Genomic DNA, 242,882 nt, shown 5'->3' with positions numbered 1-242,882 from the left:
AACTGGGGTGCAACGATACCTCATTATGATATTGACTTGCATTTTTCACATGATAGTAGTATTGAGCATTTTTTCATATACCTGTTGGCCATTTGTATGTCATTTTTAAGAAATGTCCATTCAGATATTTTGTCCATTTTGTAGTAGGATTCTGTTTTGTTACTAAATTGTTTAAGTTCTTTATATATTGCGGTTATTAATGCTTTGTTGGAGGGGTAGCTGGCAAATATTTTCTCCCATTCTTTAGGTTGTATTTTCACTTTGTTGATTGTTTTCTTTGCTGTGCAGAAGCTTTTCAGCTTGATGTAATTCTGTTTGTCAATTTTTGCTTTCATTGCCTGTGCTTTTGAGGTTTTACTCAGAAAAAAATCTGTGCCTAGACGAGTGTCCTGAAATGTTTCCCAAATTTTTTTTCAAGCAGTTTCATAGTTTCAGTTCTCACATTTAAGTCCAATCTATTTTGGTTTTATATGTGATTTATACAGGTGTAGTTTCATTCTTCTATAATGGACATCTAGTTTTCTTGGCAGCATTTATTGAAGAGGAGGGTATCCTTTCCCCATTGTATGTTCTTAATGTCTTTGCCAAAAATGAGCTGACTGTAAGTGCATGGATTTATTGATAATTCTTTTTTTTTTTTTTTCTTTGCGACAGGATCTCACTTTGTTCTCCAGGCTGGAGTACAGTGGTGTGATGTTGGCTCACTGCAGCCTTGACCTCCCAGGCTCAAGCGATCCTCCCACCTCGACCACCCAAGTAGCTGGGACTAGGTGCATGCCACCATGCCTGGCTAATTTTTTGTGATTTTCATAGAGACAGTGTTTCATGTTGCCCAGGCTCCTCTGGAACTCCTGAGTTCCAGTGATCCTCCCACCTCGGCCTCCCAAAATGCTTGGATTAGAGGGATGGGCCACCGCGCCCAACCTATTGATGGGTTCTTTATTCTGTTCTATTGGTCTGTGTGTTTTTATGCCAGTTCCGTGCTGTTTTTGTTATTATAACTGTGTAATAATATCACATGGAGAGATGGAATTTCACTCTTGTCGCCCAGGCTGGAGTGCAATGGCACAATCTCGGCTCACTGCAACCTCCGCCTCCCGGGTTTAAGTGATTCTTCTGCCTCAGTCTCCTGAATAGCTGGGACTACAGGCACCTGCCACCATGCTCAGCTAATTTGTGTGTGTGTGTGTGTGTGTGTGTTTAGTAGAGATGGGGTTTCACAATGTTGACCAGGGTGGTCTCAAACTCCTCACCTCAGGTGATCCGCCTGCCTTGGCCTCCCAAAGTGCTGGGATTACAGGCATGAGCCACCACACTCGGCTGAATTATGGTGTATTATTATTATTATTTTTTAGACAGAGTCTCACTTTGTCACCCAGGCTGGAGTCCAGTGGTGCGATCTTGGCTCACTACAACCTCTTCCTCCCAGGTTCAAGCAATTCTTGTGCCTCAGCCACCTGAGTAGCTGGGACTAAAGGCACGTGCCATCATGCCCGGCTACTTTTCTGTATTTTTAGTAGAGATGGGGTTTCAGCTTGTTGACCAGGCTGGTCTCTTAACTCCTGACCTCAGGTGATCAGTCCCCCTAGACCTCCCAAACTGCTGGAATTCCAGGCATGAGCCACCGCACCTATCCTGGAGCATAGTTAGAACCCAATGCAGAGACTCTTAAGAACCATGGTAAAACTACAGGAGCTGATAACCAGAATAACCAGTTTAGAGAGGAACAAAACTGACCTGATAGAGCTGAAAAACACAACACAAGAAATTTACTGTGCAGTCACAAGTATCAGCAACAGAATAGGCCCAGTGGAGAAAAGAATCTCAGCTTGAAGACTATCTTTCTGAAATAAAACAGGCAGACAGGAATAAAGAAAAGAGAGTGAAAAGGAACTAATAAAACTCCGAGAAATATGAGATTATGTAAAAAGACATCCTGTGACTGATTGGGGTACCTGAAAGAGATGGGGAGAATGGAACCAAGTTGGAAAACACACTTCAGAATATCCAGGAGAACTTCCCCAACCTAGCAAGACAGGCCAACATTCAAATTCAGGAAATCCATAGAACCCCAGTAAGATACTTTACAAGAAAACCCCAAAACATACCATCACATTTGCCAAGGTCAAAATGAAAGAAGAAGTGTTAAGGGCAGCCAGAGAGGCCAGGTCACCTAAAAAAGTAAGCCCATTAGACTAACAGCACATCTCTTAGTGGAAACCCAATAAGCCAGAAGAGATTGGGGGCCAATATTCAACATTCTTAAAAGAGTTACCAACCCAGAATTTCATATTCGGCCAAACTAAGCTTCATAAATGAAAGAGAAATAAGCTCCTTTTCAGACAAGCAAATGCTGAGTGAATACATCTCGACCAAGCCTGCCTTGCAAGAGCTCCTGAAGGAAGTACTAGATGTGGAAAGGAAAACCCATTAACAGCCACTGCCAAGGCACACTGAAGTATACACACCAGTGACACTATGAAGGAACCACATAAACAAGTCTGCAAAATAACCAGTTAGCATCATGATGACAGGATCAGATTCACACATAAAAATATTAACCTTAAATGTAAATGGGCTTAATGCCTCAATTAAAAGACATAAAATGGCAAACTGGATAGAGTCAAGCCCCATCAGTATTCTGTCTTCAGGAGACACATGTCACATCCAGAAACACACATATGCTTAAAATAAAGGGATGGAGGAAAAATGGAAAACAGAAAAAAGCTGGGGTCACAATCCTGGTTTCTGACAAAATACACTTTAAACCAACAAAGATAAAAAAAGAAGGCCGTTACATAATGGTAAAGGGTTCAATTCATCAAGAGCTAACTATCCTAAATATATATGCACCCAATATAGGAGCACTCAAATTCATAAAGCAAGTTCTTAGAGACCTTCAAAGAGACTTAGATTCCCACACAGTAATAGTGGACACTTTAACACCCCACTGACAATATTAGATCATCAAGACAGAAAATTAACACAGATATTCAAGTCCTGAACTCAGTTCTGGATCAAGTGGACCTGATAGATATCTACAGAACTCTCCATTCCAAAACAACAGAATATACATTATTCTCATCACATGGCACTCTAAAATTGATCACATAATTGGAAGTAAAACACCCCTCAGCAAATGTGAAAGAACTGAAATCAAACTGCTCAGACCACAGCACAATCAAGTTAGAACTCAAGAAACTCACTCAAAACCACACAACTACGTAGAAGTTGAACAACCTGTTCCTGAACGACTCCTGAGTAAATGAAATTAAGGCAGAAATCAAGAAATTATTTGAAACTAATGAGAACAAAGAGACAATGTACCAGAATCTCCGGGACACAGCTAAAGCAGTGTTAACGGGGAAGTTTATAGCACTAAATCCCCACAACAGAAGGATCTCAAATCAACAACCTAACATCACAACTAAACTAGAGTCCAGGCATGGTGGCTCATGCCTGTGATCCCAGCACTTTGGGAGGCCGAGGTGGGTGGAGTGGTTGAGCTCAGGAGTTTGAGACCAGCCTGGTTAACATGGTGAAACCCTGCCTCTTCTAAAATTACAAAAATTAGCCGGGCATAGTGGTGCATGCCTGTAATTCCAGCTACTTGGGAGGCTGAGGCAGGAGAATTGCTTGAACCTGGGAGATGAAGGTTTCAGTGAACCAAGATTGCATCACTACACTCCAGCCTGGGCAACAGAGCGAGACTCCATCTCAAAAAACAAACAAAAACTAGAGAACCAATAGCAGACAAATCCCAAAGCTAGCAGGAGACAAGAAATAACCAAGATCAGAGCAGAACTGGAGGAAATAGAGACATGAAAAAACCCTTCAAAGATTAATCCAGTTTTTTAAAAAAAATTAATAGACTACTAGCTAGAATAATAAGAGAGAAGAACCAAATAGACACAATAAGAAATGATAAAGGGGATATCACCACTGACCCCACAGAAATACAAACAACCATAGAGAATACTATAAACACCTCTATGCACATAAATTAGAAAATCTTGAAGAAATAGATAAATTCCTGGAAATATACACCCTCCCAAGACTGAACCAGGAAGAAATTGAATTCCTGAATAGATCAAGAACAATTTCCGAAATTGAGTGATTTCGGAAATCACTCAATAAGCCCAGGACCAGACGGATTTACAGCTGAATTTTAAAAGAGGTACAAAGAAGAGCTAGTACCATTTTTACTGAAACTATTTCAAGCAATTGAAAAGGAGCAACTCCTCCCTCATTTTATAAGGCCAGCATCATCCTAATTCCAAAACCTGGCAGAGATACAATAAAAAAAGAAAACTTCAGGCCAATATCCCTGATGAACATTGATGCAAAAATTCTCAATAATACTAATACTGGCAAACCAAATCCAGCAGCACATCAAAAAGCTTATCCACCATGATCAAGTTGGCTTCCTCCCCAGGATGCCAGGTTGATTCAACATATGCAAATCAATAAATGTAATTCACATAAACAGAACGAAAGACAAACCACATTATTATCTCGACACAGAAAAGGCCTTTGATAAAATTCAACATCCCTTTATGTTAAAAACTCTCAATAAGCTAGGTATTGAAGGAACATACCTCTAAATAATAAGAGCCATATATGACAAACCCACAGCCAGTATCATACAGAATGGGCAAAAGCTGGAAACATTCCCCTTGAAAACTGGCATAAGATAAGGATGCCCTCTCACCGCTCATATTCAACATAGTATTGGAAATTCTGACCCAAATCACAGGGTCCTGAGGCGACATTCATCCTCCTCAGTTTACGAAAAACATGACGGGATTAAGAGATTAAAGTAAAGACAGGCATAGGAAATCACAAGGATATTCATTGGGGAAGTGATAAGTGTCCATGAAATCTTCACAATTTATGTTCAGAGATTATAGTAAAGACAGGCGTAAGAAATTATAAAAGTTTTAATTTGGGGAACTAATAAATATCCATGAAACCTTCACAATTTATGTTTTTCCACCGCAGCTTCAGCTGGTCCTTCCATTCAGGGTCCCTGACTTCCTGCAACATGCCTGGGTAATTTTTGTATTTTTAGTAGAGATGGGGTTTCACCATCTTGGCCAGGCTGGTCTCAACTGCTGATCTCGTGATCCACCTGCCTCAGTCTCCCAAAGTGCTGAGATTACAGGCGTGAGCCACCATGCCTGGGCTTCTGTGAGTAGGTTTTAAAGTACCCAAATACCAGTGTATTGGAGTCTGTCTCTTCCTTTGGATCTAGTAATGTTTGTTTTATATATCTGGGTGCTTCAGTGTTGGGTGCATATATATTTAGAAATGCAGTATTCTATTGATGAATTCATTGCTTTGTCATTATGATCTTCATTGTCTTTTTACTGTTGTTGTTTTACTGTCTTATCTTTTAAATAGGACATTTAATCCACTCACAGTTAGGGTTATTATTGAGATGTGAGGACTCATTCCTGAAATGAATCCTCTCCATTTTTGTTTGTGTGGGAGAGACTTTATTTCTCTTTCGTTTATGAAAGCTTCCTTGGCTGGGTATAGAATTCTTGTTTGGCAGGTTTTTGTTTTATTTTCCTCTCAGCACTTTGAATATATCATCCCATTCTCTCCTGGCCTGTGAAGTTTCTGCTGAGAAATCCTCTGTTACTCTGATGAAACTTCCCTTGTATGTGACTAGACACTTCTCTCTGCCTTTAGCTTTTGACAGTTTGACCATAATGTGACAGGCAGAAGACTTTTTGGGTTGTTATCTATTTGTGGGTATCTGAACTTCCTTTATCTGGATGTCTAAATGTCTTGCTATACTTGGAAAGTTTTCAGTCATTATTTTGGTAAAAGGTTTTTAATGCCATTGATCTTCTCTTCACCTTCTGGAACAAACAAATCCGTATATTTGGTTGCTTTACGATGTCCCATGTGTCATGTAGACTTTGCATTCTTTTTCATGGGGTTTGTTTTGTTTTGTTTTTGGGGTTTTTTGTTATTGTTGTTTGAGAACATTCCATGTGCTGTTGAGAAGATTGTGTATTCTGCAGCAATTGGATGAAATGCACATATATTTATTTATTTTTTGTTTTGTTTTACTTTTTAATTTTTTAAAAAATGAGATGGGGTCTTGCTATGTTGAGCAGGCTGGTCTCGAACTCCTGGCCTCAAGTGATTCTTCCATCTCTGCCTCTTAAAGTGCTGGGATTATAGGTGTGAGCCACCATGCCTGGCCGTGTTTTTATATCCTTTTGGTTAAATGATCCCTTTATCATTATATAATGACTTTCTTTGTTTCTTTCTTTTTTTCTCCACACTGTTTTCCATAGTGGCTGTACGAGTTTATATTCCAACCAGCAGCGTAGAAGTGTTCCCTGTTCACCACATCTATGCCAACATCCATTGTTTTTTGATTTTTTTTTTTTAATTATTTTGGCCATTCTTGCAGGAGTAAAGTGGGATCACATTGTGGTTCTGATTGGCATTTCCCTGATCAGTAGTGATGTGGAGCATTTTTTCGTATGTTTGTTGGCCATTTGTATAACTTCTTTTGAGAATTGTCTATTCATGTCCTTAGCCCACTTTTTGATGGGATTGTTTGCTTTTTTCTTGCTGATTTGTTTGAGTTCATTGTAGATGCTGGATATTAGTTCTTTGTCAGACACATAGATTGTGAAGATTTTTCTCCCACTCTGTAGGTTATCTGTTTACTCTGCTGACTGTTCCTTTTACCATGCAAAAGCTCTTCAGTTTAATTAAGACCCAGCGATTTATCTTTGTTTTTACTGTTTTTGCTTTTAGGTTCTTGGTCATGAAATCCTTTCCTAAGTCAATCTCTAGAAGGGGTTTTCCAATGTTATCTTCTAGAATTTTTATATTTTCAGGTCTTATATTTAAGTCCTTGATCCATCTTGAGTTGATTTTTGTATAAGGTTAGAGATGAGGATCCAGTTTCATTTTCCTACATGTGACTAGCCAATTATCCCAGCACCATTTGTTGAAAGGTTGAAAACCATTATGTTTTTGTTTGCTCTGTCAAAGATCACTTGGCTGTAAGTATTTGGGTTTATTTCTGGTTTCTCTATTCTGGTCTGTTGGTCTATGTGCCTTTTTTTAAATACCATTATCATGCTGTTTTGATCGCTATGGCCTTATAGTTTGAAATCAGGTAATGTGATACCTCTAGATTTGTTTATTTTGCTTAGTCTTGCTTTGGCTATGCGGGCTCTTTTTTGTTTCCATGTGAATTTTAGAATTTTTTTTCTAATTCTGTGAAGAATGATGGTGGTATTTTGATGGGAACTGCGTTGAATTTGTAGATTGCTTTTGGCAGTATGGTCATCTTTACAATATTATTCTATCCATCCTTGAGCATGGGATGTGTTTCCATTTGTTTGTGTCATCTATGATTTCCTTCAGCATTGTTTTGCAGTTTCCCTTGTAGAGGTCTTTCATCTCCTGGGTTAGGTATATTCCTAAGTATTTTATTTTTTGCAGCTATTCTGAAAGGGGTTGAGTTCTTGATTTGTTTCTCAGTTTGGTTGCTGTTGGTGTATAGCAGAACTACTGATTTGTGTACATTAATTTTGTATCCAGAAACTTTGCTGAATTATTTTATTAGTTCTAGGAGTTTTCTGGAGGAATCATTAAGGTTTTCTGGGTAAACAATTATATCATCAGCAAACAGAGACAGTTTGACTTCCTCTTTACTGATTTGGATGCCCTTGATTTATTTCTTTTATCTGATTGCTCTGGCTAGCACTTCCAGTACTGTGTTGAAGAGGAGTCATGAGAGTGGGCATCCTTGTTCCAGTTTTCAGAGGGAATGCTTTCACTTTTCCCCATTCAGTATTATGTTGGCTGTGGGTTTGTCAAAGATGTCTTTTATTACATTGAGGTATGTCCCTTGTATGCCGATTTTGGTGAGAGTTTTAATCATAAAGGGATGCTGGATTTTGTCAAAAGCTTTTCCTGCATCTGTTGAAATGATTATGTGATTTTTGTTTTTAATTATATATATATGGTGTATCACATTTATTGACTTGAGTATATTAAACCACCCCTGCATCCCCGTTATGAAACCCACTTGATCAAGGTGGATTGTCTTTTTGATATGTTGTTGGATTCTGTTAGCTAGTATTTTGTTGAGGATTTTTGCATCTATATTCGTCGGGGATATTGGTCTGTGGTTTTCTTTTTTGGTGATGTCCTTTCTTGGTTTTGGTATTAGGGTGATACTGGCTTCATAGAATGAATTAGGAGGGTTCCCTCTTTCTCTGTTTTGTGGAATAGTGTCAATAGGATTGGTGCCAATTCTTCTTTCAATGTTTGGTAGAATTCTGCTGTGAATCTGTCTGGTCCTGGACTTTTTTTTGTTGATAATTTTTAAAGTACCATTTCAATCTTGCTGCTTATTATTGGTCTGTTCAGGATATCTAATTCTTCCTGATATAAGGTAGGAGGGTTGTATCTTTCCAGGAATTTATGCATTTCTTCTAGGTTTTCTAGTTTATGTGCATTGAAGTGTTCATAGTAGCCTTGAATGATCTTTTGTATTTCTGTGGTATCAGTTGTAATATCTCCTGTTTCATTTCTTATTGAACTTATTTGCATTTTCTCTCTTCTTTTCTTAGTTAATCTTGCTTATGGTCTATCAATTTTATTTATCTTTTCAATGAACCAGGTTTTTGTTTCATTTATAGTTTGTATTGTTTTTTGTTTTAATTTCACTTAGTTCTGCTTTGATCTTGGTTATTTCCTTTCTCCTGCTAGGTTTGGGTTTGGTTTATTCTTGTTTCTCTAACTCCTTGAGGTGTTACCTTAGATTGTCTGTGCTCTTTCAGACAATTTGATGTAGGCCTTTAGGGCTATGAACTTTCCTCTTAGCACTGCCTTTGCTGTATCCCAGAGGTTTTGATAGGTTTTGTCAGTATGTCATTCAGTTCAAAAAATTCTTTAATTTCAATCTTGATTTCATTTTTGACCCAATGATCATTCAGGAGCAGGTTATTTAATTTCAAACTGGTCACCTTCCATCCCACCCCCACCGCCCCCCCCCCCACCACCCCAGAGTACTATCCTACCTGCAAATGATCAAAGTTAGTTTTAGAACCACATGAGTAAACAAGCTATTTAGATAAACTACTCTACATTCCTGTTAATTACCCTTGCTATAGCTCAAAGAGGATTAGGCTGCCTTCAGCCATAACTCTATCCTGAAGCTTTTGCAAAAACTTTTTGGCCTTCCAAGAAGGTTTGTGTTTTATTTTATAATTTTCCCCACCATTCTGACTGAACACCTACATCTCTGCCTTTTCTGTTTTCTGCATCAGGTCTTATGGATTGGAGAGTGCAGATGTATGCAGCAACATGTTTGTCAGGAGTGGCAGTCATTGCTCTTTTTCTGGCTTTGTATCCTAGAATTAGTAAATAGCATAAGACAATCATGGGTATAATTAGCAACATTTTTTTCTAGTCAAAGAGTGACCCCCAGGGGTGGGGATCTAAACAGGAGAGATGATCTTGCACACCCTTCCATATGGCTGTTTGTTGGGTGTGTAGATCTACAGTGTGAAGGGATTCTAAAATTTTAGTTTTAAGTTGCTTTATGTCTGCTGTTAAATTATCATGAAAGGTTCCCCAGAGGTGTTGTTTCACCTCATCCCAACTGTGCATTGATTGATTCCATGGTAGAGAAGTGACTCAGATATGCTTATGCTCCCAGTTGCAGTTTAATTGCTGTTGGAATGCCAGTGCATCTTGTCGCTCCCCACATATTTCAAAGCAGCCTCAAGGGCTTGCAGACATGCAAGAATTTTTTGATCTATACCCTGCTATAAGAGAAGTTCATTAGACACATTTTTGGCCAGATTATCTACAAAGGCAACTGTTTGTACTGACTCAGTAATAGATGCCACAGCAATGCTAGCAGTTGCTAGGATGACTATGGTTGAGACTATAAAGGCCATAAATGTAGCTATGAGTCTTTCGTGTCTGACCTGGGACAAGGCATGGTCTAAGGTGGCAAGGGCAGAGGATCCTTGCTAATCACATGTCAAATTGACTGGTATGAATGCCTCAGACTGTCTCCTTAATACCATGACACTAGTAATATTTAGATCAGATATATTGTAATTAGTGATACATGAGGCAAACCAAGCCTGTCCCTGCACCTGGGTCACAAATGTGGAGTTTTGGGGTGAAATAGAAATATTGGTTCCCATAAAGAAAATATGGATGGGTAGTGCAAATCAGTTACTGATCATTGTAACTGATCAGTATGACAGTTATACTATAGTTGTTACTGGAATTACGATATGCTCCATGCCAGGTGTCAAGGGAGGTGCCAAGATGTCCCAGGTGCCATAAAGTGTCTTGGGGTGGCATGGACTTTACTTGGGGTCTGGGATATTCCATCCCCCCATTGACCCAAATCATAGGCGAATGGGACATGGCTATGAAACTGTGATTGATGCCTTGACAGATGAGGACATCAGTAAGGCTGCCCTGCAAATGGCTGTGAGGACTCCAGTCTAAGATGTTATCAATGCCTAACTGGAGGCTGTGGGCTTGTCCACCGTGACAGACCTCCCAGCTAAAGTGAAATCCATTACTTTCCCGGTTTTGCCCTTTAGCACAGGAAGGAATGTTTGGAAAAGCGGCATTGATTGCATTACCTGGTTTGAGGCTACCTGCAACTAAGGCTGTTAAGACATTTTCTTTGCCATGATGTGGCCATAATTGTGTTTGGGCAGATACACAGTAAGTGTTAGAACCTTTTTAACTTACACACAGTGGGAAGATGGTGGAGTGATATGTAGTGTTATCTGGCACCTTAGTCCAATGTGTGCCATTACTGAGAGACCCCACTGGGTGTAAATCTATCCCTCCTAGCTAAGCAGTTATGTTATTATAGGCTGGGAAGAGGGTGTCTGCCCAGGTGACAGGGCGAAAGAAAGGCAGGTCTAAGATATGAGCCAGTTGAGTGTAGCAGGTACAGGTTGCAGACAAAGGGAGAGCATAGAAAGGATCAATACCCTACGTGAGTTGCAATGTACAACAGAGAGCATAGCAAGGAACAAATTATCTGAAGTAAATGATGTCTCTGTCCGGAGCAGAATTTGTTCAGTCTCCTGAGTTGTTCTCTTCAGCATCCCCCAGGTGACGTCTGGGGCTTGTGTCATCCACGGAAGCCTCATCGTCTGGGGCTGCGGATCCTGCAGGGTCTGTTCCTTCATCTCTGATACCGAGTTGGGTCCTAGCCATGCCATGGTATGGTTTAATGCATCATGCTGGAATCCAAAGAGGACCTGAGGGGGTGTGGACACAAGCATACCCTCTTCCCCACATTAACAATTCATTTGGACCACACCATTCATTACTGTTTACATCTTTCCATAAAACTGCAGGTTTTATGTCTTGAGAGGTTTTAGCAAAGTGTTTTTCTACTGGTGATTGAAATTTGTCATCTAAATTTAGAAAATTAAGGGTAAATAAGGCTTGTGCCAATAGTGTTGAAGGGTCTTTACTCACACTTCCCCTTTTCTGGCTGTTTTCTGAGAGTATTTTTAAGGGTGGAGTGGGCATGTTCTACTATGGCTTGTCCTTGGGGGTTATACGGGTTGCCTGTGGAATGTTGGATATTCCACGTGTGACAAAATTGTTGAAATTGTGAGCTGGCATAAGCTGGACCATTTTCGGTTTTAATTTTTTAATTTTTGTGGGCTGCCCCATAAATGCAAAAGTTAAAAGATGTTTAATGACATACCGAGGGATGTTTGCACTAATTAGATGAGTGTTGATATCAACAGATACATGTACATATCTAAGTTTTCCAAATTCAGGGACACGTGTAACATCTGTTTGCCATAACTGATGAAGTTCTAATCCTCTAGGGTTAACACCTGTGGAAGAAGGCCAGTGAGCTGGCAATCTGGGCATTGTAGGATAGTTTGTTTAGCCAGCCTCTGGGTAAGTTCAAATTGTTTAGATAAGTTTCTCCAATTTTGGTGGAAAAATTGATGTGATTGGGTGGCTTGGTCAAGCAGTGATGTCATAACTTGTAGGTCTTGTTCATTGCCATAAGCCACTGGGCCAGGCAGAAAGCTGTGGGCTTGAATGTGTGTGATAAAAATAGGATGTGTACATTGATCTAGCAATTGCTGAAGTCGAAGAAAAAGAGCACACAGGGTGGGCTCGAGAGTGGACTTAATTAAGGCTGTTTCAGGGTTCTGCAATAAATAGTGTAAGCCAAGTCATTTACAATATTTATGGGCTGAGTGGAAAAAGTTTCCTGATATTGGAAAAAGGCCAATATCAGGGCCCCAATCTCAGCTCTCTGAGTACTAGTAAACCCAGATCGAGTGATTGAATTATGTGGTCTCCACCAGACTGCCGCTTTTCCATGTTTACCAGAACCATCAGTAAACAGTGTTAAAGCATTAGGTATGGGGGAGTGAGCTATATTTGTGGGCAAGATTACCAGGGTATGAGATAAGAAATAAAGGAGTTTATCAGCAGGAAGTATGTGCTCTATTTGTCCTGTGTAATCAGAGAAAGCTATTTGCAGATCGATAGATACTGGCAATACTGCTTCAAATTGCTTCTTACTTAAAGGAATCCTGATGGCATCAGGGTCATAACCTAGTAACTGATTGCATCGTTTGTGGCCTGAATAGATGACTTTAGTAAGTAACTGACTATAGGATGATAGTGTTTTAGTCCTGGTATGTCAGCAAAAAACCCATTCTAGGAAGTGTAGCCCGGGGCCACCTGTCCTGTTAACCCTGTAGGGGAGTGTTTGGTAAGAAAGATAAACAGTTAGATTGAATAGCGTCAGTGCAATCTAGCTGCCTCTGAGAGATGGCTTGTTCTATTTCCTCAATTTCCCTTTTTGCTGCAGGGGTTAAATATCTGGTAGAATCCAGGGCTGGATTGTCTTTTAAGTTAGAAAACAGGTTTTGTAGTTTATCAATAGGAATCCCCAAAGTGGAGTGGAGCCAGTTAATATCGCCCAGTAATTTCTGATAATCATTTAAGGTGTGTAAGTTGCTAGTATTTAATTTAACCTTCTGAGGTCTTACTGACAAGAAAGTTAGTATGTACCCAAGATATTTCCAAGGAGAGGACATTTGTACTTTTTCAGGTACAATGATTAAATCTCTTAGCTGTGTATTCTTTACGACAGAGGAATATAAATTTAAAAGTATTGGCTCCGTTGGGGCTGCTAGTAGAATATCATCCATAAAATGAATAATCTTGCAATTAGGAAATTCTTTTCTACTAGGGAGCAAGGCTTGATTTACATGATACTGACACATGGTAGGACTATCATTCCATGAGGAAGCACTTTCCAATGAAATCGACAAGCTGGCTTTTCTTTATTGATAGCTGGTATTATAAATGTGAATTTTTCTCTGTCCTGTTCTGCTAAGGGAATCATATGAAAACAATCTTTTAAGTCAATAATGATTATAGGCCAATCTTGAGGAATTGCCGTGGGGGAAGGGAGCCCCTGCTGAAGGGGTCCCATAGGTTGCAAATTGGCATTAATAGCACGTAGGTCATGCAAAAGTCTTCATTTCCCAGACTTTTTGGGAATGACAAAAATGGGTGAATTCCAAGGGCTGTTAGATAATTCGACATGCACAGCTTTCAGTTACTTCTCAACTAATTCATGAGCCCTCTGTAATTTCTCTCCCTTCAGAGGCCACTGTTCTACCCAAATCGGATCTTGAGAGAGCCACGTCAGGGGTACGGGAGGAATAATAACAGTGGCCATTGTTAGAAAGGGGTCTGCAGAGTAACCCCCCATTGGGCTAATAGGTCCCATCCCCAAAGATGAACAAGGATGGGCATGATTAGAGGTTGTATAACTGCCTTTCTTCCTTCTGAATCACAGCATGTTACGGGGTGTGTGCTCTGCTTGGCTGTGTGTGCCTCCATGGTGCTGACAATTTTCTGTTTCTTAGTGACCCAAAGCCAAGTTTCTGACCAGTTTTGATCACTAATGATTGAAATGTCCACCCCTGTGTCCAATAAGCCAGTAAAATTCTTATTTCCAATTTTTTCATGGGTCCCTGATCAGTGATTAATTGATTCCAATATACTCCTGTGGCTCCTGTGCTCCCAAAACTTCCCTTTCCCCTTTCCTTTCCATAGGCATTGGGGACCCAGTGTGATAAAAGCAGTAACTGAGCTATCTTTGACCCAGGGGGAAGAATATGCAGACCTTTACAGTCCATCATAACCAATATCTCCCCCTGATAATCACTATTAATTACCACGGTGAGCACATTAATTCCTTTACTGGATAGGCTATACCACCCCAGGACTAATCCCAGAGGCAGCGGACCCCAGATCCCAGTTGCAACCCCTTTAAGGTCTTTTCCTTCTTTTAGCACTAATTCTTTGGGGCAGAGTAAGTCCAGTCCTGTGTTCCCAGTGGTGGCTGCTCTGAGAGAGAAGACTGTGGGCTTCCCATCTGACCGAAGAAAGCTGCTGGCATTGCCCCAGCGGGGGGTGGGGCCTGGGGCTGGCCCCTCATGAAATTGCCTAACTGGTTTTTTATGGGGTTGGTGTTTTTTTAATCAAATTTAGACCTGCAATGTTTTCCCTTCCTACATTGGGGACATATAGAAGGGGGTTCTTTCCCTGAGTTACCTTGGTCTCTACCTTGGGGACATTCCCTCTTTATATGACCTGGCTCTCCGCATAGAAAACAATTTGGGTTTCTTTCCCTTTTCACTTTAGGAGGCCTTAATGCCATAGTCAATATTTTGGCTTTGTGTGTCTCGGTTCCTACCAGCTGACAACGCTCATATAAGCTCCCCAATTGTGGCTGCCTTTCCTCTGATTGGCTGCGGGCAAACCACATTAACGTTTCAAAAGTCAGTTGCAACAATAAGATATCAGCAGCTTGGGTGTGACTAATTTGTCTCTTAATTGCCTGGGTTAACCAATTGATAAACTCAACAAATGGCTCCTGAGGCCCTTGTCCAACATTTATGAAAGATCCCTGTTGAACTCCGCTTTTTGGAATTCGGTCCCAAGCCCTGAGAGCACACACAGACACTTGAGGATAGGCCTGGGGATCAAAATCTAGTTGTTGTACATTGGCATGAGGACCCCTCCCCTGGAGCATATCAGTTGTTATGTCTTACCTGGCTGCCTGATTCTGGTTGGCTTGTTTGCACCACTCATTGTATTCTGCCTTCCAGAGGAGGTATTGGCTAGGCTCCAAAGTTGTTTTAGCTAGCATTGACCAGTCCCATGGGGTCATACGGAAGTGGCCTTTCAAGGCCTCAATCATTCCTTTCATAAATGGGCTAGTGGCTCCATTTTCTTTAACGCTTTTTCTTAGCTCTTTTTAAGCGTTAAAAGAAACGAGTTTATGAACCTGATTGCTATGTCGGTCTTGCATTACTGGGCAGGCTAAAAGCTCCCCCTCTAATGCTGCTTGCTTAAGACAAGGCCCCGTAGCTGGAGTGTGTTTCTTGTCTTTTTTCCTACTTATTGGAGGAGGGGCTCAGGCAAAACCTCCATTTCCTCTTTGTTATTTTGGCCTGGTGATAGTGGGGCTGAGGGAAAAGGAGGCAGCAAGGCAGGTGATATTTCCTCTTCCTTCCCCTTTTTAGGCTTTTCTGTGTATAATGGGACCAAAGCCGTCCTTACTAGAGCCCATAGTGTTAAAGATGATGCTGGGACCTGTTGCCCTTGTGCATAATGCTGTTTAAGATTTCTCCCCACTTGTTCCCAGAGTTCTACCTGTAGCATGCCTTCTTTCAGGAGCCATGGATTATGGTTTACTACAGTTTGCATTAGGTCTCTTAACTGAGCCTGTGAAACTGAGGCTCCACTAGCCTTAAGCAGCAGTTTCAACACTTTTATATGCTGTTTCTGTTGAGCTGATAACTGTTGTCCCATGATGAAACCTCAGCCTGAATAATCTCCCCTGAACTTGGAGATCCCAAGTGGGCACCAATGACTTACTGATTACTCACTGACCACATGGTCCTTTTCACTTTTGTTTTCGAGGGGTCTGTCGTGCTTCCTTCACAGTGCTGGTCACATTGGGGTCACCACCTGTGGGGGTCTGTCCTGCAGACCCTGACTCAATGATGGATGAATACGTACACTGACACAGATATTATGCTTGTCATTCCAGCTGAGGGTTCAGACCACTTACAGACTCTAAGAAGGGTGCTGTCACCTGCGGCCCTGACTCTCTGGCCCTCCCAGCATTTATTCATTACATATTAAATGACAAAAGTCTCAGGTAAACACCATTAGAGGGTAATCAACCTGGTTGCCTTCCTCCACTCCCCTCCCTACAGAGCACTATTCTGCCTGCAGATGATAAAAGGTTAGTTTTAGAACCACATGAGTAACCAAGCCATTTAGATAAACTACTCTACATTCCTTTGTTAATTACCCAGCTCAAAGAGGATTAGGCTGCCTTCAGCCATAACTCTATCCTGAAGCTTTTGCAAAAACCTTTTGGCCTTCCAAGAAGGTTTGTGTTTATTTTATACTTTTCCCTACCATCTTGACTGAACCCCTAGAGATTTCCAGTTTTATTTCACTGTGGTCTGAGAGAGTGTTTCATATAATTTCAATTTTCTTAAATTTATTGAGGCTCGTTTTGTGGCCTATCATATGGTCTATCTTGGAGAAAGTTCCATGCACTGTTGAATAGAATGTTTATTCTGCAATTGTTGCATGGAATGTTCTGTATGTATCTCTAAGTCCATTTGTTCCAAGGTATAGTTTAAATCCATTGTTTCTTTGTTAACTATCTTGATGACCTGTCTAGTGCTGTCAGTGGAGTATTGAAGTTCCCCACTATTATTGTGTTGCTGTCATTTCTTAGGTCTACTAGTAATTATTTTATAAATTTGGGAGCTCCCGTGTTAGGTGCATATATGTTTAGGATTGTGATATTTTCCTGTTGGACATGTCCTTTTATCATTATATAATGTCCCTCTTTGTCCTTTTAAACTGCTGTTGCTTTTTTTTTGTTCCTATTAATCATGCCACATTATTTTTAATTGTGTACAAATATTTAACATGTCACCCAGGGACCATTTCACCCACTGCTCTGTTTGGCCCCCAGTCTTTTGTCTCTCTCTTCAGCAATAGTGAGACAGATACCATTTCCTTGGGGAAGAGAAATCCATGGTTTGTTGCCCTTGCCAATTACAAAAATGTTGGAAAGTTGAGTGGCAAAGCTGGTGCCATTGACATCTTTCACGTGAACCATGTCAAAAGATCCAGGGTGCCTCTCTCTGTTGGTGATCATACCAATTCTTCCCAGGATAGCACCTCCAGTCACCATTCATAGGTTACCAGTGTACCAGTGTCAAACTTGATGAAACCAGTAATCTTGCCAGTCTCCAAATCAATCTGAATGGTATCATTTACCTCGATGAGGGGATCAGGGTAGTGGATGCTGCAAGCATCATGAGTCACCAGATGAGGGATTCCTTTTGTGCTCGCAAAGATTTTTCTCACTTTGCCCCATTTGTACTTAGCCTCCTCAGGTGTAATACGATGTACAGCAAAGTGACCCTTGGTGTCATAGGTCAGATGGAAATTACCTCCCATCTTGTCAATGCTGATGACATCCATGAATCCAGCAGGGCAGGTTATATCAGTTCGGAACTTGCCATCAACCTTAATGAACCCCTGCATGCAAATCTTTACTTCATCTCCTGTCAGGGCATTCTTAAGTCTGTTCCTTAGGAAAATTATGAGGGGGAGGCACTCTCTCAACTTGTGAGGGCTGGTGGATGGACAAGGAGCAAACACACTGGTCAATTTATCCAGCATCCAATGTTTTAGAGCTGCTACCCACTTCAGATGCTTCTTAGGACCACGAGCCATGGCTGCATTAGGCAAGGAAAGAGGACCTCTCTCTTCCAGTGTGCGCAGAAATTCTAAACTGCTGTTACTTTAAAGTTGGTTTTGTCTGATATAAGAATAGCTATTCCTTCTTACTTTTGGTGTCCATTTGCATGAAATGTCTTTTTCTATCCCTTTACCTTAAGTTTATATGAGTCCTTATGTGTTAGATGAATCTCTTGAAGGCAGCAGGTGGTTGGTTGGTGAATTCTTATCCATTCTGCCATTCTGTATCTTTTTTTTTTTTTGGACGGAGTCTCGCTCTGTTGCCCAGGCTGGAGTGCAATGGCACGATCTCGACTCACTGCAACCTCCACCTCCCGGGTTCAAGCAATTCTCCTGCCTCAGCATCCTGAGTAGCTGGGATTACAGGTATGTGCCACTACAACTGGCTAATTTTTGTATATTTAGTAGAGATGGGGTTTCACTATGTTGGTCAGGCTGGTCTCAAACTCCTGACCTCGTAACCCACCCAACTCAGCCTCCCAAAGTGCTGGGATTACAGGTGTGAGCCACTACACCTGGCCCATTCTGTTTCTTTTAAGTGGAACATTTAGGCCATTTACATTCACTATTAGTATTGCAATGTGAGATACCATTCCATTCATTGTGTTATTTGTTGCTTGTATACCTTGGGTTTTTGTTATTGTTTTTTAAGTTGTATTTTTGTTTTATAGGTCCTGTGAGATTTATGCTTTTAAGAGGTTCTGTTTTGATCTGTTTGCCAGATTTGTTTCAACATTTAGAGCTCCTTTTAGCTATTCTTTTAGCTATCATTATTATACTTTAAGTTCTAGCGTACATGTGCACAATGTGCAGATTTGTTACATATGTATACATGTGCCATGTTGGTGTGCTGCACCCATTAACTCTTCATTTACATTAGGTATATCTCCTAATGCTATCCCTATCCCTGCCCAACCCCACGATAGGTCCTGGCGTGTGTTGTTCCCCTTCCTGTGTCCAAGTGATCTCATTGTTCAGTTCCCCCTATGAGTGAGAACATGTGGTGTTTGGTTTTCTGTCCTTGCAAAAGTTTGCTGAGAATGATGGTTTCCAGCTTCATCCATGTCCCTACAAAGGACACGAACCCATCCTTTTTTATGGCCGCATAGTATTCCATGGTGTATATGTGCCACATTTTCTTAATCCAGTCTATCATTGATGGACATTTGAGTTGGTTCCAAGTCTGCTATTGTGAATAGTGCCGCAATAAACATACGTGTGCATGTGTCTTTATAGCAGCATGATTTATAATCCTTTGGGTATATACCCAGTAATGGGATGGCTGGGTCATATGGTATTTCTAGTTCCAGATCCTTGAGAAATCACCACACTGTCTTCCACAATGGTTGAACTAGTTTACAGTCCCACCAATGGTGTAAAAGTGTTCCTATTTCTCCACATCCTCTCCAGCACCTGTTGTTTCCTGACTTTTTAATGATTGTCATTCTAACTGGTGTGAAATGGTATCTCATTGTGGTTTTGATTTACATTTCTCTAATGGCCAGTGATGATGAGCATTTTTTCATGTTGGCTGCATAAATGTCTTCTTTTGAGAAGTGTCTGTTCATATCCTTCGCCCACTTTTTGATGGGCTTGTTCGATTTTTTTCTTGTAAATTTGTTTAAGTTCTTTGTAGATTCTGGATATTAGCCCTTTGTCAGATGGGCAGATTGCAAAAATTTTCTCCCATTCTGTAGGTTGACTGTTCACTCTGATGGTAGTTTCTTGTGCTGTGCAGAAGCTCTTTAGTTTAATTAGATCCCATTTGTCAATTTTGGCTTTTGTTGCTGTTGCTTTTGGTGTTTTAGACATGAAGTCCTTGCCCATGCCTATGTCCTGAATGGTATTGCCTAGGTTTTCTTCAAAGGTTTTTAAGGTTTTAGGCCTAACATTTAAGTATGTAATCCATCTTGAATTAATTTTTGTATAAGGTGTAAGGAAGGGATCCAGTTTCTTAGCTGTTCTTGTAATGGTAGCTTGATAGTGGTGAATTCTCTCAGCATTTGCTTGCCTGGAAAAGACTATCTTTCCTTCATGTATGAAACTCAGTTTCACTGGATACAGAATTCTTGGCTGCTAATTGTTTTGTTTGAGGAGGCTGAAAATAGGCCCCAATACTTTCTAGCTTGCAGAATTTCTGCTGAGAAATCTGCTGTTAATCTGACAGGTTTTCCTTTATAGGTTACCTGGTGCTTTTGTCTCACAGCTCTTAAGATTTTTTCCTTCATCTTAAATTTAGATAACCTGATGGCAGTGTGCCTAGGTGATGATCTTTTGCGATGAATTTCCCAGGTGTTCTTTGTGCTTCTTGCGTTTGAATATCTAGGTCTCTAGCAAGGCCAGGGAAATTTTCCTCAATTATTCCCCCAAATATGTTTTCCAAACTTTTAGATTTATCTTCTTCCTTAGGAATGCTGATTATTCTTAGGTGAATGGATTCGTTTAACATCATCGTAGACTTCCTAGAGGCTTTGTTCACATTTCTTATTCTTCTTTGTTTGTCTTTGTTGGATTGGGTTACTTTGAAGACATTATCTTCGAACTCTGAATTTCTTTCTTTTATTTATTTGATTCTCTAGTTGAGACTTTCCAGAGCATTTTGCATTTCTATAAGTGTTTCTATTGTTTCCCTGAAGTTTTGATTATTTTTTATTTATGCTATCTATTTCATTGAATATTTCTCCCTTTACTTCTTCTATAATTTTTTTGGTTTCCTTACATTGGGCTTTGCCTTTCTCAGGTGCCTCCCTGATTGGCTCAATAACTAAACTTCTGAATTCTTTTTCAGGTAAATCAGGGATTCCTTCTTGGTTTGTGTCCATTGCTGGTGAGCTAGTGAGATTTTCTGGGTGTGTTAACGAACCTTGTTATGTCATAGTACCAGTTGGTTCTCTGATTCCTTCTCATTTGGGTAGGCTCTGTCAGAGGGAAGGTCTAGGGCTGAAGGCTGTTGTTCAGATTCTTTTGTCCCAGAGGGTGTTCCCTTGATGTAGTACTCTTCCCCTTTTCCTATGGATGTGGCTTCCTGAGAGCCGAGCTGAAGTGATTGTTATCTCTCTTCTGGATCTAGCCACCCAGCAAGTCTACCAGGCTCCAGGCTGGTACTGGGAGTTGTCTGCACAGAGTTCTGTGATGTGAACTGTCTGTGGGTCTCTCAGGCAGGGATACCAGCACAATATTTGGGGTGTCTCCTGGGTCCTGCAGGAGTAATCTGCTTCCTTCAGAGAGTCTGTGGGTCCCCTTGGGTTTCCTGATTTTGTTCTGCAGTTGTTCTGAAGCAAAAATTAATAATCCGAGCCTCCACATGCTGCTCTGTCCATCTGAGTCGGAGCTGCAATCTAGTGCTACGGCCCATCTGCCAAGATCCGACAACTCCGCCCTTTGTTTCTTTGTAAAGTTTTTGACTTAATGTCTATTTTATCTAAGTATAGCTACTCCTGCTTTTTCTTTTTTTTTTTGGGTTTCCACGTACATGGAATTTCTCTTTCCACGCCTTCACTTTCAGTCTGTGTGTCATTATAGGTGAAGTAAGTTTCTTATAGGTAACATATAGTTGTAGAAGTTATGAAGAAATTATTTTAGGCAGGTAGAGAGGAAAAACGGTCCTTGGGAAGTTTTCATTTTTTATTAAGGAGATTGTCCTTTCCTAATGGTGTCTTCCTGGTTGAAAATTAGTTGACTGTATATACTTGGGTTTACATCTGGGCTCTCTGTTTTGTTCCATTGGTCTTTGTGTGTGTTTTTATGTCACTCTCACATTGTTTTGAATTATTCTGGCTTTATAATGGATCTTGGGATGGGGTAGTATGATGCCTCCAGCTTTGTTGTTTTGCTTAGATTTGCCTTGGCTATTTGGAGTCTTTTGTGGTTCCATATAAAAATTTTTTATTTTTTTTTCTTTTTGAAAAATGTCATTGGAATTTTGACAGATCGCATTGAATGTGTAGTCATCCATTTTTGAGTGGTATTTTTGCTTGATGTAAAATTTGAGGTTGACAAGTTTTTATTTCAGTAATTGGAAGATGCTGTTACATTGTCTTCTTTTTCCCATTGTTTCTAATTGGAAAATCAGCCATCACCTCTGTTTTTTCTCTACATTTAATACATTGCATGTCACTTTCTTTTTTTCTTCCTTTTTTTTTTTTTGTTTTGAGATGGAGTTTCACTCTTGATGGCCAGGCTGGAGTGCAATGGCGTGATCTTGGCTCACTGCAACCTCCGCCTCCCAGGTACAAGCGATTCTCCTGCCTCAGCCTCCCAAGTAGCTTGGATTACAGGCATGCACCACCAGGCCCTGCTCATTTTTTTGTATTTAATAGAGATGGGGTTTTACCATGTTAGGCTGGTCGCAAACTCCTGACCTCAGGTGATCCACCGGCCTCAGCCTCCCAAAGTGCTGGGATTACAGTCGTGTGCCGCTGAGCCCTGCCAATGTCACTTTCTTCTGAGTATTTTGAGTATTTTCTATCTTTGATCTTCAGCAGTTTGACTATGATGTGTATAGGTTTGATTTCCTTTTGATATATTCTTGTAGGAATTCCCTAAGCTTCTTGGATTTGTAGGTTGATGTTTTTCATGAAATATGGGAAAATTTCAGGCACTATTTATTCACAAAAATTTTTTTTCTGCCCTATTGTCTTTCTGTTCTCCTTAAAACCTCATTTTCAGGCCAGGCACAATGACTCACACCTGTAATCCCAGCACTTTGGGAGGCCGAGGTGGGTGGATCACTTGAGGTCAGGAGTTTGAGACCAGCCTGGCCAACATGGTGAAACCCCATCTCTACTAAAAATACAAAAATTAGCCAGCTTTGGTGGTGCATGCCTGTAGTCCCAGCTAACCCGGAGGCTGAAGGAGGAGAATCACTTGAACTCGGGAGGTGGAGTTAGCGGTGAGCCAAGATCGTGCCACTGTACTCCAGCCTGGGCGACAGAGAGAGACTGTCTCAAAACAAACAAAACCATACATTTTCCTTTAATTCTTTAAACACTTTCGTTTCTTTGTACATATTTAAAATAGCTGCTTTACAGTCTTTGGGGCATCTCAAGGTTAGTTTTTATTGACTTTTTTCTCTGGACTCTGGGGCATAGTTTCCTTTCTTTGCATGTCTAGTGGTTATTTATTTATTTATTTATTTATGAGACAGGATCTAGCTCTGTTTTCCAGGCTAGTCTTGAACTCTTAACTTCAAATGATCCTTATGAGTAGCTGGAATTACAGGCATGGGCCATTGCCCAGCTTGTAATTTTTTTATTGTATTCTTTATATAGTGGGTGAATTGTGATAGATTCTGAATTCTGTTTTCTTGTTCTGAAAAGTTGATAGTTTTTATTCATGTAGGCAGTTCAAAGATAATCATCTTGAATATGTGGTAAGTGCCAGGTTTATTCTGAGTCTAATTTAGTAAGAACATAACCTCCAAAATTTCCCCCTGTGGATCGTATGGGTTTAGTTTTAGGCTTTGTGGGCCTTACTCTAGGGCACAGTTCTTCATTCTCAGGGGGCCTTTTCTGGTGTCTAAGCTGGAAGTCTGGAGTATCAGGTTTTGGTGCTCCACTCTAGCTGGGCTGGGACTCCAGCATCCTCCAGCACTTCTTAGCTTCTAGTATCTCTGTTCTCTTTCAACATAGTAGCTACTGCTTTCTGGCAGATTGCATATAGTGTTGCACTGTACATAAGCCCTTGGCAAAGACCTCACAGGGAACTCTCACATGGGCTTTTGTAAGATAATGTCAAGCCCGACAAGAAAAAAATGGATCTTTTTTAAGATCCAGTTTCAGTGTATCTGCATCTACCCTGCTTTGAGTTATTATGATAAAGTGATGAAAAAAAAAAAAAACCCTAAATAATGAGCTAGTGTTTGTACAGCTTTTTCCCTCTTGATCTTATAGATTCCAGCCAGCCATTGTGACTGCCCAGAACTCTGATCTCTCCCTGCTCAGCTCAGTGGGAACACTGTGGTCTGCCTGGACACCACTCACTGTGCTAGAGTCAGGGGAATGTCCTTAAGCAGACAGCCAGGAATTCATGCGACTTACCTCAGGAACTTCCCTTCTATTGGGGGGTGACTGTCTTGTGCTGCATTTTGTCCAATGTCTAAAAGAAATTGCCTTACATCTATTGTGTCCAATTTTATGGTTAAGGTAGATAAGCTAGTCAGGTTGTAGTTACTCTGTTATAACTGGAAGTGGAAGTCTTAATCTCTGAACTTTGTATACATACGACAAACCTGAAAATAATGAAGGAGGGCAAAGAGTATCAGCAGAAAGCTGACAATCCTAGGAGGTACCTAGCCTCTAGCTTGAATATTCGCTCATCTTCAAGACACGAAGATCTGCCAGCTTTGCTCAAAGTATCTGAATACAGAGGAAACATCCAATGAGTGCTTTTTAGATGCAATGCTTATAAAGTATAAACATAGTATATATTTAGTAAATATTTGGTAAACTAATGATAAGACATTATAACTTATACCATTTTCCATTTCTCAGCAATTCAAATAATTACCATGTACTGTGCTTTATGTCTTGTTTGGCTTTTCTGTAGGAAAACTTTGGACCTTATTGAGAAGAGGAAAACACTTACTAATTGGGCAGACATCCTAGTGGCAGCCCACCAGAGCTCTACTGCTTTCAGACACTGTTCACACTCTCACCATTCATGTGTGTTCAGCATCTGAACTTGGCCCTGTGACATAGAGACCCTGATGAAAGCTAATGTTTCTGTTTTCATGAAAATACTGAATCTAGGGAACACCTTAGAGGAAAAAAGCCTTTTAGGTAAGATTGGTTTGGAAATTGGGAATGACTCAGCTTGTGCCTATATATATGTGGGCCTGCAATCAACTTCTGTGGTAGGAGCTGCCTACCTGAAGGGAAACTTTTTATGTAGGATTTAAAAAAAATGATACTAATTTAAAAACAAATATTTTAAATGTGTTCAAAGCTAGTGAAAGTAAAAATAAACTAATTAGTATTACCCCAGTATTAAGAATTTAGCACACCTACAACCATCTGATCTTCAACAAACCTGACAAAAATAAGCAATGGGGAAAGGACTCCCTATTTAATCAATGGTGCTGGGAGAACTGGCTAGCTGTATGCAGAAAATTGAAACAACCCTTTCCTTACACCTTATACAAAAATTAGCTCAAGGTGGATTAAAGACTTAAATGTAAAACCCAAAACTACAAAATCCCTAGAAGAAAACCTAAGCAATACTATTTGGGACATAGGCACAGGCTAAGATTTTATAATGAAAATACCAAAAGCACTTGCAACACAAGCAAAAGTTGGCGAACGGGATCTAATTGAACTAAAGAGCCTCTACACAGCAAAAGAAACTACCACCAGAGCAAATAGACAACTTACAGAATGGGAGAACATTTTTGCAATCTGTCCATCTGACAAAGGTCTAATATCCAGAGTCTACAAATAACTTAAACAAATTTACAAGAAAAAACCCCATTAAAAAGTAGGCAAAGGACATGAACAGACACATCTCAAAAGAAGACATACATATGGCCAACAAACATATGAAAAGAAGCTCAACATCGCTGATCATTAGAGAAATCCAATTCAAAACCACAATGAGATACCATCATCTCACACCAGTCAGAATAGCGATAATTAAAATGTAAACAAAAACAAAAACAAAAACAAAAACACAGATGCTGGCAAGGTTGTGGAGAAAAAGGAACACTTTTACACTGTTGGTGGGAGTGTAAATTAGTTTAACCATTGTGGAAGACAGTGTGGTAATTCCTCAAAGATCTAGAAGCAGAAATACCATTTGACCCAGCAATACCATTACTGAGTATATGTATCCAGAGTAATATAAATCATTCTATTATAAAGATACATGGATGTGTATGTTCACTGCAGCACTATTCACAATAGCAAAGACACAGAATCAATCCAAATGTCCATCAGTGATAGATGGGACAAATAAAATACTGTACATATATATATATATACACCATGAAATACTATGCAGCCGTAAAAAGAACAAGATCTTGTCATTTGCATGGATATGCATGGAGCTGGAGGCCGTTATCCTTAGCAAACTAAGGCAGTAACAGAAAACCAAACACTGCATGTTCTCACAAGTGGGAGCTGAATGATGAGAACACATGGACACATGGAGGGAAAAACACACACTGGGGCCTGTTGAGGAGTGGACGGAGAGCATCAGGAAGAATAGCTAATGGATGCTGGGCTTAATATCTAGGTGATGGGATGATCTGTACAGCAAACCACCACACCACACGTTTACCTATGTAACAAACTTGCACATCCTGCACATGTACCCCTTAAAATCTGAAGATAAAAAATTGTTTTTTAACGGTTTCTACCTGTAATCTCACTTTGGGAGGCTGATGCAGGAGGATCGCTTGAGCCCAGGAGTTTGAGACCAGCCTGGGCAACAAAGGGAGATCCCATCTCTACAAAAAATTAAAAATTGCTGGGCATGGCAGCTTACACCTATAATCCCAGCACTCGGGGAGGCCAAGGTGGGAGGATCGCTTGAGTTCGGGAGATCAAGATCAGCTTAGGCAATATAGTGAGACCCTGTTTCTACAAAAAAAAATTTTAAATTAGCCAGGTGTGTTGGTGCGCGCCTGTAGTCCCAGCTACTTGGGAGGCTGAGGTGGGAGGATCACTTGAGCCTGCGAGGTCAAGGCTGCAGTGAGCCATGATCATGCCACTGCACACCAGCCTGGGTAACAGAGCGAGACCCTGGCTCAAAAAAAAAAAAAAAAAAAAAAGGATACACGCAAGTTTCTTGATACAGTATACTGATATTTTTTATTCTGTCTCTCTCTTGCAACCCAAGTGAAAGGATAATAAATTTTAAAAATATATAAATCAATGCAAATAAAGAGAATTGGAAAGTAGACAATTCTAGATGAAAGATTTCAACAAATTTTCAGAAGACAGAAAGCAAAAGCAGCAGCAACAAATGTAACAGGGTGGAGAAAGCCATGATGTAATTTGTGCAAAAGAGGATAGTGATGAAAAGTGAACTTGAGACTCAGAGCTGACAAGCACAAAAAGGGGCATACCAGCTTTTTGAACGGGGGTGTGCAGCTGTTCTACATATGGTTGTCTCATGGTTTATTCGTCCATATGTAGAACAGCTGCAACTCTTCATCTCTGGAAACTTCTGCAAAGAATTCCTAGCACTTATACCCCAAGCAAGGGTCCAACTTCTCATCTGATTCACCTTAGAGCAGAGGTCTGCAAAGTGGCTCAGTCCCTCTTCTTACAAATAAGGTTTTATTGAAATGCATTCTGTCTATTCGTTTATGTATTATCTATGGTAGAATTGCAAAGTTGCAACATAGACCTTATGGCCTGCAAAGCCTAAAATATTTTCTGTCCCTTTACAGAAAAAGTTGCTGACCACTGCCCAGAGTAGAGCCTACCAGAGGAGCTTCACCTACACACTCAGAGCTTCAATCAATGTTTTAGTATCTTTCCCAAACCTAAATAGACCATTAGGCATCCTAGATGCATGGAGAAAATCCTCATTATGAAAGGGAAAATCCAAATTAAATAGGCAAAATAATAGAGAAAATAACTCATGAAGAAATAAAAGAAATGGTTTTTAAAACTAATTGGTATGCTCAATGACAAAGGGAGCTCTATTCTCACATTTCTGTAAGGTTATTTCTTGGGAAAAAAGAGAATTTACATTTCTGATTGGTGAGTGGCAAGAGTTCAACATTGCCAGGTACGGTGGCTCATGCCTGTAATCCCAGCACTTTGGGAGGTTGAGGTGAGTGGCTCACTTGGGGTCAGGAGTTTGAGAACAGCCTGGCCAACTTGGTGAAACCCTGTCTCTACCAAAAATACAAAAGTTAGCCAGGCATAGTGGCATATGCCTGTAATCCCAGCTATTCGGGAGGCCAAGGCACGAGAATCACTTGAATCTGGGAGGCGAAGATTGCATTGAGCAGAGATCGTGCCTGGGCAACAGAGTGAGACCTTGTCTCAAAAAACAAAAACAAAAGAAAAAAAAAAAAGAGTTTGACATCAATTGCTCCTCCCAGCCCAGCTTTTCTTTTTCTTTTTCGTTTTCTTTTTCTTTCTTTTTTTTTTTTTGAGACAGGGTCTTGCTCTGTCACCCACTTGTGAGATACCAAGTTTTCAGTTCTGTACATATATTCCATTAAATACAGTGCACTCTATACTCTGGCTCTAATACAGCTAAAGAATACATTTACTCTAGATAAGCTACATTTTTTGTTTGTTTGTTTGTTTGTTTGTTTTTTGAGACGGAGTCTTGCTCTGTCGCCCGGGCTGGAGTGCAGTGGCCGGATCTCAGCTCACTGCAAGCTCTGCCTCCCGGGTTTACGCCATTCTCCTGCCTCAGCCTCCCGAGTAGCTGGGACTACAGGCACTTGCCACCTCGCCCGGCTAGTTTTTTTGTATTTTTTTTAGTAGAGACGGGGTTTCACCGTGTTAGCCAGGATGGTCTCGATCTCCTGACCTCGTGATCCGCCCGTCTCGGCCTCCCAAAGTGCTGGGATTACAGGCTTGAGCCACCGCGCCCGGCCTGAGAAGCTTTCAAAGGGAAACTTTTCAACTTAGAATTCTAGACCTGACTATCAGTCATGAGAATAAAGATGTTTTCACACATACAATAATTCGAAAAGTTTGTCCCCGTGAACCTATTCTTACGAAGCTATGGCAGGATATGCTCAAGCAAACCGAGAATTTTAAGCTAAAAGGAGAAAGATATGGATTCCAGAGATGGACTCTGGATCCAGCCAGAAAAGGGGAAGGAAAAGTCTGGAACAACTTTGCAGCAGCCCTGGAAAATGAATCCACATTGATGCAAAACTAATAGGGAGGAGGGGCTGGGATAGAGGAAGAGGGTGGGGGAAGACTCCAAAGAGTGAATGATATAAAGGAACATTCCAAAGGAATTAAAGTACATAAGAAAACATATACAAGAACATGTATTTATAGTACACTAAGTGTTGGCTCTGATTCAACAATATTTACATAGTTTTACATTACATAAACGCTCATTAAATATGATACCCATATTGGGAGGAGAGGGGAAGGACATGAGAGCCAAGTCCTTATCTATCATAAAAAAAATCAACAGATCATAATATAATTCAATATGTAAGGTCTAGTGTTAACAAATTGTTAACAGTAGATTCTTTAGAAATATAAATGACCCAAAGAAAGAGCAAAGAATTTTAAGTGGTTGCCTCTACAAAGGACTGGATGGAGAGAGGTGGGATAAGGCATTCTTTCTTTAATTAGCAAAATCATACTGTTAAATAACATAAACTTTATTGAGTTAAAACCTTGCTTCATTAATTGTCTTGAAATTACTTTGAATTGTACAAATGGCGGAATGTTAAAGATTCAGTTGACTTTTTACAGTTATGCAGGAATCCACCTAGACTACTTTTCTCCTTTCTGGATAATGTAATATATTTAGATTTTTCACTTAAAATCATGGTTATTCCCTCATGGGCCAGTCTCCAGAAGAACGAGGAGTAAGTCATGTTATCTCCTATGTGGATGCAATCCAGGAAAGCTTGCTTCACTCATCTAATTTTACTAAGGAAGTTCACACTTGTTATCTCCTTATTATAATTTAAATTATAATAACCAAAGATTTGCGACTAATTTAACTTCCAAACAAATGAAGCCACTACCCTCCCTCCACTACTACCACCCCCCCAGCCCAAGTTATCATCATCTCTCACATGGAACACGATGACCCTGCTCCAATCATTCTATAGATTGTAGCCAGTGATCTTTTAGAAACACAAATTGAATTCTACAAATACAAATCCCTATTCCAGTCCCAGTATCTTAATCTCTTTAATGGCGCTCTGTTGTTCATAGGACATCCTTAACACGGCCTACAAAAGCATGAATTGACCCCTTTTTCATTGGCATCATCATTCTTCTCTCATTTGTTCTCCGCCATTCATAGGAACTGTGAAGCTTCTGAGGACCACGTGCTGCTTTATCTAGGGACTTTGTACGTGCCTGGCCATCTGTTTGGGACACTCTCCCTGCTTCCCCCTCCCTTCAACTCTTTCCCCTTCATACTTTAAAGCTCAACCACCATGTCCCTAAGGAATAAAATGTCGGAGCAATTTTATTTTTATTTTTTAGACAGGCTGGAGTGCAGTGGCACATCACAGGTCACTGCAGACTCAACCTCTCTGGCTCCAGTGATCTTCCTACCTCAGCTTCTCGAGTAGATGGGACCACAGGTGCATATCACCATGCCCAGCTAATTTTTGTATCTTTTTGTAGAGACAGAGATTTGCTATGTTGCTCAGGCTGGTCTTGAACTCCTGAGATCAAGTGATCTGCCCGTCGTGGCCTCTCAAAGTGTTGGGATTATAGGCATGAGCCACTGCACCCAGCCTGCAATTTAAAACGAAAATCATTTTCTATTTCTCAATAGTTCAGACATTATTTGGTATCTATTATGTCTATTGCATGTCCTGTTTTTTGGTTTTTGTTTTTTTTTTGAGACGGACTCTCGCTCTGTCTCCCAGGCTGGAGTGCAGTGGTGCGATCTCGGCTCACTGCAAGCTTCGCCTCCCAGGTTCACGCCATTCTCCTGCCTCAACCTCCCAAGTAGCTGGGACTACAGGCCCCCACCACCATGCCCCGCTAATTTTAAAAACATTTTTAGTAGAGACGGGGTTTCACCGTGTCAGCCAGGATGGTCTCGATCTCCTGACCTCGTGATCCACCTGCCTCAGCCTCCCAAAGTGCTGGGATTACAGGCGTGAGCCACCGCGCCCTGCCTGCATGTCCTGCTTTATCTGAGAATGTTTCACTTGGAGAAGGAAGCCTTTCTGATCTCCCTCAACCATCCAGACTATGTCAGTGCTACATACTCTCCTGGCTTCTATTACTTTTCCTTTCAAGCACACATCTCAATTGCTATTAAATTGTGTACTTTATGGTCACTTCCTGTCTCCACTACTGGAATGCAAGCTTACTGCCAATGGGTCCAGCACAGCTTATAGTAGGCACTCAGCAAATACTTGTCAAATGATGGAATCTGCAAAAACTAAAGATAATAAACCAGTGTCAATACCAAAGAAAGAATAAACCAATGTTTTAGCTCACAGGAAAGGAGTATAGAATGTAGCCTGTGATTCCTTGATCTCCTCAATGCACCTCTTCACTTTACTAATTCATTCCCAAGGTCACACTCTGTACCTTGCACCCAGAACCGCTCTCAGAAATCTCTTACATCCCTTTCTCTGACCATATCCTCCGATTATTCCATATCTGCTGCTCACACTCATACTTGCTCTCCCACTTCATGGAGACTTCTGAACCTTGATTCTTCCATTTTCTCTGAATCTAGTTCTTCAACTATACCCCCAGCAATCCCCGCATCCTGGCTTGATACCATACTCAATTCTTTGTTGGGAGTTGAGTACCACTGGAGAAAAACAACACAATCATGATGCAGTTTGGCATCACCACAATTCTCTACATTGTAGTCAATTACTGATCTTTCTGAACTGCCCTTAGTATTGTTACCCCATTTAAAGCCCTTCCAAATTCTTGAATGTGACATTTTAAACGCTTTATTATTTGCTTCCCTCACGAGCTTCCCCTCTCAGAATTTCAGTGCTCTATATAGTCATAGTTTAGCCGTTGGTAGCCTCCAAGATCCTCCCCTTGCTCTGTGCTGCTCCTATTCTACAGCTTACATGCTGTTGACTGAGTCCCCACCCTGGCTTCCCTACTCAAGTGTCATGCTTGTGTATATTCCCACCTCTGGACATCACCTGAATGTCCCACAGGCACTATCAACATATTTAAAATTGAACCTGGTAACTTAAGCCAGAGAAACCTAATAGCTATCCTTGTCCTGATGTTTTTATTTCCTAAATGCATTTGCAAATCACTCCAATCTTCATCCCTACTGCCATCATCATCCTAGTTCAGTCTCCATTTCTTTTCTTTTTTTTTTTTTTTGAGACGGAGTCCCGCTCTGTCGCCCAGGCTGGAGTGCAGTGGCCGGATCTCAGCTCACTGCAAGCTCCGCCTCCCGGGTTCACGCCATTCTCCTGCCTCAGCCTCCCGAGTAGCTGGGACTACAGGCGCCCGCCACCCTCGCCCGGCTAGTTTTTTGTGTTTTTTAGTAGAGACGGGGTTTCACCGTGTTAGCCAGGATGGTCTCGATCTCCCGACCTCGTGATCCACCCGTCTCGGCCTCCCAAAGTGCTAGGATTACAGGCTTGAGCCACCGCGCCCGGCCCAGTCTCCATTTCTGAGACTATTGCATTAGTGTCCTCTTCTTGACACCCTTGTCTTTCCTCTATATAGTAGAGTGAGCATTCACCAACCCTTTGAGCCCTTCAATTGCCTACACATTAAAATGATCAAATTATATCACTATATTACTAAAGTTATCAAAATTGCATACTTACCTCTCCTCTCTATAGCTTCATCTTTTGACATTGTACTACACGCACACCAGCTCCTCTACTCACTATGCTGCTCCCGCTTTCAGAATTCCATCCCCCATCTCCCCACTTAACCCAACATTCTGATTCTCTCTCTCTAATCTATCTACACGAAACATAAGTATAGACTTCTTTAAATAAGATTCCACAAAATAAGCTAAGTGATTTTGCTTACATTTCATTTCACACTTGTTTCAGAAACCCGTGGCTTCAGACTATGACTATGTCTTCTGACTTCAAAGTTAATACTCTTTTTCACTAACCTAAGTTTTAGTCTTCTACGTCGCCAGGTGACGCAGAAAATAATTAAAACACAATAAAATATTATATTTTCCCTTCTCTACCTAACAGGATGGTAGGCATCACAAAATCTGAGAACACAAAAAGTGGATCTTTTGAAAAGGCATAGAAAAAAAAAATCAGTGAAATGTAGTCATTAAGTAGCCTACATTCAGATCTTAACAGGAGACTGAATAATAACTTCCCAAGATTAAATCTTCCTTATGGGAGACAAGAACCCAGTTTTGCTTTTGACTCTAGCAACAAGTAGGTATGCAGCTTGGTGATATCAATTCACGTCTTTGAGCCTTAATTTCACCTTCTTAACCTGTACTCAGTCCATAGATTTCCAAGATAGGCCAAAGATGGAAATGGGATGGGGATGACCATGAACCCCTTGAAATTTTATACACAATTCTAAACATGAACTTACTCTATTTTCTAAGGAGAGATTTCTCAGCTTTCATTATATTCTCAAAGGGTGAGTAAATTCCAAAGTGATTAAAAACATTTAGATTAACTTATTTCTCATATGACTGTATAAATACTTTTAAAACTATGAAATTGGAGATCCATTATTGGTTTACATTTTATAACATACTTAGACGATAATGACGGACCTTTTTCTGTTCTTTGCTTCAGGATCTAAATCTAATAAGGTTAAGGCTAAATTATAATTCTAGGCATGTTATAATCAAGAAAAACTTTCTCTGCTATTTCTTAGCAGATGAACGGTCAATGCAAAGGGTGAGGCTACTATGTTTGATGAAGTAACACTAACTTCAAGTTCTATGTGATTGAGATTTAAACAATGACTGAAAAAAGTCACAAAAGGGCAAAATTCCATTCAACAAAAACTGTAACACCCTGAAAGCTCTATCATTAAAAAAAAAAAATATATATATATCATAGCCTGCAGTCCACTTATTTCAAGCAGTATATATTACAAAATTACTGACCAACAAAAGGAACTCTGATTATAGGGCATCCTCCAGCACCTAGCTCAACTTCCATTTCCTTACTTTAAATCTCCAACTGCCTGAGTGGTTATTTGCCAACTCAAAATCAAAGGATTAAACAATGCTTATCACCGTCTTCCTGAAAAGTGTACCTATCTCCGTACTTCATTATCTCTGTAGTGGTACTCTGTTCTAGTTATGCAGGCTCAAGCTACTTATGTATTTGAAAGAGATCCAGTATCTCTCAAGCCTACAATAACTTCAGATAAGAAAAATGATTAAAAATCAGAAAACAACTAGACTCTCCATTTAGAATCAACTTTTTTTTTTTTTTTGAGATGGAGTCTTGCTGTCCCCAGGCTGGAGTGCAGTGGCGAGACCTCGGCTCACTGCAACCTCCACCTCTCAGGTTCAAGTGATTCTCCTACCTCAGCCTCCCAAGTAGCTGGGACTATAGGTATACGCCACCACGCCCAACTAATTTTTGTAGTTTTAGTAGAGACAGGGTTTCACCATGTTGGCCAGGCTGGTCTTCAACTCCTGGCCTCGTGATCCGCCCGCCTAGGCCTCCCAAACTGCTGGGATCACAGGCGTGAGCCACCCTGCCCGGCCCCTAGAATCTACTTTCTTAAGAACCCAAGGAAAAATACTTGTGCTTTCAATAAAAAAAATTTGCAAGGAATAAAAAGACATGAGAAAGTCTACAGAATAGGACCTAAACAATATGACATTTATGAAAAAATAAAAAATTTAAACACTTACTGGACATTTGATGTCAAGGGAGAATATTTAAAGATAACCTATTTATGGGGCGGGGTGCAGTGGCTTACGCCTGTAATCCCAGTACTTTGGGAGGCCGAGGTGGGCGGATCACGAGGTCAGGAGATCGAGACCATCCTGGTTAACATGGTGAAACCCCATCTCAACTAAAAATACAAAAAATTATCCAGGCGTGGTGGCAGGTGCCTGCAGACGCAGCTACTTGGGAGGCTGAGGCAGGAGAATGGCATGAACCTGGGAGGTGGCGCTTGCAGTGAGCCGAGATCGGGCCACTGCAGTCCAGCCTGGGTGACAGAGCAAGACTCCATCTAAAAAAAAACAAAACAAAAAAAAACAAAAAACAAAAAAACCAAAAAATCCAAAAAACCTTTTTATGGATAAAATAAAATGATGCCTGAGACTGGTTTCAAAAAGATAGAGTGGAAAGAGGTGCATGGGGTACAGCTCAAATAAGTTTAGTCAGAAATTCAGAATCACTGAAACTGAGCAATAGGTAAATGGAGGTTCTCTTAAAAAAAGTAAAAATAATTTACAAAATTCTTATGAGAAGAAAAATAATTGTGTACACTATACCTCTCTCAGCAGAGAAGCCATATACAATTGGGGTCTTAATTAGGAAGGGTGGGTTGGTGGTACTCACATCATCATGCAAAACGCACAGGAACTTTATTACCACTTAGTCAACACAGTACCAAACAGTTTGTTTGGTCAGTGACTTTCTATTACACCAAGTCTGCATGTAATTGTTTCTTGGCTAGCACCAATAGGACAAAGAGTTTTTAGAAAAAAATTCAAGTGAAAAATTAGTATAATCAATTTGTAATAAATGATGCCTAGGACAGAAATTAGCTATAGGATTAAACAAAAGTTTGGTTTTAAAATGAGCAAGGCAAACAGCAAAAGGTTCAAACACGTAGGATTTTTATGGGGCAAAAATTACTATCAAGTGTTTCAAATTACATTACTTCAAGTGGGTAATGTGATGAGTTTTATATTTGCAAAAGTAATCTTATTCCAATTAGCCACATCCATAGTTCTGAAGATGCAGACCACTTGGACACAGGTATTGACAAGGATGAACTTTTCTGTGCAACTAAAAGTGGTGTGTAGGGGAGGGAGAACCACATACCTTCCTGGTCAATTTCTTTCTAAATAAAAATATGGTAAATTTAATTGCTGATCATGAAATCTGTATTGAACATCAGCTTGACTTACCTGTCTTCATGAGACAGACTATGGTCATCAAAAATCGCCTGTGTGCTTCAGTTACCTGAATAATTCAAATACTCAACGTATCAACAGAGTAAGCTATACATTTCGCTCTAAAAACTCAGCATTTCTTCCATTAGAGATTACTACATCTAGAAAATTCTAGCAATCACTGAATTTTCTGCCATGTGTATCTTGGTATGAATATATGTTGAAAACTAGCCATTCTTAATAAACAGTTTCAATAAGGCTAAAATTTCATATTAATGTACTTAAAAAGTGAAGAGATACTTGAAAATTTTTATATCACATATAACCTATCTTTTCAGGTCAATATAACAAGATTAATCTATAGTAATTAATCGACACACTATAGAGTAAGACTGAACTTTCTAAATACTTAATAGAACTTTGTAAGTCCCCAATATACTTAAAGTTTGATTTTGTATATTTAACTGACAAAGCTTTAACTTATTTTAGTGTTAAGACCTAAAAATTAATCTTGAAGAATCTTCAACTTTCTGAAAATTTTGGTTTGTATATTCAAGAGTTAAGGCCTATATCAACATTTTAATGATCCTATATCATAAAATTGATAGGAGCATAGAATATACAAAAAATTCCCAAACTGATTTCTAGAATTCCTGAATATTTTTTCTCTTTTTTTGAGACGGAGTTTCGCTCGTTGCCCAGGCTGGAGTGCAATGGCGTGATCTCGGCTCACCGCAACCTCTGCCTCCCGGGTTCAAGCGATTCTCCTGCCTCAGCCTCCCGAGTAGCTGGGATTACAGGTACGCGCCACCATGCCTGGCTAATTTTGTATTTTTAGTAGAGATGGGGTTTCTCCATGTTGGTCAGGCTGGTCTTGAACTCCTGACCTCAGGTGATCTGCCCTCCTCGGCCTCCCAAAGTGCTGGGATTACAGGTGTAAGCCACTGCGCCTTGCCTAAAATTCCTAAATTTCTAATGAATGGCAAACACAGAATTCCATCTATGGCCAACTGAGGCAACAGAAGACTTACTACTGTGTACCTACTTCCTAAAAATTACTCGAATTCCCAAGTATGTATACCACAAGGATCCTTTAGGAACTGGTTTACTTCAATAAGATCTCCCTTAATGTCTGATGCTCAGTTAGAGCAGTGAGACACAATTACTTCAATTCCAGATTTAAATCCCTATCATGACATTACTAAATTATCAAATCCTTCTAAGCCTGCTATCCTTATCTACAAAATGAGGATAAAATATATAACTAGAGTTTTTGTGAGAATTAAATGACAGCACGCATCGCTGTCAGGTAAATAGCATTCAAAACTGGCTTTTTACTCAAATTTATATTCTTAGTACTCTCTCTGGGCTGGATTTTATTCTTGTATTTTCTCTAACCAGTATTTTACTCTTTTCGATATATTATTTTCTGAAGTGACCTCAAATCCTTTGTTGATATACATAAACTCCAAGAAGAACAAACCAACCAATCCAATCTAGTTTTGTTCCAGAGTTCACAGTATAAGGAAAAGAGAAACATGTCAGTAAGGAGAAGAAAATGAAGAGTGAGAGAACATTTCCGTGAAGAAAGTATTTGAAAGAATTCCACATAGGAAATAGATCCTGAAAAGTTATTTTCATAGTGGTTTAATAGGTGTCACAAAAAGGTATTTTGTGGCAATGTCATTCTTCCTCAAAAATTGAATACCTTCATTTATTTGCCAATTTCATAAAACAGCATTCTGGAGGTCAATTTTTTCAGTGATTTAAAAATGAGTAAAACATTTTTTAAAAGATTTAAACTTGAAACAGACCTCATTCCACTGTAAATTTTAGGCATTACTATTCCTGAGTGTCAACTATACACATCAAATGATTAAACACCTCCCTCCTGATTTAGTCAAGATATCTGCAGTAAGTAATGTGTAAATGACAACTGTTCCCAAAAGACTTATGATAAAGCTTTTAGAATAGAAAATGAATAAACATCAACAAGTAAAATTACTCTTTTCAGCATTAAAAAATAATTTGTGAAAAATGTAGTGAGTGTAATTATGAAGTGGCATACTCATCTCAACTCTAGTTCTAAAATAACACGACATCATTTTAACTAAGAGAAATGCTGGTTTTCCAAATAGCAGGTTACCTTTTACCCGAGGTTTAAAGAATAAGTATCAGCATCATGACATCACTAGAAAGAAATTGAAGCATACAAGGAATAAACTATAGTTTCTTTTTATATCAAAATGTACTCTTGAAAATGTGTTTGGCACAGTGCTAAATCATATATAGTTAATACTAAATATTGCAGGATACAATAAAACCCTGGAGTTAATTGTTTACACCCTCTTATGGGAATGAAAATAATAGATACCAATTATTCAGAAGTCAGCCTATACAAACTGTATAAACAATATTTTATGTTTTGCTTTGAAAACCAGTGATATAATAAACTTTACATAAAAGACTGTAAAATAATATAAATGGATTTAAACAGATTTTTACAATAAGAAATTCAAATGGAAACAGACAAGTAACAAAGAGAAGTAAAAAAATTTATTGCAGTATTCGCTCCACCAGATTACCTGGGGATCCCTTTTCTTGTATTGTTTTCAGGGTGACCTAATACATCAAAATCTACATTTACAAAAACTCCTTCTGCAGATAGGTCATAGATACTGCATGCTTTTTTTTTTTTTCAACAGAATAAATTATATATCCAGGAGATTCTGCCATTTTACAGCCTGGAAAAAACAACGCTTCCCTGGAAACTGGGCTAAGCTAAAGAAAGCCATCCGCTGCTAGGTTAAACTCCAAGAACACTTTATTAAGAACATTAACAGACTAATTTCCAACATTCACTTGTTTATTTTTTTTAAACAGAAAGTTTTTTTTCCAAGATATAAACAATTTTTGTTAAACTATAATACAGTGGGAGTAAAAATGAACTGAGAATCTGTTTCTGCTGCACAACAGCGAAGGGAGCTCCCACAAAAATGTTTGCCCAACATTTCCTTCTTTTGTTCCTGCATCCCAGGTTCCACTTACTCTTCATAAAACTGATTTTTTTTTTTTTTTTTTGCCAGAATGTTGGTATTTCAAGTTTTTCTGCCTTTTAAAAAAATTCCTGTAAATTTGGCTGCATGTACAAATTCATTAGCTGGAAGTCCCATCCTTGGCGGCATACAGGGATCGTAAAGTCTGAACAACTTTATTAGTCAGCTTATTAGCACTCGTTAGAGCAATTTTTTTGTAAATAATGTCTGACTCTTTAATAGTGTCTACCCAAGGCACCAGTTTGCGGCCATCACGGCGCTTAGCCTCAGTCCAGGAGCCACTGTAGGAGCCTGCCATCCACTGAACACTGAAGCCATTGCTGGTTTTCTGTACTACTCTTGCAATTTGTGGTCGATCTTTGTACTTTGGACAGCAAATAGCGATGACATCCATGACGTCAACACTTTCATTCATCTGTGCTGCCAACTCCGTAGAGTCTGAATTTCGTTTTGACCTTCTCAATGACTAAAACATTGGGAGGGGGGAAAAAAGACCAAGTGTTACACAAAAGAATTTTAGTGAAATTATTGTTTTTATTGCTTTTAATCCCTTGACGCCGGGAGTTGGGATTTCCCGGCACACTTCCATTGCCGGCAATGAGACGCACCGTGACCGCCAGCGCCAAGGGGTTAACATATACTTGTAAAACCATATAACTCTTAATTTGTACCCGTGTCTTTACTCTTATTGATATATAAAATTATATATACATATGAACCATAAAGCTACATAAAACTTAGCAACAATAAAAATAACACATTAATACAATTCAAAGAAAAATTAACCCTTTATGCTGGATAAATCTCATTTCTGTTTTTTTTATTGTCTTTTATGTTAAACTTTCTACAAAAGGATGTATAAACGGGTAAGTAGAGAATCTCTATCTACAAAATGTTTTCTCTTTTAAGTATTACATTACTTGGTTGTACATTTAATAGACTGACATATATAAGCACATAAAAATCATTTTACGTAATACGCTGCGAAATACGTTGACTCCTCCTCCGCCTCACCCCTGAAGTGCCTCCTCCTCTATCCTCCCCATCACTTTCATCATCTTCTGTCTCTGCTGCTGTATTATTTTTAGGGCTGCCTCCTCCAAGCAGCGAGGTAATTGCTTTGTTCCGAGCATTTGTGCTAGCTGACACCTCCCCTTCTTCTTCTTCTTCATCAGGGTCCAGATGTTCCATAAGAAGTTTGAACTACAAAAAATAGATATTATTTCAGAATTTTAAGTAAATATTTCAAGCAAGACTGTTAAATTCCTAAATGTTTTCTATGGCAGTAGTTTGGTGTGTGTGAAACAGACGTTAGCCATCATCTAAGTTAGGGGTTGGTAAACATTTTCTGTAAACAGCCAGGTGGTAAATATTTTTCATTTTGAAGGCCATATAGTCTGTTTAAACTACACAACTCTGCCACTGTAGTATGAAAGCAGTTACAGACAAATAAATGAGTGGGCATGAATGTTTTCAGTAAAACTTTATTTGCAAAAATAGGCAATGGGTTAGATACAAAAACAGCCAGAGTTTTCAGACCCTTGGTCCAAGTCATCAAGCAACCAGGTGACAATTACTGACAGACATTTTCTAGTTATCTCCCCTCTTTGCTCTCTGCTAAGAGGATACAAGAGAAAGCAGAGAATGTTGAAAAATTTTAAATGAGAACTAAAATATTTTTAAATTTTAGTGTATGTAAGGTTTGCAAAGTCAATTAATATGAAAGCCACTGTGTAGATTATATTCTTAGCTCAAAAATTCTTATTTCTATGTTCAGCTACTTGCTTTAAAGTAGATTTTTATAATTTTTTTTAAGAAAAATAGAAATGGAGTTTTGCCATGTTGGCCAAACTGGTGTCAAACCTCTGGCCTCGAGTGATCTGCCCACCTCAGCCTCCCAAAGTGCTCGGGAGCCACTGCATCTGAACTAAGTAGATTAAAATATAAAACTTTATTTTTATTTTTTAGGACAGTCCTCTAATTTAAAAAACATTTTAAACAACTTTTTATATTGTCGTAAAATAGAAATAACATAAAATTTGCCAGCTTAACCTATTTTTTTTCCCTTTTTAAATTGAGACAGGGTCTCACTCTGTCACTCAGGCTGAAGTGCAGTGGCGTGATCATGGCTCACTATAGCCTACACCTCCCAGGCTGAGGTGGTCCTCCCACCTCAGCCTCCCCAGTAGTTGACACTACAGGTGTGCACCACCATGTCTGGCTAATGTTTGTATTTTTTGTAGAAACAGGGTCTCGCCCTGTTGCTCAGGCTGGCTTGGACTTCTTGGACTCAAGCAAACCTCCGACAATAGGCCTCCCAAAGTGCTAAGATTACAGGTGTAAGCCAGCATGCCCAGCCTACCAGTTTAACCATTTTAAATGTATAATTCATTGGCATGTTGTACAACTATCACTGCTATCCATTTCCAGAGCTGTTTCTTTCTTTGTTTTTTTAAATCACTGGACACCACAGCTCTGTCTTCATTAAACAATAACTCCCCGTTCTTTCCTTCCCTGGTCCTTGGTAACCTCTAGTCTATTCTCTGTCTTTATTTTAAAAGCACATTTTATATACATACATTTGCATACTTGTTAAGTGAGAATGTATGCAAATGTATATTGGCATTACTCATGTAAGAACATATGAAAAAGTAATAATATTGGTTGTCAGAAAAGAAAGGAATAGAATGGCCAAACAGGGTAAGAGGATGACTGCTTGCAGTTTTACCTTTTATGACATATAAGTCATGTATTTTTCTGATTTAAAAACATAGCCCTCTGTATCCCCGGATTCCGCACCTGCGGATTCAACCCAGAGTGGATCAAAAACTATTTGGAAAATGCCACAACAAAAATAACAGCACTGGCTGGGTGTGGTGGCTCATGCCTGTAATCTCACTACTTTGGGAAGCCGGCGAATCACCTGAGGTCAGGAGTTTGAGACCAGCCTGGCCAACATGGCAAAACCCTATCTCTACTAAAAACACAAAAATTAGCCAGGTGTGGTGGTGCATGTCTGTAATCCCAGCTACTTGGGAGGCTGAGGCAGGAGACTCGCTTGAACCTGGGAGGCGGAGGTTATGGTGAGCCGAGATCGCGCCATTGCACTCCAGCCTGGGCAACAAGAATGAAACTCTGTCTCAAAACAAAACAAAACAAAACAAAAGAAACAGCATTACAATAAAAAATAATACAACTTAAAAAAAATGTGGTATAACAACTATGTACATAGCATTTACATTGTATTAGGTATTATAAGTAATCTAGAGATGATTTAAAGTATATGGGAGGATGTACGTATATGCAAATACTATACTTTTTAAATTAATTTTTTTGAGACAGGGTTTCACTCCCGTCTGGTACCAGTACTGGGTGTAATGGTGCAATCTCAGATCACTACAACCACTGCCTCTCAGGCTCAAGTGCTTCTCTTGCCTCAGCCTCCTGAGTAGCTGGGACTACAGGTGCACACCACTGCTCCCAGCTAATTTTTTGTATTTTTTTGTAGATATGGGGATTTGCCATGTTGCCCAGGCTGGTCTCAAACTCTGACCTGCTGTGGCCTCCCAAAGTGTTGGAATGACAGGTGTGAGCCACCTCACGCAGCCTACTATGCCACTTTTTATCAGGCCCTTGAATATCGCAGGATTTGGGTATCCATGGGGGAACTGGAACCAATTTCCTGTGGAAACCAGGCGACAACTACAAAACACACACACGGGTTTTCCTATTATCTTTCATTTTCACTAAAACAAAACTATTCGTGGGCTGCTGTTTCCTAAGAAAAAATAATTAGAATGCCATGGGTGCAACGGGAAAGACAAGCTTAAAATAACTCATTAAAACCACATAGAGAAAAATTATCTCGATAGTTCACGAAGCTTATATTCAATGTAAAGGAGATAGTTATCTCCCCACCAACCCCCCACGTTTACTTGTCAAAAAAGCCCTTATGAGAAGTAAAAACTTTTGGTTTACTACTCACATCTAGATACTGTTTTACTATACTCCTCTTCACCTCTTCTGTGATTTTGGAATTAGCCATGTCACTCCGCAGGAAGTCCAGTGTTTGTTTTGGATGAAAATGAACTCCTGTTTTTCGGTTTATCGCTTTATCATATACTTTTGCAGATTCAGATGGAGAGTACTTCTGAATTTTACTGTTTTGGGAAAAGAAAACCAAAAACTTTAAAACTATGGAAGCAACATACTTGGAGAAATCCAATTATAGGTAGGAAGCATCATATTAATGAAATTAATTTCTCATGTCTATTTTTAATACTATTGTGATCCTAGGACAGTTTCAATACAATTACTTAATATCACCTAACTGGTTTACCTCTACTAGTTGCTCCCCCACCCCCAACCTATCCATTCTCTATACAGTGGCCAGAATGTTTATAAACCTGTTTCAGGTTATTAGCAACTCTGCTTAAAAATCTTTCCAACTCCTTAGCATTGCTTAATTAACTTTACAAAGTTTTAAACTATTTTGCATGTTGCCAACATTTAACATCAAGATATTCCTTATAAGGCCAGGAGCACTGGCTCATGCCTATAATCTCAGAGTTTGGGAGGCCAGTGTGGGAGGATCACTTTGAGGCCAGGAGTTCAAGACTACCATGGGCAACACAACTAGACATCATCTCTACAAGTAAATAGTATAAAAAATTAGCTGGGTGTGGTGGCATGCGTCTGTACTCCCAGCTACTCAGGTGGCTGAAGTAGGAGGACTACTTGAGCCAGGAGTTCATGATTGCATAACTGCATTCCAGCCTGGGCATCATAGCGAGACCCTGTTTCAAACAAATACAGAGATACTCCTCTTAAAAATCTGGATTTCTGGTGTCTCCTGAAAAAGTGGGAGCTCTGGCCACATTATGCCCACCCTCTCCTTTGGTAACAAGCTTATGGAAACTTGAGACAGGTCCACTTAAATGACATCTCTTTCATCATGAAACACACTCTTTCCAGTTGGCCACTGACCAGGTGGCCTATTAACATTTGACTTTGTGATTCCTAATCTTGGATTTCAATGAATGTAAAAAATGACCAAAATTCCATGGGTATAGGCAGAAAGAGATATCTTTAATGACTAATGGTGGGTAAAACTACAGGGTATTTATAATAACTGTACCTTACTTTATATATAACTCTCTTACTTTATAGAGTACTTTAAAGACTATTTGAGTTCTATTGGAGCTCAGTTTAGTTGGTTTACATCTATTACTTCAGAGTTCTTTAAAAACTTAAACTTGTAATCTATTTTAAGGTCAGCCTGATTCTTTTTAAGGAAATCAACAAAATAAGCCCTTCAATTTGTAATGCATTATCACCAAGTATAGGAATATGTTTTTTTACCCTTTAATAAAATAATAAATTATGGCATATTACACAACAGAATACTATACAGCAACAGAAGAGAATAAACTCCTTTATAAAAAGGAACATTTCTAACATTAAACATGCAAACAAAACTGGATTTCATATTTATTATTATTTTTTTAGACGGAGTCTCACTCTGTTGCCCAGGCTGGACTGCAGTGGCATAATCTCAGCTCACTGCAATCTCCGCCTCCCGGGTTTAAGCGATTCTCCTGCCTCAGCCTCCCGAGTAGCTGGGATCACAGGTGTGCACCACCACGCTCACTTAATTTTTCCATTTTTAATAGAGATGGGGGTTTCACCATGTTGGTCAGGCTGGTCTCGAACTCCTGACCTCAGGGGATCTGCCCACCTCGGCCTCCCAAAATGCTGGGATTACAGGCATGAGCCACTGCGCCTAGCCCAAATATTTATTATTTGAACAGAGTGAAGTTTTTTCTCTCACTGCTTATGTAACCTTACCTATCAGAAAATCCACAAAGATTCTTCAAATGTTGTTTTAACATTAGAAGCAATAAAATACCCTGGGACACATTTGCAAATTCAATTAAAGGAGCTGAATTTTCTGGCAAACATTTCATCACTGAATTTATATCATCTTCTGAATCTGAATCTGAATCTGAATCTACACGTTTCCGTGACTTCCGAGGCCTGGAAACTTCTTCTTCACTGTCGCTTGACTCATTTTCCTTACTAGGTGATGATTTTCTCTCTTTCCTTTTGTCCTTTACCATAGACTGAAAGAAAAAATTGTTTGATAAACAATAAAAACACAATGCCACTAGTAGATATAAGTATTCTCCATTCAACAGCTTGAAAAAGCTTCCTTAAATGAGTATTTTATAAACCTCTTGACTTTATATCAACAACTGGTATGTAACGTTAGAGGATAGTTTCTAAAACTAAATAAAATTATATACAATATCCACCCCCCTCCCCCACAACCACTCCTTCAAAAAAATTCTTCTGAAATATCATTCAAAGGGAAACAATTTTCTTCTAAGGACAGTAATAAAAGATAGTTATAAAAGTATCAATTTGGTGCATAGGTAAGCCATTATAGAGGAAAAGCAGTAATCATAATTTAACTGAGGAGAATAATCCTGGACATCCCGAGCTTCTATCAAACTCTTCTTTTCTAGAACATTTCAGCAAGATAATAAGCAATTTTCTCTGAAGACTTAAATCCTGTTTCTTTGTACTTTATGAAAATGTTAGTTCTTAGAAACAAAGTCAACTGGATTTAAGCAGGTTGTGTGGTGTACACACGTGGGGGGCACATTATAATAACATTTATTCAAAACTGGAAGAAACATTTACAAAGACAGCCATACCAGTAAGTAGGTAAAATAAGACAGCATGAGGGCTAAAGCTCCTGGGAAATTATTAACTTCTCAAACTTAAATGTGCACATTAACATCTGTGGATTTTGTTGAAGATGCAGATTCTGTTTCAGCAAATCTGGGTGGGGCCTGAGGTTCTAGAGCTTTAATAAGCTCTCAGGTGAAACCACTGCTGCTGGTGTGTGGTCCACACTTCAAGTAGTAAGGGTTTAGACACCTTTGTAATTCCAGCCCTTGGGAGGCATCTAAAATACTCTGTCTGATTTACTAGTCTGACAAGGCTGAGTTTTGAGCAATACAATTTTATCAAATGAGATCTACTTGGATCATTAGATACATGAGAATATTTAGTTTGTAAAGAATTTACTGAGTGCTTACTATGTGCCTAGTGCTACACCAGGTACTTTTATAATTAAATAAATGACATTCCTCCTAAAAGTCATGACAGAAATGATGGAAGGTTCAACAAGAAATTTAGTAAAGATTTTGGGCACACATATGCCAACTCTATTACAGTGCTGTAGTTGAGCGATAAGAAAGTCAATGGTGTCATAAATTTTTGGTATAAGTGTAAATAAGCTATATATTTTCATGTGTAATGTTGTGATTACAGCATTACAAGATTTACAGAATAATGTTTTAAAATGGGGCTTAAATGAATGTATGAATGGACATAAAACACTTAAGGTCAGTGCTTAAAGTGAGAGAAATAAATGCGATGGCTTATCAACAGAACAATCCATATATGTATTTTAGATGTTTCTAAATAGAAGTAAAGTGGCAACGTACATCCTCTCCCAAGTCAAGTACTGCCCAGATTTCACTAAGTTCACTAAGAAAGATTTTATATACTCGTGAAGAGAATAAAAAGAATGAGAAACAAAACAGTGAAAACAGCATGCCTGCACTTTGACAGATGGATTAAGAATAGTAATGTGTGTAACTTACCTCCTTGAATGACTGCAGTAGGTTACTACCAGAAACTGAGAGTGTAATGTCTATATGATGCATTATAAACAACGGCTCTTCCTGTGTCTGGTATGGAAAACAGGCTAGATTGTCTGCTATATACAAGAGCATAGTCACGTCTGTTTTCTGTAAATTTTAAGAAAAAGTACATATGTTTAGCGGATAATCTAGAAACCCATCCAAAAAAGTTTTTTAAGAAAAAATACAGGGCACTTTCACCTCACTTAATGTTAGAGACAGAGATAAGCAGACACACACATGGGGAGAGTGGGCAGAGACACAGAGAGACAGAGAGACAGCAGGAGGGAGAGAAATATAGAGGGGGAAAAAGGGAGAGGGAGAGAGGTGTAAGAAAAAGGGAGAAGGGGGAACATAAATGGAATTTTATAAAATAATCTTAGGCCCATTTTTTATTTTATAATGACTTACACTATGCTATCTCAAGAGAAGAGGTGAAATTTTTTATTGTATCCATGTGAAATTCCTTGAGGTTTTCTTACAGAGTATATGGAATCTTTATGATAAATCCATACCATATCAGAAAGTATACATGAAAGTTCTAATTATATCATTGTGCTACTAAAAGTTTAACCTATATGGAGATCAGTTACACACAGTTACTATTCTGCCCTCAAAATAACTACTAATTATAGTACTAATACATAGGTTAAAAGAAAAAACCCAAATCCACGTACTCATAAACATTTATCAGTTTCCTGTGTATATATAATTCAGAATGTCAGAGTTGTTTTGACAATGCTATCAGTTTTACACTATAAATACTCTGAGGCAGGCAAAATTTAAGAGGATTATTGCTGTTTGCTTGCTTTAAAAAGAAGTAATAGAGAATTCAAGCATTTCATGATCATAAACAGAAGGGCATATTAATATTCAAATTTCTTTTAAATATTTATAGCTCAAGGAAAAAAAAAGCTCACAACTACAAAACACTTCCTCCTACCATCTACCCTCCCCTGCCATGGAAACAACATAAAACCCAACAGCAGCAGCAGCAACAAGATCCCATAGCACAGATGGAATAACCTTGCTATTAATATTCGTAAGAGTATCACTCTCTATTTTTACTTTACGGTATGTATCCACACCCATGTTACAGACGAAAAAATGTAGACATAAAACCCTACCTCATCTATCAGTTTAACACTATAATTTATATATATATACTTTCAAAACTCATATATATTTTATTTTTATATATTTATATTTATATAAATATTTTCTTCGACATCCATAAAAGCCCTGTATTTCTCTTTCCTTTCAAAGTTCTTCAAAGAATAGTTTAGACTGCTCCTCCCATGTCTTCCCCACTATTTTTTTTCAAAGGAGACATGATATTGGTCACTGCCATCTTGAACTTCTGGGCTCAAGCAATCGCTTTGCCTAGGTCTCTCGAGTAACTAGGTAGCTAGGAGTATAGGTGCATGCCACCAGGCCTGGCTAAGTTTTTATTTTTTAATTTTTGTAGAGACAGGGTCTCACTATGTTGCCCAGGCTGGTATGGAACTCCTGGGCTCAAGCAATCATCTGGCTTGGGTGCTGGGATTACAAGCATGAGTCATCTCATCTGGCCCTCCCTCTTCAATTACAATCTGCTTTTGTCCCTCACTGCTTGACTGTTTTTGTCCATGAAGTTCACCAATCTACTCTATTTTTCACTTCTACTCTCCTTGCCTTCACAGTAGCATCTGACTATCATCCACACTTTCCTTCACGAAATCTTCCTAAGTTTTCTCTTCCTAGCTCTTTGACTACTCCCTTTTTATGTACTACTCAAGCCAACTCCTTTGCATCTGACTTTGGCAACAATCCTATTCTTTCAGGTGCTCAAGATAAAAATACTCCAGTTGTCAACTTACTATTCTTTTCACACAGTCTCATTTAATTCTTTCCTCAAATTTCTTTTCTACTATCCATTCTTTTTTTTTTTTTTTTTTTTTTAAATTGAGATGGAGTCTCGTTCTGTTGCCCAGGCTGGAGTGCAGTGGTGTGATCTCAGGTCACTGCCACTCTCTGCCCCCCAGGTTCAAGTGATTCTCATGCCCTGGCTTCCAAGTAGCTGGGACTACAGGTGCATGCCATCACACTTGGCTAATTTTTTTTGTACTTTTAGTAGTGACGGGGTTTTGCCATGTTGGCCAGGCTGTTTTCAAACTCCTGACCTCAGGTGATCCGCCCGCCTTGGCCTCCCAAAATGTTGGGATTACAGGCGTGAGCCACCGTACCCGACCTCTACTATCCATTCTTTTTCTCCCCTACTGTTGTCATAATAGGCTAATTTCTTATTACCTCCAGTGTGACCACAATGCTAAAAAAATTCATCTTCCTAAACTGCTCTTTGGCAGTTGTCCTCATTATTTTATTTGCACACTTCCAGTTTTTTTTTTTTTTTGCCATCTACAGGATCCTCTATATACTATTCCTCATTATGACCTTTCTGCCCCAAATAACAAACTATTCATTATTTACCACACATTCTTATCTTTTACATTTTTGGCCCCGACTGGAACATCTTCCTTCCCCGGTTTATATAGCAGATCCCTCTCATTCTATCTCTCTGGGCCTTCAGGCATTTGTTCTTTCTCTGACATTCTTTGTTGGAGGCAGTTAGAAGAAAGCATTGCATTGTGAGAGCTGGGTTTCCAGTTTAGCATTTCAAATGCCGAGATGACAGAACATCTAGTCAATGACATAAAGCAGGCAGTGACACCACATAGGAATGTTCTTTTGGAGAGAAACAAGGACTGGAACAATATTATCAATACAAACCATCAGGGCACTCAGGATATACTAACCATAATCACTATGAATTTTGTGTCCTATCCCCACAACTGGAGGGAAAATCCTTTCAGGGCAAAAGCACTACGTTATATCATCTGGCACTCCTAGTATAGTGTCCTATACACAATGCAAACTTAATACTGATAATGATATGATAATGTTGATGATAAATTTCACATAGTACTTAAAAAGAAGAGGTCTAGTAAGATATCTACACTATGGTAATTATAATTTTGCTTTATTGCAAAAATCTGCTGTCAGGCTAACAAGTAATTAAAGTATTTCTTTTGTTCTTTTCTTTTGCTTTTTTTTGTTTTTTTTTTTTTGAGACGGAGTCTCGCTCTGTCGGCCAGGCTGGAATGCAGAGAGGCGTGATCTTGGCTCACTGCAACCTCTGCCTCTCAGGTTCAAGCAATTCTTCTGCCTCAGCCTCCTGAGTAGCTGGGATTATAGGCGCGTGCCATCACGCCCAGTTGATTTTCATATTTTTAGTAGAGACAGGGTTTCACCATGTTGGTCAGGCTGGTCTCGAACTCCTGACCTTGTCATCCACCTGCCTTGGCCTCCCAAAGTGCTGGGATTACAGGCGTGAGTCACTATGCCTGGCCTCTTTTGTTCTTTTAAAAGTGGCTATACACATGGACTCGTGCGCTCTGTGTGGGCAGAAACCATATCTGTCTTTACTATTTTATGCTCGTTAAACTTCTTAGCACAATGGCTGGTACACAGCAGACACTGAATAAATATTGTGTAAAATAAATAAATTAAAAGGTAAACTTAAAAGAATATTCAGTTTTCTTGGCCTATGGTCCTGGCCAATGCAACTAGTGCAACAGCCAGAAGTGTCAAAATTGTAATTGTGGTAATCCCCCCTTATTGTTGTTTTGCTTTCCATAGTTTCAGTTACCCTTGGTCAATCATAGTCCAAAAATAGGTGAGTAAACTACAACAAGGTATTCTGCGAGAGAGAGAAAAGCAAGATCCCATTCACATAACTTTTATTACAGTATACTGTTATAATTGCTCTATTTTTATTATCATTGTTAATCTCTTACTGTGACTAATTTAGAAATTAAAACTTTAACATATGTTTGTATGTACTGGAAAAACTAGTAGTGTCATGTGCCACATAACCATGTTTCAGTCAATGACAAACCATATATATAATGATGGTCCCATAAGATTACCCTATCATATTTTTACTGTACCTTTTCTATGTTTAGATATGTTTATACACACGAATACTTACGATTGTGTTAGTTATCTACAGTATTCAGTAAAGTAACATGCTGTACAGTGTAGCCTAGGAACAATATAGCTTAGGTAGGCTACAACATCTAGGTTTGTGTAAGTAAGATGTTCACCCCACAAAGAAATTGCCTAACTAGGCATTTCTCCAAATGTATCCTTGTCATTAAGTGATGCATGACTGCATATATAAGATTTAGTACTATCCATGGTTTCATGCATCCACTGGGGGTCATGAAATGTATCTTTAAGGATAAGGGAAGACTACTATACATAAAAGTGGACTACTATACACAAAACTGACTTCCCTTCATTAAGGAAAGTCAAGTTGAACAATTAGGAATCTCAACAACCAAAAACCTGTAACAGTTATTCTCTAACAATATTTGAGGTAATCGATTCCCAACGTGATTAGTTTAGTGATGGTGCTTAAAGATATGCTTACAGAAACTGTTATCAAAGTTTATAGGATATTCAGTATGGAGGCAAAGTTATACATTATTCCTCATTACACTTATTCTTATACAAAATTTCCCCTTCAATTCTGACTGTGTACTTTGTAAATAACTTAGAAGATTAAGTAAACATTCAATGAAGTTACTATCATATACTAATAAAATGGTAATATTTTAAAAATGGTGACTACTTTATCCATAAAATTTCTAGAGCATTTATTTTCTTAAAATAATAAGTTTTTGTGCTTACTGCTGTGTCATCAAAGAGGTTGAGTAAAGAAATAAGAAAGGCTCGTCTGTGTTGGCGGTTTCCACGGATCATGGAGTAAAGGTGTGAACACAAAGCGCTAGAGGACTCGTCTTGTCTGAAACCCCTTACAGGATCTTTTAGGCATGTGTTGATTGCCTGTTGTACCTGGTAAGACATCTTCATACCAGCCACTGCTTTCATCTGAAATCAGTACAAGTCTCATTTTTGTCAAGGAAATTAAAGACACAACTTAAAAATATACTTAGAGCATTACATTCTGAGGCTAGCTTCATTATTTGGTTTTCTTAATTAAAATAATACGAATCACGGAATGAAGTGCTAGAAGGAACATCAGAGATTATCTCTTACAATTCCCTCATTTCAAAGAAGAAAAAAAAATGAGGCCCAGGAGAGTCATTGCAGCCAAGTTCACACAGTAGGATATAAAATCCAGGTTTCCGGATTTTTAGTCTGGTGTGCTTGGTACTGTCACCTCTAGCCCAATCTTAACTTTAAACCAGAATAAACACCTTGGGAGACTAACTTAGTTGCATGTTTAGAAGATAGGTACTAAGTAAGACATTTTATCCCAATTATGAATGTGGGCAGGGTATTTATCAAAGACATGCTTTACTCAAGAAAAATGCTTCAATTTAGGTTATAAAATGTTAAAATACATACATGAATGAATCCAGCATATTTTTTGTCTATTTCCACAAGTTGCTGATCAGCCTTGTTCCGCATAGCAGGTTCTGGGTCTGTGCCCATAGCAATTAAATATGGCACACACTGGAAATAAAAAAAAATTATGAGATATCACGGTAGTAAAAACTCTCTATTTAGACATATGTCAAAACTTTCTGTATATCTGAGATATATGAATTTAACCTTATAGGCTTTCCTATAAAGGCTATATTTTAGTGTTCTTTTTAAAGTGACAAATCTTTGAGATTCAGCTTAAATCCAGAAAGCACTGGAGCACCAGCAAAAATACTGATGTGGTAAAATTTAAACAATTTCATTGTAAATTTAAGGTTCTTTAAACATAAAGCATTCCCACACTAAGAATATCTATTTAAGATTATGATATAGACTACAAATGTATAATCTAGTAGTTTTTAAAGCTTGATTAGATTTGCCTTGTAAAGACAATATAGGGCAAACAGTAATTCGCTTTCCATACTCAAAGCTAGGAAAATATAATTGTTTTTCAAAGTGATTTCAGATGTGGCTTTGAGGGTCAGATAGTTGGTAACAGTCATATTCACTGTACTTTTTGAGTCAAAAAACAGTACTACTATGTTAAGTGAGTCGATTCGAATCAAAAAGCAATGTGAAGGCCAGAAAAACAACAAACTTGTAACTTTAAAATACAGACATGGCACTAAATGAAAGAAATGATCATGTTAAATCTTGAATCAGGAAAGAAAAAAGGCTGTAAGGTGGGTGCGGTGGCTCATGCCTGTAATCCCAGCACTTTGCGACGCTGAGGCAGGCAGATGACTTGAGCTCAGAAGTTTGAGACCAGCCTGGCCAACGTGGTAAAACCCCATCTCTACAAAAATGCAAAAATTAGCCAGGTGGTGGCACACACCTGTAGTCTCAGCTACTTGGGAGGCTGAGGTGGGAAGACTGCTTGAGTCCAGGAGGCAGAGACTGCAGTGAGCCAAGACTGCGTCACTGCACTCCAGCCAAAAAAAAAAAGAAAAAAAAAAGAAAAAAGGCTATAGAGAACGCCCTTGGTTAACTAGCAGAATCTGCAAATGGACTATATATTAGATAATATTATACCAATGTTAAACTTCCTAAATTTAATGATTATATTATGGTTTTGTAGGAGAATGTCCTTGTTCTTAGAAAATATATGCTGAAGTGTTTAGTGGTAAATTATCATAATTATCTAAAACTTCCTACCAAATGATTCAGAAAAAAGCAGATGTATAAAAGGAAGAGAGATAAAGCAATTGTGGCAAAATGTCAACAAATGGTGAATATAGGTGAAGAGTATAAAGGAATTCATTGTATCACTTTTGTAATTTCTTTGTGTGAATTTTGTTTTTTTTTTTTGGAGATAAGAGTCTCCCTCTGTTGGCCAGGCTGGAGTGCAATGGCACGGTCTTGGCTCACTGCAACCTCTGCTTCCTGGGTTCAAGAAATTTTCCTGCCTCAGCCTCCCATGTAGCTGGGACTACAGGCATGTGCAACCACACCTGGCTAATTTTTGTGTTTTTAGTAGAGACAGGGTTTTGCCATGTTGGCTATGCTGGTTTTGAACTCCTGACCCAAGTGATCCGCCCACCTCCGCCTCCCAAAGTGCTGGGATTACACGTGGGAGACACTGCACCTGACTCCTTTGTGTGAAATTTAAAAAAAAAGTTTAAAAAGCATATATAATAAAAAGCACCCAACAAAGAGCCCTCGGTAGTTCAAAAAGGTCACAGTCTCAATGTACTACTATTACATTATAATGTATGATTCTTTATGATAATAGCCTGGAGTCATGAAGAACAGGATAAACATTTGTTAACATGTTTTGTTTCAGGACATAGGGACGACCACAGTATGTTTAAATATATCATATTTTCAAAAAGTTACATGAAAAATACCCAAAATAAAAATCTTGAAGGGTATAGACTCTGCTTATTTAATACATACACTTTTGTAGCCTATGGAGCTCTCTTGACCATCAGATGGTATATACTACTACATCAGCATTGGCTGCCAATCTTCAGTAATACTAATGTCTTTTATCACATCATTTTGTCCTCATATCAATGCTATGAGGTGTCAGGTAGTTGGTGCCATCCCCAACTTAAAGATGAAGGATTTGGGATTATATAATTTACTTTTCTGTGAACTAAGACTCATCCTGTTGAATAGATTATACTTTTAAACCCAGTGAACTCACTTCACATAGATTGTTGGATCTTAGGGACAAAAGTAAGTATGAATTAAAACAAATATATCATCCCTACTTAGAAAAATAATTTGAGTATATGTTCTGTCAATAGAAATTACAAGTTGGTTTATAATAGAGACAATATTATGAATATATGGGTATTTTGCAGTAATCATAACCCAAGAGATTATCTAAAACTTCTAGATTCTTAAGAGTTTAGTACAAAAGAGAGTAGGAGGAACAAAGAACTACTTATTCTCTATAATCACAATGTATCAAATGACAACTAATCTGGCTCTTTTAGTAAGTTGCTGCTGCCATAAAACATGCTTACCTGAACTGGATGAATAAGACCTTGATTTAGAGTCAATGCAATGACATTTAGGGCAAAGTGGCGTACACTTGACTGGGTGTGAAAAAATGCCTCAAGCACCTGTTTGAGATAAAGCTGCATGATGGAACTACTCATCCCTGAGGAAACATCACCCATTTCTTTTAAGTCTTCCTGTTTTGCAACTTTCTTCCCTACAAAAGAAAGCAAAGGATAAACACATATTAAGAGCACTTATACTAACTTTACTAAATATTTCAAAATTAGGCCATAAGCAAAATCACAAAACCTTATAGCTAGTGTTCTAGCTCAATGGTTCTTTGTGTGTGTGTGTGTGTGTATGTGTGTGTGTCTGCATCTGTGTCACAGGCCCCTTTGAGAACCCAATGAGAACTATAATCTCTCTCCTCCCTCAAAATGTTAATGTTTACACACATACACAATTTTAAAACTATTTTAGAGAATTTAAGAATATGCTAAAGCCTAGTTATAGACCTCAGCATAAGGACTGCTATTTAACTGAGTTTCTTCGTCTAATAAATCAGGAAATTTAGATATTTAGATCAAAGGAGATAAAGCCATTATAATATAACCATAGCTATGAAATTTAAAAATATATTTTCACTTACAGTCTCTATCTGCCTGCTGCATACGTGTATCTTCTTCTTGTAGGTAGGTCTGAAGGTTTTTTAACACTTGTATTTTTAAATTGACTGAGGAGTTCTTATCAGATAAAATATTATTATATAGATTCTTTACTTCTTGCTCGAACATTAGACTTGGATGCTGAATAAAGGCAAATCCTATGGGAGAGGGGAAAATCTCATCATATATTCATATTAAAATTAAATAAAATTTAATAAATATGTTAATAAATTATATAAATGGCTCCTTATTTCAAAAAGTTAAAACTTAAAATGACTGGAAGAATATGCTGGTGGCCTTACCTAGAGAAGCATTAGAGCAGGTACTTCTTTCCCCATGAATTAAAAACAAGAAATTGCATTTCAAAGGAGAATTTCACACAAGAGGAAACCTTGAGGAGGGAGCAGGGCCTAGTGGCTAGGGGAGTGGATTAGGAGTCAGGAGTCTTGGGTTCTATTCCTGGCTCCACCACTGACTTGTAGTGTGACCTTGGGTGAGTCACATAATCTCTCTGTGCCTCAATTCTCCATCTGTAAAATGGGGATAATAATATTTACCACCCACCTACCTCACAGGGATGTTTTCAGGATTTAAGAAGTAATGTCTGCAAACATTTTTCAGATCCCCAGTAGAAGGTACTACATTGACATTATTTTTTTAAAAAAATTAAAATATATTCATTTGATGAAACAATATAATAAACCAGAGCGAAAAATATCTTCCACTTCTTTCTCATATGGCATTATAATAAGGCTACAATGCTGAATCCTATAACCACGGGGTAATATAATAAGAAGCAATATATCATCCATGTTTATAATGTTTATTTGAGGAAAAAATGAAGATCTCTCATGACAGCAAGTATTATTGATAACAAACACAAACTAAACTCAAAGCATAGAGTGATCAGATAACTAGCCCAAGGTCACTCAGGATAACTATGGCCCAGGCAAGACGTCTTTTATTAACTGGTCTAGAGGCAATATTTTCTGAATAGCGCTGCTTAAGTTAAAACTTCATCTTTTCGTACTCTGAAATACTTGTAACACTATTAGTTTTGCCACTCCATATAAATTAAGTCCAGACTGAATATTTAAAGGTACACACTGGCTTGAAGTTAATATTGTACCAATTTAACTCCTTAGTAAATGATGTCTGAATTTTTACTCTATGTGTTACAAGTAATTTTCAAAAAGGGATAGAGGAAGAATAAAATGATAAGGTTTCAATTTATTTACAGATATCATAAACATGATTTAATAGGTAACTTAGAATCTTTTCTTACTCATTTTTGTTCAAAAGACTAATATAAATAACTACTCATACATATTAAAGTATGAACCTTAATCATAATACCAAAATAAAATTTCCAAATAAGTTATTAATCTCATTGGGTAGCTTTACGTGTATAGTTGTTGCTCGGTATCCATGGGGGATTGGCTCCAGAACCTCCCAGGGATACCAAAATCCGTGGTTTCTCAAGTCTCTGATATAAAAAGGGGTAGCATTTCCATATAACCTATTCACATCCTCCCGTATACTTTAAATCATCTCTAGATTATTTATATCTAACACAATGTAAATGCTATGTAAATTGCTGTTGTACTGTTTAGAGAATAATGACAAAAAAATCTGTACAGGTGTAATTTTTTTTTCTCAGTATTTTTGATTCTTGGTTAAATCCACAGATGTGAAACCCATGGATATGGAAGGCCAACTGTATCTGTACAAAAAAAAAAACAACAACAAAAACCAAAAACCTGGACAGACTGTTCTTGTATTTTTTTGAAGTGCATTCAATTCAGGTACTTTAATGCCATTCGCTTTCTATTTCCTCATATTCTTTTTTTTTTTTTTTTTTTTTTTTTTTTTTTTTTGAGACGGAGTCTCGCTCTGTCGCCAGGGCTGGAGTGCAGTGGCCGGATCTCAGCTCACTGCAAGCTCCGCCTCCCGGGTTTACGCCATTCTCCTGCCTCAGCCTCCCGAGTAACTGGGACTACAGGCGCCTGCCACCTCGCCCGGCTAGTTTTTTTTGTATTTTTTTTAGTAGAGACGGGGTTTCACTGTGTTAGCCAGGATGGTCTCGATCTCCTGACCTCGTGATCCGCCCGTCTCGGCCTCCCAAAGTGCTGGGATTACAGGCTTGAGCCACCGCGCCCGGCCTATTTCCTCATATTCTAATTCCTTCCTAGATATAAGCCACACGGACCTGCCTAACAATTGCAAAATATGTTTTTATTACATTCAGTGCTTCCTGGAAAAACAATATAAAACAGGTATATATCCAAATTGTTCCTTCTGGGTTGCTAACTATTTGCTTTTATATAAATAAGTCAGTGTAGACTGATCACTGTTTTAACTAGATGTGGCAGCTTCCTGTAGTGACAAAGCCTTGCAATGAAAAAGAACAATTACAAAAATGCAAAGAGTACAGAATTCTTCTACATTATTTTTCTTTATCAAAGGGCTTTAATGAATGTTCTTCAGATACCCTATGGAGGAGGGGTAGAAGAAAGTATTGTTATCTCTATTTTACTAATGAAGAAACTGATGAAAAGACAAATGGCTTGCTCAAGTTCACCCAGGAAGTCAATGGCCATAACAAGAAAGATCCAGTTGTTTTAATCCCCAGATCTACATTCTATACACCAAATCCTACTGCTAATAGAAACATATTAAAATAAATCAACAATTTGGATTCACAATATTTAAAAAGGTGCTCTATCCCTCTCAAATAGCTACAATTTATAAAGAAATTTAGACTTACCTAGACCAATGATAGCTTTTGTTTGTACTTCTTCATCTGAATGTTTTGTAAAATACATCAATAGTTCAAGTACTTTATCTTTTATGTTAACCTAAGGGGAGGAAAACACATTAAAGTATTCATGAAGAGTAACTTAGATTAATTTTCAACTATAAAGGAAAAAAATACCTAAAGACAATGAGAATTTCTGTATGTGAACTTTATTAAAAAAATAAGTAACCAATTCCATTTATTTTAGAACAGTGGCATTCAAAGTATCAGTGTGTGACAAAGAAGCTTGTTTCGGAATGTAAATCAGTGTGTTGTTCCCTTCATGGAAAAAAATTTTTAAAAAAAATTAGCTGTTGATGTCAACAGTGTGCCTACTGTTACAAAGCTGATATAACTTGTCAGAGAAATTTCATTATGTGGTTACACATCAGTAACAAAAAGTTCATGGATTAGCAGTCAGTCTGAGGACCATGCTTTGAGTAGCACTGTTTTCAGAATTTCATTAAACCAGACTAATATTGCCTTCATCCTGGATCATTACTGTTATTCTCAGATCACAGTGCCATATAGTTCTATGTTTTATAGCATTTTAAGTATTACTATCTTTACCTTGCTGTTGCCTTTAAAATCTTCCAGATCAAAATCAAAATGCCGACATAGTGCTCCAACAGTGAAAAGGGATCTAAGAAGTGCTGGTTTGTTTGTTAGAAGTGAAGTGTTATTTGGGTCCTCTTGGTGTTGACTTTTCAATTTTGAAATGGCACCTAATAAAGATAAGTAATAATTATAATATTTATCTTTGAATCACTCAGTTCAAGTAATTACTACTAATGAATTACAATTTTTTTTTTTTGAAATGGAGTCTCACTCTGTCACCCAGGCTGGAGTGCAGTGATGTGATCCTGGCTCACTGCAACCTCCGCCTCCCGGGTTCAAGTGATTCTCCTGCCTCAGCTCCCCAAGTAGCTGGGATTACAGTTGTGTGCCACCATGCCTGGGACATTTTTGTATTTTTAGTAGAGAGACGGGGTTTCACCATGTTGGCCAGGCTGATCTCGAACTCCCGACCTCAGGTGATCCATCCGCCTTGGCCTCCCAAAGTGCTGGAATTACAGGCGTGAGCCACTGTGCCCGGCCAATTAATTTTTACTAATGGTTCTAAATATTAAATATGTCTAGAATTATGAGGGCGCTCTTTATTTAGAGTCTAAACTAATTAATGTAAGAAAATTTAAATTTTACTTTTCACAGTGCGCAAAAAATATACCAACCTTTACTTATCAGGAGATAAATTTCTGAAGTAATCACAGTGGGTTCTTAAGGGAATACAAAAGACACTAGACAATATTGTTTCTGAGAGGACTACAGTAGATAATCACACCTCATAGTTTCCTTGATTCTAGCCTTTTATCAAATGCGTTTAAAATGAGCTGACAGGACCTAGCAGAATAATTTTAAAACCCTGGTACTGAACTTACCATAGTATCTATTGAAACAAGCCCACACAAATTTAAAATTTTGTGTCACTTTATTTACAACAGCCCCAAGACAGCTGACACAATGTTGCACTACCTAAAAGATATAGAAAATATTTGTTTAGATAAAAGTTAAAAATATACTATTTTAAAAACTTAGCTTTTTACAAATATTTGCTTTAAAAATAATATTAATAAAATACATTATAACTTCACACTAATGAATAAAGAAATGGTAAACTGAGTGCTTACAGTCATGCCATATTTGATGATGAGCTTCATCAGATCTTCTTCAATAGTGGCAAGAAAAGTTTCACTTGGATGCTCCATCAGTGGTACAACTAGCTCTAGGATTTTTGCAACATTGCAGATAACCATGAAATCATTTTGTGTCTATAAGAATAAAAATAATGCTTTATGAATATCCAAAACCTTAAAAGAAACTATATACAGTTTTACGTATTTGTGGGCAGAAATAGGGCATTTTGCACGTAAAGGTCCAGTTAAAAAAAAAAAGTCTATTAGAGTTTTTTTTCAAGATATGGAAGAAGAAGCACCAGCATGTCAGGAATATGGACCAACAACTAACTTACCAAAATGTGACCTTGGGGTCACTTAATCACAATGTTAAAGTTATATTTTTTTCCCTAAAATGTAACACAAGTCAATTCTAAACAAGGGTATTTACATATTGACAGTATTATACAAAGACTGGTACAGTTTTTATGATTAGTATTTTCCGAGCTGTGTATGTTAACCCAGTAGTTCTCAATCAGGAATAAGCTTCTTCCCCTGTATCCTGACACAGGAGTACTTGGCAGTGTCTGGAGACATTTTTGGTTGTCACAATGGGAGCCACTACTGGCATCTAGTGGCTAGAAGCCAGGGATGCTGCTAAACAACCTGTAATGCACAGAACAATCCTTGACAACAAAGAATAATCTAGTCCTGTCAACAGTGCTGAGGCTGAGAAACCCTGTGTTAAAATTCTCTGATAGATAAAAAAACATAGAATCCCAGAACTAGGCAAAAGGCTTCTTTATTTTTAAGAAACAGTGTCTTGCTCCATTGCCCAGGTTGGAGTGCAGTGGCACAATCATAGCTCAATGCAATCCTGAATTCCTGAGCTTGAGCTAATTTCCTGACAGTCTCTCGAGTAGCTAGGACTACAGGTGCATAACATTACACCCAGTTAATTTTTTAATTTTCTTTTTTTCTTTTTTTTGAGACAGAGTCTTGCTCTGTTGCCCAGGCTGGAGTGCAGTGGTGCGATCTTGGCTCACTGCAACCTCTGCCTCCCGGGTTCAAGCAACTCCCTGCCTCAGCCACCCAAGTAGCTGGGATTACAGGTGCCCACCACCATGCCTGGCTAATTTTTGTATTTTTAGTAGAGATGGGGTTTCACCATCTTGGCCAGGCTGGTCTGGGACTCCTGACCTCGTCATCCATCTGCCTTGGCCTCCCAAAGTGCTGGGATTACAGGTGTGAGCCACTGCACCTGGCCTTAATTTTCATTTTTGTAGAGACAGGGTCTCACTATGTTGCCCTGGCTGGTTGTGAATTCCTGGCCTCAAGTGATCCTCCTGCCTTGGCCACCCAAAGCACTGGGATTACAGGTGTGAGCCACCATGCTCAGCCTAGGACTTCTTTAAATTTAAATGTGTATTTCTTTGATTAGAAAAACTAATAAGCATGTTTAAAAAAATAGGTAGAGACTTTTTAAAAAAAAACCAAAAGGTAGAAAAGGATTTACAATAAAAAGTCTTGTTTCTATCTATCCTCCAGCCACCCAGTTCACTTCCCCAAAGGCAATCAGTTATGTATGCGTGTGTGTGTGCGTGTGTGTGTTTGTGTAGTAAGGCTTTCAATGCATGTTTTTAATCTAGTTTTTTTTTTTTTTTGCTTTTCTTTTTTTTTGAGACAAGAGTCTCACTCTGTCGTCCAGGCTGGAGTGCAGTGGCACGATCTTGGCTCACTGCAACCTCCGCCTCCTGGGTTCAAGTGATTCTCCTGCCTCAGCCTCCAGAGTAGCTGGAGGTATGGAGGGAGAAGCATCAGCATGTCAGGAATATGGACCGACAACTAGTCTCCCACCATGCCCAGTTAAGTTTTGTGATCTGCCTACCTCAGCCTCCCAAAGTGCTAGGATTACTACAGGTGTGAGCCATCATGTCCAGCCTTAATCTAGTTTTTAAGCTACTAATCCTCATTGTTAGTAATGGATTACCGGCATTCATTTTGGACTTTTTGTTGAGACAGAGCCTCGTCCTGTTGTCCAGGCCGGAGGCAGTGGCGCAATCTCGGTTCACTGCAACCTCCGCCCCCCAGGTTCAAGTGATTCTCCTGCTTTAGTCTTCCAAGTAGTTGGGACTACAGGTGCGCACCACCATGCTTGAGTAATTTTTGTATTTTTAGTAGAGACAGGGTTTCACCATGCTGGCCAGGCTGGTCTTGAACTCCTAACCTCGTGATCTGCCCGCCTCAGCCTCCCAAAGTGCTGGGATTACAGGCGTGAGCCACTGTGCCCAGCCCATTTTGGACTTTTTGAGCTTATTAACACACTAGTTAAAAACATTCCCACCACTTGGCTTGTAGGAGTATTAATTTAAAAAAAAAAAAAAAAAAAAAAGAAATTCCCACATCATATTCATCCTTCCTTTTAGGATCCCCACAGGATTAAAAAGAAAACATAAATTCTTTTTAAGTAACATAGAAATCCTGTTGTTTCCTGTAACGAGTTAAAGTGGGTCTAGGGATAGAAGAATTTTTGTTGGATAAATTTGAGAACCAGTGCCAGCATTTTACCTGAAAACAAACAAACAAAAAAATGTAGTGGCTGGGCACAGTGGCTCATGCCTATAATCCCAGCTCTTTGGGAGGCCAAGGTGCACAGATTACTTGAGGCCAGGAGTTCAAGACCAGCCTGGCCAGCATGGCAAAACCCTGTCTCTACTGAAAATACAAAAATTAGCTGTGTGGTGGTGCACACTTGTAAAATCCCAGCTACTCGGGTGGCTGAGGCATGAGAATCGCTTGAACCTGGGAGGTGAAGGTTGCAGTGAGCCAAAATTGCAGGATTGTACTCCAGCCTGGGCAACAGAGCCAGACTGTGTCGTTAAAAAAAACAAAACAAAAAACAGTAGGCCGGGCGCGGTGGCTCATGCCTGTAATCCCTGCACTTTGGGAGGCCAAGGCGGGGCAGATCAACAAGGTCTGCAGTTCAAGACCAGTCGGGCCAACATAGTGAAACCCTGTCTCTACGAAAAATACAAAAAATTAGCCAGGTATGTGGTGGTGTGCACCTGTAATCCCAGCTACTTGGGAGACTGAGGAAGGAGAATCACTTGAAGCCAGGAGGCGGAGGTTGCAGTGAGCCAAGATTGCGCATTGCACTCCAGCGTGGGTGACAGTGTGAGCCTCAATCTCAAAGAACGTAGCATTTTCTGAACTTTCCCTTAATATACTGGCCTGGAAAATCAAGTAAAAGAAATACCTTAAATTCCAGAAGAAAAATTTAAAGAAAGACAGAAACCATTAAGTAAAAGAGCAACAGAATAGAACAGGGAAAAGTATTTGTAATAAATATACTATAAGATGGCTTAATATCTAAAATATTTAAATTGTTTAAAGAGTTCTCCTAAAAAAAGGCCTACAATTCAAAGGTAAAATGGATGAATGATATGAAAATGATATAAATAGTGAATTCACAGAAAAGCAAGCCCAATTGGTCAGTACCATGAAAAGATGCTCAACCTTCTTTGCAGTCAGGGAAGGAAACTGAACCAATAATGAACTATTCCTTTCCACCTGTTAGACTGGCAAAGAGTACTAAAATAATGACAATGATTGTCACATACAGCTTTCCAAAAGGTTGTATAAAACCCATCCACTGCAAAATGGCAAGATCAATTAAAAATGAAAACCAAAATAATCATTGTTTCAACCTAGCAAGTCCACTCCTCAGCAACTGTTCCAACAAAATAAAGGTGTCAGTACTTAAAGGTATTTAAATTGGAATGTTTATTTAAACATTGTTTGTAGTGGTGATCAAAAGGATATATGTAAACACCTGCCAAATAGGGAAATGATTAAATAAATCATAGGACATCCATAAAATGGATAATATACAGCCATCTAAAACAAGGAATTAGATATATTAGATTAGATTTGGTAATCTCAGGTAATATGAGATTACCAAATATGCCTAATAAATATCTATATAATATGATTCAATTTTTACAAAACCTGGTCAACCATTTATATATACCTGTGTGTCCACAACTATAAAAGTATGTTAAGGATACTATAAGACGTTTATTCTGAAGGGAAGATGGATAAAGATGGAGATAGGACATAAAAACAAAAACAAAAAACACGAAATGTTAAACAAAAAGTTTACCATGTATGAGATACTCTTATTTATATAAAACTTAATATTTGTGTACATACATACATAAAAGATGTACAAGACATTTTAAAAGTGATTTTGTTTAAAAATATTACTGGTTCAAAATCATGCAAGGACGATTTATAATATAAATAATAAATAACAGGTTTCATTATAGTCCAGATTCTACTGGTAGACATGGGGCTGAATTCTAGCTTTGGGACTGGTTGGCTGTGTGACATTGGGCCAGTTATTTATATTCTTTAAGTTTTAGTTTCCTTATCTGTAAAACTGAGATCATAATAGTACTTACTTCACAAAGTAAATGAGATAAAATACATGTAAAATTTTCACAATGCTTGGTACTTTGCTAAAAAATTATTAGCTATTATTATTAGCCACAATAATAACCAATATATTTCTGGATCTAACAGAAACCCTAAAGATAGAATTAGTGTCTCAGAAGTAAATGCATGTTGTTTTAGGTATTTATTATCCTTTACTACTCTCCTCAGTTCTTAAAGTTTTCTCAGGAAGTCCTGAGGTTTTCACCTAGAGCTTGCAATTTAGATCATCAAAAAAACTGACCATAGCAGCAAAACAAATGTAGTAGAGAAAAGTTAAAATTAGCTCCTTAGGAACATTAGGATCATAGTATGTGAGAAGCCTTTTATATTTGTTAAGTTTTAAGAGTATTTTAAAATTTTGTATTTTTAGCAGTTACTTATACTCTGGTAAGCTTCAGTTTCCTTATCTGTAAAACAGAGATAATAGTACCTACTTCATAAAGTAAATGAGATTATACATGTAAACCACCTAACTCACTATGCTGTCATATATACTTTAAAATCTTTATTTGCTAGATAATTTTACTTAAGCAATTTCTTACTACTCACACCGTATTTTAGAAAAACATAGTGTATGTTAATACCAACAGCCTAACATCTCTGGTATGGTATTATAGATTTTCCATATTTAATATATTGTTCTATTATAAAAATAAATTTATAAAATATAAATAAATAAAAAAAGACTGTATGAAAAATATAAAGCATATCAACAACTTCCTTAGGTGCCATAAATGGACCTCTGTTAGAGGCTATTGGCTCTCAATTTTGGAGAATGACCGAGGTTGACTGTTGTTCCTCAATAATGTGCATTAGATGGGACGTAATGTTAGTCTTTGTGTGCTTCGAGCAATGGTATCGATTTTTATATTTATTATATTATAAATGACAGACACGTTCAGGACCCAAAAGATAGTAAATTTCTCAAAGACAGGAACTCTGCTTCATTCATTCTGAGATCTTAACAATAGCTATAACATTTAGTAAGCATTTACTGAGGGTTTGGCTTGAGAAGTTTACAGCAAAATGGAACCTGAACTTTATTTATAATATGTCAGACTTGATGTTTATAGATCACTTGCTACAAATAGAACATATATCTAAGTAAATGACACAGCTGATCTGTCAGTGAGAATGTGGTTGACGCATGTGAATTCTAAATTTAAAGCACTTAATGTTTTATGTAAGACACAAGAATAAGACAGCTCTATACTTACACTACATTTAGTGGTAAGGTATGGTTGCATAGTCATTGCATGTTTAACCATGAGCTGGGGTCTTATTTTGCTGAATAAGAACAAAGTGGTTATGCAAGCTACCAATCTTCCAGAATTCACACCTTTATTGTCAGAGTCTGGAAAAACAAACAGAGAAATAAGACACTAAAATATGACAAGGTAGTGGAAATTATACAGAATATTATTTAAATTACTTAATATTATCCCCTAAATAGGTCCAGTATAGTCCTCAATATAATGAATTAGTAGTTCTTATGATAATAGACTTTCTCCATCTCATTTTTTCTTTGGTATAGAAATCACATATTCTCAAGATAAAGAACAAGAAGAGGCCATGCTCTCTACAGAAGGCAAGTTTTATACTAATGGAAATTGAGAAGTTTAGGGATAGGCTTTTGGGAATACATGTGGTATTGGTTATATCTAAAATCAATGGGCTGGGTGTGATGGCTCACACCTGTAATCCCAGCACTTTGGGAGGCCATCACAGGAAAAAGGCTTGAGTCTAGGAATTTGAGATCAGCTTGGACAACACGGGAAATCCCATCTCTACAGAAAAATAAAAAATTTAGCCTGGTGTGGTGATGTGCACTTGTAGTCTCAGTTACTCAGGAGGCCGAGGTGGGAGGATTGCTTCAGCCCAGGAGTTCTAGGTTGCAGTGAGCTATAATTATGCCACTACAACCCAGCCTGGGTGACACAGTGAGACCCTGTCTTTAAAAAAAAAAAAAAAAAAAAAAAAAGGAAGTGAATGTGGGAAAAAAAGCTAGCAATTTAGCTGAGGTGAAACTAAGGGTACTGGGAAAAAAAGAGATGATGCTGTGGTAGAAGAATGTTAAAAAATGGGAGCAACAAACAGAAACTGGAACAATGCTGTAAGACAGCTCTAAACAAAATGCTGTTCAGGTGGGAAGAAAATATTGCTAATTAGGAAATACACTGGTTCTTAGGAAACAAATTTTTAGAGGAAATTGCAACTTTTTAACATTAAGGGACATCAGTATCACCCCTAAATTCCAGGATGGGGAAAAATAAAAAATCGGAACAAGGAGATAAAAAGAAAAAAAGAGGTACACATGGAAAAAAAAAAAAAAAAAGACTGCATAAAAAATATAAAGCATATCAACAACTTCCATAGGTGCCATAAATGGACAGCTGTTAGAGGCTACTGGCTCCCAATTTTGGAGAACAACTGAGGCTGACGTTGTTCCTCTTAATGTGCGTTAGATGGGAAGTAATGCTAGTCTTCATGTGCTTCAAGCAATGGGTATCTATATATCTATCCATCTATCTATCTATATATTTGTTTGAGACGGAGTCTCGCTCTGTTGCCCAGGCTGGAGTGTAGCGGCGCGATCTCGGCTCACTGCAAGCTCCGCCTCCTGGGTTCATGCCATTCTCCTGCCTCAGCCTCCCAAGTAGCTGGGACTACAGGTGCCCACCACGCTAATTTTTTTTTGTATTTTCAGTAGAGACGGGGTTTCACCGTGTTAGCCAGGATGGTCTCGATCTCCTGACCTCATGATCCACCACCCGCCTTGGCCTCCCGAAGTGTTGGGATTACAGGGGTGAGCCACCGCGCCTGGACCAATTTTTATATTTCTTAAGTAATCATTTCTTTATAATTGATTAAAAATTTCAGATTTGTGATTGGTAAATAACATGAGAGAGAATATAAAATATTAAGTACTTAATTTGTGATTTTAAACATTTTAACAAATTTCTAGCTCAAGATTAAGCAAACTTTAGGTAACAATTATAAATAATAAATCTTAGGAATGTAATACAAATCTTTTAAAAACACTTTTTATAATAGCTAAAACAATTTCATTTTGAGATAATTTTATATGACTTAGAAGATACCAGTTTTGTGACGAGTATCATTAGCTAGATATATATTAGCCCCTGGATTTTTACTCCTATTCAATGACATCTAAAATTATAATATGCTATTAAAAGATATGTGGAAGAGGTGAGGCCCACGCTTTTATTACAATGCTCTAGATAATCTTAGCCAATCATAACAATATAATCTAGGATACAACATCAAACAGATACCTATATAACAAAAATGTATTTCATTTAAAAGTGAAGTAATCATTAGACAAGCAGAGCCAGAGGGAAAAATGAGAAATGTGCTCAAAATATTTAAAAATATCTTATAAAATCAACTAAAGATCAATATATATATAAAATGTCTTACCAGCTAGAGATTCCTCATATTTAAGAATGTGCTCAACTAGGTTATCAACAAGTTGAGTACAAGCTTTCTTCACAGGTTTATATGAGGAATCCTCTTCGGACTTCAACAACTATACATATATATATACAAAAAAAAATCCCGGTATAATTATTCACTAGGCAGTAATAAGATAAACACATTAAAAGTGTCCATAAGTAATACACTTTTCAATTTGTCATTAACAATTTAGTACTCAAAGTGCAAATTAATAAAACAAAAATATATATGTTTAAAAATATAAACCAGTAATTTACCAATACTTTCAATTTTACTACAAAGTACTTAAATTGCTGTGTAAGACCTAAGGTAAGATGTGAAAGATGTAGAAAAGATGAACTTCCCTTTCTCCCTATTCCAATCAAAAACATAGTATCACACAATACTAGCTGAATTATTTTAAATAATTAATAACTGCACCTTAAAAGGCAATTATAAAACGTAAGGGTAAATTTCTGCATTATCCTTTGCAAAATCACAAACAATGCTAGAAAAGTGTTATGAATAATGAGATGAGGATAGAGATCATTCTAAATATTAAAAAGTAAAACCAATCTAATCTTTCATAATCAAAGGTCAACAGAAGAGTCATAAGGTATATCTGTTTTGCTAAGAAAAGCTAGCTAATATAATTCTGAGGATATTGAAGGAATCTAAATGTGTATTTGATTTCTGTGAAGAGTTCCACTGCTGTTAAATATAACTTTCTCTGCAATAATGGAAATGTTCTATATCCTTGCTGTCCAATATGGTTTCCAAGAGTCACATGCAGCTATTAAGCACTTGCAATGTACCTACTGTAATTGAGGAATTAAAATAAAATAAAATAAAAATTGAAATTAACATTTAAAAAAATGCATGTGGCTTATAGTTGGGCACGAGCTTGGGCAGCACAAGCTGAAACTTTCCCTATAAGATACATAAATGATTAAAACAACTGACAGCAACCAGAGTAACATAACACACACAACTGCCCCTTTTCCTCCAATTTAAAGAAATAAAGTAGACAGCTTCAATGTACTAGGTTTCAACTATGAACCGCAAATTCTTCCTGCCCCATTCTCTAATTTCCTTAAAGCACCTATTAATATCACGTTCTAGTTTGATCTTTTCTGAGACAGTGTCTCATTGTCACTCAGGTTGGAGTGCAGTGGCACAATCAAAGCTCACTGCAGCCTTGACCTCCCGGGCTCAGCCTCCCATACAGCTGGGACCACAGGCGTGAGTCAACATGCCTGGCTTATTTTTGTATAGTTTGTAGAGATGGGGTTCTCTATGTTGCCCAAGCTGGTCTTAAACTCTTGGGCTCAAGGGATCCACCTCCCTCAGTCTCCCAAAGTGCTGGGATTATAGGCATGAGCCACCACGCCCGGCCTAGCTTGGTCTTTTATTTAACAGTAGGAGTAGAAAACTACCCTCTCTCATCCTTGGTTTTCCTCTTTCATTTCCAAGGCTTCAGGTACACACAAAAGAATTAACCATAAATTTTGATTCATGACACACCATTACCACTTGTATATGCCCTTTTAATTTACTAATAAATAATGGCATAATTTGAATCCAAATCAAGAACAATTTTAATATCTCGTATCTCCCAATGTGCTCCTTCCCTTATCCCATTTTCCTGTTTCACACGTAAGGTAATCACTATCAGAAAATTTATCATCTACTTGTTTTTAAAAAAAGTATAAGCTGTATGCTATTTATAGTTTTCTTTGATTTTCCACTTTCTAAAAAGGTAGTATACTTGATGTAGTCTTCTGAGATTTGCTTTTTTCACTCAACATTATGCCACTATGATCTAGGTTGTTGCATACAGCTGTATTTGACCGATTTTCACTGCTGTACAACACCCCACTGTCTGCCTATATCTTAATTCATTTATCCACTCTTTTGTAGATAGGTTAATCCCTATTTTAGTACAACTAAGCATTCTTGTATATGCCTCCTGATGCAAATATGCAAGATTCTTTTGTGTGTATATATACTTGAAGTCGAACTGCTGGGTCATTAGATACATGCATTGTTCAATTTCACAAGATAATGCTTTTATGAGATAATTTTATGAAACTGTTGTTTTTCAAAGTGGCTGTAATATTTTCTCAATTATCATCTGTATTAAGAGATACTATCTGATCCCTCTTTTCCATCACTTGTGATTGTCTGACTTCTCCACTTTTGTCAATAAAATGGTATAGAAAGTGGTCTTGATTTGTATTTCTTACTTTACTAATAGGCTTGAACACAGTATAGGCCCTATATGCTATTTTCTCCATGAAATGCCTATTAATGAACTTTACCTATTTTTCTACTGGGACACTTGACTTATACTGGTTTTGTAGGAGAGGAGTTCTTACATATTTATTCTTGGTATTAATGGTTGATTACATATGTGCCAAATATCTTTTCCCATTTTGTGACTTGTATTTTCACTTCAATCTTTTAAGGTTAATGGTTTTTGTCCCTTGTTTAAGACATCCTTTCCTACCCAGAGATCAAAAATATATTCAGGCTGGGCATGGTGGCACATGCTTGTAGTCCCAGCTACTCAAGAGGCTGAGGTAGAAGGATCACTTGAGCCTAGGAATTTGAGTCCAGCCTGGGCAACACAGCAAGACCACGCCATTTAAAAAAAAAAAAAAAAAAAAAAATATATATATATATATATATATATATATATATTTTATTTTATATATATTTTTATACAAAATAAAATATGTACTCAGCAATAAATAAAAAATATAAAAATAAAAATATGTAACTCCATTATATATATATAATTAAAAAAATATTTTCTCCTATATTTTATTCTAAAAGTTTTAAAGTTCTCCTTTAATCTATATGGAGTTGATTTTTCAGTTGGAGTAGGAATCTTTTTTTTTTTTTTTAATTCTTATGGACAATCAAATAGCCCAACTCCATTTACTAAACAGTCTATCTTTTCTCCATCATCTGCAGTGCCACGTCTGTTTTATAGCAAGCATATTCTATTTGTGTAAGCCTGTTTTCTGGGCTCTCTATCCTGTTCCATTGTTCTATTTAGTACTGATCTACTTATTACTGCTGTTAATTATGTAATGTATCTTTGAAAATAAGTCCCGATATTTTGTAAGGCAAGTCAGTGTTCCAGCTTTTACAGAAATTATTTATTTTTACCTTTTCTCTGCTTTTCCATATATATTTCACAATCACCTTGATATATTTAAATTTTTTTATTCATGATTTTGAAGAAAGCTCACAGTTTCCCATTTTGCATTATTTTCATTTTAGGTTTTGTAGTTTTATCTGTCAGATTAAGGAATTTACATTTTATCCTCGTTTATTATAAGTAATCATTCAAGGATATTGAATTTTATCAAAATTTTTTCTTGCCCACTCTGAAATGATTTCTTCTACTTTAATGTTAACCTACACACATATATTAGCCATGCACTCATAATATAAAAGAACTAATCAAGGTGCATAAAATTGTTTTAAAGTATAATTTAGTTTGCTCATTTAAAAAATACCTTTTAAAGGTACCAACATTCCCAATGATATAGGTACATTTTTACACCATCTTAATATTTTATTATGAAAAACTTCAGCCATACAAAAGAGTTGAAAAAAGTTTTATCATGAACACTCTCTAACCACCATCATCTAGATTCTACCATTAAAAACATTTTTTGTGTGTGAGACAGGGTCTCACTCTGTTCCCCAGAAGAAAGTGCAGTTGCATAATCACAGTTCACTGCACCCTAAAAATCCCGTGCTCAAGTGATCCTCCTGCCTCTGCCTCCCAAGTAGCTGGATCTACAGGCACAGGCCACAATGCTCAGCTAATTTTATTTATTTATGTTTTTCAGAGATGGGGTCTCAGTATGTTGTCCAGGCTGGTCTAAAACTCCAGGCTTCAAATGATCCTCCTGCCTCAACCTTCTGAGAGGCTGGGATTCCGGGTGCAAGCTACTGAGCCTGGCTCCAGGATCCTGCCTTTAAGACTTTATTCTGCTGGGATGAACACACACACACACAACATGTGTGTATACATGTATGCATATGCATACACACACACCTATATCCATTTTACTTCCAACGCATTTCAAAGTAAACTGGAGACTTCAGTATACTCCCCATTTTTTCCTTGAGATAAAACGTACATGCAATAAAATGCACAAATTTTTAGTGTACATTTGCTCAGTTTTGTCAAATGCATTTACCATTGTAACTCAAGTTCACCAAGATACAGAACAGTTGTTCTCAATCTTTAACTTATATCTGAATCATCTGGAGAGAGACTGTTAAAATACAGAATTATGGGCTCTACCCTCAGAGTTACTGATGAATTAAGTCTGGAGCAGGGCCTGAGAATTTGCATTTCTAATAAATCCCCAGGTAATACTGGTAACTTTTAGAACCACTGCTAGAGACGACGACTATCATCCCTGAAAGTTCCCTCATGTCCTTTCCCAGTCAATCCCCAGCTCCCTGCAGCCACTCTTCTGATTTTTTCCAGTATAGATTAGCTTTACCTCTCCTAGAATTTTGTATAAATGGAATTATAGTATGTACTCTTCTATGTAAGGCTTCTTTTACTCTGCACAATGTTTTCATTATTTATGTTGCTGTACGTTTTGATAGTCTGTTCTTTTTTGATGTGGAGTACTATTACATTGTATGGAATCATCACAGTGTATCCATTCACTGGTTGATAAAGATAAAATATTTCATTGTAAACTCAGAAAGATCTTGCTCTGGATTACAAAGGACAGGAACAGATGAAACATGGGTAACCCTTAACTGTTTTTCATTGCCTATATTTTCCTTACAAACTGAAAAAGGATCAGTCTCAGATCATAAATAAGTCAAATGAATGGCATTGTAAAATCTATTTAATTTTTTGGCCGGGCGCGGTGGCTCAAGCCTGTAATCCCAGCACTTTGGGAGGCCGAGACGGGCGGATCATGAGGTCAGGAGATCGAGACCATCCTGGCTAATACGGTGAAACCCCGTCTCTACTAAAAAATACAAAAAACTAGCCGGGCGACGAGGCGGGCGCCTGTAGTCCCAGCTACTCGGGAGGCTGAGACAGGAGAATGGCGTGAACCCGGGAGGCGGAGCTTGCAGTGAGCTGAGAGCCGGCCACTGCACTCCAGCCTGGGCAGCAGAGCAAGACTCCGTCTCAAAAAAAAAAAAAAAAAAAAAAAAAAAAAAAAAAAAAAAAAATCTATTTAATATTTTGTACCCATCACAGGGCTATGGATGTGTTTTTTGAAGAAGACTGTCATGAAGAGCTACTCAATTTATGGTAGTGGTTTAAACTAACTGGAGTACATTTTAGAAATAAAAAAAATGTGAGGACCTTCATGACAGAAGTTATTCTTCCACATCCTACTGAAAAATGCCAAAAAACAATGAATTGTTAAAGGTTATAAAGGAATGATAGCACCATACATTTAAAAATGATACACTGGCCAGGCACGGTGGCTTGTGCCTGTAATCTCAGTACTTTGGGAGGCCAAGGAGGGCAGATCACCTGAGGTCAGGAGTTCAAGACCAGCCTGGTCAACATGGTGAAACCCCCGTCTCTACTAATACAATAAAAGTAGCTGGGCGTGGTGGTGGGTGCCTGTAATTCCAGCTACTCAGGAGGCTGAGGCAAGAGAATTGCTCCAACCCAGGAGGCGGAGGTTGCAGTGAGCGGAGATCACACCACTGCATTCCACCCTGGGCGACAAGAGTGAAACTCCGCCTCAAAAACAAAACAAAACCAAAAACAAAAAAGATATACTAAGCTTGAGTAATACAGTGACATCCCGTCTAAAAAAAAAAAAAAAAAAAGAAGCAAAAGAGGCTAAACATGGTAAGGCATGCCTGTGGTTCCAGCTACATGGGAGGCTGAGGACAAAGGACTGCTTGAGCCAGGGACGTTGAGGTCACAGTGGGCCATGATGGTGCCACTGCACTCCAGCCTGCATGACAGAGCAAGACTCTGTCTCCAAAAAAAAAAAAAAGATATACTAACATAATTATTTAGACAACGAACAGAGTTTAGTACATGTGGGAATTTGAAGCTATTTCAGTAGTACTTCAAGTTTCCCTAGAAAAACATATTCAATAATTGGGAAGAGTCAATGATCTACAAAAAACAATCAAGAACAACAAAACCCCCAAAACCCAATCCAAAAATAAAATTTAGAAATATCTGAAATTGGACTGAACGCAATGCATGTATATGTGCTCATGTAAAAACAGTAAGCATGTCAATTATTCTGGACTCAAGAATTTGTAATAACTACAGCAGTCCATTCTTTATATCCTTCCTAGCTTCTCTTAACATTTATGCATACACGTTATAATTGCTCACAGGAGTTATGTTTCTGTCATATATATATGGGTATGTGTATATATATATACACATTTGAGTTTGTTTTCTTTCACTAAAGCAAACTCTGCTAGTATAAGGAAATATATCACAAAGTTACAGTATCATTGGTAAACTAAGTTGTTGGCAGAAACTAAAGTAGGAAAGCATAGAATAGGGGGCATGAATAGGATGAATAAACTAACTTACTAACTAAATAAATGGGACTAGAGAATAAAGATACAAAGAATGTACAAGTAAAACTATCATTGCTAAGAGATTATAAAAATGGTCATGTCCTTTCTGCTTCTAATTTGCTAATACAGAAGGATATTATTTTAGATTCTTTTTAGTAATCCTAAATAGTGACATTTCTGATAGTTACATTGAATTCTTACTTGATTATTTATAGTAACTATCAAACGAAATACATGATTTAGAGCCTTTTAGAAAACATGATGTACCTTTTGGGATGGCTGACATAAACTTAACTAAGGTGGTCATAAGGCTCTGTGATATAGAGCTAATTATTTGATTTAGGAAAGAAATGATGCCAAATATATCATGTAAAAATATGAAATGAAAGATGATTTAAGAAGACAGTCTAAGATTTACACATTGAAAACACCATGAAGGTTTTTTAAAAGACATCTTAAGAAAGTAATGTACTACTTTTACCATCACACCAAAATGGCTAAAGTTTTTTAAAAAAGACTGACAATAACGAGAATTGATGAGGATGTAGAGCAACTGGAACTTTCACACACTGATAGTGGAAATGAAAAATGGTTTAGTAATTTTGGAAAAACATTTTGACAGTTTCTCACTCACCATATGACCCTGTAATCACATTCCTAGGAATTTACCCAAGATAAATGAAAACATACAACTGCATAAAACCTTATACACCAATATTCACAGCAGCATTATTCATAACACCCCCAAACTGGAAAGAACCCAAAAGTCCACAAAATGGTGAATAATGAAATTATGATATATCCATGCCATTGAAACTACTCAGCAATAAAAAGGTATATTAATATATTAGCAACAAGAATGAATCAACATTCTAAGTTTAGAAAGTCAAACACAAGATTGCAGACTGTATGATTCCATTGATAAGAACTTCTAAAAAGGTACAACTATAGTGACAAAAAGTAGATCAATAGTTTTCTAGGGCCAGGAACAGAGGATCAACTGCAAAAAGGCATGAGGAAGTTTTTTAGGGTAATATCCTCTATGTTCATTGTGCTGGAGGTTACATGACTGTATATCATCACTTAAATTCATCAAAGATCAATCACTGAAAATGGGACAACTAGACATGTGCTTCCTGCTGTGATGCAATAATATTCACCACCACCTATGAGGTATTTGTCTCCCAGATTAAAAATTGAACTTTAATCATATTACGCCTCTAGATTTCACTAAGAGTTTACTTGAAAAATGGTGGATGGAGGAACAACTTAAATGACACCAGAAAAAAAGTGACCTATTAAATCCAGAATGTGGGAGATTCTACAGAAAAACATACAAGTGGCATGAGAAAAGGGAGTTAAGGGGCAAACTATTATAAGAGACTTAAGAGTATATCAACCAAAGCAACTGCAAACCAACTATAAATACATTTTTGAGACAGGAAAATATGAACGCTGAATAGGTATTAGTTATGGAATAATGCATTACTATTTTGATATAAATGATAATTTTTTTTAAGCCATTATCTGCTACAGATAGACAGATGCTAAAGTATCTATGAGTGAGATAATATAACGTTTGGCATTTGTTTTAAAAGTATTACAGGCTGGGCATGGTAGCTCATGCCTGTAATCTCGGCACTTGGGGAGGCCGAGGTGGGCAGATCACCTGAGGTCAGGAGTTTGAGACCAGCCTGGCCAACACAGTGAAACTTCATCTCTACTAAAAATACAAAAATTAGCTGGGTGCGGTGGCAAGTGCCTGTAACCCCAGCTACTTGGGAGGCTGAGGTAGGAGAATCCCTTGAACTCGGGAGGCGGAGGTTGCAGTGAGCTGGCTGAGATGGTGCCACTGCACTCCAGTTTGGGTGACAGAGTGAGATTCCGTCTCCCAAAAAAAAAAAAAAATAAAAGGATTATGGAAAACAAAGGAAGAAAGAAAGAAAAGGAGAAAACCAGATAGGGGAAGGATAGCTGTAACAAGGCGGTGAAAATGCTGGTAATTTTTGAAGCTGAGTGATGGATATTTCTGCCTATGTGAAATTTTCTAAAATAAAAAATTTAACAACTCACAGGGAGATAAACATTTCTATTTATGAAACTTAAAAAAAACCACTAGTTGTGGATTGATTCTGTACTACTAAAGGAAATTCTATGCATAACATACTAAATCATGTAATTATATTTTTAATGCAATATATTGATCCATTTATAAATCTTGCATCTATTATTTACAGAGATTAAAGAAAAAAATTATCTGGAAAGAAAGTAAGATAGAATTTTAGTTAATGATTCAGAAAACTTACTTCTATAATAGGCAACTGAAGGCCAGGTGCAGTGGCTCATGCCTATAATCCCAGCACTTTGGGAGGCCGAGGCAGGCAGATCACCTGAGGTCAGGAGTTTGAGACCAGCCTGGCCAACATGGTGAAACCCCATCTCTACTAAAAATACAAAAATTACCCGGGCGTGGTGGCGGACACCTGTAATCCTAGCTACTCTGGAGTCTGAGGCAGAGAATTGCTTGAACCCAGGAGGTGGAGGTTGAAGTGAACCAAGATTGTGCCACTGCACTCCAGCCTGGGCGACAGCGAGAGAGCAAGACTCCGTCTCAAAAAACAAACAAAAAAACCAGGCAGCTGAATTAGAGAAATTAACAAAATCATCCAGCCTAACATATTGAAATAAATTTTCCCTACCAAAAGAACTCAAAAGGTTTTTTTAAATCATAGTCAAACAAAACAAAACAAAAAAACCTAACCTATTAAATTCTATGTTACCAGGAGTCAAAAGAACACTCACATTTTGAAGGAGTTGCTCAAACCAGTCATATCCAGTATCTCTGCATGCTGCAACCTAAGGGGTGATGAAAAGTATCAAAGTTAGAAATATATTTAAAAATCTGAATAAAATACACTTTTGTTATGCTTTAGCCTGAAACATGTTTCAATTCTCTCAATTCAAAAGTTTATTTTTAAAGTAAACTATTTTTTCAGTGACACAACTATTTACTAATGTTATAGAACTTTATTCTAAAAATGTCTTGGATAACATTGAAGAAATTAGTTTAATGTATTGAAGTTTAATATGGCACTAAATGTTTAAAGTGGCACAAGTTTAAAATGGCACAATAACTTGAACTACAGTCTGTGAGGAAAATCTGCAATATCTTAAACAGTAAGAACAAAAATATTTGTTTCTTATTACCCTTCTAGATGGCACATTTTAAAGACATCAACAGAAATTTAGAAGATGATGTAATTGAATATACAGAATTTCTTTTTTTTTTTTTTTTTTGAGGGATCTTGCTATTATATTGCCCAGGCTGGAGTGTAGTGCCTATTCACAGGCATGATTACAGTATACTGCAGCTTTGAACTCCTGGTTCAAGGATCTCTTGATCCCCCATCTCAGACTCCTGGGCAGCTGGGATTATAGGCATATACCACTGTGACTGGCAAAAATTTCTTACATTAAAAACACAAAATGTATAGCTTATGCATAATAAAAAAATTTAGCTAATCCATATTCATAATTTCTGAAAAAAGTAGGCATTACTATCTTTGCAGATTATTACCCTTGGGTGATTGTATCTGTTCTTCCATTTCTCCTTTCCCTCCCTGTTTTTAATTGCTGGAGGAATAGGAAAATCTCAGTATCAGTGTTTACATCAATTAATGCCAAGAAGTAGGGCTATACGGAAACATCAACGACATGTTACTTGCATCCCTTGAGCATCTCCAGATACATAAAGTAAAGGCAGCAGTACGAAATGTCAAGATTAATGAAATATCTCATTATTGTCTCTTCCTTCATAAGACACGTAGGCCTCAATTAGGTCTGGATCAACAGTGACCACACCCTTGTTCCAGTCCTTCTTACCACATCGGTAATGTTTAAAATTTTCCTTGTCATTGCTTCTTTGTCACTGTGTGGAGTTGGAGTAAACCAGAGTTTCTGGAATGTTTCATTTACTAATTTCTAGAAGAAAGAGAAATTTCAAATTAACTAATTATAACAAATATGGCAATTTCACAATTCCAAATTATCATTAGGCCCAACACAAAGCTATAAATAACTAATCAAAACAGAAATTGCCAGGAATTTCTGGTATTAATTTCCTCAGTTTTTTCTAAAACTACCAATTTCTCAAAACTATAAAATTTTTCAATTTGGTAAAGATTTTAAACAATATGAATGGGTGATACTATCCCTAGCCTGGAACTTCTTCATACTATATACACTCAAATGTTTATGATCAAACTAAAAAATGTATTTACTGCTTTTGGAGAAGTTGTTGTTACAGTGTTTGCTAAACTTAAAAAAAGGAACAATTATATATATTATAACATATAAATGTAAATTTACTAAAGAATTTAGGACTAAAATTTTTTTTATGTATACATAATAGCTGTACACATTTATGAAGTATATTTGAACTTTTGATACAAGCATACAATGTATAATGATCAAATCAGGATAACTGGGGTATCCATCACCTCAAGCATTTATCATCTCTTTGTGTTAGGAATATTCCATTTCCACTCTTCTAGTTATTTTGAAATGTACAATAAATTATTGTTAACTATAGTCACCCTATTGTGCTACTGAATACTAAATTTTATTCCTTCTAGGTGTATTTTTGATAACCGTGAACCAACCCGTCTTTATTCAACTCCTCACAACCCTTCCCTCCCTCTGCTAACCATCATTCTATTCTCTATCCTATGAGATAAATTTTTTTAAGTTTCCACATATGAGTGAAAATATGTGCTATTTTCTGTGCCTGGCTTATTTCACTTAACATAATGAAACAAAGTATTTATCTAATAATTTAGAAAAGTAAAAACATAACATTTGAAAATTAAAATAATCCATGAGAAACCTTTGAATATAATGCAATCTCTATAATAACAATCAATAAGTCAATTAACACACACATGCACATTTTTTGAGATGGAGTCTCACTCTGTTACCCAGGCAGAAGTGCAGCAGCAAGATTATAGCTCACTGCAGCCTTGAATTCCTGGGCTCAAGTAATCTTCCTGTGTCAGTCTCTAGTGTAGCTGGAACTACAAGAATGCTCTACTATGTTTGGCGAAATTTTTAAAAAGTATTTACATTATTTTATTTTTTATAGAAATAGGATTCTTACTATGTTGCCCAGGCTGATCTTCAACTCCTGGCCTCAAGTCATTCTCCTGCCTTGGCCTCCCAAAGTGCTGGGATATAGGCATGAGCTACTATGGCCAGTCTTAAATAGATATTATCATTGTGGAACTGGTTGGTTAAGATCAGATTATAATAATTAAAATAAAAATCTAGAAATAAAAAAGTATTAAAGTATTTTTCTTAAGTTTATAAACTAAAAACGATGATTCACTGTAAAGTTTTTGGATATATTTAAAATCAACATTTAGGTGCAATAAACATTTAACTTATTTTTTTTTTTTTTTTTTTTGGAGACGGAGTCTTGCTCTGTCGCCCAGGCTGGAGTGCAGTGGCCGGAACTCAGCTCACTGCAAGCTCCGCCTCCCGGGTTTACACCATTCTCCTGCCTCAGCCTCCCGAGTAGCTGGGACTACAGGCGCCCGCCGCCTCGCCCGGCTAGTTTTTTGTATTTTTTTTTTAGTAGAGACGGGGTTTCACCATGTTAGCCAGGATGGTCTCGATCTCCTGACCTCGTGATCCGCCCACCTCGGCCTCCCAAAGTGCTGGGATTACAGGCTTGAGCCACCGCGCCCGGCCCAACTTATTTTAAACATTAATGAAAAATAAATTTAAAAGTCAACATTACCTTAATGCCCTCTTCATCATTGACTCTGCGAATCATTTTTACACACATTTCTGTGATTTTTGGAAATGTTGGCTGTTCAATACAAATGTCTCTGAGAATCTTTATTACTCTTTTCCTGACACTGATACCAGTATCCTAAAAACAGAAAGGTATTTTTAAGTGTCAGATAAAGTGAGATGCCTTACGTGTGAAATTAGAAAATACGTATCCACACGCAGTATGTTCGCTATTTGTTAACATGATAAACACATTTGACATATTTGCTCTTTACATGCTTTCTGCTACTATAAATGCGTTGTTTTATTATATTGTCTTTACTTTTAAAGTATGATATCTAATATATAGAAACATATTTTCTAGTTAAGCCCTGGACACAAGACTAGAAGTATACGCTTGTAAAAATTAAACAAGAAAACAAACGTAAGCTTTAATATAGTGTCTGGCACTTAAACAGCACACAAAGTATCACTTATAAAGTTACTTCATAAAATTGTTTAACCTGAATCTAATCAAACCTTTGGCATTATCTTATGGTTATTTCTTTTTTTTTTTGAGATGGAGTTTTGCTCTTGTCGCCCAGGCTGGGGTACAATGGTGCGATCTCAGCGCACTGCAACTTCTGCCTCCCAGGCTCAAGTGATTCTCCCGCCTCAGCCTCCCAGGTAGCTGGGATTACAGGCGCATACCACCATGCCTACCTAATTTTTGTGTTTTTAGTAGAAACAGTGTTTCACCACGTTGGCCAGGCTGGTCTCAAACTCCTGATCTTGGGTGATCCACCTGCCTCAGCCTCCCAAAGAGCTGGGATTACAGGCATGAGGCACTGCACCTGGCCTATCTTATGGTTTATAAGAGACACAAAACACCAGTTAAATTAAACAAAGCATGGGAAGGTAACAAAGGATCAGGCCTTTTTAATCAGTCAATGTCATATGGGAAGTATGTAAAAAAGAAAAAAAAAAGAAGAATATAGTCTTCAATTTGAAGACATGACCCCCAAATGCAACATATTACCTTTGACTGAATTCTGATTCTTAAAAAAGAAGAATGAAAAAACATTTTTAGGACAACGGAGGATCTAAGAACTAGTATTCAGATGATATTAGAGAGTGTTAATTTGGGTGAGATAATGGTTTGTTTATACAGCACAGTATCATTTTTTTGGTGATTCAAACTGAAGTGTTCACAAGAAAAGTAGTAAAAGATGTTTGACTTAAAATAATTTAGCAGAAAGTACAGATCAAGTATGGAGGTAGGTACAAGGGTGTTCACTGTACTATTTTTCTTTAACAAACTTTCATATTTAGAGTTTTAAAAATAAAAAGCATCAGACATGTAGTGTGCAAAGTTATTAATCTCCATTATGTGATTTTAGCAATTCCCAAAATATTTTAGGATATTTTACTAGGGTTACCAATACCAGAGTTCATTAGATATTTGGGAATCATGTGATGGAAACCCTAAGAAGGAAAAAAAATTTTCCAGCCTTTCTCTAAATTATTTGTTTCTTAACCAAAATTTATGCCTAGTTGAAGCTAAAAATTACTCTATACTTCTGTCACACAATGTTCTGATACTAGGCCAAGGGTGACAAAATAAACTCTTGTCATTGAGGTAATACTTGATTTTGTGCACTAGTACATCTATGTTGAGTTCTACAGTAAGTCAATATGCCTGCAGTGGGTAGTGTGGAGATTCCACAGGTATTTCCTAATGCCAATGTTTCCTTTTATTTTTCAGAAAGATGCTTCAGAGCCAGAGAATTCCATGATGTATGCAGAACTTCTTAAGTCTGCTCTTAAACCTCAAAGAACTTTTGGGCTTAACTTGTAGGTATCTGAGCTCATCATTACTTAGCTTTAAGGAAGCAAGAAGATGCACATAAGGGATCCAAAAATATTGTCAGATACCAACGCTCTGTACTTGTCTCTCACTGAAATAATTCTTCTTGTTTATATATATACATACATACATATATACATAAAATCACTCTAGATTCTTGTTCAAAAACATTTAACTATCCCATGTGGCTCCTATCATCTACTCATTGTAAACTGGTGTAATTAAAAAGAAATAGCAACTGAAAAAAGGAATCCAATTATTACCAATGATTTGTTTTATGATACTGCAAGGGCTATTCTTGAAAATATGTACTTGTTTAGAAAGTGGCAATAGTTCATAAATTAGACAATATAAATATGTAATTGGTACATTTATTTTTCTAGCTTAACACTTTAAAACAAAACATGATACTTGAAAGGCAAAATTATATTCATGAATCATTATAAAAATGACAAACAAACACACCAATATTCTTTCAATCAGCATATCATAATACTGTTCAGCAAGCTGAGGTCGACAAAGGACAAATCGACCTAGTAATTCTACTGCTGCTTCTCGGACACTAGTTGAATTATCCATCAATCGTCCATGAACACCTCGTTGCATATCAAGCTAAAGAAAAATGAAGAAAAAAAAGCAATTTATACCTAAATAGAGTGACTATTCCAGTTTGAATAGAAAAGAAAGAATCATTTTTGCTTTTTACCCTTGCTAGAATACTGGGGTCTACAGCAACAACCTCAGACAAACACTTCATGGCTTTTGTTCGAACAGCAATTGCATTTTCACCAAGAACTCGCAGGATCTGCCAAGCAAACATTGACATTTTTGTAAATTTTAGAATATATAAAATATAATTAAAAATAGCATGAAAACATGCAAAAGAAAACAAATCTATTATTTACCTCTCTTTAATCTGTATATAAATGAGTAAAGGATCTTTTCTACTGATTGAAAGTTTAACTTAAAGATCAGTACAGGTGTTAAGTGTACAGTGCATACTTTGGAGCCTTTCCTTTATCCAATTAAACCTGTTTTTTAATTGTAAGGCTTCATTTGCAGAACCTGTAGCCCCACTAAACCCTTGCTATGTGTAACTTGAATCAAAGATATTTAGTGTCATTTAAATCATAATTTGGTAGTTGAATGTTTTGTATTTTATTATTTTATTTTATTTTTTGGGATGGAGTCTCGCTCCGTCGCCCAGGCTGGAGTGCAGTGGCATGATCTTAGCTCCCTGCAACTTCTGTCTCCCGGGTTCAAACGATTCTCTTGCCTCAGACTCCTGAGTAGCTGGGACTACAGGCATGTGCCACCACGGCAGCTAATTTTTTGTATTTTTAGTAGAGACAGGGTTTCACTGTGTTAGCCAGGAAGGTCTTGATCTCCTGACCTCGTGATCTGCCTGCTTTGGCTTCCCAAAGTGCTGGGATTTAGTTAAATGTTTTTATAATGTCACTTACTCTACTGACACCGTATGTGTGTGCATTCATACAAACATATATGTATCAATTTATTTGTAAAACAAGAATACGTAAAAGGGATGTAGAACAAGGACTTTTTTTTTGAGATGGAGTTTCCCTCTTGTTGCCAAGGTTGGAGTGCAATGGCACGATCTCGGCTCACTGCAACTTCCACCTCCCAGGGTCAAGCGATTCTCCAGCCTCAGCCTCCCGAGTAGCTGGGATTATAGATGCGTGCCACCACGCCTGGTTAATTTTTGTATTTTCAGTAGAGACAGGGTTTCACCATGTTGGTCAGGTTGGTCTCGAACTCCTGACCTCAGGTGATCCACCTGCCTTGGCTTCCCAAAGTGTTGGGATTACAGGCGTGAGACACTGCACCTGGTCGGACATTTTAATGCAAAACCTAAAAACAAACACTACATCTATGATCTTTTGAGTACTGTACTCAACAATGAATGACATTATATACTACTCACAAGCAACCAGAATCAGAAAAATCAACATCACTGTATAAGGAATTCTTGTCCAGTTTACCTGTGTCAAATAAATATCAAAGCTCTGGGCAAACGGCCTCATGGAGGCCAAGTATCGAACAATCAAGCAAGCATCATCATAGTCCACAGTATCAGAGTTCATCCTGCAACAAAAAGTCATTAAAAATTTATTTTTCTTTTTTGTAACTTAGGTATCTAGATATCAAGGAGATAAATGTAAACTGTTTTCTCCTTGGATCTTACTTTAATGTGCTAAACTGAGAAGGTGTGGTTTTGATAATGCTTCTAAGAAACTTTTTTCGGTTTTCAGCTCGATGCATAATTTGGCCAGTTGTCTCAATTTCCTTTGCATGATGTGTTCCTTCAGATGATTCTTCATCTTTTTGTGATTTCATTGCTTTTTCTGTTTCCAGAGTCGTGTCTCGAAACCACTGGGCTATATAAAATTTACGAGAAAACTGGAAAGAAATTACAGACTTGAGCTTGATGAAATTAGCAACAAGATTTCCAAGTTAAGTAATAAAGTTGGAGTGCTCACATTACAGGAATACAAATATTAAAGTTTACTTTATAACAACTCCCATGTGATAAAAACAGATTTTAAGAAAGCCAGAAAATTTAGAATATCCTAAATGTTAGAAAACTTATTATTTTACTATGTTCCAATATTTAATGATGTCAAGATAATTTGATAAACACAAGTGCATTAAACATAGAATACTATTATCAGCTACTTAATCAAGGACAATATCATGACAAAATTAGACAGATGATGGGTCAACTAGGAAAGTTTATATCAACTGGATAAAATGCTGAAGGTAGAAGACTTCATCTGTTTTCAAATGTTAGTTCTCCAAGAAACACACAAGACAACTGTCACTGAACTAGTTTAACACTGAGACACACCTGTAAATCTGTTCATTTGAATACAAACTGAAAATCTGCAGTATTTGGCTGAACAGCTTAGTAGTATCCCATTTCTTTCAATTACATATCCATCAGTTAAAAAATAAAATAAAATACCTCTATGTATAATGTTCTCAAATAACAGTTTACAAATTTTGTACATGAACCTCTTATACTAATATTTTGGTTACATTATGTAACATACATGAAATAAAAGTAAAATTATATTTAAAAAAATATATATATAAAAATCCAATAGTTTATTTTTACAGGCTTATAGATCATCTCATGTACCACTTGGCCCATACTTACTCTGAGAATAATGACCTAGCCTAGTCTCAAAGATCACTTATGGAGAGACTTCCAAATATTTCTCTTGTCACACAATTTTAGGACAGTACAGTATCCTTAACCAGAATTCCATATAAGACAAATCAACTCAAAGCATTCTTTTCTGTTTAGATTATCAAGTATCCCTTTGTTTTGAAAATAAATATTCCAAACAACTTAAGTTTTCCTCTTCTTCATGCTACCTCCCAATTTTCTTAAACCCAATTTAAATAAACATTTAGTATCTCCAAAAAAGGGGAAAAGAATCCTACCACTAGTGAAGGATCAGTCTCAGTGTTTTCATCCAAGTAATCAAGCAAGGCTTTTTGCAATTGTTGGATTTCATCTTCCCCTCCTGAAACCTATAGAATACACCAAATAAGAACAAAAAAAGGTATTACTGGTGTGCTTTTATAAATCATCTAACTGTAAACACAAATCTAAGGGAAAAACTGATATTAAAAATGAAAATACAACCACAGTAACTAAAAGGAAACAGAAAAATAGTATTTCTGAAAAATATTATATATTGATAGCTGAAGTTTGCCTTTTTTGTTTTACTTTTTTTGAGATGGAGTTTCACCCTGTTGCCCAGGCTGGAGTCCAGTGGCACTATCTCGGCTCACTTCAACCTCTGCCTCCTGGGTTCATACAATTCTCCTGCCTCAGACTCCCTAGTAGCTGTGACTACATGCATGGTTCACCATGCCTGGCTAATTTTTGTATTTTTAGTAGAAACAGGGTTTCACCATGTTGACCAAGCTGGTCTCAAACTCCTGATCTCAAATAGTCCACCCTCCTGAGATTATAGGTTTAAGCCACTGCACCTAGCCTTTATTTTTATGAACTACATGTCATTTTTTAAAAAAAGAGCTCATAGGTAGTTGACATAAAAATGATCCGAAAAATGTGTTAAATCTTCAGAGGTAGGAAGAATTTGCTTTTGGAAATACGCGTTGAGAGTCATGAAAATTTACAAATGATCCTTCCCCTTGAGTTGCACAATGTATAATCAACATAGCCATACATGGCAATAAGAGGTTCCAGGCCCACTTTAAGAAATACAGTAAGTCCTCCAGTAACCAGATCTTGGTTTCTACATCACAATTCACCAATAAAAGGAACCAAGATTCCTAGGAGCAACAGCTGATCCCAGTGCTAGGGTAGGGAAGGTAAAACATTTGCCTGAAACACCTTTTTGTTCTAGACAGCAAGCCCTCAAATTATGATGGGAACATATCAAAAGGACATAAAAGCCAGCTTTAAAGGGTTCTCACTGATCAAATCTAGGATGATTTGAGCATTAAAATAATGACAGCAACAAATTATAATTTACCAGAGTAGGTACTGTAGTATTATATTAGATGTTAATATTATATTAATGATAAATTTTTGCTTTTGAGAATTGTACTACAGATATTTAAGTGAGAGCTCTTGTTTGCAGAAATATACACTAAGCAGTGGCTCCCAAGCTTCAGCATTCACTCATTAGAATCACCTGGAGAGCTTGCTAAACCAAGAGTTTTTGATTCAGTAGGTCCAGGGAGGGTCCTAAGAATTTGTATTTTTGTTGGAAATGAACTTGTTAGTTCCCAGATGATTTTAATGTTTGTACTACCTGTCAAAGGGATCACACTTTGAAAATCACTGCATTAGAGAATTCAGGGGTAAAGAGGGAATCACGTCTGCAACTTCAAGTGGTTCAAAACAAAATTTTAAATAAATGCATATACAGACACACATACATCTATATTTTGAAAGATGATAAAGCAAATTTTGTAAATTGTCAATAATTGAGGAATTTGCAAGAAGTTTTTACGGGAGTTTTTTGTAGTATTCCTACAATTTTTCTCTAAGGTTGAAATTATTTCAAAACACTAACTACAGCAAAAAAAAATTAGAGGCATTTCTACCAACATGGATATGATTATGAGCATAAAAAAAGACTAGAAAAAAATGAAAACAGAAGTTGTATACAGTAGGATTAAAAATCATTTCCTCACCAATTTTCTCACATAACTTTATTATTACCACCATATCCACATTAAAAAAAAAAAAAGCAATAAAACACTTTTTTCCCCCATATGAAAACTCTCTAATAAAGTATAAAAAAGCTCTCCTCACACCTCCTTGGTATAAGAAGATACATAACATTCAAAAGTACAAAACAATCTTATTGGGTATGCTAAATCACCATTCAGTAAATTAAAAACTTAAATAAAATTTATGTTAAATCAAATATAAAACACCATTATACATTATTAAGAGTACTTCACAAAAAGAAAGTAAACGATTTATATGAACCATTCAGAAGTCCCTGTTAGACTAAACAATTCATTCTCAGGTCTTAAAATTTCTCCCTGGGGCTTTGAAAAGTCCACTTTTAGAAGTAAAAATCTTATTTTGAATCCACAAAATGAAATGCAAAAGTTAATGGAAGGATATCCAAAGAAAACAACTATTATTTATTCCCACAATTTTAATCCTGTATCTTAGTACCTGTTTTAAAATGCGTTCTATAGATCCTTGATCCATTTTGCTTGTAACAGCATCTTTCCTCAGCCGTGCAGCAACGGTTCCAAGGTAATCAAGAGATGCCACTCTTAAAGCCATCTCTGTTGACTTGTTACTGAACTGATGAACCTAAATATCAAAATAGTTTTTGATTTAATAATTTATAACAATATATTTTAAATAGCAATTTATCATATAAATTCCCAAACTAAATTGTATAATTTAAAATTTAAACTTTTTTTTTCCCCTGTGATACTGTCCCATAAAGTCATTTTTGCCTTTTGATTTTCTGGAATCTGAACATTTTCATGTGACTAAAAAAATTACAGATTAAACTTCCTTAAGAACAACATAACTCTTTAAATATGTAGGCTCAACTGTGTATTTGCACAAAATGTGGTATTACTGAATACAAATTTCTTAGGGTGGAATTCTGATGCCTATAAAAAGTTATTATAGTTTCAGAATAGTATTAACATATTTTCCCATCCACAAAAGGTCCCAGAAGCTTTGTAACAATGTGTATTGTGCAAATTCAAATGTAGTTTAAAAATAAAGAGAGTCACAGTATTTCTTTGCATTTACCTACTGCATTACATGAGGGTTACAAAATGCCATGTATTTGTAGAAATACTCTTAAAGATGATAAGGAGTCTACATTAATCATTTTCATGCTTTGAAACGAGTAACTTATGACTCGTTGAGATGCTTTTAACAATATAACATTCCCCCCCACAAAAAAAATTGTTAAAGCACTGTTTTCTTATCTTATGTAATGAAATGAAAGCACCAAACTTCACAACGTTCGAAAATTTTCTACAAGGTACTGACAATATTGTGTACAGTTATGCACATGCAAAAAGAGATGCAATGTTCATATTTCCTTACACATTTTTAAAGAATTCATCATCTGTGAATCAGAGTACATCCTCATTATGTTGTCTTCTAGTAATCTAATAATCTTTAAATGCTATACTCTTACCAACAGTCTCCCTAACAAACTAAGGAGTAGTTCAGCAGCTGGCCATTCAGGCTTATTGACTGTTGAAAGAAGGTCTTGAACAAAATTTTCAAACAGTGGTCTGTAATCTTCTTCACCTTGCTTACTACCACATCTGTTCAAAAACAATGAAAAGGATGTCAATTTAGGTGACAACATGTCAGTCATCTGTCTACCAACATGACTGAAATTGTTGGCTAAGTTTTCTTTTCTCTATGTTTAGTAACAAGATATATAAAAGTACATTAAATAAAATATGGCTTGAAATGAGTCTATTTCACAAACTCCACTTTCTCCTTAATTATAGAGAATTCATTTATTAACCAAAACTAATATTACTTTCTTGCAAGTGAAACACATTTTTAAAAAAATGACCACTGTTTTCCTACCTAAAAGATTACCACAAATTCTTTTTTTTTTTTTTTTTTGAGACGTAGTCTCGCTCTCACCCAAGCTGGAGTGCAGTGGCATGATCTCGGCTTACAGCAACCCTCCATCTCCCAGGTTCCAGTGATTCTCCTGCCTCAGCCTCCCAAGTAGCTGGGACTACAGGCGTGCACCACCATGTCTGGCTAATTTTTAAATTTTTTGTATTTTTAGTAGAGATGGGGTTTCACCATGTTGGTCAGGCTGGTCTCGAACTCCTGACCTTGTAATCCACCTGCCTCGGCCTCTCAAAGTGCTGGGATTACAGGCGTGAGCCACGGCACCCGGCCAAGATCACCATAAGTTCTTATGGAGGCTAGGCTGGGTGTGGTGGCTCATGCCTGTAATCCCAGCACTTTGGGAGGTCAGGGCGGGTGGATCACCAGAGGTCGGGAGTTTGAGACCAGCCTGACCAACGTGATGAAACCCCGTCTCTACTAAAAATACAAAAATTAGTGGGGCATGGTGGTGCATGCCTGCAATCCCAGCTACTTGGGAGGCTGAGGCAGGAGAATCGTTTGAACCTGGGAGGCGGAGGTTGAGGTGAGCCGAGATCACACCATTGCACACTAGCCTGGGCAACGAGCGAAACTCCGTCTCATTTAAAAAAAAAAAAAAAAAAAAAAAATTCTGATGGAGGCTAAATAACATCACTTCACAAACTTTCCTATTCAGGTACCATAGGAAAATTCTCAAAAATTTACTGAAGACAAATTACAGAATTTTAATTTAGTACTTTAATTTCTGGTGTCTAACATAAAAGAAAATTCACAAAATTTTAGATTGTTTTCCCCCCCGATGTCCCATCCCAATTTTAGATTTTTAATACTCCAATTGCCTCATTTTAAAGATGAAGAAACCAAGGGTCAGGAAGATGTATTCAAGGTTCAGATTATGGCAGGAAATTGGATTCATGTTTTTTTAAAAAAAGATCAAGCCTGTAATCCCAGCACTTTGGGAGGCCGAGACGGGCGGATCACGAGGTCAGGAGATCGAGACCATCCTGGCTAACACGGTGAAACCCTGTCTCTACTAAAAAAAATACAAAAAACTAGCCGGGCGAGGTGGCGGGCACCTGTAGTCCCAGCTACCTGGGAGGCTGAGGCAGGAGAATGGCATAAACCCGGGAGGCGGAGCTTGCGGTGAGCCAAGATCGCACCACTGCACTCCAGCCTGGGCGACAGAGTGAGACTCTTTCTCAAAAAAAAAAAAAAAAACAGAAAAAAAAACCGAACTATTCTCTATACTGTGGAAAGAAAAACCAGATTTATATTAATTTTACTCACTTTTTAAGGAAGATGGAGAGGAAGTTTTGGGCTGTTCGCATAGCTGTTTCGTAAGAGTTGGTAATGACAACATCCTGGTCAACCTAGAAAGAAAAAAAAATGAGTTTATAAAGATACAAGAAGTAATCAATAAGTTAGCCCTGTTGCTATTGTCATGTTATTACTGAAGAGGGGTAATACATTTAAATACTAAAATGCTTAAAATATTCTATTATATATAAAGACAGAAGCCAAAATTAGCACACTAAGCATATTTTAAAACTTTATAGAAACAAATAAAAATACAGATAGCCAGGCGCGGTGGCTCAAGCCTGTAATCCCAGCACTTTGGGAGGCCGAGACGGGCGGATCACGAGGTCAGGAGATCGAGACCATCCTGGCTAACACGGTGAAACCCCCGTCTCTACTAAAAAATACAAAAAACTAGCCGGGCGACGTGGCGGGCGCCTGTAGTCCCAGCTACTCGGGAGACTGAGGCAGGAGAATGGCCTAAAACCCAGGAGGCGGAGCTTGCAGTGAGCTGAGATCCGGCCACTGCACTCCAGCCTGGGCGGCAGAGCGAGACTCCGTCTCAAAAAAAAAAAAAATAAATAAAAATACAGATAGAGTGTTATTAAAATATGTAACAGTAACAAATGCAGTTAACAAATTTAATATCAATAGTTGTTTCTGGTCAGAACAGAAAGAAATGGATTGAAAATACAAAAAGAATTTAGAAAACATATATCAACCTCAAAGTTTAAGAAACACATAATCCATATAATCAAAAAAAAAAAAAAATTCAACGCCTTCATCAGAAATTTAAAGATTAGGATATAAATAGTCTATTCACAGTTATAAAAACCCAACAGACAAATAACTACAGGAAAAGGGGCTCAAGCTCACTAATAGCCGGGAAAATGCAAAATAACACGAGTATTTCTCAATGACCATAATTTTAAGTAAGAAGTAGGGTTATAAACTGAAACACCCCTTTGGTAAGCAAATTGACAACTTCCAGTAAAGTTAATGCATGTATACTATCTTAATTCTACTTCTATCTAAGTATATCTAGAGAAACTTTTGCTCTAAGTTGTGATTCTATGATATGGTGTTTTTAATTCAAGTAAAAAAACAATCTAGTATGAGTTGTACGTATTAAAAGTGATGCTGAGTGGAAAAAATTAGCTGTAAATACGTCATCACTATCCTTTACGTAAATTTTAAAAATGAAATACTTGTATATCAAATTTACATAAAAATAATTAAAAGAAAGAACGAAACATATTTATCATACTTGTCACCACTGGTTAGGAAAGGAAGATTAGAGACAAACAATGGGATTGGGATGGGAGAAATAAAGAGGATCTGAACTTTTCAGACAATATTTGACTTTCTTTCTTTCATTCATTCATTCATTTTTAGACAGGGTCTCATTCTGTCACCCAGGCCGGAGTGCAGTGGCACAATCTTGGCTCACTGAGTCTCAATCTCTCAAGGCTTGATCGACCCTCCTGTTTCAGCCTCCTGAGTAGCTGGGATGACACGCGTACACCACCACGACCAGCTAATTTGTGTATTTTTTGTAGAGACAGGGTTTTGTCATGTTGCCCAAGCTGTTCTTGAACTCCTGGCCTCAAGCAATCTGCCCGCCTTGACCTCGCAAAGTGATGGGATTATGGGCATGAGCCAAAGTGCCTGTCCAGTTATTAATAATTATTATATATTTATTATTATTCCCCAAAAGATACACACATATGCTTGGCTCTAACAGTAGATAAACAAAATTATTTGTTTCTCTTAAACTTTTGTTGAGGTAAAAGTATACACTTGGAAAAATTCTAAACATCTCCAAAAGCTATAAAACCAAAAGCAAATCTTCAGCATGAGCTACCTATTAGGAAGGGAATAAACTCATTTTCCACATGAATTTAATGTTATTATAATCCTATGTTATGCATTTATATACGGGTTCAGTATCCCTAATCTGAAAATCTGAAATGCAAAATGCCCTAACGAATATTTCCTTTGAATATCATTTTGGTACTCAAAAAGTTTCAGATTTTGGAGCATTTCCGATTCTAGATTTTTGGATCAGGGATACTCAACATGCACATATATTACATAGTGTCTTACTCAGTTTCACATTTGATATCTCACTGACCCTTACAACCTGGCATAGTAGTTTTGATAAGTATTATCACCCCCATTTTACAGCTGAAGAATGAACTCAGAAAGATTAAAATGACTTATATGTTTTATGACTGGTAGGTAGAACCAGAACTCAACTCTTCCAACACCACGTCTAGTGCTCTAAAAGAACCTTAAAGCCCAGCCATGAACCTCTACTTCAGAACACCAGTTTTGGCCAGGTACGGTGGCTCACGCCTCTAACCCCAGTACTTTGGGAGGCTGAGGAGGGTGGACCACGAGGTCAGGAGTTCGAGACCAGCCTGACCAACAGAGTGAAACCCTGTCTCTACTAAAAATACAAAAATTAGCGGGGCGTGGTGGTGTGTGCCTGTAATTCGAGCTACTCAGGAGGCTGGGGCAGGAGAATTGCTTGAACCTGGGAGGCAGAAGCTGCAGTGAGCCGAGATTGCGTCACTGCACTCCAGCCTGGGTGACAGAGCAGGACTCCATCTCAAAAAGATAGAAGGAAAAAAAAAGAACTTGCGTTTTATGAGAATGACAGAGAATACAGATGTTTCCTTCAATAAAGTACAGTTGTAAACCTTTAATAGATTCCTTACTTTTTTATTTGAATCTTCTTCTGCATTAGAGTCCTTCTCTGATGATGGTAAGTGTACCACACACTGAATAAGTTGTAAAACCAGTGCTGTAACCATCTGAATATACATAGGTTCTCCATCCATATCACTACTGTTTAACCTTTAATGAAGAAAAAAAACTTGTATGGAGTATCAAGATAATCTCATTTAGATTTCATCCATTGTCTGAAAGTTTCACGATACTTTGCCAATATTTCTAGGCATAATTTTAGCGTTTATAATAGTGTTCTTATGTGTAATTATTTGTCATAAGTTAGCAAAAACATCAAGTAAATGCCTAGGCATGCTCAGATAATTAAAATAGTCAAAGGAAAAATACAGTATTAATAAAAACTTCTATGCTTTACATACATTGCAGATAAAAATTTGTAATAAAATACTAAACATTTCTCAAAATGATTTCGAAAATGATAAAAGTCTTCAAAGTTTCCAAATGCCCATATATTTTGCTATTCATCTGTTGAATCTGTTATTCATTCGGTATTAAAATCTACTACACAGCTCTTGATCATTTGTGCTAGTGCTGGTAGCAAAGATTATAAAAAGTCAATGTCCACATCTTTTGTTCTATAGATATTGTAAAAATCTAAGCATTCTTTTATATGTTGATAGTTTTCCTTCAGGTTTAACAGACAATAAATGTTTATCAGTATACAATTAGTCCAAAAAATGATTAAGATAAAATAATTATTTTAGAGAAGAAGTCTTCAAAGCAATCTTAAAAATAATCCTATATGCCACATCAACACTTTTAATCACTCAGGAATATTAAGATAATTCCAGTGATTATCTATGATGGCAAAGACAATAATGCTGACCATAGCAGTGGATGACATTCCTTATTAACAGTGTGTTTAGTGATTAAAGAGCATTTAATCCCCATGTTTATTCTCCATACTGCCATTAGAGTAATCTTTGTTTTGAGACAAAAAAATCTTATAAAATCCTCTTTGAACTGATCTGATTCTTTTGAGCCATATTTCCAATAGCACTGACTAGTGGTTTGTAATAAGGAATGATTTTGCTCTCCAGTGCCTGGAGATAATTTTGGTTGTCACAAGTGGAAGGAGGAAGGGTGTCTATTGGCATCTAATGGGTAGAGATCAGGGATGCTGCTAAGCATCCTATATTGCACTAGACAGCTAAGAATAACAAAATGTTATATGGCCTAAAATGTCAACAGTGCCAATGATGAAAGACTCTTCCACAGATCTTTGAGAATCAGTGAACTTTTCTGAGCCCCCTAAATATGCCATGTTATTTCATACATCTAAGCTATTCTTCATGTTGTTCTGATGTAACTGCCTAGTTTTTAATTATTAAAATATAAATCAGACAGAATGAAGAATAAATGTATGACAGTTCAATATAATGGGGGTTCTTCATTATACTTGACCTCTGTTGTAATTAATTACCTGAAGTTCCTTAAACTCCTCTTGCTGGTTGGTAATCTTGCAAGTGAAGTAAAAATTTCTTCCAAAATTAACTGCCTATGCTTTTCATATCTTGAGAATACCTGTTTAGTAATTATAAGATTCCAAGTTAAACTTATAATTAATAGAAAACGAACCAAAAAATAATATCATGTGGTTAAAAAAGTTATCTGCCATTTAGAATGAAAATGTTTTCAGTATCTAAGGTAAGCTGCTCAATTTTCCTATCATTAATTATAACATTCTTATAGAAGTCAAAGAGTACACTAGTTTCATTTAAAGGACTAGATATCTTAGCTATAGACAGTCAGACAAGATTTAAATGATTTTAAACAATTCTAACTTTATTATAAATATCAAGGAATTATTAGCTGAAATATTTGCAAATATTTAGAAGCGTTTTAAATGTGACAGAAACAGACTAACTCAATAAATTAACAAAACAGAAAAATAAATCCTCAATTCATAAAGTCTAATAAGCCTTAGTAAAACAGTCCTTAGATTGAAATGAATGTACTGAAAACCAGGTATCTTCATTACTTTTTGGAAGTTTGGATTAAATGACATCAATATTGTTTTATCTGTGGGGTAACTAAAAATACAAATTGATTATACTTACTGCAGTGACTAACTTAATGGCACACAACTGTAGTTCACTGACATTTTCCACAAAAAATGGTGTTATTCCCATAGATGAAACCTGTTTAAAAAAGAAAAGAGTAAGTAGTATACAACTTTAGTTGATTTCAGTAACATTCTATCTTACTTAATTCCAACCCATTCATAAGCTTACTGGAAAACACTAAGAAGGCACTTTTTCTTCCCCCCACCTAATCGGCATCTATTCTTTTCTCTGCTCCTCTTCATTCTCAAAGCACATTAGCATATACAGCAGGTACATTGTTTCATAGCTATCAGTACTCTAATCTCTACTTTGAGTTTATAAATGTCACAGGGATATAAAGAAATAACGAACATTTAATATCTGCATGAAAATATAACCTATCTCTCAAAGAATTTAGAGTCTGGAATTTACACTACATTTATCTGTCTCCTGATAAAATGTCTTTTTAAAACTCCTAAAGTCTTATTTCTTCAATTTAGACATAACATACTCTTAATAGGAAAAATTACTGATAATATAGTGCTGGTCTTATTATTGAGTGTGCCAGGTTATACTGGACTCAATCATTTAGTTTAGAAATATACAAAATGCTTACCAAAAAAACTTACCTGAAGAATTGTTGTGTCTGTAAGAAGTTGTATCTCTAGCAATTCTGATAAGCTGCTAACAATGTCACAAACTTTGTTATAAAGCATTACTATTACTCTCTGCTTATGGGTAGAACATTTAGCCCGTTTTGCTTTTGAACTTAATAAGCCTCCTAAAATGAAACAAATTCAAGACAAGGAAAACATCAAGTTTTAATAATTTTTAATAAACAGTACTCAAATTGTTTTTTGAATTAAGAGAACACAATTTTTTAGCTACATAAAAACAGAATCCGGAAGATAAAGCTTTTTATTTATTAAAATAGAAAATTACTCTCTAGAGATATTCTATTAGAAACATTCTTGCAACAGATAATCTTCGGGGCTATTAAATCCTTGTATCTAAAATAAGATAAAATATTATTTTATCTCGATTTCTACTTTTCTCCATTGGAGCAGGATAGTAAGATTGTATTTCCCTTTAAATTAATTTGCAATTATACAACAAATCATCAAGTTCATTATTCAGGAACCCAAGTTTGACCTTACTCCCTTCAAATGTATACATTTCATTGTTCATTTATAAAGGTTAAGAACAAAAGGAGTATTTATCTTGAATCAATCCATTTTGTAGACAACTGCTTTTTTGGGTAAATTAGGGGGAAATGATAAATGAAACCAGAAGGTAGCATTTTCTGAGATTTTCCCTGACAAGTAGAAATAACTTCTATTACATATAAGTAGTTCCTAAAGAAATTATAATTGAACAAGTACTATATTCTAGTCAAATCCATAATCAAAATCAGTGTTTATTACAACTTATATGATTCAAAAATTTTGGTGCCATTTTAAGTCCTATTTTGACTCATCTAACATAGCAAAAATTTACAATAATTTTGATATTATACGAACTAACCTCCATGAGGATCTAATCTGTAAACAGGATCATACTGAGGATAAAGTGTATTCTGCAAATGAAATTTAGTGTACTGTATAACTCTTTCAATTACATCCTCAATGTACACAGCTTTTGGCATGTTAGGGGATGTCATAATGTTGATAGTTGTAAGACAAGCATCTGCTGATTTTGTAACTCTCTCCATAATAAGGTCTCTCCATAACCTTTCTTCTTCTTCAGTATCATTATTCTGTAAAATAGTACATTGTTAATGAAATGGAAATAAACACATTTATAGTTTTAAAATATACATTAAAATTATGATTTATTTGATTTTCACTGGTGGAAAACAGTGTTATGATGTGTGTTAATTCTTTAAAGAATATTCAGAATGAGGTACAAATACCAATACTACTTTGAGCACGATTTGTGTTTCAATGTTTTCAAACTTTATATACTCTACCTCATTTCACCACTAGATGACACCCTACTGACAAAGTTATAATTATCTTTATCCTTTGTGTGCTTTATCTATCACTTTAACTGTATATAAATTAATTTTGTGTTTTGGGTATAAACATTATGATAGTTTAAAAACTTTATAAATTCTGCTTGCTGCTGTGATAACAAAGCAAAAGTTAATGACAAAGGGTAAAGCCTTACTTAGTACTAAAATGTTACCGACAATCATTCCTAACACCTGATTTTCAACAACACTGTTTCTGAAACTGAGATTAAAAAGTAGTAATATGCAGACTAATGAAGACATTTTTTAAAACAGATAATTTAAGAACTGACAGAAGACTTTATTTTAATTTACATGTCCATAACCTGACATTGCAATTAGGAGTAATCTCACTGTTAAAGTAAAAATCCTTCTATCACATCTTTAGTTATGAAATATAAACTATATTATAGGACTACTTCCAAATATATCCTATTCAAAGCTTATACACTGGGAAAATGAACAAAAACACAATATATAATATGTAAAGCAGACAGGGCTTTCTGTTCAGTAATGCCTAAAAACTCATAAAGCAAAGATAAAATAGCTTGTCTTTGATGCAAACATTGCTGTTTGTTTGGAAGAATCAGTTAAGGAGATTCATGATTCATGCCAAACATTAAGGCTATCTACAAAATATTACATACTGTTACGGTTTTTTAGGAATGAAAGTAATTTCCTTAAGGCTGAGTCAGCCAGCTCTCCAGAACTCTAGATTTCTGATGATTACCACAATTTCTTGGTGAAGTATCTAAGTAACTTATAGACTAACAATGGAGTAGATTGTTACTTTAGGTTTCTCTAAGCCCTTTGTTTCTGTGATGCAAAAAGTAGTTTAAAGAGAGGGCACTTAAAAATATAAATATACTTAATAATCCAGAAAACTACCATCTGAGATTATTTTTCTACATATTTTATTCCAGGAGTGTCCTATCTTTTGGCTTCCCTGGGCTACACTGGCAGAACTGTTTTGGGCTACATATAAAATACACTAACAATTACGATAGCTGATGACCTTAAAAAGAAATTGCAAAAAATCCTCATAATGTTTCAAGGAAGTTTACGAATTTGTGTTGGGCTGCATTCAAATCTGTCCTGGGCCACATGGGCCAGTGGGCCACAGGTTGAACAAGCTTGTTTTATTCCATGGAGATAGATCTCCTAGCAATCCTATGGCTTTTGCAAACACCAAGAGCATTTCTCTCATAAGACAAAATGAAATCTAGTGCTTGTATTAAATATACATACTACATATGTATACATGAGAAGTATATATATCAAAAGTGTTCAAAATGGTTATTGCTAGATTAGAATATAGCTTTTTTGGTGCTTTTTCTTTTGGACATTTTCTACAATAAATATGTTACTTTTATAATCAGGCCTTTAAAAATAAAGAAAATTTGGCCAGGTGTAGTGCCTCACATCTGTGGTCTCAGAGCTTTGAGAGGACAAGGCAGGAGGATCGTTTGAAGCCAGCAGTTTGAGACTAGTCTGAGCAACAGAGTGAGACCTTGCCTCTACAAAATATTTTAAATAATTAGCCAGGCATTGTGGTGCACGCCTGTAGTCCTAGCAGCTTGGGAGGCTGAGGTGGAAGGATCACCTGAGCCCAGTAGTTTGAGACTACAATGAGCTATGACTGCAGCACGGCACTCCAGCCCAGGAGACAAAGCAAGACCCTGGCTCTATTAGGAACAAAAAAAAAAAAAAAAAAAAGAAAATTTATCAACTCAGAACTTTAATGCCTATAAGCATTAGTGTTTGCATTTATTAATGTCAGAGATATCAAGATCAATTTGAATGCACATATAATTTACAGTCCACTACAATGCTAGGAAGGCAAATCCCAGGAAATTTACTTCACTCAATAAACCATTGCAACCATGTTGCTACTGCTTTTGATATAAACATATTAAAATATAGTAACAGTGGCAGTTAACATTTACTGACAAGTTAAAGTATGCCAGACACTGTTATAAGTACTTTACATGAATTAATTCTTTAATCCTTTTAACAACCCTTTGAGGTAGGTATAAAAATGGTATATAAGGAGTAATGCATATTAATTAAAAATTAGTATACATTCAGAAATCATGATAAAGTTTCTAACTATGTTATTTCTTCAGGAAAGGTCAACAAAAAGAATTACTACCTATCATCTCATAAATCAAAAACAAAATTTAAACATTCATACACTTACATAAGGGAGAGCATAAACTAAAGAACTGTCCCTGAAATTGACAAAAATTTTCATGTCTTTACTGTTCTTTATGGCAAAGCTGTGAATTGACAATCTGTAACGTTAATTCTGAATTACTAAAAGTGAAGTTTTATTAGCAATGCTAATAAATGTAACTAGTAATTCATGGTAACATGCTCAAATTAATGGAATGTGAAATTTCCCCTGCACATGAAAGTTGTTGGTGAAAAAATTCACATTAGTCCCTCCCTAATGCACAGATGATAGATTCCAAGACCTCGAGTGCACGCCTAAAACTGCGGATAGTATCAAACCCGATATACACTATGTTTTTTCCTATACATACATACCTAAGATAAAATTTAATTTATAAATTAGGCATGGGAAGAGATTAATGACATTAATAAAAAATAGAACAATAGACTGTAATAAAAATCATTCACCTACTTTCAGCTCACAGTTGACTGTAGGTAACTGAGACCATGAAAAATGAAACAATAGAGAAGTGGGGGACTACTACAGATCTTAATAACATTAAGGATAAAATTAACAGTATGGATCTTAAACTTACATGATTTAACAAAGTAGAAAGCTTTGACCCATCCTGAATATTCTTCTCCAAGATATTTAGGACTTTCACAGTTTTGTCAGTTGAAAGCTAAAATAGCAACATAAATTCTTTTATCCATCACTGGTAAAAGTTATATACTATTCAAGAAACAATCTGTACAATTATTCCCTTTGAGCTATGGAGGAAATAGCATTGTTACCCTCTTAAAGAGTAAGAAAACTTTCCCACTTAGAACTTCTACTCACGACCCTAAATGACTAAAGCAAATGTCAAAGAAAAATGTATTTCTGCATTTAAATAATCTAAATATTTGAGAAAAAAAAAAAAACTCTGAAAAAATTAAAGTCTATGCCCTCTTTCAATGCAGGAATATGAGTCTCTTTAGAATAATTTGCAGAATACTTCTTTTATTCTTTTGTAAAAAACAAAAAAATTCATTTAGACTCTCAGAGGTCAATGAGTTTTCTTTTTACTATTTACATAAATTTTATAATTTACCCTGAAAACCTTACATTAATTTCAAATATTTTTATGAAGTAAATTTATACATTTTATTTTGGTGAGATACCTTATCCATTATACCCATTGCTTTTATTTTAGCGGATTCACTGCCAAGTTCATTAAGCTGATGTTTTCCTAATAGCAGTTCCTGAGGAATTTCATCATCATCACCTGCAAAATCAAGCGAAATAAACACAAACTTTAGGTAAACGAAATAGCTCCAAATGTCAAGCTTAACTTTCTAATAAAATTTTTAGACACACAAACGAAACAAATAACAACCTAAGAGGCCTCTATATATAAACCTCAAGTAAATCCGGAATGAAAACGGACAGAAATTGAAGTCAGATTTATGACAAAAATGGGAACATGAGATAGGTATCTTATCTTGACTACTTTAGATATACTCTTGACTCTTCTCAACCACACACTCTTGCCTCAGGAGGTTGACCTGATCGGACTACATCAAGAGTCTCCCATGCCCTCTGGCTTTTGTTTGGGTTTGGCCAGTAGGGTGCCCTGTTAGAAGATCAATGAGTGTAAGGTCAAGTATTTGTATCTCTTACTCTTTGCTTACAAGGTCTCCTCAGGCTGGCTCTGTCCCCTGACCAAAAGGTATTGCTTCTTTCAAGGCAGCCTACTCTACAACTTTTTTTCTTGCAGAATGAGTTCTGGTGACTTTTCTGTAGCCTCACTCTTTTGGTTTAAGGTTGTTAACCCTGGGTTCTGGTACTACTTTGCCTCCATCTTTTTAACTGGTCTCTTTGTAAATAACTCCTCCTCATATTATCCTAATTTGAGAGTCCCCTTTGTCCTTTTGGGACCCTAAATGATACAGAAGACAATTTCTCAGCATAGAATTGCAAAGTTTTAAAAAAGATGAAACTGACATTCTAAATAATCAGCAAACAAAATGATAGGCAAGTAATTCTCACAAAACAAATACTTAGTTTACCAGCTGAAGGTGGCATAAGATTGTTAAGAATAGCTCTATACATTGTAAGCAGTGTTTTTATAAACATATTTTAATATTTATAGATGTAATCTTTATGTCATTGTAAAAGTAATATATGAATATAACATTAATCCTACTGCATTCTAATTGGTTTACTATTTTGGTTTGCGTATTAGAATCTGTATTCCCTAAAGCCAGGTATTTGGGTTTTACTTACTTTTGCATCAATAGCACTTAACATACTACTGGCATACAGTAAGTATTCAATAAATATTGGTCATTAGAATAAATGAACAGAAGAATAGATGCTTATTTCTGCATATTTGCTCCTATCAGTACCTTCATTATCCAGGGCCTATTCAAGCCTCCTCACCTGCATAAAGACTTTTTAAATTACTTTAACTTACTCAGGATTCTTTAGATACTATTCAGACTTGATTAATTTATACTTGAGATTTGTACTAAAGTTTTTAATTTCTTGGTAACAGACTAGATTTGACTTCACAACTAGATTTCGTTTCTTGATAGCACGAAGCATGCCTCTGTATCCTCTGGAGTAACTGACAGAAAGTTAGACACTTAGAGTATGGGTAAATGTATTTTAAGTTGATTTTACCAAATGCAGTAAAATCCATATCTTCCAAATTATCCAAAATATTCTCTATCGAGGCTGTGAATCTCTTAAAAGTTGAAGAGTCCATCATTTCTGCAAGAGAGAAAAATACATTCATTATTCTCACATTCCAAGTAGACATGTGAAGCTGAAGAATATGAATAAAGACAAATTAAATAAACTAAAGTGTTACCTTCAGGTGTTAGTTTTGGTTCATATGCTTTCCTTTTCTTCTGTTTTTCTTTTTTCTTCATTTTCCTAGCAACTAAAATGAACAAAAAGAAGTACTGAAATGCAGGAATGACAACTTAAAACAATTCCATTTTTGTTTCTAGTTTTTTTCCTGAATGTTAAAGACTTAAACAATAATCACTGCACATAGAAACTACGTATTTTTGTCTTAATTGAAAATTAGTTGTTAATTAACTCATAAACAGATATAAAATATTCTTCAAAGTTAAAGCCCTAAATTTAAATTGGTTTATGTAAGAAATCCGTTGACACTGATGAATTACCCTCACTAAGGCTGGGAGGAGGAGAATAATCTTCCATGTCAGAATCTGATGGACTTCGGTTTCGATAACGACCACCACCTGAACTCCTTCTTCCTTCATGAGAGTGGCCACTTCTCCTATGATCCCCAGAGCTTCTTCTGTCACGCTCTTCATATTCCCAAGCTTTATCATCATCTTTTTTATGTCGTTTCCTAGAGGCTAGAAGCAAATCCCCATGACAAATAATTTACCTCATTTAAAAAGATGATTAAAATTTGTACTTTACAAATGAACCACATGGGGAAAAAATCTTCATTCCATAGGGACTAGGAAATTCAGAGTGATTTTGTCTATCCAGAAGTTTAAGTTATGATATAGAAAGAGTATCACTAATTTTAGCACAATCTACCCAGATTTTAAGATCTCTACACGAACTCAGTATTTATTGCTAATAAATACAGATAGAAAGGTTCTTAAAATTAAACTATGGTGTTCATTTCAATGACATTTATTCAGCAAGTCAGTAAGGGTTATACCTAAACTTCAAGATTAATCGAGGCTGTAAAACAAACTATGTTTAGGAATTGGATGAAAAACAGAACCACCTTAAAGCACGTAGATTACTGATGGGGAGCAGGGTTTGCAGGAGAAGTCAACTCTTGAGAAAGTGTTACAGAATATGGGTAACCAGGTACACCATCAATTAATAGCTAAGTTTAACCCACAACTCAGTGATAAATTCCATAAGCCCTGGTGACCTAACATGACAAGCCTACAGAGATAGAATAAACCTGTACAGTTGTAAATACTCACATAATGAATTCAGTTCTCCAACAAAAGGCTTGCTTAAACCCAAGAAAAGTTTCTAAGCTTATGTATGCTTCATAAGCATGATTAGATATGTTACCTTCAATCTTTTCCCCATCGTTTTAGCATTCTGCTAAAATGACCCCGTACTGACAGGAGCCTTTAGGCAGACCTGGCAAACAGATTTCATCTGACACATCAACTCTCATCAACTGGCCATAGCTGCCTAGAATATTATGTTGAAAATAACTCTAAGCTCTGAGAAAGCATCATAGCTCAGCAAGAAAGACTGATTAGAAATGTCCGCAGTAAGAGCTGGGGGGTACTATAAGTGACAAATATTTACCATGTCTGTTCTAGGATGAAGTAGGTACCACCAAGTTAAAACCAGTGTAGAGAAGTGATGTGTCCTACCTTGAGATCATATACTGGTTGTTGTTGTGACCACTTGCTGCTGACAATGATAAACTTTCTGGTCTGTTATTTGACTAGCAACTGCTCTTTTCTGAATCCCTAACTATGATAAATACACAAATACTTAAGACAAATGTTTTGCTTAAGTCCCCTACTTGGCTTAGATGTAAGGATGCCAACCTCTGGCCCAGGTGCTCTATGCCTGTGCCAGTGTCTTCATGTGTGGGTAATAAATGTCTATACTCTGGCTAATCTTATTCTTAAATGCTACCCTAACTATTCCTGTTCAAGAATCTAGTTTGGTTTCTGGTTCTGGACTCTTCTAGCCAATCTAGGGACAATATGGCAGGAAAAGGTCATTTTGTTTCCTCCTCTTTATGGTCACAGGCTTGGATAGCAAAAAGGTTCATATAAACCACAAATGTAAATGGATATAAATATCTGGGATTTTCTTCATAATTAGGTATGAATTTGGTTATGAGGTATGTGAAGAGTGATACGACTGTTCCTCTTTTATGATTACAGTATGCTCTAGTACATTCCTTTAGTGACAACTTGTTTCACACACTAATAAGTAGGCTGTGTGTATGTATTTGTGAGAGAGAAACATGTCATTTCTATATAGAATTCCTCAGATGTTTTTTTCACAAGTACTGAAATGCCTAAATTACAAGGGATGGCAACTAATAAGCAAACTCCTTCAGAAAGCACTATTTTCTCACGGAGGCAGAGAAGGGGTCTTGCTATGTTGCTCAGGTTGGTCTCAAACAATCCTCCCACCTTGGCCTCCCAAAGTGTTGAGATTACAGGCATGAGTTACCGCACCAGAAATTAGTAGTTTACAACCTCAAATATGACCTGCTTTAGTCTTTGTACATTTTAATTAATTTCATAAATCCATTTCAAGCATTCAATCCTATGAGTAGAAAATGCTTGAAAAAACTTATAGTGGTTTGTAATTACATAGAATATGGTGTATTGGTGGTAACTATCCACAGATCTTGTAAATCTTTATTTCACATTCATCAAATTTTAGACAATTTAGATAAAAATGGGGTGACATTAAAAAAAAAAAAACAACTTCCATAACACATTGTGTTATAACGAGGTTATCAGGATACCAACTCATTGTGGCTAGTTTATTCTTTCTTCATTTCTCTCATTACCTTGGAGATAAGCAGGGGAAGGGAAAGGACTCAAAAGAGAGGTATGTAAAATATGACTTGGGTGTTCTCTCTCTTCTCTTTCCAAATTTCACCTATGTATCTCTTGAGCTTCTTATATCGCCCCTCTCTCCATTTCCCCCAGGTACCCAGTGACCTTATATTTGTGCTATGGCCATCCAAATCTGTGTAGCCCAACTTTCAAAGTTATCCTTCAACATTTTCCCCTAACCTTCAACAAAACTATTTCCTTGGTTTTAGATTTTGAGAAACCAATTTGATCAAACTGTTAAGTTTCAAAAAGTCTCTCTCTTTCTCGAAGCAGCATAATGCTTGCAACTTAATGTTCTCATAATAGTTTCACATTTTGTATTGTGCTATATTTTCACTACACTGTTTCTGTTGTGGTATAACAATTGGTTGTTTATGTGAACAACCATTTGGACTTCTTTCACCACTCAAATCAGTGGCTCCAGTGTCCACTTTTCTATAGTTACTCATATAGAAATAAGTGAAGAAAAACAGGAAGCGCCTCTTGACATCTCTTTAAAAATCTAGAGAAACTTTCCTTTCTTCTAGCAGTGGGTAAAGTTCAGGTTCTTTAAAATAAATATTACCTTTCAATATAGTTGGGCATACATAAAACAGGATCCATGGCTTTACAACGAAGCTACGTGCCTCCATAAGATGAGACAAAAGCTTTCATGATAGAAAGCAAGGGGAAATGAATGGTGGCTGCATTGGTGACAAACATGAAGGATGTGTGGCTCTACTCTCCACTATTTTATACTTCATGGAGATTTCTGATTATGTTATCCTTTCCACTTAACTGTGAGACAGCTTCAGGAATCTTTGCAATTGAGTAATGCAGGCAGCCACTATCCGTCAACTGGATTTGAAATGTTATTTGAAATCAAACTGGAATTCAGGGACTCCTCCCTCTTGGCTATTCTAGATATGGGTGATATGTTTATTAGAGGGAAAGAGGCAGAGTGGTAAGGCATGTATATTAAAGGGAGTGAGTTCCTGGGCCCCATATTTCTTTTATCTTCTCACCTTCCAGAGCTAACCACATCCCCATATGACCAAAATGTCTGATGGTAATAAAAAAATTAACTTTAGCCATTTTAATATACTGTGTGTCAATACATTTCATAATACAAATTATAACAATTATACATGATTAAATGTTGATTAAGTTTGCTGTATATTTTATTTCAATTTTAAAACCTTTTTCAGATTTGTTCAGTATTCATAGTCTACTGCTCATAGCTCAAGAGCTCACAATTAAAAAAAAATCAGTAAATTAACATTAAAAACTTTGGAGGAGGTGAAGGGCTTCCATCAGCAATATACATTTAAAAATGGCGGCATGCATCTGTCCTTCCTGCCCTTGCTTGTCACACCTCAATCTATGGACACTAGGTGGAAAAGGTAGAACACTGGTGGTCTTCCCACTTCTTTTGGTCATTATGACTAAGTCAGTTGGCACACAAGTGAAGATCTCCCATAGTCTGTTTCCACTGAATGCCGTTTAAGTCAAACAAGGTTGCTGACCCCTCTTGGCTAGGCTCAATTCTCTTGCTCCAGAAGAAGGAAGATAGGGATAAAAGAGAAGAACTTTTTCAGTGGACCAGTAGGAAGACAGGCGAGGTATAGCAAGTCTAGTGCAAAGACAGGTGATCACAGTGTTGTAGAGAGGTAGCTGTGTAGTGAAGAAGCCAGCTCTGGAAAACAGTGAAACAAGGGAGGAATTCCAGGACACAGCTGGGCAAAAAGGAGAAGCCAGGTCCAAACCACACAGATAATCTGCAATGTGGCTAATCCATTCATAATTTAGTGATAGTATGGTTTTAAATATTTCTTCATCTGGCTATCTCCTACGTGTCCTTCAAGACTCAACTCAAGTGTCACCTCTTCCAGTAAGCATTCCCTGAGCCCCCACTCTGATTTTGATGCCAATCCAATGTGTTCCCATAGCACCCTGGATTTACTGTTATCATCGTACTTTTATCAGCTTACTGCAATTATTTATTTACATATTTCCCCCATTAGACTGAAGGCTCTTTGAAGACAGGGGCCATATCTTACTTGTATTTTTACTCTCAGTGTCTAGCATATAATAGGAGCTCAATATATGTTTGCTGAATGCATACAGACACATACCTACCTGTGTTTTAAACTAATTGTAGCTCATTTAATATTTTTTCTTGGTGCCAAGTGATCTCATCTTTCACGCATTTTTAAAGTATAGAGAAAAAAACTTACTATACTGTGTTATTAAGAATTAAGGTGACTGTGCTCTTGCTAAACCCCCAAATTATAAATGAGAAAAACACATCAACCTGCTTTAAAACTCTAAAATAATAACAAAGAGTTCTGTGATACTTACATTCAAAAGCTTCATCACTATCATTATCTTCATCTGAACTGATTTCAGCATATTTTGGCTTTTCATTAACTGTGCTACGCTTGCGTTTGTTCATTTTCACACGTTCACAAAGTGGCATGGTGGACTCAATTTCTGCCAGGAGTTCAGGGGGTAATTCTTTTAACACTGATTGATCTATACTACCTATTAATGAAAGGTAAACAAACAAACAAAAAAAAATGTAAAGCTGAAGATAAAAGGAAAATTTTAACTAAATTAGCACAATAAAAATATTAGTATTTATGTTTTCTAAGTCACCTGTTTATTTTAATAAAACACAACTATAATACTCTTAACCCTAAAGTGACAATATAGTTAATATATGTATGTGTACATATATACATATAATTATGTAACAACTTTAAAAACATGATACCACCATAAAAATGAAGGGTAATTATATAATAAATTTTTGATATAATGCCTTCAATTTGTCTGCATTGACTAAAAACTTTCTGAAACTAGAGATTCACTGACATTTGCAAGTGGATTTGCAGTAAGAGGTACACTTCACATTCTTGGTAGTACATAAATTTTGTTTTGTGTAGGTCTGAAGTAGTTTGAATCTAATGTTACCCCTCAATACAAGTGAGAAGTGTTGGAAGACACTTACCACTCCTCCTCCTTTTCTATGATCTTGGCAGTTGTGTATGGTGGCTGAGACAAGAGCTTTACATATGCTTTTACCTATCACTGTCTATTTGAGGGCATGGTAATGCCTTTAGCATTAGGAGAACTTCTTCAAACAGACAAATCAATATATACAATTTAACTGAAGACAAGAGAAACATGTCACATAGGATAAATAGACAACAAATATTTTAAAATATAAATGTCTGTAACTGAAAAGTACATTTCAAGTACTTTTAGAAAATTCAAGTTCCTATCTTCCCACAAAAGTCAAGACAATAAAAAATAAGACAAGAGCCATTATACTATTTAATCTTACACACATACACACAAACACACACAAATAGTTCTTATGAAGAAATAAACTGTGACTATCTTCCTGACAGTTTAAAAAATAAAGTAGAAGTAGAAAGAGCTACTTATTCAGGATTATTTGTCCTTAATGATTACTAAATATGGCAATTTTAGCTTCCTTTACTTACTTTGAGTGGAAGTATAAAAAGAAAAATCTTACCTGATAAATTTTATGAATTGGGAGCAAAGAGTACCTTGTGGTTTATAGCAGGAAATATTAGTAACTTACAATCAACATTAATACTATCCTTTATAACATGCAAATGATAATAGTGCTTATGTAAAGAATAAAAATCATGACAGAAAAGTAAATAGCTATCAAGAAGATTAAGACAATACAATCAAATAACTCAAGATGGAGATATAAAACATTAATCTTAATGAAGAATAACCTTTTAATTCTTCTGAAACTTTTATTCGGTATCACAAAGGAGTTATTTCAGTAACTTTCAGGCTTCTGTTCTTCTAAGGACATGCACAGCAACAATTTTACCCAACAAACATGCAATACTCATGACTGGTAATATCCCAGACTTCAATTGCTAAGAATTCTAACTAATGTTGAGTTTAACTTCTGTGTCATTTTGAAATCAGGTAATATTTCTCTGTATTGGCTCTCTTAATTTAACTAGTTAAGTTTTATCAGTGAGGGTCTTTTTTTTTTTTTTTTTTAGAATACTGGTAGAAGTAAAAGAAGTCAACTTTAGCTTTGCATTGCATATCTTCAGCCCCAAACTGAACACATTTTGCACCTCATTTAAAAGTCTTTGAATGAATATCTCTACTTCAGTATGTGTCTTTTTGATGGAACATCATGTTTTAGAGTATACATCTTCCCTTTTCCACATAACCTACATAATATTAAGTACATATATGGATGGTCAATAGATGCTTCTTGATTGCCTCTGTGGTTCACAATTTCTCATGTTCACTTACAGATGTACTTCCTGGATAGTTCCTGAGTTGCTACATTTGATAGACAAATGAGCACATTTCCAAAATTTTTAAGAATAGAAAAATTTTTTTTGCAGTATTTGAAACATTATGATCTTTATGGGTTTATAAATACAGATAACCCAAAGTATTTGACCTTTCATCCATCATGGAATTTTTTTTTTTTTAAAGCAAATGTACCCAAGTGATTGTTCTGCTTAGATTAAGTTCACATCACAGACATACTGACTTGATACTAATATACCAGAATTAATATTTTCCTGCAGATAAACACACAATAATCAAAGGTTAAAATATGTACTAGTTCTTGTGCTCTCTCTGCAATGGATTATTATGTTCCCAGAGCAAGGACTCTGCTCTTTTTCTTTTTAAAAAAATTCCTCACAATAGCCAAACACAGACAACCTGTGCCTTATATCCGATAAAGCAGGTATCAACATTTATTAACAGTAGTTTACCCTTTCTTATTCCTTACGTTAACGAGAATACTATTAAGACCTCTAGTATTCTCTAGATCATTTTAACTTCTGTAAAACTTTGAAAGTTTAAACAACATAATTCAAAGGCCAAAAGTTTTATTTCTGAAGATGACCCAACTTTAAAGGAAAAAAATCCAGGAATCAATGTCTCTACATGTATCATCCTCCAAAAGTGAACCCTGTTTCATTTTAAACAGAATTGTCTATTCCACAGGTTTCACACATTTTCTGAATTAACCACATCCTTTCTTCCATTTCATGAAGCACTTTATAAATTGACTCTGCCAGGTCCCTTGATTACAAAGATAACAAATAAAATGCATGACTTTCCCATATTCAGGCCTGGGATCTTTAATATGACATCAAGGATCTGGATAACCCAGCCATCTGGAGGCTGAGATGGGAGGATTGTTTGAACTCAGGAGTCCTAGGTTGCAGTGAGCTATATTAGCACCACTGCACTCCGGCCTGGGCAAGAGAATGAGACTCTGTCTTTAAAAAAACGAAAGGATCCTGATTTGGATAACTCAGTTTAAAAGAAATGAATAAATAGCAAGTACTTAAAATTATCTGTATGACATACTTGGTTATGTTACTTCCCCTGAATTAGTTAATAATCCATTAAATACAAACATAGAGTCTTGCTGTCTCTTAACACATGATGATGTATTTTAGGGATTGATGATTTTAGGGATTATTGTTGCTTGCCAAGTTATTTGTTCCTAAAAACTTCAGACCACTAGTGCTTTATGATTGTCTCTCCCCTAATTTCTTTTGTCCTAACTGCTTTATTCTTTAAATCAGATGTCTGAATTCCCATAAAACTTTATGTTATTGGCTTGATGAATAATGTCATTTAGTCACAATTTTGTGAGATACTAAGTTTTCAGTTCTGTACATATATTCCATTAAATACAGTGCACTCTATACTCTGGCTCTAATACAGCTAAAGAATACATTTACTCTAGATAAGCTACATTTTTTGTTTGTTTGTTTGTTTGTTTGTTTGTTTTTTGAGACAGAGTCTTGCTCTGTCGCCCGGGCTGGAGTGCAGTGGCCGGATCTCAGCTCACTGCAAGCTCTGCCTCCCGGGTTTACGCCATTCTCCTGCCTCAGCCTCCCGAGTAGCTGGGACTACAGGCGCCCGCCACCTCGCCCGGCTAGTTTTTCGTATTTTTTTTAGTAGAGACGGGGTTTCACCGTGTTAGCCAGGATGGTCTCGATCTCCTGACCTCGTGATCCGCCCGTCTCGGCCTCCCAAAGTGCTGGGATTACAGGCTTGAGCCACCGCGCGATAAGCTACATTTAAGCAATCTTTGATTTCTATTATAAATCACACAAATCAGCACCTGCCAGATTATTAAAACCAGAAATCATCAAAAGATTTAAAGTCCCAAACATTGATTTGATAACAAAGTGTTTTGTTTTCTTTTTAAAACAGGAAAACAACTCTGAGATAGAAACAAATCACCTAAACTAATAAAATCTTTGGGGCTGAAGCTTTGGTCAATGGAAACAAGTCATGTTCAGAAAAAAAAACTAAGAGCCTTACATAAACCTCCAAATATTATAAATCCTAAACAAACAAACAAAAATCTTGGGCAGGCATAATGTAACAGTTCAGGCAGGATTCTTCCATTAATCTACCCATATAACACAGAAACACCAAATGGATCTTTAACTTCAACTAGAGGTAAGCGGGGGCAAAAAAAAAAAAAAATTTCAATACTGCATGTAAATGATAATTTACTACTCATTATGTAAGTAACAACTTACTACTCACTATGAAAAGTAGGGGGCAGCGATCAAATGATTCTTTCCTTGATACGTATACACGGTGAGAAAAATAAATTGTGGCAGTAATATCTTTAAATTTACACTGAATATAAAGTGCAGATACAGAAAAAGATTTGTTTTTAAAAATTGATTTCTTCATTTAGATAAATTCAATTCAATTAGAAACTGAATGACTGTACATTCCTTTATATAAAAAAATCAGACCGATTAGCTTTTACTATAACAACATTCATTTTGGTTTTTATAACTGTGTAAAGCAGGAGGGAAATTGGTTTCTTTATTTTAAAAGTGAATGAACCAAGCTTTGAAAGGTTAAGATGTATTCAAGGTTTTGATATCAGTTCTCTTTGTACTATAATTTATAATAAGTTTAAAAGAGAATTTTTAAAAATTGACACATCAGAAGCCAGAAAATGCTAATATTTTTATATGTAAGACAGAGAGATCCACATTAAAAAACCCATTTTATTGGTATTATAATACTAGTAGGTATTCATACTCTTTAATTTCGCATCAGGCCCTTGTAAAGAAGGGTTTCATTAATTTCTTTTTAGGATGTAAGAGGGAATTCAGTATAAAGATTATTTCTTCATAAACAGGCACAGGTTCTTTCAGAATTAGTATTTGCTAGCTCCTTAGCTGTCAATCATACACCTATTTCTACAGATACAAGAACCCTATAGAAACTACGTTTTTGGGCTGGCTTAAGAGACAGAATGGAAAGGAGAGAGAACACCTCCAGCAAACTTTAATTTTTATAAAAAGGTTTCTACGTAATGCATTTCTTTTAAGCAATATTTGTATGAACAATCTATTAAGCATAATTTGGAACAAAAATTTCTACAAATGGAAATCATGAGTACAAATTTTCAAAATACTGCTCTAAAGTCACAAGAGCTAGATACAGATTATGCCAACTTCTGTAATAAACTTTCTCCAAACATTTCCTAAAGATATCACTGATATGAATGTCTTTACAGAAACTGAAAATTTGAGTTTTTTAGAAAGGTATTTTATAAAACTGTGCAAATGAAGCAAAATAAATTCCTACTGCAGCATCATTAAATATTATTCAATACTACAATCTACCTTAAAGAAAACATACTGAAAATCCTCAGTTTAGGAATTAATAAACTATGCTATAAATTCACTCTCAGAAACAATACTTTAAAACTTGCAGAAGCTGAGGATCCTAAACACAATTTAACTAGACTGGTTCAGTGCTAAGTAAAAGGCAACCAGCTGATGACAGTGATCAGCATTTAGCAGTGTAACTGTAACAGTAGATAATTGAAGTGACATAACTGTCCCTAGTAAGGCCTACAATCATTAGCTCATCAAGTGAGCAATATAGGCTAATCACTATTGACTATTAAAGCTGCCAGATACATTCCCACTGAACACTATTTTCAGAAACTGCTTTACTCTTCAGTTTAAAGGATGATGTCAAATAACAAATAATACGGATATTTCTCGAAAGCACTGAGTCCACATAATGGAGAATGATATACTAGTTGGAAAGAAGAAGGGGGAGAGAGAAGGAAAAATGTTTTCCTTAGACATAAAGCTATTTTGAGACACTCTGGAATTAAAAAAAAAAAAAAAAAAAACCCAAAACAAAATCAAATGTTTGTAATTACTGATACTAAGCTGTTAATAACACTGAAGGCACATGTTAGTTGATGATTATGCCAATTTTTTTTTTTTTTTGAGACAAGAGTCTTGCGCTGTCACCCAGGCTGGAGTGCAGTGGCACGATCTTAGCTCACTATAACCTCCTCCTCCTGGGTTCAAGCGATTCTCCTGCTTTAGCCTCCTGAGTAGCTGGAACTACCAAGTGCCTGCCACCGTGCCCAACTAATTTTTGTATTTTTAGTAGAGGTGGGGTTTCACCATGTTGGCCAGGCTGGTCTTAACTCCTGACCTCAAATGATCCACCTACCTTGGCCTCCCAAAATGTTGGGAGATTATGCCAATCTTAAATGATCTCATAACTTTATTATTTTAATTTAGAGACATTATACATTAGGGTAATATTCTAATAAAATTTTTAACAATAAAATATTTTTTGGCATGTAACATACTGATCGAAGTATATTTTAGAAGATACTTGAAGGACTTAAAAAGAATTCTACAAAGGGTTACGTTGCCTGACTGCCCCCTCCACCCCTCCCACACAAGGAATAAACAAGGTGATGGAAAGATAGGGAAGTTGACAAAGCAGGATAAGAATGGGAATAATATTAATCCCATGTTGTCACTGCTGTAGATCAAAATAAGTGTGATAGAAAAACTAAACACATAATACTATAAGCAGGTTTTCTTTGGATCTTAATAAAAAATCTAGGTAGTTGACAGGGTGAAGAAAGTTACTACAATATTTAGGAAGCAGGATTCGAAAAATAAGTAACTCTTGAGCTAGGATGTATTGATGGGAACATAAAAGATGACTATCTAATTTTAATGTGTACACAAAAGCTTTTCCTGAAAATGGTGACATCGTCTCCATTCAATAGGCATTAAGTATAATTTTATTATGTATGAAGTATTTTGTTAGGTACCAGGGATATAGACATATTGCCACAGAAATCAAATCAAATGTAACAATGCCATTTACATTTAACATGCTCATACAAAAGACAAAAATAAGTAATCTAAAATAGGAGTAATAAATCTATACCTCTATCACACACTCAAAATTTATCAGCTTAAAATATATCCTAAAGAATGAATATTTTCTATATGAACAACTGGTAAAATGTTTAAAAGATGGAAATTTATGGCTCTTCAATTTTGGTCCTAGGAACCAACCATAAAAGTATCCCAGCAATATTCAGACTAATTCCTTTACTCAGAAAATCATCAACACATCAAAATGTGATTTTCTGTGAATCTCCAAAGAAAATCCCAATATATACTACAAAGGGTCAGTAATCTACAACTGTGCTTCATGTACATGCAATTAAAAAAATCCACAATTAACCAACTCTGCTATTTAAACTGAGTAGCAAAAATCTAAAATAAAACCAAAATTAGAACATTACTAAAAAAAAAAAAAAAAAAAAGATACAGATCCTAAGACATCAATAAATTAATCCAAAAGATAGCTACACGGTATCCTGAAATGAATTTAAGCACTGACATAGTATTTTTTGATGAAAAGGATTGTTATTGTAATTGTAGTTACATTAATATATGTGTATATATACACAAACATGCACATGTACACATACATACACATCACTCAGACACCCAGATAGCTTACTTACATACTAACATGACCATATCAGGTATATACATCTGCACTAAAAGTATACTATCAGAAACGCATTTTGGTGCTAAAAACTTATTCATAGGCCATATTACTGCATGTGAAAAAAACCAGGTGAAATAATATAGCAATTACTAACTAAAAGCTATATTCACTTCTGGATGTTCTTTAAGGAGTTGTAAAAGACTCTTTGTTAGAACAGAGTTTAGAAAGCAAGGCTAGGGTAAGCTGAGAGGGGAGGGAGAGAAAGATGGTCCAGATCAAAGGAACAAGAGGGTACCACTTTCCATCTTTCACCTGACTCTTCTAAAATTGTATAGCCATACTCTTTAGTTTATAAATATAAGCTACTCCCAAACTTTCACTAAAAAATTTTAAAGAAAATCTTTACCTAAAAGAAAACAATTCTGGTGTTAACCCCCGCATTCTACAACCTCTTTTATATTAACAAGTAACTCTGAAAAGACGCATTCCAGTGAAATAAAAAAGGCTACTTAATAATTGAGGCTGATGTCTTAATTGATTTTTGGTAAGTCTAACTGCTATAATTTAAAAATTAAAAGCTTCACTCAACACAAATATTAGTAACTCAGAAGGCAATATTTTTTCATTTTTATAAGACAAAATCAAATAAATTAACAGTGAAGAAATGAATGTTGATGAACACCAAGCAAGGATAACAGCAGATTAGCCACAAGTCATTCTTTGAATAGAGTTCTTTATAATATGTTTTCAAAGAATTTTCTTGGTAGACAAGTTACAACAGCATGTTATGAAAACAATAACCACACACTTTTTATATCTCCTAATGCACTGCAGTGCTATACAATACAACTTTCTGTGATGATGCAAATGTTCTGTTTTGTTCAATATGGTAGCCAATAGCCACGTGTGACTACTGACAAAATGAACTTTCAATTTTAGTTAAATTAAATTTAAATAGCCAAAAAAGGTAATGGCTACCATCTTAGCCAATGCAATTCCAGATTTCATATACTTGGTTATATAGAAGTATAAATCTAAATTCTTAATAATTATCTTTCACAGAAGGAAAACTCAAAATCAAATAAACTCTCAGTTCTATTGCCTTCACTACACCTCAATATATTTAGACTGCATGGACATGGTGGCTCACGCCTGTAATCCCAGCACTTTGGGAGGCTGAGATGAAAGGATCGCTTGAGGCCAGGAGTTCGAAACCAGCCTGGTCAACAAAGCAGGAAGACCTCATCTCTATTTAAAAATAAAAAAAGTTATTTTAAATACTTGTGTACAACGGGATACAAAAGTATATCTTCTGCACAAATGGTCATTATTTTTTGGCACTTAAGACATTCTTCTCTCTTTGGAAATAATCTTACTCAAGTAACCAGAGAATTTAACTCAGAAACCATGCAAAAATAACCAGTCCCCCTGCCTCCCACAAACTTACAATTTAACCAAATTTAAAAAGTAAGTACCATTCCCTATTACCTTTGCATAAACAAGGACAAAAAGATATGTTTTAAAAATATAAAACATATTTAACTAACCATCTCCCCCACAAAATGAAAAATAACCTTTTATATAACTTTCTAAACTATACAAACTATTCATCGATAATTAGCTCAAACACAGGTCTATAAGAATATAGTATTGTAAGACTATAGAGAGTTTTTAAAGACAGCTATTTTAATACAACATTCACTTGATTAACATAAGAAATAACAAATATAAGAAATAATTAAACAGCCAAATAACTTATCTCTGTGTAACCAAATAGCAGTAAGATTCATAACTACCTTGAGTAGTGGGTGGGAAGAAAAAAACTGTGGGGGAAAAAAAAATTCATTGGAAACCTTTATCTATACTTCTGAAAAAAATTTACTGTTGTTTGACATAGATGTTATATTTTCATGTAGTAGCTTTCTAATTTTTGTAAATTTCCTTTTTAATACTTATTAACCTTAGCACTTAAAATCGATTATATTATAAATGACATCAGTATTCTTACCTTTATTTGACTTTGATGGTTTATTCTTGATAGGTTTAAGGGAACTTCTTGATTTGTCCTCTCTATCTTTAATAAGTTTCTGAACATCATCCAAAGACAGTTTTTGTAGAACAACTACAGGCTTAGCTCCTTTATTTAGATCTTCAACTAATCCTATTTTTTCTACTTTGTCTTTCTGCTCTCCTTTCATTTCCATTTTCTTTGTTTCCTGAGTAACATTGCCATCTTTATCCCTCTTGATTTTCGGAATGACAAAATTTTTCAATGCACCAGACCTGCCCCCCAACAAATAACTTGGAAATTCTGCCTTATTGTCAGGGTGTGCTTTATTAGTGTCTACTTTACTCTTGTTTCCCTCTGTCCTTTTGTCATCTTTACTATTTGGTGATTTAAAACCAGGTTTATCAGATCTTGATTTATTAGAATCTCCTTGTTTAACACGAGGACTGTCAGGTCTTGATTTTTGTTCCCCAGAAGATGGTCTTTCCCTTGAGTCCCCTGATTCATGCCTGTGTTTTCGTTCTAGTTTATCAGTTTTTGAACTATCAGATTTAATGCCATGTTCATTTCTACTAGAGGATCTCAATGTTTCTGGTCTTCGAACCCTAGACTGATCTCCTCGATGTCGCTCTGATTCACCCCTGTCATCTGATTTTTGTTTATTATCATGGTCACGTCTTAGTGACTCAGAAATAGATCGCCCATCAGGTCTCTGCTTTAAGGTTTCAGCTCGTTCTGATTTTAACCGAGGTGAGTCAGATTTAATATCTTGTTTATGTTTAGACACTTCAGGTTTTTTCTCCGTAGATGGCTTTCCAGAATCCCTCCTATTGTCATGCCTGTGTTTTGGTGTTTCAGGTCGCCCTTCATTTTTTTGCTTTGGAGTTTCAGGGCGGCTTTCACCTTTTTGCTTTGGAGTTTCAGGCCTTCCATCACCCTTCTGTTTTGGGGTTTCAGGACGCCCTTCACTCTTTTGTTTTGGAGTCTCAGGCCGGCTTTCACCCTTTTGCTTTGGGGTTTCAGGCCTTGATTTTGTTGTTTCTGATTTGCCATTATTTTGTTTGTTGTCATTTGGTTTTGTGTCAGACAGTCTATTTTCATTTTGTTTAGGCTCAACTATGGTGCTCTCGTTTTGTTTGCATTCAGTTGTTCTGCTCTCATTCTGTTTAAGTTCTTCTGTTTGGGTCTCAACTTTAGTTTCTAACTTATTTTCAGTTGATTTTGTCTCCACCAATCGGTTTTCATTTGGTTTAGATTCTGACAATCGACTTTCACTTTGTTTCATTTCACTCTTTGAAAGCTCGGGATCAGACTTTTTTTTAGGTGTCTCAGGATGGTTTTCTGGTGTAGATTTAAGACTTCCAATAATATCTTCCTGAAGAACAGAAATAGGTGCATCATTACATTGTTTGATTTCTTCAGGCTTTTTTATGGAGTCTGAATCCTGAGTTACAGAAGCCTGAGAGTCCACTCTTCCTGCCTGATGAAGATCAATGCTAACCATTAATGCTGGCCTTGACCCATTTCCCGTAGAACCCGTCTCCTGAGAAGCTGGTCTATTACCTCCTGTAGCACCCCCAGCCTCCTGTGGGTAAGAATCTTGTTTTCTTTTTTTCAAAGGCTTATCTGAAATTTAAAGATAAATATTCGATATCAGTAATAGATATGTATTCTTATCTTATTAAAAACCCTATGGACGTTGTTTATCTTTTTTAAGGTTATGTTTTAAAACTGGATAAATGCAAATGCACATATGCATACATAAAATAGTAAGCATGAATGACACAATACTTTGAAAACCAAGGTTTGAAGAAATATGCTTGATGATTTCAATAAATACAGTAAAAAGAATTTAACTGCATACTCTTTAAGGATATAAATAAGTGTAAGAATATAAAATGAATAGAACTTATAATGTACTAAATACAAACATATATTTATGTTCATAGATGTTAAAGATAAATCAGATTCTTTTCCTAAGAATAAAACAACCAGTTATAAATCATAAAGTCTCATTCAGGTTAATTTTAACTGTTAGCGAAAAACTATAAAGAGCTCCAAATCTGCCAACATACCAAACAGGAAATATAAGCTTTTACTGTATCTAAGATAAGTATGGAAAAAAAGAAATAAAATAGATACCATACCATTGGAAAAAAATGAGTTTAAAAAATGAATTTAGTAATTTGTCATTTAACTTTAATCAATAATTCAAATTCTTTAAAGTGTTAAAAGAGTGAAAGGAGTTTAAAAGCTAACCACAATGTTAGATAGAAGTAAATTTAAAATAAGGAAGCAACAGATATCAAAGGTATAGAAAATTTAAAATCAGGAAGCAACAGGTATAAATTAGAATCCTGTCTTAAGCAACTTCCACTAAAGAAAACTGTTCCTACTCTTCGACATAAAGTTGTAATGTTCTAGGGGTCTATTCTGGTCTCAGAAAGAAATAATTTACAGTATTATTAAATGTAAAGACACACACACAAACACAAATTCACCACTGCAATAAAATGTGAAGGTATTTTTAACATCTATATATTTCTGTGTATGATTCCATTTCTGACTTATGAGGGTGCTAGGTCATTTTCTGTAAATTAAATCTCCAGTTAGGTCTTGGGAATGGTTACATTATAGTACCTTCAGGTTTGGCTTCCTTTTGTTTATTTGCTGAGCTTGAGTATGTTTTAAAAGTCACTCTTAGTTATTTTAACAAGACAATCTCTAGATTCTCTTGTAATATTCACTAATGTGAATATAAGGAAGATGGTATCACAAGATTAAAAGTCAAACTGACAACTGAAAAATGGCTCCTTATTGTTAAGAGAACCAAGTTGTGATATTTTTTCCTAATGGTAATGCTTTTTTTATATAGCAAAGTTCCACTGTTTTCTTTTTAAAGTGGGAAGTAGCAGTTCTTGCCAGTTTAAAATATAATCAAATGTAACTGCAATTTAATTAAGATATTTGTTAGTTATATTTTGTAAAACGAAGTCCTTCTGCTCCTTCAGTTATTCAGTCAAATCTAACACCACACATGCTCCATTTGTAAAACACCACCATCACAATTCTAAAGTATAATATATTATCATTAGATTGTTTCCACCAGCTAAAACTAACATGGTAAGAATTTATAGGAAGCTTTCTACGTCAATACCTTAAAAAAGAAATCAGAATACTAAATTTATATTTATTGAATCCTCTTTTAGAATGTTCTGCCATTCAAAAAATCATCTTTATGTTTTTTCATAGGGCAAACCAATTGATATCTCATAAGATGCTTTATCAATTTACACTCATCCCTTAAACTTTTATAAGAATCTAGAAATTCAAACAGTATAACCTAAGCTTTCTATATTTTTGATGAATTATGCTTTGTAAAAGTAACTAAAATGGTAGCCTAATCATACTTAAGATGTACAACGACATAGCTCTCTGGCATCTGAAGATTTAAGATATCTATGGGTCACTCTTTTATGCAGTGTCTTCAGAAAAACATTAGCATAGCCTAGAGGGCTGACTTTTAAAGGATTCCAAAATACTCAAGAGTTTATATATTATTAACCTCAATCCAATTTACCTTAAGACATTAAAATGAAAATTTAGCAAATACAATAATATCTTAATTTCAAAGAAATGATATATTTTTATTTAAACTATGAATCCTATGATTATTTATAACCAAAAAATGCATGTAAGTATTTGCACACAAGTAATTAAGATTGGGAAACATCTTACCATTTTTTTCCACTATATACAAAATGCTGTTAAATACAAAATTTTAATTGTTCAACTACTGAAAAGTACTTTACTCCTGTAAAACCTGGAAAATTTTCATTATTGTGGCAAGGATTCTTAGATATGTTAAGAGGATGTATGTTCTGATTCACTTGGTCTGATTCAATTCCACCACGAGCTTACTCCTTATAAAGCGGCTCTGAATCTGTATAGGTCACTTTTGTTCAACCACTTTTGTTATGAGTCTTCATTACATCATAACCACCTAATAATCATGGAAAGTCATCTCTATGAAGAATCATTCTGGTATTTAGGACAGTGATTACCTGTAAGCCCTCTTCAGCACTGGGAACCATAAGATTAGCTATTAGAATACATATATTCCTAAAGAAAATGCATACAAAAGGATTATCGTAATCTCAAAACCAACACTTGTCATCCAGATGCTGATATTCTCAAAATAAGATCCTGCCCTTACAGAAATTCTGAACTCAATTATGCTTACAAAAAAAACAAACTATACCACTTACTTAAATCTACAAGTGATATATGAAAACACTTAAAGCAGAAAGCACAATAATTGTGTATACATGGTAGCCAATTAAGTACAATGAAAACACACCACCCCTCAACCACAATACAAGCTGAGTGGCTAATTGTCCTATTCCTTGTACCAAATCCCAGTCTCTTATTCCAAATGACAGTAGGTAATAACTGACTTTTAACAAGGGCTATAGTGCAAGAATATTGTAACATTATATAAACATTAGTGAAGCTGAGCCATTCCTTATACTTGCTAACATGGAAAGTGGACCTTGGGAAAAGATGAAATAGGCAAAGATGAACAAAGGAACCCCCTCTTTGACAAAGGAAAGCAGAAATTTTCAGCACATGAAAAAGGTATTAATATCTAATGATAGGTCATCCCAGAAGCAAAGAAAGATGAATAGCCTTTTAAAATTAATTTATGTAATTACAGACACTAAAAGTATGAACAAAAAGATTGAGAAAAAGGTCCTTTTGGAATATTATAAAACATTAGGTTACAAAGTTGCTTTATCAGTGTATATATAGAATTGCTCAAAGAAGACAGAACAGGACAAAGGGACATAAATACCTAACAGCTAGAAAAACGTCCTTCTTGTGCAGAACAAGGGTACAATAGGGTCTGCCACAGCCTAGGTAAAACATTTCTTAAGACTATTCTATCCCTTTACTTGAATTCCACAAATATTCTACATTTGTTGAACTTTCTAATCTTATTTATAAGGTATAGTGTTATTGATTCCTGGTTATTGAGTGGAATATTTCTCTCACAGTAAATGAATATATTGGCAAACAAACTTATACTCTAAAGTAAAACTAGTAGGCCAGACAAATAGTCCTGCCTGTTCCACATCACCAGTAACACAACAGTTGTAAAAAAAGTCCTCGGTACCAAATGTTTGAATACATTAAATGTTGATTTTAACATTTAGTCTTTAATAAGTAACAATAATGGTAACTAGGGACAAATTAATTTCAAGGAAGTATTTCATCTCTTAAGGGCTCTAAAACCACCACTTCAGAAGAATTTTGCTTTTATTTATGACCTCACCTACACCCTTGGATCAATATACACACTTCTAATCATTGCAAAATCTCAGGGTAACTTCTTACATAACAAATACCATCCCATCACACAATGCAGAAACTGAATGCAATATGCCAAGTTCAAATCAAAAGAGTTAGGTGGCATCTAAGTTCCAAAAGTTTTCAAATACAGTCATGTATTGCTTAACAACAGGATACATTCTGCGAAATGCATTGTTAGGAGATTTCTCTGTTATGTGAATATCATATAGTATATTCACATAAATCTAGATGATACAGCCTACTATGTACCTAGGCTATATGGTATAGCTTATTGCTACCAGGCTATAAACCTGTACAGCATGTTACTATATTGAATACTGTAGGCAACTGTAACACAATGGTAAGTATTTGTGTATCTAAAACATATCTAAACATAGAAAAGGTAGAGTAAATATACAATATTATATTCTTATGGGACCACCACTGTATTTAAAGTCTAGTGTGAAATGAAACATCATTATGTGATACATGACTATAAATCCACGAAGGTGGCTTTCAGAAAACAAGTTAGAAATGACAACAATATGAAATCAGCAAAACCTACTTTAATCCTCAGGATATCACCACATACCTGTATTTTCACCAAAATTGAATGTCAACTCTGTTCATTCAACTTTTCAGTTATCTGTAACTATGTCATCATAGATTACAGAAGAAACTATTTAGATAATTGAAAATAAAATACACAAGTTTCTACAAGAACAATATGTTGTATCTGTTGACTTTGTTCTTTTTTTCCAAAGGAAAGTTAGTAGTATAAAAGAAGTTTGCTAATATGCAATTAGAACTATACATGACCCTTATTTTAATTCCATTTTTGTAAGTAGAAACTTTGGATTCAACAAATATGATACATAAAAAAAGGTCACCATTCCTCCTCTGTTTTTGTTACTATCAACAACTATTAAAATTCACTTAAAAAGTACATTCTTTTTCAAGAACACATTTTTCCATAATACAGATTTAAGGTCATGCAAAAATTCAGTTATCAGGGCAACTAACATTTCTTGGTCAGGGAATTGTAATATTGTATGTTTCTTGCAAAACTGACTATCCTAAGATTCAGGAATTTTGAACAAGTTAATAAGAAAAGCTGAGTAATATTACTTTTTTCATTTGACATGCATATACTTTTATAAAAGGTTAGAGGAAGAGATATAATTTGGAACCTATGTATTTATTTCCTGAACCTCATACTGCAAACTAAAGAGAAAAGGTACAAGCAACATTTCATCCTTAATATCAAAACTTTACTAGTTTAAAAAAAAATTCCAGAAGTCCTACCCAGAGCAATCAGGCAAGATAAAGGAATATTAGGCATCCAAATAGGAAAAGAGGAAGTCAAATTATCTCTGTTCACTGATGAAATGATCCCATACTTAGAAAACCCAAAAAATTCCTCCAAAAGACTCACAGACCTGATAACTTCAGTGAAGTTTTAGGATACAAAATAAATGTACCAAAATCAGTAGCATGACTATACACCAATAACATTCGAGCTGAGAACCAAATCAAGAACTCAATCTCATTTACAATAGCCACACACACAAAATAAAATACTTAGGAATACATTTAAACAAGGAGGTGCAAGAGCTTTACAAGGACAACTACAAAACACTGATAAAAGAAATCATAGATAACACAAACAAATCAAAAAACATTCTATGCTCATGGATAGGAAGAATCAGTATTATTAAAAATGACTATACTGCCCAAAGTAATCTACAGATTCAACACTATTCCTATCAAACTACCAAAGTAATTTTTCAAAGAATTAGAAAAACTATCCTAAAATTTATATAAAACCAAAAAAGAACCTGAATAGCCAAAGCAACCCTAAGCAAAAAGAACAAAGCTGGTGGCATCATATTAGGAAACTTCAAACTACACTACAAGACTACAATAAGCAGAACAGCATGGTACTGGTATAAAAACAGGCACACAGATCAATGGAACAGAATAGAGAACCCAGAAATAAAGTCACATACCTAAAAACAACTGATCTCCAAGAAAGTTGACAAAAATAAACAACAGAAAAAGGACACTCTATTTAACAAATGGTGCTGGGAAAACTGGCTAGCCATATGCAGAAGAATGAAATGGGACTCCTGCCTCTCACCTATACAAAAATTAACTCAAGATGAATTAAACACGTAACTCTAAGACCTCAAGTGATAAAAATCCTAGAAGAAACCCTGCAAAAAACTCTTTTGGGACATAGTCCTAATTAAAGAATTTATGACTAAGACCTAAAAAGCAAATACGACACAAAGAAAAATTGACAAATGGGGCTCAATTAAACTAAAGAGCTTCTGTACAGCAAAAGAAACCATAACAGAGTTAAACAGACAACCTAGAGAATGAGAGAAAATATTTACAAACTATGCACCCAACAACGGTCTAATACCGAGAATCTATAAGGAACTCAAACAAATCTCCAAAAAAAAAAAAAAAAAAACCCACTAAAAAGTGGGCAAAAGACATGAACAGACACTTCTCAAAAGAAGACGTACACACAGCCAACAACCATTTAAAAAAATGCTCAACATCGTTAATCATCAGAGAAATGCAAATTAAACTACAATGAGATACAATCTTAGACCAGTCAGAATGGTTATTATTAAAAAGTCAAAAAATAACAGAGGTTGCAGAGAAAAGGGAATACTTACACACTGTTGGTGGGAATGTAAATTAGTTTAACCCTTATGAAAAACAGTATGGAGATTTCTCAAAGAACTAAAAATAGAACTACCATTTGACCTAGCAATCCCACTACTGGGTTTCTATCCATAGCGAAAAAAACTATTTTATAAAAAAGACACCTGAACTCATGTTTATCGCAGCTCTATTCACAATAGTAAAGTTACAGAATCAACCTAAGCATCCATCAGGAGTGGACTGGATAAAATGTGGTATATATATACCACGGTACACAATCATAAACAAGAGTGAAGTCATGTCCTCTGCAGCAACACGGATGCAGTTTGAGGCCATTAGTTACCCTAAGTGAAATAATGCAGACAGAAAATGAAACACTACAGGTTCTCACTAATAAGTGGGAATTCAACAACGGGTACACATGGACATAAAGTTGGAAACAACAGACACAGGGGACTCAAAAATGGGGGAAAGAGGGAGGGAGCCAAGGTTGAAAAACTATCTAATGGGTACTATGATCACTATTTGGGTGATATGTTCACTAGAAGCCCAAACCCCACCATCACACAATATACCCATGTAACAAACCTGCACATGTATCCCCTGAATCTATATTTAAAAAAAAAAGACAAAGAAAAAAATCCCAGCTCCCTAGCCAGTAAAATGAAGACTTCTAGCAATCTCTTTATTTGCATCTATTTCTGATTTACATATGTTGCAAACATTGTAGTACAACAATTACTAAATACAGTCCATTTTTTTCAATAACATTAAAATGAGCCATCATGACAGGCAGGAGATATAATATTCATCTTCAGCGTGTTTCTTAGCATAGAAACACAATTATCTAGTCATGATCCTGTCAAACACTGAACACATCATATATAAAAATCAGCTCTACCCAATATCAAGAAGTTTTATCATTACCAAGAAATAAAATATAAGAACTGAAAATCAATCTAGAATATTTTAATCATAAAATTAAATCATAAAGCATGCTTTTGGTCTGATCAAATGTGTATATGCATTTATATAGCAATCAAATTCATCAATTATATTGCTAATTTCAATCACTGATTCATCAGTCTCTTAAAACATGAAAGAAATTTTGTACACAGTGTATACCAAATTACTAGGAACTTACTAGGGATTTATTTTTATTTGATTATGAAGCACAAGGAAAGCTCATAAACTCACAGACCAGGTATGTCTTGAAACTCCATCCTAACATACTAGTCAGATGAAAGGGAACACTTCACTGTAATTACCACCAAAAAACCCTTAATTTCTAAGGTTTGCTATTTAATATTAACTTTCCATGATTTGTTTACTAAAAAAAATTGACATTATTAAGCCAGTAGGATCATAAACCAAGTGAAATATCTAACTGCCTAATAAGCATACACATAAGCTTTTCTTAAATGTATCTGTTCAAAATAATTCTATAGTACTTAACCTTGTTTCAGCAGAAAAAAATTTGAAGGTGCACAACAATATTAACATAACTTGTGAAGTATACATGTCATATAGAAATGCTAATGTTCACTTTAGCAGAAAAGCACAAATAAGTAAAATCATATAGTATATAATGAGCAACAGACCTGCAGAGAATTACCAAATCTCATATAGTTGTTTCAAACAATAAATTAAATTGTTACAAATTTAACTTCTGTGTTATGAGTATTACTAATAAAAATACATACTTGAGTAGACATAAATTATACAAAATAAGAGAAAAAAAGTAATATGAAAAGAATTTTTGACACTATAATTACATATTTGCCCAGATGATGAAGTGGTAATAATGAATTATTTTACCTTTATCTTGAACTTCTTTTGAGAAGCGCTCCCTTTCAATAGCTGATTCTCTCTCTATTCGCTCAATTTCAGCCAATGCATCCAATTCCACTTCATCATATATAGGTCCCTGTTGTGATACCTGTTGCTGATTCTGTACCACAGAAGTCTGGGGTTGTTTTGTAGCAACTGAAGTGTTCTGTTGTAAAACAGGCACTTGATTTGCTGGAAGGAATGCTGTTTGTTCTTGCTGCGACAAACATTGGGCAGCATTTAGTGGGCGGTTTACATCCTGTGGAGTAATGGGTGTTTTTGAAGTCTGTCCCGGGTACTGCACATTAAAAGGAATATCATTTTCTGAAACATTGCTATTTTCCACACCAGAAATCATATCCTCTTGCTGGTCCATGTCTGAAGACCTTACACGAGAAAGTCTTAATGTAAGTTTAGTAGAGTCCTTGGATGGAGAACTAATTATATCATACATTGCCGCTTTCTCACTCTGCTCTTTTTCATCCTTGCCTAATTTCATTTTCTTTTGCTTCTTTTGTTTTCTTTCTGGAGAATCTAGCAAGATATCTGGTGGAACATCTCGAGGTGATGAACAAGGTAGAGACTGAGATTGTAGGATTAAAGGTGGTCTTGAGCCTAGAAAAATAATTCGATAGAAATAACAGTTGTGCGGGTTTCACATTTTCTTACAATGTGATAGAAATATTAATAAGTGACAGTATAGTAATGCTAGAAAAAATAAGAAATTATATAATCCAAGCTACTTATTTACAAAAGATGAAGAGAAAGCTTAAAGACTTGTCCCACACAGTTGTTTAGTTTGCTAGTAGATAATCTAAAACCTAGGTTTGAATCTAAGTATGAGTATTCAATTTTTCAGACTAGTATTATTTCTAATTTTTGTGCCTATAATGTATAAATATTTAGCTTTATAAGGGTAAAAAGTTCATTTCTTCTAAAGATGATACAACACAAATATTTTGGGCATGACCATCTCTGTTCTTTCATGGACTATCTAGGAAAACGGATATATCCTGATTAAAGAAAGAATAAGTATGCTTTTGTTAAATTACACAAAAATAACAATTTAATCCTAGAGACCATCTCACATGAATACTACTGGGATGATAACAAAAAGCAAGGGGTCAATTTACAATTACTAAAGCCTTTACTTACTTCAAAAACTGGTGGCAAAGTATTGATTTATACTTTTATGCGGTCTTCTCTTTCTCCCTTAACATCATTCACATACTCGCTTCAGCTTGCTAATCCTCTTTTTATTAGAAAAATAAATAAGTTCAGTAAATTTCAAGGCCCAATAAAATATACTGAGCCCAGAGTCCATTAAATCAACCAATGTTATATGAAACAGGAAAGTGTTAAAAATAATCAGATGGAAAAATCATCCTAGTTAATAAGCCTTCAGACAAAAATTCTCCTTCAGACATGAAGGAAAAAGTGCACTGATATGCCTCAGAGATAACAGTATAACTGCATCTTAATAATGTATACATTTCTTATCATTAAACTATAAAATATTTAAAAACTTATAGGAAATTGTAAAAATTGGTCAAGATAAAAGTTTTTTTTTTTTTACAGACAGAACTTAAACCTAGAACTGCCTTAAATTAAGCTTTCACCACTTTTATACTTTTTCCATGACGCATAAATCTGGACTTTCAATTAGCAAGGTTAATGTATTTTAAATGTTATATATAAACATACAACTTCATTGAATCAAGTGTGATAAAGATGATATGGGAGCAATTAACTATAAATGTTAGTCTGAAGTCATATCAATCATTCGTTTTTCCCTTTAGACTCAGCTTATATTAGACATTAAAAAGAAATGAACCTAACATTTTGTGTCAGAGTTGTAAAAGGTGCTTTACATATCAGTTCACTTGATTTTTACAACATTCTTGAGTATTATCATTAAAATTTTTCAGAAATGGAACATGAAGCCTACAGAGGTTAACAAATTTGCCCAAGGTTATGTTGTTAACAAACCTGAAGATTTAAAACAAGATTTGTCTTAAGTCTGAATTGTAATATGCCATTATGTCTTTGTATTTAAATTCTATGTGGCAAATTATATACACTTTAGAACAAACTTCAAATTCTAACAATTAATCTAAAAATCAAGATAGACTGACTTACCCTTCAAAACTAGTTGGAAAACAACTTCATGACAGAAGTTCAAGCTTTTGATGAATAATATTAGTGAGGTTATTTGCTTTAAAGTTTTCCATTTCTAGCTAAAGTTTATCTACTATTTATCTATCTAATCTCAAGAGTCAGAAGGAAAAAAGCTAGTTATCTAGATCAATCACCTATCTCCCTGTTCTCTTTCCCCGGCAATCTAAATAACTTCTCACCTTGACAACATTTGTGGGATATGTATCTAACCTACAAATAGTTACTCTGGAAGTTTTTCTCCCTTTCAGAAGCTGGGTTTTTATCCCCGAAAATTCATACAATTTACAGAATTGAAATGGCTCATAACAGCTCAACTTTTTTTTTTTTTTTTTTTTTTTTTTTGAGACGGAGTCTCGCTCTGTCACCCAGGCTGGAGTGCTGTGGCCGGATCTCAGCTCACTGCAAGCTCCGCCTCCCGGGTTCACGCCATTCTCCTGTCTCAGCCTCCCGAGTAGCTGGGACTACAGGCGCCGCCACGTCGCCCGGCTAGTTTTTTGTATTTTTTAGTAGAGACGGGGTTTCACCGTGTTAGCCAGGATGGTCTCGATCTCCTGACCTCGTGATCCGCCCGTCTCGGCCTCCCAAAGTGCTGGGATTACAGGCTTGAGCCACCGCGCCCGGCCAGCTCAACTTTTACCCTATGAAAAATGTCCTTGACAGAAAACCACACACTACATGTTTTCACTCATAAGTGGGAGTTGAACAATGAAAACACATGGACCCAGGGAGGGGAACATCACACACAGGGCCTGTTGGGGGGTAGGGGGAAAAAAGAGAGAGAGCATTAGGACAAATACCTAATGCAGGTGAGGCTTAAAACCTAGACGACAAGCCTGGTGTGGTGGCTCACGCCTGTAATCCCAGCACTTTGGGAGGCCAAGGCAGGTGCATCACGAGGTCAGGAGTTCAAGACCAGCTTGACCAACATGGTGAAACCCCATCTCTACTAAAAATACAAAAAAAATTACCCGGGCATGGTGGCATGCGCCTGTAATCTCACCTACTCAGGAGGTTGAGGCAGGAGAATCACTTGAACCCAGGAAGCGGAGGTTGCAGTGAGCTGAGATCACGCCACTGCATTCCAGCCTGGGTGACAGAGCGAGACTCTGTCTCAAGAGAAAGAAAGAAAAAAAACCTAGACGACGGGTTGACAGGTGCAGCAAATCACCATGGCACATGTATACCTATGTAGCAAACCTGCACGTTCTGCACATGTATCCCAGAACTTAAAGTAAAATAAAATCTAAAAAAAATTTTGAAAAAAAAAAAAAAAAAAGAAAAATGTCCTTAATAAACAGTAGGAATACAATCAGTGAAAAAAGATCTTTACCATATCAGGCAGATACGAGGTAAAATATCTTTATGCTTTAGATGGCTATAATTAGAAATTCTCATGAGAGACTATATTACCAGCTATGTTAAAATTAATTATAAGCTAATTTTAAAAAGTAGAATACAGTATTCTCTTCCAACAAACTGATAATTAAAACTATTTGACTACAATTTTAAGTATTTTAGAAACTGGCTCAAACCTGGGACTTAAATTCACAATTTTGTGAATCTGTTACAGATAGAAGACCATGCAAGGTTCTTTGAGAATTCAAAGATAAACAAACTAAAATTCATGTACATAAAGTAGTATAAGTTCTTAGAAAAAATATAAACTAATAGCTTGAGGAGATTAGGGGAGCGCCCACGGAAGATCACCCATTTAACTTCGACCTGGAATAACAGATAGAATTTTAAAAGGCAGAGATAAAAGTAAACGTGAGAGATTTAAGAATGTAACATAGAACAGGTTAGATTGATAAATGACTAGTTGAGAAGAGACTTTGTGATAACTTAAAATTTTTAAGGTACAATGATTCAGGATTGGAACAGCATTAAGAGAGATGGGATGACAGAAAGAACAGTGAAAACCATTTCAAACATGAATTTGAAATATCCGCTAGGTATGAAAGAAGTTTTGTCTGGCAATGAAGAATTACAACTTGGGAGACAAGACTGGAGCCAAAGATTGATTTAGGAGTTTTATGCATAAAAGTAATCAATGCGGTTAATGAAACTTAATAAAATGGCTGGGGAAAAAAGTACAATGGGTGATAGAAGGTCTAATAATAGAAATCTTGTGAATAAGGAGAAGAGCTAATGAAGAAAAAAAGTATCAATGAAAGAAGTAGGAGAAAAACAGATGGGCTCATATGAAGTAAGTCTTTTTGGAGGAAAGAGGAAGTAAGTCTTTTTGGAGGAAAGGCTGATCAAAAATTTCAAATGTTAAAGAGAAGAAGGTTGTGGTTTGAAAAGACCACTGGATTTATCAAAGAGAATGGATACTGGATATATCTGAGAATCCTATCAATAGATTATTGGGTAAGTGGAAGATGAATGAATCAATGAATACGGACAGATTTAAATCCCATGATCTAGACCTGCTTGTACGGGTTTATTTTTTTTCTACAATGAAAAAAAAATACAGAATAACTTTTTAATATCTGCTTTAGGAAGTTTGAGTTCTTTATTCAACTTGAAATATAAAATATACAGAAGGAAATTTCAGTTACAGTAGTACCTTTAGGAGTTCCTTCACTTCCAGCAGGGGAGCATACTGGCTGTGGAGATCTCAAGGGAAAAGATGCAGCATTCCTCATTGTTGAAGAATCTCCATCCTAAAAATAGAGTATACAATTTATCTTTTGAATGACAGGAGAGGCTTTATAGAAATCTTAAAGAGAACCAATAAGAGACATAAATTACTGACAGGTAAAGTGTTGGAATTCAAAAGCATAATTCTTCTGCACTTTCCTGTTTTCTTCTTGGTATATCTTAGAAGAATTGAAATTGTATCCAAAAGAATCAACAGCCTAAGCATGGCAATGAATAAGAAAATTTGTATTACTAGTATGCTCCATTTTTGTTTGCTTTTTTCTACCAAAGGAGCTATGAGTACTCTACCAGCTGATAAATGTCTTGAGGGCAGAATTTATTGTCATCTGTATTATCCTTAGACACATGCAGCTTACATAAAATACAACAAATCAATAACAAGGCAAATTTCCAGAATATGGAATATTTTAATAACATCAAGACAACATTAAATTTCAGACACAAAACTCTGTACAAGTATTAGAGGGAAAAGGAGTCAAGTACTAACAAATAAAGGCTCATTATCTTAAAAAAAAATTTAGTGTGAGCAGTATTAACCTAAAACTGAAGTATTTCATTAAGAACCTAAACCTTGAGGCCAGGGGTCAGCCAACTATTTATTTATTTTTTTTCCAGGGGTAGTCTAGCTCTGTCGCCCAGGCTGGAGTGCAGTGGCCCGATCTCCACTCACTGCAAGCTCCGCCTCCCGGGTTCACGCCATTCTCCTGCCTCAGCCTCCCGAGTAGCTGGGACTATAGGTGCCTGCCACCACGCACAGCTAATTTTTTTCTGTTTTTAGTAGAGACGGAGCTTCACTGTGTTAGCCAGGATGGTCTCCATCTCCTGACCTTGTGATCCACCTGCCTTGGCCTCCCAAAGTGCTGGGATTACAGGCATGAGCCACCATGCCCGGCCAGCCAACTTTTTTACATAAAGGAACAGAGAAGAAATATTTCAGACTCTGTGGGCCACACACAGTCTCTGTCACATATTGCTTTTTGTTTTTGTGTTTTTTTTTTAAATAACTCTTTATAAACATAAAAACCATTCTCACTTTGTGGTTCAGGCTACTGGTCACACTTGACCAATCCTGCTCTAGACTAAGCTCTGTATGTGCAGGAGCCATGTTGTACTCAGTAGCTAGTATAATGATATACGGTAGGTATCATTCAAATTTTGAAATGGAAATAATAGATTATATGACAAATATTAGAACTATTTTATCACCTTAATGATAATATATTACATACGTCACTACTTAGCCTGTGCACCATGTGTAGGTAGTCCTCACTTGAACCATGTCTAGGATTATCAGCATGATGATTAGCTGAATTGCCAGACAACGGACCAGAAACTTTATTATCATGTATGTTTCTCAAACCACCTGCAACAATGGGACTTGATACCGACGCTGAAATTAATAAGAATAAAAAAAAGGTTTATTAAAAAATTCTTAACATTCTTGGAGAATAGTAATTATTCACAAATATTTTAAGCATATAGAAATTACAGAGAATAATGTAACAGATACTCATGTACTGACTATTTAGTTTGATCAAATCTTAACACTCTGCCAGATTCCAATCTATTTTTGAAAAGAACTAAAACATTACAAATATAGTTGAAGATCTCCATTCATCTGTTATTTCTCTCCTCTACTCCTTTCCTTTTACTCCTTAGAGGTAACCACGATTTTGACTTGAGTTTATTCTGCCTATGTGTTATCTTTATACCTTTGCTATGCATGAATATATTCCTAAGTAATTCATTGTGTTTTTACACTATAATTTTATATAGATGATATATGTATCTATCCTTATATAACTTGTTTTTCCATTTAATATTATGTTGAGATTATATATAATATATATTTTATATATATATAGTTTTAAATTCTTTTATTTATTTTAGACAGCTCTGTTGCCCAGGCTGGAGTTCACTGGCATGATCATAGCTCACTGTCAGCTCAAACTCCTGGGTTCAAGTGATCCTCTTGCCTTAGTCTTCTGAGTAGCTAGGACTACAGAAACCTGCCACCACACCTGGCTTTTTCTTTTTTTGGTAGAGATGGGGTCTTGCCATGTTGCCCAGGCTGGTCTTAAACTCCTGGCTTCAAATGATCCTTCTGCCTTGTCCTCCAAAGCACTGGGATTACACGTAGATGTGAGCCACTGTGCCTGGCCTAAATTCATTTCTTTTAAATAATTACATATACTCTGCTGTATGATGTACACTATTCATTTGTTCTTTCTTATGTGGATGTTCAAATTGCTTAAAATGCTTGCTGCCATAAACAACGCTGCAATGTATGTTCTTGTACATGAGGACTCTTTTTATAAATGTGTAAGAGCTCTGGGTGCTAATACCTAGGAGTGAAATTGCCGGGTATGCATATTTTTAAACCTTACTAAATAACAGATTACTTATGACCATTTGTATTCATTGGTAGCGTATGAGAGTTCCCACTGTTCTATATCCTTGCCAATAATTTTCATCATTCTAAGGGTAGGAAACATTTCTAATAGTCACTTGTATCTTCTAAAAGCCTTACAGTTTTGGTTTTTCAGTTAGGTCTTTAACCCATGTAAAACTCATTTTTAAGTGTGAGACAGGGATCCAATGTTACTTGTTTCCATATGAATAACTAGCTGTCTCTGCATCATTAATTAAAGAAATCATTCTTTCCCCTACTAAGATACGATGTGATAGGGACCAAGTTTCCATTTGTCCATGGGTATGTTCCTAAGCTCTTCATCATGTTCCACTTCAATATGTGTTAGTTTTCCATGCCTGCACAAATCCTGACTGCTGTTAGACTGAGCTGTTACACTTCATTCCTTATTATTTTGTCTATTCTTGAACTTCTACTATATGAATTTTTAGAAGCAGGTTAAATTTCACAAAAACCTTTCTTGAGATTTTTTTATCAGTGTTATACTGAATTTATAGATATGGGTATAATAATAATCTTTACCCTACTGAGTCTTCCTATCCATGAAGATGGCACAACTCTTTTTTTTTTTTTTTTTGAGACAGAGTCTTGCTCTGTCGCCCAGGCTGGAGTGCAGTGGCGCGATCTCAGCTCACTGCAAGCTCCGCCTCCCGGTTTCACGCCATTCTCCTGCCTCAACCTCCCGAGTAGCTGGGACTACAGGCGCCCGCCACCTTGCCCAGCTAGTTTTTCATATATATATATATATATATATATATATATATATGTATTTTTTTTTTAGTAGAGACGGGGTTTCACCATGTTAGCCAGGATGGTTTCGATCTCCTGACCTCGTGATCCGCCCGCCTCGGCCTCCCGAAGTGCTGGGATTACAGGCTTGAGCCACTGCACCCAGCGATGGCACAACTCTTCATTTTCTTAAGTTTTCTTCTATCTCTTTCAAAAGTTTTGTAATTTGCTCCACAAAAGTCTTTTAAATCTTTCATTAAATTTATTCTAGGTATCTTGTGGTGTTCCTTTTAAATCGTTAATGATATCAAAAAAGATTGTAATTATACCTGCTTATTTCTGGTATACAAAAATGCAATTAATTTCATTATAATGATGTTGTATCCAGTAACTAAGTGGAATGCTTTTATTAATTCTAGTATCCTGTCTGCAGCTTATCTCGGATTTTCTATGAAGACAATTATATCACCTGAAAATGACACTTTTTTCTTCCTTACTAATAATTATACATAGTTTTAACGCTTCTTTTCTTCCTGTATTGGCTGGGACACCCACTAAATAAATGTGATTATAGGTATTCATGTCCTGTTCCTGAATTGAAATAAAATGTTTCTAATTTTTTTCTACTACTAGGTAAGATTAAATCAATCTCTTCTCTTTTTTTTTTTTTTCCCATACAGATGGGGTCTTGCTGTATAGCACAGGTTAGACTCAAACTCCCGGGCTTAAGCGATCCCCCTGCCTCGGCCACTTGAGTAGCTGGGACTACAGGTGTGTACCGTCACACCCAGCTTAATGTATTTTTCTTTTTTTTTTCGAGACAGAGTCTCGCTCGGTTGCCCAGGCTGGAGTGCAGTGGGCGATCTCAGCTCACTGCAAGCTCCGCCTCCCAGGTTTACGCCATTCTCCTGCCTCAGCCTCCCAAGTAGCTGGGACTACAGGCGCCCGCCACTACGCCCGGCTAATTTTTTTGTATTTTTAGTAGACACAGGGTTTCACCATGTTAGCCAGGATGGTCTCCATCTGCTGAAATTGTGATCCGCCAGTTTCGGCCTCCCAAAGTCCTTAATGTATTCTTATTCAGTGAAAAGTTTTAAATGACATGTATGGAAATTGAATCTTTCTGAATGCTCTTTTGAGACCTATTAAAAAGCTCACAGGACCCCAGACCGATAATCGGAATTATACTGTCTTCTACTAACCAATTAATATATATATCCAATTTTGTCACATTGGTTGATAACACTGCTTATTTATTTTATTTATTTATTTTTTTGAGACAGTGTCTCACTCTGTTGCCCAGGCTAGAGCGCAGTGGCGTGATCTCAGCTCGCTGCAACCTCTGCCTCCCAGGCTCAAGCCATCCTCCCACCTCAGCCTCCAAGTAGCTGGGACTACAGGCACACACCACCATGCCTGGCTAATTTTCTGTAGAGAGAGATGGAGTTTCACCATGTTGCTCAGGCTGGTCCTGAGCTGCAAGCAATCTGCCTGTTCTGGCCTCCCAAAGTGCTAGGATTACAGGAGTAAGCAACCATGCCTGGCCTGGTTTCTTAATATTTGTTTAAAAATGTTGTTTCACCTTAAGGCTTAAGGATCACTTAAGCCCAGGAGTTTGAGTCTAGCCTGTGCAATACAGCAAGACCCCATCTGTATGGAAAAAAAAAAAAAGAGAAGAGATTGATTTAATCTTACCTAGTGGTAGAAAAAATTAGAAACATTTTATTTCAATTCAGGAACAGGACATGAATGTTCACATATGATGACTGATTTATAATTTTGCTTTCTCATACTCCCTTCACTTCACCTGGTTTTGGTATCCAGATTGTAATTTAACTTTATAAAAAGAGTTGAGAAAGTGTTGCTGTTTTTCTTTTTTCTGGAATGGATTAAGATTAGAATATCTCTTCATTCAATGTTTGATAGAACTTGTTAAAACAGTCTGAGTATGTTTTTATCTCTTTCCCCTTCTTTTAAGGGAGGTAGATTTTGGACTATTGAGTGAGGTATATGAATTTTAAATTAAAGATATTGTCAAACAAATGGTTCTCTAAAAAAGTTGCACCAATTTGTATCACTATGAAGACTGAAATGTTTATCAATCTGATATAAAATTTTATTTCATCTTAATTTTGAATGCATCCCTTTATGAGCTAAGGTGACCACAATTTCATATATTTATTAAATCTTTCTGTATCGACTTGGCTATTCATTTCCAGTAAATTGCCTGTTTACTTCTTTCATTTCTGTCTTCTTACTGATCTGTATGAGATTTCAGTATATAAAAAAAAATCAATACTTTGTGTTTACAATAAATGCTGCATATTTCCCCCATATTTGTTTTATATTTATGTAATTTATATATTTATGTTCTCTTACACACAAATTTATAATTAATCTTTTTTTTTTTTTCATTTTTACAATCCAGGTTTTCGGTCTGCTTAGAAATAACGCCTTCTCAACTCTTAGAATACCAAAACTTTGCCCAAATGTTTTCCTTATAATTTTATGACTTAAAAAATATAAACAGCTTATTAATCTAGAACACTTTTGCTTTCGGTGATCCAGGAATCCAGCTAAAATTGCAAAATACCTAGACAATCACCAACATCATTTATTAAACAATCCATTCTTATATGCTGATTTTAAAATGTAATCTTTAGAATGATAGAATTTTTAAAAATCATTTTTCCAATGACTGTGTAAAAACTGATAAAATGAGATTCACTGAATGTTACCCCCTTTAAGTAAAAGATTAATGGGAAATTGCATATTTACACAATCTCAAAGTATCATCCCACAGATTATTTATGAATTGCAAAGGGAAAAATATGTACTTTTATAATAAAGAGAGGTTCACCACCTAAACACCACTGATACTGAGACCATTTTATGATAATGATAAGATACAAGGTAAAGTGCACAACATTGCTTATCAAGTACTCTTGCCAAAAATGTGTAACTGGAAACTAGTAAAACCTTAAAGCTAACTTCTACTTGATAGGAAATACAGAAAACAAATTAAACAACACCAGCAGAAAAGAGTGGAGTTTAGAATATGAAATATTCTACAACGAAAGTGGCCAAACTCTTCAAAAACCAAAAATTAGTGTCATGGGGGGAAAAGGTGTAAGACTGCTTTAGATTAAAAGAGCCTCCATAAGAGATGCAAAAATCGAATGCAATGTGTGAAAAGCTAGATTTGAACATGCTTTGAAAAGATATTAAAATCATATTTAGGACAAGTGGATTGGTAAAAGTCAATTATATTCTGGATATTAGATGATACCACAGAACTGACCTTAATTTTTTTACAATTATTACCTTTGGTTTTTTATAGGAGAATATCCTTCTTAGCAGATATACTTAAGGACAAAGTGGCAGGATACCTGTTGGTGAAGGGGTTCATTGTGCTAATCTTAGAACTTTCTGCACAGTTAAATTTTTGTAATATAAAGTTGAAAAAAAATGCAACCTTTCTCAATAGTCTAAATTGTCCTATTTCTGCATTCTCTCTGTCCTACTGACCTATTCACTTGTTCCCGGCCAGACTAACTTTTTCCTTTTCAAAGAAAATTATGTTTTATTATTGATAGATAATAGAGGCACAGATTTCTGGGATACACGTGGTAATTAAATACATTCATATAATTTGTAAAGATTGCATCAGTGTAATTGAGATATCCACCACCTTAAATATTTGTCTTTTCTATATGGTAAAAACATTCAAATTATCTTCTTCCAGCTATTCTGAAATACAGATTGCTGTCAACTAGTCACCCTACTGAGCTATCCAACACTAAATGTTATTTCTCCTATCAAACAGTGTATTTGTCCCCATTAATCAAGCTCTCTTCATCGCCTCCCTCCTCTACCCTTCCCAGCCTCTGGTAACTACCAATCTATTCTCTATCTTCTTAAGATCCACTTTAATTGTCACATATGAGTGAGAACATATAATATTTGTCTGTGCTTTGCTTATTTCACTTAACATAATGACCTTCAGTTCCCTCTATGTTGCTCAAAATGACAGGACTTTATTCTTTTTTTATGGCTAATATTCCATTGTGTATACATACACCTTTTCTTTATTTATTCATCCACTGATGGACACTTAGGTTGATTCCATATTTTGGCTATTTTGTGAATAGTCCTGTAATAAACATGGGCTTGCATCCCTTCAGTATACTGATTCCCTTTCTTTTGGATATATACCTACTAATGGAATTGCTGGATCATATAGTAGCTCTATTTTTAGTATTTTGAGAAACTGCCATACAGTGTTCCAAAGGCTGTACTAATTTACATTCCCACCAACAGTATATGAGGCTTCCCTTTTCTCTGTATGTTCACCAGTATTCACTATTACCTATCTTTTTGAAAAAGGCCATTTTAGTTAAGGCAAGATAATATCTTACTGTGCTTTTTATTTGTATTTCTCTGATGATGAGTGATGTTCGGCATTTTTTGCTATATCTGCTGGCCATTTGTATGTCTTTATTTGAGAATGTTTATTCACACTTTTTGGCTATCTTTTAATTCGTTTTTGTTGTTATTGTTTTGCTAATGAGGTCCTTATATATTATTGATATTCTAGTTATTAATCACTTGTCAAACAGTTTGCAAATATTTTCTCCCATTCTGTGGGCTGTCTCTTCACTTTGTTGATTGTTTCTTTTGCTGTACAGAAGCTTTTTAGCTTGATGTAATCCCATTTGTCTATTTCTTCCTTTGGTTGCCTGTGCTTTGAAATCTTAAACAAAAAGTATTTTGCACAGACCAACATCATGGAGTGTTTCTTCAATGTTTTCTTCTAGTAGTTTCATAGTTTCATGTCTCAGATTTAAGTATTTAATTCATTTTGAGTTTATTTTTCACAACATTATTTATCAAAGAGACTGTCCTTTCCTCCTTTTATGTTCTTGGTGCCTTTGTCAAAAGTAAGTTGTCTGTAAATATCTGTATTTATATCTGGATTCTCTCTGGGATTGGTCTGTGTGTTTTTATGCTAGCACCAAGCTGATTTGGTTACTATAATGTATTTGGTTACTTTGTAATGTATTTTTAAGTCAGGTAGTGTGATGCCTCCAGCTTTGTTCTTTTTCCTCAGGATTGCTTTGGCAATTTGGGGTCTTTTTTGGTTCCATGTAAATTTTTTCTATGTATGTGAAGAATGTCATTGGTATTTTGATAGGGATTACGTTGAATATGCAAACTGTTTTGGGTAGTACTGACTAAATTTTTTTATTTAGAATAACTTTAATATCTGGGTGAGGCTAATCCCTAAGTAAGGTTTTTATTTCTTTATCTGAGCATTTTTAAGAAATGACACAATACTGAATAGGTCCTCAAACTATATTAAAAAGCTAAGTTAATTTTGTTAAACAACAACACATTTCTTAGAGTTAAAATTTACATTCTTTTTTACACACATTCATGTGTATATGGACATTTACACAAGAAACAGATGTGCTCTTCTGACATTTTTCCTCTCATTAATTACATGTAAAATGACCCTCAGACTTTTGTGTACCAGAGTATACCAGTATTTTACAAATATTAAGCATCTACATATACACATAGATATGTATGTATGGCACTCACACTCAATTCAGTGATTTTCTAAGTTGCTATTTCTTTTCGAGACAGATCTCAATTTGTCACCCAGGCTGGACTGCAATGGTGTGATCATGGCTCACTGTAGCCTTGACCTTCTGGGTTCAAGCAATCCTCTTACCCCAGCCTCCTGAGTAGCTGGGACTACAAGTAAGTGCCACCATGCCTGGTTAATTTTTTTTTTTTTGTAGAGACAGGGTCCCATTGTGTTGCCCAGGCTGGTCTTGAGCTCCTGGGCTCAATTGATTCTTCTGCCCCAGCCTCCTACAGTGCTGGGATTACAGGCGAGTACCACCGCACCTGGTTGTGTCTATTTCAAATGTGTCAAATTTGCTTCCCAGTTTCTCCTTGAGTTCGTGTGTAAAAAAAAGCTCAACCTAATATTTCATTATCTGGTTTTGGAAAACCAGAGTTAGTTGTTTTGATGGATGACAAAGTTAAAAGTTTACAAATTAATAAGTTTATTAATGAATAAAGTTTCAACTTCATGCATAATAAACAAGAACACATATGTAGAAATTAGTGACTGAAAGCAAATTTTTAAAATTTGCTGTTAATTAAGGAGGACAAAAACAAAGATGTTTTGTATTATCCTTTGTACTTTTCTGCTTTAAAAATTTCTTTAAAACATACAAATTTATACTAATAATAAATCAATTATTTAGTAACCATGAAATATATCTCAAGGCAATATAACCTTAAAAAGACATCATAATATGAACGTTATGACACTAAGAACTAATAATCAAGTGAGAACTGGTAATTTAATCTCAAATTTTTGCATCTAAGATTAATTTTCCTCTACTGTACTACAGTAAATTTTTACAGTATAGTAAGTTTTTCATAGTAGTCATCCCTCAGTATCCATGAGGGATTAGTTCCAGTATCTTCTGTGGATACCAAAATCTGTAAATGCTCAAAAGTCCCTCATATAAAATGCACAATACCTGCATATAGCCCTATGCACTATATAGTACTTTAAATCATCTCTAGATTACTTACAATGCCTATACAATGTAAGTGCTATGTAAACTGTTGCTATACTGTATTGCTTATGTAATAATGACAAGAAAACATGCCTGTACATGTTCAGTACAGACTCAATTTTTTTTTCCCAAATATTTTCACTCAGCATTTAGTTGAATCCATGATGCAGAACCCATGTATGTGAAAGGCTGACTGTATCTACTTTACCGATTAAAATGTAATTGTCCCTTGGCTTAAAAAATGCAATTCTTCTTAATTTCATACCTAAATATACTTAGTTATATAATAACTGAATCCAAAAAGCCAAAATGACACTGCTCCTTTCACCTCCTAAAATGACAAATTTTCAAATGGTAAGTGTAACATGTTTTAATGATTTAAATCATATCTTTAAAAAGGTTCACTGACAAATAAGTATACAGTATAGTATTTTAGTTTGTGTTTAAGAATTATACTTTAAAAAACAAATTTGCTTGGAATTAAAGCACTTGGACCTTCCCAGTAAAGTTACAAACAATTTTCTTACCTTGCTGCATCTGTGGATGTGTTGTGTAACTTGAAGGATGGGAATATGGCATGTATCCTGCAGGGCTTTGTGGGGCGTATGGACTAGGCACTGGGCTATTCTGCTGTGGCATAAATCTGTTCCCAGAGCTTGTCTGTGGTGGCACAAACCGGCTAAAACCCAAAATCCAAATAAAAAATATAAGGAAATAAAATAAACATGCTATTCCTTGAAATTTGACTGTCACAAAGTCCTCTGAACTCTAGTTTATATATGTAAAATCTATGCAAATAGAAGAATCTTGCAAAACAGTCAAATAACATACAAAAATTGTTCGCAATTCATAATCAAAGAGTTACAATAAAAAAGTTTTTAAAAGCAGGTAATTTGTTTACTTATATAAAAGTACCAATCTGTTTAAGGTACTTAAAGCCATGCTCCCTAAATCTTACCTCAAATACGTTAGTTATTTTAACATTCTTTTGTCTCTATGAAATCACATTACTAAGATGGTAGCTACTTCAATTAGCATATTAGACTATTTCCATATACAACATTTTAAAGCAAATGCGCAAGTGAATTACTATTTAAGTATTTCAACTATTTAAACTCTAAATAATCCATCATTACCTAAATGTATGAACCATATATTCACCAGCATACTCACCATAGAAGACAGTATTTAATAAATGATATATACACATATTACCTGGAGGGGCTATGTGAGATAGTGGTTTGTTGATAATTGGAAGATGCAGGACTACTGTGCATGGAATTCTGAGAAAGTTTGTACTGAGACATCATCATTCCTATGCAAAACACAAAAATATAGAATGTTATTTTCTTCTAGCAGTAAAGTGTCCTTTAAATAACTGAAATCAGTTATTCTTTCACAAACATGCCAGAAATTTTTTTTGATCAATGTTTTCATTTCAAAGAGCAAAATATAGACACTGTAAAACTGTAAATTTCAAGAACAATTTTATTACAGCACCATTTTCCATAAAACTAATCCAGGACTAGAAACAGAGATTATAATATTTTGAAAAATTTTACTTGCTTACTCAATATTCTATTATTTAGCCTTAGAATTCAAAAGATTTTTTAAAAAGTTGTCTTATCTAACCTCGCACCTAACACAATACACTTCCTTCTACAACAGGACTCAGGGTAGTTTTCATTACACGAATATTTTATCATACACACCTCTCATGCTTGGGAACTTAATTTCACAAAGATATTTGTATTATGGTTCAGACATAGGTTTTGCAAAGTACTTTATTTATGGGTCAAAAGCTTGAATTCCTGCAATTTCCATCTGAATGTCTTTTGAAGCAAAATAGAATGTACCTATTCCTTCTTTCACAATAACTCTTTGTCACATAGTAGGGATTAACGGAATATTTGATTAAAAAATAAAAACTTGAGAATAGCGTGCTAGTTCTTACATTTATTTTCAAGCCAGACATTATTTCTCAATTATTATGCAAATGGCATTTCATTATACAGGAGACACAGAAAAATTCACTTATTTAGACATTTCAGAATCAGATAAAAATCTATAAATAACACCCTGAATTTTCTTATGATTTCTATAGCCAATCTCTTTTTTGGGAGCTGCAAATAAAAAAATGAAAAAAAAAACATCAAATTATATTTCCAAATTTCATTTCCTGCTGTTGTTACAAAAAGTGCCTTTCGCCAGAAATATTCAAACAGAAGTTCATTTGCTAAGAGTACTACAAAAGAGATTGTAGCTGAAAGAAATTAGGTTTCAAAATCACCTCTCAGTCTACCACTGAAGAGTGTTTTCTTAAGTATGTAGTCTAAATTTCAACTTCTGACTTTTCTTTTCCAACTCAAACTCAGCACAAAATTGTTTTGCTCCATAGCTTAATAGCTTAATTACTATAATTATTGTTGCTGGAGGTTTTTTTTCTTTTTCTTTTTCTTTTGGAGGGAGATGAATACTCAATGAGACAGGAGTTAAAAAGCTTTTCCCCCCTGAATTAACAGTCATCACTGGGACAAACTGGAATTACTAGTTTGAAAGCAATGGCTTTCTAAATAAAAGGGATAAATGATATTCTTATAGTCCTTTTCAATTAGCTCTAAGTTCCAAAGAACTATGATTAAAGTGATTTGCATTTTATTAAATTTTCTCCACATGCATGACTCATATTTAAACTTACCAACCCCAAAATCAACTTTTTAAATTTCTATTTTATTTTTATTTTTTATTTTTTAATGAGACAGGATCTCTCTGTGTTGCCCAGGTTGGTCTCGAACTCCTGGGCTCAAGCAATCCTACCTTGGCCTCCCAAGTGCCGGGATTACAGACGTGAGCCACCACGCCTAGCCAGCTTTTAAAATTTCAAAGCCATATATCACCAGGAAAATGCTTTAATAAAAAAAAAAAACATGCAATTAATCGATTAATTTTAAATGCTAGTTTATGCTTTTACAATGTAGGGTATATAGAAATCAAACAATGTTTTGGACTAAAAAACAAGTATATGTAGTATAAAACACAAAAATGTGACTGAGAGGTGAACACTCTAAAAGTTTTTATTAGAGTGATTTACTACCCAAATACCCAAAAATGTAAGCTGCAAAAATGTAGTATTAGTAACCTTAGATCCATTTATCCAATACTAGATTTACTCACATTCTCATGTAACCTAATACTCCCAGTCTATTAGTCTTTTTTCCAATCAACTCTTTCCATAATTTCTTTCAATTCCAACATTTTTCCAGAAAGCATTCATAACTCTAGCTTCCTCCATTATTTATATCGGTCTCCTACTATTGCAATCTAACTTATTAGTTCTGGTGAAGACAAAGCACTGTCCTGCATACCTCCCTTCAACTTGCTAAAAGGCAAGTCGGTCAGAAGCATCCCCATTATGCATTTTGAGGAATCGATAGCAACTATGCAATTGCTTTCAAAATACCATTCAAACAACACAAATATACAGAATCAGCAAAGTAACATTATTTAAAGGAAATGGAATAGGAAGCATCATGGAAGTGCTGCCAACAAAGTAAACCAAAATGATTTGGCAAAATTATTTTATTTTTTCTTTTTTTTGAAGACAGGGTCTTATTCTGTTGCCCAGGCTGGAGTGCAGTGGTGCAATCTCAGCTCACTGCAGCCTTGACCTCCTGAGTTCAAGCGATCCTCCCACTTCAGCCTCCCAAGTAGCTGGGACTACAGGCGCACACCATAACGCCTGGCTAATTGTTGTATTTTTTTGTAGAGACAGGGTTTCACCATGTTGCCCAGGCTGGTCTTGAACTCCTGGCCTGAGGCAATCCACCTGCCTCAGCTTCCCAAAGTGCTGGGATTACAGGTGTGAGTCACCAGCCAGGCTGGTAAAATTCTTAAATACAGTTATTTAATTAACAAAGTTGAACTTTCTGAAGTTGTCTAAGCTATTCCCTCCCTGACTATTTTAATCTTGAGAGCCAAACAGGCACTTGGGCTTGTAAAATTCGGTAAACTTGAACAGAACAATGCTCTTAACCCAAAGGTACTCCGTGACTACATAAAAATTATTATCTGCGTTGGATGTAATATTTTTATTATTTTATAATACTATGAATCAATTTTTCTTTAATAATACTTAACCAATTTTTCTGTTGCTAAGGCAACAGGAGTATTAAATCAATTATTAGAAAACCATGAATACAGAATCACAATCAGTATTAAAACTCTATATACCTGCTACAGTGTACATGTTCAAAAGCTTTGCAAATATTTGATTAATGAAAGACTTATTTCAAATTAATTCTGATTTTCCAAAACAAAAAAAAATGTTTAAGCTGAGTAAACTGATGTATTCCAAAATATTTAACAAAATACACTTAAAGCTTTGTCTAATTCTCAAGGAATTTAATTACATATTAAACTATAAGAATATTATCAATTTAGTTTCCTTCTTGTTCTTGGCTTGACTGAAGGCATAAACATGGCACTCCTGATAGGCCAGCTTGTTAAAGAAGACACCTGGATTTAAATATGTATAAAACAAGTTCTGATATGGGAATTCATTTATTAAGAAACTCACCACTTTGTACATATCTGTTCTGCATGCTTTTCTCCCTGAAAACATTAGGACTCCTTGCCAGGACGGCCTGCAACAAGACTGGTATGTCACCTTCTGGGTCATCACTGCCAAGGTTATCTTTCAACTCTCTGGCATTGAGAAAATAAATATCAAAAATTAAAATGGTGACTGATTCTTAAGAAGATTTATCATATAAAAGTAAATCACACTAGTATGGCCAACAATATGAATTTTCTTTCTTTTTTTTTTGAGACGAAGTATTGCTCTTGTCCCCCAGGCTGGAGTGCAAAGGTGCAATCTCGGCTCACTGTAACCTCCACCTCCCAGGTTCAAGTGATTCTCTTGCCTCAGCCTCCTGAGTAGCTGGGATTACAGGTGCCTGCCACCACGCCCAACTAATTTTTGTATTTTTAGTAGAGATGGGGTTTCACCATGTTGGCCAGGCTGGTCTTTAACTCCTGACCTCAGGTGATCTGCCCACCTCAGTCTCCCAAACTGCTGGGATTACAGGCGTGAGCCACCACAACTGGCCCCACAGTTTCAAATACGCTATCCCTGGGAGAAATACAATTACCAAAAATAACAGAGAGGGATTCTTCTAAGGACACTCTTTTTTCTTCATTTTACTTTACATAGTCAGGGGAAAAAAGCCCAAAACACTATTTTATTGAACTAAGAGTTTAATAATTTCCAAGCAGTTTTAAAATAGAAAATAAATATATTCTATTCTAAACTACTCAAAATAATGGAAGGGTAGAGAAGTGATAGTTATACAAAAAGTTGATATTTGTTATTGGAATATATTTTCTTACATCTGAAGATGAGGGAGTCTTTCTGGGAATGTCTTACAAATAAGATATTGTTGCCACACTGATTAAGACAAGACCCAGAGGTTATGTAATTTTTCCATCTTATATTGTTTTCTCAAATAATGTCATGGTGGGGGGAAAGCGGAAACCAAACAGCAAATTTCAATACCTTCACAGCAGCAATTTTCAATAAACTTTAATGTAAGTAGCAAATTAAATTCACAACCATAGAGATGATGATAAAACTAAGCATAGGCAGTGTTTTAATTTTACATTATACATGTCAATGTTCTACTCATTGGATCTAACCATGAAGACCTATAAAGATGGTGTCCAATGATAAGACTCATTGCATTTCTAGGGCAATCTTAAGGGAGCTCTCCATAAAATAAGTCCTTATTTTATGTGTGCTATTTCCTTTACATCTTTAAATATTTGGTGAAAACTACTGAGTAAGTATGCACAAGCATAAGAAGTGATTTAGAGGCTGGGTGTGGCGGCTCACGCCTGTAATCCTAGCACTTTGGGAGGCTGAAGTGGGTGGATCACCTGAAGTCGGGAATTTGAGACCAGCCTGGCTAATATGGTGAAAACCTGTCTCTACTTAAAATACAAAAATTAGCCAGGCATGGTGCTGGGGGCCTGTAATCCCAGCTACTCAGGAGGCTGAGGCAGGAGAATGGCGTGAACCCACGAGGTGGAGGTTGCAGTGAGCCAAGATCATACCACTGCACTCCAGCCTGGGGGACAGAGCAAGACTCCGTCTCAAAAAAAAAAAAAAAAAAAAAAAAGGTGATTTAAATATTGCTGAATTTTGGGAGTGACAAAATATTAGTAGTAGTATACTTCTTTCTGATTTTAACCAATCATTTCTTAGCTTCTCTATTAGAAAATCCATTTAGTAAGCATCTCACCTTAGCGTCATCAGCTTTAAAAATGTCCCCAAAGTATGTACTGCAACTAATGCAGACACCTGTCCATTATAATGTGTTTATCCTCATTCCCCTACATGATGAATCTTTAAATTAAAAAAAAATAAAATAAAGAATGTGAGGTTACATGAGTAACACTGTGTGGTGGGATAGGAAGGGATAAGAATGAGAAATTTTATTTTTTACACATTTTTGTGTTGTTACTATAAATATGATTTGGTTTTGTAGTGAAAAAAATATTTTTTTTTCCCCAGTGCAGTGGTGTGATCTTGGCTCACTGCAACCTCTGCCTCCCGGGTTCAAGCGATTCTCCTGCCTCAGCCTCCCGAGTAGCTGGGACTAAGGCATGTGCCACCATGCCCAGGTAATTTTTGTATTTTTAGTAGAGACAGGGTTTCACCATGTTGGCCAGGATGGTCTCAATCTCTTGATCTTGTGATTTGCCTGCCTGGGCCTCCCAAAGTCCTGGGATTACAAGTGTGAGCCACCGCCCCCGGCCGAAAAATAAATTTTAAAAGGTATACCTGTGCAAAAAATTGTAAATATGCTATATAATTTAAATCAATTTTATTTTAAAAAGTTTACTGTGTGAAAATACATACCTATAATTAGATGGTAGAGTAAATTCTAGGAAAACTTAGTCCCAAACTCTATAACAGCCTTTCATGGAGTTAGCCCTTGAATTCTTACATACTTCTCCTGAAAAGCATGTAAGCCTAATCCAAAAAAAAGCTAGCAGCATAGTCTGTTAGAGTCTGTGAATTTTAACTACTTCAGCAATATCAGGAAAAAGGGATATAGTTTCTTTTTTTTTTTTTGAGACAGGGTCTTGCTCTTTCGCTCAGGTTAGAGTGCAGTGGCACAATCTCAGTTCACTGCAAGCTCCGGCTCTCTGGTTCACACCATACTCCTGCCTCAGTCTCCTGAGTAGCTGGGACTACAGACGGCCGCCACCACGCCCAGCCAATTTTTTTTTTTTTTTGTATTTTTAGTAGAGACAGGGTTTCACTGTGTTAGCCAGGATGGTGTAGCTCTCCTGACCTTGTGATCCACCTGCCTCGGCCTCCCAAAGTGCTGGGATTACAGGCGTGAGCCACTGCGCCCAGCCAGGGATATAGTTTCATGACCAGATCTCTGCAAAGATGATCGATCCCCCAAGATAAGTTCAAAAGAGCTGACAAAATATCCATAGAGCTACATAGGTCAGAGTTATCTAAAAATTGCCTATTTAAATCTCATTAATCTGTTATCGCAATAAGACTCTATTCTCCCTTGGATACTGATATATTTTAAAACTAAACTATGTATCTAAAAATTTTTGAAATAAAACCAGGAATACGGATTCTCTTAGGCCAAAACTTTTTACTTATATTAGATATAAAATTGATCATACTTACATGTGATCTGTTGATACCTGGTTGAGGCTATGGACAAGCTGTGAAACCAAATTGTCATCCCTACAAGCCAAAAGGCAGTTCACCTCTTCTGCTATTCGTGCATTAAAGAGAAGGCTCTTTGTAGTTGTAGCAGGTAAAGGAGATGGAAGAGGCAGCTGGTTCAGGACTATTTGGAATAAAATCAGATTATTAGAAATTGAGTGACTGTAAGAAGTCTCTTTAGTGTTTAACTGTATTTTGGGATTAAAAGTAAGTTATAAATATCAATGTGACAAATTATTAAAAAGCATTCCTCCTCTTCCTAACACACCTCAATCAACCCTACAAAACTCCCAAACCTTCACTTGGACCATAATAGATTATACTAGTCTCTAGGAATAAAATTCAGCTCCCTTATATTCATCCTTGCTTTTCATTTCTTAAACAAATGACTAGCGAAAAGGGCATGGTTACAAACTAACTTCCAATGTAGCAATTCATTAATTTCATTTGTTCTTGTTTATAAGATTTATCAGAATCACTAGTACGCTCATACAAATAAATCAAATAACAATATCTGACTCTTCATAAAACAGACAAGTAACATTTTTTAAAAGCTTAAGAATATACAAATAAATATTTCACTTTAGCAAGAAGGCATTCATAGCATAGAATTCTGTAAGAATATTAAAATATTCTTCTAAATTCCAAATTCCTAAACAATTATCTCCTCTTTATTCTCTAATAGCAAACAAAAGAACATAAATGTTTTATAGTAGCTTAAACTCAGCTGTTTAATCTCTGTTCACCTAACAGAAATTTGTTCATTTGTCTAAAAGTTAAGAAAGCTAACTAAAATATCAGGCGTCTGTTTCTGGCTTAATTTCTAATCACCTATACAGTATAATTATCATGGTGCTCAGCCCCAATAGGTACTAACAGGATTTTCATTAATAAAAACACAGAAAATAAATTATTACCTAATAAACAGGGCTTCCTGCAAAGACAAAATATTGAGGTACAGCAAAGATCATGGGGAGAAAAACCAAAAAGAAATTCCTTATAGTATATCTGATTTTGTACTCCTAAATTATTTATGCCTTACCTACAACAAAGTGATAATAAAAACTAATGATAATAAAAACAAAAAGTTTTCTTACCTAACGCTAACCCAATCACCTACAGCACTTCCCTGTTAATTTAGATCTCATAAACTAGTTATGCTAGTTTCCTAAGCTCAAAGCTATATAGGCTGTTATCTATTTTACCCCACTAAAACCAACTGGAAATTCACAAAACAAAACAAAAGCCAGAAAAATTGTATTTGGAGGATACTGAACACGGACAAAAACACTTCTTGAAGATACTTTCTCCTAGCTCCCTTATTATGAAGTTCCAAATCTTGCACAATGCTATACAAAGAAAAGTATGCCATTCTCTCACTTTCTACTCTTCCCTCTCATATCTTTTTCCTTTTATTTATTCAGGTAGGATGACACAGTAACTAAAATTGTAGGGAGATTTTTGCATCATTACTCAAGGACTAAGAATTAAAGTTACAAATGCCTAACAAATGAATGAATCTCTGAAAAACTGAGTTACATTAAACAAATCTCAAAAGACTGGCAATGTTCTTTAAAATTCTTAAGTCCTTAGAGTAAAACAGGCTGCTGATATCCGCAACAAACTCCAACAGATTACTGAACATGACAACCAAATTAAACATCACTAAGAAGTTAGATAAATTAGGCTGTCAAAATTTTTTTCTTTAAAGGGCAGTTTCAGTTGCTATTTCTGTAAATGTGTTTTAAAGAACCTATAATAATTTTTAGAACAGTCACTGTAAAAATCATTAACACACAGTAGAACTTAAATTAGATAAATTAACCAAACTTACGGTCTGTGAGACTAGCAATCCCCGCAAGAGTAGTAATGGGGACATGGGGCATATCCCCATTCATCCTGAATTTCTGGAATGGTGTTGCCTATAAAAGTACTCAGTTCAGGTGCCAGCTGTCATTACTTCCCATTTCCCAAACACTGCAACACACAAAACAGACAATTATTTGTAGAAATATGTCAGATATATGACTACCAGGAAAATGCTTAATCACTATAAAAAAAAATTTCTGCTTTTGTTTGTTCAACCTATGTAATAATCATTTTTATATACCACTTACTATATGTTAAGCAATTGCAAAGTGCTTTTCACACGTTAACTCAGTCCTCACAACAACCCAGTACGACAGCTACTATTGTTTTTTGCATTTTACTAAGAGGAAATTAATTTACAGTGAGTTTAAAGTAACTAGTGGAGCAAGAATTAGAACCAAAGCAATATGGTTCCAGAGTTTGTTTCTTAACTGCTAGGCTGGATTGCTAGATAGGAATACTTGATCAACCTTGACAAGCACTGTAATTCATTTCCACACTATAAGCACATTAAACATTTAACTTCATAATCTAGCTTCAACTTGCCTTTCTAGCTGTGTCTTTTATCACTATCGTACATAAACCACCCTCTCCAACCAACCTGATCTAATCAGATTCTCCCAAATCTCTCTTGTGTATTCCCATCTTTATATACTTCCTTAAGACATTCTTCCTACCTAGGAAGCCCATTCCTACTTTGGTCCAAATCCTATAATTCTTCAAGATCCAAAGCATGTTCCCACTAATTCATGAAACCTCAAATTCACCCAAATGAGTATCTTAATCTACTCTGAACTTATAACATTTATTGCCCAATATTATTTTAGTAAATAATTATATATTCCTTTGTGACATCTTTTGAAACTTGTCTTGTTTCAATCTTGCATGGTTACTTACTGTTCATGTACTTAGCTTGTCTTTCCAACTATCACTACATGTTTCTTATTACTCACATAACCAATATGCAACCACAGAAAGGACAAAGACGTGTTAACATTTTTAATGTTCCCCATACAAATGACTTAACTTTATGTTAATGACTTTAATATTTAGTATTTATCATGATGGAATTCTCTCTCTCTATACACACAGAAAAACATATGAAGACATTCTGTAAAACTGAACACTTTGTTATTCTGTTCAAAGCCCCCACATTTCCACATTTTTCTCTTCTTATTTTCAACATATGGCTTGTAAAACATTTATCTTTCCTTTAACAGTACTTGGTAAACCCTTTTTTGTAAGTAGATAATATTTTAACAATGTATACATTAATCGAAAGTACACTTTCATTGTTACTTTTACTTTACAAATTAATCAGCAATGGAAATCTACATCAACTAAGCCATAGAGCTAAGATTGAAAACTGAATTGTAGCTTCCAGTTTAAAAAGCTTAAATATTTATCTTTTAAAGGTTGTATTTGCTAGTCAGTTACTTTTAAGAGAACCTCTTAAGTTTTTGAGTTGTAAACGTCAAACATTCAAATGACATAATACTAATAATTTCCCTTACTTATATGTCTGAATGCAACATTGCAAATAAGAGTTTTTTTAATGTATAATTATACAGGGAGTTAAAATTAAGAATTTCCTCTGCCCCAAACATGATTATTATAAATATCAGACCTATTGATCAAAGGTACATTAAACAGGTACAATAAATATAAGATCTATTGAACAAAAGCACATTAAACAGGTACACACACACACACACACACACACACACACACACACACACACACAGAATTTAACAGAGTTATAAAGTAAGCATCCATAGAACCACCATCCAAAAGGCTAGCATTCCGGTTCCTTCTAGGGGTATTAACTATCTTGTCCTTGTGGTAATCATTTCCTCTTTTTTCTTTACAGTTTAAAGACCTTTATATGTACATTCTTTACCAATTGCCAGCTAAGGGAAAAAACATTACTTTCCTTTGGTGAATGACTGACAAAATTTCTAGTAGAAGCCCACTGAAAGGAAAAGGCACAGGAAATAATATAGGAAAGCTATAATCACTACTAGCTATTCTATATTTGTCCATTTGCTACACTGTGGACTCTACTCTTTGAAATTATTAATTTGATTCTTTAACAATTACTAAAGAAATTTAATGCAACATAGTTAGCAGTCACATGAAGCACTTTAAAAAGTTGGCTGGAATTTAAAATTTCCTGATAAAGGTCACCAAAACACAATGAATTTTTCATAAATTTATACTAATAAGGAAGTTCCAATTTATGCTTAGTAATTAATGGAAATAAATCATTGAATGAAAATGACTTACAGATCACAAAAATATCGTTATTCATATACAACTCACTGTTGTACATGTACACTGCCATATTCAAGCAGATTAAGTAACAAATGACTGTATTTAATTATTTAACTCAGAGGCTAGGAACCTAAAAAGAGTAATATGCTAGAGGATTCTACTGTGGGCTACCTGACTGTTTTCTTAAGTCCCAGGTGAGTAACAAATAGAGCAGATCCAACCCCAGGCTAGGATTTTTAGCCTAAAAATGACTATGTATTTAGTTACCCATATATGAGCTAGAAGATTAATAAGCCTAACCACAAGATTGTGCTTTTCACAGTGATATAAAAATGCACTGAATACTGATGTTAACTAAATACTAGGAGTAAAGGGGAAAGGGCGGGAGAGCAACAATATTTACTTGGTTTAAAGTGCTTTAATTACATGTTGATAGATGATTACTGACAAAAACATCTGATCTTCACTGCTGAACTATGGCTAATACCACTGGAATCCAAGATTTTGAAGAACAGCAGAGGAATTTGGTAGAAATGAGGTCACAATTTTAGCTAAAGTCACAGCTTTTAACAAATGTAAGTAATCTGTGGAAATGTTGCTACTTTACGTTGGAAGGTGACCAGGGTCCATCAAGAAATAGTGTTCCTAGGTTTCTAAACATGAACAAATACACCCCTAACTAACTAGCTATGACATTTTTGGCTCTGGACTGAATAATGTTTTGGACTGCTTGGCTCTGTGAAAGTATACTGTTTTTTGTAAAACTGAAGCTGACATGTGTCCAGAATGAAACAGCAACCAAACTGTAAAGAAGATTTTAATGAGGGCTTTAAAACTGTCACTTAAGGTAGTGCTTTACAATCTGTGATTGGTTACTGATTAGTAGATTATAAAATAAATTTAGTGGGTTGAACACTGAAAGGAATGGAGGGAATAGAAATATAGGGTATACTGCACAGTGCTTTGTGAGTCCAGGTAAAATGTCTTTTAAATTGTGGGTCACCAGGCAAAGCCATCTGAGAGCTGCTGATTTGAAAAAATGGAAGAGTGAGGAAAGTAGCCCACCTCCTAAGTGGTGATGAGAATAAAATAAAATAATGCACATGTATCATCTGACATACCACCTGGCACATAGTGAGTGATTCAGAAAGTTAACAGCATTACTAAATAGATTTGGGAGAAGAGAGGAAGAACAGGAGTCTTTTCGAAACAAATAGAGGGAAAGGCATTTTTTCAATACAAATAATTCCTACTTCTGAAAGATCTATTATAAATAATTATTTGGCATCCCAGTATATATTTCACCACAGTATTACAAGTCACAGTGTTGGGCCTGCTCACCTACAATTACTTAAATCATAAGGTAGGAGAAATAAATACTGGAGACAGAAAGCAGAAAAAAATCTAACTGTTGTAATACTAAGAACTAAATCAAACAAAACACATTGCGTGAGAAATCATTTATAAACTAAATTTAAGAATGGCTTGAGGTTTAATTAAAAGAATGCTTAATTAGGGTAAGATATTATAGTAAATTATCAATTTAGCCCATTCTAATGAGTCTGAAGGGAACTTTTAAGCATTTGCTAAGATTTTTAAAGACTCTAGTTCTTCATTTAATTTCACTACCAAATTTACGACTTCCTCAAGCAAACAAAAGAAATGCAAATAAAACAGTATCAGTAGGGATTATAATAATATTAAAATTGGGACAGATTTGGAATAGAAGGCATTCTTATTATCTGATGGTAGATAAATTTTCTGGAGGGCCACTTTGCACCCTATAACCAAAGCCTTAAAAACATGCATAATTTTTTCTCAACAATTTCACTTTTAGAAATATATCCTAAAGAAATAATCATATACATGCTGAAAAACATACACATGTAGATATTCCCACAACATTTTTACTACATTTTAGTGACTAAAAAATACACTTACTATGTAATAAAAACGGTTATAAACACTTTAATGTACTTTCATTTAATCCTCATATGAACCTGAGGTGCTAATGCTACAGTTCTATTTGATGAAGAATGTGATGTACAGAGAAGATAAATAATTTGCCTAAGGTCATACAGCTGGAGTCAAACCCAGGCTATCTGGTACATGGACACTTAAACTAACAACTAAAATGTATAACAATATTATTAGTATAACAAATGATGGTACATCCATGAGAGATTACTATGCATACACAATCAATATACTCAAAATATACAGCCAAGAAACAAAGAGATTAATTAGGCTGTGTATTTGAATCCAAGCTCCCCCACTTATTACACAACCTTGGACAACGTATTTAATCTCTGCACCTCAGTTTCCTCATCTCTGATACAAGAGGTAGGTAATTATTATTAAATTTTGCTGTGAAGAGGAAATAATATGTGTAAAGTTCTTAGAATTGTGCTGGGCATGTAGTAAATGTTTGTTAAATGCAAGATGTTATTTATTATATATTCTTCTGCACCTTGCTTTTGCCATGTATATTATCTTGGAAACCTTTCATTTATGCAGATCTGTCTCATTCTTTTTTAAATATTATTTTACAGGTTGACTGAAACATCCAGTTTAAAAGAATGTTAGTCAGTATACTGTACCATGTGACAGTGAAGTATGGTGACTCTGGCTTTACGGAGTTAGGCTCCTTACTTTATAACCACATTTAGTATGTGATTCACACTTCTATGGCATTTCAATTACTCTTTCTTCTTGATCTGAACTATTGAGCAGAAAGCAAAATTCACTTTGAGGAAAATCAGTTTTGGATACAAGATTACAATGAGTAAGTAAACACCATGATATTTTTTATGCTAAGTTCATAACCTTTCTTCTCAAAATTTGCACAATGACATTTTAACAAATAAATCTTACCAAGCACAAACCCCTTATTTCCTCCATCTTTGAATACACTAATAATGAGCTAAATACATGACGGATGTAAGACATGATTTTGGTAACTTTTCCCATAACAACTATTCAATATGTCTTAGTAATTTAATAATTGAAATTGCTTTAAACTCTACTTTGTGTTGTTTTCCAGAAAAATCTGCTTCATCTTGTCTTTACATAACTAAAGCAATTTCCTTTTACTATGCTTAATAGTTAACAGTTTAAAATGCTATATCAGGTTATATAACAGTTTCATTCAACCCTGTAAGTACCCCCTGAGTTGTAAGCGGCACCCCAACACAACATACTATTTCTAAAATATTTAGTCCTTCATGACGCATCCAATTAATGTTTATCTTATGTTACTGTGTCAGACACTATGCTAGGCAAGCAAAGTACAATGGTTAACAAGACGGAAACATCCTCTGCCCTTTAAAATTTGAGTTTGGCCACAAGAATGTGGTAAAGGGAGTACATATTTCAGAGGCAGAAAAGAGAAAGAATCATTGAATTAAAGCCTGAACCAACTTTACAGTGATGATTCTATATTTTAATCTCTCCACAAATTGGCACTAAAATAAAAAAGAATGACAAAGATTCTTAAAATTCAAGAAAAGATATTAAAGATATATTGCTAATCAAAAATATCAATGTGCACATCATAAGCTCATCAACCAAGCTAAATACTTTTCCTTAAAACACATTTTCATAAAAATGATGGTCTATGCATGGAAAAAAAAGAGTATTATTAAACCTTTAACAATGATTAGGGGTCAGGTATATTCTGAGATGTTGGGGAATTCTTATTTTGGTGGTATTTTTATCAGTATCCTTGGACTTTTATTATGATTAGAATATTACTTTATGATTCAGGAAAACAGTAATATAAACTATGATAAAATAAAAAAATTAGTAAGTCTCCTGTTGCTGCTACATGTACATAGATTTCTCTGAATATTTAAATAATTACCTATGTTAAGCATCTTCTATGAAGTACACTGAGCTAGGTGCTGAAGACTAATATAACATGCAAGGTATATTCACAAACACTTTAGAGCATATCGCCAGAAAGGTCAATTGGAGCCTGCAAGGGAGTTTCTTATATAATGTTGATATCTTTTTCCACATCCTTAAGCTTTCAGTTAAGACTAATTTAATAGTGATTAGGAAGATAGGGTGGGGGAGGAAGAGACAGAGACAGAGGATGGAAGCAGAAAGTTCTGTTAGAATACTGCAGTACTTACATGTAACCATGGTGTGACTTTGGACTTGTTCAGATTAAAATGCCAGTGTAATATCTAGTTGGAGATGTCTAAAGCAGGAATTTGGAAATTCACAATGTGACAAAAGTGGTCTGAACTATAGCTATAGTTATGGAAGTGATTTACTGAGGGTTGATAACAGTTACATTATAATAGGTTAGATAGGCAAGAAATAAAGTAACGCTGTGGGGGAAATTTTTTTTGGCACTTGTTATGTGTCAGATATTTATATATCCCTTTCCTTAATCATTCCAATATCAAAGGACTATAAAGATTATTACTATTTCACAGATGCAAAAATTAAGTTTCAGGGCCTAAAAACTCTGTCTACAGCTAAACAGGCAGCACGCAGCAGAAATAGGATTTGAACTTAGGTGTTGCTAACCAAATCTTACATTCTTATGTTTGTCTAAAGGACATAAAACCGAGAAACATCTACACTGCTATGGAAAAAAGATAAACCTACAGCAAACAGTAAAAGTTCTTCAGAGAAGATAAATGTCTGTTCAAGGTCTCTGAGCTAGCAATTCACTAGCCAAGACTAGAATATAAGTGTTTGATCTCCGGTTCAGCATTCTTTATACTATTATTGTCACCTTGTGTGATTATAACACTATTTTGAATAAACTGAAATTTCATATATGTGGAATATTTAACTAATTAACACCTTCTTTGCTAATGTTAATTTTTTTGGTGGTGGAGGAAAGGCTTAAAACTAAGTACATATATATATATACACACACAGATATATGTGTATATGTACATACACACACACTGTTTTTGAGCAGGAAAAATTTAATATATAGAATTATTAAGTAGTAAAAAATGGTTAACTGGAAGGTATAAAAAGGATTCTACAAAATACAGGAATGGCAAATACAGGAAGCAGCTACCATCCATGGAGTTAAGGCGGGAAAATATCTGAGGAAAGTAAGAATTTGGAAAAGCATACTCATCTCACAAGGCTGAGATTCAGACCTTGTTATAGGGTGGCTGCAGCCCAACCTGTTGGGTAACAGAAAAGTTTGCTAGAGTCCTGGTGGGCCAGGAAACTAAGGGTAGATCTGTTAACATACTATGCTAAGAACTAAGGTCAGACCTTAGAATTGCCCCGCCACCACTTGGAGAGATGATTGAAAGCTTTAGTAAGAGAGGAGCAAGATTTCTGGGGGCGAGAATGGAAAGGTTCTCCTTGCCCTTTGCTCAGCCTTCTCACATTAAACAATTTTTTAAAAAGTTTAAATTAATATATTTTTATTGTCCTAGTTTATATTACATTTAACATTATAAACCACCTAAAATCCTTTTAGGAAGTAGGTGGGATATAAATGCTAAATAGCTACACAGGTTAAGTAAACAAATAAATCTATGTGGTACTACTTTAACTATTTTAAATAGGTCAATGAGTCCCTAGAGAGTGGCACCTCTCCAGCAGAATCCTTTCACTTCAGTCAAGCCACCTTCAGATTCCTTTTCCCTGCCTGCTATTCAAGAACAGATTTTTCACATGCTATTTAAGATACTTCTGAAAGGATCTTCCTCAAATTCTAGTTCAAAAACAAAAAGTTCCCAATAAGTTGCACTGTAAAAATTCTCACTTTCTTTGAAACATTTCTGCTTTTCTAAAGTTCCAAATTACTTCCAATAAATTTTTAAAATGCAAAATAAAGCAAAGTTCTAAAACTCTCTTGAGACACTTGCTTTGCTTCTGGAACCCTGAGCTCTCTGCAGCCATCATGCTGGATACCAATAAGGTATATGTGTGTCCCAACAGTGTAGCTGTATCACATATTTATAACATGTATTAGAAGGATATATTTACACTGCTGAGTACTATTATGCAGAGAAAGAAAAGTTACCACTAAGTAAATAAGGTTGAGATGTAGGGTTTCTCAAAAGCAGTTTATAAAATATGTGCACGTTTGCTGAGAAATAAAACAATGAGTAAAAGTATATACTTCTATGAACTGACTTTAATAAAACTTCATATAACTTTAGTCCCAGTTTGTTATACAGTGAAATGGATTTGCAGAGGCCTGCAGTTAGTTACACAAAGTTTAATTGTACCAAACTATACAAAACTACAAACTACCTCAGGAAAAACATAGTCCTGTGTCCTGGAATTTCATTATTATAAATTTATTTGTACATAGAGGCTACAGAGGAAATTTCCAAGGGCATCTATGAATTGTTTGGATTCCTAGCCCACCCCCAACACACCAAAACAAAATTTATTTCTCATCTTCTTTTATACTGCAAAAGAAATAGCCTGTCTCCAAGTCCCTTATACAGGTTGAAACTGTTATAATTATGACTGTTTCATATACAATCGTATTAGAAATGCAAAATCAAACAATGACTGTTTATTTCCAAATGAGGTTTAGGTTTTAAAGAACTATAAAATTAAGATCTAGATCTCAACTTCTGACCAAAACATATGTGATATACAATTGATTCAGTATGCAATATAAAAGGAAAAGCCTTTTACGTGAAAATTACTAAATAGTCCACAAGAGGGCACACTTTCAACTAATGTAAATAAGTGGGAAAATTAAAAATTCAGTTTTTTTTTTTTTTTTTACTAGCACATCAAAGATTGGCCAGATTCTTCTGAACTGATTATTCAACAATATTAGAAAGCAAAAGATCCTGAAGTGTGTGGGTTTTTTTGTTTAAATACCGAAACGGAAACTTTATTGAGATATATGTGAAATATACGAAAAACTTGTGAACAAGACTTCTATATTAACATTAAAATTAAATTATAAAAGTATGTAATAGTCTTTGCCATTTTGGTTCTGTTAGCCATTTGGAATTTGGCTGCCTTAAGAATCTTTTCAAGAAACTCTGGCTACTTTGATTTTTGATCCTCAATTCTTCCAGACAATCTAGTATGAGAATATGGAATATGCTTCAGATACTTTAGGAAACTCTCCCAATTAAATAGGTAAGATCATTAATAAAGCACATGAAAGAGCAAACAAGAAAGGGTATAAATGGAAGAGGTGCAAACAATCATGGATCACTTATGCATAATCTGCATACTGATCTCTATCCTGCTCTAACTCATTCAAAAATACCATTTCAGCAATTCTCCTCTCTCCTGCATCATCCATTTTTCCACATATTGAATAATCCCAATCAGCATAAAACATATATACGCAAATAATTCTCCCTACTCTCAATAAAAACAAAACCCAAAAAACCCCACCCTTTATCTTGACCCCTATGATCTCCCTCCAACAATGGCTTAATTTTTCTGTTCCCTTTCAGAGCAAAATTACCTCAGTTGTTTATATTTATCCCTAATTCTTCTCCTACTTTCTCTTGGAACCCATAATCATATGTGTTTTTATTCTCCATTCCACCAAATATCTTGCCACAGTTAGCAATGGCACTAAAATTGCTATATTCAGTGGGCAAGCCTCTCACCCCAAATGATGTGACCTAGTAATCAACAAAGTTGATCACTCTCTCCTCCTTGAATAATTCTTTACTTGTTTTCCAGAACAACACATTCTCCTAGTTCTGCTGACTAACCTGGCCACTCCAGAATCCTCTTCTGGTTCCTTTTATCTTCCTCTCCGTACTCTACTGTTGACCTCATTCATTGGTATGATTTTAAAACAGTGCTTCTGCGCTTACGGCTCCCAAATTTGTATCTCTAAATCTGACTTCTTCCCCATATACTAGACTCATATCCAACTATCTAATCAATATCTCTGCTTTAGTACAAATTTATTCCCCCTCCCCAAACTGTTCTGATTCTAGGATTTTTTTTTTTTTATAGTTACATATGGATTTTAGAATCATCTTGTTAATTTCTACAAAGCTGCTTGGAATATGATAGATATAGCATTTAATCTATGTAACAATTTGGGTAGAACTGATAACCATATTGAGCATTATGATCTACAAATGATGTATATATCTCCACTAATTTAGATATTCTTTAATTTCGCTCAGCAATGTTTACTAGTTTTCAGTCTATGGTGCTTTCACATACTTTTTCAGATTTATTCCTAAGTAGTTCACATTTTTGATGTTATTATAATTGACAAATTTTTGATTTCCAATTGTTAATTGCTAGGATGCAGAAATACAATACAATATTGTATATTAATTCTGTATCCTGAAAACTTACTAACCTTACTTATTAATTCTGGGGTCTTTTTTGTACAGTTGGCCTTCCGTATTCACAGGTTCCACATCCATGGATTCAACCAATTGTGGACTGAAAATATGTGAGAAAAAACAATATGACTATAAAAAACACAACAAAAATTTAAAAGTACAGTATAACAACTATATAGTTTTCTGTAATAGAAGGTTTTTTTTTTTTTTTACTAAGGATTACTACGGAAACTTTTTTGTTAGGTACAAAATACTACAGTCTCACAGTGAGGTTAGCAATAATTAAAACTTCTTTTTGGCCGGGCACAGTGGCTCACGCCTGTAATCCCAGCACTTTGGGTGGCCGAGGCGGGCGGATCACAAGGTCAGATAGAGACCATCCTGGCTAACACGGTGAAACCCCGTCTCTACTAAAAATACAAAAAATTAGCCGGGCGTGGTGACGGGCACCTGTAGTACCAGCTACTCAGGAGGCTGAGGCAGGAGAATGGCATGAACCCGGGAGGCGGAGCTTGTAGTGAGCTGAGATGGCACCACTGCACTCCAGCCTGGGTGACAGAGTGAGACTCCACCTCAAAAAAATAAACAAAAATAAAACAAAACAAAAAACAAAACAAAACAAAACAAAAAAAACCTTCTTTTTTTCAGTCCTACTACTGCTAAACCATGTTTCCTTCGGGCTGTATTTCTGCAATTGGTTTCAAAAACTCAGAAAACAGTTCAAAAGAACTACATATAACCACTAAATAATATAACTAATGAATGTGAAAAAAGATACTGGAATAGCTTTTTAGGGAGGATAATTTTTTTTTTTTTTTAAGACAAAGTCTCACTCTGTTACCCAGGCTGAAGTGCAGTGGTGCAATCTGGGCTCACTACAGCCTCTGCCTCCAGGGTTCAAGTGATTCTCGTGCCTCAGCCCCCCAAGTAGCTGGGGCTACAGGCGTGCGCTGCCACCATGCCCAGCTAATTTTTTTATTTTTAGTAAAGACGGGGCTTCATCATCTTGGCCAGACTGGTCTCAAACTCCTGACCTCAAGTGATCCGCCTGCTTTGGCCTCCCAAAGTGCTGGGATTACAGGTGTGAGCCACTGAATCCGGCCATTTTTTTTTTTTAAGACAGAGTCTCACTCCATCACCCAGGCTGGCGTGCAGTGGCATGATCTCAGCTCACTGCAACCTCTGACTCACGGGTTCAAGCGATTCTTGTGCCTCAGCCTCCCAAGTAGCTGGGATTATAGGCAGGCACCACCTCACCCGGCTAATTTCTGTATTTTTAGTAGAGATGGGCTTTCACCATGTTGGCCAGGCTGGCTTCAAACTCATGACCTGAGGTGATCCACCCCCCATCCGCCTCCCAAAGAGCTGGGCTTACAGGCAGGAGCCACTGCGCCTGGCCAGGGAAGATAAATTTTTAAAAAGTCAACTTAAACCAATAAAAAACAGCTTCTTACTAAGGATCTAAGCTTATAAATTATTTTAAGTAGTTCGATTTACAGAAAAAGAAGCTATCAATGGAGAAAAGTGACTTGTGACTCATTACCTACAGTAACCTTTCTAGGCTTTCCATTGGACCCCTGCATTACATGACAAGTATACAAATTAAGTATGATATAAATTAGGGATGTATTTTTTTCTAAATCAATATACTCATGGTCAGTGAACCAATCACAACATGCAAGTTTTGATAACATCAAATACTATATCCTTTCTGCACATAAAATTTTAAAAATTTAGTTTCATAATACCAACTGTTTGTTAGAAAAATAAATTTTTAAATTTTAAGTGAGATTTCTGATTTAATAATAGAGTTCCACAAAAGTAAACGTACTATGAAACACAGATTATTAAAAAGAAAATGTAGGCCGGGTGCGGTGGCTCAAGCCTGTAATCCCAGCACTTTGGGAGGCCGAGACGGGCGGATCACGAGGTCAGGAGATTGAGACCATCCTGGCTAACACGGTGAAACCTCGTCTCTACTAAGAATACAAAAAAAAAAAAAAAAAAAAAAAATAGCTGGGCGAGGTGGCGGGCGCCTGTAGTCCCAGCTACTCGGGAGGCTGAGGCAGGAGAATGGCGTGAACCTGGGAGGCAGAGTTTGTAGTGAGCCGAGATCCGGCCACTGCACTCCAGCCTGGGCGACAGAGCGAGACTCCGTCTCAAAAAAAAAAAAAAAAAAAAAAAAAAGAAAATGTAATAGTCATATATCCCAGGGTAGAAGGCTAATGGAAACAGAAATCAAATGACCATGTATTATAGCGTAATTTCTCAGGTAAAGATTTCAAACAGCAAAAGCACTGAACAGACTCTTTAATTAAACCTGAAACTCTCCAAACAGCATTTCTGGTGGGTTTTTTTTTTGTTTGTTTCTGGGTTTTGAAAGTCTTGGGATATTAACTCAATAGGGGTCCAGAATATGTGATAGCTGATTGATTTTTAAAGTACCTAAAGAAGATAATTAGGAAGAAAAAAAGCTTTATCTTATGTTACAGGGGACTTTTATTGTTGTTTAAGAAATTGAAGTAAAATTGGGAGGTATAGAAAAGAGGGATATAGAAAGATCGGTTTCTAAAATTATGTTTTAACACAATTAATTATGACACATAAACACAGAAGCAAAACTAGACTTAAAAAGGAAACACAACACTTTCAATTAGAATACTGAATTGCCTGAACTTGAAGGAGTAGTTTAACCTCTCTTTACCTAAGTTTTCTTATCACTGGGAGATGAAACTTACTAAGTGATTAATTTCTTTCTTTTTGATTACCTGATTTCCAGATTTTTTTTTAAAAAAGTAAACCTTTATGTATTCACTATCATGCACTTAATACCTAACACCTACAACAGGGACCATCAGTGGTTGTTGAGGATACAGTGGTAAACCATAGACATATCCTCACAGACCTTAAGAGTCCAGTAGGGATGATGCACTGAATAATCACTATGAAACATATAATTACATATTTGTGATAAATTCCATAACAGTAACGACATTTGATGATACTAACATAGTGCTTAATATATGCCTAGCATTGTTATCTAAGGGATTTACATATTTTAATTCATTTCATTCTTATCTTGTGAATTAGGTACTACTTTTATATTCATTTTAAGATAATTAATAACAGAGGCACATTAAGATTAAGTAATTTGCCCAAGTCTGATTCCAGAATCCCCACTCTTAACATTCCAGAGTCCTAGCTGTTTTTCATATGAAGAACAAAACAAAACAAAACAAAAACTGTTGCAAGAGAAGAAGGTTAACTAAACTTATGTTTGGGGAGGGAGGAAATGCCTCATTAAGGAATTCTCATAAGTAAGAGTTAAATAGGCAAAGGGGGAAGAAGAAATGAGGATCTTAGCATGTTCAAGTCCCTGAAGAAGGACAGAGCCTAGCTAAGGAAAGAAGATTATCTAACTAGTACATAGTGATGGACTGACACAAGACTAGGGAGAAAAGGTACATACAAATTAGTTCATTCCTCACCTGACAGACAAGCTGAAGGCGCTCTCAATTTGATTTATTTTGACTCATGCCACTTCAAAAAATAATCTACTGGTTACTCACACACATATCTTAGTTAATAAGCATGGCACACTTAAAAGTTGCTTAGTTTTGAATCCATTTCTCTCTTAAATACATGTAATAAAATATGTATACTCCTTAAAAATATTAGCCTGAAATTACAATAACTATGTTTACAGAATTAGAGCTTTAAGGCCTTGGAAAGAACAATAGTTTTTAACAAATAAAGTATGAAAATAATTGCCTCAGAATAAACTTTAAAGGAAAAATCTAAATGCTAAATAAAAGGGCAATTGTACATTCTTGGGTATTTATGAAATGAAAACTATGTTCATGCAAAAACCTGCAAATGAATGTTGACAGCTGCTTTATTTGTGCTATGGCCTGACTGCGTCCCCCAAAGTTCATTTGTTGGAAACTTAATCCCCAATACAACAGTGTTGAGACCTTTAAGAGGTGATTAGTTCACAAGGACTCTTTTGCCTTCATAAATGGATTAATGTTGTTGTCTCAGGAGTGAGTTCCTGACAAAAAGAAGAGTTCTGTCCCCTTCTATTTCTCCCCACTAATGTCTTGTGCTCTCTTGCTCCTCCACTTTCCATTATGGGATGACACAGCAAGAAGGTCCTCCCCAGATGTGGGCCCCTCAACCTTGAACTTGCCAGACTCCAGAACTGTAAGAAATAAATCTCTGTTTTTATAAATTACCCAGTCTCAGATATTCTGTTAGAGCAGCACAAAATGGACTAAGACAATTTCATAATAGTCAAAAGCTGGAAACAAATGTCCTTCAATGCAGAAATGGTTAAACCAACCACTGTAGATCCATACTATGGAATGCTAGAACAATAAAAGGAAAAAAATTATTGGTAAAAACATCAACTTGGATGATATAAAGGAAATTACACCAAGTAGAAAAAATACCAATCTCAAAAGCCTACAAACTACATGATTCCATTTTTGTAACATTCTTGAAATAAAAACATCATAGAGATGGTGAAAAGATTAGTGGTTGCCAGGGGCTGAAAACTCCCAAGTGGGCCAGGCGCAGTGGCTCAAGCCTGGAATACCAACTTTGGGAGGCCAAGGTAGATGGATAGCTTGAGCCCAAGAGTTCAAGAACAGTCTGGGCAATATGGCAAAAGCCCACCTCTACAAAAAATACAAAAATTAGTCAAGTGTGGTAGCATGCACCTGTAGTTCCAGCTATTTGGGAGGCTGAGGTGTAAGGATCACTTGAGCCAAGGAGGTTGAGGGTGCAGTGAGCTGTGGACTGCACCACTGCACTCCAGCCTGGGTGACAGAGCAAGACCCTGTGAAAAAACAAAAACAAAAAACAAGAGCGCAGGTGTGGTTATGAAGAGATAGCACCCAAAGTAGTGCTTACAGTGATAGAATAGTAAGTTGAGTGTGATACTGTTACACATAACTACATGTACACACAACTGTACACACACACACCCCTGCCGTACACGCACACAACAGTACATATCCACTTGGTTAAATCTGAACAAGTTCCTGGATTGCATCAATGTCAGTTTCCTGGTTTTGAAACTGTAATATAGTTATATAAAATTTTTATTATTGTGAGAAGCTGGGTGATGACTTCCTTGTACATTTTTCCCCAACTTCCTATGGATCTACATTATTTCAAAATTTAAAAATTTAAAAAACAGCAATACTCTGTGCATTCTGGACAGTACCTAGTTCATTAGTATAGATTTTTTATCACTGAACAAAGTTTAATGTTCAAACTAGTTGATTTAGAAACTTTGCAGAACAATTTTCTTTGGGTTTTAAATGTTTTCACATTTTTCGGTGGAAGAGATAACTTTTACTTTTGATACAATTTCAAACTTAAAAAAATTACATAATTAGTCAAGAAACTACCATAATCTTTAACTAGATTCACCAATTGTTTCCATTTTGCTCCATCTGCTTAAACAATCACAAACTCTTTCCTCCTGTTTCCCTTCCTCACTCGTGGTGTGGTGGTAGTGGTCAGGGGTGTGTGTGCATGCGTGTGTGTGTGTGTGTGGTGTCTCCCTTGAACCATTTAAGAGGTGACAACATCAAAGTTCATTCCCCTAAATACTTCAATATGTACTGGCCTAAAACTACAGTTTCTCAACCTTTCTCCTGGAACCAGTGGGCCAGGCTGGACATGGTCTTTTGGAGATGATAGAGGCACAAAAATACGAGCCCAATCCTGCCAGTGCTACTCAAGCCTTTGGTCATGTCATGCCCACTAATACCAAAGTGAGTCCTATGACCAAACCCAAAGCAGGGGGCAAGGAAATATAATCTGCCCCTTTAGGAGTAGGTGGTAAATGGTATAGTCACATGGCAAAGAACTGGTGCTATTAACGCAATCTATTACACCCGCTGAACCTAAGGTTTTCAGGGATGGGAGCTGGTATTTAATAAGTGCTTCAGGTAATTTTGATGCATACATATGACTAAAAATAAACAGGGGAAAGATTCCAGGCAAAGGATAAATTTTGATATCGAAAATAAATAAAAATGGCACACAGAAACAGACATTGTTCTCCAAACTCCAAGAGTTGGTCCTAAAATAAGGCTTTAGTCTCCTTGTTAGCAAGGTAAAGAAAAAAATATTATGCATGTAAAATAAAAGTGAATTAGTAGTTGTTCCGAAGTACAGCTTTTCCAAGATGCAGAAATCAGAGAGTAACTTCACTAGTAAGTCCTCAGAAAGTCGCTGAATGACATAATGGAGAAGGTCCTTTATAGTGTTCCTAAAAAAATTAAAGATCTGTTTTAAGCGACTTCTCCTTTTCTTCTCTTTTCTTGGGGGGCGGGGGAAATCACATTCTAAAAGTACAATACAGTAAACGCAAAGTTAACAGGAGGTCAAAATCATGCAATCCATGCACACAGATCTCCAATGGTATGGTTTAACTTAAAAGTAAAATTTGAAATATTCAGAGGAATGCAGAGAATGCCAACCTTTAGTCAGTCCTCCATTAATACATTTCTCAAAATTGAGTGTTAGAAAAATTTAGACTGTCAAGAGTATATGGCTGAATATCATTAAGAGCAGAAGTACATGTTTTATCAATTAAGGCAAGGAACAAATGAGAAGGTGATTTTATGAAGTTTAAGAATCTTACCCAAAATACATTCCACTTCTAGACAGAAGCCTCAGGCAGGTTAGAATTGTTTTTAAAATAAGTCTGACTTTGCTCTAATACATAAATGAATGAGAGGATCAAGATTCCAAATTTACAAACCAGTGCTACTAACTATAGATAAATCCTATCTATAGTTTCCAGAGCTGAAAGCCAAAAAATTGATAAAACGTCTGGGCAATATTTTATAATGCCTGTTTAATACACCACAAATTCTCCTTTATAGAAAAAAAGACTATATGTGAACAAACTGATTAGCCTCCCTAACTGTAGGCAATACATAGCCTATATTATGAGGTACAGAGGGGAAAAAAGGAAATTATATCTACTATGTGCCAGGCACTGTGCTAGTTGTTTTAGTTTTTTTTCCCCATTTAATCTTCAATATAATCCAATGAATAAGTCTTGTTATCACCATTTTAAAGACAGAAACTCTGGGCAGTTCGCTTGTTTTTGTCCCATGATTAAGATGAGGTTAATCAGACTTACTTGTTAGGTCAAGATAAACTTGACAGTAATCATAAAATGGTTATCCACAAGGATGGTAAAATGGGATGGTAGTGAGAATTTTGGGCATATCCTCCTAATAATAACTTTGACCTCAGACACACACACAGTTATGTGTCACATAATGACAGGGACAAACGTTCTGAGAAATGTACCATTAGGCAATTTCATCACTGTGCAAACATGATAGAATGTACCTACACAAACCTAGATGGTATAGCCTACTACACACCTATTGCTACTGGTATAGCCTATGCTCCTAGGCTACAAACCTATACAGCATGTTACTGTACTGTATACGTAGCCATTTATAACACAATAGTAATTATTTGTGTATCTAAACATAGAAAAGGTACAGTAAAAATACGGTATTAAAATCCTATAGGACCGCAATCATTATGGTCTGTTGTTGACCAAATGTCATCATATGGTACATGACTGTGTATGTTACATATACTCAAAAATCAATATTATTGATTAGTGGATGAAAAAGCAAATCCTAAAACTCAACACAAACAGCAACAAACAAACTCAACTATATATCAAATAATACCATAATCACACACAAAAATTTTTCAAGTAACTGTGATGACAGTACTATAACTATACAATTACTGAGTAGTTTATTGAAATATAAAACCCGCAACCCCCTGCAAATAAGTCCACTGGGAACCCATAAATGTCACCTTATTTGGAAAAAGGGTCTTTGCCAATGTAATAAAGGATCTCAAGATGAGATCATCTTGGATTTAGGGTGGTCCCTAAATCTAATGACACACACCTTTATATAAGATAGAAGAAAGAGACAGACATACTAAGGGAGCCACATGAGGATAGAGTCAGAGACCGGGGTTTTATGTAGCCACAAGTTAAAGAATCCCTGGAGCCACTACAATAGCCTGGAAGAGGCAAGGGAGGACTCTTTCCTAGAGCCTTTGGAAGGTGAACGGGCACACTGACATTTTGGTTTGGCCTTCTGGCCCCTTGAACTGTGAGAGAATAAATCTCTGTTGTTTTAAGCCACCAGCTTTATGGTATTATAAGTTGTTATAGCAGCCCTAGGAAACGAATATACTGGAATATATTCTAAGAACAAAAAGAACTGAAAAGAAACCTTGGATATTCTGTGTTCTGTGTTGGCACTGGGATTGATACAGCAATTCTAATACAATATGGTACCTTAGAAGCAAAATGAAGAGAGCCCCCAATACCAGAGGAGTCATCAACTGGTCACTGAATACTGAAGTCTGAGAACTGACCACTAGACTTGATGCAAGTTACTGGTGACTTAGAGAAGACCCATTTTGAAAATGGTGGGACAGAAGAGCAGAAACCTGTTTAGGGTAGGTTTAACAAAGAATGGGAAGACAAATGTGATGTCAGGTACTTGTGAAAGCTTTTCTGATTGCCTTGATGAGGAAGAGATGTTGGAGGTTTTCAGGAGAGGAAAAAAAATGAAACAATCATCTAGGAGAGTGAACGGATCAAAGAAGTGTGGTACAATTGCTGGGTAACATTAAGAGACCACTGCCTTTAAAGTGAGACCAGTCATTATGTTTTTTGAATTCTTCTCCAGTACCACTTAGCTGCAACGGTGAGATTTAACCAAAGCTGTGGTTTTGCCAAAACAGAGAGGAGCGAAGGAACTGAGGTATTTGTATGCAAGGGAATGATTAAATGACCTTTGAATTTAAGCTGTAAGGAGGAAAAGAGGGACACTGAAGAGAAGAAAAACAGTATTGCAACATTCAACGCATGTGGTGACTGAGTCCTATCCTGTAACTCATTCTTTGGTTTCTGTGACTCAATCTTCTTTCTGTACCTTAGATTGACTCTACTGACTCCACTTTCTCTAATGGTTCATTATCTTTGATAACTTCTTAACTCTAGCTACTCAGGTCTACCTATAGCTCTTCAAATACTGAATTATTTCCATGGCCTCTGAAAGTTCTTTATTGCTTCATTATGTGGGAATTCATTCATGATTCTTTTTTGGCACTACAAATTCTTATAGTACCAATGTGTGAATGTGTCAATGTGACAATCACTTCCCCTTAAAATGTTATTGCTCAAATATTTCTAAAATGAAAAATCACTATCTGTAATCTTAGATTTTCTACCATTGCTCCCACTCATTAGTAATCCGAACGGTAAAGTTGACCCGCTGTAAATCAAGGACTGTCTATGTTGCTATTTTATCATTACACCTAGACAAAATCTATCTGTCCTCTATTCCTCTACCATTTTACTTACCATCCTTCAAGTTCCAATTCTTCCTGGAAACCATCTTCTACCTACCATTTTACTTCACAATCTTTTCCTTTAATGAATTCCTGTATTAGACCACAAAAAGTCAGCATCCAGCCATGCATAATTACATTCTTTCTAATCATTTCATTGGCACCTTAAGTACAGAATCTTGTCTAATTAATTTTTTTAAATTAATTTTTGAAATCTCTCCATAACACCTAGCACAATGCTGGTCATATGGTTACCAGGTTGAAATGAAACACAAAACTGCCAGAGAATGTATTAGATGAAAAACACAACGCCTTATACAATCAAACACTAGGTTAAAGAGTATGAAATCAGGATGCTGAGCAAGTTCATGTAGTTAAAATGATGACACCAGGTGGTCATATGCAAACATATATCAAGTGATCTTAATACCATGATCTTTACATGTTAAGCTTACATTAGCCACGTCACATCTGTTTTTTATTAGAAAGAGAACCTCATTTTAACAGAGACCTATCAGTTAATTCTAGAAACTGCTCCCTGCAATACTCTTATTAAGAAAAATAAGAGTTGAAGTTTTACATGGACTGAAAATGTAAAATCCTTGGGAAAGTTGAGAATAAAATCCAAAACAGTTCCACAAAAAACTAGCAATATGAGTAAGTTTTTACTTATATAAATGTGGTATAGTTTGATAAGGAGAAAGGAAGATTAAATAATAAAAGCCAACTGATATCTTACTGCTACCAAATTAAATGGAATTGGGTAATTTTCACTACTGGTGTCTGAAACCATACAGAAAAATCTGCTCAGCCTTAGATTTAGTTAATTAAATTAAAAAATTAAATTCTTTATCAAAAATTACCATTACATTGACATTAAAAACAAACTTCTTTCACCATGTTATGGATTCTAATTTACAATCCTTTTTCTTTCCTGAAATCAGATCAAATTTTCATCCATCCAAGACTAAAGTCCAGAAATGAAAAATGTCTCTAGAATTATATCTCATCAGATGTCAGCAAATAATAGATGAGTAAGTTTTGAATAACTGCTATATAAACATATCAAATTAAGTATTGTTTCTATAGACACTTTTGACCAAATAGAATCACAGAATTTTAAAGGTAGAAGAAAATTTAGAATTAAGAGTTCAAATTGGAAAAATACCATTCTATTGTGTAATGGGGAAACTGGGAGTTTATTATAAGTAACCATGAAACTCATAACAGAATTCAATATGACACTGCATTTAGCTAGAATTTCACTAAATGCTGACATATGTCAGTATTAATGTTAATAACTAATAATGTTAATTAACTAATGTTAGTACAGAATAAATTCTAGCTAAATGTTAATTGATATAGAAAACAAACCAGAACTGATACCATAGTTTAGAAATATCATAAAATAGAATTATTAAGTATAAAATTTACTAAGTATAAAAATTAGGATTTTAAAAGCAGTACATTTTAAAAAAACAGTTGTTTTTAAAAACTTATCTACTCTAAACTTTATTAAAGGGAGAATTTTTCTACTACTATACTGGAATAAAATTTTAACCATACAAGTAGATTGTGATAAATTAAGAAGCATATTATAATCCCTATAGTAACCTCCAAGGAAATAACTCTAAAAAGTTGTTTTTAAAAAAAATCAAGAGAGCTGCATGCAGTAGTGTACAACTGTGTACTCCAATGCATTCCTATATGCCTGTACTCCCAGCTACTCACAAGGCTGAAGGGAAAGGATCACTTGAGCCAAGAGTTTGAGTCTATAGTATGCTATGATGGCAGTTGTGAACAGCCACTACACTTGAGCCTGGGCAACAGAATGAGACTCTGTTCTTTAAAAAAAAAAAAAAAAACACCAAAAAACAAATCAACAGAAGAATTTAAATAGTACACTAAAAGAATATTTAACACAAAAGAAGGCAGTAAAGGAAGAATGGCAGAAATAAATTCACTCATATCAAAAATCACATTAAATGAAAATAGACTAAATATGACAATTAAAAGCCAAAAACTATCATATTGGTTCAAATAACAAGATCCAATTATATACTTCTACAAAAGACACTCTTTGATTCAAAGATACAAATAGGTTGAAAGTAAAATAAATAGAAAATATACTCCATACAAACAGAAACAATAAAAAAGCTGGAGTGGCTATTAACAGCAGATGAAACAGACTTAAAGATAAATAGTAACAAAGAAAAACAGGGATATTTCATAATGATAGAGTCAGTACATCAGGAAGATATAGCATTTATACATATGTTCATACCTAACAACGAAGCTGCCAAATATATGAAGCACAAACCAACAGAACTGAATGATAAATATAACTAGAGAGAAATTAACAAGGATGTAAAAAACTTCAGCAACACTATCAACCAAAATGACCTAACTTAAGTTTACAGAACACTCCACTCAAAGACCACAGAAAACTCAATGCCTTCTAAGCACACAAGAACGTTCTCCAAAATTGATCACATGCTGGACCAAGAAATAAATCTCACTAAATTTACAACAAATCATATAAAGGGTGTTCCCTGACAACAAAAGAATAAAATTAAAATCTGTAACCGAAAGAAATCTGAAAAAATCAATGGGTCAAAGAAGAAATCATGAGAGAAATTAAATACTTAAAACTGCATGAAAATGAAAACACAGCATATCAAACTTCATTGGATACAGCTAAAGCAGTTTTGTAGGAATATTTATAGCTTGAAATGCCTATATTAGAAAGGTCTCAAATCAGTACCTATTGCTTTCATACCTTAAGAAACTAGAAAAAGTGCAAACAAAATCAAAAACAGGAAGAAGAAAAAAAATAAAGATTAAAGTAAAAATAAACAGAAAACAACAACAAAAAACAGAGAAATACCAATGAATTCAAAAATTAGTTCTTAAAAAAAAATCAACAAAATTTGACAATCCCTTAAATAGAATGACCAGGAAGGTAAGAGAGAAGAACAGACACCAATTACCAAAATCAGAAATGAAGGAGGGGAAATCATCACCAATCCTTTAGAAATTAAGAGGGAAGGACAGGTACGATGGCTCATGCCTATAATCCCAGCACTTTCCAGGCCAAGGCAGGCAGATCATTTGAGTCCAGGAGTTTGAGAGAAACCTCGGCAACAAGGAGAAATCCCATCTCTACAGAAAATACAAAAATTAGTCAGGCATGGTGGCACGCACCTGTGGTTTTAGTTACTCAGGAGGGTTAGGTGGGAGGATCACTTGACCCTAGAAGGCAGAGGCTGCAGTGAGCCGAGATCATACCACTGCACTCCAGCCTGGGTGACAGACTGAGACTCCTTTTCAAAAAAATACAAAAAGAAAGAATTAAAAGGGAATATGAACTTTAAGCCAACAAATTACACAACTCATATTTAAAAAAAAAAAAAAAGAAATTCTTCAAAAGACAAATTATCAGAACAGACTCAACAAGAAATAGAAACTCTGAATAGATCCCTAACAAATAAGAAAATTGAACTATTTATTAAAAATCTTCACACTAAGAAAAGCTTAGGCACAGATGATCTTCACCAATGAATGTTATGAAAGAATAGCAAACTTTTATAAACTGTTTTATAAACTAGAGGAGAATATTTCCCAACTGAGTCTGGTATCACCAAAGCCAGACAGAGACAATGCAAAATAACAAAACAAAACAAAACAAAACAAAACAAAAAAACACTACAAACCAATATCCCTCATGAACACATATACAAAAATTATTTTTTAAAAACTGGCAAACCAAATTCAGCAACATATAAAAATGACTATACATTAGGACCAAATGGGATTTATCCTGTGAATGCAAGGGTGGTTAACCATCTAAAAATAAATTAATGTAAAACATCTTATTAATAGAAATAACAACTAAAGCTACGTGATCATTTCGAAAGACACGGAAAAACACTTGACAAAATCCAACAACTATTCATTATTTTTTAAAACTCTCAAAAATTAGAAATAAAAAGGCTCTTTTTCAACCTAATAAAGAGTGTCAATGACAAGTCTACAGCTAACTTCCTTATCAGGAGAAAAACAAAGATGCCTGTTCTTATTCCTTCCACTGAATATTGTCCTGTAGGTTTTAGTACAGTAAAACAGAAAGTAACACATCTTAAAAAGAAAATAACTTAAAAAGATATTAAATGCATTCAGATTAGACAGGAAGAAATGAAACTGCATTATCAGACGACACTGTCCAGTATGTAGAAAATCCTAAGAAACCACTAACAAACAACTAGAATTAAAAAAAAAAAAAGCTCAGCTAGATCACAAGATAGAAACTCAATATACGAAAATCAGTTGTATTTCTACATTCTAGCAAAAATGAAATTAAGAAAACAATTCCATTCAAACTAGGACCATGAAGAGTATTTGGGAATAAATTTTTAAAAAGAAGTACAAGATTTGTATTTGCACACTGTTATAAGACATTGCTGAGTCAAAAAGATCTTTAACATTCCATGCTCATAAATTAGAAAATTCAAAATTGTTAATATGGTAATCCTCTTCAAATTGATCTATAGATTCAACATAATCTTTTTCAAAATCCCAGCTGTTTTTTCATTTTTTCTTTTTTTCTGTAGAAATAAGCGGATCCTAACTTTATAGGAAAATATAAAGGATCTAGAATAGCCAAAATAATTTGGGGAAGAAAAAAGTTGGAGAACTTATACTACCCAATTTCAAAACTTACTATGAAGCTACAGTAATCAAGATTGTATGGTATTAATATAAGGACAGGTATACAGATTGATCAATGAAGAGAATTTAGAGTCCAGAAACAAATCTTTGCATTTATGTTAGATTTTTCACAAAGATGCCCAGAAAATTCAATGGAATAAGAGACAGTCTTGTCAACAAATGATTTTTAGATAACTAGACATCTACATGCAAAAATAAATAAAACAAAACAGACCATTATACCATACACAAAAATTAATTCAAATGGATCAAATACCTAAATGTATGAGCTTAAACTATAAACCATCTAAAGGAAAATATAGGAGAAAGCATTTGCGACCTTGGGTCAGGCAGAGTTCTTAGGTGACAAAAACAAGGCAGAGTTCTTAGATAACAAAAACATGAGCCATAACAGATAAAATTGATAAACTGGATTTCATTAAAGTTAACAACTTTCGTAGTTCAAATGATATCAATAAGAAAATGAAAAGACAAGCCATAGACTGGGAGAAAATATTGCCAAATCACAAATCTGATGAAGCTCTTGTATTCAGAAATTCAATGAACTCTCACTAGTGAACAAGAAGATAATGCAACTTTTAAAATGGGCAAAGAACTTACTTAGACATTTCGCCAAAGAACACATACATATGAATGGCTTATAAACATACAAAAAAAAGTGCTCAATATCATTAGTCATTAGGTATATTCTCATTGAAACCACAATGATACCATGACACATCCATTAAATTGCTGTAATATTATGAAAAAGACAGACAATATTAAGTGTTGGTGAAGATGTGGAGAAACTTGAACCCTTACACACTGCTGGTAGAAATGTAAAATGATACAGCCACATTGGAATACAGTTTGGCTGTTTCTTAAAAAGTTAATTTATCATATGGTCCAGCAATTCCATTCTTAGGAATGTATCCAAGATAAATAAAAACGTATGTCCACACAAAGATTTCTCCATGAATGCTCAAAAAAGTATTATTCATAAAAGTAAAAAGCTGGAAATTATATAAGTATCTACCAACTAGTGTATAGACAACATATCGCAATATAATGAACTACCATTCAGCAATAAAAAAGAACAAAATACTGATACATGCCATGTCATAAATGAACCCCAAGACACGCAAAGTGAAAGAAGCCAGATGCAAAAGACTACATACAGTATAATTCTTTTTAGATGAAATGTCCAGAAAAATTTATAGAAACAAAAAGCAAATCAGTAGTTGCCAGAACTGGAGAGGGTTGTGGGAGTTGGGAACTCACTACAAATAGGCTTGAGGAAAATTTGGGGACTGATGAAAAGGTTCTAAAACTGGAAACCATCAAACTGTATACTTGAACAGGTGAAGTTTATATTAAGTGGATCATACCTCAATAAAGTTGTAAAGTAAAATTGCATCTAGAGATATTAATTTCCTTTATCTAGCTCTAAACATTTTTCCTTAGGTCAATATTTTTTTCCTTAAGAAATTTTTTTAGTTGGTAAAAAAATTTATTTTACATACTGATCACATACAGTACTAACAATTTCTGGGAATGCAAAAACACTGTGATTTGGTTGTATTATTAGCTCTAACTTGCACTTGACTAAAATTTCTTGAGAATAGGCAAAGCAATCATGTTTTTAAGCAAGCTCACAAACTGTCACCTGCATGTAGTTAAAGACTATTTCACTTACCCTAGGATGACAGTTACATTCAATATAATTACTTTGTTTTGAAAAGATTCACTGATAATATTAAAGTAGGAAGGCATCTTGCAAGTAATCTAGTTCAATCCCTTTGTTTTACAGATAAGATAAAGATAAAATTACATGTTCAAGATCACACATTCAAAGTTAGTAGCAAAGCTTCCCAGTCTCCTGACTTTCCTGCTCTTTTTCTACATTGAGTATGGTTTTATTGAAAGAAGAAAGTGGTAAAAAATTAAAAAAAAAAAAAAAAAAAAAAAAAACACTGTGGCCGGGTGTGGCGGCTCATGGCTGTAATCCCAGCACTTCAGGAGGCCGAGGCAGGTGGATCACTTGAGGCCAGGATTTCGAGACTAGCCTGGCCAACGTGGCGAAACCCATCTCTACTAAAAATACAAAAAAATTAGCTGGGCATGGTGGCACACATCTGTAATCTGAACTACTCGGGAGGCTGAGGCACAAGAATCATTTGAACCAACGAGGCAGAGGTTGCAGTGAGCTGAGAGCACGCCACAATACTCCAGCCTGGGTGACACAGAGACAGACTCTGTCTCCAAAAATATATGTAAATAAAATAAATAATCACAAGGAAAATACCCAGGCAACAGCTAACAGCTGATTAATTTTTCATCCCATCAACATATCTCTTGTAACCTCAACTTGTTGGTTCCTTTTTATTTTACAAAAAGGGAGGGAAACTTTATAAAGCCTTTGACATATTTATTATTTCATTTAATACTCAAAACATTCCCATGAAGTAAGAATTACCTAATATAACTGGAGAAACTGAGGTTCAAAATAGTTAACTTGCCCTGGTTAGAAAGTCTGTAAACAATTAAGCCAGAATTTTAAAAGTTAAATGTATCTGCCTTCCATGCTCATTTTGTTTTCCATTGTTCTTTCGGGTAGTTTAAGCAGTGGTCTCCAAAACAATTCCTTTCAGTAAATATTGTTTGTGTTTACATTTTCAATAAATATGTTTACTGTAAAGGTCACAAAATAGACATTTTTAAAGGAGGAGATAAAAATAAGTACATCTTGAAGTTCTAATTTCTTTTCCACAATGAGCTAAATTATCTTGCACACCGCCCAGTCCCATTCTACTACATCTTTCCCATCCTACTACAACTCTGGAAATCATTATTCTAAATACTGCTGTTTTTTCAGAATTGAGTATCATCCCTTCTTTGCACATATGAGGTATAATTCAATATAAAGTAAAATCTTGCTTCTCAAATCCTACACATTTCTAATTCCATTAATTCTTACGTTAAACTTGAGTTTTGTTATTCTTATTTTCTTCTATTTATAGGCTCTTGAAATTGGAAATACATCTACTTTAAGTCTCAAATAGTTCCATCAATAAGATGGAGCTCATCAAATAAGAATGCTGGACATTCTTATTTAAAATTAGAGATTTTTTAAATGAAAGGAAGAATTATACAAATAACTGAAAACGAAAGTCTTCTGATACACTGAAAGTTTTCTGTCAAAAGGTTTATAGTATTTAGAAAGAAAAACTCAGGGGGAAAAGGAGATATTTCTATTATATTAAAATTGGCTTGCTTTAAAAAAAATTTTGAGGCAGGGTCTTGCTCTGTCACTCAGGTTGGAGTGCAGTTGTGCGATCTCAGCTCACTGCAACCTCAACTCCTGGGTTCAAGCAATCCTCCCACCTCAGCTTCCCAAGTAGCTGGGAATAAAGGCACGTGCCACCACGCCTGACTAATTTTTTCTATTTTTTGTAGCGTGGGGTTTCGCCATGTTGCTCAGGCTGGTCTCGAACTCCTAAACTAAAGTAATCTGCCCTCCTCGGCCTCCCAATGTGCTGGGATTACAGGTATGAGCCACGACGGCCAGCCTAAAATTGGCTTTTTAATGTAAGCAGCAAGTAATCTCTGAGCCTCACTAACAAGTGAAATTTGTTCTTTGAGTTAAATAAAAATCCTTGAGACAGTTGTTGATCAGTTTTTATGAAATCAGTTTAGGTTGCAGCATATGTTTCATTAGATTTCAACAAACTTACATCATGCTTCATTAGAAATATGCTGTAAAATATTTCTATCTATCTTAAAACGCTTTAATAGATCTGGCTTTGGACTCCCTTTTACCAATATGAGGTATAATTCAATATAAAGTAAAATCTTGCTTCTCAAATTTGGCTTTTGGTGTCCAATTCCTTTCAGATGTTACAATCTTTCCCCTACCTAATCAAACTTGTTCTCTTACAAATCAACACATAGCCACATTATCCCCAAACAGTGTTTCTTCAGACTATAAAACCTACAAAACACCTACTGCACTAAGGAGGCTCCCTAACCATTGTTTCTTAATTGTTTTATCTATGATTTTATTCCCCCACAACTAATTCTCACCTCCTGGGAGTAATATTGCCCTCACTGAAATTAGATGTGCTAAATTATTTTTCACAAAACTTTACATTAGAAAGTTACAGGAGCCTATTTTAAAAAATAACTTGATAAACTGATGATAAAGAAAACAAAGTTTATTTCTATTGCTTAAGAAATTTCAAAAGGTTCATCTTCCTGAAATGAATTCCTATAGGATTTTTAAAGCATAGGACAAAATGAAAGCAAAGTCGGAAATGGCAGAACTGGAGTTTGTCAAGACAGACACGCAAAGAAGGACTGGAAACTGCAACAAAATTAGTGATTATTGTAACAATTGGTGCTAACTTCACTCAAGACCATAAATTGTAGATACGGAAAACCCAAGACAACCACATCTAATGAAAGAGAGAAAGGGGGAATGGAAGAAATCACTGAGGAAATTCTTAAAGTCCAAACCAATGATTTTCAGACTGCCTCTCTGTTAGTGGCCTAACCATCTGACTCCAACAATGTTATTCTACTTGTAGAATAAATAGGAAACAACATTGTTTACAATATAGTACTCATCTATTTCAGATAATTTTTATTTGGGTTATTACTGTACATGCAATTACTTATCAGACATCTCCACACAGATTTTCATGGGCAACATCAATCATAAAAGTGGTCTCCAAACCGATCATCCTGTTCTATCTACTCTACCTTTAAAACCACTGCTGGGGCCAGGCGTGGTGTCTCACACCTGTAATCCCAGCACTTTGGGAGACTGCAGTGAGCGGATGACCTAAGGTCAGGAGTTCGAGACCAGCCTGGCCAACATGGTGAAATCCTGTCTCTACTAAAAAAATACAAAAAATTATCCGGGCATGGTGGCACCCAGCTGTAATCCCAGCTACTCAGAGGCTGAGGCAGGAGAATCACTTGAACCCAGGAGAAGGTGGCCACAGTGAGCCAAGATCACGCCACTGCACTTCAGCCTGGAGGACAGAGGGAGACTCCATCTCAAAAAACAAAACAAAACAAAAAGAAACACTGCTGGAGTTATTCTTCTAAAGTCTTGATTTGTTTAGGCAATCTCATGTTACCTCTACATCTAATGTGCATTTCTATTTCTGCATTTGGACCACACTGTAGTTATTTATAAAATGATGGGTTTCATATTTAGCTTATGAACTGCTTGATGACAAAGACATTATCACTTATCTTTATATTCTCAGTGCTTACCATGATGCCAGGAAATTTTACACAATGAATGTGTGGTTTGGCTCTGTGTATCCACCCAAATCTCATCTTTAATTGTAATCCCCACGTGTTGACGAAGGGACCTGGTGAGAGGTGCCTGGATCATGGGGGTGGTTTCCCCATGCTGTTCTCGTGATAGTGAGTGAGTTCTCATGAGATCTGATGATTTAAAAGTGTCTGGTCATTCCCCCCTTGCTCTTTCTTGCTACCATGTAAGACGTGCCTTGCTTCCCCTTCCCCTTCTGCCATGATTCTAAGTTTCCTGAGGCCTCCCCAGCCATGCAGAACTGTGAGTCAATTAAACCTCTTTTCTTCATAAATTACCCAGTCTCAGGTAGTTCTTCAGAGCAGTGTGAAAATAAATACAATGAATAAATGCCATGCTGAACTCAACTGCTAGCCTGCTAAACACTTGACCACACACAAACATAATGCAGTTAAGTTGACTTTTGAGAAGCTTTTTCTAATTGTCTATCAAAATAGAATTACCTGATCAAGAAAAGCTCTTTTCCTTAAGTTATCTGTGTTTAGAGTTCATAATGCCTGAGATATATATATGTACTAATATTAAAGTAGAGGTTGCTACTGAAATACCCAATGACCATAAAGTCACTCCAAAGGAGTGAAAGTAAGAATGGATATTGACATGGTTTGGCTGTGTCCCCACCCAAATCTCATGCTGAGTTGTGATCTTCAGTGTTGAAGGATGGGCCTAGTGGGAGGTGACTGGATCACAAGGTTGGACTTCTCCCTTGCTGTTCTCGTGAGAGTTCTCACAAGATCTGGTTGTTTAAAAGTACGTAGCATCGCTCCTTTCTGCCCGTGGACGCCGCCGAAGAAGCATCGTTAAAGTCTCTCTTCTCCCTGCCGTCATGTCTAAGTCAGAGTCTCCTAAAGAGCCCGAACAGCTGAGGAAGCTCTTCATTGGAGGGTTGAGCTTTGAAACAACAGATGAGAGCCTGAGGAGCCATTTTGAGCAATGGGGAACGCTCACGGACTGTGTGGTAATGAGAGATCCAAACACCAAGCGTTCCAGGGGCTTTGGGTTTGTCACATATGCCACTGTGGAGGAGGTGGATGCAGCTATGAATGCAAGGCCACACAAGGTGGACGGAAGAGTTGTGGAACCAAAGAGAGCTGTCTCAAGAGAAGATTCTCAAAGACCAGGTGCCCACTTAACTGTGAAAAAGATATTTGTTGGTGGCATTAAAGAAGACACTGAAGAACATCACCTAAGAGATTATTTTGAACAGTATGGGAAAATTGAAGTGATTGAAATCATGACTGACCGAGGCAGTGGCAAGAAAAGGGGCTTTGCCTTTGTAACCTTTGACGACCATGACTCCGTGGATAAGATCGTCATTCAGAAATACCATACTGTGAATGGCCACAACTGTGAAGTTAGGAAAGCCCTGTCAAAGCAAGAGATGGCTAGTGCTTCATCCAGCCAAAGAGGTCGAAGTGGTTCTGGAAACTTTGGTGGTGGTCGTGGAGGTGGTTTCGGTGGGAATGACAACTTCGGTCGTGGAGGAAACTTCAGTGGTCGTGGTGGCTTTGGTGGCAGCCGTGGTGGTGGTGGATATGGTGGCAGTGGGGATGGCTATAATGGATTTGGTAATGATGGAAGCAATTTTGGAGGTGGTGGAAGCTACAATGATTTTGGCAATTACAACAATCAGTCTTCAAATTTTGGACCCATGAAGGGAGGAAATTTTGGAGGCAGAAGCTCTGGCCCCTATGGCGGTGGAGGCCAATACTTTGCAAAACCACGAAACCAAGGTGGCTATGGCGGTTCCAGCAGCAGCAGTAGCTATGGCAGTGGCAGAAGATTTTAATTAGGAAACAAAGCTTAGCAGGAGAGGAGAGCCAGAGAAGTGACAGGGAAGCTACAGGTTACAACAGATTTGTGAACTCAGCCAAGCACAGTGGTGGCAGGGCCTAGCTGCTACAAAGAAGACATGTTTTAGACAAATACTCATGTGTATGGGCAAAAAACTCGAGGACTGTATTTGTGACTAATTGTATAACAGGTTATTTTAGTTTCTGTTCTGTGGAAAGTGTAAAGCATTCCAACAAAGGGTTTTAATGTAGATTTTTTTTTTTTGCACCCATGCTGTTGATTGCTAAATGTAATAGTCTGATCGTGACGCTGAATAAATGTCTTTTTTTTAAAAAAAAAAAAAAAAAAAAAAAAAGTACGTAGCATCTCCTACTTTGCTCTTTCTCCTGCCACCCATTTGAAGATGTGCCTGCTTCCCCTTTGCATTCCGCCATGATTGTAAATTTCCTGAGGCCTTCCTAGCCATGCCTACTGTACAGCCTGCAAAATTTTGAGTCAATTAAACCTCTTCTCTTCATAATTTACCCAGTCTCAGGTAGTTCTTCATAGCAATGTGAGAAAAAACTAATACAGATATAAAACAAGGAAAAGAAGTGGCAATCTGGAGACTGCCCAAAGCAGCAACTTCACTTGATTACAGGTACCTGGGAATGCAGATCATGTGACCAGATCTTTAAGTGTTCAAGAGAAGCTAGAAATCAGCTCTTCCCTCTTCTTCTTCTTCTTTTTTTTTTTTTTGGAGGCAGAGTCTCACTCTGTCGCCCAGGCTGGAGTGCAGTGGTGCGATCTTAGCTCACCTGTGACCTCCGTCTCCTAGAATCAAGTGATTCTCCTGCTGCAGCCTCTGGAGTAGCTGGGATTAATTACAGGTGTGTGCCACCATGCCCAGCTCATTTTTGTATTTTCAGTAAAGATGGAGTTTTGCCACGCTGGCCGGGCTGATCTCAAACTCCCGACCTCAGGTGATCCACCCACCTCGGCCTCCCAAAGTGCTAGGAATACAGGCATGAGCCACCGTACCTGGCCCCCTCTTCTTCTTTTTTTAAATTTAATATGGTTTCTTGATTTTAAATCACTCACTTTTTTTTTTTTTTTTTAAACACTGCATAGGTCAGGGAAAACAAGTCTGCAGGATGGATTTGGCCTGTAGGGCAACAGTGTGTGACCTCTGAAAAGAATGCAACATTTTTAGCTGCTAAGGACACATTATTTAGCTTGGTTCAAAAAACGGAAATAATGCTTTGACTTTTTTTTTTTTTTTTTGAGACAGTCTCGCTCTGTTGCCTAGGCTGGAGTGCAGTGGTGTAATCTCGGCTCACTGCAAGCTCTGCCTCCTGGGTTCATGCCATTCTCCTGCCTCAGTTGGGACTACAGGTGCCCGCCACCACACCCAGCTAATTTTTTTTGTATTTTTAGTAGAGGCGGGGTTTCACTGTGTTAGCCAGGATGGTCTTGATCTCCTGACCTCATGATCTGCCCGCCTTGGCCTCCCAAAGTGCTGGGATTACAGGTGTGAGCCACCGTACCCAGCCTGACTTTTAAAATTTACTCCTTGCTTCCTACTGTGGGTTCATTTCTATGCAACTCCTTCTATCTCTCAATATGATGCAACTATACTGGCTTTCTTTTAGTCCCAGAGATTCTTCTTTCTGCTTCACTGTCTTTATATGCTTTTAACCTGAAAAGCCACTCACTTCTTCATGTGTAAACCACTCCTCCCAAAAACCCTCGAACTAGCTAATTCCTACCCTGGTCACTGTCTCAAGAAAGTATCTGATGATCTTTCCTAAACTAGATTAAGTACTCTGTTAAACACACTCTCAAGTGTTCTACCCAACAGCACTTGTCATAACTATAACAAAATAAGTATTTCTGTAACCAGTTGTTTAATAACTAATTTCCTCCCTGGATTTAAAGTACTAAAAGGGCAGAAAATGAGTATATCTTGTTCACTGCTATAGTCCAATCAAGCATGGCATATGATGGGCATTAATAAGTATCTAAAGGAGGGAATAAAAGCTTATTCTTACTATCACAGAAAAAGGAATGATTTAAAAGAAAAATTTTGAACTCTTTCTCTGAGACCAAAGGGGAGATTTTTACCCTAAAGAAAAAAGAAGCATATTTTTATTTGAACTTATGTATATCTCTTTATTCAGTTTGTTAACTACTCTATTAAATACCTCTATCTTCCTACTGTGTCTACTAGATATTTTTAGTATTGAAAATGCTATATTAAATCTCCCACTATGTAACTGTATTTTGTCAAGTTAAACTTAGATTTCAAATATTTCTTGCCTTTTATATTTAGCTATTTATTTGGTTTATAAAAAATTTTAGCTGTAACCCAGTTTTTTCCTTTGTCTTTCATTACTTTAGTATTTTTAACTTAAACTACCTTGTCTCGCATTAATATTGCCATTCCTTTTTTCTTTTTTTTTAAATAAGCCATTTCTTGGTCAGGCGCAGTGGCTCATGTTTTTAATCCCAACACTCTGGGGGGCTGAGGCAGGAGGAATGCTTAAGCATAGGAGTCTGAGACCAGCCTGGGCAACATGGCTAGACCTCATTTCTACTAAAAATCTAAAAAATTAGCCAAGTATAGTGGCACATGCCTGAGGTCCCAGCAACTAGCAAGGCTCAGGTGAGAAGAACACTTCAACCCAGGAAACTGAGGCTGCAGTGAGCTATAACCTTGCCACTGCACTCCAGCCCAGGCAACAGAGCGAGACCCTGTCTCAAAAACAAACCAACCCCAAACACAACCTTTCTTTTCTCAAATCTTTTTGCTTTTTTAACTTTCTTTCAAAACCCTTGGAGTAAGTCTTTAAATTTCATCTCCTTTACCACTTTATTCTCCCTTGGTGATTTCCATGTCTCAAGGATTTTAAACACTGTATATGCTAATGACTCCAGCCTGGACCTCTTTCCTGAACTCCAGACTGGTATATCCAACTGCCTATTTCATATCTCCATTTGGATGTCTAATAACCATCTCAAACTTACTTTCAAAATAAATTCTTTATCCTGTTCTTCATGCTGCTTCTATAATACTCCTAATTTTGATTAAAGACAACTCATTCGTCCAGTTCCTTTGGCCAAAAATCTTATTATCCTTGACTCCTACCTTTTTTACACAACTTTTGGATCGTGAGCCTCTACCTTCAAAATATATCCAAAATTCGACCATTTCCAAGCCACCATGCTCCCTTTCTAGCCTCTTAATTGGTCTTTTTCACTCTTGCACTCCTTGGCAGTTAAACATAGCAACCAGAGATTCTATTAAAACACAGGTTGGATCATGTCATTCTTTTTGAAATCTTTCAATGACTTTTTCAGAGCAAAGGCAAAATCTTTATAATGATCTACAAGTTTTGAATATGAATAACAACATTTTAAACCAAAAATCTACCTTGATATTCTTTTCTCCTCTTAGTAAAATATATGCCTGTATCTTATTTGAGAAAACAATACATATAATATGTAAGTGTTATACAAATTGGTGAGAACATAACATTAGGTGAAATGGAGTGAAGGATTCTTGCTTTTCTCAGATCTCATACACTTACAACTCTTGAACTCAAGTTGTGATACAAAAGCAGATGATAGCATACTGTTAATCAAAAAGCAAATATTAGAGGGAGAATATACATATTTATAGGAAAAAGTGTTTATAGTTCTAATGTCAACAAAACCAACTTCTCCTTTCAAATCAAACCAATAAACACTTTGTTTCAGCTTCAGGAAAAATCGACCCCAATTATAGGTGCTCTGATTCTAATAATTGTTTAAATTTGTTCCCGATAAAAAAATACATAAAACCATTTGCCCTATTACCAATTGTTTTCATTTGAATTCACACAATCTAAAATAATTGGTTTAATTCAATGTGGCAGATTAAAAACAACCACATCATTAGTACTCATTGCACGCCTATACCAAAATATCTCACATACCCCATAAATATATATACTATGTACCCACAAAAATAAAAAATATAAACCACAAATTATTTGCTAGTCCTCATACTGAGGTAATGGCTAATTCCTTTCCTTTTGAATCTGGGCTGACCTTTGTGACACGCATGGTGAATAAAATGCAGCAGAAATGACTTTTTGAGATTCCCAAGGCGAGGTGGTAAGAAACCTTACAGCTTTAAAACAAACATGTTGACAAAACTTTTTGGGAACCCTGATCCAGTATGTTAAATGTCACATGACCATGAAAAAGCCATGCTGATGCTGTATGTAGATGCTATACATGATGTCTCAGTTGAACCCAGGCTTCTGGCTGTCTCTACTAAGGCAGCACTTGTATGGGTATAGCCATCTGGAACTATTATAGCCAGCCCATCTACCAGCTGAATATCTCCAAGTAACCTCCATCCCTACCACATGAACAAAGCCAAGTCCTGCCTAAATTCCTGACCCACAAAATTGTGAGACATAGGAAAATGGCTGTTATTTTAAAACCACACTAAGTACTGGGAGTAGTTTGTTACACAGCAACAGATAACTGGAACAGTCAGTAACATTTTTTGTTTGTTTGTTTTTAAATCAAAATGGCAACAAAGAAGTTTTCAAAGGTACATTTACAGTGTTCAAAAGTGGTAAAGAATTCACGGAGTGAGCCAAACGAATTAAGTCAGGAAATATGTTTATTCTTATATTCAGGAAGGTATTGCAGTGGTAATGGAGAAACTACTGACGTGACTGAGTCATCAATGAATTAGACGTGAGAATGGGTATGAAAACGAGAAGAAAATATTCATAAATGATACCTAGCTAAATGAGCATAGCTGGAGGTTAAAACAAATCTATGACTTAGAAGTTTGGGAGATAGGGTATGGAATGTTATGTTCTTGGTCTAGTTGGACAGAAATAAATAAGAATGGAAAGCAGGAAATGTGAGTAGAATATAGGCAAATGAACAGAAAACGGACCATAAGTTATATAGGATGGATATATGTTCTCTTAGCTCAGCCTCAAGAAGAAACAGCCTTCTAATAATATGCAATAGTGGCAAAAACAGGTTTTTAATTACAATTCTGCCACGTACTAGTTGAATGACTTTAAGTTATTTACTTAGTCTCTCTGAAGGTTTCTCATATAAAGTGAGGATAATAGTGCCTCCCTCACAGAGTTATTTTAAAAATTAATGAATTGGCCGGGTGCGGTGGCTCACACTTTAATCCCAGAACTTTGGGACGCTGAGGTGGGTGGATCACCTGAGGTCAGCAGTTCGAAACCAACTTGACCAACATGGTGAAACCCTCTCTGCTAAAAATACAAAATTAGCCAGTGTGGTGGTGTATGCCTGTAATCCCAGCTACTCGGGAGGCTGAGGCAGGAAAATCGCTTGAACCCGGGAGGTGGAGGTTGCAGTGAGCCAAGATCACGCCACTGCACTCCAGCCTGGGCAACAAGAATGAAACTCCATCTCAAAAAAAAAAAAACAAAAAACAAAAAAATTAATGAATTAATGTATGTAAATTAAGTGTAAAAGACAATAGATATTAAGTTTGGAGATATACTAGAAAAAAGTGTGTTTTAAAGTATTACTATCAATACTATTAATAGGTAGCATCACTCATTTGAGTATTCTGCTAGATTACTTTAAGTAAACATTAATCTTCAGTAGATTCTTGTCACAGACATTGACCTCCCCACTTCATACTTATGAAATAACTGCATAAGTGGACAAAGTAACTGCTTAGTAGCATTGTAAAATATTTTCCTTTAAAAATACAATTATTGTTTCTTAACCCGATGACAGTAAGAATAAAAGATATATAAAATTTTACTGACAAAGATACTGGTATAATGGACGTAAGTAGTCAAAGAAAAAGGACTTCAATAGAGGCCCCCAGGAATTATTATAGAAAATAAAAGCAAAATGGAAACATCTAGGGTGGGGGATAGGACAAGGAAATCTTAAAAGGGAATGTGAGATGAGAGTCTGAGGAAAAATCTATTTCTTGTATTAGCTAGACTGGAGATTTTCTGTCACTGTTGATAGTAAGAGCAGTTAGTGTCAGCTATGTACATTACTAGCTGCTTTACATTCATATCATCATTTAATTTTCAAGGCAATCATGCAAAGCAGTAATCATTCATTTCATTAAAAATTTAGTGAGCACCTACTAGGTGCCAGACATCGTGGATACACCTATACACAAGATAATACAGTGTTCCTGACTAAACCAGCTGGCAAACTATTATAGAAATGGAAACCTTTTCAAAGAAGTTACAGTAATTTGCCTAAGTTCACACAGCTAATAAAGACCAGAATCAGAATATGAATTCAGATCTTACTCTAAAAGCCTATGTTCTCAACCACTACACTTACTGACACACACACACACACACAAATTCCGTAATGCTGACAAGCTACAAAACTATTCGAACTGATAAAAAATTTTCTCAAGAAACATTCAATAACACACTAAACATTTTCTTAATCATTCATAATTAATAATTTGTTAAATAGTTATATTTAAATTTATTTCAATAGTATTCCATGCTTACTGCAGTGGTAACATTTAAAGATTAAAAATCTGGATATTAGTTCAAGAGGAAAATAGTTGTTATCCAAAGTTAAGAGCTATATTCATTGAGTTCTATGTTATCTGATCTAGTTTGATTAATCACTTAAGCAATCATGTTAACAAATAAGAAAATCCTAAAGATAATAATAACAGATCTTAGGTGAAAGCAAAAATGTGAGTGAACAAATTATAACAATGTCATCTATAGGACAATTAGTAGAATACAGATAACTTGGAACTTGCAAATATAATCCTTAACCACTTTAAAGAAGGAATTCATTCACTCAAAACTGCATCTTGCTCTATCCATTTATAAGACTAGAAATTGCCAGGACTCAATTTGCAATTTTTATATCATATTATATATGAACTTCCTACAAATAGTAGTGAACATTTTCACAGTCTCAGGGTGTTAATTGGGCCTTAACACTTACTATTATCCCCTTAAATCTCATTTATATCAATCAGTTGGTATCTAATACAGACATTACACAGAAAGCCAAAACAGGTTAACCAAGACTACTTCTTCGCCTACAGAAAAAGCTTATTCTGGATGTAAAATTTTTAAAGTAAGAGTATTTATCAGAATAACTAAATTCTAAAGTAAATAACCAAAGGCCACATAACATTTCAGGCCACAGAAAAAAGAATGAATATAAAAGCAAGAAATTGGTCAATTTCCATAAAGGACCTTAATAAGTATTTTTAATAATAACTAACTACCAACAACATTCAAAGATTACTCCAGTTATCAGATCAAGAGCTATCAAGATAATGTCCTCAGCTTATTCATGAAAGGAAAAAATAAATATATATCTCAGAGAATAACATTATTGAACTTGAGAAGCCAGCCATATTTATTATTGTTGTTGTTGTTTGTGTTTTTTGTTTTGAGATAGAGTCTTGCTCTGTCATCCAGGCTGGAGTGCAGTGGTGCGATCTCGGCTCACTACAACCTCTGCCTCCTGGGTTCAAGTGATTCTCCTGCCTTAGTCTTCTGAGTAGCTGCGACTACAGGCGTGTACCACCATGCCCAGCTAATTTTTGTATTTTTAGTAGAGACAGGGTTTCACCATGTTGGCCAGGATGGTCTCAATCTCTTGACCTTGTGATCTGCCCGTCTCGGCCTCTCAAAGTTCTGGGATTACAGGTGTGAGGCACCAGCCCTGGACAAGAAGCCAGCTTTAATTGGTTTAGTTACAACAACTCTTTTCTTTAAAATGTATTTTTCTTTAACTTTGTTTACAGAGATATTACTGGAAAGGACCTAAAAGCACTTAAAGGTGGTAGAAAAGAAGTATGTAGTTCAAATCAGTCACCCTTTAACATTCCCTTTATCAAAGGTAAGGTAAGGAAACATAACACTAATTTTCCAAGGGTTTGCTTTTCAGCATTTATCTTCTCAACAAAATTACAATGGTACATAAAATCATCAAGTCTAGGCATAACAACCCTAACAATTTAAATGTTTTATAAATCATAATAAGTACATGAACCTCAGAGTTCATCCCTGCACAACTTCATAAAATGAGTAAGAAAGTCAATCCAGGACTTTCTAGAACAAAACCTGTGCTTTGTGCAGTAATATCATATATCACCAATAGACAGCCAGAGTGAATTTCAGAGAAATAAGTATCCAGTACGCTTGACACTTCCTACATTTCATATTAAGTTAAAAGTATAATACTTGACAATGGCCAAAAGAAAATTGACCCCTCCGTTTTGTTTTTTACATGGCTCTTAAGGACTCAAAATACTTTTTCTATGAATATACTACTCAAGTGGGTAACCTCAGACGAGATTTCACCTATATGAATAGCACGATTTTTCTTATTGAAAAATCGAACCACCAGGTTTAGGGAAAGAGTATAAAGATTATGATAAAAATCCAATTTTTAAGAAATGGGTCAAAATTCAAGGTCATTATACAAAAAATAAGGGGGTGGAAAATGGGCAGTGATAGAAACTGGTAACATATTTTTAAGAAAAACATTGAGGGGGCCAGGTGCTGTGGCTCATGCCTGTAATCCCAGCACTTTCAGAGGCCGAGGTGGACAGATCGCCTGAGGTCAGGGGTTCAAGACCAGCCTAGCCAACATGGTGAAACCCTGCCCCTACTAAAATAACAAAAATTAACCAGGTGTGGTGGTGGGAGCCTATAATCCCAGCTACTCAGGAGGTTGGGGCAGGAGAACCGCCTGAATCCGGGAGGCAGAGGTTGCAGTGAGCTGAGATCACGCCACTGCACTCCAGCCTGGGCGACAGAGCAAGACTTCGTTTCAAAAAAAAAAAAAAAAAAAAAAAACCCAAAAACAAAAAAAAACACATTGAGGGAAATGTATTTCAACAATAAAAAGTTAATAATTTCTTGCCCCCCCATTTTATTTTTGAATTATCATTTATCAAAAATCAATATAGTTAAAGTTTTTAAGCATCAATTAATTCTGTGCTGGTCCCATTCATTTTGGAAAGCTGGCATTTTCATTAAAATAGCTTTATAAAACGTAGGATTTTACTCCCGTGGCAAATGAATTCTCCTTTCCCTAAATGAAGGCAAACTAAAATCCTGCCTACTTTTTTTGTAAGCTTCAAAATTGGGAAAGTGGTGACAATATGAACTTATCTCAACAAATTTCCAAGTCCTAAATCATCACTTGTGATTTTGACCTGGCAAGAACATAAATTAAAGAAAAAGTATGCTAAGAACAATAATTAATATTTTTATGAAAGGGTGAAGGCAGGCACAGAATTATAAGACAACAGTTCCAAGTGAAGACAATACTTTTTATTTTGCCTTAGTGTGAGTAGTATAACAGACTATGTCACCAGACTAATAGTTCTATATATATTAGTTCTAATGATAATTTTACTAGTTTTAAGATTTCATCCTAGATTTTTATAGCCACTCTATTTCAAAATAGTCATCAAACCACAATCAATATCTACTCATGGAAATATCAGTAATGGTTTTTATTTTTTCAGGAGATGAAATTTTCCTTTTCAAGAACATATAATACACTTTAGGTCCGGGGTAAAAATGTGGTGTAGGATGAATTTTCCTTGGTGAATGTGGAGGAATAGGGAAGACACTTACAAATTAGCTAAGAAAACTGGGGTATATTTTTTTGGTATTGAGGAGAGAATAAGGTCATCTGAAAACTTTTTTAAAGATAGGTAAACCTAAACCGTGGTAAAAGGTAATTTATAGTATGGTTCTGAATGACAAGATCAAAATAGCAAAAGCAACAGATAATTACAGCAGCCAAAGCAGAGAATAAGAATGTAGAAGAAAGTGACAACTACAGTAGCAACAGAGAGGAGAGAATGAGAGAGTAAGTCCATGGAGTCTTTGGAAAAAAAACAAGTTAAAGATGCCACGTAAAGTATACAAGGTGGTCAAGCTATTGAGAGGTGGAACACAGTAGTTAGTGGTGGGTAATCACAGCAGCAGACAACATTTTTCTTTGCTGAAAGACATTTATAAAATGATTCCATTTTAATAACAACTAGTAGCAAAGAACATAATATGCCACGTACATTCTTTGAAATAGGTATGAACAAAAAGTGGAAGTCTGATAATATTCATTTCAGAGCATTGTTTCTTGTTCTATATTAGTGCTTTCTTATCAAAAATAGTATCAGTCATTAGATTCCCAAGTGCAACCTATTAAAAAATTAAAGCATCAACTTTAAACTTACAGCCAAATATCAAGTTGAGAGTCACATTTGTCCTAAAGCAATATGCTCATTACTCATTCAAGGTCTACCTGTATGATTTCACCATATCTGAGTATCATCAGTGTACTATTATTTATGTTTTTCTTTAAAATGGCTATTTGTTGAAATACACAAATTGATAGGATGCTTGTAACAAGTGCTTCTCAAGTGACGCAAATCTAAATGCACTGCAAGTTCTGTCATCATCAATTTATGCTTTCTTAGTCTCTGAAAACACATACATTTGTGTCACTTGAGAAGGCTTTTCTTTCTTTAATCCCATGAAATCAGAAGTATAACATGTAGTTATATTTTTCTGATATTCATATCGCCTTACAAAAAAGCTGCCTACTGTAATAGCTTAAAAAATGAGTATTTTTATCCTGAAAATGGCAAAATAGTATTACCACCAAACATACAAAAGAAACTTCAGTGAGTCTCAAATGTTACAACCCATTTTAGAAATCACAGGATAAAAAAGAATACCTGACAACAAGTTTAAAAGATATTTTAAAAGGCATCCAAGATAGTTCTATTAAAGTCTGTATTTAGCTTACTGAGTCATCTGGTACTGATAGCTGCAGATACCTATTTGCGTACTTAAATTCTAATCCTGTGAACACCGCAATTAATAAGAATCTCTATGTTCAGTATCAGAGGTTTTTCATCATGCATATGGATCAATTTGGTATGTTAGAAAAAAAGTTGAGGATTATTTGCTTATTTTTAAATGAAAATATCTTGTTTCTCAGTCAGGCATATGGCACACAAAAACTTTGCCTACAAAATTGAAAGCTCCTTTTCTATTGCAATATTGCAATAAGCACTGTAACCATCACAGGATGTGTTCAAAATCATGCTTTTTAAGTAAATATTAAAATAAAGTTCACAGAAGCACATGGTAAAGAGAAAAAAAGTAATACTGGGTGCAGTGGTACATGCCTGCAGTCCCAGTCACTAGGGAGGATGAGGTGGAAGGATCACTCAAGTCCAGGAGTTCAAGGCCAGCCTGGGCAGTTTCATGAGACCCTATCTCTTAAAACAGAGGTAGGAGAGAAATAAAGATAATGGGAAACATACTATATCAGCATAATAATGTCAAGTGAAATACATGGAAGGGCAGTCTTTCATTCTGAAGATACACCTTTCCTACTTTATCTTTTGGTATTAAAATGTCCTCTCTTTTATTAAAATAATTTTTGGGGGGAGTAATTTTTACAAAAATGTCCTTAGCAGCATAAAAACCTGGTAACCCTATATTAAAATGTAAATGATTGGTAAAATTCACTTAAAAAACAAAATGGTGTAAAAATTGAGGGCACTTCTGTGGTTTTAGTGAAACAACTGATATTAACCTGGCATGTCCAATTCAAAAACCCAAAGAAATACTTTACTTTAGTCAGGTGCTTAATTAATTGTATTGTTAAAAAGTTTCAGAAAAAAAAATTGTCAGTTTCTTTCAAACTAAAGCAATGAGTTAGTAAGTAACTGTGAAAATTTGGGTTACCTTCTGCCTAACTTATGAGTAAGAAAAACAAACTCAAACACCTACATGAACTTGTAATAAAGAGGAAACTTGGCCGGGCGCGGTGGCTCACGTGGTCAGGAGATCAAGACCATCCTGGCTAACACGTTGAAACCCCATCTCTACTAAAAATGCAAAAAATTAGCTGGGCGTGGTGGCGGGTGCCTGTAGTCCAAGCTACTTGGGAGGTTGAGGCAGGAGAATGGCGTGAACCTGGGAGGCGGAGCTTGCAGTGAGCCGAGATCGCGCCACTGCACTCCAGCCTGGGCGACTAAGCGAGACTCCGTCTCAAAAAAAAAAAAAAAAAAAAAAAAAAAAAAAAAAAAAAAAAGAGGAAATTTGCCAAAAGGCAATTACCTACTTTTATTAGGAAACTTCAAATTTGGGTAAAATATAATGAGAAAACAAATTTCACTAACTTCCCTTTTCTTCAAGAAATAGCTTTTTGGAGAAAGAAAGAACAACTACCACAAATGAAATGACAAAGATGGTTCATTTCCAACTGAGTGATACTGTTCCTCATATATTTTTCCACTGGAGATAATGATGAATTAAAGAAATGGACTTCAGATGTATTTCCTTTTAGTTTGTGTTCTATCAATGATGATAAATGATAAAATATAATTTCACTGACTTATAAGCTAACAGCTGGGTTATTAGGCAGTTTGATACAAATGCCTAAGACCTCCTGGTATGTTCAGGATCACTTCCACAAAAGATGAAGTCACTTGTAGCATCACTTCCACAAAAGATGAAGTCAGTTTTGGAGATACTTGGGCATGTGTTACAATGTATCACTATGATAAAATTTATAACATCTTTATATGTCAAAACAAAGGTCAGAGATTACTTAAACATGAAAGCTATCTTTTGACTATAATTGAACAAAAAGTTAAAACTACTAAGCTAATAAACCTGCTTCAAACATGTAAAGCTTTAAATATTAAAATGTAACTCTCTCCCCTTCATTCTATAATTATGATATAGCTTTGGTGTTTGTCCATAAGAGTACGATTTTGAGAACAAAACTCCAATCAGGAATTACAGGGGCATAACAGACTGTTGAACCTGTACTGACCTGAGAACTTCATCTAGTAAGTGATTTTGGTTTACAATTTACCTAATTCAATAAAAAGAAGTGTGCAGGAAGGGTTGGTACAGGGATCAAGTCAATTGAAGATCTGGTTAACTCACTTTGTTTATAACTAGATTTAAAATAAACATCCTAAAATTAAATACAATTTAAAATGTTTTCTGTTGTTTGTGATTCTAGTAAAATTTTTAATATTAGAAATTAATTACAGTGCCATATCTTAGAGACATAAACGTTACTAAAGCTTATATAGATTTCATCAATCTATTATATGTAGACATTTCAAATGTGTTTAAGATAAACTAAAATATAAGACATTTTGGACATTTGTTTAGAAATATGTTAGAATTTAAACCTTTGAGTAATGTCTAACTAATTAAGTGCCCAAGAATAAAAGAATGATTATATACAGGGCTAATAGACTTCATTCTGAAAAACAGTATGTAATGCTATTTTTTAATGTAAATAACAAATTTTAAGAAAAAAATTAAAATCTGAGAAAAACTTTTTAAAAATCTAAACAAAAGTTTTAGGTTAAAATAGTATTTAAATGTAGTTATCATTAAATTTAAATGGCAAAGCAAAATCTCAAAACTCTACAAGCTCTCCAAGTGATAGCCTCTGTAACTCTGGGCAAATCACTAAACTTCTCTCAAAATCAGTTTGCATTTATTATATAGTTTTGAAAGTAATAAATAAAAATGGATTATGTGAGAAATAGTCAATATATAAGAGGAAAGCCACCGTCACTAAAAGTGATTCAGGTTGAGTGTCAATGCTTGGAACCAGAAGTGTTTCAAATTTCGGATTTTCAAATTTTGGGACATCTACATACACATAATGAAGTATCTTGTAGATGGGAACCAAGTTTAAACACAAAATTCATGTATGTTTCATATACGCCCCATACACATAGCCCAGAGTTAATTTTATACAATACTTATAATACCTTTGTGCGTTAAACAAAGTTTTGACTGCAACCTGTCATGAGGTCAGGTGTGGAATTTTCTACTTGTGGCACTGTGTAGGCACTCAAAAAGTTTTGTATTTTGGATCACTTTGGATTAGGGATACTCGGCCTGTAGCACTTTTTTAGTACAATTTAATAAGCAGAATTATGGCAACAATGGCCATTATCCATATGTTTAAAGACTACACATATTTCTTTACTTTTTGTGTACTTAAATTCTAATCCCGTGAACACCGCAATTAATAAGAATCTCTATGTTCAATATCAGAGGTTTTTCATCATGCATATGGATCAATTTGGTATGTTAGAAAAAAAGTTGAGGATTATTTGTTTATTTTTAAACGAAAATATCTTGTTTCTCAGCCATCTGGCACACAAAAACTTTGCCATAGGTTTAAAGACTACACATATTTCTTGAGATGAATTACAATATGTGACAGAGACATTTACTGTTCACCAAACAACCATGTGCTTCCCACATGTCCCAGACACTTTCCAGCAGGGTAAGGTAACTAGTTCTGGTTACTAGGCTGTGAGTGACTGAATGACCTGGGTGTCATTTCATGGCTGAAATATTTAACAGCCAACAGAAGACCCTCTAGCGCTTTATTTCCATGTGGTGGTCACCGTGGAGGCCTAATGTTCCAGGTGTACAGATATACGCTGTCAGAAATTCCATCAGTATGATTTCTTGAGCTATTGTATGGAGTACATCTATTCCCTGACAAACTGTTGGACAGGTAATGTGAGCAAGAATAAACCCTAGTTGTATTAAATAACTGGGATTATATCCTATTCTAATACAGAGTTTATTAATAATAGATTATACAAATAATTTATTCTGGTCCATTTACTTAGTAAGTTTGCCTGCAAAGAGAAGAACCCCAGGATAAACCAGCTGCTATACAGTGAATGCTATTTTGTCTTAACAATTTCCCATAATTAATAGAGAAAAGCACAAACATGTAATAAATACAATTGTATTCAACCTCTAATATACTACCATATGCAAAAATAGATTAAGAAAACCAGGCTGGGCACAGTGGCTCACACCTGAAATTCCAGCACTTTGGGAGGCTGAGACAGAAGGACTGCTTGAGCCCAGGAGTTCAAGACCAGAAAAATTGGGAGTTTCTCCACAGAAAAATTAGTCAGCTGTGCTGGCATACATCTGTAGTCCCAACTATTCAGGAGGCTGAGACGGGTGGATGGCTTGAGCCCAGGGAGTGGAAGATGCAGTAAGCTGTAATCATGCCCCTGCATGTCAGCCTGGGAGACAGAGCAAGACAGTCTGTCTCAAAAAAAAGAAAAAAAAAAAAAAAAAAAAAAAAAAAAAAGAAAAAAAGAAAGAGAAAAAGAAGGAAATAAGAAAACTACGCACTTTTATAAAAATACATATTTTCATAATAAGATGCACTTACAATGCAAACCACATTTGCTTTATCACTTTACATGTACTTTTTTTCCCGTGTGCTGAACCACTGGAGTTGTTGCATTATGGCACTTTACCCTACGTAAAAGGACATTCTCCTATACAACAATAAATTATCACACTTTAACATTGTTACTATTATCTAAAATACAATCCATATTCAAATTTCTCCAATTATTCCAATAATTTCCTCTAAAAAGATTATCTGGAATCAATCAAATCAGGTTGCATTTGGTTATCATGTCTCTTTTAGTCTCCTTTAATGTTGAACAATTCCACCACCTATATTTTTAATATTTCAAGATAGACATTGTTGAAGACATTTTAACGCCAATTGTTTTTCACAGTGTTCCTCAATTTGGATTGCTTTATTTCCCCCCATGATTAAATTCAGGTTGAAAGACACTGTTTCTATAATAAAAACAATAATAGAAAGTAAACCATAACAAATACTTGGCTAAAGGAAACACCAGAGAAAACAGTGAAGAAAAGGTTTTAAAAATCAACAATACGATGGGCGCGGTGGCTCAGGTCTGTAATCCCAGTACTTTGGGAGGCCGAGGCGGGTGGATCACCTGAGGTCAGGAGTTTGAGACCAGCCTGACCAACATGGAGAAATCCTGTCTCTACTAAAAACACAAAATTAGCTGGGCATAGTGGTGCATGCCCGTAATCCCAGCTACTTGGGAGGCAGAGGCAGGAGAACTGCTTGAATCTGGGAGGCGGAGGTTGCAGAGAGCCGAGATTGTGCCAGTGTACTCCAGCCTGGGCAACAAGAGCGAAACTCCGTCTCAAAAAAAAAAAAAAAAAAAAAAAGGCTAGCGTGGTGGCTAACACCTGTAATCTCAACACTTTGAGAGGCCAAGGCGGGCGGATCACGAGGTCAAGAGATCAAGACCATCCTGGCTAACACAGTGAAACCCCGTCTCTACTAAAAATACAAAAAATTTAGCCGGGCGCAGTGGTGGGCGACTGCAGTCCCAGCTACTGGGGAGGCTGAGGCAGGAGAATGGTGTAAACCTGGGAGGCGGAGCTTGCAGTGAGCCGAGACCACACCACTGCACTCCAGCCTGGGTGACAGAGTGAGATTCTGTCTCAAAAAATAAAAATCAGTCATACATGTTCTCTAGGACAAGCTCTAGCCACTCTTACTCTGAATCTATATGCTGATGATTCTAAGACTTGATCTCTCCGTAAACCTGAGTCTTATATTACCAACTGACTGCTGGACATCTTCAACTGGCTCTCCTACAGACAATTCAATATCACCACGTTCAAAACTCATCTCAGCCACTAAAGTTACTGCTATTCTCCCTCCTCCCTATATTCCTTCTCCAACTTATGTGTCAGCACTTCATCCAATCTCTAAAGCCTCGTCAAGATGCTTCCATATGCCTTACTCCACATCAAATAAGGCACCAAGCCTATCAATTTTATCTATTTCTTAAATCCATTCTCTTTTAGCCTACTATACTGCATCTGTTGTAAGATCTTAGGATTTATTCTTTCCTAGATTGTTGCAATAACCTAATTGGGTTCCCATCTTCTAGTGTTACTGTCTGTACAGTTAGCTTCCTCATTGTATCAGACTATTTAAAACACGAATTTGATCAAATGACTCCCCTCTTAAAATTGTCTTCAAATGGCTCTCTTCAAGTACAGAAAAAGGTCAAACGCTTTGCATTACCTACAAGGTTTTGTAACATTCACTGCTTATCCACATCTCTACTCACTTCCAGATTTATACTAGCTCCTTCTTCAATACATTGCTTTCCTAATATCAGTTACTGGATATCAGCTTTATAATTTTTTGCTAATTTTTCTCTGTGGTAAAAGACATTTTAAAGGGGTAGAGGAGCAATGACATTTGAAGTTCATTAAATTTGCCTAGCAAACTTCACAATTAATAATATGATCAGGAAATATTTGCTAAGCCTCTATATTATGTGCAAGATGTTGTATTGAGTACTGTGAGAATACAAGAGGCGTGAGACATGTACTCTGCCCTAGGAAGAGTTTCTAGTATAGAATATAGATTTTTTTATAAGCACACACATAATTTATAGTACAATGTAGAAAATAACAAGGGTCATAAACAAGATTCAAGTAAGATCAGAAGAGGGACAAATTATTTCTAAATAGGAAAGGCCAGAAGGAAATCAGGGAATGTTTCCTAGAGGAAGTGGCAGTTTTCAGCCTTAAAGAGTATGAAAGATTTGGGCATGGGAGTGAAGGAAATAATCACTGCTACTGCCAACTCACTTTCTCTAAGGTAACTATTCCAAATTAGTTTTCTGCCCCTGCATATGAGAAATAAAAACACATTCCCTTAGTAACAATGACTCATTAAAACTGATTCTCAAGGGGAGAAAGGTAGTAAGTGGGATGCCATCTCAGAATGTGATGATTGTCACTTAGGAAAAACCTCTCCAGATGCTATGACCTCCCTACTACATCCTCCATATGGGAAATTGCTATCAAGGGGATACCTTACTAACTGACCAATTTCTAGCAGGTTTCTACAGATTTCTGCAGTCTTCATTCATACAATGCTAGTCTAGATATATTTTTTTAAATGATCTTTTCTCTTCTTCTTTTTTTTTTTTTTTGAGACTGAGTCTCGCTCTGTCGCCCGGGCTGGAGTGCAGTGGCCGGATTGCAGCTCACTGCAAGCTCCGCCTCCCGGGTTTACGCCCTTCTCCTGCCTCAGCCTCCCGAGTAGCTGGGACTACAGGCGCCCGCCACCTCGCCCGGCTAGTTTTTTGTATTTTTTAGTAGAGATGGGGTTTCACTATGTTAGCTAGGATGGTCTCAATCTCCTGACTTCGTGATCCGCCCATCTCGGCCTCCCAAAGTGCTAGGATTACAGGCTTGAGCCACCGCGCCCAGCCACATCTTTTCTCTTAATTCAACTGAGGATTTCTAAAAGATAAAAGACATGGAATAAAATAACCCCAAACTTAACAGATATTAGAAAAAGGGCAGACATCCTTACTCATTACACGATTCCTACCCTAAAACACAAATCACTATGCAGGCTTTTCCCATAAATATATCCATTTTAAATCTTGGCTACAATCTCTCTCGCTAGTTTTGTTAACACTCTCTCTTCTAGAAGAGTTGGGTCAGTGTGCAAGCTTATATAATCATTTAGCAATAGATCATCAGTACTGAAACACAATAGTATCAGCTCCTATATCTCCCTTTACCTTCTTACTCCACCACTAAAAAAAAAAGGTAAGATAAAACATAATTTATTATAGAGTAAAGAGGTACAAATTGCTAAAGCAGTATTTTCATTGAGGGATACTCTACACAGCTGGAAATACTTAAGCTGAAAAGAGACCACCTTCACAGGCTACTGTAATAATCTAGGTATGAAGTGAACTAGGATAAAGACAGGAAGAACAATAAAGATATACGGAAAAGATGTGCAAGTTGGACCCAACAACTGAAGATGACATGGGAGCAAAGACAGAGAAACAGTTAAAACATGACAAATTCTGACCTAAGGTGCCCATGATGATAGTGCTGCTTATCGCCCCATTAGTTACTAGATCCTTTTCAAAATATCTTTGGGTAGGGATTCAAGAGGTAAGGTTTACTACAAGTGCAATTGTGCAGTCTAAAGGAAGAAATGAAGGAAAATGATGGGAGGATCAATCATGTTCTAGAAAAACAAAGTATTATTCCCTTTTTCAACCTTTGAAAGCCTTGGTTATACTTTTTCATTTATTTTTTTAAACAATATAGGAAGTCACCTTCCAGGTCTTACTTATCCATACACACATGTTATTTCAAAACTGAAGATGATACTAATCATACTGTTCTTTTTTTTTTTTTTTTTTCAGACAGAGCCTCACTCTGTCACCAGGCTGGAATGCAGTGGTGCAATCTCTGCTCACTGCAACCTACGCCTCCCAGGTTCAAGTGATTCTCCTGCCTCAGCCTCCTGAGTAGCTGGGACTACAGGCATATACCACCACGTCCAGCTAATTTTTGTATTTTTAGTACAGACGGGGTTTCACCACGTTGGCCAGGATGGTCTCAATCTCTTGACCTTGTGATCTGCCCACCTCGGCCTCCCAAAATGCTGGGATCACAGGAGTGAGCCACCGTGCATGGCCCATACTGTTCTTTTTTTTCCTTTAATAGTCATTGTTTGTTAAAAATTTATTCAGGACATAGAGTCCCAGTTCCTTTTAAATAAAAGACGTATAACATGTACTATATGCCCATTTAACCTTTTCTCTATTTATAATATTCTTTTAGGTAGGTGGGGTTTTATTGTTCTTGGTTAATTCGTTCTTTTTTTTCCTAGCTTTTATTATTTTTGCGATTACCAATAATACTGCAAATGAACATCCTGGCAAATAAATTTTCATGCCCTCCAAGATTTCTATAGGCTTGATTCCTAGAAGTGGGGTTAACGAGAAATGTGCAATTTAAAATTTTGATTCAAACAGTAGTGCAAAATTACCCTCCAAAAACACCGTAGCAAGTCCTCTCCTGAATTTCATCAATCTTGGAACAAAATAAGATTCAAAGATCTTATATTAGTTTCCCGAATATACTAAACTCTAATCCTTTTTATTCATGTCCAATGTGAAGCTTTTACCTAACCACTATGACATGAAATTAACCTATTTTAGAACAAGCTAACTAGCATTCTTCAAAGGACTAGATCAATTCTCAACAGAAGGTACCTGCTCACCAATCCCATGTGAGGGCGTTTCTAGTACTCATTCCTGAGGGTTGCAACTGGCAGTAATGAGTGGGACACAAAATCACAGGGCAGTCCAGCACAAGAAGTGTCTTGTCCAAAATGCCAACAGCTCTCACCCAACATGTGGCTGGGAAATACTAAACTAGATAATTAGGGTATGCTGTTTGGTTTCAGTTTTAAGAAGTCCGGAAAGACAGTCAATAAGGTTTAAGTGGAGACACATCATTTCAGATGAAGATATACATAAAATAATAGCTCTGTGAAGTATTTACAATATTAAATGTTATGTTCATGTAACATGGTATATGTTATATGTTCCTTTACCTTGTTCCTTAGGTAAGACTTCAAGTTTCTACAGGACCTGCACCTGAAAAATTACTTCTGAAAGTCTCTGCTGAAACTTTTTACTACTGTGGCTTACTGGTACAGACCATTTCTCTTTTTGCTTTCCAAGATCTAATGCACATGTCTGGCAGTGGCTGTGCTATTTTGGATACAATTTTGGACACTGAAGAGAAGAAACTGAAACCACAACTTACAGATTTCTTTTAATGCCTAAAGTTCTCCACTCATTTCTGAAATAATATCTTTAAGTCCTTCTATTTCTTAAAATCATAATTTCCTTGTGGTCCCAATTCTATGTTCCCTGTATGACAACTAGCTATTGTATCACATACAGGTGAATTCAATAAATTTTGAATAAGTAGTTGACTTTAGTACTAGGAAAGTTAAAACCAAATCTCAAGACTTGTTTCTAATTTAGGAAAAGTCTATAGAATTAGTCCAAAGAGGGTTAAAAACAAACAAAAAAGCATAAACATCCAAAATATGCAAAATGTGGTTCACTTACTTGATAGAGGGCTCTCATATGTAAAGTCAACTTTGGTTATTTGCTTTTTTTAAGTTAAAAAAGACTTAAAGAATGTTTAAGCAAACACTAAAGCACTCTGTAATCTCATCTCTTTATCCTCAAAAAATTTTCCCAAAAGATTGTCTTTCAGCATGTAAGCATGTTACATAGTAACAGATGGAGTGTGTATATTTTTGTATTCGATTGCCATTAAATATTTATGAATCTTTGTGTTAACCGCATTACCTTTCAAAAGGATGCATACTACTACCAGAAATGAACAAATATATTGTTTTTGCTGTGCCTTGTCAGCATTGGTTGTTAGCTCTAAAATACTTCTTTTTGGGAAAGACAGATACCTACTTGGCTACATTTTTTTTTTTAACTACTGTGTAAAGCCGTTTACTATTTTACTAAAGCTGTATTTGATTTATTCTTTCCAGTTGTTCATTTACCATTTTTCACTTGTGTGAATTATTCTTTGCCCATCTTGATGATTTGCATTTAAATTGTGAAGTATTTATCTAGTTTAGTTATTATTACCTTTCAGACCTTTTCCTCAGTGGCATTTCTGAGAAGACTAAGGTTTTTAAATTTGTACTGTAAAGGTAACATATGCACATTATAAATATTTTGGACTGCAGATAAAAGGAGAAAGTGCCTGTTATAATCCTGTAACCCTAATGCAACTACTGTATGCTCTGATATTTTCTTCTGGTTGTTTCTAAGTAAATACATTTTAGTTTCAGTCATATTACTCCCACAATGTTTTGCTTTCTTTACTTAAGGTGGGAAAATGCATATAATACTCCTGAAGCTATAACTTTAGTTCCTTTTAGAGCTTTAATCTTCACTTGGAGTCTTAAACTTATAATTAAATATTATCTTATTTCTGGTGTCTACATAACTTCTATTTTTCTTCTTTTTGCTTATCTGAATTTTCCATAATGAACATGTATTACAGTCTTGCAGGGGTGTTGTGAAGATTAAGTGAGAAAAAATATATGGGACTCACCTAACAAAATATCGTATACAATTATAAGACCAAGAACAAAGCAGTTCTTTTTGAATAAAGACATCACAACAACTAAGTCTATATAGGAAATTTAGCAGTCTAGAACCTTGCTGAGAGCATAACATCACGTTTGGGTTTGTTAGAAATGCAGACTCTCAGACCCTACTCCAGATCTACTGGTTCACAATCACCATTTAACAAGATGTGGAGTAAGAATCTCAGAGCATTGCTTTTAAAACTTGGCTATATATTCACCTGGAAAAACCAAACAAGTATGATGGGATCAGAAGTGGAATCCACATTCTACTAGTCACCACCTGCGCAAAGAAATACACCTGTGCAAAGACAGCACTACGTTGAAAAATTCAGTCAAGTCTGAAGTTACACTGTAGTGTATCTTTAGGGGCTGGGAGGAAGAAACTCGTATTTCTTGTGGATCTGTTTTCCCACATCAAGACAGTGCTTAACAACAATAATTCCCCTTGAGGAACATATAGATTAAAGTTCTAGAAAATATTAAAAATCTAGCATTCTTCAATTTGGTGCCCTTTTCTCCAATATTCAGATTTAGAAATCACTAAGTATTAATTATATATTCTACTGAAGATTTAATAAGATAACTAGACTTTGACAAAATGAAAGCTTAGATTGCAACAAAGTAAATTGTTTTACTTGGTCAAGGTAGTTAGAACAGTCTACACATTTGATTAAATTTTCACTTCACTTCGTTTTGCAAAGATTGTTTCGTCAACTATCTTAAGCAATAAGTAAAACAAAATCTGTCCTGTTAGCAGAAATAACTTCTAAAAGGCATTAGTAGTTTGACAGAAAGAAGGACATATCATTCTTAATGAAAAGACTAATAAAGGCAACAAAATGATTTTAACAAGATGATAAATTATGTAATCCTAGCAACCAAGATTATACTTAACACAAAATACATTCTTGTTAAAATTAATGTTAAAACAGAGTCCCAAAATAATCGTAATATTATTCGTATCAATGTCACTATTTAAAATTGTTGTGGGAGGTCTAAAAATGAAGTATTTCTTTATGCATCTTATGTATATTCATTACACGTTATATACTACATATTACATATTAGCTATATTAGACAATGATTATATATTTCATTCCCAGAAATAGTAGGGTTTTATTTTCGGGTTGCTCTCATCCACTGATTTATCATGATGTATTGATGTTTTGGATACTACTGCTTGAAATGACATTTTAATATGCAGTAAGCCATGTCTGTTTTTCCTTCCCCATTAACTTAGTTTTCAGAATTTTCTTTGACTTCCTTATTTTTTAGATAAATTGCAGAAATATTGCACCTAACATCTCACTGAAATTTTCATTGAAAATAAATTAAACCAATAAATAATTTATGAATAGGCATCTTCAAAATATTTTTTCTATCTTAAAGTTTTGAAGTTTTTGGTACATGTCACACACATTCCTCATTAAGACTGGTTCAGGAAGAAGTGCAAGGAAAAACTGCACAAGGGAAACTGCCTTACTCACACATGTAAAACTAAATTTAAGAAGGTAGTATATTCCATATCCAAAAGACCAATTCTGATCTTACAAGCAAACAGTAGTGTTTTCTGCTCAATCCCAAGTCCTAAATCATCAAATAACAATCCTCCATTAGTGGATCTCACTCAAACAGGAAAAAACTCCTGCATCAGAACCAACACAGAAATGAGAAATATATAGGAAGAGATGAACTGATCCCATGAACACACAGATTACAATAATATTATCTCTTAGTAAATTATTCAAATTCATTGTTTATTACCCCTTTCCAACTAACTGCTGACAAGCTACATATTTCTGTTCTTGACTAATCTTTTTTGGACAATTTACCCTCCATGCATTAAAAGTTGTAAAACAAACAGACAAACCTCAACTTGCTTCCTGTACTTGTTTTTGTTGAATTTTTTCACTTTTGCATCACTGGAATTCTCATACTAATTCCATACTAAATGCACTGTGGTAGGCAGCCTTTAAGACAGCCTTCAATTACGCCATCCACCTTGTGTAATTCCCTCCTATTGTGTGTTTGCTTCTAACAAATACAGAATATGGCAAAAGTGTTGGCATGTCACTTCTGAGATTGGGTTACAAAAAGACTAGCTTCTCTTGTGGTACCCTCTCTTAGTCACTTTAAGGGAAGTCAGCTGCCATGTTGTGAGCTGCTTTAAGGTGAGACCCAGGTGGCAAGAAACTGAAGTATCCAGTCAACAGCTATAGGCAACCTATGGGTCACCAAGAGTCAAATGATTAAACTTGGAACAGATTCTCTGGCAGTCAAACCTTGTGATGACTGCAGCCTCCACTGACCCTAACTGTAAGAAGACTATAGCCTCCTGAGATACCATGAGTAAAAGGGCATTCAACTAAGCTGTACCCATATTCCTGGCCCATAGGAATAGTAAGATAATAAATATTTATTGCTCCAAACTGCTAAATTGTGGTGTAATTTGTTACATGGCAATATATAACTAACAGTTTTTTGTTTGTTTTTGAGAGGGAGTCTTGCTCTTGTCACCCAGGCTGGAGTGCAATGGCACAATCTCGACTCACTGCAAACTCCGCCTCCTGGTTTCAAGCGATTCTCCTGCCTCAGCCTCCCGAGTAGCTGGGATTACAGGCGCACGCCACCACACCTGGTTAATTTTTTGAATTTTTAGTAGAGATGGGGTTTCACCATGCTGGCCAGGCTGGGCTCAAACTCCTGATCTTGTGATCAGCCCACCTTGGCCTCCCAAAGTGCTAGGATTAGAGGTGTGAGCCAACGTGCCCAGCCCAGTTTTTAAGAATTCTTAAGAATCACTTTATTTACAGTACGCTACATATTTAACAAAATTCATCTTGCAGAAACATCCTATTTACGAGCACTTCTATTTATATTACCTCAACTGAACCTCATAAACAATCCTATACGGTATGTGGTTTGTGTAACAGCACATATAATTCTGGCCTACACTCTACTTTAGGACTCTAGAATTTAATCTAATATATTCCTTTCTATATTCAAATTCTTAAAAACCTGTTTATTCCTATAAATCTGTCTGCTTATTTATGAACACATCTTTCACTGAATAGGTTCCTTCCTCCATTCTTACATTTTTTTCCCTAAAGGATAAGGATGTCAGAAAACATCTTAGAAAATACTAGCGGCAATCTTTGGATGGTGTAGTATCTCCTCAAATATTAATATTTCTTAAAGAATGCAGCCTTGAGAAATAGTGTTCATAAACTAAGAAGTAGCCTAAAATTACAAAGCAAATGACAGTAATTCAGAGAAGACAACGTTTAAAGTTCTCCACCATTTATCTACAAGTCTATTTTTAGCTTGTTTATATGAATTCATTCAGCCCAAACATTTAGTGAGCACCTACCAAGTGCCAGAAATCATACTTGATACTGACAATAACTAAGAAGAGTTAGATAAAGCCTACCACTGACCCCTCCCTGATCTATAAAGAATTCCCAGGCTACAGGAAGTAGATAATAACAATATGATAATAATAGGTATTACTAATACATTAAAGGTGAAAAAGAGGGACAAAATAGTAAGAGCCACCTATAACAAACCCACAGCCAATATCACACTGAATGAGCAAAAGCTGGGAGCATTCCCCTTGAGAACTGGAACAAGACAAGGACGTCCTCTCTCAGTATTCCTATTCAACATAGTACTGGAAGCCCTAGCCAGAGCAATCAGGCAAGAGAAAGAAATACAAGGCATCTGAATAGGAAGAAAGGAAGTCAAACTATCTTTCCTCATAGATGATAATGATTCTAGTCCTAGAAAACCCCACAGTCTCTACTCAAGAGCTCCTAGATCTGAAAAACAATGTCAGCACAGTTTCAGGATACAAAACGAATGTGCAAAAATCAGTAGCATTTCTATAAACCAATAACGTCTAAGCTGAGAGTCAAATCAAGAATGTAATCCTATTAATAGCCACAAAGGAATAAGATACCTAGGAATACAGTTAATCAGGGATGTGAAAGATCTCTACAACAAGAATTAGAAAACACTGCTGAAAGAAATCAGTTTCAAAAAACAGATGGAAAAACATTCTGTGATCATGGATAGAAAGAATCAATATTGTTAAAATGGCTATATTGCCCAAAGCAATTTACAGATTCATTGCTATTCTTATCAAACTACCTGTGACAGTTTTCACAGAATTAGGACAAAAAAAAAAAAAAAAAAAAAAACTTCTAAAATTCACATGGAACCAAAAAAGAGTCCGAATAGCCAAAGAAATCCCAAGCAAAAAGAACAGAGCCAGAGGCATCACACCATCCAACTTTAAACTATACTAAAAGGCTACAGTAACCAAAACAGCACAGTACTGGTACAAAAACTGATACACAGACAAATGGAACAGGTTAGAGAGCCCAGAAATAAAGCCACACACCTAAAACATCTAATCTCTGACAAAGCTGAAAATAACAAGCAATGGGGAAAGGACTCTCTATTCAATAATAACTGGCTAACCATATGCACAAGATTGAAACTGGACCTCTTCCTTTCACCACATGCAAAAATCAACCCAAGATGGATTAAAGACTGAAATTTAAAATTTAAACTATAAAAACCCTAGAAGAAAACCTAGGAAAAACTCTTCTGGACATCAGCCCTGACAAAGATTTCATGATGAAGACTTCAAAAGCAATTGCAACAAAAATTGGCAAGTTGGATCTAATTAAACTAAAGAGGTTCGGTACAGCAAAAGAAACTATCAACATAGTGAACAGACAACCTACAGAACAGAAGAAAATATGTGCAAACAATGCATCCAACAAAGGTCTAATATCCAGAATCTGTAAGGAACCTAAACAAAGTGACAAGCGGAAAACAACTCTATTAAAAAATAAAAAAAAAACAGCAAAGGACTTGAACAGACACTTCTCAAAAGAAAACATACCTACCGCCAATAAGCATATCAAAAAATGTTCAACATCACTAATCATTAGAGAAACGCAAATCAAAACCACAATGAAATACCACTGCACACCAGTCAGAATGGCTAGTCTAAAAAGTCAAAAAAATAACACATGCTAGTGAGGCAATAGAGAAAAGGGAATGCTTATACACTGCTGGTGGGAATGTAAACTAGTTCAGCCACTGTGGAAAACAGTTTAGCAATTTCTCAAAGAACTTAGAATGGGCCGGGTGTGGTGACTCACCCCTGTAATTCCAGCCCTTTGGGAGGCAGAGGCAGGTTGATCACTTGAGGTCAGGAGTTCCAGACCAGCCTGACCAACATGGGGAAACCCCATCTCTACTAAAAATACAAAATTAGTTGGGTGTGGTGGCACATGCCTGTAATCCCTGCTATTTGGGAGGCTGAAGCAGGACAATTGCTTGAACCCAGGAGTTAGAGGTTGCAGTGAGCCAAGATTGTACCATTGCACTCCAGCTTGGGCAACAAGAGCAAATCTCCGACTCAAAAAAAAACAAAAAAACAAAAAAACAAAAGGACTCAGAACAACCATGCAACCCAGCAATCCCACTGCTGAATATACACCCAAAGGAATATAAATCATTCTACCATAAAGACACATGGATGTGTATGTTCACTACAGCACTATTCACAATAGCAAAGACATGGAATCAACCTAGATGCCCACCAACAGTAGACTGAATAAAGAAAATATGGTACACATACACCATGGAATACTATGTGGCCATAAAAAAAGAATGAAACCATGTCCTTTGCAGCAACATGGAGGCAGCTGGAGGCCATTATCTTAAGCAAATACAGGAACAAAAATATCAAATACTGCATGTTATCTCTTGTAAGTGGAGCTAAACACAGAGTACAGATGGACACAAAGAAGGAAACAAGAGACACCAAAACCTATTTGAGTGTGGGAGAGGGGTGCAGATCAAAAACCACCTGTCAGGTACTATGCTTATTACCTGGGTCACAAAATAATCTTTACAACAAACCCCCTGTGACTCGCAATTTACCCTTATAACAAACCTGCACATGTACCCCCTGGAATCTAAAATAAAGACTGGGGAAGAAAAGGAGTGGAGGTAGAAAAGGGAACAATAAATTCTGCCTAAAAGAGACAAGGAAGGCATCAAAGAAAAGATGGAATTACGCTGGAACTTGAAGAATGAACAGAAACTTACTAGGCTCCCTGCCAAGTGGTATTCCAAGGCAAAGGAAAAAAAAAAAAAAATCATGCAATGTAAATGAAATTGGTATGGATTCCCTCCAGAAGACTTACAGGTAAAGCTAATGAATCAGCCTCTCACAACTTCATTTCTTTATTTAAAAAACAACAACAACAACAACAAAAACCGAGCATATGCTGGCTGGGTGCTGTGCTTGGTACTAGAATTGGAATTAAAGAAATAAACATACTAAGTCCCTGACCTCAAGGAGGTCAGGAGTCTAACTAAACTCAAGGAGAGCACACATTCATTCTTTTTTTTTTTTTTTTTTGAGACGGAGTCTCGCTCTGTCACCCAGGCTGGAGTGCAGTGGCCGGATCTCAGCTCACCGCAAGCTCCGCCTCCCGGGTTTACACCATTCTCCTGCCTCAGCCTCCCGAGTAGCTGGGACTACAGGCGCCAGCCACCTCGCCCGGCTAGCTTTTAGTATTTTTTTTTTTTAGTAGAGATGGGGGTTTCACCGTGTTAGCCAGGATGGTCTCGAACTCCTGACCTCGTGATCCACCCGTCTCGGCCTCCCAAAGTGCTGGGATTACAGGCTTGAGCCACCGCGCCCGGCCCACACATTCATTCTAATTATGCTGACTTTGAATTGCTGTGGGACTTCCTTCTCTCATCCCTTGAGCAAGTCACATTCTTTGTAAGCATCAGTTTCCTAATTTGTAAAGTGGAGATAATATTATAGCTAGACAGTCCCCCTTGGTAACCTGAGGGGATTGGCTCCAGGATCTCTGCAGATACGAAATTCATGGATGCTAAAGTCTCTAATTTAAAATGGTGTAGCATTTGCATATAAAATGCACATCTTCCTGTATACTTTACATCATCAATAGAATACTTATAATACCAAATACAATGTAAATGCTAGTTTTTATACTGCACTTTAAAATTTTTTGTATTGTTTTTATATTGGTTTCTTTTCCTGAATATTTTCAATCTGTGTTTGGTTGAATCTGCAAATGTATGACTCCCAAATATGAAGGGCTGATTATACCTTAAGAACTGTAGTGAAGATTAAATAATGCCAAATAGTCAAAATAGTGAGCTCATGATAAATATTGGCCATCATTGCTATTAATATAATCATCATCATCATCACTAAGAATAAGGCAATTAAAGGCTTTAGTGAAGATTTTTTCTATTTTCTAAATCATAAGGAAGGAACAGAAAAGACTTTTCTGTTTAACTCCTTCTAGATTCTATAAACAAACTGTAAGAAGTGATAATTTGATTATCGACTCAGGCATTAAGTACCCCTAGTCTGTCATAAAGTCCAAGAACAGTATACTGAAAACAACACCTGATTCATCAGCAGGCAAATCTCTATATAACACAGGACTGATTTTTGAGTACTAGCAGGTTTTTAACTCTGTGTATATACACGTACTTAAGAAGCAATAGTCACCAACTCAAGCAGAAAAGCTTCAATAATTCACTTTGGGGCTAAAATACAAAAGAGGCAAGCATGTCTCCTAACACCAAATTTAGAAAGCAATCCTTTGGAATCAGTCAGTTATTTTAAACCTATTTAAAACTTCACTTTTGAAAGGGCACAACAGCCAAAGTTCTGAATGCTTCAAGCTGAATTTCCTTTTACAAAATCCTACTGCTCACCAGGTCAACAAACCAAACTCAATACAACAGTCTGCACCGAATATGAGATTCCCAAAGAAAGGTATAAAATAAAGACAGCAAATGACATAAAAATTCCACAGAGATGCAATTAAAGATATAATACATATTAATTTTTAAGTACATAAGACAATCACATTACACTTTTTTTTAACGCAGGCAAGACTTAATGCAAAACACAAGTCTTCAACATAGAGAAAACTTAAGAGTTACTAAGTTTTCTTCAACATTGACCCATCCGTCTCTTTAAACTGTAACTTTTTGTCCTAAAACTATTTAAGGGGTTCTCCCATGACTGTCTCTTTCAGTGAATCTATTTGCTTCTGAACCCAAAACCAGATTTCATGAGTTTCAAGACTCCATTTCCCAAAGTGAGAATCAAAGACATTTTGGAAATCACAATTGGGAAATACAGCAGCATTACATCAAAAGGCAAATGTTTTGTTTGATTTCCCAAAGAAAAGACTTGAGAGTTTTCTGAAATAAAATCAAAATCCAGTTTTAAAATTCTGCTTTAAATCTTATTTAATACAATTTAAAAATCCAAGGAATATTATTTATTATATAATCCACCTAGGAATAAGTTCAAATGTAGTGGACAAGCAATATAGTACACCAATTAAAAGTTCACGACTAAATTAAAAAGAAAAGTTTAAGACTAAGTTTTAGAATCAGAAAAACAGGCCAGGTGTGGTGGCTCACGCCTGTACCCAGCACTTTGGGAGGCTGAGGTGTGCGGATCACCTGAGGTCAAGAGTTTGAGACCAGCCTGACCAACATGGAGAAACTCCATCTCTGCTAAAAATACAAAACTGGCTGGGCGTGATGGCGCATGTCTGTAATCCCAGCTATTCGGGAGGCTGAGGCAGGAGAATCACTTGAACCTGGGAGGCAGAGGTTGCGGTGAGCAGAGATCGCGCCATTGAACTCCAGCCTGGGCAACAAGAGCGAAACTTCATCTCAAAAAAAAAAAAAAAAAAAAAAAAAATCAGAAAAACATAGGTTTGATTTCTTCTTCCTCTTGTTTCAAGCTGTGTAAGCTTAGGCAAATTATTTAACTTCCTAAGCCTCAATTGTCTCAAAAATATCTATCTCATGGGTTTCTTCAAGAGTATTAAATATGATGATGAATAAGACATAAGGCATTTGACGAATTTTTTTTTAAAGGCAGGATTACACTACCCTTCTCGATATCTATTTTAATACTTAAAGGTCAGTGATAGGAACAATATTAATGATAATAGAGGATACAACTTATTAAACAAGCATACTTTCAACACTTCATTTATTTATCCTTATTGATCAACAAAATACAAAAGCTAGCTAGATTTTTACTCTTTATTTCTCTAACTCCTAGTAAGTTTGGGCATCTTTTTATATGTGTATTTGACATTTTAGGTTTGATTCTGACATTAAAAAACTCAGAAGCTGGAACTTGAGGAATAATACTGTAATCTGTTATCATTTTTTCTCTCTTGTTCCTAATCAATAAATTTATTTAAATCATTATATTATCTGTATTAACAAAATTCAAATTATTAATCTTACTTTATTTTGTTTCTTCCCCCCCGCTTTTTTTTTTTTTTTCCCTGTATGACTCAAGCTTTCCAGATGCACTACTGAAAATCACTTACTGACTAGTGGAGTAAAGGCTTCAGAAATTACTGACCAGTAGAATTTATTTTGCATCCCTATATACACATTGTTAGCAGGCATTTATTTATTTCTGCAACAAATACTAAAGATGCCGCACTACAGGTAAATTTATTGCTTTAACTACTGAACCACAGTCCTCAAATTTTTAATCCTATGCTACAGCCAGAGCACTAAATGAAAATGTTGACATCGTTTTTAGTGGACATAGTTTTTCTTCTGAGTTGTCTAATCTTACTTTTCATATGTGCACAACTTTGTTTAAGTCACAAAAATAGCAGGGATGAGCAAATAATAAATTGCTTTCTTATAACACTGTTGACATGTATTGTTTGGAAAACTGGAGGAGGGTATGATGAACCAAACTGAAGAACATAAAACTGTCCCTAGAAAGAAGAGCATGAGTTAGAATTAATAAGTTCAGCAAGGTTGCAGGATACAAGATTAATGTGTAAAAATCAACTGTACTTCCATACCCTAGCAGTGAACAATCTGGAAAATAAAATTAAGAAAGCAATTCCAGGCCAGGCGCGGTGGCTCACGCTTGTGATCCCAGCACTTTGGGAGGCGGAGGAGGTGGATCACGAAGTCAGGAGTTCAAGACCAGCCTGGCCAACATAGTGAAACCCCATCTCTACTTAAAAAAAACAAAAAATTAGCCAGGTGTGCTGGTGTATGCCTGTAATCCCAGCTACTCGGGAGGCTAAGGCAGGAGAATCACTTGAACCTGGGAGGTGGAGGTTGCAGTGAGCCAAGATCGTGCCATTGCACTGCAGTCCAGGCGACAGTGCAAGACTCTGTCTCAAAAAAAAAGGAAAAGAAAAAAAAGGCAATTCCATTTACAAAAGCATTAAAAAGAATACAATGCATACGAACAAATTTAACAAAAGAAATGCAATATTTTTACATTTAAATCTATAAAACACTGGCCAGGTGTGGTGGGTCAAGCCTGTAATCCCAGCACTTTGGGAGGCTAAGGCAGGAGGATCACTTGAGGCCAGGAGTTCGAGACCAGCCTGGCCAAAATGGTGAAACCCTGCCTCTACTAAAAATACCAAAATTAGCCAGGCATGGTGGTACAGGACTGTAATCCCAGCTACTCAAAGGCTGAGGAACAATAGTCGCTTGAACCAGGGAGGCAGAGGTTACAGTGAGCCAAGATCATGCCACTGCTCTCCAGCTTGAGCCATAGAGTGAGTCTGTCTCAAAACAAACAAACAAATAAAACACTAAAGGACATTAGGGCATTAAAAAAATGGAATGTTTTCCCATGCTCTTGGATTGTTAAGACTTAATATTATTGTAAAGGCAATACTCCCCAAACTCATCTATAGATTTAATACAACCCCTATCAAAATTGCAGCTGCTTATTTTGCAGAAAATGACAAACATCCTAAACTTCATATGAAAATGAGAGATCCAGAATAGTCAAAACAATCTTGAAAAAGAACAAAGTTGGAGAACTCACACATCCCACTTTCAAACCTTACTACAAAGCCACAGTAATCAAGACAGTATAGTACTGGCATAAGGATAGACATATGGACTGATAGAATAAAATTGAGAGCCAAAAATAAACTCTTAAATTTACATTCAACTGATTTTTGAAAGGGATGCCAAGACCATTCAATGGGAAAGGATAGTCTTTTCAACAAACAGTAATGGACAATTGGATAGACACATGCATAATAATGAAGCTGGATCCCTACCTCATACCTTACGCAAAAAATTGACTCAAAATGGATCAGAGTATTACATGTAAGCGCTAAAAGTAAACATAGGTGTAACTTTTCCTGTCCTTGGATTAGGCGATGGTTTCTTATGACACCCAAAGCATAAAAAACCAAAGGAAAACAACAGAGATCTTTAAACTTAAAAATGTATGTGCTTTGAAGGACACTATCAAGAAAGTGAAAAGACAATCCACAGAATGGGAGCAAATATTTGCAAACCACATATCTGATAAGGAACTTGTATCTAGAATATGTCTAACAACTTACAATTCAACAATAAAAAGGCAGATAACCCAGTTTAAAAATGGGCAAAAGATTTGGATGAATGTTGCTCCAAAGAAGATACATAAATGACCAATAAGCACATAAAAGGGTGTTTAATATCATCAGTCATTAGGAAAATGCAAATCAAAGCCACACAGAGATACCACTTCACACCCCTATAAGACCAATACAATCAGACAGACAATAACAAGTGTTGGCGAGGATGTAAAGACAGTCTAACCTTCATACATTGCTACTACAAATGTAAAATCATGCGCCTCTTTGGAAAACAGTCTGACAGCTCCTCAGAGTTTAAACATAGTTACCATATGACCTAAAAATTTTACTCCTATGTACCTACTTGGGAGAAGTAAAAACATATTCTTACAGAAACTTTCAAATGAATGTTTATAACAGCATTATTCATAATAGCCAAAAGTTGAAAACAATCCATGCATCCATCAAGTGTCAAAGCAAAATTAAAATGTGGTATATCCATACAATGGAATATATTCAGTCCTAAAAAGAAATGAAGTACTGATACATGCTGCAATATAGATGAGCAAGTAAAAGAAGGCAGACACAAAAGGGCACATTATTTGATTCCACTTATACGAATACAGAAATCCATAGCAACAGAAGGTAAATTAATGTTTGCCAAGCACTGACTGGAGACAACAGGGTGTGACCACTAATGGAAACGTTTTTTGGGGGGTGATGAAAATGCTGTGAAACTAGAAAGTAATGATGAATGCATAACTTTGTGAATATACTAAAAATCTCTCAGTTTTACACTTTAAAAGGGTGAATTTTAGTTTATAAGAGTGTGAGGTATTTTTCAAACCTCTTCAAACCAGTCCAGAAGAGCTACACCAGTTATCAGCAAACACTTGCTACAAGCCTGTTGCAGATAAGACACCAAGCACCACAGGCGGACTGTGTCCTCTAAGAGTTCATAATCTGATTGAGAAGACAAATAAGGTGAAAATAAAACAAACTTTAGCTTGATATACAGTAAGAAAATGTGACAAGTTAACATATAATTCCTGTAACTCCTACACACAGTGTACTGCTAGAAGAGGAAAAGATCATGTGAACTGGGGCAGGAGAAAAGGTGGAAAGAATTTTAAGCTTGAAAATAATCCACAGGATAGAGATATGCCACCTCCCCCCAGTGGGGGGAAAAAAAACATAAGATCATGATAGAAAGAAAGTATGATTTGGATAGATGGACAAAAAAGGAGGTAAATGTTTTGATTAAAAGGTGCAAGGCAGGAAAATACAAAACAAGTTATCAAAACAGAGTTATCAAAGTGCATACGATATACTTGTATATATGAATGTATTATATGTACACATATATTTTTATATACATGTATTTTTCAATGCACATACATGACAGTATAGTACAATACCATTGAAGACATAATTAACTTTAGATATTAGACAAAAGTTAAACTTCTCGTATAAGTACAGTTATTTTTTGGGATACTTCACTTTATCTGGGGTATATAGCTAAGTTGTATTAGTAAGGAATACTTATATTTCAATATCAGATGAACTTGAGCTAATTTGATTACTTTTTCTTTGCTTCTTATCAAATACCTTCCTTCCTAATAATATATTAGAAATGTTACAAATTAGCAGATTTTCATTTGGAAATATATTTGAGAAGGATATATTTTCCATCAAATCAGTAGAAAGGCAGCTATGAACTAATAAAGAAGAAATATTTGCTGAGGACTTAGTATAAACATACAGTCATGGTTTATATTTTTAAGTAGTGTATTTCTAACATATAGAAGATTAAATATGACTTTTGAGCAAACTTTTAAAATATAAGACACCTTTTGGAACAGATAGGTCAGTCAGTTCACAATTTCTCATTTTACTTGAAGTACTGCTGCTAGGTTGTACTGAATTTTTTCTACCAAATTCATTTATACTATCTCCTACCCTAACTTCTTTCCTCAATTCTACGTCCTCTCTAGTATTCAGCAACTCCTCCCCCATTCTTCAGAACTAAACACATCTCACCATTCTATCATCTTTAAAAAAAAAAAAATCTAATTCACTAACTCTGCTCACATGATTCCTTGCTCCTTTATGCCTCACAGATGATGTTTTTATAGAATACAAAAAAGAGAGGGATCTTTTAGGTAGCCATGTAAAATTCAGGAGGGAGACTCAAAAGAAAGTCCACATCAAATATCTAATACTCATTGCTGAGTACATCGCAGTTATTCAATTAATTCTTACTGAATGACTGAGAAGTCTAATGGAACACAGTTAAAAGAGAAACTTAAAAACTTATCTTTCATCTCCAAAAAAGGATTAAAGTTTGAAAAAAAATACTTAGGTGATTTTGATATGCTACCTCTTAAGCCAAAAAACAAAATGAAGTACATTTGTTTAAGTATACTTAGAACCTTGGAAAGTACTAATTTTCATTTTGGCAGTATGTCACCTGGTCAGTTATTTTGGATACATCAGTTTGACTGCTTTATAACTGTTCCTGCATATAACAATTCTGAAAAGCTACTGCCATTTTAAGAATTATTTTAAAAGCAGCCCTTTAATTATATTTGTAAAGACAATCCCCTCATGAACAAAGTAACACAGTTCTCACTACAAGATTTCATTATAGTATATGTATGGATTTAGTATAAAACTAACTGAAGGGGCAGTCTTCAGATGAGGTTGGATAAACAAATACACCAGAAAGGCCCTAAGAGAGCTTTGCACAATAGAAAATAGTTATTAAAGAACATTCATTATGTTATTCTAAGCTCACAATAATATAGTCAATATACTGGAAAACAAGGCCTTAAAAAGAAATAGTATTATCTTCTAGTACTTTAATCAAGTAAGATTATAATCCACTATGCTACTTTTAACCCTGATTTAACACTGGAGAGATCTTCTAGGTCAGCTGTAAAAGTCATTTCCAAATAACCATTAGTATAATTTGACCAAGCCACTAAATTTTTCAATATCCATTCCTTCTAAAATGTGAAAGGTGATACAGGCTTTGGTAGACTATATTTTTACTCACAGGCAGCCAAAATTGAATTAACTTATATTCTACTCTCATATGCCCATAATTATGAAATTATTGGGAATCAAGGATATATCTCTGACTGTTTTCATTCTCTCTTACCCAATCTACCTACACAGAATCACTAAACTATAACCAGACTAACTCCTTAGTATTTGTTATGGGTTTCCTTCGCTACACTCTCCCTACCTTAATTGAGGACCTCAACTCCTACTGGCCTCCTGAGCCTCCCTTTTCCTGACTACTATCCAAAAATTCTTTTACATATGCATAAAACATACTCCATTACTGAATAACTTCCTGGTTTCTTGTCTTTAAAATAAAACACAGAATTCTTAGTAAGGCATATCCATTCCTTCATAATCTGTAGCCTGCCCCCTCTCTGTAGTTTCAAACCTTTTTGGCATGCCCCTTTTCCAGCCTATGTTCTAATAATCTAAGCCATCATCAGTTTCCAAAAATCAAATTGTTGGCCCAGATTCTCCAGTATGACTAACAGCCTTCAAAACTTAGTTTGCATACCTACTAACCATCACATCTAGGAGGGCTCCTGACTTACTGCCTCACTACACTAGTCTAAATTAGGTGACCACCCCTACCACCAGTGCTCCAACTGCACCTTGTTTATCTTGATCATAGCACTTAGATATTGTAACATAATCTCTGTTTACCTGTCTATAAACCATATAAAATGGGTGGGCTGAAGTCTTTTATTTCATCATCTGCAATGCCTAATAGCTCCAGAGAAAACACATAGGAATCACGCAGTGTTCGATGAACAAGAGAATGAGTATGAGATCATGACCATGTTCACATCACACTGGGTATTTCATATTTCAAATATTAAGACTAAGTAATGGGTCTTAACTAGACACTGACTTTTCTTTTCACTACGTGCCAATCTACAATATCCTTACCACTTTATTTCTGCAGAAAGCACTTTCTTGCTTTGTTCTGACTAGTCCATGAAATCTCAAAAGCTGAGAACCTCTTCAGTTTACAGTTGAAGACATGGACTTGGCTTAAGAATTGGCCTAAACGTCACTTGGCTAATAGCAGTTTAGATCCCATGCTAATTTTACTATATAATACCTCGAAATGATATACACAGTTTGAAAAGTCACAATTGTTTATTCATCAAGAGGTTAAAAAATATAGTAAAGGGACCACAAGCACAATAGTGGGAAAAGGGAGCACTTAAATGACTTAATTATATTCATAGGAAGTGTGTATTCTATATGAAAAATACAATGAATCTACTGAATTAAGATGTGAATGAAAATAAAGATTATAGCAGAATAAAAGCAGTTTTGGAAATATATATTAAGGGCCATAAAAATATTCAAATCTTTTGGCCCAACTTCCACTTACAGCATTACTTCCACTTAAGAGATTCTACTCTAAGCGAATGAAGCCCCTACAGGGGGAAAATCCTGTACATATAAAGATGTTCACTGACTCATTATTTATATTTAAAAAAAAAAGCAAAAGCAAAAAATACGCAAGAATAGAATGACTAAATTATAGCTCATCCACTGACAAAATACTGGGCAACATTTTAAAGAATTACAAACACGGCTGGGCGCGGTTGCTCAAGCCTGTAATCCTAGCACTTTGGGAGGCCGAGACGGGCGGATCACGAGGTCAGGAGATCGAGACCATCCTGGCTAACACAGTGAAACCCCGTCTCTACTGAAAAAACACAAAAAACTAGCCGGGCGAGGTGGCGGGCGCCTGTAGTCCCAGCTACTCGGGAGGCTGAGGCAGGAGAATGGCGTAAACCCGGGAGGCGGAGATTGCAGTGAGCTGAGATCCGGCCACTGCACTCTAGCCTGGGCGACAGAGCGAGACTCCGTCTCAAAAAAAAAAAAAAAAAAAAAAAAAAAAAAGAATTACAAAACACTATATAGAAAATCAGGAAAATCTTTATGATCCAGTGTTAAAAGAGGAATAAATTTATAGCATGAATAAGTGTATTTAACCATAATTACATTCATTATACATATTTTTATGTAAAAACTTAATAGGAAACTTAGTAGGAAAAACATAAAATTTGATACTTTTCCCATTTCCCAAATAGCATGCAGTTCGTTTTTTCACATTGGTTCTACAATTGAAAAAAAATTAAGAGAAGTCTTCAACTTTGAAGCTCTTGAAAACTTTTAAGTTCTAAATTCCACAGTTTAAGCTTAACATATCAGAAAACTATACGTAGTTTCGGCTTCCAAGAAAACTAAAGGAATGGATTGTTACTGGATTATAAAATTTTTATGAGACACACTAAAACTGTGGTGTTTATCTTCCAGTTTAAAATATCAGAATCATAAGAACCATATGATAATCAGAGTAGATGGCAATGTGGCTCAACAGCTAGGTAACTAATTATTAGAGATTCACATACTCAACTTCATCCTGGGACAGTTACAAGCTTATTGCAAATTACATGTGATTTTAAAGTCTAGTTTTTAGACACCCGCATATGAACACTGAGGACAGTGCAGTGGCACCCTGACACATACTAAGAAACACGAGTAACTGGAAAGATTGAAGAACTGTAAGAAAAACCTCTTTCCCAACAACACCTCCCAGTTCTTAATATGAGTATCTGGATTACGCAGATCACTTCAGCCCCAAGCCTACAATTGCTTCTTTAGCAGTGAACATGGGCGTCTAGAAATAGAGCCAGAGTGGAAATAAGAGTAGAAAGAACTCAAAACACTTTTGTATATAGATCTTTCTCTTATTCAACTAAACAAACCTTATTGTCTAGATAAAAATAGTTAACTAAATTACACCAATTCTTCGCTGTCAATGTTGTCCACCATTTCTGGGTTTCATGTTTTCTTTCCTCTATAAAACTTGCTCAGTATTTAGCAAGTCTCACCCATCTTCTGTCACTCTAATTAGTCCTATATCCCCAAATTGAAATATATTCAAATTCATTTATTCAACAATCGTTTGAGTGCTTACTATGTGCAAGCCACCAAAGGGATCCAATGACTACCAAACTGGGTCTCCCTTCAGTCTTTGTAAACTGCCTTTAGATTGATTCTATTCATTCCAAAATATGGTACCTGGCACTAGAGCAAAATATAGCACATAGTTTCTTTAGTTATAAACTCTAGATATAACGAAGAAATGCTTGCTTTGTTTTTCAAAGCAGCGTTACATTTTTAAATGTCCTTTACAAAAGATGCGCTCAGGATTATTTAAACTAATAATTTCAAGCAGACCCTTTGGCTCAAACTGTGGGCTGGAGGGGTAATTTCTTATTTTAAGGAAGAAATATCATAAGGTTATACAAAACCATGAACATTAATTTCCAAACTCAGAAACAAGTAATACTGTTACAACATATCTAACTCCTGTCATTAAAATATGTGCATGCCTAGCACCTGAATGCTATCATATCCCACAGCATTTCTTTAGTTTTCTGTTGTTTGAAATAAAAGTGAAAATGTTATTTAAGTAAGCTCGTTTCCACAGTATAGGAAAGTAAATTCAAAAGCCTTTCCTTTAACTTTCCTTATACATTCCCATTTTCTCCTCTACCTTGCTCCAAAACACATAAACACAAAGTCTTGAAATAAATATACATCTCCATGAAATGCAGTATTCTAAAAGCAAGAATGGAAAGATAAAAAAATGAGTTCAAGTCTTCCAGCTGATAAACTGGGCTGTAAGTCAAAAGCCCTAAATTTTAGACATAACAGAACAGTCACATTTAGGCTATATAGTGTCACTGTTACTAAAGATTACACCTTAATTTTAAATACCAGAGCCCAAGCAGAGAAGCAAAAAGTATCCAATAGTAAATACATATTACTTTCACAATTACCTCTAAATCTTTCTTAAAATACTAGAAGTTATTAAATCTGACAAAACTGTATGTTCAGGCCCACTCACAGAATCAAAACATTGGGGGAGGGGTAGATTCAAGGGATATTCAGGGAAGTGTTACAAATGTCAGAACTGGGTGAACAACTGAACTGGAAGTATGGTAAAGAAGTGTCAAGGATTATCCCGCATTTCTACTTTAGGCAAATGAGTTGATAGTGAAAACATTAACCTACTTCATGTATTTTTTAAGAATAGTTTTCTTTCTCTGGGTGACAGGTCAGAGTAAGGAAGAATTAAGGAATGAGTTCAGACTTACATACTTTGGAATTTCTGTTATTTGTGGGACATCAGGAGGCACCTGGTAGACAGCTGAATCTGGCTCAGAAGAGAAATACATTCTGAGATAGATTTGTGAGTCGTCATTATACAGGTAGCATGTAACAAATCATGTGAATAAATAAGATCAACAGGAAGGGAGAACAGAAATAAGTTTGAAGCACTTCCTGGAGAATACAAATATTTAAAGGGGTAGATAGAGGACAAAGACCTAGCAAAAGACTTAGCAAATGGGAGGTCAAAGACATAAGGAAACAAGAAGAGAATATCCCAGAGATTAAGCTGTTTCAAAAAGGAAGGGGTTGGGGGAAAGGTGGTCGAATAAAATGTCCAGAAAACGATTCTTTTCTCATTATCTGTCCCCAAGTTTCATAGAAGAGCACTGCTTTTCTAACTTTAATCATTGGAAGAGAGGCTGTGACTGTTACTCACTATAATCTATGCCCTATTTTTAGTACAAACTTACAAACACTAAACCTAAAGCAAACGTAAACTCAAGTTTTTGGTGTTATTGCACCATCTCTCATTTTTTATTCTAGTTTCTACGTGCTATATGTTCAAAATGCAAGATGCTACCTATTTTAATTATGATGAAAAAGAGAGTAGGTCTGTTTCACCTGCCGGGTAGAGCATTAAACAGCATTTACCAATATAAATAAATGCCATATAATGATGTCAATTAGACTAGATTTGGGGGTGAGGGGTAAAAACAGGCAAGTAAAATTTGGGAGGCGAGGGGTAAAAATGAGCAACTAAAATGTTCAATAAGGCAGCTGCCAAAATCTGAGAGAAATATCTACAACTGTTCAAAGTACTACTTTTTGATAATACTCTTTCATAAGGGCATCACCAAAGTTAACAATTTTACACTTCAGTCATTGACAAACTACCGATACATAGAACATGAATGAATCTCAGAAGATTTCTGCTAAATTAAAAAAAAGACATAAAGGGCTATATATAATTCCATTTTTATGTTCTAGAAAAGGAAAAACTATAGAGACAGAAACCAGATCTAGTTGCCTTGGGCTGCAGTAGGGGCAGGAAACTGATTACAAAGGGACACATGGGAACTTCTGGGGGTAACGGAAATACTTTGATTGTGGTGGTGGTGTTAAGACTGTGTATGTTTGTCAAAACTCATTAAACTGTACACCCAAAAGACTGAGTTTTACTGTATAAATTATACCTCAACACACCTGACATATTAAAAAAAAATTTCAGTCATCAGATCAGTATTTTAACTGAATAGCATTTTTCTCCCCAATGACCTCTGAACGTTTTATTGGCCTCCTGCTCCCCAAAGGGTACTCTGCTTCTGCTGGCTTAATGTCTCAGAACTCTGTTGTCCACTATCCAGTGGGTGGTGGTCTTTTGGATAGTTTGCATCAAGTTGCTGCTGTACAGGGCATCACCAAGATTGAAGTCCTTGCCTTCTTCAAGCAGGCAGTGGTAGGTGGCACTCTCAGCCTCCAGCTTGATCTCAGTGTTCAGCAGGGCCTCGTACTCCTGGGTCTGGTGCTGCTCCTCTGCCTGGGTCTGTGCCAGCCCTGACTCCAGGTGCAGCAGGATTCTGTTGAGCTGCTCTATCTGCAGGGCATAGCAGGTCTCCACCTCCCTCAGGCTGTTCTCCAGAAGCTGGCCTTCAGATTTCTCATCGAATCCAGGTGGATCTCCAATGACTGGACCATATGTCTCAGCTCCATGAGTGTCATCTCAGCAGCTCCGACCTCCGCGGGCTGAGTGGTGACCACTGTGGTGCTCTTCTCAATCTGCTGAGACCAGTACTTGTCTAGCTCCTCTTGGTTCTTCTGAGCTAGCTCGTCATTTTGGGCCTGGATGTCTGCCATGATCTTGGCGAGGTCCTGAGATTTGGGGGCATCTACCTTCATGGTCAACCTAGAGCTGGCAAGCTGGGCTTGTAGGCCTTTTACTTCCTCTTCGTGGTTCTCCTCCATGAAGAGCAGCTGCTCCCTGAGAGCCTCGATGTCTGTCTCCAGCTACGGCCAAGTGACACTGGTGTCATCAATGACCTTGCAGAGCCCATGGATGTCGTTCTCTATAGACTGGCACATGGCCAGCTCTGTCTCATACTTGACTCTAAAGCAAGATGGGCATTGTCAATCTGCAGAACAATGCAGGCATTGTCCACAGTATTTGTAAAGATCCGAGCCCTCAGATCCTCGATGGTCTTGAAATAATGGGCCCCAGTCTCTGACCTGGGGTCCCTTCTTATCCAGGTGCTCCCAGATGTTGCTTTCCAGCCTCTGGTTCTTCGTCTCCAGGCTCCTTCCTCACTTTGTCCAGGTAGGAGGCCAGGTTCAGGCTTAGGAGGGTCTCCTTGTTCTGGATGCTTCCCATTCCTGCCAGACTCCGGGCCATCCACTTGGCCAGGCCCCTGGACCCCAAGCTGCTGCGGAAGCTGGTGGAGCAGGACACGGAGATCCGGGAACCAGAGCCCCTGGCACCTGCATAGACGCTGGCTGCACTGCTGACCAGTCAGGCGCCATAGTTGGGTGGCTGGACGGAGCCCAGGAACCGGTAGTTGATGGAGAAGGTGGAGCAAGTGGTGAAGCTCATGCTGTCCAGGGAGGAGAGCGAGAGGACAGGACTCAGGCTTTGCTGACCCTGAATAGCATTTTTTACGTGCTGTAACGTATTTCTCATTAGTTAACTTATCTGATTATATATAATACTTAAATTGGCAAAACAAAAACTAAAATAAATCCAAAGACTAAAACAAAAAAGTATTTAGATACTTCACCTCTTGCAATACTCCAGTATCTTACTGGATACTGAACTGAACAAATCAGTTCAAAAAATCAGAACAGAACAGAACAAAAAACACTTCCCGTACTTCACGATCCTCACTAACAGTTTAAAAAGGAATGCTGCTTTAAATTTTTCTTCATGTTTATAAAGTTATGTATGTATTGTTAGGGATATATGTAAATAAAATATTCCTACCCCCAAAGCAAGAAGCCCTCAAGGACACAGCTCTACCTAAGAAAATTATATTTTGAAATTAAGAGAAATATACTTGCCATTCACTAATCTTAGATTTAAAAACATACCTTTAAGAAACACCATATGGCTCAATTCTAACTAAACAACAAATATATATTGAATACCTAAAACAGGAGCACCACTGTGATGATGTTATAGACATACAGATGAAGATAATACAAAATCTCTTTGCTTTCACAGAGCTGATGGTTTAGTATGGCTGACAAATATAGGAACAAATTATTTTATCAAGAGATACAAGTAAAAAACTGTACAAATGCTATGAAACGGAATGATCAGGGAAACTTTTGCAAAGGCAGTGCTTTTTCTCCTTAGAAAAAATTTCTGGTCCTTGAGCTGAAATTCTGAAAAGTAATATATGTCTATAGAAGAAAAGTGGGAACAATACACAAATAGATATTTTCATGGCTAATGTCAATGCTTTTCTACCAGCAATCTATTTTGAACTTATGCAGATCTCAGAATTTGAGGCCTCTGAAACTGCTCTGGGTTTCATCAGAGAAAGTAACACATTACAAGACCATCCACATTAACAACAAATACCTATATTAGCCACAGTATGTAAAAATTTGCTTTGGGGGAGATGAAATGGACATTGATAGTTAAAGGAAGAGATACATAGGAAAAGGGAAAGAGAAAACAGTAAAAAGATTAGTAGAGTTAAATAAAAGCGTATGTCACGTGTGTCTTTCAGGATAACTTGAAGGTAAGCTTATGGAATAAATATTAGTTTCCGAATTCTTTTCTTAAAGGGGAAAGAATCAGTAGTTTTCAGGTCATGACATTTCAACTTTCAATCTTAGAGCTTTCTGAGGTATAAGCAGAATCCTAGGAAGACATTTTTTTCATGTACATCAATTTTAAAGAATAGTATTAATAATAAATAAATAAATAATAAATGATGTTATGCCCAACTTAACACCATGTAAAATTTCAACTTGGTCATTACCATAAAAAACACGAAATTACATAGCGCATACACTCAAATGATCAACGTCTTTAGCTGGAAACTGGCAACTCACAATCTGATTCAAATAAAGACAACTAAAGGCAGGTTTTAAAATACTGAAAGGGCTGACAAGTAGCAGTGTTGAGAAAACTCTGTAATGTACTTCCTTGCTAGGATTAAAGGACATTTTTGCTTTACAAATACCAAATTAAATATCATAAATATCAATCATAAAGACTAACATTTTAAAAGTAAATTATAGTCAGAATTTAATAATTTATTAGTGTTTTAGACATTGTTAGTTTTAATGTATCTAGAATAGTATTTTTCAATAATGCTTATATAAAAATAACTATGCATTTCATCTGCATAAGTGACCCAAATACGTTAATTCTAACAAAAGGAAATCCAGCATTTTAAAATTATGTCACAGTTTCTGAATTTCTCAGGATAAAAGTACATATATAATTATTTGAATAAATTAATATTGCTAATTTCTGAAAAAGTTTTTCTTTTCTGTCAAACAAAAAAATACGTACAAAAGAGAACTCTAAAGGAATTTGGTATATCCATGTTAAGAGATATGTTACACATGTAAGATGGCAAAGCAATTTACCTACATGAATTATTTCAAAAATTTAATGCATTCTTGGGAATTTTTTTAATGCTTAACATTATTACTAAAAGTAACAAGAGTCACAATAAAATCATAAAAATACAGTTAATGTATAAATTAGCATGACTGATCATTTTTTAAAATTTCAGTATTGTTATAGACTGAGAATAGCTTTTGCCAAATTTTCTAAAGCTACCTATTCCACAGATGCCTACATTTAATATATTCCGCAGTACATGTATTTAAAAATCAATATCCTATTTATATGCATATTTGAATAAACAAACATTTTGTGTACCATACATAAAGTAACAAGGTGGTTAAAAAAAAAAAAGACTATAATCAAATAATGAATCAGCTATAACTGACCAAAACATTTTAGAATTACTCTTGTAAGCCCCACAAGAAAAACAGTGTCACTAACTTCATAACCAAGACTACCCTTTCACCAAAAAATTGTGTTATAAATTTTGAAGAGCCAGGGTGGTAGAATGTAAAGAACAGAGGTTTTAGAATTAGATATATTTTAGCTGGAATCCTACTTCTAACACTTGCTAGATTTGCTACCCTGAACAAGTTTCTTAAACATGACGAACCTCAATTTCCTCTGTAAAAAGAGAACAGTATCACTCACTTCACTGAGTAGTTGGGTGGTTCAAATCATGATACACAGTATCGTTGTTAAGGCTTACGGGTAAAGTACAAACTCTGAAATCCTTTCTCCACTTTCTTGAACTTATTAGTTGTGTGACCTCGGGCTAGTCACGTAATCATTCCATATCTCAGTTTTCTCATACAACTAACTTCAACTTCACATTCAACTTTTCAATACCTTGAGGAACTGAAAACTTTTTCCCTGGCACAGTTTCTGGCACATGGAAACATTCAATAATATTACGTATTACAAACATAAAGCACTCAGCATAGAGCCAGACACACAAAAAAAACCCTTACTAAATCTTAGTTTCCTAAACTAAGTTTCAAGTGATGCTGTACAGTATCTAAAACTCAAATTCACTCCAGAAAATAAAGATTTGTCATAAAGATGAAAAAAAGACTATTTCAAATGCGTTAAAGGTATTCACAAAAGGAATTCCTATAAGGTTGTATGTAATGGCAACAGTTCTGAAATAAGTGCACAAACTCCCAAGTTGAAGACTAACGATCAACATTCTCTGGCTATAAAAATACTGAAACTTTACAAAATGATCAGTCATACTAATTTATAGATTCAGCTACTATTCTACAATTGGTCATATACATTTCTATGAATGAAATGACTCTCTAAAGCTGAATTTTGTCTTTCTAACAACAGATGCTTTGACAAACAACTTCAACTCAATATAAAATACTTAAACTAAAAGCTTCACAGATTGCTTAACAAAAATTGTTTTAAATATAAGATGGTAAAGAGTTACTGATTTTTAAAAGTATTATATATACAGAATATATAGCCTGAATTCTATTTCAGCTTCTTTGCCTGAAGTACACAATTTTCTTGACTAAATGACTGGCAAGTATCAAATCAACCAACACCCAAAGGATAATATTAAAATTTCACTGAAACTAGATACATAGAATCCTGAATCCATAAGAACAAATGTAAATCAGACTGATCATTTACTAATTGTAGGACCATGGGCAGTTTTCTAAACCTTTCCAGCCTCAGTTTCCTCATCTGTAAATTGTAGATAATTATTGTTTCTACTTTTGGGCTTATTAAAAGATTAAATGAGATATTATGGGGACAGACTTAACTCCTGGCAAATAGTAAGTCCTCAAAATCTTATGTGACAAAATCTTAGCTGGCAATGCTACATCAAGAAATGATCTCTCCTAATGATATAACTCTGGGAATAGAAAAAAAATATGCCTTAAAACATAATGCAATTTGACAAAACTCAATTCAATAAAATTGACTCCAGATTTACACCAAAAAAAAAAAAAAAAATTACACACAACTATCTAAAATTACTTTTATTAATTTATTTGGGCGAAATATTCTAAGCCCAAATTATTCTAAGCCCAATAAGAATTATACTTATTCTAAGTATAAAATACTCTTTAAAATTACAATGATGGCCTTAAGAGACATGGAGTTTAACATTCTTTTTACATCAACCAGAAACACTAAAATCCCACTCTATTTTCATACCAGGAAAATACAACCAAGAAACAGGTATCATCTCTCTAAAAGAAGAGGAAAATGCACTTTGAACTTAGACAATTGAAAAAGTCACAAATGGTATCAGTGTCAGCACTGAGCAATACCTAGCTTCAAGCCCAGAGCTCACACATTTCTTAAAGCAACATAATCTAAGAAAACACTAGTGTCAGGGAATCCCTTATTATCCCGCTGACTTACTACATGAATCTACACAGATCATATAGTCTATTAAGTGTCAAGTATTTCATCATTAAACGGAAATCATGCTGGTCACTTCTCTCACAGGGATATCAGACTATTTTTAAATGAACTCAGGTCATCTTGAAAAAGGACTAGTTTTAAAATACAAAGAATTATTATAAATGACAACTGCTGAAAAAAGAAAAAACTGTGCCTAAAAAGTCCATCTTAAAATAATTTTTAAAGGCTATATAAGACCATAAATTACCACCAAACCTAACCTAGTATGCTTAGGATATTAAAATAAGCATGTTCAACTGAACAGTTAATTGTCAGGCTTCTATAAAGATTCCTAGTCAGTTATTTCCTATTCATTTTTACGGCAAGCAAATGTGATAAACAGAATTAAAGTTACATTTCTCTAAAAGGAATTACTGTTTACCTCAGACTCCCTAATCACTTCACATAAAACTGAAATCTTAATTTAAAATTTTAGAATTTCTTCCAAATTATGCTTTTCCTAATAAGCACCAGAAAGGAGGATTAAATGAAATTAAATAAAACTCAAACTCCTGGTTTTTATTTACTCTTATATTATTAATTGCTACATCTTATTTTGAGAAAGTAAAAATACCACAATGGGGTATATCAAACATGTAACACAGATATGTTCAAATATTTCTATGACAGTTGATGATGGACTGGTACCAAAAAATTAAATATGCAAATAGTTGAAGAAGCCTTAGAAAATACATTTTTCATGGGGTAGTCTGGGTGCAAGCAAAGAAAATTTTGTATTGGTATAGCTTTGCTCATATTTTTGAAATTTAATAATGATTACTATGAAGAACCAAGTTTACTGCCATAGTAAAAAACTTTCACTTTTCATCCCTAAAAAGAATTCCAAGTAGACAGTTTTTCTTTTTTCAAGTAATGTGTAACTTTTGCTTAAAAGCAGAAAATATTATAATGATCTCTACAACAGGTTCAAAAATGTTCTCAAATAACTTCAGTAAACAAGTTGTTGAATGACTTTAAAAAGGAAGCATCCTATATACACTTCTCAAACACGGAAAATTATCTATTTAATGTTCAACTGTGATTTACTTTCATTATTTACTTGAAATCTCTTTTCAAGTAACAAAAGTTATTGACAACTCTTCAGAGTCAAGAGAAACAATAAGCGACATTGTTGAAATTTTCTTTAGGTGTATTAGAAAATATTTCTCCAAATAATATAATTAGGATTATAAGGTTACTGGAACACTTCTGATTTTTCCTTTCACCGAATTTTAATTTTTTTTTTTAATGGAAATAGATGATTAGCCACTGGTGAATATTCCAACCAACAGAGGGGAAGCAGAACAGACTACACTCTCTAAGGAAACAAACTATTCTCTCCAACTAGGTTATCAGAGATTTAAAGTTCAAGTTTAAATTTTACAATTTGAATTTTACACAATGTTTTCTCCTTTAAAAATGACATATTTAATTGGTTTGGACCAAACAAAACATTTTTTTAAATTTAAAGAAACGTTTACGCTATCATAATGAAAGCTATCACACAACCTATGTTACTCACAAATTACTAAATATGTAGAACTGGGAAAATAAGTTGGGAAGAACTAATTCACTATAACTTAATTCCAAAGTCTCAAGAAAAAAAAGAATCAATCACATAAACCCATCTCTAACACACTTATTCAAACATCTGCATAAGACAACCTCCAAAAATAAGTTGCTTCAGTTCATGAAAACTAAGCAAGCAGAACTCCTCTTTCCATTATCTTTAGTAAAAATATGTTTATCCCTTGATATACATCTTAGTATTTTAATTAAATAAAAGTTGTAGAGACAATCACAGGAATATATGAGGGCCTTTTAAACATTTATAATGAAGCCCTTACCACCCCCATTCCCAAAAAAGCAAGCCCTCTGCTTTCTTAAGATGTGAAGTGTTCCTCCCGTCTGCTTTCCCTCCCTGGCATGCCCCCCACTCGTACACCCCCCACCCGCAGTAGGCCTGAGGCCCCGTAGCAAACAGTGTCTAACAGGAGCAGGCAGCACAAAGACAGGAATGGGAGATTAGTGGGAGGGAGGGAGGCCGGGATTGGGGCTCAGCAGGAGCTTCAGGCTTTTTAAAATTCAAACTGCTCCCTGACCAATACAAATCACGGACACGCTACTGACTACTACACGGATTTATAGCATTAAAAACATGCCTAGTACGTGACAGCTATATTAACTTCATTCTTTTAAACATTTATCCGTACGTTTCCTGGAAATGTGAAACAATTTATTGTAAGCAGGACACTAAACTCAAAAATAACCTCCACAAAATAACTTATTCTACAGTGACAATAATTTAATGACACAAAAAATTTGAACCAATGTAACATACACTAGTAAAACAAGGGATTTCGCCAAGCAGGGCTGCTTCATTTTAACCAATGAAAGTTTTCCTTCAGCGAATATGAAACAAAGTATCAAAACGTGTAACCCAGGTACATTTTTCTAGCAATTTGCCTGATTGAGGAATTTTAAACTGGTGTTTCCCCCTTATACCAACCTACATTACGAATGCCTCCATAAACAAGCTCGAAACACTTAACTGACTCATGAACTAGAACTTGTCAAGTTAGAACTGATATTTTTCTCCAGCATTTACAGACACATTTGACCTATTAAAATGACACCTCTCTCATTACACAGTCAAACATCATGGCACAAACAGCCAATGACAATCCTGGGACCTCAAGAAGAACTGCCCTGACATGAAAGGATGGCACCTTCTACAATTTTTTAACCTCCCAAGGATTTTAAGTATAACTTAATTTCTTCTTTTTTTGAAAAAGAAAAGAAAATTGGTTTTACCCGTATCTCAGTACAATTCTCAGAACACTTAAAATTTTTTATCTTTGTATGCTCCTACACTTTTTGGTCAGGAAGTACCTGAGGTTTTTATGTATAGTCGTTTAAAACTGCCCTTACATAACGCATACAAATAGAAAGTGGCAGAGTAAACCTGTCAAGTACTTTATACTTGTCTTTGAATAAAAAGTCCATGTGTGACAACACACTGTCAAACAACAAGATAAAAGCTCTTGAGGAGGGGGAGATGTGCAGTGTCTACCACGGTATGGTTTTCTGTATTAAATATTCATGTATACGATTTAATTCTTTAAAAAAGAAAATGAGTCTTTATGAACTTTCCAACGTCCAAACAAGTTTTAGAAAGAGAAAGAATTACCACTGGATCCGCGTCTGAGTATTTACGTTTGTCCCACTAACTGAAACTACTTCCTCCCTTCATGGGGTCACAGGGGGAAGAAGGGGGGTTGTTTGTTTCACTGGGACGTTCCCCACTCCCGGACCGGGAAAGTTGTAAATATGGGGACGATCAGGGCACATTTGCTGTTAGTTGTATTGTTTCCGCCTGCTCACTAGCTACGGCTCCTCTCCCGGGCGAGGCCTGTCACCGACCAGCAGTCGCTCCGCTCAGCCCGGAGCTCTCCTAATCCCCGAGCTCAAGTAGATTCCGCTGGCCCGCGGCCTGCACTCTCCGCCGGGCCTACGCCTCCCCGGCCGCCCGGCAGGAGCCCAGTCCCCGCCACCGGAGCCGGCCGGGAGAGGGTACAAAACCACCGCCACCCAAGGCGGCTGCCACCAGAGAGGAGCGAACTCTAGACTCGCCTGTGGAAGAGACCTGGGGCCGCTAAGGAAACGGCGGGGAGGGGAGCGAGGAGGAGAGACGCTGAGGACCTGGCGCCGCCGCCGCCGCCGAAATAAAGAGCAGGAATTTACCTGGGCGAATCGGCGTCTGAATCCAAGGGGAGGCCGAGGCCGCTGTGGCGAGAGACTATAATCCGGGCCGGGAGGGGGGGTGGCTACGGCTCCTCTTCCGTCTCCTCAGTGCGGGGAACATGTAGAGCCGGGGGGAGACCAGCCGAGAAGACAAATCGTTGCTTCTTCTTCCTCCTCCTCCTCCTTCTCCCACATAGAAACACTCACAAACACCCGACCAGGGGCCCGAGCTACCGGGGGGGCATCGCCGCGGGCCCGGGAACCAATCCTCCTGTCGGCGGGGGCGTCCCTCCCTGCGGCTTGGTGGTGTCGGGTGAGTCGGTACCGACGGAGGGAGGGGGGGGAGGGCGGGGGGAAGGAGCCCTGTGTGTGTCTCTCTCTCGTTCCGTCTCTCCCTCTCAGAACAAAATGCCGACCGGAAGTGCAGCTGCAGGAATGACTCCCTCCGCCGGCGCCAAACACTAACAACCACCCCCTCTTCCCCACTCCACTTCCGCCACCGCCGCCGCCGCCGCCGCCGCCGCCGCCTCTTGGGCTCGCGTCTTCGGCCGCGCAGCGCCTCGCCGCACCCGGGCCCAGCCGGGGCCAGCAGCCGGGCGGCGGCAGCTCTCCTCTACGCCCTTACCCTCAGGGCGGCTGTGGATGCTGCCAGTATTGTCGATGCTTCAGAGCGACGTTTTCCCTGCGACACAGGCGGGCCGGCTCTCCTCTGTCTTTATTTTCCTGGAGGCCGACGGGAGCGGGGCCCGAGTTCGGTGGTGGTCGTGAGCGTGGGAGGCACTGAAGCCCAGACGGGCTCGCAGGTCGCCGACGGCGGCCGCTGGAGGCCGCGCTGGCTGTCCCAGGTCGTCGTTAGCTTTAGGGAGCCGATCTCCGGGCGGCCCCACAGAGGACGCCAGCGATTCGACGGTGATGATGCCCGTTTTAAATGGTGTCCCTGCAGCTGGGTGGATGGATGGATCGTACACCTTTCCTTTTAGGAGCCGGGACCTTACGCCCTACTGCGTATTGTTTCTGCGGAGTAAGAACGCAACCCTTGGAGGTGAAGACGACTCTCGGCTGGATTGAATTGGAATCGTGTTTGTGATGCGTTTATTTCTGGAAATAGGCGATCTCCGCTGCTCTTGCTTTTTGTCAGCAGAGGTTTGGGTTCTTCTCTAACCGTCGGAATAAAGGCCTGTAGGCGACGCTGCGCTAGCGAGAAGGTGGCCCGCGGCAGCCCTGGCGCCCCCCTCTAGGTGTGGGTGGAGCCGACCGCGCGGGGAGAACTGCCGGCTACGACTCAGCCACCGGCGACTGCGGGCGACCCGCGGGCCTGCGGCCGGCTAATTTCAAACATCGTTTTCCTCTTTAGGTTTGGAACACTGAGGCGCTGGACAAGGCTGGAATACAAAATGTGATTATACGTACAGTACTATGCTTGTTGTAGTTTTTAAATTGTAAAACAAGAAGTAACTCCATCGTTCCACAGTTCTCTATTAAGTTTGTGTAAATTAAAAGGGGGCTATTTTCGGTAAAAAGTGCAGTAGGTAAGCGGATTTTTATTCAACCGGGACGAAATTCTTGTTATGAATTGTGTTGTGTATTTGTGTGTGTACCAGTGCGCTAAAGTAAGTAGGAAAGCTTGCTTAGATTATTCCTTTTGTCTGGGGCGGTGGGGGGGCCAAGATCCTGTCACTCCTTTTCTTTAGGCCCTGCGAATGGCTTCACTTCTTGAGGGGAGTGAGCCAAATCCTTGATCGCGGCTGAAGTCCCCGCGCGCCTTTGGGGGTGGGGGCGGGCCTGCCCTGGCATCCTTGCGAGTAGGACTCTGCCCTCGTCGTTCCCTCTGCCAGGCTCTTCCCTGAGCGTCCATAGGGCTTGCTCCTTCACCTTCAGGATTTTGCTCACGTGTCACTTGGTGCTTCCGCCGCCACTTTTAAACTGAGCCCTAGCCCCGTTCTCATTTTATCCTTTGGACAGTCTACATATCCATACTTGTTTATCTTCTCTCTCCTTCCTCAGGGGAATGTAAGCTCTAAGAGGACAAGAGGTTGTGTTTTTCTGCACTGGTGTTACGGCCAGCGCCTAGAATGCCACACTAGATGCGTAGTATGTGGTTAATGAATGAATGACGATTATAAGGGCCTTGACACTCCCCCATTTCTGTCTTTAATATGTACTTATATGCTACGGAGAGCTTTTTAAAATATTTTTTTAAAGTTTATTACAGAATTCTATAAAAAGACATTGCTTCTAAACATTGGAAAGCCCTCTACAACACCAGAAACCCACAAACGCGGGATAAAATTTGTTTTAGGCTTCTGTAAATGGGCATGTCCGAGGATAGTGCATCAAATGATCATATCTGTACTGGGCCGATTATCTTTGCTCTCCTGAGTCTCAAACTGCATTCTTCATCTTGTCGTCCTCTGTCTTGCAAAATACATTAAAAATGAGAATTTCGTTGGCTCAGACCAAATCCAGCACTATTGGAAAAGTTCATTCAGCAAGTATTTATCGGGCACAAATGGGTATCAGGCACGGTAATTCAAAAGGTGTGTGTTTCTGAGGCTAGGAGGCCTTACATAAAGGATCACATATGGCTACTTTGGTTGCTACTCAGTTATGCTGTCAAGCAAAGCAAATGCTAGTGAGATTTATTTTTAGTTTTCTTCTGAAGAAAAGATTCAGTGAAAGCTGAGGTCAGGCTTAGTGTGGATATTTTAATTCACCATTGAGTTTGCTGTTTGCTTACACTTAAGGTAGCATTAGATATACTTAATCACGATTTTTGAGTATATAAAACGTGGGAAATTTTATTTCCTAGTGGCTGGAAAAATAGGCTTTTTAAATTAAAATAGGTAAATATATCAGTAAGCTAGAAGCTATGCAGTAAGGCTTTGGCTATGGTATTACAAATTTTCCTATTTCATGTATTGAATTTTTGGACAGGAAAAGATAGCCTTGATAGATATTTTATAACCATTAATACAATTAATTAAACATTGTTTAGTAAATCCAATAGTCTGTTCATTACTATTTTTCTCATTAATCTTCAGAACAGCTTTAAGTTAATACAGATGGCTCAGAACGTGTTTTTCACTCAGTTTCAAAATACTATTATTTCAGTTCACTAATAGAAGCACAATTATCTTCCTGTCTGCTTTCTTAAATGTTACTGGTAAACTAGTAATTTTGCATGTCCAGGTAACTGCAGCTGCTATGGTCAATCTACTTTGGAAAGTCTTGGCATTACTGTGCCACTTAATTTAAAATTTTAAAGTTTTTTTAGTTTTTCCCCTTCTTATTGAGGACTTATTAGGTGCTAATTAGCTTTATGCTAGGCATCTCATACATGGTGGTGAATGAAAGCACAACACTGCCTTTGAGGGCTTTAACTTGTATATAGTTTATACCATTTTTTTTCCAGATTACAGAATCAAAGAAATTGTTTCAATGTATATCATAGTATTTCACTATTAAATCAAATGGTATTTTGCTTGCATAAATTTAAGTATCCAAGTAGAGATCTTACATAGAATCTGTTAATCTAATATTAGTGTTTTCTTCATTTCATTGTCTTGGGTTTTTTTTTTTTTCTTAATAATTATTTCTCCCAATATCATCCATTTGTTTCGCTCTTACATTTTTAAGTCTTTTATGTTCCAAATCAGGTGACTTACATCCTTGACTTGTCCATTGAGGACAGTCCAGTAACCCTTTATTCTGACTTTACATTGCCTCCTTGCTTCAAGAACTGAGTTACATGACTCAGTTTTCTTTGCTAGGAATATTCCTGGATAGTCTCATAGGTATTCTTGATCAATGATTTGCAGAAGATTTGATTAAAAATTTTAAATGGATTTCAAGTATAAACTGTCTGTACCAAATGTCATCTCCAGGAATTTCTACAACTGAAAAATTATGAATTGTTATTTTTATTGAAGAATATTTATCTTTAAGATAAATGCAATTTGCTGTAAAATGATAGAAATGAAAAATTTTAGAAAATCATTTTCTTCTCACTATTTTATGCCTGCCAGTTATCCTTTGTTAGTGATAAAATTGTCTCTTATGGGAACAAATTTGTTAAAGGTAGAAAAAAAAACTGGTAGTGTATGTATGTTTTATAGATTACTTTAGACGCTACCAAAATTATTTCACATTTAGAATAATTAAATTGCTTTTAGGATGATGGATGACTTAAACTGGTGAAGAGTTAATTAAGGATATTGATTTTTAGGGCAGAGCTACAAAATTATCAAATCACTTAACACTGTAAATATGTTCCTGTTTCAGGTTTTCAAAGTAAATATCTTAATCAAATTTGGAAATAGTATTTATGGAGTTTATTCAACATAGTTTATCTATTTTGTTAAAATTATAGAAACGAATAGTTCTTTTCCCATGGATGCCTTTTTTCATCTTGGCCTATTCTAGTCCTTTAAGAACAAGCTTTGTCCTTTCATTAATACTTCTCACCTATAATTACGAATTTTCTCTAAACTTGTAGATTTTATTATCCATGCCATCTATTTATAATCCTATGACACTCCTATATTGTTTATTATTTATTTGTTTATTTATTTTTTGAGATGGAGTCTCACTCCGTCTCCCAGACTGGAGTGCAGTGGCGCGATCCCAGCTCACTGCAAGCTCTGCCTCCCAGGTTCACGCCATGCTCCTGCCTCAGCCTCCCTAGTAGCTGGGACTATAGGCACCCACCACCACGCCTGGCTAATTTTTTGTACTTTTAGTAAAGACGGGGTTTCACCGTGTTAGCCAGGATGGTCTAGATCTCCTGACCTCGTGATCTGCCCACTTCGGCTGCCCAAAATGCTGGGATTATAGGCGTGAGCCACCGTGCCTGGCCTTATTGTTTATGTTTTTATGTATCTATGCCTTATGTTCCTAAATCAAAGTGATCAGTTCCATGTTATACTACAAGTTTCACTGTGTAATGCATAGAGAATTACACAGAGGGAAGGGCCTCAAAAAATGTACTTCTGAAATATTTAATGTAAAATTATTTAAGACCATAAAGTTTCATGAAAGCCTAATCTTCCTGGAACCTACACATACTCTGCATGTGAACCAGAGTTAAACTAGTCAAGTATTTTAATGCTGAACTAATCTGGAAAAACATCATTTAAAAAATGACTGTTTATGAAGGAAGAATACAAAATCTATTTAAAAACTTAAAACATCTAAAATAGGTATGAAGAGAGACTTATGGTGCTCATTTTAACAGCATTCTTGAGTAGGTTAGCTTGTAGTCAAAGCATCTGCTCCAGACCAGTGTTTTAAACTGTGGATTATAGTACCACTATGGATCATGAAATTAATTTATTGCATTATGACTAGCATTTTTAATTTAAGATATAGAAAAGAATAGAAAATAGAAGAGTACATCACAGATGGTAAAGGTATGTGTTTTTAAGTAAACATTTGTTCATGTGTATATGTGCTAGGTTACCTTGTAAAATATATTCCCTATTGTGGGTTACAGGCCAAAAATTGTGTTTGTTTTGTTTTTAAAAGTCTACGCTTCAGATTTTCCTTAGAAAATGGGGAAAAAAGGAATGTTAGAAAGATCTGACTGCCTATGAACTAGTGAAGGATTTTAGAAGAAGTACTAGGATATTTTAGAGATCTGATACTGGTTTCAGAAAGGTAATCTTAAGGCAAAGGGTAGGCAATAAAGTATGTTGTTAGTAGAAATGTCAAATATGGTTAAAGTTGTGAGGAGGAATTATTTTCCTAGTGGACCTACATTTGTTGTGTGTAGATCTGTGACAATTATTGATCTGTTTTAGCACATTTTCCAATCTAAAATGTCCAGTACAGCACAATAATAAACATGGGGCAAAATATATGTTTGTTTCTATTTCTTCCCACTTTCCCTTCAATCTTAAAACAAGTGTTTATTAATAAGTCAGAGCAAAGCAGATTTCTATCTTTCACAGAGTAATTATCATAGGAATAAATGTACTCCCTGAAAATGGTGGAAACTCCTTTCTCCCTCCAAAAAACAAACTTTCAATAAGTGGTTTCTCTCTAGCCAAAGTAAGTAATTTCTTAAATAGGTAACTCTCATTTGCCATCCAACTCATTCTATATACTTAAGATTCTATGTACTTAAATAAATGTACTTACACTTGTGTACAGGATTTAAAAGGGGGAAACTTAGGAAGAAAGGAATTGTGTACAGAATTTAAAAAGGAGGCATTATATTGCATAAGTAGAATGAAAAGTATCTAATCAGAAAGCAAATAAGGATTATATTATATGGAAATATTTTAATATAATTTAAATATTTCATTACTCTTTCACCTTATTTGCTATTTGGAGATTTAAGTATTGTGATTTGGGCAAGTCTATTTAAAGAGAGCATTAATAAAAATTTTGTTTTTCAGGCATGTGATGCCAAGTCCGTTTCCATTATAGATAAGTAAGGCCTAGGTTGGTTAAAACCTTAGCTAAACACAAAATTTGCTAGAGAATCAACATATAAGAAGCTCTAACTCCAAGCTTATTCACCCCAAATATTTCATCAATGTAATGCATACCCTGTTGAACTAAGAAAGGAATTATATTACTAACCAGCAGAGGGAGCCAAGTCAATCATGAAAGGTAGGAGTATAAAGGAACATCATATGACTTCCTGTTTTGAATTTAACTGTACGGCCCCTGCTCACTTTTTGAGTTTACCAAAAAGGCAATCATAAGGAGAGAAAGGCGACCAATGTATCAAATAAGGATAGAGTGACAATTATAACTCAGAATTACCTTGCAGGAATAAATTGGAAGAAAAATCAAATGTAGAAATATACAAGTGAAATGTCTCAGTGAAATGTTTCCATCTTATAACCCAAGATGGAAAAACCATGGAAAACAGTGCCTTAGTGCCATGATGAATGCTAGCCAAATGTAACAGTGAATATTTCCTAATAATTCCATTTTCGGCCGGGCGCGGTGGCTCAAGCCTGTAATCCCAGCACTTTGGGAGGCCGAGACGGGCGGATCACGAGGTCAGGAGATCGAGACCATCCTGGCTAACCCGGTGAAACCCCGTCTCTACTAAAAAATACAAAAAAAAATCTAGCCGGGCGAGGTGGCGGGCGCCTGTAGTCCCAGCTACTCGGGAAGCTGAGGCAGGAGAATGGCGTAAACCCGGGAGGCGGAGCGTGCAGTGAGCTGAGATCCGGCCACTGCACTCCAGCCTGGGCGACAGAGCGAGACTCCGTCTCAAAAAAAAAAAAAAAATAATAATAATAATAATAATAATTCCATTTTCACTTAAAGTTGAAATTAGGCCATAAATAGACACATTTTAAAACTATAAAGTTGGTACAAATATCTAGATTGTACATCAAATTTATGTGCATTTAATCTAAGAAACAAGGGATAAAATTTAATAATTATTATAGTGAAGTAATAAGGACAAGATTTTTCAGTTTAAAATTAGAGAACAGAATTGTTTCCACTACTGTTTATTAACACAACAAAGTAATATCTGTGTTGTGAGAGATGTTTGGAGGAATCTAGTAGCTAAGTGATTATGTCAGCTTATTTAATTTTGTCTAAGAACTTTAAAATGCCTGATAGAATGGGTGCATATTGAATGAATAGATGTGATCTATTTATTATTTGAAGTAAAACTATAAGAGCTGAGGGTTAGCTAACTGCATCAAAATAAAAAATGTAAAACCCAAACATGTTTAGTTAAATAACCAAATGAATTAGCTAGTTTAGCCCCTTACTCGTTTCAAGGTTTGTGGAAACATACCATATATACTTTTATTCATGTGTTTATTCCTTCCAAAAATGTACTTCTTAAGCACTATCTCCATAGGACATGGAGCATATCTTCATTATTAAGTAGACAAACTTCTTAAATTTTGTTGGAAGATTTAATTTCATTGATATATGAACAGTCATACAAATTCAATATGCAACCAGTGATTTCAAGAAAGTGATTCATAGAAGCAAATCATTTATGGGACTAGACTGCCTTTGTAGGACTAACAAATTAGGCACAAGAATAGAAATTATAGTTTAATAGTCATGCAGCTGGAGGCTACAAGATTCTGACCCTCCTGAAACTGCTTCTAAGATCAGTGCTTGAGATATTCTGCAGACCCTTCACTTGATGGATCAGCTGGCATCACCCAGATCAATAAACTGGCTCTTCTGATCTTGTGGCCCTCCACCCAGGAAGTAACTGAGAGCAAGAGGACAGCTTCAATTCCCTATGATTTCATCTCTAACCCAACCAATCAGCACTCTGGATTCACTTGTCTTCCCCCACCCACCAAATTATCCTTAAAAACTGATCCCCAATGGGCAAGGAGACTGATTTGAGTTATAATAAAACTCCAATCCCCAGCCAAAAAAAAAGCAAATTATTTGATTTTGAGTACTAGAAAGTAGACTGTAAACTTCTTGAAGGGTATATTCTTTTATAATGCTATATTATCCTGGCATTATTTTATATATTGGCATCTGGCATCAAGTCCGTTAATCACAGTGATGATATCCAAGATGTACAGCTCATCAGTCCTAGAGACATTTTTTTGTTTAAGACAGAGTCTCACTCTGTCACCCAGGCTGGAGTGCAGTTGCACGATCTCCCCAGCCTTGACCTGGGAAAGTGCTGGGATTACAGGCCTGAGCAAAGGCGTCCGGCCTAGAGACATTGTAATACCAAAGAAACCTCAGTGCAACCAGTGTTAGTACTTCTAATTATTTGTTTCCTTTACACACGAGTTGTGATGAATGTGGGCTATTAGAATTGCATAAACAGCCTAAGCTTTTAAATGTTTCCACCCATGAAAAATAGCTGTTATGAACTTAAAAAATTAAATTAATGAAGGGGCAATAGCTTTACCATGAACTTTTCTTTATTGATAAGCATAATAATGGGTTAACTCATGTCCAAGTCCAATAAAAACTAGTAACGTTGTCACCAAAGTCAACATTTCAGAATCTATGATATGTAGTATAGGTATTCCTGTTTTATCTAGTTTTCATTTAACAATCTAAAAGATTCTGGCCAGCACAGTGGCTCACGCCTGTAATCCCAGCACTTTGGGAGGCCGAGGCAGGCACATCATGAGGTCAGGAGATCGAGACCATCCTGGCTAACACAGTGAAACCCCGT

At 36.1% G+C, this 242,882-nt stretch overlaps 1 protein-coding gene and 2 pseudogenes across 4 annotated transcripts; 1 reads left to right on the top strand and 2 right to left on the bottom strand.

The window, feature by feature from the left end:
- Positions 1–17,071: 17,071 nt before the first annotated feature.
- LOC104670233 lies at positions 17,072–17,868 on the bottom strand (annotated as a pseudogene).
- Positions 17,869–37,811: 19,943 nt separating this feature from the next.
- NIPBL (NIPBL cohesin loading factor) lies at positions 37,812–234,152 on the bottom strand. Of its 3 annotated transcripts, XM_030927192.1 has the most exons (48): positions 233,738–234,076; positions 161,133–161,218; positions 150,522–150,664; positions 148,646–148,811; positions 145,508–145,635; positions 142,147–142,246; positions 141,459–141,610; positions 132,399–132,559; positions 131,075–131,171; positions 126,316–126,942; positions 116,467–118,092; positions 106,950–107,132; positions 102,195–102,392; positions 101,873–101,944; positions 101,683–101,772; positions 100,179–100,282; positions 99,611–99,697; positions 96,353–96,584; positions 95,458–95,609; positions 94,844–94,924; positions 94,207–94,307; positions 92,753–92,891; positions 90,021–90,103; positions 88,291–88,423; positions 87,294–87,437; positions 85,067–85,156; positions 83,802–84,016; positions 83,599–83,701; positions 82,305–82,403; positions 82,064–82,210; positions 79,757–79,891; positions 77,842–77,940; positions 76,762–76,815; positions 67,381–67,489; positions 65,157–65,293; positions 59,458–59,598; positions 59,209–59,302; positions 58,340–58,494; positions 57,740–57,830; positions 54,957–55,130; positions 54,331–54,521; positions 51,779–51,886; positions 51,098–51,298; positions 46,325–46,471; positions 44,496–44,770; positions 42,634–42,808; positions 39,663–39,851; positions 37,812–39,114 (listed from the first exon to the last, which is right to left on the bottom strand). In XM_030927192.1, the coding sequence occupies exons 3-48, from the start codon at positions 150,583–150,585 to the stop codon at positions 38,749–38,751; spliced, it is 8,415 nt and encodes a 2,804-aa protein (XP_030783052.1). In that variant the 5' UTR covers positions 150,586–150,664; positions 161,133–161,218; positions 233,738–234,076; the 3' UTR covers positions 37,812–38,748. The 3 variants fall into 3 exon arrangements, with proteins under 3 accessions (XP_030783052.1, XP_010371685.1, XP_010371702.1); XM_010373383.2 differs by lacking the exon at positions 161,133–161,218 and having other exon boundaries at positions 233,738–234,152; XM_010373400.2 differs by lacking the exon at positions 161,133–161,218 and having other exon boundaries at positions 39,622–39,851; positions 233,738–234,147.
- On the top strand, positions 181,355–182,747 carry LOC115896449 (annotated as a pseudogene). The gene has a single exon (XR_004056335.1). The product of XR_004056335.1 is annotated as a heterogeneous nuclear ribonucleoprotein A1-like (transcript).
- Positions 234,153–242,882: the final 8,730 nt, after the last annotated feature.

The sequence above is a fragment of the Rhinopithecus roxellana genome, chromosome 3 (genome assembly GCF_007565055.1).
Source record: "Rhinopithecus roxellana isolate Shanxi Qingling chromosome 3, ASM756505v1, whole genome shotgun sequence".
Classification (NCBI taxonomy): Eukaryota; Metazoa; Chordata; class Mammalia; order Primates; family Cercopithecidae; genus Rhinopithecus; species Rhinopithecus roxellana.
The sequence above is the reverse complement of the archived record's forward strand: the minus strand, read 5'-3'. Positions and strand labels throughout refer to the sequence as shown.

Excerpts from the sequence above, each read along its gene's own strand:
- NIPBL (XM_010373383.2), bottom strand. The coding sequence starts at position 150,585 with ATGAATGGGGATATGCCCCATGTCCCCATTACTACTCTTGCGGGGATT. Across the intron at positions 87,438-88,290 it reads GTTTGTTAGGGAGACTGTTG|GTTCATCAGTTCAGTAACAA; the intron begins GTAAGAGTATAG and ends TTTGATATTTAG. Across the intron at positions 54,522-54,956 it reads GCAGCAGGCAGATAGAGACT|GGAAGAAAGTTGCAAAACAG; the intron begins GTAAGTGAAAAT and ends TTTCTTTTGTAG.